The sequence below is a fragment of the Mesoplodon mirus genome (genome assembly GCF_964341445.2).
Source record: "Mesoplodon mirus genome assembly, chromosome: 9".
In the NCBI taxonomy this organism is placed as follows: Eukaryota; Metazoa; Chordata; class Mammalia; order Artiodactyla; family Ziphiidae; genus Mesoplodon; species Mesoplodon mirus.
This window is the reverse complement of record NC_138985.1, coordinates 17,904,825-18,136,308: the sequence shown is the minus strand read 5'-3', so window position 1 is coordinate 18,136,308 and position 231,484 is coordinate 17,904,825. Positions and strand designations below refer to the sequence as shown.

At 40.4% G+C, this 231,484-nt stretch overlaps 3 protein-coding genes and 1 long non-coding RNA gene across 5 annotated transcripts; 1 reads left to right on the top strand and 3 right to left on the bottom strand.

The window, feature by feature from the left end:
* Positions 1 to 7,335: 7,335 nt before the first annotated feature.
* Positions 7,336 to 121,538, top strand: CCDC146 (coiled-coil domain containing 146; the record flags this gene model as incomplete). Its single annotated transcript, XM_082632315.1, has 18 exons — positions 7,336 to 7,494; positions 71,192 to 71,274; positions 74,124 to 74,333; positions 82,707 to 82,764; positions 84,617 to 84,793; positions 86,846 to 86,919; positions 87,847 to 88,074; positions 88,720 to 88,906; positions 104,545 to 104,640; positions 105,282 to 105,452; positions 108,164 to 108,252; positions 108,345 to 108,509; positions 109,748 to 109,972; positions 111,543 to 111,771; positions 115,643 to 115,771; positions 116,306 to 116,443; positions 119,652 to 119,900; positions 121,254 to 121,538. The coding sequence occupies 18 exons, from the start codon at positions 7,336 to 7,338 to the stop codon at positions 121,455 to 121,457; spliced, it is 2,871 nt and encodes a 956-aa protein (XP_082488441.1). The 3' UTR covers positions 121,458 to 121,538.
* FGL2 (fibrinogen like 2) lies at positions 31,770 to 38,775 on the bottom strand. Its single transcript, XM_082632317.1, has 2 exons — positions 38,095 to 38,775; positions 31,770 to 35,312 (listed from the first exon to the last, which is right to left on the bottom strand). Exons 1-2 carry the CDS (start codon positions 38,702 to 38,704, stop codon positions 34,606 to 34,608), a joined length of 1,317 nt encoding a protein of 438 aa, XP_082488443.1. The 5' UTR covers positions 38,705 to 38,775; the 3' UTR covers positions 31,770 to 34,605.
* On the bottom strand, positions 86,832 to 121,080 carry LOC309810360. Of its 2 annotated transcripts, XR_014294970.1 has the most exons (4): positions 120,729 to 121,080; positions 119,406 to 119,810; positions 97,576 to 97,664; positions 86,832 to 86,882 (listed from the first exon to the last, which is right to left on the bottom strand). It is a non-coding gene; the product is annotated as an uncharacterized lncRNA (long non-coding RNA). The 2 variants fall into 2 exon arrangements; XR_014294971.1 differs by lacking the exons at positions 86,832 to 86,882; positions 97,576 to 97,664 and adding an exon at positions 117,587 to 117,885.
* A 742-nt stretch (positions 121,539 to 122,280) lies between the features above and the next one.
* GSAP (gamma-secretase activating protein) lies at positions 122,281 to 214,254 on the bottom strand. Its single transcript, XM_082632316.1, has 31 exons — positions 213,995 to 214,254; positions 203,411 to 203,487; positions 201,876 to 201,932; positions 199,865 to 199,934; positions 199,279 to 199,332; positions 191,827 to 191,915; positions 186,762 to 186,831; positions 185,525 to 185,574; positions 181,737 to 181,841; positions 181,438 to 181,497; positions 180,247 to 180,290; positions 179,238 to 179,323; positions 171,697 to 171,774; positions 170,198 to 170,275; positions 165,868 to 165,960; positions 165,525 to 165,742; positions 163,898 to 163,967; positions 163,063 to 163,145; positions 159,920 to 159,973; positions 144,489 to 144,617; positions 143,574 to 143,632; positions 142,844 to 142,875; positions 140,132 to 140,193; positions 136,426 to 136,521; positions 133,564 to 133,634; positions 132,996 to 133,090; positions 128,078 to 128,197; positions 126,499 to 126,560; positions 124,857 to 124,958; positions 124,603 to 124,702; positions 122,281 to 124,202 (listed from the first exon to the last, which is right to left on the bottom strand). The coding sequence occupies exons 1-31, from the start codon at positions 214,101 to 214,103 to the stop codon at positions 124,111 to 124,113; spliced, it is 2,565 nt and encodes an 854-aa protein (XP_082488442.1). The 5' UTR covers positions 214,104 to 214,254; the 3' UTR covers positions 122,281 to 124,110.
* Positions 214,255 to 231,484: the final 17,230 nt, after the last annotated feature.

Here is a 231,484-nt window from a genome sequence, read left to right as displayed (position 1 = left end):
TGAAGAACCACTGACATTTATTGCTGTGTGATCCTGGGCACATCATTTATATTCTCTGACCTTCAATTCCCTCATCTATAAAGTGGAGATAATAATCTTATGGAACATGGTTGTTGTAAGGATTAAGTGAAACAATATGAGGGAAAGTTTTGTTTAAATTTTGAAGGACTATATAAATGTTATTATTAGGTGCACAGGCAAGTGGCCACTGGGCAGGGGTATCTGCACAAGATGAGGGCAACCAGGAGGATGTGTTAGAGACAAAAATCATGTCTGTTTCCATGACAGTTCTTCCACATGGATGGTGCCACCATCATGATGCTATATGTTATACCCACTCAGAAATGAGTAATATAGATCTCCTTTTGGCACTGTATGTTTCTGAGAAGAAAGGGGGGAAAACATATGAATCTTTGAAGAAAGAGTAACTTTTCTTGGGTCTGCGTTTGGGGTATGGTGGGAGCATGCACACGGAGGCAAAAGGACAGTGAAATGAGTTGGAAGTAGGGCTCCAGCTCTCTTAGCATCCTTCCATCCCAAGGAAGGGAGCTCATGCTGTGACAGTCTTGGGTTTTCCATGATCATGGGCAATTAACAGGTTCCTCTCTGATTACACATGCAAATAATTTAAGACTTAACTGTCTAGTACTGTGAACATTTACTTTAAAGTTTAGATATGCACTTGGAGCTTCCCCTCAAGAGTTTTGTTTTCTTTTATGTGTATGTATGTTTTTAATTAAAGGTTTGGTCCAAGCCACATTGCTACGTTAACACTTTGATTATGAGACAAATTTTATCTGTACACACTGACTGCAGTGGTTTTTTTCTGTGCCAGAATGTTTCTTCCCCACCCCACCCCCACAGGATTCTTTTCTGAGAGGGTTTTTTCTTTCTCATTTTTTTTGAGGAACAGAAAGAAGTTGTGGTTTGATTTGCTGGGTCTCAATGACAAAGGTTTTCTACTCCCTCTTTTTAAAAACACGAACTGAAATCTGTATCTTTATGTTTAAAAAAATGTTTCAAGTCTAATCTTTGTATGGTAGTAATGGATATTGTATAATTGTACACAGAATTGCACATAAAGAATCTAGACATGAATAAATGCAATAATTTTATCTGTTGCATTTAGGACTGCCAAGGTCATAGTATCTGATGATGATGATGTTGTTACTGTTGAATTAATTGGATCTGAGGTGACGATAGGCTGCATGTCGGGTTGGCTGCCCAATATTCTGAGCCCGTCATGCTGTGGACCAGAGGCTTCTCAGAAAGAAAAGCCTTCAATGTAGGCTTTTAATTTATCTTCAAAAGAGAGTATGCACGTAATCACAGAGACACACTGACAGGACTGAGAGGCACTTGCCATACAACTTTAAATATACCGCAATTTTTATAACCCCATTTTGATATTTCTATGTTTTTAAATAAATATAGGAAACTGAAACAACAAAAAAATTAGATGTCCTAGAATTTCCCCTTCCTCCAAGGGGTCCAGCTCTGAATTACTGTAGAAACGGTCGTGTAACTAACCTTTTATAGCAATGGGTGCTGGGGAAAGGAGCACGGGATTATGTTTCCAGGGCGTTAGAACAGCTAAATTATGGAAAAGAATGCTCAGGTTCTGTGTGGGACTAAGGAAGAAATACTATGTTTGACTTTACATTATACTCCCACTATTCTAAAATAAGCAAAACTTGTGTTTGTTCAGTGACAAGTAATATCAAAAGACAATGTGGTAGTTACCTGCTACGTCTTTCTTGAAGCAAGCATTGCCGTTTTACAAGAGTCACATCATTTGTGTATCCTGGCTCATTCTCTGGTGCTTGGGGTATTTGGTTTTTTGCATGTGCTTCTTGTAATTTGTAATTCAAGACAAATTTCCTTCAAAATCAAAACAAAACGATGATCACCTCTTTAGCTTTAGGAAGAGGAAGCGGTGGTGTGTCTTACAAAACAGGGTATACCCTGCAATGCTTATTGCTTAATTATTCTTTGTGAAGCTTCCATTTTGGCTCTTTCTTATGGCCCCAAGATGAAGTGTGAATAATAGAGGAGCTCAGTGTTCTTCTGTAATGGGACTAAAGCTTTTATTTATCTTCCTTTCTCCGTCACTGGCCTTTTGCTTTTCTGTGTCAAAGCTCAGTACATGTCCTTTCGTTCTAGAAAGCCTCATACAACCATGTCCTCTCTTCTTCGGACTCCTGCTGTGTAGCGTGGTACCGCCTTGGTTCAGGCTCTCAGAATCTAACCTTCCTATCAGGGCTGCTTCACTGCAGACCTTTCCCTGTGAATGGCGCCCGCTGGGAATGTGCAGTGCCCATATAAACTTGCTGCTGCATCCATGCTTTCACAGCACCTATTTCAGTTATTCATATTTTTATCCTTATGTCTGTGACTCTGTGATTAATTGCTAGCTCACCAGTCTGTGAGCCCCCCTGAGGTGAGGGACCTTGTCTGGTTTTGCTTACCGTGGTATCTATCTCTTACCCATAGCACGGGGGCTGGCTCATAGCCTCTAAATTGTCTCCTTGCCTCCAAATTCACACCCTTTGCAAACCATTCTTCTCACTGCTACCAACATCTTTACAAACTCAGATAAGTCCTCTCTGCAGAAAATGTAATGGCTCCCCATACATATAGATTAAAATCTAAATTCCAGGATACAAGCTGCCTTTTAAGCCTTATCTACTTTCCTAAGAACACTGCTTTTTATTTAGGTTTATTTTACCTTACCTTGTATGACATAGAGCTAGTTATTTCCCTGCCTTCCTTCCTCCTTAGTTTGTAAATTGCTTGCATCTCTGTAGACTCTTGGTCTTCATAAAACGACTCAATAAATATTTGCTTAATTGATTTAGGTATTATGGAGATATATGTCTCCAGAATCACTATACTTGATAGCTATATAGTTCTTCTTTCACCAGGAATTTAGATGTTTTATAATTATTCTCGTTTATATCACTGTGCCCTGCAAATATATTTTATTCCATTGTTTTATTTATAGCTCTCAATTATATTGCCTGCCGCATGATAATATTAGTATAATGGGCTCTGCAATCCTATATTAACTGATCCTTGAATTTATTTTTTTAAAGAGTTTTTTTTTTTAAATTTATTTTTGGCTGAGTTGGGTCTTCATTGCTCCGCATGGGCTTTCTCCAGTTGTGGTGAGTGGGGGCTACTCTTCGTTGCAGCATGCGGGCTTCTCATTGCCGTGGCTTCTCTTGTTGTGGAGCACAGGCTCTAGGCGTGCGGGCTTCATTAGTCTGGCACGTGGGCTCAGTAGTTGTGGCTCATGGGCTCTAGAGTGCAGGCTCAGTAGTTGTGGAGCATGGCCTTGGTTGCTCTGCGGCATGTGGGATCTTCCTGGAGCAGGGCTCGAACCCGTGTCTCCTGCATTGGCAGGCGGATTCTTAACCACTGCGCCACCAGGGAAGTCCCTTGAATATTTTTTTTGTCTGTTAAACTTTGGTATCTACTTAAAGTCCTTTTGTCTCTGTATTTAATTAAATTAATTAGTCTTTTAGATATTAATTCACATGAGACTTTTGCATTTGCCTCTATTGTGTTTTCTTACTTTCTTACTCTTCCTTCTTTCCTAAGGGTTGAAGTTTTTCTGATAATGTCTATCAGAATTCTGTTATAGTGTCTTTTAGTTGCTTCCCTATGTAAAATGTTTTACCTGCCTTAAAATATTTAGAATGTTTTCAAGATAATAGAGATCGAAAACTTCAGCAGACTGAGGAATTTGTACAAATTCAGCATAGCACCTTCTTTTTTTGCCTAGGTAAACTGTACCATATTTAAAGGTGCCGTGCTTTGAGAAGATTGCCTGAACTTCAGCTTTCAAGTTAATGCCATCTTGATTATAAAGACTCCAAGAGCCTTTAAAATATAATTTTTTTCCCGTGGAAAGGGATTTTTTTATTTTAAATATAGTAGTGTGTACATGTCAATCCCAAACTCCCAATCTATCTACTTTAAAATAAATAGATGTACTGTACTTTACAAAACTGTAATAGCAGAAAGCTGGAAACATTCCATTTATTTATAAACAGGGGATTATTTAAATAGTTTGTGGCACATCTATGCAATGGAGTGCTATGGAGCTGTGAAATGGAATGAGAACTATCTCTATATATTATTATGAAATTCTTCAGGATATATTATTAAGTCTAGATGTCCAGGTTTTGCTTCAAAATAATATGGAGAGTGGAGAGGGGAAGTGAAAGGGTTTAGATAAAACAAAATTACTCATGAATTGATATTTGTCGAAGTTCCTATGGTTACGTTTGAAATATTTCTTAAAGAACAAGCTGAAAATAACAGATATGATCTAATGTTCTGAAGAAACTATTTTCCTGGGAAAGCCCTTAACATTTTCCATCCATGAAATGATTGGACACACGTTTCAGATTATTAACACAAATAAATCTAGATATATCACCAAGCCATTTTCAACTCCCTGAAGATTTAAACAAGAAATTGTGATTATCTGCCAAATGTAAAGTGTTGTGATGCTTTAATAATAATAGGTTCTATTAAAAGACTGCTTTATGGCATTAAAAACATGTATTTGTTAAAGGAGGGGAAGTCCAAACAAAATCAATGACTATTAATATCATATAAAGAAAGACAATCTGACATGTGGTGCCTCCTGATAGAAGTACATGCTACCACCTATGAAGTGTTTTTGTAGCAGAGGAGGAAGACAAGTGCAAGTGTAATTTATGGCTTTGGCAGAAAACTGGAGATAGCAGAGTGGAAGCTAGAAGTCCAGAGGCATTATCACCTCTAATATGCATATATTTTTTATGAAACAGAAAAATTAGTTACTCCCCTTTTAGAGAGGTGAAAAGAAACATAATGAATCAATGATATGCCTGTGGCCACTTTGATAAATTCAGGCATAAGAGCCTACCAGCACTTCTGGATTCATATTTCAGAACATATTTTCCATATGAAAAGAATGGGGATCCCTATTGTCAAAGAGTAGCTAATCTGATAAAATAGATATGAGAGGTGATACGTGTTCAACAAAGCCTTAAAACTACATAGGCAGAACACTCTTCGACATAAATAGCAAAATTTTTTGGGTCCCTCTCCCAAAGTAAAGGAAATAAAAGCAAAAAGAAACAAATGGGAACTAATTAAACTTAAAAGCTTTTGCACAGCAAAGGAAACCATCAACAAAATGAAAAGACAACCTACTGAATGGGAGAAAATATTTGCCAATTATATGACCAATAAGGGATTGAGATCCAACAAATATAAACAGCTCATACAACTGAACATCAAAAAACAAACAACCCAATCAAAAAGATGGGCAGAAGACCTGAATAGACATTTTTCCAAAGAGGAAATGCAGATGGCCAGCCAACAGGCACATGAAAAGATGCTCAACATCGCTAATTATCAGGAAAATGCTAATCTAAACCACAATGAGATATCACCTCACCTGTCAGAATGGCTATCATCAAAAAGACCACAAGTAACAAATGTTGGCAAGGATGTTGAGAAAAGGGAACCCTTATACACTCTTGATGGGAGTGTAAATTGGTGCAGCCACTGTGGACAATAGTATGGAGGTTCCTCAAAAAACTACAAATAGAACTACCATATGACCAGGCAATTCCACGTGTATATATCCAAAAAAAGCCAAAAACACTTAATTCAAAAAGATACATGCACACCACTGTCCATAGGAGCATTATTTACAATTGCCAAGATATGGAAACAACCTAAGTGTCCACCAACAGATGAATGGATAAAGAAGATGTTGTACGTATATACACATAGGATACTGAGTTCAGCCATAAAAAAGAAAGAAATTTTGCTATTTGTGGCAACATGGATGGACTTGGAGGGCATTATGCTAAGTGAAATAAGTCAAACAGAGAAAGATAAATACTGCATGATATCACTTATATGTGGACTCTAAAAAATATAACAACTAGTGAATAAACATAAAAGAAGCAGACTCACAGATATAGAGAACAAACTAGTGGTTACCAGTGGGGAGGTACAAATTATTGGGTGTAAGATAGGCTCAAGGATGTATTATACAACACAGGGAATATAGCCAATATTTTGTAAAAACTGTAAATAGAAAGTAACCTTTAAAAATTGTATAATAAATTTAAAAAATTTTTTAAGCAAAAAAAAAAAATTATGACAGTTGGAGTTATCCTCTCCAGCAAGAGAAGAAAGTAAGTACGCTCTTCTGTTGTGTGCAGATTCACATATATCAGAGATCAAAAAGGCAGATTACACTGGCATTCTCTTATGCAATGGAGACCTCTTACCAGTTCTCTCTTAGAAGGGTAACCATCCCAATGCCACCAAAATGAGGCAATAGAGACCTTGCCAGGCAAGACAGGGGTCCTTTTAGAAACTACTCTGGGTCCACTTGACTACATGAGCAAACCGATGGACAATACACAGGGCTGGCTTCAAAGGTGTGTGACCTGTGCAGTCAAAAAAGGACCCTCTCAGGACTTCCCTGGCAGTTCAGTGGTTAAGACTCTGTCCTCCCAATACAAGGGGCCTGGGTTCGATCCCTGGTCAGGGAACTAAGATCCCACATGCCTCATGGCGCTGCCAAAAAGAAAAAGAAAAAAGAAAAAGGGATCCACTCTAGGAAGGGCCTGCACTTGGCTTAATGCTCTGGTGTCACCATCTTGAAATCCTTAGTAATTTTGTTTTTGAGCTTATGCTTTGGAAGTGAAGTCTGATGGGACAACTGAGCACACACATGAGCAGCAGAGACAGGCCAGTTGGCAATGCGCACAAGCATATAGGCATGAGCTGTGTGGGTAGCAGGCAGTGTGGGTATGGAGCAATTAGCCTGGCAGCCTAGTGTGCAGATACATGCCTAAGGCAGTATGTGGCACCACAGGGTGTTGGTTTTTATGTTTCCAAAATTAATTTGAATTAACTTTGTGTTATATTTTAAGGATGAAGCTTCTTTTTATTAACCCAATCCATGAATAGAAATTGAGTGCCTACTACAACGCTCCATAAACAAAATTAGGTTTCTTTTCTGCCTTCATGGAGCTTATATTCTAGTTATATAATTTTATCCTATTAATGCAGTAATAGTCTACTCTTTAAAATTAGAATTATTGTTTTGAATGCATCATTGGAGAGTATCTTTACAAAAAGGCAGTCTTTTATTATAATGTGATTGTAGCTAACTTTCCTGACCTATAATTTCATTGAATAGATTACTCTAGTTGCTTTGCTTGCTTTTATTATTTTCCATTAATTTTACCATAACTGAAGACATCCCTAAATAGCTGAATATGGAATGATTTTATTTTAGAATTGTGAAAAATGGAAGACAGTACCACAGACACAGAACAAGAAGAGGAAGAGAAGAAAGGTGAAAAGGATCAAGAAGACCCCATTTATGCTGTAGCACCCCCGATTAACATCCGAGATGAGCGATTCGTTGATGTATCTACAACTCCAGCTTTCATTTGTCTGCATGAGGTACAGATATATTTATATATTACTACAGTAAGACTTGCCTATCTACTTAAAAATTCAGATGAAGTTAATATCATTATCAAAATAATTTATTATTTGTAGCCTGTAGGCAATATGTACTGTTTGAAGCACTTTAAAATAAAATAGCCCCTACATTCTCTTCCAAAAGCCTATGGTATAATCCTGGACTAATGCAGTAGTGTAGGTTCTGATACTTTTAAGGCATAATAAATATTTGCATATATGCAGCCACTTAAGTATATTCTGTATGTTGGTAACTGATTTCTTTCATTACTGGATACATTACATTTACATCCATAAAATGAAGATAAAATATCTTGTCATATAACGATAGAATATACATTTACCTAACCAAATGTAGTTACTTCAGTAGAGCACAGAAACATGCTGTTTCCTACTAGCAGAGAAGCAAAAAGGGGAATCTGATTTTTGTTAGATTTTTGTCTGATTTTTTAAAAAATGAGATGAACATTTAGGAAATACCCATATATGAGGAGAGTTTTTTTTAAACAGTAACTGACCACACATGCAATCTGTCACGCTTGAGAGCTGTACTTTAGAAAATGATTTAGAGGATATTTGACTTCTGAACTCTTAACCTTATGTGACTATAACTGAATAAAACATCTAAGAAATTTGATAGTCATAATAAAAATAAGCTTAAAAAGTCTTTGGGCAAAATCAGATTTTACTTAAAACCAAGAAGCGATACTAAATCCCCGCCCAAATATTTTCTTGGTGTAAATATTTTAAACAATTGCTACAACTATTGTTGAGCTTTTGTTTTATATAAACATATAAACCTCATATCAGGAACACACGATGTCAGTTTGTCCCATTACTCATGTTTTCAGCATTGATCACTTGGTTAAGGTGGTGACTTCTAGCTTTCTCTCCTATAAAGTTATTATTTTTCTTCTGAAAATTGATAAGCACCTATGGGGAGATATTCTGAGGCTATTTAAGTATCCTATCCCTTCTAAAATTTTCACCTACTAGTTTTACATCTCTTGATGATTCTTGCCCAAATTAATTATTATTACAATGGTTGCCAAATGGCAGTTTTCTCATTCCATCATTTTTTCTACATTTATTAGTTGTCTTCCTACTATAAGGTAGAACTTTCTCTTCTTTTCTTTCCATCTGTCTATCCATCCACCCATCTATCCATCAGGGTGGACTCATGAGTTCTTATTCTACTCAATGAGCTATAATCCATTATGGCCATTATTCATTTTGATACTTCAGTTGTCCCAGATTTGGCCAGTGTACACCCTTTCAAGAAGGCTCACTTTTGACAGGCTCCTATGATTCTTTGTGTACCTTTTAACTTCCTGTCATAGAATATGTTCCAGATTCATCTTGCATTTTCTTTGCTCCAACTCTAGGATCAGCCATTTCTCAGAGGATCCTTGGTTCCTATTTTAGTGGAGAATGACATTTGAAAACTAAGATCTCAGTGCTGGGTGTATTCATTGCTATCGGTCTGTCATTGCTTCTCAGCACTCTCAGAGCTGGGAAATAGGTGTATAAATATATTTATCCACATAAATTTATATCTATTTCTATACGTATCTTGATGTATTTAGAACGATGAGTTCATATCTCTAGTATTAATATTTTCAAATGATCAGCGTTCTCTATTTCTGCTAAAATCCATCATATGTCCAGCTTTGCAATAGTATTTCTACTTTTATACTACTACCTTTAATAATTATATCAAATAAAGGTACAGGTTATTTCTACCAAAGGTTATGCCAAACAATAAAAGTTATAGTCAAATTTTTTAAGCCACAGATAAAGAAACATGGAAGATTTGACTTGTAAAGTCAAAGGAGAACTTAGGACAACTTCTCTTGCGTATTGGTCTTCAACGTAACAATTCATTAAATATTTCAAGAATCTCTCAATACTCATGTATGCACAAATTATAGCTATTAATCATTGAGTATGACCAGCCCCTAATAAAGTAGATAACTTAGATTATATGGTAAAAGAATGGTCCTCCCATTTTGAGTAGCAATTACACCAGTAATTTTACTTCCTTTAGGCAGCAAAATCTTGCAGAATGAATTATTGGCTTCAAATAACTTTGTTTCCATAATAAACACCCCTGAGATTGTTCCTATTGGCATCTATAGCTTTTTTTTTTCTAACTCTTTTAACATTCCTCTAAGATTCACGAGTCTTACAATTTTTTTCACCTACTATATAAAAGCTATCCTCGGGCTTCCCTGGTGGTGCAGTGGTTGAGAGTCCGCCTGCTGATGCAGGGGACACGGGTTCGTGCCCCGGTCCGGGAAGATCCCACATGCCACGGAGCGGCTGGGCCCGTGAGCCATGGCCGCTGAGCCTGCGCGTCCAGAGCCTGTGCTCCGCAACCGGAGAGGCCACAGCAGTGAGAGGCCCGCGTACCGAAAAAAAAAAAAAAAGCTATCCTGTTTCAGTTGTCTAAACAGAAGCTGAATCTGCAGAATAGCAAGAGTTCTGAAAGAAAGCCGTCAGAAATCCACTTCCAAAGGCCCAGATGCTTGGCATCACATTGAAAGAACCAGATGCTGCTTATAGCATTTATTGTTGCTAATGGTAGTCACACCGTTGGTCCAGCACTATTGAGTTGTAAAACATGGATGTCATGCTGTCATCTAATATTGCCTACAGAATGTGTTCAGTATTTATGGCACTCTGCAATTTGGGCCCAAACTATTTTTGTAATCTAATAATTTACTTAGGTCCTCATGATCTTCTGCTTGTTAATCCCCTTAGCATGGACTCTCCCATATTCAGATGGCTAGGAAACTGGCACATATTCACAAAGCATGATACAAGGTCGTGGCTGTCCACAATCTTCCTACTCACGTTGCCTCTTGAAAGACTGTGCTACTCCAACTGAAAAAATCAGATCAAACACTTGTATAGGCCACACTTTGAAACCCCTGCATCTATTCCTAACCTTTTAGAATCTGGCTCAGTTCTCACCTCCTTCAAAAAACTGTGCCTTGGGCTTCCCTGGTGGCGCAGTGGTTGGGAATCTGCCTGCCGATGCAGGGGTCACCGGTTCGTGCCCCGGTCTGGGAGGATACCACATGCCGCGGAGCGGCTGGGCCCGTGAGCCATGGCCGCTGGGCCTGCGCGTCCGGAGCCTGTGCTCCACAACGGGAGAGGCCACAGCAGTGAGAGGTCTGCGTACCGCAAAAACAAACAAACACAAAAATAACCCTGTGCCTGAGCAGTCAGTTCACAGTGTTTTCTCCAACCTGTCTACTCTTACAGCATTTGTAGGCTGTACCTTTCACTTGATACAAGATCATTAACAGATATTTACTGAATATCTTCTCATCATATAATATTTTGCATAGAAAATTTAATTTCTCACTGATATTATGATCACATTAAACAATAAGACTTAACAGGGTATGAACTACACTGTGTTAAATTCACACTTTAATGTTCAAAGTGGGGCTTGGGAAGTAAGTCACATCAATGGACTGTGTGGGTTAATTCTGGACACCTGCTCCCCAACTCTTCCATTGCTGCCTAATTATGAAGCCTGGCACTCCACAGACTTTTCTAGTCCTGTTGAAAACTTTTATTAAAAAATTTTTTTTGCTAAGGTATAACATATACACAGTAAACCTCGCAAATACTCAGGGTCCAGCCTTTTTTTTTTACATATGCCAATAACCAACATGTTCAGAACTGAATTCATCATTCTCCGAATCCTAATTCTCCTCCTGCATTCTCTTTATCAGTTTGAGGGTAAAATATCTCCATTAAGTATTTCTTGAATTTATCTCTTCTTCATTCCTGCCATATTCCCACTCAGATGAAAATGTATTTCCTGCAACCCAGTGGTGTCCCTTGAGACTCTTCCCAGTCGTTTCTCCCACCAAAGTTAGACCTATTCTGACTTATCACTATGTATTAGTTTTGCCTCTTTTCAAAAATCATATGAATGGAATCATACAGTATGTTTTCCATTGTGTCTGGCTCCTTTTGGTAAACACTGAATCTGTGAAATTTATTCATGGCACCATCTGTGCCTTAGTTCAATATTTTAAAATTGGTATATAGTGTTCTTTTGTGTAAATATCCTATAATTTTCTTGTCCATTCTGTTCTATTTAGAGATTAAGAGATTTGGGTTGTTTCCTGTTTGGATGATTATGGATAAGGTGCCATGATCATTCTTGTGCATTCTTGTGCCTTATACTTATGAATTCATTTATCTTGGGTGTTTACCTAGGAGTGGGGTTCCTGTGTCATAGTTTAGGTTTATATTCAGCTTTAGTTGATACCTTCAAATAGCTTTCCAAAAAGATTATACCAAGATATACACTCTGATGGGCAATATGTAACTGTTTTCATCTAATACCATGGCAAGGGTCATGTGTGATTTTATTTATATCCTACACAGCACCTGGCTCAAGACCTTGCACAGAGACAAGCAGTAAATATTTAGTATTTAAAAATCATTCTTTTAACAAATAGCATATGTCTCTTTGTTCAAAGCTCATGTCTGTTGCACATTCAGGCTTAATGTAAGTTATAGCTTTCATGGTATTCCCTAAGTCAGGATTTCTACTTCTAAACTGTACATGGTTATGTAAAGTAGCACTGATTTCTTGGTTGTCAAATGTCAGTGTGTCAGATGTTGAACATTTCCAAAACTTGGATGCCATAAAGTCATCCTTGTCTTAATGCCAAGAGCCAAAATCAAAACATGAAATTATCTTGCCTAAGACTTTTGGCTCTTTTACTTTTCACCAGAACGAGTCAGCTCCTCCCTTCTCTTCATTTCCTGAAAATAATTTTTGTGCCAGTCGTTGTTAAGTCTTGGACCTGACTTAACCAAGGGGTAGAGAAAAAGTAGCACAGGAGCCTTTGGGAGGCACAAGGGACAGTGTGAACACTGGAGGGAAACACTAAGGAAGTAAAAGTGTGACTCTGTACAGAATAAGAAATTCTGTTAAAAGTAGAGTGTGGGGTATGCAAGCATTGTGGGTGTGTCGATGAAGATGGATTAGGCTTGTTGACATGTGACCTTTTCACTGAAACAGCTTCTATATCAAACTATCAACTTTTGGACTCCTTAAAGATGTGTAATAAATATCTTTGTGTTCACGTTTTAGTTTCATGTCCAATGGGAAAAGAACTGAGATAGCAAGAAGTTTTTGAAGAGCAGTGGGAGACATTAAGTCTTAATCCATTTAACAGATATTAATTCAGCACCCACTATGTGCCAGGCTCTGTGCTAGGAGATGTTTATTACCATTATTATTAAAGTTACTGAAATTTACTCAGATTTATCCTTTCAGCTCCTCCTTTGTTTTGAGCACCTCCTGTGTGCTGCACAGGGCTAGACGCATGGACATTCATAGGCATAAAGCATATAAAAGGGTACTGTTCTTTAGAAGCTTAATTTGGGAAATGAGAAACTTGACATGTTAAATATCAACAAAAGGCAATGGATCGTTGAGAACCTGGAGGTGCCAAAAGTGTGATTAGAACTGAATGGCAGGAACAATCACCGTGGGTTGAGATGATCTTGAAAAAAGCTTTTCACAGGCAGGAGGACATGAGAGGGGATATTTTGTCCATATCCGTGGTGTCCACTATGAACCTGCTTTTCTTATCTCAAGCTTTGCCCACACCTATACATGCATATACTTGGAATGTCTTCACCTGGATGACCCCCCAAGTTACCTCCAACTAAACATGCTCAGAATTAAATTTATTATTCTCCTCCCAAACCTAATTCTCCTACTGTATTCTGTCAGTTTATTTTCTCTCTTAAATATCTATTACATTCATCTGTTTTCCATTCCCACCATACCACCAACTGGAATACCATTTCAGTGATCAAGAGAAGATGTGAAGAGAGACTGAACCAAGCAATGGCCATGGAATAAAGGATAGAATACATATAGGAGAGAGAGTAAGGAAGTATAAAATGCTGGATTTAGTGTCTGAATGGATGGGGACGGGGTGAGGGAGAGGAAAAAGTCTAAACTGATGTTTGGATTTCTGATTTAGGAAAGTGGCTGGATTATGGTACTGTAAGTGACAGAGAATTCAGAATAAGCAGTGGTCTGAGGGGAGTGTCCAATATGTGAACCTCAGGCTTACCAGGGAAGTCCCTGGGCTGGAGATATAGACGTAGCAGGTTCTTGGTATTCAGACTGCTTTTCTGAAAGGAATGCAAATTGCTGCTTATGTGTATTTAACAGCACAGTCTACCACTGCATATTTATGTAAAGCTGTTGCTATTGTTTACCTAATTCCCTACCTTTAAAATTATCTCTATTTTGGGTGGAGGATATTCACATGTTCAAAAGACACTTTCTTATTTTTTATTAATTTTGATCTCAAGGCTGGTAACAGATTAAATACATTTTTGGAATTTTTAATAAAAATTTTAAATTAATTTCTGAAAAATTGGTGATTTTCTGATGCTACTAAAGCTTCCTTCATTTTCAAGATTGGATCTTCTATAGAGTTACTGATGAGTTTCTTGAAATAATCTGTAATGAAATTTAAAATGTTTTTCAAAGATTGAAAATGTTTTCTATTTCTTTCATACATGAATTAATTAATCAAGTAACTGGTTAAAAGATGAAAGTGTAAGATTCCCATCCTCAAGGAGCTTACAGTCAAGGTAGTTTCAAGTATATAATTTAATTTTCATTATGATTCCATACGGAAGTTTGAGATATCATTATTTCCATCTTAAAGGTTCTGAAAGATTGAGACTTGCCCTGGTTTGCACAGCTAGGCAGATGCAGAGCCAGGCCGGGAACCCAGTCTCCTGTCTCCTAGCCTGACACACATTTCACCTGACATTCACACATTTAAACACTGCTATTTTAGGGTTTTACAAATAGACTTTTTAAGTAAACTGTATATTAAAAGAAAAAATAAAGATAAATATTTTAACTCTATTTAAATATTTCTCTTCGGTTTCCCTATCCTTTCTTAGTTATCACACCTCACTAATAGCTGTACTTAGAGAATAGGCATTTAAAAACTGCTAAATTTCTTTTTAAAATATTTCCACAAGTCGTGCTATTGTTGGCGGGTTTTCACTTTTCTTTCAGACATTGAGGCAGGCTTACAAGAATAATTCTTCAAGGTTTTGTTTGGCTGTTAAGAAACTTTAAACAGACTGATTATCTATTAAACAATACAGATAGGTTCCATTTTTCCCATAAAGGGTCTTATTTTATTTTTTTACTTTGACAGTAAGGTGGAAATTTAAAAATCTTCCCAATGTGGAAGAAGACTGTGGTTCATGCCTGGCATACACTTAAACATTTGGTGTATTGACATGGCTCATATCTAATTACAAAAATTGGAGATTTATATCAGGATATGTATTTATATCAGGATATATATTTATATCAGGATTACAGGCATAGAAGCCATATTCCACTTTGCAAAGTAGATTAGCACCCCTAAATTCAATCAGTAAAAATCATACACTGTACAAGAACTCAGGATAAGAGAAAAGAAGGCCCCATGTTAGGATATCGTCACCCTTGGCACCTTCAAGGTGATTCTGGCCAGGAATCTGGGGGTGTTGTCACAAAGGACTCTGCTATCTGAACACATGATCAGTGTTAAATGGGAGTCACAGAGTGTTGAAAACTGGGGCTAGAGAGGACTTGGCAGTTCTTCTGCCTCCTGTCTGCGAGCTTATCTCCTTCTACTCATTCTGAAAATCTTTCCTGAGCATCCACCACACGTCAGACTCCGGGCTTGGGACCAGAGGCAAATGCAGCAGGGAGCAGCTCTACCCTCGGCCGCACGTGTTCCTTCACCTGTGTGGTTAATGCTTCTTGATTTCCCCTTCCTGTTTTTGATTCCTTTACTGACATAATGAGAACCTTTGTGTGTGCGTGCACGCCCATGTGTTTATTTTAATTACATACTTAATAAAGTTTTAATTACCTCTTTATTTTTCATTGCTTTTTTCAGCTACTATTGTAGCAAGTTGATTTAAATATTTAAAATAATACTCTAAACTCGGATGCTGGTTTTTTTTTTTAATAGTCACTGTGGACAGATGTTGCTTTCTAAAATAAGGATTAGGAGAAGTACTTAATGGTACTGTTTTTTCCTCTGAGAAAGAAAGTTCTTCAGAGAGAGAAAGTAAGTTGGCTTTTGATAGCTTGTGGTTCTCAGTAGAGAATGTATATCTTGAGAAACAAAGTACCTTTAGTAATCCAAGAACTATTTGAATATATTAGTCACAAAGATGGAAGCTTAAGGATTAAAATAAATAATGCTTGGGGCTTCCCTGGTGGCGCAGTGGTTGAGAGTCACGGGTTCGTGCCCCGGTCCGAGAAGATCCCACATGTCGCAGAGCGGCTGGGCCCGTGAGCCATGGCCACTGAGCCTGCGCGTCCGGAGCCTGTGCTTTGCAACGGGAGAGGCCACAACAGTGAGAGGCCCACGTATTGCAAAAAATAAAATAAAATAAAATTAAAATTAAAAAAATAAATAATGCTTTTTTGATTAAAATCTATGTTATATAGGTGGATGGGGAGATGGTACTCTTATCTGTTGGGGAGATTTTTGGGGAATAAAGCAGAGGGGAGTAGGATTGGGAATTTGGCTATTCAGCAACTGGATTTACAGGTAACATCAGTAAATGAGTCAGCAGTAGTGAACACCAGAAAAGTCTGCTAAAACAAAGTAGTCATTACAGTCTTCATTAGGCAAATAAGATCAGGATCTCAGTGGTCAAGTAGTGAGATACAAGCCAGACTAGGAAGTTAAAGAACAGAATATCAGAGAGCCAGGTATTAAAGTTTTTTCAGCCACGAGGTTAGTATTTTTTTCTTTTTAACTATTTTGTAATACATAAAATATGCAGTACAGTAAGTCCTCTACATTCAAATGAGTTCTGTACCAAGAGCGACTTCGTAAGTCCAGTTTGTTTGTAAGTCCAGCAAAGTTTGCCTAGGTACCCAACTAACACAATTGGCTATATACCACTGCTTTGACGCTTGCTTCTGGCCATCCTGGGCTTGAAATAAAGATACTGTACTACTGTACTCTATACAGTACTGTACAGTAAAGTACACAAAAGCACAACCACTTGTAGAGGATGCACACACGTGACAATGTACACCAGACGTGTGAACTAACTTACGTGATTGGACATGTGAACGCACGTTCGCATCTTTGAAAGTTGGCAACTTGAAGGTTCCTATGTAGGGGACTTACCGGAGTACAAAATTCAAAGGTGCAGAGTAGTACACAGTGAAAAGTCACTCCATCCCACAGTCTGCTGTCCCCTTCCCTAGAGGCAACCGACATTAACAGTCTCCTGTATAGCCTTGCAGAAGTCTACGCACAAACAAGCAAGTGGTAGTATAATATACGTACTTGCTGTTTTCACATATACATGCAACTGTTATGTTCTTTTTAATGTTTGCATGGTATTTCAATGCACGGTGGAGCATACTTTAATCAAATCCCTATTATAAGATATTTGGATTATTTCCGGTCTTCTGCTCTTACAGACAATGATAGAGAGTCAGTAACCTTAGGCGTGCCTCATTTCACACTGAAATTATTACATTAAAAGGACAAATTCCTATTCCCAAAAAGAGGGGATATATGTAAACATATAGCTGATACACTTTGCTGTACAGGAGAAACTAACACAGCATTGTAAAGCAACTATACTCTAATAAAAATTAATTTAAAAAACTCAATGAGTGTAAAATAAAAATTCAAGTGATAAAAAAGCATTTTGGGGCTTCCCGGGTGGTGCAGTGGTTGAGAGTCTGCCTGCCGATGCAGGGGACATGGGTGCGTGCCCTGGTCCGAGAAGATCCCACATGCCGCGGAGCGGCTGGGCCCATGGGCCATGGCCTCTGAGCCCGCACGTCCGGAGCCTATGCTCTGCAACGGGAGAGGCCACAGCAGTGAGAGGCCCGCGTACCGAAAAAAAAAAAAAAGCATTTTGTCATAATTTGACAGCATTTTTTTCCTATCTCCGTAGAACATAAAATAATGGTGTGTCATATATTCAATGATGTCTCAGATTTAATCAAATGTGTAACTATTTTCTATAAAAATCTTAAACATTGGCATTATTTTAGAAAATTATCCATAGTTCCAAATATTAACACTAGTACACCTTCTTATTTTAAAAAGTGAGCATATTTTAAGTCAGTAGAATTTACCTCCAATAAATGTTTACTGAAAACCCTCAAAAACAGAACTGTACTAGTACAATGTGGAATATTAAAGTAAATAAGACAGCCCCTGAACTAAAAGAACTAAAAAAAAAAAAAAAAGAACAAATTCCTAATAGTGGGATTGCTGGATCAATGGGTTTGTTCATTCAAAAAAATTTTTTTAATTGTGGAAAAATAGACATAACATAGAATATACCATCTTGACCTTTTTTTTTTTTTTTTTTTTTTTTTTTGCCATACGCAGGCCTCTCACTGCTGTGGCCTCTCCTGCTGCGGAGCACAGGCTCCGGATGCGCAGGCTCAGCGGCCATGGCTCACAGGCCCAGCCACTCTGCGGCATGTGGGATCTTCCCGGACCGGGGCACGAACCCGTGTCCCCTGCATTGGCAGGCGGACTCTCAACCACTGCGCCACCAGGGAAACCCCTTGACCATTTTTAAATGTACAGTTCAGTAGTGCTAAGTATATTCATCTTTTTCTGCAGCCAATTTCCAGAATTTTTCAACTCGCAAAACTGAAACTCTATCGATTAAACAACACCTTCTCATTTCCGCCTCCTCCCAGCTCCTGGCCACCACATTTTACTTTGTTTCTATGAATCTGACTACTCTTAGATACCTCATAGTTTACAGTATTCGTCTTTTGTGACTGGCTTATTTTACTTAGCATAATGTCTTCAAGATGCATCCATGTTGTACCATGTGACAGGATTTCCCTCCTTTTTAAGACAATAATATTCCATTGTATGTACATACCACATTTTGTTTATCTGTTTAGCTGTCAGTGGACACTTGGGTTGCTCCCATCTCTTGGCTATTACAAATAATGCTGCTATGAACATAGTGTACAAGTATCTCTTTGAGATCCTACTTTCAATACTTTTGAAGTGGAACTGCCAGATCATGAGTTTGTGTATTTAAAAAGACTTTTTTACTGCTAAGGTTCCCTCCATGAAGGTTGTAATAATTTATGTTCCCCTCAACAATAAATGTCTCTTTACTGTGCTCTGTCTGACTTTTCAACTTTTGTCACTCTGTTGGGGGAAAAGTTTATCCCATCATAGTCTTTATTTACATTTACGTTAAAAGGAGTGGAGTGGAGCATCTTTTCATATGTTTAAGATTGTTTTAAAGTATAGTGTATCGGGAGTCCCTGGTGGTCTAGCGGTTAGGATCTGGCGCTTTCACTGCTGTGGCCCGGGTTCAATCCCTGGTCAGGGAACTGAGATCCCGCAAGCCTCGGGGTTCAGCCAATAAATAGATAGATACATAGACAGACAGATAAATAAAATATAGTGTATTAATAGAAAATGTGAGGTATAGGAAGGCCAACAGGTCAGGAGACAACTGCCACTGGAATGATAGTTTATTACTCACAGTTCCTAAAAGAAGGAGGCATGCCATGTCATGGGCGGGGGCGGGGGCGGGGGGTGGTGCACGTGGGGAAGCACCAGGTGGGTCAGGAGGCAGAGGGAGAGGGAGGAACAGTGGGCAAGAGCCTTTATTGTTGTTTCCCTGGGAAGGAGTGGATGAGGCAGAGGAAGCAGCTTAGGACTGGCTAGTGTGAATAACTTCAGCAGGCTCTGGGGCATAGGAGATGTCCCTAGTTGTTTGGCACCCAGCACTGGGATGATGAGGGCAGTTGTATAGTTGACCAGAGTGTGAGGGCCTAATAAACGAGATGGCTGAGGGTGTGGACTCTGGATTGGTTGGTTTCCATTTGAAAAGTTATCCTCCTCCCAGGAGGAGGACTCTTGTCAAGGTGGGGGAGGAGGACAGTGAGGGAGGCAAGGTGACTCAGGCATATTATCAGGTGGTTTGGAACAAGGCGTATCTGGCACAGGCATGTAGGGCAGATGGTAAAGCATCAACTTTACAGAAGCTGGAAACACGGTTAATGGAGAGACCTATTTGTACTTTCTTTTTTTCGTAAATTTTGTTCACATCCTTTTTTCCTTTTTTTTATTGTGTAGTTTTTCTTAGAGATTCATAGAAACTCTTTATACATACAGAAAGTAGGCCTTTGTGTATAATACGCATTGCAAACTCTTTCCCTCAGATTTTGGATTTCTTTTGAGTTTGCTTAAGGTGGCTTTTCTCCATGTGGCAGTTTATTTTTTATGTGCTTAAATTTACTGATCTTTTCTTTTACAACGTCACGATTTTATGTCCTACTTAAGAAGACCTTTGGTGCTCTGACACATAAATTGTTTCCTGTGTTTTCTCCTAGTACATTGATAGTTTGAGTCATCATATTTTAACCTTTATTCTGTCTGGCATGTATGTCGGTATAAGGAGAAATGGAGAGGAGATGACGGGAAGCTTAGAACCTCATGCCAAGTCCATTATCTTCTGAGGCACATGTTCTTTACATATTCCCAGCCCATGCATACCTAGGTGTAGGCAAACAAGTATACCTGGGTGGCATCAGAGATATGAATTAAGGGGGTACAAGCATTACCAGACATCAACCTCAGATTAAGTAGACAGGAATTTTGCTGTCTATAGAGACTACCTCTAAGAATAGACAGGCTCAAACTATGTTAAATACTAATGGTTTGGAAAGAAAATCTCTGATTGGTGGGAGGTTGCGGGGAGTGGAAGAGTGGTTCAGTGAAAATGGGTTGTAGTCCTTGCTCTGCGTGTACTAGCCATACAGGCTTCAGAAAGCCATGTAAGTTCTCTGAGCCTCATTTTACACCATTAGTACATTTCTCACCTTCAGGGGTACCTCACTGTCTACCATCGTGATTTTCACCCTCTTTTTAAACTGCTTTTATCACTTTTTTTTCCAGTAAAAATCATACACAGCAGCACAATATGTAAAACAGAGTTGGATGTGGTGGATATAGAAGTGAAGGATGCAGAGGTGAAGGCTGCTCCCCATTCTCTCCCCTTCACATGTCCCGTCCCCACCAGCACCACAGCTCCAGTCCCCCTGGGGCGCTGGGGAAACCCCCATGCTCTGTGCAGATAGTTTGTGAACTGAACAAAAGGGAGCCATCTCTCTTCCACCCTAAAACCCATCTCAGCACAGCCAAAGGAAACACAGGTCTGCCTCCAGAAAGCTGTGGAAAGCAACTTGACTGTACTGAAGGTTCCTTCAGGAAGAGAGGAGGGAATTCCACAGCACGTCATGCGGCAAAACTTCCTAAAATTCCTCATCAAAGCAGATGCCTCTCCCACACACACCCAACTTGACCCCCTCTTTAAAAACTTCCCTGGAAACTTTTTTTCCCATCCCCAGGCAGCTTTTTCCCCCTTTCTATCTACACCCCTCTTCTCCTTGATATCTTTGGCCATTTCATTATTTTATAAAACAGTCTTTAGAGTTCCTTCCAGTTTTCCTCCCCACCCAGTATCCCATCATCACTTCAGGTCCAGGCACAGAACTGAACAATCAAATAGGTGGCAGGGGGAGATTGTAGGCACTTAGATTTGATTTTTTTCTTGCATTAACATAAGGATTAAATATCAGTTGCTTGAATTTATAGTCAAATCCCTCTACAATCTGATCCACCATTTCTTTCTTCTCTTTAATTTTAATTTTTTTTTTTTTTTTTACTGTTCTCTGCTATATATACCTTATGCTCCGGCCACATTAGACGTATCCTTGTTTTCCTAACTAGCTCCTGATTTTCCAACCTGCTTTTGCTCATCCTCTACACAGCTCAGGAGTGCTTTCCACACTTCAGTGCTTCAGAATTCTACGCATTTTTTCCAGGACAGCTCAGACCCCACCTTCTTAAAGCATGCCACTTCCTTGACAAAATGGGAACACTTCTGTTGCTGTAACTTCCCTGCATAGTGCTTGTACCATATGCCACTTATTATTTCTTTCCTGTTTTTTAAGCTAATCTATAGTAGCTTTAGGAACTTTGAAAGCAGGAAGCCTTTGCTATTCTTCTTGATATTCCTTGCAAACCCTTAGGGCACTGTAACATGTGTAGCCATGCCACTTTCAAAGGAATAGATGTTCATAGTAATTAGTAAAATCCTCCACCAAAATAATCACACTACTGAATCACTACTTTACAAGGCACACTTAAAGAAAGGAAATTTCTCCTGAGTTTCTGAATGCATTTTCCACATCAAGTCCACCTAAATTCTCAGATACTTAAATGTTTAAAGTAAGAAATATCTGGGACTTCCCTGGTGGCTCAGTGGTTAAGAATCCGCCTGCCAATGCAGGGAACACAGGTCCGAGCCCTGGTCTGGGAAGATCCCACATGCTGCGGAGCAACTAAGCCCGTGCGCCACAACTACCGAGCCTGCGCTCTAGAGCCCATGAGCCACAACTACTGAGCCCTCGTGCCACAACTACTAAAGCCCGCGTGCCTAGAGCCCGTTCTCCATAACAAGAGAAGCCACTGCAATGAGAAGCCCGTGCACCGCAACGAAGAGTAGCCTCCACTCGCCGCAACTAGAGAAAGCCCGCGCACACCAACGAAGACCCAATGCAGCCAAAAATAAATTAATAAAATAAAATAAAATTCTAAAAAAAAAAGAAATATCATAACAAGTTAGAGCCATTGTACATCTATTTCAGTTTTATTTTTGCTGACTGAGCAAGGGATATGCAATGGGGAGGCAGTGATTTTCAAATATTTTTTGAAAACAGAACAAAATCTTTTAAGTGAGATTGAAGATGAAGCCTCAAAATCCAAGATATAAAAGCAGAACTATTCGAGGTGAACAGTGTTTCATGCAGCCTACATTCTCCTGGCATCTCCCCCTACCCCACTTCCTTTAACCTTCATGAAATATGTCTACAGAACCTTAGGGTCGCTGGGGACACAGTTCAAGAACCTCTACTATAGCGGTCCAGCCTGTTAAATACCAACCCCATAAATACCATACCATAAAGACCGTAACTTATATAACCATTCAACTTCCATAACTACCCATGATATACCCATGAGCCGCTCTAGATTTTTAATCATTTGCTTGATCAGATAAAGACAAAAATTTTACTTGTTATAGGATAGAAATTTTAAAAGTCACCATCAGCAGCACCGTTCATTTATAAATGATATTTGCATTTTAAAAGAATTATTTTATATAACAAATGAAAATAAGAACTTTGGTGTTTACATGAGAAATCTTTTGGCTCCCAAAGAACTTACAAAGTGCTTTGTACTTAATGGGAATGTTTTCCTTGTGAATCCTGCCATGTAACCATGGAAGTAAAACAGTGTTTGGAGAGTACAGAAACTTGCTTACGTTTTCTGTCAGAATTGTTATAAATTCTGACTTAGCTACAGAAAATAAATAATTTTTAACCACTAGGTTAAGTAGGGACATTAACACCCTTGAAAATAAATTCTTTTTTTAAAAAATCTCTTGTCAACAGAATATTATGTAATTGTTTTTGTTAAGATACAAAAGAGATGTTTCACCCTAAATTAAGGTTTAATTGGAATAATCTTCCACTTTGTAGATTCACACAGAAAATCAGAGCAGGGGTGATACTGAGGTTTACAATGTATGTACTTTACCATGGAATTTCCACAGGTTATTTATCAGAGAAAATTAGTCCATTTCATGAGAAAAACAGCGAGAAAGCCAGGAAAGCTGAAAATGGATAATGGCCCACGCACGATACAGCGTTTGTAGATAACAGAGATTGTTTGTTTCTTTTTTTTCCGCAGGGAAGACTTTAGTGGTTTAAAGTCTTTACCTCCTTATTGTGGCACTAACCTCAGCAACAGAGATAACATTGGAAATGCTCCTAGGAAAGTGTCCAGCACATGGTTGGCACACGGCAAGGGACAGCTGCTTATCATTATGAGTATTCAGAAGTAGAATCGCTAAACAAAAATTAAAACAGGTTACTTGGATTAACTGAAAAAAAGTGTGATACTCATTACTGAATGTGAAATAAATGTAGGCAAATAGTTTTGTGGTCCCTTCTTTGATAAACTTTCACAACATAAGCACAAATTACTTGCCTCTTGTAGAAGATGAGAAAACCAATTTCCAGAGATAGAAAGTGAGCAAGTTTTCAGATTCTATATGAGTCCAAATATGCTGAACCTTTGTATGAGGGCTTTTGTAATAGAGAAGCAATTCATCTTAAACAGTGTCATCCTTAATCACTCAGAGAAAATCTTTTTTTTAATTAATTTATTTATGTATTTTTGGCTGTGTTGGGTCTGCATTGCTGCACACGGGCTTTCTCTAGTTGAGGCGAGCAGGGTCTACTCTTTGTTGCAGTGCAGAGGCTTCTCATTGCGGTGGCTTCTCTTGTTGCAGAGCACAGGCTCTAGGCGTGCGGGCTCAGTAGTTGTGGCTCGTGGGCTCTAGAGCACAGGCTCAGCAGTTGTGGCACATGGGCTTAGTTGCTCCACGGCATGTGGGATCTTCCCGGACCAGGGCTGGAACCTGTGTCCCCTGCACTGGCAGGTGGACTCCCAACCACTGTGCCACCAGGGAAGTCCCACTCTGAGAAAATCTTGAATGCTAGAGATTAAACTTATATTTTGAGAGTTTAGAAAGTTATTATTTGGAAAAATCTTATTCAAAATAATTTAATAAGCACGTCACACCATGCTATACACATAGTAGGCAAATGATAAATATTTATTGGATTAAGATAATAAAGATAAATGTAATAGCTATTTTAAGGAGCTAAAACAAAAAAAGCTGTCTATTTTAAAATGTGATTTTTTGCTTTCAAAAGAAGAGTATATATTCTAAGCATTACAGTACAGATTTCATTCTGAAAATGGCTAATAAAATAATAAAGATTGGGCTTCCCTGGTGGCGCAGTGGTTAAGAATCCGCCTGCCAATGCAGCAGACACAAGTTCGAGCCCTGGTCCGGGAAGATCCCACATGCTGAGGAGCAATAAGCCCGTGCACCACAACTACTGAGTGAGCCTGCGCTCTAGAGCCCGCAAGCCACAACTACTGAAGACTGCACCCTAGAGCCTGTGCTCCGCAACAAGAGAAGCCACCGCGATGACAAGCCCGCGCACCGCAACGAAGAGTAGCCCCCGCTCACCCTCAACTAGAGAAAGCCCACGCACAGCCAAAAAAAAAAAACACAAAAAAAACAAAAGCTTCATGATGTTGGGTTTGGCGATGATTTCTAGGATTTGACACCAGAAACACAAGCAACAAAAATGAAAATCGATAAATTGGATTACATCAACATAAAAAAAATAATAATGAAGATCGTTTTGAGTTACTGTGTGAAGCCTAGGAAGATGCTGATCACCAGTTATCTAGATCATGGTTTTAATTTTGGTTTACCCCTGGGAGTTTTGGTGAGCAAAGGTGCACAGGCAGAATTGAGTATGAGCTTGGGGACAGTAGGCGGCTGACCGGACAGAAACGTTGTTGAGGAGGTAGAAAGAGCAAAGTAGAAGGAGCCACGCTATGGGGCTGTGGAGGAGAGGAAAGGCAGTACAGAAGGAACAGTTCAAGGAATAACAGGTGCACTAAGAGCACAGAATGTGTTATAGGGAATTATACTGCCTGAAGTTCTATTTGATGACAATCTATTTTATATAACGTTGCTTAAAATAAGTTAGCTATTGGCCAAGTGTGATTTTTTTTTTCTTTTGCGGTACGCGGGCCTCTCACTGTTGTGGCCTCTCCTGTTACGGAGCACAGGCTCCGGACGTGCAGGCTCAGCGGCCATGGCTCAGGGGCCTGGCCGCTCCGCGGCATGTGGGATCTTCCCGGACCGGGGCACGAACCCGTGTCCCCTGCACCGGCAGGCGGACTCTCAACCACTGCGCCACCAGGGAAGCCCCCAAGTGTGATTTTTGTTGTATTGACTTTTGACTACATGTAAGAGCTACATGTCTATTTTATTTCAATGGGCAGGTTTCCTTGTGTGCTAGAGCAGATGTGTTACAAATACCATATATAAGCATGCATGTATATATGTGTACATGTGGGGTGTGTGTGTATGTGTGCATGTACATGCATCAACACACCACAAGGGGAACCTACCCATATGCAGAGAACTAGTCTCATTTCTGCCTGCAGCTGGACCCAACGTAAGTGAAGATTCCCAGTCATATGTATTGATAGCCATTCCAGTGTAAGCTCTTTGAAAGCTATTAGAAATACAAGACTTAGGTTACCTCTAATTTGGATAACTATTGGAGAATGTTTGTGAAAGAAGCAAGTTTTAAGATCATTACTGTCTTAAAAACAGAGGAAAGGAGTAAAACCAGTTGCTTAACTAAAGGTTTATAATCATAGCAAACTAGTGCTCTAATGATTTAAAATGTCCATACGTGATTCCTCAAACTTGGGCATTACACTGTTAACACAGAATGGTTTTTGGTCTGTGGCCTAGTTCATATTCCTTTTGCTATATGCACACGTACACACATACACACACACGTGCATGCACACGCTGCATCCTTCATGACAACCCTCCACCCTCACAAGCTGGTGTCTCCCAGAAGATGCACTATCTGAGCCTTCAGTACGTCACTGCTTCCTCTCTTCACTGTGAAGTGACTGCTTAAGTCAAAAGCAATGATTTGCAGAAATCCACAGTAGAGTAACATCATGGCTGCTAAGACATCTAGTAACCCAACAAAATAGTGTGGCTGGCAGGAGCAAGGAAAAGCACACCCAAATCTCAAACAATCCAGAGAACGTATCTGTTCCAGTAGGAAGAAATCTCTGCGCTCTTCATAAGGAAGCAACCCTGGGACTTCTCAAGTGACACATTTACGGGGTGGGTGGATGGGATACGACTGTGCTGGTCCTCCCTACCTCCAACCCCTTCTGTGAAAGCGTTTGCCCCACGCACACCTATGTACTAGGTTATTTCATCTAGTCCCACAGATACATTACCATCTATATTCTAGCGACCTAGATGCCTTCCCTGAGCATCACACTAACATCCAGATGCCATCCACTTGGATGTCTTATAGATATTTGAACTGAGAAGATTCAAAACTGCGGGTCCCCACCCCTCACCCGCCCGCCCACACGCTTTCCAGACAGCGCCCCCGCGCAGTTCTTCCCCATCTCAGTCAACAGCGGCTGCGTCCTTCAAGTTGCTCAGGATAAAATCCCGTACTTCTCTGTGATAACTCTAAATCTTTCCACTGTCCACACCTTTCTCTTAAAGATCCACTTCACTGCAACCACCGTCACTCTCCACGGTTATTGCAAATACCATCAAACTGGTGTTCATGCTTCAATCTTGTCTCCCAACAGTCTATTCCCTGCTTTTAAAACTGGATGAAATCATGTACCTTCTGTAATCAAAACCCTTACGGCTCTTACCTACTCTGAGTAAAAGGTAAAATCCTCACCGTGACTCACAAGGTCTAGATGATCTGGCAGCCCCACCCGCATTTCTCATTGAACCCCAACTCCCCGAGCTCTCTCTGACCTCATCTCCCAAACCCCTCCCACCCAAGACTGCCTGCTTTTCCAGCCTCCTTGCTGACCCTAAAACGTGCCAAGCACCTTTGCGCCTGATGCTCCCTTTGCCTGGAACATACTCCGGATATCTGCCTGCCTTGTTCTCCCATATCTTTAAGTCTCTGTTCCCATGTCACCTCCACAGAGAGGTCTCCCCAGACCACCTGTATAAAATAGCACCTTTCCTCTGATACTCCTTAGCTCTCCTTACCCTGCTTAATTTTTCATGGCATTTATCATATATTGTTTATTTATTCATCTCTTCTGATTAAATATAAACTTCCTGAGTATAGGGGTCTTGTCTGTTTTGGTTCTTTGAAGACCACATCATATACACTCAATAAATACCTTTTAAATGAATGACAGCAAACTCCACTCTAACATTTCTATCTTCATAAATCTTTTAATTCCAAGACATTTTTGGCTTCTCAACTTTAGTTAATACAAGCTGCTGTTGAATCTAGGTAGGTGTTTTTTTTTTTTTTTAACATCTTTATTGGAGTATAATTGCTTTACAATGGTGTGTTAGTTTCTGCTTTAGGTAGGTGTTAACTAATCAGAATATTGGAACCAAACACATCTGCCCAAACTAGCCCATTGAATTCAGAATTTCTGGTAAATATACCTATATCAATGAACTCGGTCACATATGAAATTGTTTTTTCTTCTTTAGTCAAGCAACCTCAAAATGTCTTTATGCATATTCCCCAGCTTTCTGCTGATATAAATTAGCAAAGTTGTATAAAGGCTTCTCCGCCAGTTTGACTTTATAATTGACCAGAGGGCATGTCTTGCCCTGGTTACAGATCTGGGGATGCTGAGGAGTGGGATGGAGGAGCATAAAGGAGAATTAAGATCACTCCCTCAGAATGAGTGTTTTTGTTTTTTTCAGGTATATACCCAGGAGTGGAATTGCTGGGCCATATGATAGTTCTATTTTTCGTTTTTTGAAAAATCTCCATATTGTTTTCCACAGTGGCTGTACCAGTTTACATTCCCACCAACATTGCACAAGGGTTCCCTTTTCTCCACACCCTAGCCAACATTTGTTGTTTCTGTTCTTTTGGATGATAGCCGTTCTGACAGGTGTGAGGTGATATCTTATTTGGTTTTGATTTGCATTTCCCAGATGATTAGTGATACTGAGCATCTTTTCACGTGCCTGCTGGCCAGCCATTTGCATTTCCTCTTTGGAAAAATGTCTATTCAGGTCTTCTCCCCATTTTTTGATTGGGTAGTTTGTTTTGTTGATGTTGAGTTGTATGAGCTGTTTATATATGTTGGATATTAATCCTTTACTGGTCATATCATTTGCAAATATTTTCTCGCATTCAGTAGGTTGTCTTTTTTTTGTCATTGGTTTCCTTTTTTTAAAAAATGTATTTATTTTTATTTATTTATTTTTGGCTGCATTGGGTCTTCGTTGCTGCACATGGGCTTTCTCTAGTTGTGGCGAGCTGGGTCTACTCTTCATTGCGATGCACGGGCTTCTCATCGTGGTGGCTTCTCTTGTTGCAGAGCACAGGCTCTAGAGCTCAGGCTCAGTCGTTGTGGCGTTGGGCCTAGTTGCTCTGCAGCATGTGGGATCTTCCTGGACTGGGGTTCGAACCCGTGTCCTCTGCATTGGCAGGCGGATTCTTAACCACTGTGCCACCAGGGAAGCCCTCAATGGTTTCCTTTGCTGTGCAAAACCTAAGTTTAATTAGGTCCCATTTGTTTATTTTTGCTTTTATTTCCTCTACTTTAGGAGACAAATTCAAAAAAATATTGCTGCTATTTATGTCAGTGTTCTGCCTATGTTTTCCTCTACAAGTTTTATAGTAGCCGATCTTACATTTAGGTCTTTAATCCATTTGAGTTTATTTTTTGTATATGGTATTAGAGAATGTTCTAATTTCATTCTTTTACATGTAGCTGTCAAGATACATGCACCCCAACGTTCATGGTGGCATTATTTACAATTGCCAAGATATGGAAGCAACCTAAGTGTCCATCAACAGATGAATGGATAAAGAAAATGTGGTATATAAATACAATGGAATACTACTCAGCCATAAAAAAGAATGAAATTTTGTCATTTGCAGTAACATGGATGGACTTGGAGGGCATTAGGCTAAGTGAAACAAGCCAGACAGAAAAAGATAAATACTAAATGATATCACTTTTATGTGGAATCTAGAAAATACAACAAAATAGTGAATATAACAAAAAGAAGCAGACTCACAGACATAGAGAACAAACTAGTGATTACCAGTGGGGAGGGAGGAGGGGCAATATAGGGGTGGGAGAGCAGGAGGTACAAACTACTGGGTATAAGATAGACCCAAGGATGTACTGTGTAACATGGGCCGTATAGCCAATAGCTTGTAATGACTGTAAATGGAAAGTCACCTTTAAAAATTTGTTAAAAAATTTTTTGAAAGATTACTCCCTCAGGAAAGAAGACAACAGTGCCTTCAGCAAGAAGACCTCTATCTAATGTGGGGGAGGGACCACTTCAAGGAGTCATGGAGGCTCAGTCACATTTGGGAATTCAGGGGACTCCGAGTTCTCCAAGTAACCCCAATTTCCCTCACTTCTATTCTCACTCCCAACTCTTCCCAATCAGTAAACAAAAGAAACCTGGCAGGGCCTCCCTGGTGGCGCAGTGGTTGGGAGTCCGCCTGCCGATGCAGGGGATACGGGTTCGTGCCCCGGTCTGGGGGGATCCCATATGCCGCGGAGCGGCTGGGCCCGTGAGCCATGGCCGCTGAGCCTGTGCGTCCGGAGCCTGTGCTCCGCAACGGGAGAGGCCACAACAGTGAGAGGCCCGCGTACAGCAGAAAAAAAAAAAAAGAAAGAAACCTGGCAGAGCTACGATTCAGTAAACATTGCAAATTGGCAATGCACAGAATGAAATTCGAGTTTGGATTCAGCCAACTCTGCTTCTTACCTCTGGGGAGAGGGAGGACATTGGAATTGAAGGTGGTCTGCAAAGGGGTCTTTAGTCTAAGCTACAATTTTTAAAAAAAAATTAAAGCATTTATGCATTTGGTATGATTAAAATTAATTTCAAATTTGCAATATGGTATAAGTATGAAAAACTACTTTTTTCTTTAGGAACTCAGCCAGGTAGAACAATCACTGTCTGGCCTAGTACAACCATACTCCTCTGCATTATACATACCCAGAGGCATGTTCCTAGAACCCCTTCTAAAAGTTTGTCATTCTTATGTACTCAATGCTATAGTGTATGTGATCCTGTCTTGCCATATCCTCCCCTGAAGTCAATCACTTCTAAACCGCATTCACAATCTCCCAGATCCTCAGATTTGATGGTACCTACTCCTTCCCCAGTTGTAACTCTGGCTTCTTTAGACTACAGCTCTTCATCTATGGTAACATATTCATGAACCACTTTGAGTAATAGCACTCTTGTCTCAAATTTCCTTTACATTCTAGCCTGACAGATTGATTTTAGGGTAGAACCTAGATGATTATGGAATAATGTAATGTATGTAATGTATGTATAATAATGTAATGTAATGTATAATAAGGAATATATAGGACGGTATAGGACCAAAGAGACAAGGCACCAAATCCCTCCTGATGTCATCAGGGAAGACTGCCCAGGAAAGATAATTATTTAGGAGGAGGAGGAGGATGATAATATATATGTATGTTCTAGGTGCTTTGCATATGCTATCTCATTTAATCGTCTCAATAATTCTATTCTACTGTTATCCCAGTTTTATAATTGAAGGAACCAAAGAACAATGAGATTAAGTGATTTTGCCTGTTTTCACACAGCTTGCAAATAATGGAGCTGAAATTCAAACCTAGTTAGTCTGGCTGCTGAGTCCCTGCTCTTAATTATGGATAATAAGACAAAACTCAGTGGGGGTCAAGGATGGCATTCTATCTAGACCAAGGGAAGAGTAACACAAAGTAATGAAAATATGAGAGAACATGGTTTGTACTAGAACAACAAGGCATTCAGTTTGGCAGGAGTGTGAGTAGTGGCAGAAAGGAGTGTGAGTAGTGGCAGAAAATATGAGAGAACATGGTTTGTACTAGAACAACAAGGCATTCAGTTTGGCAGGAGTGTGAGTAGTGGCAGAAAGGACACTGAAAGGGTAGGCAGAAATCGGTTCACGAAGGCGCCTATTTGCTGGATTTTATCATATACAAAATGAGGAGCTGTTGACAGGTTTTAAGCAGGAAAATAACATGATCAGAATTGTAGTTTTGAATAACCCCTCTGGCAGTGATATGGAGGATGGATTGGAATAGATTCAAACTGGGGGCACAGGTCACTATTAGGAAGGGCTTGCATTATCCTAAGAGGATGATGAGGGCTAAACCAGAACAGCAACAAAGAATGATGGAAAAAAAGGGGAGATGGAGTTGAACGCTGCAAAACGAAACTGAAACTTCTGTATTTCAAATGTGTCAACAGTATTCTAGGGGGAAATAAGATAATGGTGTTCCTGTGTTTGTCTCTGTCTTCCTGTTAATGAAAGAGTACTCATTAAAGTCTTCACAGAGTCAAAGATATTGTCTAGTTAGGTAAACATTATGCACGTTTTCAGCCAAGAGTAAATATATAAAAATTATTTTACAAATAATACTTAATGTGTCTGCATTGAAGAAATAAATAGATAGGAAGATTAAATCTTTTATTTCACAAAGTTTTTAAAGACACAAAACATAAACCTATTTATACATAAAGGAAAATAAGAACTCTAAGCAAGAGCTTATCATGACGACATCACCCATCATCCTTTACCTATAAACCTTCTATCCTTTCCTTGGGTAGCCGTTCAGAAATAAGGACCAGCGAATTTTGTTATCTGGATATCTTTCATTGTGGTATAGTTTTAAGCTCTTGGATGAATGTGTCATCATTTCATTTAGAGCATTACTACTTATCAGAAAATCTGATTTTTCTTCTGTGATACATGAGCCAGTTCCATTTGGAATTTCTAAAGGCCTAATTTTAGTCAATATTTTCAAAGTATGATAAAGCTCAGAAATAATTTGTTAATTAAGATAACAAATATTAGCCAGTAAAATGAAACTGAGACAAGACTAAAATAATGTATTGGTTAGTAGTCAATCCACATTTTTGAACATTAGCATATATTAGTGAACAGTTATGTTAAGGCAAAAGACTCTCTCATATAATCTATTTCCATCAATGTTAAAGATTATCAAAATCTAAAATATATTTTATAATATAATAAGTGACATGAAATGATTTCAAAAAGGAATTTCTATGTTAGAGTTTGTTATGAGAAAGGTACCATAAAAGTATAATGGGAAATAAAATTTTAGTTATTTAATAAAAGGTGGAAAGATAGAAAGATAAGCTTTTAAGTATTTACGTAGATTAATGAATTATTTGCCAAATTCTCCTGAAATGATACCTAGTTCCTATTAAATCACTGGACACTTGCTATATGAGCTATTTTTCTTTAGAACTGTATTTTTTTAAGGAGTCCTTTTTTTTTTTTTTTTTTTTTTTGCAGTACGCGGGCCTCTCACTGCTGTGGCCTCTCCCGCCGCAGAGCACAGGCTCCGGACACACAGGCCCAGTGGCCATGGCTCACGGGCCCAGCCGCTCTGCGGCATGTGGGATCTTCCCAGACCGGGGCACGAACCCGCGCCCCCTGCATCGGCAGGCGGACCCCCAACCACTGCGCCACCAGGGAAGCCCAAGGAGTCCATTTTTATCACAGAAATTTACCTAAACTTATACATATATTAATGGTTATATATAGTAAGTGAAAATGCCCTTATCTGAAATTAATACATTGTATAATATCAAAATCTTCATAGTCTTTTTTAGAAAACAGAAGAGAGAAATAAAGAATTAGTTACAACATTTACATTGAGTAGATATGAAGCCTTTGAAATCTACAACGATATTTTATATTTTTGTCATCACTTAATTCTATTTGCATTTCTCTTGCTTTAGTATTTTAATAGTATTAATAATATAGTTTGCATCATGTTTACCTGAACACTTTGTATGTTATATATTTTTAAAAGAATATCTTGCTTCTTTTTGATTAGAATTTTCTATAAAAGACATTAGTTGAAAAATTAACTTCTTACCTAAAGCTACTATCCTCCTTAATCATTTTCAAATAATGGGTAAAGCTGCATCTTTGTGAATTTATTTTTGAAAACTTGGTTACTTTAGTAGAAACAGACACCAGAAATTGAAGGTTGAATGTATTTCTATGACTCACATACAGTATGGTGTATCCTTTTCAAATTTTATCCTAGAGCACTTTTTTAAACGTGCATTAGAATACAGCTGTTCTCTCTGAAATGGTCCCTTTTTAAAATGGTGAAGTTTAACAAACTATTTTTATAATCTTTTGAATATCATTTTTGCATTCTGGAATTAATTAATGGATTATAAAAGTTCCAGATACTTCTGTTTTGTTAAAAAAACTAAACACCCGTATTTGAATCTTCTGATAGCAAAACAAGCAATATACCATTTAGGGTTGAAATATATAATATTTGAACTACGGTTCTATATATTTCAAAATTCATATTTTTTTACAAATAGATTTATCTATTTGTCCTATAAAACCTAGCTTTCTATGAAGTGAATCACTTAATGATATTATCGCTTTGGATATAAAATTGGCCTATATATAAGTGCTTCATTCCTCACCCACACCTACCTCTCCAAAAGAAAGTCTACCAGTAGTCTCGCACAGTAGTGAGCAGTCTTAAATTAAAAACAATTGCATTAGAGCAAAGGAAGATATTTTTCATGTTAAAGCAGTTTTTACCATCAAACATCTAAAGAGTTATAAACTATGAATGAATTACCTTTAAACCATGGTCTTTAAGGTTGAATTCATTTTCTGAATGCTTTTAGGGGTGACATTACGCTATCACCTTTTAAAATATTTTAAATGATAAAATTTTACATTTCACCAATAGTGCAGGAACAGATATAATTACGAATGTTTCCCTTTGCTTGGGAATTAAAATGCTGTAAATGCCATAAATTGAGTAAGTTTATCTCAGAATGAGGAATAGAGTATTTAGAAATAAATACCCAATAACTATTTATAGCCTGAAAAGACGTGTTTAAGTCACAGTCAAAATACAGGTTACTTGTGTAAAATCTAGCCTACTGAATAAACAAGTATTTTTTTAATTAGAGTGAGTAATATGAGTAAAAACTTTTCAAATAAGAGACATTAAGAGAATTATAAATCTAATGTGTGATTCTCAATATTCCCAATTGCTTGCAAGTGTTTATCTGGATAACAGCATAACAGCAACAAAGGACTTCTTTAAATGGCATATTTTTCAGCTTTATTTCAAATGCTGTATAGCATAAGAACCCATTGTTCAGAGAGAAATTTTAAGCCATGGAAAAAGAGTATGAAACATATTCCAAAGTGCTGAAGGAATTAATTGCCCTATTAGGTAATGAATACCCAAAAGAATGAGCATTAGTGATTTATGGCTTAAAGTGCTTGGGTCTGATCAGCATTTTGACTTCTTTGAAGGAGGACTTGTAGCCACCAGGTTGTGCCTCACTTATACCAGGCCAGGTCCCCCAGAAAATCCCATTTCGGACACCTCTGTATTTCTGGTGATAATATTTGCCATTTAAGTTTGCAGAAAGACATGCATCAAACCACCAGCCTGAACTGTAGTAGAGCCCACAGTTCCCAGAGGGGTATCGATCGTTGTCTCTATCCGGGGTGGTGAAAAACTTCAGATCGTGGTTGTAATGTTTACTGAAACGTAAGGCATCTCCAGCTGTGCCATTATAGTTGCCAATGTGTAAACGGTATTTGAGAAACTCGTTGGCCACATAAAAGTGATCATACAAGGCATAGAGTTTGACACCGTTAAAGTCTTCAAGATCTATTCTTAGAATCATGTCCTTACTCTTAGTCAGAAGATGGATTTTATCGTTCCCCAGCCAAAATTCTCTTCTGGGGTTTCCAAAGCCTACTTTGTAGTCTTGCCACGTTCTGGTGAAGTTGGTGCTTCCATCAACACGTGCCTGCAGCACTGTCCAGCCTCCCCCCATGGTCTCCATGTCACAGAAAACTTCGAAGCTACTATTTTTGGGATCCGGTGTAACTCTGTAGAGCTCACTGCTTCTTTTGCCTATTGTGTAGTATTCAGAGCAATCTTTATATATAAGATGTTGAACTGCAGGGGTGAAAAAAGAAAGGCATTGGATTTTGTTGATAAAAACCAGGCATCTAAAGAATTCTTTATATGCACAAAAGCAGTTTTATAATTTGATCAATGGTGATAATGAAACCTTGCTCAGCTAAACTTACTTGAACCTGTTTAGCAAATGCTTGTTAACGCCTCAGAACAAGAACCTGGTGTCATAAAGCAGACAAAGCTCCCCAACACAGTCTTGGTTGGTAATAATACTGACACCACCACGAACAAACAACAACAAGAAGAAATAAAAGTGATAGTTTTAGTAACTTAGTAATACTTAGTGAGGGCTCCGCGTGTGTTCTAGGGATTCTGCCAAAGACTTGATAACATTTTCACACTTAGTCTGCACATGAACTTTATGATGTAGATATTATTAACAACCTGCTGGTGAGAAAGAATATTAGGCTCCAAAAGGATCCGTGGCTTGCCCAGCTTCACAGAAGCTTTAAAGGGCAGAGCCGGGACAGAGCTCCGATCTGGCTGGCTGCAAAGCTTGTCCTTGTGACCACTGCATCCCTTGGTCCTGAAAGTCAGATGATTCCAACTCTCCTAGAACTGCATTCCATGTATACAGAGGAAGCACAGGCTTCTATATCCTTTCACCTAAAGAGGCTGATAGACTCCACTTTCAGGCAGTTTTATAGGATTGTTCCAAATGATTTATTAAAATTCTAAAATACAGCATTGATCAACATTTCCATTTATTTTACTTGCTTGACAATTAGATACAGAAGCGTAAGTTGTTTTTAAAAACTTCAATAATATACCAATATTCTTACTCTGAATTTATTATCCAGGAAAATATTTAGCTAGTGTTTCACATGTCTGGTTTCTAGAAGGAAACCACAGGTGATTATGCTCAGGATTAGTGTAATAAACAGTTAATGTGGTTCTGTAGGAACCAATACAGATGTTTACTCCAAAATAATTTTTTTAAAAATTGGTACTGGATCAGGCAAGTTTAATACAAGCCACTTACGAGCCACAAATAATCTATTCATGTGTACTTAGAACTCAGAATATTCAGATAGTTCCCCAAAACTTAGTAGAAAAAAAGACAGTAGAATCTTGTTCTTGTCATTACAAATTGCCATGCAGTGCCACATCTAATGTTCACCCACGTATGTCACACAAGATGTGAAACTCTGCCTTGCAATATGCAGGGCACATTTAGATGCAGGCGGCTGGGAGTATTAGCAACAGTGGTCCTGGAATCTCCCAAATACCTTCACTGGGTAGATTCCCTGGGGAATCTACCTAGGGAAGATGCCTGAGGTGCTTGTTTCAAAGGACCATGCTCTCTGCTTCAGGCACCATATTCCTTCAACCTCACACTCATGCAGACATGGCTTTCCAAAGTGTGATAAGACCACCATCAGCAATGGTCCCAGAAACTCATGTGGAAAAACCAGGGTTTGGGGGAACCAGAGCCACAGCTAGCAGTTCGTGGGCAGAATAGGCAGTTAGGTTTATGGCCTTTAACATATATTTATTAAAGCTAATTCAGATTATCAGCAAATAATCTGGATGGGGAAGATGGGTTCTATTGTTACATGCTTGAATTCTAGTGAAAGAGAGGAAGAAATAAGAATGTATTCCTTCCCTTAGTGGCATGCCAAAACTCCCCTTAAAATGTTTTTGGGCCACTAGGTCTCAAAGCAAAAAGTTTTGCACACATATGAAGCTATATAGCTGCTTTTATCCCATCTATAAAATCTCCCATTTCCACTAGACATTTGGGATTACAAAATGCAGATTACTTGCTAAAATCTTTCAGAGGTCTCTTGTTGCCGTATAAGGAGCAGTCACCTGACCACAGAAATAAACTGATTTCCAAAGAACGGAGTACAACCACAAACACTGCCTTAACTCTACTGTTTTCAAACATTTCAGTGAAGAGATAAGTTAAACTCACTGAAACATTAAGAAATTCTCTTAGAATATTACTCAGCCAGAAAAAGAAATGAAATTGAGTTATTTGTAGTGAGGTGGATGGACCTAGAGTCTGTCACACAGAGTGAAGTAAGTCAGAAAAACAAATACTGTATGCTAACACATATATATGGAATCTAAAAAAAAAGAAAAAGAGAAAAAAATGGTTCTGTAGAACCTAGGGGCAGGGCAGGAATAAAGATGCAGACGTAGAGAACGGACTTGAGGACATGGGGAGGGGGAAGGCGAAGCTGGGAGTAAGTGAGAGAGTGACATGGACATATATACACTACCAGATGTAAAATAGATAGCTAGTGGGAAGCAGCCGCATAGCACAGGGAGATCAGCTCGGTGCTTTGTGACCACCTAGAGGGGTGGGATAGGGAGAGTAGGAGGGAGACTCAAGAGGGAGAGGATATGGGGATACATATATATGTATAGCTGATTCACTTTGTTATACAGCAGAAACTAACACAACATTGTAAAGCAACTATACTCCAATAAGGATGTTTTTTTTTTTAAAAAAAGAAATTCTCTCCTTCCACTTCTGTTTGTGTGTAGCTCTGGCGTTAGCAAATAAGATCTTTGAAATTGAAAGTGCTTTCTAACGCGTACAGAACTCATGACTTTTGTAATTAGGTCCTATTCCTTTCTGTGTGCACATGTGCAAAGATAATAGTTTTTTCTGTATTACCTTGATGAATAAAAGGCTTAACTTATATAATTCATCCTTTCTTTAACTTATATGCTCAGGTTAATGTTTATAGATACTGTCTAGCTATATAACATTCATGAACAAATGATAAGAAAACATTATTATACATACCTGGACGTGACTGTATTTGTTCTTGAGTGGGACACTTAGATGAACATTTGCCATCCAAACTATTGACAACAAATGTTAGGTTTGCCACTTTGCTATCAACATAATGTTCTATGTTGTTCATATTTACAAGATTCAGCTTCTCCAGGCGACCCTGAAGCACGTCGATCTCCTCCTTGGCATCCTTAAGGTCGGAGGACAGCTTGTTAACCTCGCTCTCTAACTCTCTGACTCTGTTGTCACCAGCTTCTCCCAGAGCTCCGGGTAACAGCAGTCCATTTCTGCCCGGGTCTCGGTTGTCATCAGCCTGCAGTTTGCAGTCTTGGCAAGACTTCTTCAGGCTCTTTACAATTTCCTTGAGGTTCTGGACTTCTTTGAACACCTCCTCGATCCTGCCAAACTGCTTGGGGAGCTGAACAGTCAGCGGGGGCAGGTTCACCTGGTAGGCACAGTCGCCTCCCTCCTCGCACTTCGCTCTGCTTTCTAGTCTCACCGGGCAGGCGTCCTGGGCCGCTTCATCTTTAATTTCCTCTGTTGCGTTGTTTGCCACAACCAAAAAACCACAAGCAGCAAGGACAGCCGAGCTCAGCCAGCACCACTTCGCCAGCTTCATCTTTGCGGTGGCGCTCGCCCCAGCAGGGAAGGGGGCCGGGCTGGAGCTCTTTTTAAGAGCTGCCGCTGCCTTCCTGAGTCAGGCTTTCCGTGTTCTCAGAAAAGGGCGGGAGCACTTTGCATCACCAGTCTCAGAAACGCGGAGGAAGAGAGGAGATCGTCCTCATCAAAGTCAGTGTGCCCAAAACTGTTTTTGTTCTCAATCAAAACCATCCGCTTTGGAATTCCTGCAGTTAGTCAGATGCACACACTCAACAAGTTTCACTTTCATCTTTTATTTTTAAAAAGCACAAGAAAAATCTTGAATCTTAAAATAATTATACTTGAAGTACATCATTTCATGAGACTTAACTCCACAGTGGGGTAAATAGCTTTTAAAGATAAAATTGAATGTGCTAGTTATCCAGATTATGTGAAGGACAGAAATGTTACAAAAATGGAAATGGTTCTTTTTCCTTCTTGGAATGAGGCATTGAGAATTCTGTATTTGCTTCACGTTGGGCTTTCAGGTGAAATCTCAAGCACTTAAAATTTTAAATATAATGAAGCTCAGCTTTCTGGTTCTTGCAGTGGACTTTTGTTTCATCTGTTTGAATAGGGAAGAAAACTGGTAGAGAAGAAAATGCTGCTTTCTATTTCTCCGACCACTGCATAGCATAGGAGGAATGTCTAACTGACAAAAACACCGTTAAAAGACATCCTTGCCTTTCATCAAAACCAGCAGCCTTCTCCTTTGCTCTTCACCGACGCTGTGACTGTACTGTCCTTCCACATCTGCGTCCCATCTCGGTTCCGATTCTTCTTTTCTCTCCGGCATCTTTGCCTTCCCTCCCCGCTGGCAGCCCTAGCAGGTCCCCTCTCTGTGTTTCTGCCTCCGCAGTGGGCCCTCCACCTGGTCTCTAGGCCACTTGCTATGTCACTGCTTTGCCCCAAACATGTCTGCATTCATGACTTTTTGCACTTTTCAAACCTTTTTTCATGGTTTTCAAACTCTTCTCCTGAGAGGCTGAGAACAGGAAGGGGGAACAGCTTCTACTGAAGGAACCGCCTCCTTTTCATTTATTTTACATATTGACGTCTCAGGTAAGGTTTCTTATTAAAAAAGGATTTCATTGTTTTAAAAATAATTTCAAAATTATGGCTAAAAGTCTAAATTCTTATTGTACTATTTAACGTGCTCTGTAATCTATCTCTTATTTATTTCTTTAACCTGATTTCCTATGACTTTTCTATAGACTCCTTCATTCCAGCCAAATGCTCCTATTCAGCCTAACTATTCATGGGCTCTAAACGTGTCAGGCTCACTTTACACTTCCGAACTGTATTTACTCCTGTATATTCAGGAGACCTAGATTCCACCCCTGCATCTACTTCTTATTGGATCTATAGATCATTAACTCTGCTGAGCCTTGGTTCCTGTAACTGTGAAGGAGAAATCTGGCTATTCTCCCCTCAGATAGGAATGACAGTTACACAAATTCTGAGTGGTGCAGTGCTGAAGGAAACAAATGCAGTGTACAAAATGTAACACTCTTTCCAAACAAATCTGTCAGACATGTTCTACACACCTTATGTCTCATTTTCCTCCATCTTCCAGCTTTTTAAAAAATTAAGTTTCTTTTTCTCTTCATTCCATTTAATGTATTCAAACCAATTTTAGCATATTAAATTTTTGACTAAAAATATCTATTTAATCTCCTAATTTCATTTCTCTCTCCTCACCCACTTTCAAACTGTGACACTCCCCTACTGTAAGGGGAGAAAATGAATGATTAGGTAACTTTAAAAAGAAAGAGAATGATGATAATATAGATAATAGATTAAAATATCTTATAAAGTAGAAATATATAGGAACGATGTTTAGTTCAAGGTACATTATGAAATGCCTTTGACTTGATAGGCTATAAATCCACATATTTAGCCTGTCAAGTCCAGTCAAGAATTTATTAAAGATCTGTATACTCAGCACTATGCTAGAGCTTATAGAAGATGTATCCATCCATCCATCCATCCTATATTAATTGAGCATCCCCTACGTGCAAGCCATTGTTCCAGGCACTTAGGCTACACTAGTGAACACATCAAACAAAAATCCCCTTTTCCTTCTTAGGAAGGGGTATTGAGGGCTTTGTATTTTGTTCATGTTGGACTTTCAAGTGAAATCATAAGCACTTTTAAGCTTTTCTAAATCTAACAAAGGTATAGCTTTCTGACTCTTGCAATGGGCTTTTTTTTCATTTCTGTGAATCAGGGATTTGCTTTCCAGGCACTGCTGTTGATTCTTGGGCCCTGCACACCCCACTTAGCCAAGGGCCAGTGGCATAGTTCCATCTAAAAAGCTTGGATGTGCTATGGGAACTGGCTCCTGTCCCTTAGGGACCATAGAAAATACCCCAAATAAAGGCCAAAAATCGCTTTATTAATCAGTTTTTATCGACACTAGTAAGTGGGAATTCTGGGTTCTTAATTTTAAAAGATTATTGTTCACTTGCCAGAGGCAGACACTAAGTGACCACCACATGAAAGAGGCTTAATATGCCTAATGACTTTACAGCCCACGGGGGCAGAGAGTGTTGTGCTGCAGTCGTGCAGGAAGCTTTCACAAATACTATCTCACTACATCCTCCCGTCTACACAATTACTTCCTGCATGTGCAGATGAGCAAAGAAAGGGTTCAAAGCAATAAATCTCTTGCCTATGGTTTTGCACTTTTAAAGGACAGTTGGAATTTGAACCTGGGTCCGACTCCAAAGTTCACGTCTTTTCCTGTGCCACCCTGCCATGTGGGGGGCAGGGAGATGATACTGGAAGGGAATGTTGGTACCATGTTGTGGAGAGCCTGGTGCTTAAATCACTGCTTAGATCAGTGGGGAGCCACTGAAGGTTTTGAGCAAAGGAATCATATAATCAGTTAAGCATTTGAGAGAAATTAATCTATCACTGAAATTGGAGGTGCACTGGAAAGGGAAAGATTAGGCAAAAAGAGCAGTCTAGAGGCCATTTAAATAGTCCAAGTCACTGTTTCCCGAAGTGTGTTTTCTGGAACGTGAGTACCTAGATGTTGATAAATGTTATATGACAACAGCATTCCAGGACACGTGGCTCTGAAAATTATCAGTAATTTGCTAAAGTGCATCATGGCTGGCCAAGAAGAAACTAACATATGCTGCATTTTTCAAATTTTGGTTGATAATGGGAATCTTTTTTCTTTTTCTAGCACCATTTTTAGGAATGAGTCTTCTGCTAGAAACCAGGAGGAAATGCTGTGCTAGGTGAGAGATGCTAGTGTAGTGGCGGGAACTAGGTAAGAGGTGAACTAGTGTGGTGGCAGGAGGGGTGGTAAAGGGGTAGCAACTATTTTTGTCAAAGAGCAATAGAATCTATAGAATATGATAAGGGATGAAAAATGGAAGCAGAGGGGAGAGTTGAGAGAGCGCCATGAAATACGACTCCAACTGAAGTGACGTAATGTCATGGCAATGTCATGAGAGTAGAGAGGGAGCCGTGAGTTGGGGAGAGTGTAGTAGTATTATTTCTGTTTTGAATAGAGTGACAAGCCACCAAGTAGAAATATCTAACATACAGTTGAACATCTAAGTATTACAAACAGCACAGAATGGATATGGATGTCCATTTGAAGCCACAGGAACCAAAAGGATGGTAAAATATGAGAACCCGAAGAGTGCTGTGTCACGAAGACCAGGAGAGAGGGTTTCAAAGAGGCAGCCATCAGATAATCAAAAACGTGAAGAGCTGATTTCTGGTCCTCAACTCCTACCGAATTCCCACCCTCCGACCATGACTCTCTGCCTTCTCCTTCTTGCTGGAAAACCTTTCCGGATTTTCTCATGCCCAGCCTGCCCTGACTCCTAGAATCGCCTACTGATTCCTCATGGCAGTGTCGGAAACTTCTACCCCATATCTGCTCTCAACCCGGAACTGATGCATTAGGCCCACTTACAGACTTGTTTTTCAGATCTAAACAAATTATTTGACACCAATACATGTTGGGATTTTAAAGGAGCAAGGTATACTTTTATAAGCCCCATATGAAAATTACTTTCATCAGTCTATATTCACAATATATTCAAACTTCTTTTTTTTTTCTTATGCAAAGTATATTTAAGAGAGGATCTGCATTTACTGTATCTGGATCAGATTCCAAAAGCAAATCTTCATTTCCCTTAATACAGTTTTCTTAAAATAAAGCAACCCTTTATGTTTCTATTTGTACCAAAGGAAGTAAGTAAATTTAATAACAATTATTATTTATAGTACTGAGATCCTTTTCTTGATATTATGCCTATTAATTTAACATATTTGTAGTTTCTAACTTACTAAATTTGATGGTTCTTTAGGGAGTACATGTTTTGGGATGAAAAATGAAAACATTCACTTTTTAATCTACTTGGTTTGAAATGTCAACAGTAAATAATGTTTATCTTAGTATTCCTTAGAGGTCTTAGTCCTTGTTCATTATGAATTTCATGGAAAGAACTTTAAACAAAAGCCTGATTTCAGCAGCCCATAGAGAATTGCCTGATTTTGGTTAAAACTAGAATAATAGTTGGTAGGTTCTTTGTTATGTCTTGCAAGTACATCTCTAGCATAGATAAAGAGATCCAGACTAGGAAACACTCCAGCATGGACCTACCATGAAAGATCCACTATGCGAATCCTTAAGGGTCTGGATCAAGAGAAATATAGGGCAGAAATATCCAAAGGTCCACTCTTAGTAAGACTATAAAACATACAGTCATCTGATGAACTAATGGCCTAGGTCTTCAGTGAGATATCCAGGGCTTCTCAGGTTAGAATTTTTTGAAACTGGAATATTTCATGGGAGTCTTGGAATGCCCATCTTATCAATGTCAATATCTTATCAACAAAATCTTTTACTGGGTATCCCACACCAAGCCAGGGATCATGGAGGAGCTAAGAGATCCATGGGGCATGGCATCTAATTTTCCTGTCATCTCTCTAAATTTCCAGAGACTCAATAAATTTCATATAACCAATGTTGAGGAAACAAAATATGTTTATTTTTATTTCTTGTATTGGAGATTGATCTTGAGTTTCCTTTTATATTCCTCAAACAAAACAAAAAATAAAATCAAAATAAAGAAATCATAAAAATGAAATTGTGGCTTTCCCTGTCTTCCCTTTGTTTCTCATAATTTATGGTAGTTATGTTTTCTATAATGTCACCACAAACACTGAATTAGCAAATACCAAACCATTGCTCCTAGGGGAAATACAGGGTTAGGCTTCTACGAGCCTCTGGTCCTAATATTTTTGTCAACTGATCAATATATAACCTTGTTTTCAGTGTGTTTCTGTTTAAAGACATCTTATTTAGTATATATTGTTGATTCATTAACACAGAATACATGACCAAGAGAACTATAATCATGCCTGAAGGAAGCTTATCTAACACATGTATTTCCTCCTTAAGGTTCATCACAGCCTTCTTGCACTGAGCAACACTAGATAGCACCTCAGAACTATGCTCAAGGGCCATTTTAAACAGTGAAAACATCAGCAAAAAACACAAAAATGTGGAAAAACATGGCACTTAGACCACAAAAAGAGCACTTGGTTACAGTATGAGAGCTGAAATAAGACAACAGAGTGTTGATCTCTGAGCTCAGCTGGGAATGCATGTGTTGGGCAACTCGAAGTTTTCACTACGTTGGCCATGTCTACAAATGGTCCCCAAAGCCCACAAGTATTATCCTGGAGTTATAAATAAATTCTAATAAGTAAGTGAATTTGCAAATATACAATACATGAATAATGAGGATTGATTGTATACTGTTACAAAATCCAAGGCTTTAAATTCTTAGAAATGTCTATATATTCATTCTAAGTGTTAATTTGGTTTTATCTGTTTTATCACTTGCATTCCTTAGGGTATTATTTGCTTTGTTTGCCTTTACTTGGCATTTAAAATTAATATATAAATATGAATTTATAGAATATATAACATTACATATATCTATTATATGTCATATAATTTTATATAATATCATGCAATATCATATATGTTATATAATTACATAAATTTAAACTGAATAATAAAATTTAGCTTAGGAATTTATTTCAGTTCATTCATAAAAACAGTATGGGGCTTCCCTGGTGGCGCAGTGGTTGAGCGTCCGCCTGCCGATGCAGGGGACACGGGTTCGTGTCCCGGTCCGGGAGGATCCCACATGCCGCGGAGCGGCTGGGCCCGTGAGCCATGGCCGCTGAGCCTGCGCGTCCGGAGCCTGTGCTCCGCAACTGGCCACAACAGTGAGAGGCCTGTGTACCGCAAAAACAAAAACAAAAACAAAAAAAAACCAAACGGTATGCATCTTAATTTACTTTTTATGGAAAAATGAAAACAGTAAACTAATTCCATGCCAGTTGAATAATTTCATGCTGCATGTATGTCTTTTAAAAGCCTGTTCTTTCCTCTCTTTGAAACTTGTTTTTCAAAGACTCAAGTTTATCTTATGAAATATATATGTCAGCATATGAATTCTCAATAAATGTTAATTTAAAGGTGATTTCTACTGTGCTGGTAACTAAAGAAAATCTATGAAATGGAGTAAATGTTGTAGGTTTAATAGTAAACATGATTTAAAGTATGCCATTCTGGGGCTTCCCTGGTGGCGCAGTGGTTGAGAATCTGCCTGCCAATGCAGGGGACACGGGTTCGAGCCCTGGTCTGGGAGGATCCCACATGCTGCGGAGCAACTGGCCCCGTGAGCCACAAATACTGAGCCTGCGCGTCTGGAGCCTGTGCTCCGCAACGAGAGAGGCCGCGATAGTGAGAGGCCCGTGCACCGCGATGAAGAGTGGCCCCCACTTGCCGCAACTAGAGAAAGCCCTCGCACAGAAACGAAGATGCAACACAGCCATAAATAAATAAATAATTAAAAAAAAAAAAAAGTATGGCATTCTGAGGCATAGCATTAACTTATTAAGTTTACTTCTTTCTCCGCTTCTAGTTTGATATTATCTATGATTTGAGTCATATCCTATTGTTTGCAATGAAAGTTTTTCAGAGTGTAAGGAACTACTTCTTGATCATTATCAAGAGATGTAAAATTGCTTGGCCCCTATCTTACGTAGTTTGAAGTGTCCACCATCATTTACCACGGCTTTCCTCTGCTTGTGTATTTCGCACACAATTGTTTCAATCATGTTTACATGTGCACATGACATGGCATGTGTTGTGATACGTGATACAAAGTTCAGCTGCATCAACTGCTGTTGCACAAAACGATGACAACACAGATGCACCAGGTGTGGTCAAGTCGTGTATAAACGTAGTCTTAAAATAAGTCTCCATTCACTACCGTTATCATCTCAAAACTAGCATGACATGAAAGGGTGAACAGAGCCTTAGAACGGTAGTTATGGAACCCATGAGCTTATTGAGGAAACTCCCACTTTCTTGTCACTTAACTAGGCATTAGTTTCCTCATCTCTAATATGAGGTCAGATTAGAGATCTTAAGGTCCTTTTCAGGTGCAATAGTTTATGACTGTTGATGTTATTAATTAGAAGTCACGTAATAGCAAAGCAAGTCAGAAGTACAGATGGTCCTTTAATTAGATCATTAATCCCAATGGAAAATTATAAAGATCTTCTTCGTTTTAGTTATTCCTCCATTCAATGAGTCCTTATTTTGCATTTATTGAGCCATGCTCTGTACCAACCCTGGGGATGATAAATGAAAAAACAGACCCAGTCCTCACTTCATGGAGCTTTAAGTAGCAGAGCAAAGTATTTCAAGCCAGAGCCAGCCTTGGGCCGAGGCAACGTGTTTGGTGTTAGAAAGGGGGTCAGTAAGCACACCAAGGCCTTTTCTGCACCTCTCAATTCCCTCCCACTATGCCATGGCATTGGCCTCTCCCTTTGCTAACTCTGAAAATAGTCATTCTTTTCAAATTAGACCACAAAGGTTGTACAGTGTCTGTATATAATCATGCCTATGTTGGATATATGCTTCCTGGCAGAGAAGAGAACTTCCTGTTTCCTTTATTAGGCTTATTTCTTTGCCTCTTAACCCACCTCCATAACTATCAGCACTCCAAAATCTCCCATTTACAACGCAGAGTGTTTGGAATGAAAGGGATTTGTAAAAGAAAATCATATTCTGTACAAATGGTGTGTATAGCTTTCCTAGGTCTAAAGTTTATATAATGAGCATAGGGTTTATTAATTCAATAAAGTACAGATTACGCAGAACGCACAGAATAAAGATATAGCTGTAGCACTGAAAATATAAGAGCACAGGAGGTAAACATATTAAAACTTTTTGCTTTTACGTTTGCTGTTTTCCCTGTTTTTTCCCTCTTGTTTTATCTTTGCTTCTGCGTTCTGGGGCAGTAGGGGTGTGGAGGAAGAAGAAGTTGTTCTTCAGCAACTAAAAGCATATGGATTGGGGGATTTTACCTTTATTTTTTTTTCTTTTTTTTTTTTATTAGTTTCTGCTTTATAACAAAGTGAATCAGTCATACATATACATCTGTTCCCACATCCCTTCCCTCATGCATCTCCCTCCCTCCCACCCTCCCCATCCCACCCCTCCAGGTGGTCACAAAGCACCGAGCTGATCTCCCTGTGCTCTGCAGCTGCTTCCCACTATCTATCTACCTCACGTTTGGTACTGTATATATGTCCATGCCTCTCTTTCGCTTTGTCACAGCTTACCCTTCCCCCTCCCCATATCCTCAGGTCCATTCTCAAGTACGTCTGTGTCTTTATTCCCGTTTTACCCCTAGGTTCTTCATGACATTTTTTTTTTAATTCCATATATATGTTAGCATACAGTATTTGTCTTTCTCTTTCTGACTTACTTCACTCTGTAGGACAGACTCTAGGTCTATCCACCTCATTACAAATAGCTCAGTTTCGTTTCTTTTTATGGGGATTTTACTTTTCTCTTTTCCAAGGCAAGCCCCAGAAGAGGAGCCTGGCCTGACTTGGAGAATCTAGGCTAAGTTTAAGTGGCTCTTCCTCCCTGCTCCACGACTAGCTAACATCTGCTGCTTATTATGTGGCCCATCTTCTCTAATTTTCCTGCTAACTCCCACCCAAAACACAGAAGACAGAAATATAGTACAGAGGAATGTAGTGGAGCCCACAGAGATGAAGGTGGTGGGATAAAGATGACAAAGAAACAAAGAAAAGAGACTCGAGGGAAAAAGGAGAGAAATTGAATCATGGTGGGGTCTGTACCAGAGTCTTGTTTAAAGAAGATATTAAGTCCATATGGAAAGCAAATTTTATAGGATTTCTTTTCCGGAATGGAAATTGAGAGAACAAAGTTAGAGGACATGACTGGAATCAGAGCATTATGGCATCAAAGATAAACACTTTCTTCATCATTTTGGCAGTGGCCAGTTGTGTTAATAGTTGCTTCAGATTATATTATTACATTGCCATAAATGAAGTTAAATAAACTTTTAGGACATAGACCTTCCAAACAGCTTTACTTTATAAACAGTGTGGATTTTTAGCCAATATACCCAATTTCCAATGTTTAAAGGAGTTTTGCTGTGGAACTATTTGCTTTCATAACAATTTAATTCACTGTGATTTCCTGAATTTTTCATATTTTAAAACACCAGTACTATATCAAATAGAATAATAACATTGTCAGGTAGAAGCTGAATATACTAGATATATATTCCAGTAATTAATATGAAATATCTAGGACAAACAGCATTTACAGTTTATTAAAGGAACTTTAATATTAAACAGCTATTTCAAACTTTTCCAGTGCTGTAAAAGTTCAGAAAACGACATTACATGTTATGAGGACTAGCCCCTTCATTTTACACATGAGTAAACAGGTCTAGAGAAAACTAAATGACCTGTCCATGCCTGTCCAAGGCTGCTCATGTCTCCCAATTTCCATGCCATCTAGTTTACACTGATCTCTACAGTACCCTTAATTTGTAGCTAGACTATAGAGAAATGCTACAAAAATATAGTCTACCCGTATTAAAACTTTCCTAGTACGATGCCCCTGGGATTTTAGAAAGCAATAAAGTTTCCTCACGTCCTTCAAAATAACTGGGCATTACCAAATGAGCTATTCACATACCTTGCTATATGTGAAAATGATTCAGACAATTTCTCCAATATATACTAATCTGTCACTATAATTTTCTCAACCTGTCTTTCTGTTTATGCTTGTGTGCGTTGTCTGGCTTGGAGTATAAATTCTTAGAATAATAATTTTTTAAAGACATCTTATGCCTCACCCTGCCCAGAACTGCATTCTCGAAGGCAAGTGAAAAAAAAGTTTTAAATCTCTTTTCTGAAAAAAAAATTTCTGATTATAAATGAAATACTTGCTCATTATAAAAAAGATTAGAGAGACTTCCCTGGTGGCGCAGTGGTTAAGACTCTGCGCTCCCAATGCAGGGGGCCGGGGTTCGATCCTGGTTAGGGAACTAGATCCCACGTGCATGCCGCAACTAAGAGTTCACATGCCATGGCTAAGGAGCCCTCGAGCTGCAACTAAGGAGCCCACCTGCTGCAACTAAGACCCAGTGCAATCAAATAAATAAATAAATAAATAAATATTTTTTTAAAAAAGGTTAGAAAATACAGAAATTCTCAGGAAGCAAGACAAATCTTGAAAAAACAACCTAACGTTACACCTAAAGGAGCCAGAAAAAGAAGAACAAACAAAACCCATAGTTAATAGAAGGAAAGAAATCATCAAGATCACAGCAGAAATAAGTGAAACAGAGACTTAAAAAAATAGAGAAGATCAATGAAACTAAGAGTTAGTTCTTTGAAAAGATAAACAAAATTGATAAAATTTTAGCCAGACTCATCGAGAAAAAAAGAGGGCACAAATCAATAAAATCAATAATGAAAAAGGAGAACTTACAACCAACATCATAGATATACAAAGGATCATAAGAGTTTGCTATGAACAACTATACACCAATAAAATGGACAACCTTGAATAAACAGGCAAATTCCTAGAAGTGTACAATCTCCCAAGACTGAACCAGGAAGAAATAGAAAATATGAACAGACCAATTACAAGCAATGAAATTAAATCAGTAATTTAAAAACTCCCAACAAACAACAGTCCAGGACCCGATGGCTTCACAGGTGAATTCTACCAAACATTTAGAGAAGAGTTAACACCTATCTTTCTCAAACTATCCCAGAAAATTATACAGAGGAAGGAATGCTTCCGAACACACTCTATGACGCCAGCATCACCCTGATACAAAAATCACACAGAGATATCACACTGAAAAAGAAAATTACAGGCCAATATCAATGATGAACATAGGTGCAAAAATTCTCAACAAAATATTAGCAAACCAAATTCAACAATACATTAAAACGAACACACACCATGATCAAGTGGGACTTATCCCAGGGGTGCAAGGATGGTTCAATATCTGCAAATCAATCAATGCGATATGCCATATTAACAAACTGAAGAATAAAGTCATACAACCATCTCAATAGGTGCAGAAAAAGCTTATGACAAAATTCAACATCCATTTATGATAAAAAAAAAAACTCTCCACAAAGTGGGTATAGAGAACATACCTCAACATAATAAGGGCCAAATATGATAATCCTACAGCTAACATCATATTCAGTGGTAAAAAGTGGAAATCATTTCCTCAGAATGGAATCTTAAAAAAAATGAAACGAATAAATACAACAAAACAGAAACAGACTCACAGATAGAGAATAAACTACTGGTTATCAGTGGGGAGAGGGAAGTGGGGAGGGGCAAGATAGGGGTAGGGGACTAAGAGGTACAAACTACTATGTATAAAATAAATAAGCTATAAGGATATATTGTACAGCACAGGGAATATAGTCAATATTTTATAATAACTTTAAATGACGTATAATCTATAAAAATTTTGAATCACTATGTTGTATACCTGAAACTAACATAGTATTGTAAGTTAACTATACCTCAATAAAAAAAAATACAGAAATGCATATGACAACTATATTCCTACCATTTTTTTCTTTTTTATCTTTTCCTACCACTTTTTATTATAGTAAAATATTCATAACATAAAATTCACCATTTTAACCATTTTTAATTGTACAGTTCAGTGACATTAAATTCATTCACATTACTATGCAACAACTACCATCATCTATCTCCAGAAATTTTTCATCATCTTATACTGACTCTGTACTTAATAAAGAGTAAATCCCCATTCTCTGCTGCCCCACCCCTGGTAAAAACTGTTCTACTTTCTGTCTCTATGGATATAACTATTCTAGGTACCTTGTATAAGTGGAATCATACAATATTTGTCCTTTTATATCTGGCTTATCTCACTTAGTATAATATCTTTAAGGTCTGTTCATGTTATAGCATGTATCAGAATATCATTCCTTCTTAAGGCTGAATACTATTCCACTGTATTTACACATCACATTTTGTTTATCTACCCATCTGTTGATGGACATTTGGGTTGTTTTCACATTTTGGCTGTAATGAATGATACTGCTATGAAAATGAGTGTACAGGTATCTGTTCAAGTCCCTGCTTTCAGTTCTTTTATGTGTATACCCAGAAGTGGAATTGATGGATCCTATGGTAATGCTACATTTAATTTTTTGAGGAACTTCCCATAGTGTTTTCCACATCAGCTGCACCATCTTACATTCCCATCATCCATGCACAGGGGTTCCAGTTCCTCCACATCCTTTCCAACAGTGGTTATTTTCTGTTCTTTTGAAAATGGCCATCCTACTGGATGTGAAGTCCTATCGCATTGTAATTTTGATTTGTATTTTAGAATGATTAGTGATGTTGAGTGCTCATTGACCATTTGTATTCTTCTTTGGCGAAATGTCTATTTAGATCCTTTGTCCATTTTTGAATTGGCATTGTTTTGTTGTTGTTGTGGACTGTAGTATAATGATGACTTTTATTAACATTTTAGACTATTTCAAATCATCTTTCCAAATATATATGTTTGTATGTAATTTCATAAAAATTAGACCATCTTCTACATAGTTTTTAATCTTTTAAAATTCTGAATGTAACACATATAAAGTGTCCAAAATATAAAGATACAATTGAAATCAAATACTCAACCACCATCCAGTCAAAAAAAAAAAAATACTGCCAGCTTCCAGAAACTCCCCTCCTACTCTGTCATTCACCCTGTAGTAGCCACTGTATTGACTTTTATGATAATGCTTTTCTTGTTGTTCTTAATAGTTTTACCACCTAAGCATGAATCCCCATACACCATACTTTTGTGTTGCCTATTTTTATTATTTTTAAAATTTATTTTATTTATTTTTGGCTGCGTTGGGTCTTTGTGGCTGCGTGTGGGCTTTCTCTAGTTGTGGAGAGTGGGGGCTACTCTTCATTGTGGTGTGCGTGCTTCTCACTGCGGTGGCTTCTCGTGTTGTGGAGCATGCGCTCTAGGCACGCAGGCTTCAGTAGTTGTGGCATGCAGGCTCAGGAGCTGTGGCTCACAAGCTCTAGAGCGCAGTGTCAGTAGTTGTGGCACACAGGTTTAGTTGCTCCATGGCATGTGGGATCTTCCCAGACCAGGGATCAAACCCACGTCCCCTGCATTGGCAGAAGGATTCTTAACCACTGTGCCACCAGGGAAGTCCCAGTTTTGCCTATTTTTAAATTTGATAGAAACAGAATTCTACAAAATGTATTATTTTGTGTTTGGTTTCTTTCACTCTCTGTTATATTTATGAGAATCATTCATATTTTTGCATGTATATTTCCACTGTTTGGTTTTACCAATATTATATTTATGCAATATATTGCCAATGGATATTAAGGTTGTTTCCAATTTTCATAAATTACTAATAATGCAACTTGAACGTTCTTGTACGTGTCTCTTGGTGTACTTGTGCATGAACCTCTGTGGGCATTTATCAAGGAATAGAACTGTTTTGTCATGGGGTTTGTAAGATTAGGCAATTTTTCATGTAATTATTAGTCATTTGGGTTTAAGTGACTTTATTTTCATGATCTCCATTCTTCCAATATAATGTTTTTCTTTTAATTTCTAAAACCTTATTTGTTCTTTTTTAATAAATTTGTATTATTAGCCCTTTGTATATCAAGTACTTGCATACTTTGTTCAACTTTGACATTTGAATTTCAATTGTGGTATTTACATATATGGAAGTCTTTATAGATGTTTCTTTTTTTTTTTTTTTTTTGCGGTACACGGGTCTCTCACTGTTGTGGCCTCTCCCATTGCGGAGCACAGGCTCCGGACGCTCAGGCTCAGTGGCCATGGCTCACGGGCCCAGCCGCTGCGCGGCATGTGGGATCCTCCCAGACCAGGGCACGAACCCGTGTCCCCTGCATCGGCAGGCGGACTCTCAACCACTGCGCCACCAGGGAAGCCCGATGTTTCATTTTTATATTAATCTTTTCCTTATGATTCCCTCACAATACTACAATCATATAAATGCCATGTGCATTTTCTATTATTTTTATGGTTTTATTTTTTATGTTTGAGTTTTAATACTCTAGAATTTGTTTTAAAGTGTGACATAGGAGCCTAACTATATTTTTCCCCCAAATGTTTAAAAAGTTCTTACAATACAATGTTTTAATGAATTCCACCTTTTCCCTGCACTGACATGAACTTATCCATAAGCAAAATGTTTTCTGGTTACATCGATATGGCTCTCTATCCTGGTGCTACTGTCCTGTTTAAGTATGATAGATCTAGAATGCATCTTAAATCTGAAAGGGAAAATGCACACTTAGAAGTCTTCCTTTTATAAATTTAAATAACTTATTATTCCAACTGTACTTTACAATAAGTTCCAAAAATTCTAGTGATGAATTTGGGAATAATTGGCCTATTTTAAAATATTTTTATCAGCCTGGGACATTTGGTCACAATTTCTTTTACATTTCCCTATACACTTTTGTAGTTTTCTATATATGGATCTTTCACATATCTTGTTAAGTTTATTTCCAGATTTTTCATCTTTCCCATTGGTATTATGAATCAGATCTTTTCTTCAATATGTTTTCAAACTTCTTCTTATTATTAATTTGGAAAGCTATATTTTTATAAATTTATTTTATAGATGGACACCTTACTGCATTATAAAATTATTTTGTATTTTTCATGTGGGCATTTATATCAGCTGCAAATAATGACCATTTGTCCCTTTTTCTCATATATACACAATATTTTCCTGTCTAAATCCACTGGTATATATTTTCTGAATTATATTAAATGATCATGCTCATACCAGTCACTCTTCCCTACCTTATTTCTGATTTTAGTGGGAATTCCTCTAGAGTTCCATAATTAAAATGTGACGCTAGCTATTTGTTTGAAATTAGTGCTTAAAGGATAATAAATTCTCAATAGTTAGTACTAACCCTGTAACTGCTGTTGTCTGATTCTAGCCAAAATGGCAGGAGGCAGAGTGGAGTAGTGAAAAGAGGATGGATTCTGAAGTCACCATGAATTTGAACCCTTGCTTCTCTCCTTAGAGCGCAGACTCTCTGGCACATACCTATTTCATAGAATTATTAGAAGAATTAAATGAGATAACATATTCCAGGCCCCTAGTATATTTTTCTGACATATATTGTTTTTATGCACAATCTAAACACTATAGTTTAGGGCCTCCCTGGTGGCGCAGTGGTTGAGAGTCCGCCTGCCGATGCAGGGGATACGGGTTCGTGCCCCGGTCTGGGAGGATCCCATATGCCGCGGAGCGGCTGGGCCCGTGAGCCATGGCCGCTGGGCCTGCGCGTCCGGAGCCTGTGCTCCGCAACGGGGGAGGCCACAGCAGTGAGAGGCCCGCATACCGCAAAAAGAAAAAAAAAAAAAAAAAAAAAAAAGAAAAAAAAAATAAACACTATAGTTTAGATTGTTCAGATTTTTCCAAAAATTTCTTTGTAAGTATAACTAACATTCTATTCGTCTCTATTAATTACATTCATCTATTTTTCTCAAAATGCTCAGAATAAGGAGCATCTCTGTAAAAAAAAAAAATAGAAGTGAAAAACCACTTTGATGGGATACCAGTCAATGCTAAGCATCTGTTTTCTTCTGTGGAATAGAGTGTAGTCTCTAAGTTTGATAAGAATATCAGAACATACTCAAAGTGTCTTTGTAAGATGTTCTAGGAAATTGTTCCTTTGTGCTTTCTTTTTAAACTAGTCAATACAGTCTATTCTAATTCTGTGGTATATTCTTTTCTTCATCTCTATGGCTGGAAAATATTCATTCCCTGAGGATGGAATGGGTTTTGAGGAAAGTCAAAGATTCATTTTAGCTCTCTGTAGACCTAAGTTTGGTGAGTAAGGTAGGAAAACAAGCCAACTGAGAGTGATTTTTTAAAAAACTAACATTGACTATATGGATGATTAAGTATATTATAATATTATTATAATATACAATTATAATATTTATAGAAACAATATAATATTATTGGAATAAATTAATAGCCTTTAAAGTATTTTAGGTCAACACTCTCTTGGATATCTAAATTCTGATACTTCTGGTTATCAAGAAATATATATAACCTTTTAATAAAAATTTTCAAACCTATACAAAAGTAAAGGAAATCGTATAATGAACCCCCAAGTACCCATAACCTAGCTTCAGCAATCATCAATTTATGGTCAACCTAGATTCATCCCCCACTCATTTCCCACACCACCAAACTCCTGATTACTGCGAAGCAAATCCCTAATATCAAAGTATTTTTGTTCATAAATATTTCAGTATGTATCTCTAAAAAACAAAAACTCCCTTAAAATGTAACCACGATGCCATTATCATATTCCCTCAGCTAACAAAAATTCCTTAATGTCATTAGCTATCCAGTCAGTTCATACTTCCCAAATTGTCCTATATAATTGTTTAAATTACTGTGCAGTTATGAAACAACTTGACATATAGTTATGTTCAATTGATTTATTTTGTTTTCAGTTTTCAGCCACTGATTTTAAATTTAATTTTCTAATTAAGGTACTATACTGTTCTAAGTCATATCTACAAAATGAAGTATATTCAAAGAATTATTACTTCTATCCCTAGCCCCTACCCCATTTCCTCCTCCTTCCTATAGTATAATTCTATTTTAAAGTTAATCCTTCCTTTATATTTATATAAAGTATATATAGTATAGCTTCTTGAATTTAGGAAGGTTTGTGCTTTTGTTATAATGGTTATCTTTATATAATATCATTTCTCCTTTTTTATAATTATTTTTGACTACTGTCTTTTGGTTTCACACTACGAGTGACTTCAAGTTAGCTAATATTATTTCTTCACCCTACCCTTCCTCACAACATCAGTTTGACACAGTGTCTATCCTACAAATATTACCCACTCCTATGGTCTTTTATGTCTGCCAACCTGTACTACCTTAAGTTCTCTAGATGTGTTTCACACTGTCTCCATGCCATCAGCAAGAGACTATGCTACTCCTTTCTGAGTTTCTCTAATTCACTTAAAAATGACTGACAGAATAGAATTGTGATCAAGTTCCTACAAAGCCTCTCACAAGCTTTGTGACTCTGTTCAAGTTTCTCAAGTATCTTCAGTTTTCTTTTACTTTTTAAATTTCGGATTGTAATATTTATTTCACAGGGTTATTGTGAGGACTAAATAACATACATAAAGCACCTAACATAGTACATAGCAATCTCTCATAAATAAATAAACATTAAGCATTACTTTCAATAAGATATAAGAGAAGAATTATTAATTTGTACTTTTTGTGTATTTTCATTTGGTAAATATTTATTGAATAAATTCATTTGATGAATTATTTATTTAGTAAATATTTATTGAATGACTGCTATTTGCTAAGCACTTGCATGTGTGTTTTCTTTCACTTACTCAACAAGTATTTGTGAGTTCCACATGGGCTAGACCTTGGACACATAGTGATGGGAAAGGTGGACATGGTCCCTACCTTTATGGAATTTCCAGTCTTTCTTCTTACCATAAGTCATAAATTACACTCTTTCTGAATATATTATTTTTGTTCCAATAACTCCCCTCTTAGAATCCCTTGTGTTCTGGTGCTTTACTTGCCTGGAAATAATTTTCTCATTTGACTACTCAGTAATCTATTTGATTACTGAATGTTCACTTCTTATTTGGCTGAAACCTCTACTAAAATGATAACTGCTAGGGTAAGTTGTTCAGAATTTTATCTGCAACTTCCTTACAAATTATAATTTGCTTTTTCATCAAAGCTCATAAAATACAGAGCCAAAGGGGTCATTAGCTGCAAGGATGATGTTTGTAGATAAGGAAAAGCTCTTTATGTTAACTGAATGTTTCCTGTTTTTCAGCACCCCCCTCTGCCTGCCAAATTTAGCCGACTGACACATTTTTTCACATTGTCTTCACAACCGTTTTAGCTTATTTTTTGTTCCATGGTGCATAAAGTTTTACTAAAGTGAATAAAATATATTTCAATATCCAAATAATAAAATATTTCAATTTAAATATTTTTAGAGTATGTTGATTAGTCAAAAATGTATCAGACATGTTTATTTCATCTTTTTATAAAAGTATCAGAAGCTAAAATGGAAAAATAGCAGGAAAATCTCAGAAATTTTAAAGCATTAAGTTCTAAACCTCACATGATGCAGTCACACACACTTAGTCCATATACACACACACACACACACACACACACATGTATATATATGTTTATAAAACATGACACAAAGCAGGACCCCAATGTTAAATGCCTACAAGGCCCATAAAGGGTACGTGAATGAGTGGAACAGCCTAGGTGTCAGGACACTGCACACACCTTGAATGGGCGGGGGGCCGACTGCGCTTCTTGTGAAAGGGGCAGCCTCTTCTATTACTTCTGAAAGCCAATCTCTGCTCAATGCCAGCTGATTATTACAATGTTAGAATATGAATCTGGTGTCATCAAATCTAATAATTCTTCAAGAAAAGCTGAAAATTCAGTTTTTTATGGCAAAATCTACAAATTTTTAAATATTACCAGCTAATTTTTCTAACTTTAAAAATTGTGCATACTAAAAACATCTGCAGATTTATACTTTTGACTGCTAGTTTGCAATATTTGGAGTGAAATACACTGCTGTGACATGGATTAAGGGCTATCTTACATATTTTAAGAGACATAGGTAGTATCTTACCTTGTTTTCCTGATAAAGAAATATGTGGAAATAATTACTGATCCTTATATTGTTACAACCTATCAAGAATAACTGGAAATGTGGCACTTCCATGAAATGAGGCTATTCCTGTTCGCCAAAAAGCACATTAAAATATTTTGTAATTGTTGACTTAGTGAACTAGAAACATCTGTGTTTGGTGAAGTGTTTGTTAGAATCTATTTTTTTAACTTTTTTTTCATTTCTTTTTATTTTACTTTGCTTAGGTATCAAAGTTGGTATCAAGTGAAAGAAGTTAAAATTATACTTGGTTGTATTATATGGTTTTTCTCTCCTTTTTCCAAAACTAAAACAAGCTAAAAAACTCTCTCTCCAAACATCATAAAAACCAGATTACTTGGAAAACTGTGTTAGTTTCTGAATATTCCACCCTATTCTGAGGAAATTCCAAGATAATTGCCTTGGGTAGTTGCTATCCATCTGTTACCATTAAATTACAATATTTTAAGGAATTTATAAGGTGACTAGTTGGCTTCTATTAGAACATAAACCAAAAGATTCTGAGGATCTAACTTTGGGTTTAAGCGTAACATAGCACAATACCCATTTAGTTATAAAAACTCTATTATCTTGCCCTTTAAAGAGTTTTTTTTAGGATTCAAATATTCAGGTGTTGGAATTTATGCTTTATTGACAGATTTGAACATCTCTGATACTTAAATTTGACCTACCAATCTACTGAAGTCATTAATACAGAGTAACTATGGGCTGAGCTATGCATCTTTGGAGGTAGGGCACATTGAGTTGAGGACTTTCCCTGGGTGACAAGCTGTCAGGAGAAAATGTCTGACAGTTTTTCTGCTCAAAGGCTCTTAATATTCCATTCCAACCTGTATGGGGAGTGTGTATTCTACATAAAATCAACCAATCCATAAATCTTCCACAATCAATACCAAGTTTATATCCTGTTATCTTTATACACACACGCCCACATGTGCGTGCACACACACACACACACACACACACACACCCTTCAAGCTGTTGGTGTTCCTTCTAGACTGACTTTTTTAGAGTCTTTCAGTGACATTCTTGATCCTTTTGGCCCAATTCACATGTGTACGTGGAGAGAGAAAACCATACATTGAGATATCCTTCTGTGATATGCCCAGCCTTTCATGCCACACTCCCAGTCTGCTAGATACTGATGGATTCTTGAGACATGTGTGAGCACCTGCTGTTTGCCATGTACTATGCTAGGTTCTTGAGACACCAGAATGATTCTTGTCTTCAGAGAGCTTCCCATCTGGTGAACAGATATGTGAGCATGATATCAGCTTAACGAGATAAGCACTCTAATTGAGGGATGTGTGAGATATAGTGACCTCATTCATTAAATATTTCTGAGCATCTTAGTGTCAAGCAGTTTTCTAGGTACTCAGGCTATTTCAAGTAAATAAAAGAGTCAAAGATACTCTGCCTTATCTGAAACATTTGTAGAACACATAGGAAAGCTTATACCAGGTTTTAAGGATTGACCTCTGTTTTCATGGTTAATAATTTTACTGAACAAAACTGAACGGCTTCTGCACATTAGAAATAAACAATCCAAAAAAGAAATCGCAAAAACAATTCCACTTACAATAGAATCAAAAAGAATAAAATACTTCAGAATAAATTGAACAAAACTTAAATGACTTGTCCAAATATGCTGCCAGCATGAAAAGCCCCCATACCGGGGGATCAGCAAGAGTGGAACTCAAACATCCTCATATTCTGCCCCCAAGTTTCCATTTTATGGTATCAGTGGGGAAGTGCAAGCTGCAACTTTGGCTTTTTGTTCTTTTTCAAAGAACAGTTCTTCGATTAGCAGTGAAAAGCTTCACTGTGCATCACAATCTGCCTGCTAGACGGGGAAGTGGAGGGTGGCACTGCCGTGGCGCACACACTGCTGGCACTGGGGCTTCCCAGATGCCTCTGTGGTAAATGATTTGTTATTTATGGATACTGGGAAGAGCGCTGTGGGCAAAAGCATCTTCAAAACAGGAATGTGGGCACCAGAGGTCCCAACTGTCTTTGTTGCGGGAAGTGGCGATATCCTTTACCTGTAACCTCATAGCCCAGAGCTGGGGGCTGACAGCTGACAGCCAGCTGAGAGGGGCGGTGCTCTCAGCACAGAGAAGAGCCTGAACGGTGGGCGCAGCAGCGGAGAGAGCACCCTGGCCCACAGACCCTGCCCGCTGCGCTCTGGGCTCACCCACGTTTACAGTGACAGCTTCTTAAGACAGGGGCAGGGCAGGGGCTGTGGCCTGTGATCTGCATAGTGAGATGAGCAGTTGACCATCTTTTTACATTTGTGACCCTCGTGTGAGAGATGCTCTCTTCTCCAATGTCCAGGCTCCCTTCTGGATCTCTGCCTGCCTAAACCCACTCAAGGTCTGCAGAGGTGCCCTAGAGGCGGGAACGCTGCATGTGAAGGACTGAAAGCTGATTGGTCAGAGTCAGCAGGCAACACAGTTCCTTCTGGGGCCCACGCCCCTCCTGCCCGCACCCCTACTCTCCTGGTTCCTGTTTTTGTGACTTCAGTCATTCGTGGTTTTAGCCTGACCCTGTTTCCTGCCCCTGTTATGTTCTGGCCCTCGTGTAAATGCGCCTCAGGACTCTGGCCCCGTTAGCTTCTGTACTCTCACCTATCAGCTCACCCTCTGAAGTTCAGAGAGAGGCCTCTGGGTTTGAATCTGGCTCGCCTCCCGCCTCCTGGGCTCACAGCCACTCCAACCTGCCATCATCTTTTCCCACGATCTTTGGAAGTAGGGGGAAATCATTTAAACAAAGGATACATGATCGTTAACATTCCAAGCAATCGCCGTTTCACTGGGACCAATGGGAGTGCTTGAAAGGAATGCCACTCATTAGCATGCGTGTGCTCAGGCATGCTTTTTAGTTATTTGGCTGTACATGTTATCTTAAAATTACTGTCACTTAATTTGGAAGTCCTACACAGAGCTAAGCCACCTGCATTACTCACCCACCGTGTCCACTGCATTTGCGGCCTTAACTCTGGGAGGCCCTGTTTACCACTTGTAGCCTCCCCTCGCATTCCTGTGGTCGGCCACCAAAGGAGGAACAGGACAGCTGTGGGAAAGCGGCCCAGATCTCCCTGCTCATCCTGTGAGCCTGGCCAGCCACACAGAAGAGAGAGGGGAGCTGTGGGGGGAGGCAGGCAGTTTTGTTCGGCACATTCTCTGCTCTTTCAAGTCTTGGGTTCAGGCCAGGTTACCTTGTTCTTCTCCTCCTCTTACACCTGCCTTCTCTGACGGGTCAGTTGGAATGGAGGTGAGTGAATGAACAAGAGTGCTTCCAGCTACATTACTGGTTTTAAGATAAGCTTAAGTCAACACAGTTTAAGGAACATTGCCGAGTACCTGGAAGATACCAAGCTACGGGCTGGGACTCAGAGATGAATACAGTAAGATTCCTATCACCAAGGACTACACAGCCCAATGGAGGAGACATATTAGTGTAATATGATCATAGAGATAATAGTGTACGATGTGTACAGTAACAGGTGCATCTAAAAATACAGAAGCAATGGAGAGAAAGAATTAATTCTCCCTGGAGATGTCAGGCAGCCACAGATGCGGACCACTGAGATGTTTTAAGGAAGAATGAGAATTCTCCAAGTGGACAGGAGAGAGAAATTGAAGCTAGGGCAATATAACGTGCAAAGACATGGTATGGAACTGTGTTAGTTTTCTATCGCTCTCACAGCAAATTACCGCAAACTTGGTGGCTTAAACACAAATTTATTATATTATAATTCTGTAGGTGAGACGTCCAATATGAGTCTCAGTGGGCTAAAATCAAGGTGTTGACAGGACTGCATTCTTTTCTGGGGGCTTTAGAGGAGCATCTGGTTCTTCTCCTGTTCCAGCTTCTAAAGGCTGCCCTTATTTCTTGTCTTGAGATTCCCTTCCTCTGGCAGGTCAGGTCCTTCTCACACTTCCAATCTTTCCTTCTTCTTCCATTTCATATCTCTGACTCAGCTAAGAAAGATTCTCTGCTTTAAAGGACTGCACCCAGCCAGATAATCCACAATAATCTCATCTTAAAGCCTATATCTGCAAAGTCCCTTTTGCCAAATAATGTAACAAATCTACACAGGATAGGGATTAGAACGTGGACATCTAGGGGTGGGGGAATCATTCTGCCTAGGTGGTCTAGAACTGAAATGGTCACAATAGGTTGAGAAAGAGAGGAGACAGGTTTGGAGAGGGTGGCAACTGCCAGATAACGAAGGCCCTTGTAAACCATGTAAAGGGACCAAGACTTAATCCTGAAGGTGATAGGATCCTCTGAAGGGTTTTGAGCAAGGCGAAAATTGTGTTTTAGATAAAGCACTCTGCTGGCAGCATGAAGGACAGATTCGGGGGGACACAACTTGAAGTAAGGAAAGTGCTTAGATATCTACTGCCACTTTCTCAATAAGAAGTGATGAAGACTTGTGTGTAGATTCTGTTTATTCTAAGGAACTATCTGATAATACCTAGTCCAACAGAATCTATGGATGAAATGCCCCATAATATCAAATTTCTCTCCAAAAAAATGGTCACAATACATGAACATTGATATTGTATCATTTAGGTAAACCATTTCATGTGTTCCAGGTGTTAGATGAAGATGTTTATTGTTCTCTAACCCTAATTCCCATAGTCTTGAATGGCTCTTGCCCAAATAAAGTCCTAGCTTGTCCAATAACGGTAGCCTGCAGGCCCCTCTGTTCAGGAGTCATCAGCATGTAGGTAGGTTCAGACTGTGAGTAGGAGGTAGTTCAGACGAGGGGCAGTGAATAATTTTAAAAAAGAAAAAAGGTAATGACAAAATCATGGGCAACACCAACTTTTAAAGGAGGACCAGAGAAGAAAACAGAAGAGTAAGGAGAGAACCCTGAGACCCTATGTCACAGGAACCAGAGGAGGAGAGAGTTCAAGGAACAATGAACTGTAATAAGTCAATAGTAATACATGTCGTAAAATTGTCAAGTATGATAAGGACAGAGAAATGTCTGAATTTAATAATTAAGAGGTCACTGGGGCTCCACTTCTAATCAAGATGGAATAACATAAACTAGATTTACTCTCCTACCTGAAACAACTAAAACATGGACCAAATCAGGTGGAACCATGGTTTTCAGACTTTGGACAACAGCACAGGACAGTGATCCCTAGGAATAGGCAAATAAAAGAGTTGAGAACTACAATTGCCCCGTTTTACTACTTAGAGAGTGTTTCCAAATGATAGCATAGGGAGGGGATTCCAAACAGAGCCAGGTGGTCTTGCTGATTTGAGAAGACAGAGCTTGGGGTTCAGGGAGGCCAAGTTGGCTAAAATCTACAGGTGAGGCAACGGAAGAGTTTCAAAGAGAGAGAGAGAGAGAGCGCTCCAGAAACCTGCCGAGGGATACTGATCAGTGCATGTGTGTGAGGACACTACTGAGGCTGGGAAAGAACTCCCAGAGAGGAGGGAATGGAACAATACTTGGAGTTCATGCAGAGCCACGAAGAGTTCCTGTTAGGAGGTTAAAAAGACCTGCTGACCCAGCAGAAGGGTACTGACTCAGTAGTGGGACCAAATTAGCCAGAAAAAGGATTATTCTGGACTTCCTTAACAAAGTTTAAAAGCAAGGCTTGAAAGGATCAAACTGTTTCCAAGAAACTTAACTGTGACTCACAAAGCCCCCAAGTATTTAAAGGAATACTCCTCCCCCAAAAAGAAAGAAAAATCCATTTCACAATAGTGTAAAAATCACAGTGTCTGGCATCCAATCAAAAATTAGTAGGCGGGCTTCCCTGGTGGCGCAGTGGTTGAGAGTCCGCCTGCCGATGCAGGGGACGCAGGTTCGTGCCCTGGTCCGGGAAGATCCCACATGCCGCAGAGCGGCTGGGCCCGTGAGCCATGACCGCTGAGCCTGTGCGTCCGGAGCCTGTGTTCCACAACGGGAGAGGCCACAGCAGTGAGAGGTCCGCGTACCGCAAAAAAAAAAAAAATTAGTAGGCATGCAAAGAAGCAGGAAAATATGACCTATAATGAGAAGAATCAATCAATGGAGTAGACACAAAAGTAGAACTAGTAGACAAGGACATTAAAACAGCTATTATATATATTTTGAATGTAGGGGAAAAGGTAGAGGAAAACATGAGCATAATGAGAGAACTGGAAGTTATAAAAAGAGCCAAATCAAACTTCTAAAGATGAATAATACAACATTTGAGATGAAAAGTTCACCACATGAGATTAAGAGCAGATTAGACACTAAAGATAAAGAGATTCGTGAGCTTTAAGATATAGCAAGAGAAACTATCCAAAATGAAACAAAGAAAAAAGACTGGAAGATAAAAATGAACAGAACATCAGTGATCTGTGGACATCAAGTGGCCAAACAAATGATTAATTAGAGTCACAGAAGAAGTAGAGAAGGGGACAGAAAAAAAATATTTGAAGAAATAACACTTGAAATTTTTCCAAATTTGAGGAAAACTATAAACCCACAAATTGAAAACTTTGAACAAATCTCAAGCCAAAGAAATCCACACCAGGACATATCCTAAACAAATTATTGAAAAACTGTGATCATGAGAAAAATATCAAAATCAGCCAGAGAAATGAGGAAGTCATCTGTCAGTTCACCAGTCTAGTGATGGAGCGGGAGCCTGGTCACTATGGATTGGTGAGTGACTGGAAGGTAAAGGAGTGGAGATAAAGGGCAGAGACAACTCTTTTGAGAAAAACTGAAATGAAAGAGAAGGAGAGAAAGAAAGGGGTAATTACATGGGAGCATAGCGTCAAAGGGGTGTTTTGTTTTGTTTGTTTGTTTTTAATGAGATAGACTTGAGCAAATTTACAGGTTGAGGATAATGTTAATGATAATAATAATAACTAACATTGATTAAGCCCTTATTTGTGTACTAGATACTATACTCAATACCTTACATATATTGATTCATTTGGTCTTCACTACAGTCTTATGTAATGGGGGCTATTTTTGTCTCTCTTTTATAACTGAAGAAGCCTGAGGTAAAGATTGATTAAACATTACTCTTAATTACAGAGTTAAAAAAGTAGCAGAGCTGGAATTCAAACCAAAGTCCACTTGTAACGTACTTGACTTCTATGTGTTGAGCCAGCAAAGTAGGACAAGTAGAGGTTATAAAGGAGAGAAGGTATAACTGATGCCTGGGAAGAAGTAGGAGAGTATATGTTTGAGAGCACAGGTGGATGGGTTGGACTTGACAGGAGGAAAGGAAGATTTCAGTTTTGAGATTTGGGGAAAGAAGTTAAGAGTGGGTGTAGGTGTAAGATAAATGGATTCGTTGATGAGTTTAGGTGGCCTAATTTTGTTTGGTGAATGAGTTAGGTGTACAGAAAAGCTAAAACTTGATATAACAACTAAGGGGAACAGTCAAACAAAAAGAGTGATGAATCACTGTTGAGAGTTCAATTGCATTTGAGCAACGTCAAATGGCTATGTTGTTTATTTCTAGCCGTGAAAGGGAGAGGGTGAGAGGGAGATAAGGATGGTAAGGACTTATCTACCTCCCACAGCATGGCAGCTATTTCTCAGGATGAGACCACCAGTAGGTAATGTCAAAGAGGCAACAGGAATAGAATAGGCTAATAACAATGGTCACCTTGGTTGCCCTGCAAACACCCACACAAACACCTAATTGTTTCCTCATGCTGACCCCCTTCCAGATAAGTTCACTTGGTAAAAGCTCTTACTGAGCTATTACTTTCCTTGGAATGTCCTAAAATTTCCATTTTCAAAAATTTTTCCATATTATTACATGTCATCTATGAATCATGAACTCCTGTTAAACTTTGAGCTCTAGAGTAAATGTTTCCTTCCATTCTCAATTATGAACAAGGCAATTCAGTAATACAAGTATCTATTGTGAAATCACATTTATGAACTTATGACATTATATCTAACCTTTTGTTGTGTATACTCTTTGACAACTTAAGCTCGGGCTTTATGCTCTATTTCTTAGATTCTGCATTTTTAAAACGTGACAAACTTGGCTTCTGTACCCGGTTGTATCAGGCAGTGTGAAAATGCAACTATCTTTTCCACATTTATGTTTATGAGCAAAGCATTTCATCTACTAGAATTGAATCTTTTCCTTTGTAAGAGATTTGTTTTTAGTAGAGTAGACCAAATAAAGATAGCTTATCAGTCCTCTTTCCCAACATCTATGACTTAACCTTTTCCAAGTTATGTAAAAACTACAAAGGCATATCAGATGTTTTGCCCTGTCAGCTTTCTTCCAGATTCTGGGGTACCAAAGGCAATGTGGCTGTTAGAGTGATGGAAATAGCGAATAGAAAAGGAAATCTCTCCACCTTCCTGCTTTTCCTGTGGTCATAAAACCTGCCAACAGGCATCCTTGGCCCACCTGCCATCAGGCTTCGAACTACGGCTGTTTCAGATGAGACTCAAGTTAGGGAAAATACAGCTGAGTTTTCAACAAGTCTGAGCTAGAATTTGGCCGTATCTGCCACTAGGATCTGATGGCAGCACTCTGCAGTTTGAAATTCTGCTCTGAATTCCTATTGCTTACAGCAATAGTTTTCAAGCATATTTTAACAGCCTTGTATTATTAAAAGTACTATGTATGCATTGGAGAAAATTAGGAAATACAGATAAGCAAAAATAAAAATATAAAAACCATACATTCTTACTACCCAAATGACATCATTTTAAAAATCTTAGTTCTTATCCAAGATCAGTACTTTATGGATAGTCTCTGTTTGATGAATTGTCATCATAATCACTTCTAATTCTTTAAATGTGGTTTCCTTTCGTTCTTTCCACATATTTATAATAGCTGCTTTGGAGTCTTTGTTAAGTCCAACGTCTACATGCCCAAAGCAGTTTCCAACCTTTTTTCCTTGCACGTCTCATGATTTTTTGTTGAAAATTGGACATTTTGGGTAACACTGGAGCAACTTCCGACTCTGATCCTCTCCAGGCTTCTTCTTGTTGCTGTTTTGTCTTTGTTATTGTTGTTCAAACGTTTATTTGTTTAGTGACTTGGCTGAACTAATTCTGAAGTGTATCCTCCGTATGTGCAGCCTCTGTTGTCTCTGTGTAATCTTTCCTTGTTTTTATTAAGTTTGGCTTCTTGGGTGCCGTGCTCCATAGCTTGATCACTCATTGATTAGCCAGAGATTGTATTTAAGCCTCCTGAGCCAGTAAAGGTTTCATCCTTTTCCACTGAGTCTGTATGTGGCTTGGGGACCACTTTAAAGGTTCAGGGCGTTTACATATCTGCCCCACCTTTAGCTCAGCGACTGATAGCTTGGAAGTACCCTCTCTGGTCACTCCTGAGAGGTCACAGCCTTGAGCTTTTCCACAGCCTTCTGGACCACCAGTACTGACTGTGATATTAGCAGGGTCCTCTTTGACTGTCTCTGGCCACGATTTCTCTGTTAAACTTCTGCTGATCTGCCTCCACTGGTATCACCAAGCTATGAGCCTCCTCTTACTGTTCATTCCTGTGATAGCTATTGTTTTTTTTCGTTTGTTTGTTTGTTTTGCGGTACGCGGTCTCTCACTGTTGTGGCCTCTTCCGTTGTGGAGGTTGTGGAGCACAGGCTCCAGACGCGCAGGCTCAGCGGCCATGGCTCACGGGCCCAGCCGCTCTGTGGCATGTGGGATCTTCCCGGACCGGGGCACGAACCCGTGTCCCCTGCATCGGCAGGCGGACTCTCAACCAGTGTGCCACCAGGGAAGCCCTATTGTTTTTGAGAATGCTCTGGGGCATGAATAGTCTACACTGTTCCAAATAAAGTGAGCATTCTCAGGCAGGACTTGATCAGCAGAAGCTGGGGTGCTAGGGGACTCTGATCTTCCTAGGTTGCCACACCTGCCCAGAGACTCCTGGGAAAGCAGGAGCTTGGGGAGTGGGGAGTGGGCACACTGAACGGCTGCAGCCGCCCCCCGGGTGAAGCTCTTTCACAACCGGAGCTGGGCAGGAGGGGAGGTGGAGTGCAGCAGTTTTCTGGGGCTGCCCCACCCGCCTGAATGCATCTTCAGGAACAGGAAGTTGGGGGCAGTGGGCTCTTCACTGGCCACCAACCCTGCCCGGAATAGTTCTTACACAACTGGGAGCTAAGGGTGACGGATGCAGCTCATGGTGCAGATGCCACAGTCTCCCACTCTTCTTACTGAGTTTCAGCAGATTTTGTTAAATAAATGCCTCTCAATTTCTTGCACACCCTTAGGTCAATTTCCAGACACCATAAATGGTTGTCTTAGATAATTCTGACCAGTTTAATTAATGTTTCTTTGAGAGAGAGGATTCATCGAGCTCTTCACACTACCATTCTGGAAGTTCCACCCCCTGGAAAGGGTCTATAATTTATAATTTTACTTATTTGCTTTAACTTACAATATAAAGAAAATAATTGCAAAATACCAAATATACTTTTTTATGAATAATGAAACTACTGAGTGTAGTTTTAAGCATTCCGTAATTTCTTTTGTGTCTCTCTCCTTGAACTGTGGGCTACTGTAGGGAGGCCCTATGTCAATTCACTTGTTTCCATTGTGCAGGACAGTTGGTGGAAGGTAATGGTCTCTTCAGCCTTAAAACAAAATACTATATGTGTTTCTAAACATGTGATTCCATAATTACCTTACCCAGTGGCTTACCTCCAGTGGCTATCTTACTAGGCTAGTTTGTTGGCTAGTTACAAGGCTGGCTCCCATGTGGCTTTCATAGTACACACATACTCATATAAGCCCACACACACACATAACCTTTTCCCAGTTACTTTTCTCCTTTAAGAGTGCCCATATGCAAAGTTTTTTTTTTTTTTTTTTTTAACCAGTTAGACTTTAAAGGTACAGTGCCTATGTCCTACACCCTTTTTAGGAGCCAATGACAATGTTTGTGACAAAATAAATTACGTATTGGCTCAAAAATCCAGAAAGAAAACTGCAGAACCAAAATAAATGTGTTTAATTAAATATCTATAAAATCTAACATTAGGTCAACCCACCAACAGCAACTCAACACTTAAGAAGTTACACATGGGGGGTTCCCTGGTGGCGCAGTGGTTAAGAATCCACCTGCCAATGCAGGGGACACGGGTTTGAGCCCTGGTCCAGGAAGATCCCACATGCCGCGGAGCAACTAAGCGCGTGTGCCACAACAACTAAGCCTGCGCTCTAGAGCCCGCAAGCCATGACTACTGAGGCCCGTGCGCCTAGAGCCCGTGCTCCGCAACAAGAGAAGCCACCACAATGAGAAGCCCATGCACCACAACAAAGAGTAGCCCCCGCTCGCCACAACTAGAGAAAGCCCACACGCAGCAACGAACACCCAACGCAGCCAAAAAAAATAACAAACTAAATTAAATTAAGTTAAAAACAAGAAGTTAGACATAAATTATATAGTGGGAAATGGAACCTCCTCAAAGGTTTTAAAAATCCTGTTCCCCATATTTCACTCATACATAAAAAAGAGGGTTGTGGGGACTGGAACCCAGGCCTGGCACCAGCTTGTAGGGCCCTCGTGAAAGATCCCAGATACTTTCACAAAGAGATGGTTGCATAGTGCATTTAACGATGTTTTCCTACCCTGATTTGGTAGAGAAACCATGAAACCCCACTATGGAGACTCAGGCATTTGCATGTTCTCGGTCCCATTCATTCATTTGCTCACTCAGCACGTATATGCCAAACACCTACACCGCCTGGGGTTCTACTGGCTGAGGATACAGTGAAGAACAGGGTAACCCAGGCCCTTTCCTCATGCGGCTTTATACTAGCTGAGGAATAACATTCTTTTGATCATAATAAATAAATGTACTATTACAGCTGGTAATGTGTTACGTTATGAAGTACAGAGTTGTCTGGGGGGTGCGGTGTATTTGGGTATCCATCTTAGATAGAGACTTCAGAGAAGGCCTCTTTATGGACTTTTAATCTTTTCAAGGCCTTTTTATGGATATTGAAGCTGAGGTATGAAGAAAGAGTTGTAGTGAAGGAGGGTGGGAATGAGGAATGGCCAACGCAGAGGCCTGGGGAAGGAAAGAGGTTCCTGCGTTTATGGAAACAGAAGGCGGCCGGCGTGGCTGGAGCACTAGGAGCTGGAAGACGGTGCTGTGAACAGGGGCTGATGGGAGGCAAGCAGTGTCAGACGGGACCTCAGGGGTTGTACCGAGGGTCTTGAATTCTATTCCACTTGAAAAGTTTTGAGCACCAAGCATAACAAGAGCATGTTTGATTTTTTAAAATGATCTCCATGGAAAGTAGATGGATAGGGGCCCCTGAGTGGAAACACAGATGGGGAAGGGAGCAGTTGGAGTTTCGCTGTAGTCCGGCTGAGAGATGGTGTGACCGAGACTAGCGGGATAGGGAAGGGAGAGGAAAGTGGATGGACTCAAGAAATATCTTGAGCTCAGAACAATAGGGCATTGAAAAACCCAAATCTTATCTTTAGTTCTATTTTTTGATGCCATGTCACCAGCAGTCAAGTCCAACCTAATGCAAATGCTCATTGCATATGGTAACGCGTTAGTGTTTGATGTTGTGTTATGATCTCTGTTGGCTACTTATCACCTAACTCAGAGAGTAAATCAAAAGTTCTATTGCCAGAAATGAAAAAGGAATAAATAAAATCACTTTGTGTACCAGATACATTTTCATGTTTCTTTGACAGTAGAGGCAGAGGCATCATGGTACAGAGGAATGATCATGGATTTTTGGAGCTGGACCACTTGGGTTTAAATCCTGACTCTTCCTTTAACTAGCTCTATAACTTTAAACAAATTAGTTAACCTTTCTAAACTTTAGTTTGAAATGGAGATAATTCCTGTTCACAAAACATTTTCAGGAATAAAATAACTGGTGTACAGCAGTTGCTCATACAAGATGCTCAATAATCATTAGTTCTCTCAACTTACAAATAGCCATCGTAGTCATCTATACTCTGCAGGTTGTTTGCTAAACCTAGAAATAGGGTTGTTTTAGAATTGAAAGAATTTAACTCAATTCCTTCCCTCGATTTACAGATGAAGAAATCACAGTCTTCATCTAGAGAGGTAAAAGAACTCAGAGTGTAAAAGAACTTGCCCGAGAACTCAGAGCAGAACAGGACTAGAACCATTTCCTCTGAACACCTACCGTCTTTCTAATACGCCTTATTGCCTCACATGTTTCCTAATGTTTAACTGAAAGATTTTATGGTACATCCATATATCCATTTTATCTCTGCTTAAAGCATAAAGGGAGTGATGGTTAATAGTGGTCTTGTGTTCCTGTGCTCTCTTTGCTAGTTACATGCTATGGGGAAACTTCCTGGAACCAGGATGGCAGAATTAAAAGCCAAGTACACCTTGCTGCATGACACCGTGATAAGGTATGCTCTTTATCGACGTGAAAACACCTTTACTCACATCTCTACTTCTTACTTGTAGTGGGACCTGTCTTATTTTTCATTTTCCCAAAAGCAGACTCTGAGACAAAGATTTGAGTTCAAGCGTTTTAAGAAGTGATACCAGAAATTATCGTGAGAGAGTGGGGAAGTGAGACGGGGAAGGGAGCTATCCAGCTGGGGGTGTGTTAATCTTCAGGTTAACATTGCAGGCAACTGGGGCTCAGTCTCACTGAGGACTCTCTGAGTGACTGTAGAACACGCCTCAAAGCTCTCCCACTGAAGGGGGAGGACGCTGGCGTATTTGTTCACTAATTTCCATCCTTCGTTGATCGAAGGTTGCTTCTAGGTCGGGGAGCTCCTGGCACTCCTAGCTTACCCTGTGAGAAGTCAAGCAAGTTCCACTGGCCAGAGAAAGCTCTCAGGCAGAGGCATACAGATGCTGTTGCTATACATGATAACTGTCCATCGAAGCTACAGGTGACCCCTAGAGTGTGCCAAGGGGACTTCGGTGAGGAACTGGCATTATCTGCTACAGGCCACTCCTGTAAGATTCTCTCCTCCCCACCTTTCTGCATCACTCAGAGGTGTAGGTTCTATGACAAGCCCAGCCTACCTCTGCTGAGATTTCTGTCTTTACTTCTCACCTGTTCCTCCTATCCCTGGCTACTCGCCTTAGCCCAGTCCTAATCAGCAGAGGTCAGAAGACTAGGCTTCAACGGGAAAATTCAACAAGGTTTCCTAAGCATCTGCCATCAGCCACTGGGAATCACGGGGGAAGGAGAGTGAGAAAGAAGAGGAAATCCTGTTCCGCTGCTACTCCCAAGCCTCTTCCTTTTCCCCGCCTTCTGCCTCATAGCTTTGCATGACATCTTCATTAAAATCCAAGGAGAGACACAGTGAATAGAAACTCCGTCCTGTGATTCCCCAGCCGTCCTCTCCCCCGATCTCCAACCGTTACTCCTACCTCTTTTCTTGCCCATGCATTTGGCTCCTCTGAGGATGGGAGCCTGAGGAGGAGTAAAGGAGAAGATCAAAACTGCATCCCTATGTTCCCTTCACTGTGACTCCACCCCATACGTACCCAGCTCCATCTCCGTTCCTAACCAACCTCCAGTGTCAGACAGCCATGCAGGACCAAGGCGATGGCGTTCTTTCTTTCTCTTTCCAGGTTGTGTTGCAAAACCATTACTTCCCTTCTGCTACCACATTTTACCCCCTCCTGACCCCTTAAGTCCCTCTTTTGTGATTACAACCAACACCCACCACTCTCTCCCACCCCACTGCCTGGTGGGTGGGAGAGGCATGAAGATATAGACTCTTTACTCTTGCTGCTGGGGCCGTAGCAGGACAGATATAGGCTGGAAATGCTGGACTGAAATTGAATGAGTCTTCCTTAGAAACCACATTATAAGAGTTGTTAAATTCTCTTCTGCTGATGCTATATTTCAAGTCCATGTGTGTAAGTTACCACTTGTCTTCTGGCTGGAACCCTAACCACCTTGTTCACCCACTTTCTGAGGGAAAACAGGCACTATGGCCCAAGCCAATACCTTACAATTCCATAGTTGAAGACTCATGTTAAGGACATCAGGTAACTCCAGATTTACAAAGTATATACAAGGAAACTGAACTGCAAGAAATAACTCCAGCTTTCATTCACGGAAATTGCATCTCTTATCTTTGTAGCTGTTGCTGCTATTTGGTACCTAACATAGCGCCTGGAACATATGATGTCCCAATACATGTTCTGCTATTGAGCAAATGACATATTGAAGCCTGAGAAAATGGGTGGAGCTGGTAACTTCAGTTGAGACAGGCTTGATTAAGTTATTGGGCATCTCTGCAAATGAGCAGAAACCTGAAGATTTCTCCCAGTGAGGAAAGTTGATGGGGAGCACACACACACACAAAGAGAGAGCTGCCTTTAAAACAGGAACCGGCAGGGTCTTGCTTCCGTACAGGAGAGATGGCAAATGTGAGGAAGCTGGGTTTCTGAGAAAGATAAATCCAGTCTGCCGGTAAGGCTGGAGCTGATGTTAGCGTATGATGCAGCATAGGTGAGTGATTTCTAGAAGATTACTGGAGATTCCATTAAGTTCAGGTTCTATGTTCATTCAGTTCTGCCTCTAGCCAGATGCTTAACCCTTTCCCCAAGATAAAGCCAAAGACACAGAATATAACTGGAGTTGTAGGAATCGCCCTCTGCTGTGACATTCACGTCCAGCTGTAGCCAGGCACTGATGTTAGGATCAGAAATCTGTAAATTAATTTAAGTCCATAATTTTACAGGAGAATTTATCTTCCTAGTTTCCTAGCAAAGTGTCATTAGAAAACTTACTGTCTTTTCTTATCACTAAGGAAGCAAAGGTTTTCCTTCAATCAGGTCATGAGAGTCCAAGAATTCGAGAAAGCCAGGGCTGCTGGGGCGGCTGGAGGGAGGACCCACTCTTTTCATTCTTCTTCTTCCCACCCTTGGAAGGTCGTGATCATTCTTTAATGTCAAGTGCAAACATCCCATTCCCATCCAACTAAGCCTTTCTCTGTCATCTCCCACCATCTTGATCAAGACACTAGTCAGCTGGTATTCCCTCTGCCTATCCACGTCCGCTCCCCTCTGCTAGACTGTGAGCTCCATTTGCCTCTAGTACCTAGTGCAAGACTTGGCACAAAAATGCCACTGAATTGAATCGAACCCAGGAATGGAAGGCACAGGGGCAGCCGTGTGGACACACTCCCTCCACTACTCGCTAGAACCCTCCCCACAGGAGTTACTAAAGGTATTGAAGGTGTGCACTTCTCATTATGCAAATCTCTGTTTTTATGGGACCCAGCATGCAAGAGTCAGAGGTCCAACTGCTACAGGATGCCAAACATTTCACGGAGCAAATACAACAGCAGGAGTTTCACCTGAAGCAGGCTGACAATTTTCCACAGGCATTCCCCACCGAGGTCTCCAAAATGAGAGAACAACTTCTCAAGTATCAAAATGAATACCGTGCAGTGACGGAAAGAGAGTTCCACAATCAGTACAGGTTGAAGAGGTAAGTACCTGATTCTCTCAAGCTCGCTGAAGACAGATTCAAGCAGAGCTGTTTCCACATAAACGAAATGAGAAAAATTAGACTAACTGAAGAAGGAATTTTAGGTACAGTGAGTATGAGAGACCAGTGTTAAGAGGACTACAAGCCTAGCTCTTTCCTTGATTCCCTAGAACAGGCAGTCCCTGAAAAAGAAGGTTACGCAACTTGCAGTAAAAAGCTCAGGTAACAGGGAGACGCTCTCAGGAAGAGGAGATCCCTGTAGTGGTTTCTGTGTGTCAGGAAAGCCATACCCATCAGGAGCTGCAACCACAGAACACACTCCACAGAACCAGGACTTGACACACACTCTCCGCCTTTCCAGCCCTGGTGGTGGCCCCTTATCCCTTTGTGATATCAGATGTCTGCATGGCCAGTACCCCACAAGCACTTGCCAAACAAGCCGTATGTGAATGGTCACATCTGTTTTACTTGATTCTTCTAATATAGGAATGGGGACCACATAGTCAACCCTACTCTCCTATTACCAGACTATTCCTTAGGATCAAGGAAGAAAGTGATACCCTTTTGGAAGACACATTCACTTATCCAAATCTGGAAGATGTCATTCAGTGAACTAAAGCAGAAATGTATTGCTAGAAGGGATAAATGTTATTTCTAAAATCTCCTCTAACATTCCTCCTGTGAATAGCAAGTCAGTGAAAGAGTTTGTTCAGCAAATCACACTATTTAGATTGAATTTCAAAACAACTGCAATCAAGGTTTTGTGCTACGTGCTGTGCCTGGGTACCGGAGAGAAAGCCAAACCATCTCTCCTAGAATTTGTTACCATTTAAGGTGACAGAACTTTCTCTGGCTTTTTTTTTTTTTTTTGCAGTACACGGGCCTCTCACTGTTGTGGCCTCTCCCGTTGCGGAGCACAGGCTCCGGACGTGCAGGCCCAGCGGCCATGGCTCACGGGCCCAGCCGCTCCGCGGCATGTGGGATCCTCCCGGACTGGGGCACGAACCCGTGTCCCCTGCATCGGCAGGCGGAGTCTCAACCACTGTGCCACCAGGGAAGCCCTCTCTGGCTATTTTTAAGAGTAGGCAGAGTTGCCTCAGAGTGAATGTAACTCAGTCCTGCCAAGAGATAAGCGAATGACTTCAGGGACCTCTGGAGGACTCTGCCCACCCTGGTTTTGAATCCTCTCTTTGGGGCCTATTATTTCAACTGGCGGATGAAGAAGACTAGCTTAATCAGGAGAATTATATTCAGGGGGAAAGAAATCTGAGTTCTTCTTTGTCTTTCAGTCTAAACTTGTTTCAGGCTCACCAGTGAGATCTGTAAAAAGAAAGCCTAACTATTTCTGTGCTCTGTAAGCACTCTTTCAGTTGAGAAAATAATGAAATTAAAACAATTGGTGGCTGTTCATTAGTATTGAAAATATGAATGCTTGACATTTCCACAAAAGGGTAAGAGGGACCATAAGTCAGTTGATATTTAAATTGTTTAAAATTTCCAAGTATTCTTGCCAAGGGGAGAAGAAAAAAAAGAAAAAGACCAGAACTCTTGCCTTTTAGGTATAGACAGGCAAATTGTTCATTGAGTTGCTTGGGATGCGGCTGGAGGTGGAGAACTGTACATAGTGACCTACAGTACACAAGGACATTCAAAATTAACGTTTGCAGAAATGTTCAGTGTGTATTCTTTTTGCATTTGTTATCATGTAATACTGTAGCTTAAGCAAACTCCCTTGCATTCTCAAATTCTAGCAGCTCAAGAATTAACAAACTTATTTTCATAAAAATAATGGTGATACCAAAAGAAATACCAGGAAAGAATTATAGGCTGTATACTTCATTGGCTTAACATAGGTAACATTACATGGTACGGAAACAAATTCACTCAACACTCCCTCCCCAGGAAAAAAGTAGATATTTCCATCCCCACATAAAAATAAAGAAACTAAGCCAGGGAGGGGAAGGGAAAAAAAACAAAACAAAACTATTCATCCAAATATTCAGATGATATTTTTCAAATCAGCACAACAAAATCTCATTTTATTCAGAGCCTGAATAACAGAAGCCCAAGTAACTAGCACTCCTCCACCCCAGCATCTTTAGGAACTTCTGACTCACTGGCAGCTACTAAGAACAATATACTGTTCACATATGCTAGAGAAAAGATATTCCTCTAGAATTTGGTTGATTTTCTGATGTTTTCACATAATATAAACTCCTATTAAATGCTAATGGTGAGCATAATTACACGACTGGTTAAAAATTAAATCTGTTACAACAGTTCCTGGTTTTGGATTAATATTCATAGATGATCTCTTGATAAATATGCAGTTCAGGAAAGAATATGTAACCTACTTAAATAAATTAAGTAAATACATTACAAATAAGTAATGAAGTGATTAAATAAATACTGTTGAGAACTTATTGTAGAAACAAAGTAGAAGTCATTATCTTTCCAAAAACTTTCCCTGAAAAGACTTTTTAGTATTCTTTTCAAGGTTTTCCTTGCCTTCACTTTGTTACGTTTTGGGGGCTTCTCTGCTTACTAGTTAAGTCCTGAGATTTGGACGGCAAATCAATTGTGTCTCTCGTGCTAAATCTGATATATTCTGACAAGTCTCCGTCAGCTGGGGAAACAGGGCCGTGGTCGGTCAGTGCTGTCTGTCATGGGTGTGGACGTGGAGAAGGGGACACACGTGCTGCACGTGTGCAGGACTATCACAGTGTGATCATGGCCTTAGTAACTATTTCCTCTGCCATAGCTGCTTCCCTGTTGGTGCTCACCCAGGGGTTTAGCAGTCATTTTCCATTCTTAGTCCAACAGTAACAGCAAAATTGGAACCAAGAAACAAACAGATCTGGTAAGAAAGGAACAGAGGGATTATTTTAGTGATGTCTCTGGAATTCCAGAAAGTTAGAATATGACAGGGGGCCATACAGTGCATCAGGATTAGTAGTAAGGAAAAACTCACAGCCGGAGGAGATTTTACCTTCTAAACATTAAAAAAAAAAAAAAACCTTTCCTGCTCCCCCTGTGCCAACCAAGAACAGAGCGAGCTTAGAACAGGTTTTGCAGCGTATAGTCCTCATAACTGAGAAACACCTGAGATACACATTTACAAGGCAGATCCAACCCTAAAACTAACGATTCCGCTTTCTGTCCAGGCCTCCCCACTCAAGGCGATGTTTGAATTGCTTACAGACTTCCTGTGTGATTCTGATTCGTGTCAGAGATTGAGAACTGTTGGTCCACAGAGTGGTCCTCAGCACTGACTACTCTAAGAATCACCTGAGTCTTCTCTCAGTGGCCACTCAGTCTGTGCTCCAGCACCTCCAGCGATGGGGGCTCACAGCCTCCCACAGCAGCCCAGCCCCGCCCAGCCCAGCTTTGGGCAGCCTGACTCTTAGATGGCTTTCGCTTGTATTGGTCCAGAAATCTTCCTTCTTATAACTTCCACCCATTCAGGCTGGTTCTACTCCTGATGTGGATGATGCCTCTTGCACTTGGCAGCACACAGGGCTTCCAGAAGTCCCTCTTCACCCACAAGTCCTTAAAACCAAAATCCTTTGATGACATGGTTTCAGTTCGGACTCCTGCTGTAGAAAAGTAATGAATCCTGAGGAGCTCTGACACTGAACCACCCCTTAGTCAGAAAAGCTGAAAATGTCAGATTTAGATTTTAATGTCAGTTTGAAAGTTTACAGGTTTATGTATATCAAGAGGCACACATAGGGCTTCCCTGGTGGCGCAGTGGTTGAGAGTCCGCCTGCCGATGCAGGGGACAAGGGTTCGTGTCCCGGTCCGGGAGGATCCCACATGCCGCGGAGCGGCTGGGCCCATGAGCCATGGCCGCTGAGCCTGCGTGTCCGGAGCCTGTGCTCCACAACGGGAGAGGCCACAGCAGTGAGGGGCCCATGTACCGCAAAAAAAAAAAAAAAAAAAAAAAAAAGGCACACGTACAATAACTTTTTTTCATCCCAGTAATGCCACGCAAAAACGAGAACCCAAAAGGAGAAAACAGACAATGCATAAAGATGTTTATTACACTATTATTTATAAAAGCAAAAAATCTAAAGCAATCTAACTTCTAAAAAACAGTGGAATATTTCAATAGCAATGTATTCCAGAGGGAGCTTGATACTGAAAAGCACCCTGGAGTCAGATAGACCTGGGTTTGAAAGTCACTTCAGCCTTGACCGGTGAATTTGGAAGAGGTGCCTAACTCCTCAGTTTCTTCATTTGTACAGTGAAGGTAATAATAGCCACTTAGACAGGATCTGCAGTTTAGAAATGATGTTTGTGAAGAACCTGGCATACAGTACGTTCAGTATATATTAGATAATATCAATATTAAGGATTATTTTATTATGGTACATCCACCCACTAGAAAACCTTGAAACTAGCTATTAAACTATTAATTATGAAGTCTGTTTTGCAACTTGGGAAACTATTTTAATTACACGTTAGGTAAAAATGTTTTCAATCATATATACATATTTAATATAATTTCATTAAAATATACAAGGAAAATAAAAATGATCAGTTGTGGTATGAGGGGGTGGGATTATGAATGATGTATTTCTATAAATAAAAGTATACATCTTTTAAAGGAAAAAAGTCAATGTTTCTTAACAAAAAAGAAAAAAAAAATCAGATGGCTTCACAGGTGAATTCTATCAAACATTTAGAGAAGAGCTAACATCAATCCTTTTCAAACTCTTCCAAAAAACTGCAGAGGGAGGAACACTCCCAAATTCATTTTACGAAGCCACCATCACCCTGATACCAAAACCAGAAAAAGATATCACCAAAAAAATGGATAGACCAATATCACTGATGAACACAGATGCAAAAATCCTGAACAAAATACTAGCAAACAGAATCCAAAAACATATTAAAAGGATCATACATCATGATCAAGTGGGATTTACCCCAGGGATGCAAGGATTCTTCAATATATGCAAATCAATCAATGTGATACACCACATTAACAAATTGAAGAATAAAAACCAGATGATCATCTCAACAGATGCAGAAAAAGCTTTTGACAAAATTCAACACTGGTTTATGATAAAAACTCTCCAGAAAAAGGACATAGAAGGAAACTACCTCAACATAATAAAGGCCATATATGACAAACCCACAGCGAACATCATACTCAATGGTGAAAAACTGAAAGCATTTCCACTAAGATCAGGAACAAGACAAGGATGTCCACTCTCATCACTCTTTTTTTTTTTTTTTTTTTTTGCGGTATGTGGGCCTCTCACTGTTGTGGCCTCTCCCGTTGCGGAGCACAGGCTCCAGACACACAGGCTCAGCGGCCATGGCTCATGAGCCCAGCCGCTCCGCGGCATGTGGGATCCTCCTGGACCGGGGCACAAACCCATGTCCCCTGCATCGGCAGGCGGACTCTCAACCACTGCGCCACCAGGGAAGCCCCTCATCACTCTTATTCAACATAGTTTTGGAAGTCCTAGCCACGGCAATCAGAGAAGAAAAAGAAATAAAAGGAATACAAATTGGAAAAGAAAAAGTAAAACTGTCACTGTTTGCAGGTGACATGATACTATACATAGAAAATCCTAAAGATGCCACTAGAAAACTACTAGAACTAATCAATGAATTTGGTAAGGTTGCAGGATACAAAAATAATGCACAGAAATCTCTGGCATTCCTATACACTACCAACAAAAAATCAGAAAGAGAAATTAAGAAAACAATCCCATTTACTACGGCAACAAAAAGAATAAAATACCTAGGAATAAACCTACCTAAGGAGGTGAAAGACTTGTACTCAGAAAACTATAAAACACTGATGAAAGGAATCAAAGATGACACAGAGATGGAGAAATATACTATGTTCTTGGATTGGAAGAATCAACAGTGTGAAAATGACTATACTACCCAAAGCAATCTACAGATCCAATGCAATCCCTATCAAACTACCAGTGGCATTCTTCACAGAATTAGAACAAAAAAATTTACAATTTGTATGGAAACACAAAAGACCCCGAATAGCCAAAGCAATCTTGAGAAAGAAAAATGGAGCTGGAGGAATCAGGCTTCCTGACTTCAAACTATACTACAAAGCTACAGTAATCAAGACAGTATGGTCCTGACACAAAAACAGAAATATAGATCAATAGTACAAGATAGAAAGCCCAGAGATAAACCCACACACATATGGTCACCTAATTTACGACAAAGGAGGCAAGAACATATAATGGAGAAAAGACAACCTCTTCAATAAGTGGTGCTGGGAAAACTGGACAGCTACATGTAAAAGAATGAAATTAGAACACTACCTAACACCATACACAAAAATAAACTCCAAATGGATTAACGACCTAAATGTAAGACCAGACACTATAACATTTTAGAGGAAAACATAGGAAAAACACTCTTTGTTTGCACAGCAAAGGAAACCATAAACAAGATGAAAAGACATCCCTCAGAATGGGAGAAAATATTTGCAAATGAAACAACAGACAAAGGATTAATCTCCAAAATATACAAACAGCTCATGGAGCTCAATATCAACAAAACAAACAATTCAATTAAAAAATGGGTGGAAGACCTAAATAGACATTTCACCAAAGAAAACATACAGATGGCCAAGAGGCACATGAAAAGATGCTCAACATCACTAATTATTAGAGAAATGCAACTCAAAAGTACAATGAAGTATCACCTCACACCAGTCACAATGGCCATTATCAAAAAATCTAGAAACAATAAATGCTGGAAAGGGTGTGGTGAAAAGTGAACCCTCCTGCTCTGTTGGTGGGAATGTAAACTGATACAGCCACTATGCAGAACAGTATGGAGGTGCCTTAAAAAACTAAAAACAGAACTACCATATGACCCCGGAATCCCACTCCTGGGCATATACCCAGAGAAAACCATAATTCAAAGAGAGACATGTACCACAATGTTCACTGCAGCTCTATTTACAATAGCCAGGACGTGGAAGCAACCTAAGTGTCCATTGACAGATGAATGGATAAAGAAGATGTGGCACATATATACAATGGAATATTACTCAGCCATAAAAAGGAATGAAATTGAGTTATTTGTAGTGAGGTGGATGGACCTAGAGTCTGTCGTACAGAGTGAAGTAAGTCAGAAAGAGAAAAACAAATACCATATGCTGGCACATATATATGGAATCTAAAAAAAAAAAATGGCACTGATGCACTGATGAACCTAGTGGCAGGGCAGGAATAAATATGTAGACGTAGAGAGTGGACTTGAGGACACAGAGCGGGGGAGGGGGAAGCTGGGGCGAAGGGAGAGTGGCTTTGACATATATACACGACCGAATGTAAAATAGTTAGCTAGTGGGAAGCAGCTGCACAGCACAGGGAGATCAGCTCTGTGCTTTGCGATGACCTAGAGAGGTGGGATAGCGAGGCTCAAGAGGGAGGGGATATGGGGATATATGTATGCATATGGCTGATTCACTTGGTTGTACAACAGAAACTAACACAGCACTGTGAAGCAATTACACTCCAATAAAGATTTTTAAAAAAAGAAAGAGAGAAAATGGATGATAGAAATGTAATTTAAAATGTCCTAAAGAATTATCCATTTTATGTTTGTTTAAGAAAATATCATTTCATATTTAAAGAAAAGACTGTAAGTCTTATCTTGTGGGAGAGTTTCACATCACCATTTTGAAACTCAGGGACACTCAGGTGGTCTTTACAATCCAGAGATGGCAGCGCACTACCACCCCCTGGTGGCAACACAGCTCAGGTGTAGGATCAACAGCTTGGAAGTAAAAGAGCAATCTATACACAAGCTCTAAAAGGAAAGGTGTAAGGGTTCAAAACTCTGAAAAACTTCAACTTCAGCCTGTGGTCCACACAACTAACTTATATTAAATTCCACATGGTGCATACTTATTACACAAATGTTAATTTACTTTATTGCAAATACAATTTCATAAAAATAAACCTGGTATGCATGCATCTTTAGACCTACTGGCTAGTGGGATCTGATAATTTGATGAAAGCAGTAGAGGCTGTAGTAGCAATCCAGGCAGGTACTAGTCTATTGCAAATAAAATAAAAAGTTCAGAGCCCACCTGAAGGAACTTGAGTCTGGGGGGCAGTTCGTGCTCCCAAGCAGTTACAATATGATGAGAGAACCGCTTTGATGGGTGTGTGTACAGTGTTGAGGCAGGACTGGGGAGGGAGCACCTAAATGGGCCTGTGGGACTCAGTGAAGCCATCACAAAGGATGGACACCAGGTCTGGCAAACACACCTGGGAGTGCATTCTGAGAAGAGAAAATAGAAAGTTATTACTGTGGAAATAGTTTACTTTTTTGTACTTTGTCAAAGTTGTTTTTGTTTTTGTTTTGCAGCTTAATGGAAGAGAAAAGCCTCATAAAAAAGGAATTAGAGAAGATACCTAAGCCAGGAGTAAGTCTTAGATGATCTAGACTTTGTTAAATACAGCTGGATTGAAACATCCCTTTTGATAAATATTAACGTTTATCACAACAACCATACCCTGAAACATTTGAAAGACCCAGAAATCTTAACAATGGATGGTGCTGAAAGGAATATCTGCATAACTTTTACAGTAAACATAAGTGGTGCCTATTATAGGATTTAGCTATTTGGCATCTAATTCAGGGTATGTTTAGTTGGACAATATCTGCTTTGTTTTCAGAAGAAAAAAGGGTTGGCACTTAAAAACAGTATTTTTGCTATAGCTATTACTCTCATAGCTTCCTGACTGTCTCAAGCTTATTACAAGAAATTTTTATAAAGGTGTATCACTTATTAATTCCTGCCTAACAAACTGCCCCAAAACATAGTGGTTTAAAACAACAGCCATTTCTTATTTTCCTCAGTTCTGAATTCTTCTGATCTGAGCTGGCTCACTTGGAGCTGGAAGGCTTAGGATGGCTTCATTCATATGTCAGCCAGTTGGGCCGCTAGTTGGTCTAAGGTCACATGTCACTGGTTACTCTCATGACGGTGGAAGGGTTTCCAGTCTCAGGAAAGAGACAGTCTCAAGGGAGGGCAAACCCCAACACACGCACTTTTCAAGCCTCTGCTTAAATCACTGTTGGTAACATCCCATTGGTCCAAGCAAGTCGCATGGTCACATCTAGAATCAATGGGGAAAGAAACAGGTCCTACCTCTTAATGGGAATAAGGACAAAGACATATTGCAAAGAGGCATGCAAACAAGAATAGGAGGAATTTATGTCCCTATTTTTGCAATCCATCATAGAAAGTAAATACAGAGATCATCACACTTTGCATTGCTTTCACCTTCTAAATGGTTATATTTTAAAAGTATGTTGGTGGTGGTCTAATTCCAAGGCATAAGGTAAAATGCCTTTACTCTATATGCATAGAGTAAAATGCTATAATATATGAGGATGAATATATTGATACATCATATTATATATTAATATAATTATGTATATATTATATACTAGTACAGAAGTATTCCTAACCATCATTTTCAACACAGATTCTGTGGGAAAAAGCATTTTGAATCTTAGTTCCTGACCATAGGATCACCAGTTTTACCCTCTCGAAGCCACAGTGGAGGAGGAGGAGGGTGATATGCAGAAAGGCCAGAGCAGGCTAAATGGATCCTTCCACTTAGGCATTAGTAACGTGTGGACCTTCTGAGCATAAGAAGGCTTTTCTGTCACAAGCCAAACACTCCCCAGATAATCAGTCATGGGAAACAAAGACCTGTTAGGAGTCTGGGGCAGAGGGCATTTGGGGATAATGTGCCTGACTTAGAGAAGTAATATTAATAAGAGAGCAGGGGATTAAGGAGTGCCAAGGATAAGATATTCCAAATATGAACTTCCTAATCTTTAATTCTCATGTGTGACTCAGGATAACCATAAACCTGATATTCAAAGATTATTTGCATCTGGTGTTGCCAAATCACAAAGCTACTAGAAAAAAGGCTGGACATTTTTACTACAGCTTTTTGGTATGAAATAAATATGAACTCAGAAAAAGGAAACACTTAAAATGTAGGAAGATAAAAAAGAGCATTAATTGAAAAATGAGTTCAAATCTAATGTAAGCTGTCTAACACACGCAGTACAATTGCCATGCCTTTATTGAAGAGGTCAGAAATCATAAGGTGCATTTAACTTTGCAAGAAATCATTCATGAATCTCAAAACAAATATAATCACAATGGTGAGTAAAATTATTTTTAATTTGATTTTTAGGGAGACAAATGTTTGCTCAGACTCTGTATAATCTGATCATTTTCATGACTTTTAAAGGAAATAGAGAAGAAGATGAGAATACTGAGAGAAAGCACTGAAGAATTACATAAGGAAGTAATGCAGAAGAAATTAGAAATTAAAAATTTACAGGAAGATTTGACATCCAAGCAAAAGCAATTACTAAAGGAGCAGAAGGAACTAGAAGAATTGTTCGAATATCAGGTCACCTTAAAGGTATGTTACTCACAGCTCATAAATATTTAAACATTGTGCCTGCAAGGACATAAAGGTGCATGGGTATGAAGATTGACTGCAAATGTTTGATAAAGACCAAACACACAAACTGAAATGTTCTGCACTGTGACTGATCCTATCAAACTAAACCTGGGCTCTGGGACTTCACAGAAGACTCTGGAGCGTTCAGTAGCATCACTCTAAATTGGAGTCCTGACCTGGAGAAAAGGCCTCTCTAAACCTCACCAAGCAGTTTTCTGTATTGGAAATGAGTGTCACAAACACAATCACTTCCTTCAAGGGCAACCAAGTGTTCTCACCTCTCTTGTATACCGTTATTACTGCATCCTTCTTTGTCTGCTTGATTCCACTTCACTTCCCTCTCACCGTGAAAGTGATGCAAGGCCTGTATTTCTGTTTTAGGAGATAATTAAATTTCATTTTATTTTGAAACCTTTGTATAATAGGTCTCAAAACAATTGAAGTAACCTAGACTTATGTCTTAAAACTACATCTGAGACACCTTGGCTTAGCGGACAGTTATGATTCACTTTGACCTCCTTTTCCTTAAGAGTCAGAGCAGTCGGCCAAGACGTACCCAGCTGCCACCCGGAACACAGGCACTGAGCACAGGTGGATTTACAAGGACCCCAATGAAACTAAGGCTTCACATGCACGAACCACTGCCAAGGCCCTGAACCTAATTATCATTTATAACTTTTGATTCTTTTTCTTAAAAAGAGCTCCCCAGGACTTCCCTGGTGGCACAGTGGTTAAGAATCCACCTGCCAAGGAAGGGAGCACGTGTTCGAGCCCTGGTCCGGGAAGATCCCACATTCCACAGAGCAGCTAAGCCCGCGAGCCACAACTACTGAGCCTGCGCTCTAGAGCCCGCGAGCCACAGCTACTGAGCCCACGTGTCTGGAGCCCATGCTCCGCAACAAAGACAAGCTACTGCAATGAGAAGCCCACGCACCACAACGAAGAGTAGCCCCCGCTCGCCGCAACTAGAGCAAGCCTGTGCGCAGCAACGAAGACCCCACGCAGCCATAAATAAATAAATAAATTTATAAATAATTAAATTATAATACTTTAAAAAAAAGGGCTCCCCAAATTGTACAAGTTTCAGCCTCACAAAATTTAGATCTGCCTCAGGACTGAGCAAGATCCCAGGGAGAAATGCACCACACTGCAGGGATGTCTTCAATCCCCAAGCATCCCTGTCACGCCAGACCCCAAAGTCCAGTGTGATCCTCAGCCAGGAAGGGGCTCTTCCACAACCCCTGCCACGTACATAAGATTCTTGAGGATAAAAGTGAATCTTCTGCAAATCCACAGAGCACAGTGCAAAGTGGCGTCAGACAAAACTAGCTTCTGATCTTGGCCTTGCCATTTACAAGCTGTGTGAGTCTGGGAAAATTATGTACCTTCACTTAGCCTCGGTCTTAGGCAGGGTTCCCTAGAAGCAGAGATTAAGACAAGTATTCACTGAGCAGGAGCTCTAAGGAGAATCCCATAGGGTAGCGAGGGAAACAGGCTAGAGGTGGGGTTCGAAGCCAGGCCAAAATATGGTTTCAGGAGAACCCTCCCGGCAACCTGATGCCATGAATTGCACCGCAGAGGTTGTTCCACCCTGAGGCAGAGGGATGGGCTGCTGTATCTCCACATGGGTCACAGCCTGCCTCCCTCCACCTTCCACCCCCCCATCCCCCGAGACAAGGCAGCTCTGCCAGCCATGGCAATCCTGTGGAGAGAACAAGCATGAGCTGTCAGCAGCCTCTGAGGGATGGGTGTACCTCCATAAAGGCAATCTAGGCAGAGTGCCCAGAGGTTGTGTTACACTCAGTTAGCTTCTCTTTAAAATGGTAACAACCATTACCATCTTGTAAGGTCCTTATGAATATTAAATGGAATAATTAAAGCACACTGCATAGTACAGGACAGAGAGTAAGAATTCTACACCTTGTAGTTCTTTTCTCTTTCCTGTTTAATTTGCTTGACTGCTTCTGGTCCAAGACTACATAATTTAACATGGTTCCATTTCTTTACTAGGATGAAGTGGTCCAACATCAATCCATTCCTGTACAAACTGGAAAAGAGATAGAAAAAACAACACGCAACAAAGTGTATGGCTTGATTTTATTTTTTATCCCTCCCAGCCCACGCTCCCCCAAGTTATGTGTGCATACTAAAACAAGAATATTAACCACTGAACATATCAAATTACCATTATAATTTTAGAGATATCTGCATTTGGCCCTGTCTAGGTTGTATATATCAAGTTCTTCAGGAGAATGCAGTGCAGCACATTACTGTCATTCCTAGCATTTATGTCTTAATTTGGGGACAATATTCTCTTTCCAATTTTATATCATATCTCTATGGAGAACACCAACTGACTTTAACAGATATGTGTATGGAATAAATTATTGGAACTGGGTAGAATTTCATGGTCTAGATATGTGTTGGCCAGCCAGATGCCTAAAGCCCAAGTGACAGTAACTCTTCACTTGCCAGCTATTCACGTGTGTAAGACCCCCAAGCATTCAGAGGAGATTTGGAGGCACAAGTCACTGAGGAATTCTCAAGGTTTGGAGGAACCGGAAAGGATAAAGATAAGTGAAGATACAAAAATCTGGAGAAGTCCTAGGACTGCTCTGGTGACTGATCTTAAAAGAAGAGAGAAAAAAGGCAGCAGATACTAGTAATGTTTCTAAAAGCCAAGCCCACTAGCACCAAAGTTGAGAAATTTGTCAATTCAGGGAGGCTGGTCAGGATGAGGGTAGAATCCCAGGAGACGGTAGCAGCAGGGATCTGGGGAGAAAGTGGGGAGGCTGGACAAATTCCTGCCCTCAGTGGCACTCAGTGGAGATATCCCCTCAGTCCCACTCATTTGTGGTCTTCACCCACTTCTGACATCACTGAATTTATGACTAGCCCTTCTGTTGCCCGGTCAGAAAGTAAAAATAGGTAGACAGCCTGGGCTCAAAATAAGGCAAACTCAGGTGTGTGTTGTGTACCTATGAATATGTGTATGTATGTATCCCTCACAGGGAAATGGAAAAGAGAAAACTTGTCGTGGAATATGAACTCAAAGAGCTGAATGACTCCCTAAAGAAAGTTGAAACCAAAATTAATGCTGTAATGGAAGAAAAGGAGGACATAATAAAGGAAGTTGAAGGCAAACGAGCCTTGCTTGAAACTAAAGAACGAGAGTATAATCAGTTGGTCAAGCTACTGGAATTAACCAGAGAGAACGAAGCAACTTCACTAACTGAAAGGTTAGTTATATTAATGTGTTTCTGTCATCTACATTTTCTTCAATTTATATTTGAGGATTCAAAACATAATCTCAAACATTTATATTGATTCAATAAACATTTTTATAGAATTTTACCATTTTTACCATTAATAAAAATATATTATTAAATAAAGCATTTCAAAGTATTTCTCCATCCTATATTTTTTACTGCCCTTAATTTCCTGTACCCAAAAACTTAAGGACACAATCTATCGCATTTTTTTCAGTTTCTAAAACGTGCCTCTGGGAAATTATATCCCTGGAGTATGCTATAATTGAGGGATTTTTTTTCCCTGAAAATTATTGTATTCTGAGGTAATCACGATTTTTGCCTAATGGGAGCAATTTTGTGGTGTGAGTCTCTGGCATAGTGTTAATTTCCATTTTTAAGCAAAATTTCAGGGAGACTGGGAACTTCTGCCTCCGCCAATTTGCTCTTCCGTGTGGGTTTTTTTAGTGGCTGTGACTCTGACAAGAACTTGCAAACAGAATTGCTTTGGGCATTACTTAATTTGATTCTAGCATGAGAATAGTTCTGTATGCACCTGCTGAGCACACTGTCTTGAAAAACATGAAGGACAGTTGATGACAAATCACTTTCATATTCTCTTTTTACCTGGAATAGAGGGATCTTGGACCTCAATTTACGAAACTGTCTCACTGACAAGCAAAACTACCACGATGAACTTTCTCGTAAGCAGAGAGAGAAAGAGCGAGATTTTCGAAATTTAAAAAAAATGGAGCTACTCTTGAAAGTGTCCAGGGATGCACTCACTCAAACTCAAGCACTGCATCAAAGGCTTCTGTTAGAGGTGGGTGCTAAACACCACTATTGGGTTTGTAAGCTCTGCGACGTCTTTTTGTTTTGGGGGGTTTTTTGTTTGGTTGTTTTTTTTTTTTTTTTTCCTTTGGGCTGCGCTGGTGCGGCTTGTGGGATCTTAGTTCCCCAGCCAGAGACTGAACTCAGGCCCTTGGCAGTGAGAGTGCAGAGTCCTAACCACTGGACCGCCAGGGAATTCCCTCAGTGCTGTCTTTTTTAAGCAAAAATATTTCAAGAATTTGTTTTTGCTGTCAATAGAGAAAGAGGGAAAGGAAAAGAACAGAGAAAAGATAACTTTAAAATGGATCAAACCTGTTATAGAGGCTCTGTCTTATAGTATGTTTCAATCTTTTTGTTAGCCCAAGATTAGAGAAATGTCTTATTGGGATCAAGCATCAGCCTGGCCGGGGGAGGCAGTTTGGCTATCCGGCTCTGGAAGAGCTAACGGGTTCGTTACAGGGTAGGACCAAGGGGACCACTATGTTTGAAGGAGTTGAAAGAGTCAGATCCAGCATGGTGTCACTGTAGACTACAATAGTCAGAAACAAGATCAGATCATGTAAATATAGATGGACAGTCAGCCTGTACCTCCAATTAGTCAAGGGCCATCAGAACCCAATGTCTGGCGACCTGGATACTTTTGTGCAGTGTCAGAGGTGTACTACAACCAGAGAATGCTCAGTGTAGCTGTTACTTTCTTACCGCCTCTGCGCTCCCAAATGGAGGGGTTTTGGTCCTGTTGCCTCTGATCCCCTCCTCTCTCATGTGGTACTCCCTGTGCTAACCAACCGAGCAGTGCTAAACGGCAGTGGATTGTTGAGAGGGCTGCCTCCCTGTGCCCAGGCCTTAGCCAGTGCTTCCTTTGCTGAAAATGAGATCAATCTCTGAGATGAAGCGGCTGGGGGTACAGAAATCATACCTGTTTTCTTCAGGATGGTCATGCTCCCTGACAGTATGGAGGTTCACGACCTCAGAAATGTAAACAGGAGTTTCCAGCTACGGTAGACACTTCTGATCCTAACCTGTAAGCCTAATGCTCTTCTCCTTCTGGGAATATGGAAGGTTTATACTTCCTTGTACCCTCTGCCATTGAGCAGGGTCATATGATTGGTTCTGGCCAACAGACTGTGGGCAGAAATGACACATGTTCCTTCCATCCTGGAGCAGTGTGAGACCCTCTAGCTCTTTCCCCCATCCCGTGGCCATTGTGGAAGTACATGATGACATGGAAGTGCTGTAAATGGAAGCATCCAGGAATGCTGAGCCAACTGTGGTCGTGGAGAATCACCTTGACTGGCCACAGGCTTTGTTAGAACAAGAAATAAGCTTTCATGCTTTTGAGCCATGATCGTTGGGCTTGTTTCTTTAGCATAACCTAGCCTATCCTGATTGAAAGACCAAGATTTAGCAAAGTGTGAAAATAACTGGTTAGAGTTATGAGTGTTCTAAATGACTAGGTCTTGGTCTTGCTGTCAGATGGCACTCATGGACCTTTCTTCCTATCTCAATGGGGCAAAATGTGCTTTCACAATTTTGCAAAACAAATAGAGCAGTTATTTGTTATTATTAAATAAAACAACAGTATTTATGCTTCTCAACTACTTTTAATAGTTTTATTAAAATTCCTGCATGTAGATTGATTCTTTTATGACAGTGAACTATTTTAAACTACAGAAATGCTTTCTTCCATAAAAGTTCACGTTGTCTGATGTTAGTACAAGCAACCATTTCACTAGTTTTTTTGTTGTTATTGTTAGATGTTGCATGATTATTTCCTTATCCATCCATTTACTTTCATTCTCTCTTTGTCCTCATCTAGGTGCGTCTTTCATACGCAGGATATACTTTTTAATATCTAGTCTGAAAACTTATGCCTTTCAGTTCTTGTATTTAGTCCAAAAACATTTAATGTAATTATGGATACACTTGGGCTCATGTCTACCGTATTACTATTGCTTTTTCTTTGTCCCATCTATTGTATGTCTCATTTTCTCTCCTATCTTTTCTTCTTTCGGGTTAATAAAAAAGATGAATTGTTCAATTTCTATTTTCTATTGTTCTATTTTCCCCATTTTTGATATGTATTAGTTTTGCATTCTCTTTCCATCCCTTGAGTGGTTATCCTAAAGGTTACACCATTCATCCTTAATTTATTAGAGTCCAGTAAAAATTCTTTTACTACTTCCTGGATAATGCTAGAACCTTTGAAGACTTTAACTCTATTTACCTTTGCAACTCTCATACGTTCACATATATTTTTTAAATCCAACTTTTCAAGTTATTCTTACTTGAAGTATTGGCTTACTACAAGCTATTCCATTTTAGCCCAAAGCCTTGCACATTAGGATGTTAAGTTGGAACTTTGGGTAAACACAGACCTTCTGGTACTCCACCTCAATCACGGTGAGATTTACAGTGATTAGCAGCTAAAACATTTCTTCTAAGACCTAGTGGAATCCTAGATGTGATGAGTAGGAAGCTCTTAAGAGCAGCGAATGCTGTTTTTATTGATAATACAATCCCTGTTTATTGACCAAATAACCATAAGTAAGATTTCTTTAAACAATAATAGGAAAAAAATTATCATTGCCTTTAGTAATCTATTGTGGTGATTCCAGTAGTAAGTAAAGTCAGTCTGTTAAATATTTGCTAATGCTGACTCAACAAAACATTCCTCTTAAAAGTAAAAAGAAAGATAAATAGAAGCAGTAAGATAATTTGTCACTTAGAGAAATACCTATTAGTGATCTCAAAAGCAGTTATACACTGATAAAAGTCACAATATTGGTTCTAAACTATGACACACCCTAAACAGAATTAAGTTGGTCTCTACCAGAAAATCTCAATTAAATAAAATAGAAGGGGTACATAAACATAATATAAAATGTAATTCTGCCATTTATACTTCCAGTTAAGATATGAAATATTGCAGGAGACCATGGTTCCTGTCACAGTAGCCAGAAAAAATGGATAAACTAAAAATCAGATATTTTAAAAAGACATATGAGAGTTGTGGGAAGTAAATTCTAAAACAGAATAAACACTTCCTAGGTGAACAGAGACAGGTAGGCTTTTTCCTCCCTGAAGCATTTGCCAAGTCTAGGCATGGGCAGGTAGAAGATGGGCCTCCCAAGAAATAACAAAGCTGGAGGCATAACCCTCCCAGACTTTAGATAATACTACAAAGCTACGGTAATCAAAACAACATGGTACTGGCACAAAAACAGACATATAGATCAATGGAACAGAATAGAGAGCCCAGAAATAAACCCACACATCTTCAGTCAGTTAATCTTCAGCAAAGGAGGCAATAATATACAGTGGAGAAAAAACAGTCTCTTCAGCAAGTGGTACTGGGAAAGCTGGACAGCCTTGTGTAAATCAATGATATTAGAACACTGCCTGACACCATACACAAAAATAAACTCAAAATGACTTAAAGATTTAAATATAAGACATGAAACCATAAAAATCCTAGAAGAAAACATAGGCAGGGGCTTCCCTGGTGGAGCAGTGGTTAAGAATCTGCCTGTCAATGCAAGGGACACGGGTTCGCGCCCTGTTCCAGGAAGATCCCACATGCCGCGGAGCAACTAAGCCTGTGCGCCACAACTACTGAGCCTGCGCTCCAGAGCCGGCGAGCCACAACTGCTGAAGCCTGCGTGCCTAGAGCCCATGCTCCGCAACAAGAGAAGCCACCACAATGAGAAGCCCGCGCACTGCAATGAAGAGTAGCCCCTGCTCACTGCAACTAGAGAAAGCCCACATGCAGCAACGAAGACCCAATGCAGCCAAAAATAAATAAATAAAAATAAATTAAAAAAAAAAAAGAAAACATAGGCAAAACATTCTCTAACATAAATTCTCTTGGGTCAGTCTCCCAAGGCAATAGAAATAAAAGCATAAATAAACAAAGGGAATCTAATCAAACATATAAGCTTTTGTACAGCAAAGGAAAGCATAAACAAAATGAAAAGACAACCAATGGACTGGGAGAAAATATTTGCAAATAATGCAACCGACAGGGATTAATTTCCAAAATATACAAGCAGCTCATACAGCTCAATATAAAAAAAAAAGAAAACAAACAACCCAATTAAAAATGGGCAGAGACCTAAACAGACATTTCTCTAAAGAAGACATACAGGTGGCCCTCAGGCACATGAAAAGATGCTCAACATTGCTAATTATTAGAGAAATGCAAATCAGAACTATAATGAAGTATCACCTCACACCAGTCAGAATGGTTATCATGAAAAAGTCTACAAATAGGGCTTCCCTGGTGGCGCAGTGGTTGAGAGTCCGCCTGCCGATGCAGGGGACACAGGTTCGTGCCCCGGACCGGGAAGATCCCACATGCCGTGGAGCGGCTGGGCCTGTGAACCATGGCCGCTGAGCCTGCGCGTCCGGAGCCTGTGCTCCGCAACGGGAGAGGCCACAACAGTGAGAAGCCCGCGTACCGCAAAAAAAAAAAAAAAAAAAAAGTCTACAAATAATAAATGCTGGAGAAGGTGTGGAGAAAAGGGAACCCTCCTACACTGTTGGTGGGAATGTAACTTGGTACAAGCATTATGAACAACAGTGTGGAGGTTCCTTAAAAAACTAAAAATAGAGCTACCATATGATCCAGCAATCCCACTCCTGGGCATATAGCTAGAAAAGATGAAAACTCTAATTTGAAAAGATACATCCACCCCAATGTTCATAGCGGCACTTTTTCAATAGCCAAGACATGGAAGCAACCTAAGTGTCCAATTAACAGATGAATGGATAAAGATGTTATATATATATATGCACATACACACATACATACACACACAGAATAGAATATTAGCCATAAAAAAATAAAATCATGCCATTTGCAGCAACATGGATGGACCTAGAGATTATCATACTAAGTGAAGTAAATCAGACACAGAAAGACAAATATCATATGATATCACTTACATGTGGAGTCTAAAAAAGTGATACAAATGAACTTATTTACAAAAGAGAAATAGACTCACAGACATAGGAAAAAAAATTATGGTTACCAAAGGGGAAAGGGGAGGGGGAGGGATAAATTAGGAGTATGGGATTAACAGATAAATACCCACATATATAAAATAGGTAAACAACAAGGATTTACTGTATAGCACAGGTAACTATATTCAGTATCTTGTAATAACCTATTATGGAAAAGAATCTGAACCTGTACACCTGAAACTAACATGATACTGTCAATCAACTATAGTTAAATGTTTTAAATAAAGAAATTAGAAACAACAATGTCTTACTGTATAGCACAGAGAACTATATTCAGTATCCTATGATAAACCATAATGGGAAAGAATATTAAAAAGGAATGTGTATATATATATGTATAACTGAATCACTTTGCTGTACAGCAGACATCAACACGTTGTAAATCAACTGTACTTCAATTTAAAAAATATTAAAACTGAAAAAGCAATCGATAATGAATACACAACCTTTAACACCTTCCCAGGCAGACAGCAGTGGACATGTTGCCTCTCAGTAACAACGGTAGTGCTAAGTACATGTGACACACAGCCGCTGGGGACGTGGAAATAAATGCAGCCTATGTGAGAAGCTACAGGTAGAAACAAGGAGACCTCATGAACCCTGTTTCCTGCCTTCACCCGGAGGCTCACCTCAGTGGCGCTCACTGCCCAGTAAGTGCCAAGCATAGTAGAGGATACCTCACTGGCCAGGGGCCTCCATCCATTGGCAAAAGGACCACCTCCACGGTAAGAAACATGAGGTTGTGGGGAGTAGGCAGTAGTGCTCAGTGTCGAAACTCAATTCTGGATTGAGAGGAGAAGCTTGCTAATTGGCTCCCAACACAAAGCGCACAGGAGTAAGTATTTAATGCAAAGTCCCGAGTCCAGGACTCTGCTGCTCCCAGGAACACCAAACTGAAACACCAAATTGAAAAGCAAAGTCATTTTGGAAGAAATAATCCAGCCTCACTTGCTCTGGTCACTTACTCTGCTTTGATGAATGTTCTAGGGTCTCTCTCCTTGTGCTGGCTTCTCAGCTCAGAATAGCTGGGGGTCTGGTGTTCCTCTCAAGGCAACTGATTTGTACATCATTTTGGAAAGTTTGAGTGTTCATAAAATAAAACTCAATAGTGGCCTAGTGCCTACTTCAAAAAAGAAAAAGAGAGTTGAAGATAATGGTTTAAATGACTAAAAAAAATGTTCATTGCAAGATTATGTTTTTGGTCAATGAATGTAGACTGGAAAGTATATTCAGGTAAAACTGATAAAAGAAAAATCAGAAGGAAGAAAAAAGAATGACCAATGACTAGAAGAGGCAATTTTTCACGGAGTATAAAGAACCAAGGGTGAGTGCATATGTTTAAGAGTCTGAACTACTTGGGGTAATTCTAACTGTTCAGGGAACACAACAGGGGCCTATACATCCCACACCAAATGGATAAATAATCCCTACTCCTCAAACTCTCACTTAAGAGGTAACATACACAGTCTACCAAAGCAATAGAAATAAAAGCAAAAATAAAAAATATGGGACCTAATCTAACTTCCAAGGTTTTGCACAGCAAAGGAAACTATAAACAAAATGAAAAGACAACCTATGAAAGGGGAGAAAATATTTGCAAATGATGTGACCAACAAGGGATTAATTTCCAAAATATACAAACAGCTCATACAACTCAACAACAAAGAAAACAAACAACCCAATCCAAAAATAGGCAGAAGAACTAAATAGACATTTCTGTAAAGAATACATACAGGGCTTCCCTGGTGGCGCAGTGGTTAAGAGTCCGCCTGCCGATGCAGGGGACATGGGTTCGTGCCCCAGTCCAGGAAGATCCCACATGCCACAGAGCGGCTAGGCCCGTGAGCCATGGCCGCTGAACCTGCGCATCCGGAGCCTGTGCTCCACAACGGGAGAGGCCACAACAGTGAGAGGCCCGTGTACCGGAATTAAAAAAAAAAAAAAAAAAAAAAAAGAATACATACAGATGGCCAACAGGCACATGAAAAGATCCTCAACATTGCTAATTATTAGAGAAATACAAATCAAAACTACAAGGAGGTACCACCTCACACTGGTCAGAATGGCCATCATTAAAAAGTCTACAAATAAGAAATCCTGGAGAAGGTGTGGAAAAAGGGAACCCTCCTGTTGATGAGAATGTAAGTTGGTGCAGCCACTACGGAAAACAGTATGGAGGTTCCTCAAAAAACTAAAAATAAAGTTGCCATATGATCCAGCAATCCCACTCCTGGGCATATATCCAGACAAAACTATAATTCAAAAAGATACACGCACCCCTGTGTTCACAGCAGCACTATTCACAATAGCCAAGACATGGAAACAACCTAAATGTCCATCTACAGATGAATGGATAAAGAAGATGTGGTATGTATAAACAAAGGAATACTACTTGGCCATAAAAAAGAATGAAATAATGCCATTTGCAGCAACATGGATGGACCTAGAGATTATCCTACTAAGTGAAGTAAGTCAGACAGAGAAAGGCAAGCACCATACGATATCACTTATGTGTGGAATCTAAAATAATGACACAAATGAATTTATCTACAAAACAGACTCACAGACATAGAGAACAGACCTGTGGTTGACAAGAGAGACAGGGTGGAGGAGGGATGGATTGGGAATTTGGGATTAGCAGATGCAAACTATTATATGTAGAATGGATAAACAACAAGGTCCTACTGTATAGCACGGGGAAGTATATTCAATATCCTGTGAAAAACCATAGTGGAAAAGAATATTCAAAAAAAGAATGTATATATATGTATAACTGAACCACTTTACTGTACAGCAGAAATTAACACAACATTGTAAATCAACTATATTTCAATAAAAAGAAATATATCCAAAATAAATAAATAAATGAGATGTGTGAAAAGTGTAAAAAATAAAATAAAATAAAAGCAACACACATATACATCCTAAACTGAACTCTGAAGTCTGTAATTATAATTTCCTCTCTGTTTGGTCCATCACTTTGCCAATAGTTTGTCCTTATTATAGTTTTTTCCTTCAAAGAAATGCAAATAAGATTCTTGGCTTTTAATCAAGAGAAGCCTTAAGTGCCCTGTCATCTATACTGCTAAAGTAGAGTGGGCTCTGTTTGTTTCTGTATGTTGAAATACAGTTGGTCATGCAGTACCAAGAAATATATATGATTTTTATTGGGCTTTAAAAAAAAAGAGAGAGAGAATATGGGCCTGCCATAGGGAGAGAGACTTTGCTGGGGTTAGGCAAAACGATAACAAATTGGAATATGGAGGATTTCTTAGTCGAAGACATCACACTCTCAGGAAATCATACTACACATTACAGTACACCTCTGCATTTAATCGTGGCTCCTATTAACTTCCACTTGGCACTGAAGAGAAATAAAACCCCATATCTACACTTTAATACAGTCCCCTCAGTGACTAGAGGTTTTGCTCTGACATTCACCGTCATGTTTGAAGGGCTGGCATAGTATGACTCTGCAAGGTTATTCTTTCTAAACACAAAACCATGCCCAAGATTGTGACGACGACAACAAAATCCTCTAACCAAGTAAATATGTCACTTTCTGTATATACATGTCAAGCAGTATACCATGCAGGTCATCAATCCCAAGCGAGCAGAATGCCATGCACCACTTACCAGTCCTGGGGAGGAGGCCCGTTGCATCTTGGTATTGGAGTCACCAGGGAAAACACAATAGTCAAGCACTGGACGGAACAACACTTTACCTACATAAAGAAGAGATAGAGAAAGATCAGCTTCAATAGTGGACATTGGTCCCCCGTGGCCAGCAGTCTCTCCTGACAGCCAGCTCAGGGTGACTGGCCTATGTTCACAACTGTCTTACCGCAGCGAAAGGAACATTGACCACCACCACCCCCGCCTTGTGGAGTCTGAAATACTGAAAACTGGGGGTGTGCCTGAGGGCCATTGACATACAGGCTTAAGCAGAACAAAGGAGTTCTCAATGTGCCTGAAACAGGGAAAGATATTCCCACACAAGGTGATAAACCCAGCACAGGCTGTGTGGACTCTCTATCGCTTTGTCAGGAAGTGTTCTAGGCCCAAAGCCCACTCTTATGTGGCCAAGTGGGGGTGGAAAGACTGCATGCAGGAGACTGCCTTTCCCAACAGCACTTTTCCTTTATTTGTAGTTTTCTAGAAGTTTCATTTTTCTCTCCTCTGATTTAGAAGTGATTCTGCATCTCTCTCTTAATGACTTCCTTCCAGTGTTAAAGACACTTGTGACAATAGAACTATACAGAGGAGAGCATTAGCTTCGAGTCAGGCAGAGTCAGGTTTAAATCCTAGATCCATTGAACAGCTTCTGATGTTAGGCATTTCTAACCTTCGAACTGGGATTATTGCAAGGAATAAAAGTGATTACACATGTGAAGGTGTGTGGTACCAAGAATACGATACCAAGAAATAAATGTTGCTTTCCTTCCTGTATACATATAAACTTTTCCAAAGGCTCAAGAAAATTCTATAATCAGGATAAGACTTTGAATATGGTTATTTCATTCCAATGGAGAGGATGGCACCTTTGGGCCCTATTGACAACACTCAGAAATGCCTCTTAGTATCCTCTCTGCATCACCTGAATGACTTCCACTGCGCATCAGCTGTTCTCCCTAGGTTCTGTTCCTTTCATGTCCAATCTATCCTCCATTTTGCTACTAAATTAATATATTTAAATGATACTTTCATGTGTCACCTGACCAAGACATTCAATGTTCTTTATTTTACATCATCATAGAATGAAAGAACTGAGAGGAATCATAAAGATCATATGGTCCAAGTGCCAGCTCTATTCAGCTGGTGGTAGCTCCTTGTAGTGACCATGTTGCAAAGGATTCTGAGACTCAGCACTGTCTTATCAGCTCTGCAGTTGATTAGTGATGTCTGCGTCAGGTATAGAAAGGTAGATGACAGTACATACACTATATATTTCCTAGTCTTAATCAAGTCATCTTCCTTTAGCTCATTCTTGTGATATATCTTCATAGTCTAAGTAATATACTAATAATGCTACTCCTAGATTTTTCAGTTCTAGACCTGATTATTTTTACTTCTCACTATAAAAGATGAGGATTAAGCTTTCTTTATATCCCTGTTCAACACACACATTTCTTGTCCCTCCACACAATAAACAGCCTCATGACATAATTTTAACAATTTTGAAATCTCATATTTACATTATTATGAATACATAAAGGTTATTCACACCTGAGTCATATTAGATAATTACTTACAAAATTTTGTGTTCCCCCAAATTTATAAACATTCTGATTTTTTTATTTGTAGTTTTCTGTATACTTATAATTAGTTCAACGCCAAACTGTCCTCTAATTGTATAAATTTTCTCTCAGCATGTTAAAACACATTTGGTAGTCTATTCATTTAACCTTCTTGAAGAAATCACTTGAGACTTTTTGGTAACCTCCAGTCAAAGTCCAGCAGGAACGTATCTGTGGTTGAATGAGTTGAGTTTATTACTCATTGCAGCAAGGGAAAACACTCACCAAGGGGAACAGTAGAGTATCTCAGTACAGGGTATTAGAAAGGCCTTACAGTATTTGGGCTTGTGTTACATGTTTTGGGGGATGGTTTAAGAAAATGCGACTCTGCCCTAGATTTGAATATTGTCAGAAAGTGAGGCTAATTCTGTGATTGAGTATCTTAATAAATCTTAAGATAGAAAGAGAAAAGACTAGATTAAAGTTAAAGCTGTAATTGGTAAGGAAGACTGTGAGATGGGAATACGTGATATTTTGTGGCTTGGAAAATGTTCATGTTTTTATCTGTGACCAAAGACAAATACAGAGTGGTCTTGTTTTTTTCTATGATCATAGAATGGTCTTGTCTGATGGTGATTTTCTGTGAAATTGTTTGTGTTCAGTAGGAGAACACCAAGGCCCAGCTGTGAGTGCCAACTCCCAGATCTCAGAAGCTGCTTTTCCCTTCTCAGCCTTCTGATCTGTAACAAACTGGTCTCACTTCTCTACATGTACACTCCCCAGCTTAGGAGCCTTACTCCATCATCTTGGTGACTCCCTTTACCTCTCTCCTATGTTGGATCCCCTATTTCATGTGTCTCTTCTATTTCTCTTTTGGCTTATTCTCTTTTTGTGGGAGGAGCATGTCTTCCAGTAGCTTCCTAAGAAAGGTGAATGGAGAGTAGTTTTTTAAGACCTGTGTGTCAGAAAGTGCATGCCAGAACACCTTTCATGTTGGAAAATATTTTATCCTCACTCTAGCTTCATAAATAATACTTTAAGTGGATATGACATTTTAATTGGAAATTATTTTTCCTCATAATGAAGGCATTGATCAATTGTCTTTTATCGTCTAAAGTCACTACTAAGAAACTTGGTGTCAATTCTGATACTTGATCCTTTGTTTGAAACCAGTTGTTTTTTTTTTTTCCATGCTGGAAACCTGTAGGATTTTTTACTTGCCTCTAAAATTTTTAAATTTCACAATGAAGTTCCCACTTGTGGGGCTTCTACTTTTAGTCATCATGCTGGACACTTAGTGGGCTCTCTGCATATGGAAGCTCATGTCTTTCAATTCTGAGACTTTGTCTTAAATAATTTCTCCAATTTGGTCTACTTTTACTTTATTGTTCTCTTTCTGGGACCCCTATTACCAAGATGTTGGACCTTCTAAAAGAGTCTTTTAACATTCTTGTCGTTTTTTTCTCTTATTTTTCATTCTTTTGTTTTTTGGACTTGCTAAAAGGGAGATTTCCTCAACTTTTTCTTCCAGTCATTCTATTTAATCCTACATTCTGTTATCATATTTTAAATTTCCATGATCTCTTTTTCTCCTAATGTTTATTTCTTATAGTATCCTTATTCTTCATATCTTCTCTTATCTCACTGAGAACGTTGATAGTTTTTTATATTTTTTCTTCTTTCTGCAAATTACATCTTTCTTCAGATTACATCTTCCTGGTTTTTTTGTTTGTTTTTGTGTCCTTGCTTGTTCTTTTCTCTTTCTTACTCGAAACTTTTCTCAAATATCTGGTCATCCTTGTCTATCTGCTTATATTTAAGAGTGGGATACTGTAAAGCTAGCTGGATGCTGTTTCTGATGATGAGGTTTGCCACTATAGACTGATCTGACTGGACACAAATATATCAGGAATGACTCTTCACCAAAGAGGAAATTGTGGTAGATTGCTCACAAGTTGTTCATATTTTAATAAAGAAATGCTATTTATATTAGGATACTTCTAGCTATTAAGCTCATAAAATAACACTCATATAATGTAGAACTAACAGAAATGAAAATATATTAAAATCCTTTTCCTTCAGTGCTTTCAAGAAAAGTCTATGTTTTTGTCCTAGTTCAGTTTCAGGGAGAGACTAACTTCCTCTTTGAACTTATGACTTATAATTAGCCCAGCCATAGTCCTATGCTGGCTGGCAGTACTTGAAAATAGGAGTGGGTCAGGCCAGTCACTCCCAGCCTGAATGAACATTTCAAACTTGCATGCAATCCGAAAACAAAAAGATAAAAAAAGATAAGCATGAAGGGCTCAGGCTATTCTTCAAAATTTGTTTCCCCCTAGGGACAGTTGTTTGATTCTCTTAGGCCTTTGACTGTAGAGACTCTCCCAGAATTCTGAGCCAAAAACCTCATGAAAATTTCAAATATTTTAGAAAAACATCAAAGCCTTAAAGAAAGGTTCACTGATATAACATAATTGGGATGTTTACAACAGAATACGTCTAATTTCTTAACTTTATGAAAGTTACTGATGTTTATTCATATATTAAAAATGTCAGGAAGAACAGACACCAATCTATTAATGCTGCCTCCTGGTGAGTAACATCTGAAGTAGAGGTGGGGAGCAGAAGATGTTTAATTTCTTACTTTACTTACTGTTTTATTTATTTATTTTTGGTTACAATGAACACACATTAATTTTTTTTAAATATGAAATGCTACTCTATAAAAATCAAAACAAAGAACTAAAATAAATAAGCTTACAAAACCTGATATATGCAGTTTGGGGCTCAAAAACAATGGTAAATTACTGTACCTCAATATTAGAACATAATTAGAACTTTTATACTTGATCAGTTTTTTTCCCTTTCCCATTAGTGGAAGCTTCAGTCTAACTCCAGCCCATTTTCCAGATTACCTTAGAAAGATTTCCTTTCAAAAGATATATCAATTAGGTTTACAATTTGGCTGCAAGAATTAACAAACTCAATTACAGTGGCTGAAGTAAATAGGGGGTTGTTTTATTCACATAATAAAAAATCCAGAGATAGGCACACACCAGGTAGTTTCACATAATGAAAAGTCCAGGATCCTCTTAGCTTTTTCTTCTGTCATCTTTAACATGTATATTTTTTTTCTCCAAGGTCACAAAATGGCCATTCTGCCTTTGGGCATAAAATCACACAGAAGTGGGGAAGGGCAGAGAGCAAGATGCATATGGCAGATGACTTGGAGGACTCTGTCTTTTTAACAGGAAAACAGTCACTTTCCCAGGAGCCCTATCCAGGAGATTTCCACTTACATTTTATTGGACTGTCCTGGCTCATCTCATCACCCTCAACTGCAAAGGAGTCTGAAGATTTTTTGATACACTGCAGCTCTGAACAAACTTGGGGTTCTGTTAGTAAGGTCAAAGTGGAGGGTAGATATTGGCTAGGCAGCCAGCAGGCTCTGCTACCTTGTTACCTCTTCCACAAACCAAGCATACTTAATTCCTTCCTGAAACCAGAGGGGTGGGTTTGTGGAGAGTTGAGAAATGTGTCAGAGAAGCAGTTAGCCAGAGTTCAAAAATTAGTATCATTCATTGCAGTACTGTTTGTAATTCGAAACACTGGAAAAAACCTGAATGTCTGAGACCTGAATCCAGGAAAATTTGTCAGGAGCCTTTACTTGACAGAGTAGTTGATGAGTGTGCTCTCATCATATCTTCTGTAGAAAGCTTATACGCTTCTCTAGTCCCCATTAGTATACATGTATAGATTTGCCTACACTTGGGAGCAAATCACTTGGAGCAGCCCACTCCTGGACACCAGTGGCAGAGAAATAGACAGACACCAAGATGCTTGCTGGACTCCAATCTGTCCAGGAAGAATTAACTCTACTTTCCAGAAGGAGAAATCAAAGTCTTCCTCGCTGGCTTATTAACTTTTCCATGAAATCTTTCCTGATTATTCAATTCTACGTTGAGCTCTCCATTTTCTGACCTGCTGTAGCAATTATCTGCTCATCAAAATCACAAGTTCTATATATTGTTACATGGATTTCACAAGACCATGTCTCATCTTCCTAAGTCCAGTGCGTGCTTCTCAGCAGCTAGCTCTCCATGCTAGGAGAGGCCATGGAAAGCAGGATGTCGTTGGGCATCTGTGGGTACAAAAGATGCTACTGACAACGCACAGGTTCGTGATTGTGGGGCATCCAAAGACACACTTCGGCTACTTTAAAAGAGTAGCGTAAACTTCAGAGGGATCCTGTTTAGTGACCTTTAAATCACTAAAGAGTATGATCTTCCCTTCCTGGGACAAATTTTAGTCAATACTCAATCCTGGTGCCTAGAAGTGTGTGCCATCACAGTAGGAAATGAACCACATCAGATTGCTTTCGGTGTGAGGATCCAACTCTAAGTCTGCTCTGAGTCAAGTATGCACTCAGCACCCCAAGATAACCCTTCCTGTATCCTTGGATGGTACTCCTTCCCCATCAGTTGCTGTGTGTCCTCTTTCTCTCTGCTCTCTTCTCCATCATAAAGAATCTGATAAGCTCATTCCTAATAAGAGAGCAAAGACTGATAGAATAAGATGTTGCCCTCTCTTCAAAGTACTTCAACAGAGGACAAAAGCACAAGCCAGTACAACTGAAATACAATGGTAGAGTTTCAAGTATCAACAAAAAAGTTAAGAGGTTTTTCTTTTGTGTAAGAACTTTCCAGGTCCTCAAACTACTACATAAGAGTAGCCAACTATTCTGTTATTAATAGTTCCAACTATTCTGTTAATAGTTCCTAATTTGAAATCTATAGTGTTTCATAAATGAATTCAGATTTTATAAGTATAATAAACATCATTTGAATATGCCTGTTTCCAAAGTGCTGAGGCATGAGTTACAGAGGCAGTAAAATACAGAGTTAGGACCATGGGATCTACCTGCCTGGGTGTGCACATACGTCACTGAGGCAAGGTGCTTAAACGTCTTTGTTCCTCATTCTCCTCATCTGTACAATTGGAGATAATATAACCTACCTCATGGGGTTATGTGAAGATTCAATAAGACCATACATATAAGCACTTAGAACTTTGCCTAACACATAGTCGTACTCTATAAATGTTAGCAACTGTTAGTAGTAAGAGTTTTTATTTCCAAATGAATGAGAAATAGAATATTTGCAGCTGGTGAATTATAGATTTTTGACAAGTCTTCATATTTTAGTTTACCATGACTTTATAAAGAATATTCAGCATAATAGACAATTCCTTTAAGAGTAAGAATCACAATTTCCCTACCATTTGCAAAAGGTTGTGACAGGGTTGACTACATGACACTGAAGATTTCTTTCAATAGGTATAAATACCTATTTTAAACTCTGATTTCCAGATTGAAGCTATCCCTAAAGATGATTCTACATTAATTGAGAGAAGGCGAGAGCTCCATAAGGAAGTTGAAGCGGCTAAGAGGAATTTGACCCAGCAGGTTAATATCAACTTTCACTTAAGCTTCTATCTAAGAGTGATTAAAGCAAACTTGTGTTTTTAACACTGTTCCATGAAACCTCATTAATAGGAGAGTTATCAAAGAGAATATGATCCTACTTAATGTGGGTCTGTTTCTTTATCTCAAAGTCCACTCCAAACCCATATTAAAATTTGGAAAAAAAAAAAAAAAAGAATGTGTTTTAACCAGCAAAAATTATACAGATTCATGAGATTGTAAAGTAAAAAGCCTACTGGTTAAAAATGAACAATAAGTGTTTTATTTCAGTCACGTCTAATTTCAAATTTTGCTTATTCAAGCCACTGTCAAAGTGTTTTAAAACATGCTTTTAATAAATAAATAAATAAACAAATAAACCAAAAAAAACATGCTTTTATTTCTCTTCAAAAAATTACTTGAAAATACAGTCTGAATAAGAAAAAGTTCTGCGTTAAACATGTTATCATGTTTGCACATTCTTTTATAAGATAAAGAAAATACTTGGTGCTAAGGCAGCAGAGTTACTTTTTGTGTTTTAACAAAATAAACTCTACATAGAAAATTTAAATAGTAGTCTGAGATACTGGCCTTAGTGTATTCTTTCAAATAAATGCATTATAATATTTGTGTTTTTTCAAAAGAAAATCCTATCAGAAGCTGAGTCTAAGTTAGTAGAACAGCAACTTGCTGAAGAAAACAAGCTTTTAAAGGAGCAAGAAAACATGCGAGAGCTGGTATTCAAACTTGTCCGTATGACTCAAATCAAAATTGACGAGAAAGAGCAAAAATCCAAGGATTTCCTGAAAGCTCAGGTAACTGCATTTTTGTAACCATCCACTAATTACCACAGGAGTCCAGGGTAGCCTCCTTTTAATACAATGTTCATCAGAAAACTATGATTTTAAGTCTCCTTCAAGTTCAGTGACTATACAGCTTCCCTAAACAAAACTCAATCATGCACTGAAAAATATTCCAAGGATTCAACTGGCAACAGCTAACAATCTAGAGGGGAAAAGAACTAGGTCAATGACAACAAGCAGAGGATTTGAACAGATGACAATTTCAGTAAGAATAAGGTGGGTGCCTTCAGGGAACATGGTTGACAGGCGCACAGGCGCAGGTGTCTGTGATTCACCACCATCTCATAGTCCATTGTGATTTGCCCAGAACAACTCAGAAGCCACAGCATTAGACCACTCTCCTTCCCAAGTTCATCAAGCCAGCATCATTTAAACCAATCCTAGGACAATTACCCTTAGTAACTGCTTCACGCCATGACTTTCCTGGGCTCCTGACAAAGTACGAGAGCTGACCCAGTGCAACATCCCCAAACAAAGCCAACAAGGAAACCAACAGCAAAAACAACCCTCCTATCATGCTAGCTAAAACTCTAAAATTAGAATCATTTATTCCACATAAGGATTGTGTCCAGAAGTCCCCTGTTAAAAATAAATACGATATGACGTTACTAAAATAGAATACCTGAATTTACCATGTGACCCAGATGTTGGCTGTTTCTGAGTGCAGCTTTGTCTAATTCTGAGCAAGCATTCACACAGGGTAGCATTTCTTCTTGTTTTCCAGAAAGAACTCACATCAAAGCATTCGTGAGCCATGAGGTTAGGTACAGATGAGAGAAAACTGGGGTGAAGATCTACGTCACACAACCCACAGCAAACTATTCAAATTGCCCTTTAACTGTTTATTTCTCACTCACCCACCCAAAACATTTGAGAGACAGAAACTAAAAGAAGTTTAGCATGGCTGGAGCATGGGAAGATGGGGAAAAGGGTGTCAAATACTGAAACCAGAGAGCAGGAAAGGTCAGGTGGGGAAGGTTACTTAATCCCTATTGAGCAGTTTGGACCCTGCTCCCAGAAGCTGAGGCAAAGCCCGGAAGAGTTCATGGGGTAGTTGCGTTTCAGTAAAGAAAGAAAAGGCAGTGGCCAGGGAGGAATGGGGGAGAGAGACTGCCTGAGGGAACAGGCTGGCGGAGGGGAGAAGGAACAGGAGCAAAACGAGGAGAGGAGAGGACACAGGGATACTTGTTACGAGGAACATGGATCTGTTTTATGAACTAGACAATTTTTAAATTAACCTCAAAAACTGATACATGTGTGGGCTTCCCTGGTGGCGCAGTGGTTGAGAGTCCGCCTGCCGATCCAGGGGACATGGGTTCGTGCCCCGGTCCGGGAAGATCCCACATGCCGTGGAGCGGCTGGGCCCGTGAGCCATGGCCATTGAGCCTGCGCGTCTGGAGCCTGTGCTCCGCAACGGGAGAGGTCACAGCGTTGAGAGGCCCGCGTACCGCAAAAAAAAAAAAAAAAAAAAAAGGTGAAGGGGAAAGAAAAGTCAATGTTACCACTACCTCCAAGACGACGTGGATGACACTACATTTTTTATCTCTTTAATTCTTCATACACGCAGTTACTTAAATAATATTAGTTTCTTCCTGACTCCCATTCTCACTGAGAACAACATAAAATTGCTACATGTCAATCTTGGCTCTGATGCCTAGTTTCTTTTGAATAACCATATGGGTTTTGCTCTCGCGGTCCTTAAGAGAAGGCCAGCAGAAACCATTTCCTCTGGTTCCTACTAGCAAAATACTGTACTTCTTTGAGTACGTTTCTCACCCTAGATAAAGGACCCAGCATCTTTGTACTTGAAGAACGTTAACTAGCGCATTTAACATGTGGTATATATTGAGCACTTTGGAAATATACCTGCCGTCTTTTAAAATATTCACGTGTAATCTGTTTTTCAGCTCCCTATGGGGCTGGTCTCAGCATGGCGCTGCACTGTGTAAGAAAACACACCCACCGTACAAAAAAATGGAAAAGCGCTTTAAAAGCATGGCTTCAGTCTCACAAAATATCACAGAGCCTTCAACTCGTAACATTTATCAAAACTGACTCCAAGTCCCCTTCTCTCATCTATCTTCCACAAATTCCTCACTCACCCAGCCCGGCTGTGCTGTCCACAACCATTCCTCTGCTCTTCAAAAGTTTCCCGAGGGGCTCTCCTGGTGGCACAGTGGTTGAGAGTTCGCCTGCCAATTCAGGGGACACGAGTTCGTGCCCCGGTCCGGGAAGATCCCACATGCCGCGGAGCGGCTGGGCCCGTGAGCCATGGCCGCTGAGCCTGCGCGTCCGGAGCCTGTGCTCCGCAACGGGAGAAGCCACAACAGTGAGAGGCCCGCGTACCGCAAAAAAAAAAAAAAAAAAAAAAGTTTTCGGAACTTTTCCTCAAACCAACCTGGGCAGTCTCCTTTCTTTTCCTCCTCTCTCCATCTTTCTCTCCTTTAATTAACCTCTGTCCTAGCCAATGTGATTCAGTTCAGCTGGCCAGGAAATTTTCATCCCCTCCCCCTTTCCTCTTCCCCCCCGATCTGCACGACCCAGCTGATGAAGATAGAATCGTCCTTAATGGACAGTAATGAGACGGGTTGAGGCTGGGAGTATCCGTATGCTGTTGGTGGTAGACTGTTTTTAAAATCTCACTATTAATTTCTATATTTCAGCAAAAATATACCAACATTGTTAGGGAGATCAAAGCAAAGGATCTTGAAATCCGGATACACAGGAAGAGAAAACGAGAAGTTCATCGGAGGTAAAAGAATTACATGAGAACTTAGCTAGTTGGCTGGGGGGGAAAAAAACCTATTTATTTCACAAATTTCAAAAACACTTGTATTTTCACAGACTCAGAGAGTTTGCTAAACTGTATGACACTATTCGAAATGAAAGAAACAAATCTATTAACTTACTTCACAAAGCTCACCAGAAAGTCAATGAAATAAAAGGAAGGCATAAAATGTCATTAAATGAACTGGAAATTTTAAGAAATAGTGCAGTTACTCAAGAAAGGTAAGTGTTATAATAACTACTGTCCTTTCAAAAGTTTCTCTTCCGAGTCATTAAGCGATAAAATACCCTGGGGGATGAGGAAATAGAAAAGTCTTTTACAAAACTAGAAAAGCCCTTGCTCACACACCCCGCTTTACAGCTGACAAGGTAAGCATCTGAGTGTGATTCCTTATGCTTCTGTTTGGGAGCCATATTTAAGTGGATGGAAAACTATACTCTGTAACTATGCTCACTTCATTTTCATTTACTCATTTACGAATAAAAGCACAAATTTGACAGTTTGCATTTAATGTTAGAAGACAATCAAATGTTTATAAACCAGCATCCCACAATTGTAGGTGTGAAGCATCTAATGAGCTTATGTGAGGCAGTATGGAGGAGTGGTTAAGAGAGGGGGCTTTCTAGACCCAAATCCCAGCCCTGCCACTTATTAGCTGTGCGATCTTGGGCAAGCTATGCTAGCTCTCTGGGCTCACTTTTTTTACCCATAGAAATAGTCCTTTATATAGGACTTTTTGTTATTAAATGAATTAATCCAATGGTTGTTTTTTTAAACTTTATTATTTACCGTGTGCCAAGATCTGGTAGACTCTTTCACCTGTATTTAGTCCCTGACCCACAGAGTCTATACAACCTGAACTTTTTCTGGTGGCCACTACTGCCCAGTTTCCTTTTATAAAGATATTACAAAACGGGCTCTTGTGTGTGGGGTAGTGGAGGGGGTTGGGTGGGAGTAGAGGTGTGAGGGGATTGGTATGAAAAGGCAAATCTAACATCCTAATCAGTTTCTCATCCTACATGAAAGTAAAATATCATTTATAGAGGCCATGCATTCACTCAGCATTTATTGTGATGCTATATGGAGTCAGGCACTACCTTAGGTCCAGTGGACATTGTCAGATATAACCGCCTCCGCCCTCAAGATAGCAGAGCCTCCTGGGGATGACAGAGCAGTAAATGAATCCCTTTAGTCTCTTGCTTTGATAAATCGGGGCAGCAGACACTTGGGGCACAAAGGAAAGATGTCCTAATCCAGATAAGGGCAAATCAGAGACCTGGGAAATTACAGAAGTTCCTGGAGAGTATCATGTGATGAATATCGTTACTACTATTGTCATTTCAAAGGACACACTAAATCAAGAGCTACCTTGGTACTGCTTGTGTTTCAGAAGTCTTTATTGTTTTTAAAGAAACTAAAGGAAATTATAATCGTACCCGTTTTCCCATTATTTTTAAAGAAAGCTAAAAAATTCTATGCTGAAGCATGCCAACAACATTACCATCAGAAAAAGCATGCAAAACGATGTGTGCAAAATGGTAGCAAAACTTCAGGAAATGAAAGAGAAGAAGGAAGCCCAGTTAAATAACACTGACAGACTTGCCAACAAGATCACAATGATTGAAGAGGAGATGGTGCAGCTTCGCAAAAAATACGAAAAAGCCGTTCAGCATCGAAATGAAAGGTAAAAACCAGGAACCTGATGGGAGAGCAAAGCACCCAGAGATCCGATTTAGAAATGTTGCACATTTTTCTCTAGACTTGACAGGGGATAGTGAGGGACATTTGACACTCAGGTTTCATCAGCCTTTGCAGGGCGGGGAGGGGGCTGTGTGCTTTCCCTGAGAATAAGAAACTCTGTCCTTGTAAGAAAGACAGGCAAGAGTAGGGTTTGGCAAGTTGCTTGCTTAAGGATCGAAGTCCTTTACCAGGCTACCACTCAGGATCAGGATACCATCAAATTATTTCAGTATAATGGACATAAGTAAGTCTTTGGATCTTGTATTTACTTGGGGGACAGGTTTATTCATTAAGCCATTCACCCAGTTCATTTTCTCAGCAAGTAAGTAAGACCCTCAAGAGTAGCATTATTTCTCCCAGCTATAATAATATTATTAATTGATTACTACTGAACAGTTTTCCCAAGTTGCTTGTGTTTGAGAAATCTGGCATGTGAGATTGTAGAGCCCTGTAGTAATTACATCAGGTATTAGATTTTTTTTCATCAAACCTTGATTGTGTGCTGTTCTGTGTAAGGCTGTGTTCTGTGTTAAATGCTGGGCCCTGAAAGTACAAAAAGGTGGTAAAGCATCACACCTGGCTTCTGTTGTCAAGAGAACAAAGAAGCTCATGAGATGAGCCAGTGAATGGCCAATGAAACAAAATACAGAGCTAAGATTAGCCAAATACACCCCTGTGCACACATGTTTTGAGGGAGGAGAGAGAGAGAAAGAGAGCAATTAAAGATGCACTTGGGGATACTGGATAGGCACGGTGTGGGGGAAGAGCTTCAGGGTGTGACCAAACACCACTTTTTCAAAGGGCTGGCAGGTGTTCTCTCTGGGGAAATAAAAAAAAAGTCCTCTTATTTGGCTCCTGGCACAAACCAAAGCATTTAGGAAGTGTGCTCCCAGGCCCTGGTCAGTTCTGGGGCTGGAGTTAGAAAATTCTTACTTTGTTTCTTCTCATAGTCTCCTCACAAGGAGGGGTATTTCCTCTGGCATGATTACAAAGGGCTGTAATCATGGGGATTTGCCTGTTTATGGGGAAATGTACATCAGAAATATTTAACTTTAAAATAGCCTAATGGTCCTGGCAAGTTAGATAGAACCGAATAGCTGCCAGAAACGCATTCCCTGGCCCCCTGCCTGGGTACTTCTGGCCAGCCCTCGGCTGGCAGGTCTGGCCCCTGAAAAGGGTCTGCAGAAAATCAGACTCTGGGATCATGTTGTTCATGCGTGGGGAGTGACATTCTTTTCCACCCCAGGAGGACCATTGGGACTTGCAGAGATACTGTGGCCGGCCAACAATATGGTCAGCTCAGAGTCCAGATTCTACACAACCCTCTCTCTCCCATGCCCAGAAAAATTCAAAATGTGGAGTTTAACTAGAAAGCCAACTGTGAATATCTATTGTCTTCTGGAATCATGCAGTGTTGATGTGTGTTTTGCACCCAAATCCAGAGAGAACCACAGTGACTAGTAAAACAGTGGCCTCAACATCCTCTTAGCCTCTGCCTCTCAATTTGACCATAGTGGTGTTCAGCTGATAGAGCGGGAAGAGGAAGTGTGCATTTTTTATGAAAAAATAAATATCCAAGAGAAGATGAAGCTAAATGGAGAAATTGAAATACATGTCCTGGAAGAAAAGATCCGATTCCTGAAACTGAAGATTGCGGAGAAGCAAAGACAGATTCACGTGACCCGGAAATTGCTGCCACTCAAGAGGGCTCTGGATGCTGATTTAGCAGTGCTCCAGATTCAGGTGGGAAAAGTGTTGATGACACACTTCCTGGGAACATTTGCTGCTTTTTTCTTTTTTTTTTTTCTCCTTTATTGCTTTGTAGGTCATATAAGTTCTTACATGTAAATCAAGCCATGCTACTCCTGGTACCTACAAGAACTCTTGAGTTAAATGTCCTGTTTAAAAATGCCTTTGAACACTGCTCCAGAGTAGAATCTGTGCTTCAGGCATCTGAGCTACAGATTGTCTTTTTTTCCCCCATGAAGCACTTTCTGCCTTTCTTGGAATTTAGACCTTCCCAAATCTCAGCTCTAACTCAGCTGCTTCAGAGCTCAAAACTTCAGTAAGCCAGGCTTTCACTACGGCCAGCATAATTGTTTTTTATTTGGTTTGTTTTTATTTTTATTCATAATTATGTTTTTGATGCTTGCTGGAAAGATCCTGCAGACCATCTAGCTCTCTTATTTTTGATTCTCTTTGATATTCTAGAACCAAGATTGTTGTTTCTTATTAATGGGTAATCGCATATAATTAGACTCCTTATTAACCCCTGTAGTTTCCCTGTAATTTAATAACTTGGCCTCTGACATGGCCTTTTTTAAAGTGGAATAAAGTCATAAAATTTAAATATAAAATAGCAATAAATAAAACCATAAATATAAAGCCATTTTCTTCACATGTAATAATTATACTTTTTTCTTAATGAAAACAGAAGAAAAAATTAAACTAAACAATTCGTGGCCTAAACTTTTTTCCATTGACTCAATGTAGCAGAAATACATTTTAACCTATAACATGTTTTCTAAAATGTCAGGTTTAGGGACTTCCCTGGTGGTCCAGCTGTTAAGACTCCACCTTTCAATGCAGGGGTGTGTGTTCGATCCCTGGTCCGGGAACTAAGATCCCACATGCCACGGGGTGCAGCCAAAAAATTTTTAAATAATAATAAAATGTCAGGTTTGCTTTCATATTTTTTTCTGATTATAAAATTAAGATATACTCTGTTAATGAAGTTTTGAAAAAAATACAAAAAATTTTAAAGAAAAAAATTCTATCCCCAACATATAATCACTATTAAAATTATCAAAAATCTGGACGAAATCATTCTGGTCGTTTTCTAGGTTTACAAGTAGATGGTTTTCATTAGCTCATGCTATAGACACAGTTTTGGGTCTTTTTTTTTTTAATTTAATCATGTCATGGGATTCACAGGACTTTATGGAACTGAATGATGGTTCTACTTTCATATTTTATGGCATTTCAACGTGTAATATGCTATACAGATGATAGGATCTTTCATTTTGCACAAATATGGTAAGGTTTTGATTCCAGTGTTTGTTTCTTTAGCCATATGTTCTCCCATTCACTTCTTCAATAAGTGTAGCCCTGAATTAGATGGATTGGCTGGAACATCCTCCAGGCCTCCCCCAGGTCTCCCACAAAGCCTCCCCAGGATTCCTGCAGCTCTGACTCCTGCTTCCAATTAGTGGTTCCTTTGGGGGATCCGCTCATCATCTTGACACACAGTGCCTGGGCCACTTCTGTGCCACTTCAGTGCAGACTCGGGACTGGTTCCAACTTCCGCCTACACCTGCACAAGACCATTCATGCCAGGCCTGTGTCTGTGAACTGACTTTATTGAAGAATTGGGGCACCAGTGTGAGGGGGTATATTAAAGAAATGCAAAGAACTTCAAATTAAGTATCAGACAAGTATGCCTTCCCACGCCACCACTGGGAACAGTCCCCCAGGTGTACTACCCCATGCAACCCCCTAGCCTGGTTCCATTTCACTGGCTTGTCTTTCCATCTTTCACCCCCCATCTCCCCTCCACAGCCTTACCGTCCAGACTGCGCCCCAGGCACCCCACGTTTGTCTCACTCCGTTTTACAGAATAATTCAGCTCTCTCCAGGTCTTTCCCAGAACACACTTTCAAGGCCATCTTCGCCCATGCTACATCATCAACATGCCCAGCAGAACAAAAGGACTTTAAATCCAGTAAGATCCACAACAGAAAAAATTCACTCTGTACTATGGAAGCATTTTACTTGTGTTAACTGCAAATTAGAAATTAGAAATTATCTATTCAATAGATTAAAATAGATAAAATTAGTTCTTCTTAAAAAAAATATATATATATGTATACTTAGCATTTATTATATAAAACCAGTAATCCAGTATAAAATATGAATTCAGTTTACCCAAGAGGAAAATACTATGCATTCAATGATAGTACACCCTGCCTGGTGTGAGCATTTATCATTCTGACTGCATATGAATTGAAGCATAGGGACTATGTGTTATCATCAGCTCCCTGTTCTACCAGAGTTAGTTCTAAGCTTAAGAACAGTGGAATAGAAAGTTTTGCATTAGTCTTCAGACTGCACCTAATTATTTAATTGTATACTCAGCACTAATCACATGGGCCCTTTGAAGGATACGGTGTGAAATTTCAAGCTTCAAGCAAGCTGTTTTTGTACCTTGCCATGTAGTGCCAGATCTCTCTCATATCCTGTTATTTGTTATAGCTACAGTGTTTTGTGTTTTTGTTTCAATCTTCCCCTTTTTTGTATCATTTTCAGAATTCTCTTAAGGTTTGCTTTTTTTTGGTTGCTTGAAAGTTTTTAATCGTCCAAGGATGATCATAAGGACATATGATAATCCAAGGATTATCATAAATCACATTTTCCTGCAATATTTTACTTGTAATAATAGCCTGTTTTTAGGGCTCCTGGAAGTCATGTGAACTGTTTTCCTGACACAAGAGCACTATTTTGTATCGAAAAAGGATACAGTTTTTCCTCAAAGGCCCATGGGGAAATAAGATCAATCAAGGCACCACTTTGATCAGCAAGCACCATATATTTTTTCCTATCTAATTTCCTAATTAACAAAAGGAGACATTAAATGTTGTTAATAACAAATACAACAAATACACATACATGGATACTTTAACTCCCTATTAAGGGCAATTAAGTGGGAGAGACAGGAAGAAAAAAAATATTCATGTCACCATTTGAAATTCTTTTTGTCGGGAGGATGAGAATAAGTTTAAAATTTTAAAGTACTCTAAATATATTATCTCGTTTAATGGATCAATCCCATGAGTTTGGGACTTATTTTCCCATTTGATAGTTGAGGAGAAACTAAGGTTTAGAGAAGATAAATGATTTGCCTGCAATTATACAGATTTTCAGTAGAAAAGCTAAAAGTGATGACTTGGTTTTCACTGTGTTCTACATCTCTCCCTATAAAACAGCTAAGTGTGGCTGCCACTCCTGCTTGAGAATTTCTGTATTTCTTCATCCACCTCCAAAGTCTCACTGAGTCAACAAATATAGTTGAATATATAAAACATTACATTGGGTGTTTACCAAAAAAGATACAAATAGTTCAGGCTATTCCTCACAGACTGTACACTGTGTTGACCTAGTAATTAAGAATTTTACTTTTCTTTGGGAAGCCATTAAGCCTATTGCCAGCAAAGGGTTTTAAACGGGAGTCTAGTATGTTGTGTGCCCTGTATGCTGTGCTGTCTGCCTTGACCCCTGTAACAACATGCAATAAAGAGGTCAAGTTTGTATAGTTGGAGCTCTGCAACCACACAGCATCCCGGGAGTATAACACAAAATGGGAAGCAATAAAAGGACTGGTTGTAAAGTCAGCTTTTTTTTGATGACCCAGAAGTCACTGCCTTGCTTTGCAGAGTCAGTTAACAGGCATCTTCCTCACTGTACCACACATGAGTAGAAACATTGCTTAACCACAAGTCCCAGCTGATGGGGTGTTAAGAATTCCCTTCCACCTTTGCCTGGAAAGACCCTAAAGACCTTGGGCTATGTGACTTTAAGATTGACTGAGCAAAGTTGCTGTTTCTTTCTTGTTTAATAGTTTTCACAGTGTACAGACAGAATAAAAGACCTGGAGAAACAGTTTATAAATCCTGAGGGTGAGAACAGAACACGCTTCCTTCCAGGGAAAGATATGACCAAAGAAGAAATGATGAAAAAAATGGATGCGGTAAATGTCCTTTCTTAAAATAGCATCTATTAGTCCCTGTTGATCAGTGCCACAGATATCTGTGGTACAGTTTCATGTTATGAGGATTCATCCCTCATTATTCTAGTCACTGATATAGTCCTTTCATTGCAATCTAGTAACGAAACCTAAGCTTGACTTTAGATGCTTGCCAACAAAGTTAAAACCTGAGTGCTTTCAAAATGCCTATCTCTGTCTCACAGCCCATAGGAGCAATTTTGGCATCTTGAATGGATTAATTTGTCTTCCTGATGGGAGCCTATCAGAGGAATGGCAACGTGGAATCTAGAAGGAGCTGAGAGGGCCATTCTTTGCCATGGGGAGGAAGAAGTGCCACAGCTCTCGGGGGCTGGGGGGCGGGGGGTGAGGGGAAGTGTTGACTTCGTCCAGTTCATTAAGTCATTCATGTTCATTAATGAAGCCCCCCTTCATTAAGGAGGGAAAACAGTGCTCTAATTAGGAAAGATCTTGACTTGCATGACTTGTTTTTCCTATTGAAATTCTTTTCGACCGTAGCTCGAACTACAGCTGGCCAAGAAGGAGGAGAAGTTGCTGGAGAAGGATTTCATCTATGAACAGGTCTCCCGGCTCACGGACAGGCTCTGCAGCAAAATGCAGGCCTGCAAGCAGGACACACTGCTCTTAGCCAAGAAGGTCTGCCAAGCCCCCGCCCCCTCTCTTCTGCCTTTCCTCCTCTATCACCTTCCATTTTCCACAGACTGCTTCATTTACTGGGGGAAGCCCCGGAGAGATTAGGCTTTATGAATAGATAAAGACAAAAAATTGAAATTTAAAATGTAAAGATGACTCAGAGAATTGTCCAAGGTTAAGTTTCAGTCTTGTTCCCTGAATGAATTCTCGTTATAGTGGGAAATCCTAAACCTTTCAATGACAGTATACAAGTTTCACTTAACAGGGCACCTACTCAAATATGACAGTCATTATCTTCATATTTCATGTGCCATGTTAAGTCCTTTCTAGGTCCTTGTGAAGGGAGGGCCTCATTTATCCAGCGGTCTGCATGGGAGCTGCCTGAATCCAGAAGTAGCCAGAAGCCAGCAATGGAAGGGGACCATTAAAGAGAACAGCAGTCGCACAACTCCCTGGGGTGGAGCCCCCACCCAAGCCTCACTAGTGAGGAAAGGCCAGTAACGTGGGGCTTCCTAATTCCATAAGCTTAAAATACCAGGGCTTCTGATCCAAAGCTACAGGGTCAGGCAGGGACTGCTAGAAGCTACAGCAAGAGGAGCAGCCAGCAGGAGGGAGGCTGGTGATTCGGACGCAGCAGGACTTTGCACCATCAGGCATCAGAGGGTCTGCTGCCTGCTTGGCCCCCCGGCCCCTTGGAGCATCCCTCTGTGACAGTCCAGGGTTTTTAGTCAGTCAGTCAGCAACAGTCACTGGAGCTGCTGAGTGCAAAAGGGAAAGGGACACACTGTCCACACCATGTAGTGTGAGGGAGACAGTTCAGAAGACGCCATGAACAATGGTGTCACCCACTGTGGGCTCCTGGGGGCAGTGACTGTCCCTTATTCTTAGTTTCCCCAATGCCTCGCATGTGCTAAACTCTAGAAAAACGTTTGTTGAGTAAGTTAACAGTCCTGTTTTAGAAGCAGTTCTGGCACACGAAACTACTGCAAGCCTCAAGGCTTCTTGGCCATTTTGATTTGGCTTTACACTTCCACTAACAGGTTGATGAGGCCAACAGCCCTTGTGCAAATCTCAATTTACCTCATAAAATAAGAAATGTTAAGACTTCTTTAGGCTCATGAACGTTGCCTGAATTAGCATGTCCGGAGTTTCTTTAAATGTTGCCTTCCTTTATTTTGCAAAATGAATTTCCCTTTCTTTGGGGGAAGTCGGCTTTTGCTGAGGCCTGCTTGTCAAAGCTGATGGCAGAGTCCCTCCAGGAGTCAACGGTTAAGCCAGAGAAACACAAATGGGAGCTGCCGAGACCGTCCACATGACCAGGAAGTTTCCAGCATTACTGAGTCCTGTCCTCGTGATTTATCTCCCTTTCCGTTCCCCACTTTCCATGCTCTCTACCTGGCTTTCTTCCTCCTCCATTTAAAATAATCTCCTCAGAGTAGGCAGAGCTGGAAGACAGAAAGACATTCAGATCCCAGATCTGTGACTTACCAACACTACCAAGTGACGTTGAGAAAGATACATAAATGGTCTTAAAACTCAGTTTCCTGATCTGTGAAACGGGTGTGATATCAGCTAAAGTGGTGGCAAGCATCACATAGTCGAGCAGAAGTGGCCTGGCCCTCGTGGGTGTTCAACAAGGTTGCACATCTCATCTGTCATCTCTCTTAGAGAGCTTATGGCTCCTCTTACAAGTTTCCCAAATGAACAGAAAATGGGAAGTCTCAGCAAAGACTCAGAGAACCCAGAATAATACCATTCTTTTTTTTTTTTTTTGGATTTATGGAGAAGGGAGGTTTGTTAGTTACACACACTCTCAAGTGTGCAATGACTAATTAATAAAATTTAAAAGATGACTCATCATTGAAGCTCTGAATGCCTGTCATTTTTATTCAAATTATGCTTCCTGAAAACTAATGCAGTATAGAAGTTATAGAAATTTATATTCCCTATTCCCTTAAAGAGACAAAGTTTTCACATAATAATTGGTCACTATATTTTCAGAGGCATGTAAATCACCAGCAGCAACGTTTCTATAAGCAAATGTACCCACAGACCAGTATATACTCTATTAAGAGAAGAAAGTATTTTGAGGTAGGGTGTAGTTTTTGGATGCTCACATTCATGTCTCAATTTACCTTGGTTCAAAGGAACGAACAATTAAAAGAGACTAAGAATTTATTCATTCCTTCATTCAACAAACATTCAATTTTAATTTTGCCTCCTATATTCTAAGCAGTAGGAACCTCATGAATAAAACAATCAGTCCTTGTCCCCATGAAGAGTACGTTCTTGTAGGATGATAGGCTATAACCAAATAACCAAATACATTTTTATTATAATGTCAGTAGTGAAAGGATATGAAGAAGTAATAAGGCAGGGTAATGTGACACTGAGGGTTGGCGGGTGGCAGGAGTCACCTCTTCCTGCCTCACCAGCCTTCGGCCACACTGAAAGGCCGTGCTGTGGGCCCGAAAGCTTACAGGAACCACCAATTCCAATTTTACGTCTTTTCTGTCTTTTAAAATCAATTTTCCCACCTAGTCTTATCTTTTAATTCTTTGATAATAAATAGCTTATATGAAAAGGTAAGCGCACACACACACACACACACACACACACACAACTAGGAACATTTCATTTCAAATTACTGGCCAGACTGTCCAGTTCAGCTCATGCTTGCTTATAACCTCATAATGATGCATCCTGGGAATTATGATCAATAATACAAACACACTGAAGTGTGATAGTTTCCATTAAAAATCATCACAGATGCTGATTATCTTATTTAAGCAAGTGTATTAATAACTAATACAATACTGTTCTACTATATTTTCCCCCCTGCATAAGTGGCAAACTAATAACATGGCAAATTTAGGCCAGAACTTAGACATCAAGAATACCCTTTCCCTTGTCCTTATCACCTCTTAAAAATAGACACTAAACTATTCCCCTCAATACTACCCACCTGGAAATCCAGTAACTAGATGAACAGATCTCTTTCTTCTCCCTCCTCCTTGTCCTATGTCACAGCCAGGGTGTTGGGCTGAATCTCTGAGGTCTCCTCCAGTTCTTATTCTCTGTGAATTCCCACTTAAACTTTGCTTCCTTCAGGCAAGAATGCCCACCATCAGAGACAGCCCGAAGCCTGCCATTTTCTTCATGTCTTCATGGAATGTATACATAGGCTAAGCCTTGGGCTTTTTAATTCTAGATGAATGGCTACCAGAAAAAGATCAAAGATGCGACTGAAAAAATGATGGCTCTTGTTGCTGAGCTGTCCATGAAACAAGCTATGACCACTGAACTCCAAAAGGAAGTCAAGGAGAAAGAAGACTTCATCCTCACTTGCAATTCCAGGATGGAAAAGGGTCTGCCCCTCAATAAAGAGATTGAGAGAGAATGGTTGAAAGTACTTCGAGATGAAGAAATGTATGCCTTGGCCATCGCTGAAAAGTCTCGGGTAAGCTATGGCTTCTACGTTGCATTTGTAAAATGTGCTGGGAAGGGCTGCTTCAGGGGTTGTCAATCCTCCCAAAATATATGAAAGGGTTCTACTCTACCACACACATAGGCCCAGCAAGTCATTAGAAATAAGTTTTGCTTTTTTAAGATATTATGTAGGCAAGCAAAGTACAACAGTCCAAAGGGTCAGAATATTCCCTGGAGAACACTGGGCGGGAATCAAGCCCCACCCCACAGTGTCCTATCGTGGGCTGGTATGGTGAAGACCAGGACCTCCCATTGGCATGGCAATGAGCAGGCTGGCATTGGTTTTATCCTAGGTCTCTAATCTCTGTCTTTGCACCCTGGCTCAGACCATACCTCACTCTTCAATGTCCATCTGCTGTGGCCACCACAGCATATTGTGAGGCCTCAAGCATATTATGGTTGTTACAGGCTTCTGCAGACTCTGCACCTGGTGCAGAAGCTATGATTAGGCTTCAGTACCACCCTTCTCCCACCAAAGACCTAAGTCTATCACTGACCACCTACACACTGGGGGCTCAGTTCTTATTCCTACTCCCATGACCTTTCAATAATCTTAGAGTGGAATTAGGCATCTCTTTCTGAGGAGACTACATCCTGGGGACCTATAACTCACTCTCAGACTACAGAGCAGACATCCCCAGAAGATCACTATTCCCTCCCTAACCCAAGAAAAAGGTGCATTCCAAACACATACTATGAACTCCTGAAAACAGGGTCTGATTTGTCATTTGCACGCTGCCTGGGATTATATTCTTGAGGGCATTCAGAGTTTACCTGTGGTGTCCCAGCTGTCATTTACCTGTCTCCATTTTTTCAAATTCTTTTTAATGCTATAAGAGATTCCTCTGTTTTCCAGAAACACAGGCAGAATCTTGAGGCTCAAAGCAAACTGCTGACCACTTCTCTCCACTGGTTCTACTTTACTCCTTATCTCCTCCTTTGTACCATTTGCTCACCAGTGACCTACCAAATGAAACAGATTATCCTGCCTTTGTCACACACATGGAAATAAGTAGTGTTTAATGAAAAATACTGAGTATGGAACGTAGCAAATTTAGGTCCCACCAACCAGTTTACGGTAAACCCTAAACCCCAGGAGTAGAGAGATGCTTGAGCAACATGGGTCATTCCAATGAGATGAAATGTGTGTGCAGGTGTGTGTGTTTGGTGACGCACCCTCACAACCCTCTTGTCCCTTTGGGGAACATCGGCCAGCAAGCATAGCCGAAGGCTGCTTAGACCCAGCTGTGTCTGATGGGCCCTGAGGACGAAGCGACTTTACCTGAGTTTTCAAAAACTAAAAAGGATAAATCATTCTTTGCAGGAGATCTTGGAAGCAGAAAATCGCCAGCTGCCCAATGGTGTTTACAAAACTGCAGATCACCGTCCAAACGCCTACATCCCAGAGGCAGAGTCCACTCTTCCTCTGCCAAAACCGTACGGCGCTTTGGCTCCTTTTAAGCCCAGTGAACCTGGGGCCAATATGAGGCACATAAAGAAACCTGTTATAAAGCCAATTGAAGTCTGAACATGTGAACCAACCCAGGCTTCTCAAGGAGGAACTTCAACCAGGCTTCTTCACATCCACAGCTAGAAAACGTCAGCGTAATAGCTCTCCTTCCTATCACACTCACCAATTTCTTTCTTTTTTTCACTTTATCTCTTGACTACATTTCAGAAATATATAGTAGACTGGGTGCTATAAAAAATGCAATAAAAATAAATACCTTTTCAGCAAAGTACAGAAATTGGCAGAGTGGTCTTTGTTTATTAAAGAAAGAAAAGCAGATCCTGTTCAATATACTCACTTTTAAGAAAAAGAAAGAATGGTTGAAAAGAAAAATAGCCCAAGTACTGCAGGGGCATAACTCACTTTGTTAAATAAACAGTTGCATTGCAAGTTGATGTCAGTAAACCTAAACCGAGTGAAAAGCAGTAGGGAAGCTTGTCTTTTTTAAAGTTATGTTATAGTGATTCTTTTTACAAATAAAGAATCCTTTTGGGCAAAAACAACTATGCCCTAATTTATCTTTCTTATAAATCTAGATTTTCCACAATGTTTTATGCAAATACACTTGTGATTACTTTGTTCTGATACCAGATTTTTCAAAATTTCAATGAAGATATTTATAATTTTGCATGTGAAAAAGAAAATGAGGCCAGTTCCACTGATTTCATTACTCTAATATTATTGTATTTCACCCAAGTATATTTTGCTAATTCTGTTTACTTTCTCACATAAAAATATAAAAGTAGATTTGAAACCGGTGATTTTACATTCATTAACATGCTCAAACTATTGTTATTTCATATTGTTATCAGTTATGAATTTCATTTCACGACTCTGGGAGTGAGAAATATCACATTCATTTATTTTGCTAAATCAAACAAAATCTGTTCCAAGCCCCCACCCTGACAGAATGGAGGGAAATTGAATCTCATTCTCAGTCTAGGAGTCCTGAATCTAACCTGACTGCTTTGTGAAGTCATTAAAAGGCAATTCCTTGAGAGAGCCTATAACAAGTAACGCTGTATAAGCTGCGTGCTTAATGCAAAGAAATACTGCATACTTACACACAGTTGCTATGTTGTAGGATCAGTAATTAGGGATTCAAAAAATAAACACATAGGAAGTTTAAATACATAGGAAGGAAAATTAATTTTTAAAAATTACGAAGGTTTGGATGCTTAAATATTACAACGTGTGTTACTGGTCCAGAGGGTGAGATGCCACTGTGCACTGGAATGGCCAGGGATCACAGTCAGATGGAACTTTTTATCTGGCCCTTAAGCATAAATAAGATTTTAATAAGTGGAGGGGATTCCGGGAGGGGGAAATCGCCTGAGCAAGACTTGGAAGTAAGAAGACAGAAGTTCTGTTCAAGGCCCAGTGAGCGAGGCTGGTTGGAACAGAATGTTCGTACTGGGGAAGTGTATAAGGCCAGAATTTGGGAGATCTTGAATGTCAAAGATTTTATCCTGTAATAAATGGCAAGCGACTGAAGGATTATGAGCAGAGGGGTGACAGGATCAAAGCAGTGTTTATCTCAAATATGCATCAGATGAATTAGACTTCAGAAAGCAGCAGAAACAACCCAGGTGTGAAGAGGAAAGCGTAGGGGAATGAAAAATAATGACCGTATCAAGAGGAAAAACCAGCACCGCCTTGCTGATATGGCTCCAAGACTTTGAGCTTCAGTGACCATGAAATATTTGACCTAAATGGGAAATTCTGTAGGAGAGGATAATTTTTAGAATGATGATTTTAGAAAAGCTGAATTATTATACTGGCTAGTGATATTTGTAATCTTTAAAATTTCACAAGTTCACTGAGGGAAACAGTGTGAAGAGAGGAAAGCAAAGGGTTTTGGGCTTTACCCGAGGAAGCAACTGTACTTATGGTCAGAACATCACTGTAGAAGAGAGAGGGGAAAAAAAAGAAAAGTGGGAGAACTCGATAGGTGTCATGGGGGTCTTTGAGGGAACATGTTCATGGAGTCATGATTCTTGGTGGGAATAAAAGGCTATGTTCAAAGAACAAAGGAGTTAGGCTAAAACTTGCAGTGTTTTTTTAAAGACAACATATTACTAAATCAAACTTTTATAAATATAAAAATAACTTTATAATATTAAATACAGTTCCATCTGAACGTTCACGAAGACAAATCCTACTCTATGTATGTATACATTGTTGTATTTGACAAATTATTCCCTACTAGAATTCGCAGATTTGACTTAGTCCAAATTCAGGTTTTTAAAAAGTATCTAATTTCCAAAATAGAGTTTTTCTGCAACTTGTAATTTTTCTGCTTGTCATATGCTATTTTCAGTGACAAAGCTAATTTTTGTTTTTCTAAGCACTGTTCCTACATTTTTAAAGTATATTTTATTTCAGAGTATAATAGAAACTAGCTTTTGGCCTATGAGAGCACTAGGAAGATCAGCCAGTAGGAAGAGAGAATCACTTATGCCATTGCATGCCCCCCTGGACTGGCTGTCATTTCTCTACACTTGACTGTCTAGTTCTGTCTGAACAAAGTACTAAACTGAAATTCAGATGGCTCAGCAATGTATTCTGATTTGGGTTACCAGTTTAAAATACTGCTAAAGAATTCTCAATGGAAGTAGAGCTAACGAGCAAGATGAAGATACTGGAAGCTGATATAACTGCACTTTCCCTTTCATAAGCCTAAAAGCATTGTGGTGTGTTTCAGAGCTGCTTCCTCTACAAATTTTGCATCCACGTTGTCATGTCCTTCAAAAGCATACAGAGCTGAAAGGAAAAAGAGAGAGAAGAGTTACTCTGAAGCCATAGAACATTTATAATATTGTGCCCACACTTCATTGAAATCATAATTATTTTATATTTTAGTAAAACACATTATTCTGAGAATGTGTTGTTAAAATTTATTAAACCTCAGTACCAAGAAAGGCCATTCACAACAACCAAATGGGTTTTTAACCTCTTAATTCCTTTTAAAACCTGAAAGGTGGCTATTCCTTTGGTAATTTAGGTAGTAAATTGTGTATTGCTAATTAAAACCTATTGAAAGAAGATCCTATTTATAATTAAGGGATATTCTGGCAAGGAAACGGTACACAGAAGTGCATAGAGACTGACTGATGTGTCAGGGGAAAAACAGGAAAATCCTGAGAGCGGAGGAGTGACTTACCTGGATCGGAGGACTCAATATCTGTCAGTATTTCAATGAAGTAGTTCAGAGGCAGAAATTCTACACTGAATGATGCCTTGTCCATCATAGAACTCCGGGGCTAAAAGGGAAACGGCTGTGGTATCAGCTGATTCTCCAAAACAAGCACGAACTTAAAGTGATGGGAACTACAACTGCTGTCCTTAGGGATACGTTACAATGGGCAAAGAGGTTCCAAAATCATTTAGCGGGGCCCCTGCTCCACACAGACTCACCTGTTTGTTATAGTTCTGAAGCAGTCGCTGTACATGGTTCCGGGAAATAATGTTAGAACTCACAGGATGATCCCAAAGTCGACAGATCTTCTGACCTGTGAGCTGTTTTTGCAAATTGAAAAATATGTAGAGGAGGATTTTTTGGGCAGTGAAAATACTCTGTATGATACTACAGTGTTAGATATATCGCCTTATATATTTGTCCAAACTCACAGAATGAACGACACCAAGAGTGAACCCTAATGCTAACTGTGGACTTTGGTGATTGTGATGTGCAGTGTAGGTTCATCCACTGTAACAGATGGACCATTCTGCTGGGGGACGCTGATAATAGGGGAGACTGTGCGCATGTGGAGGAAGGGGGTGTATAGGAAACCTCTGTACCCTCCACACTAAGAATTTTAAGTCAATAATAAAAATGAAAAGATGGAAAAATACAGAGAGGAGAATATAGCTCACAGCATTAAGTAAATGTATCTTATATCAATTCATAATTTTTAAAGATGTATTCCAGCTAGTGAGTCTAAAAGACAGACTCTATGGTTAATGACCTTGGAGAAAGGCCATTTCCTATGACGTATGCTTCTGAATTTTGAATACATACTCCCTTAAATGCAGCTCTGAGGAAAGCATTTTGTGTACTGCGGCTGCCAAACTCTTCTTCTGAAATGGAGTTCACCTGTTACTCTTCAAAACTGAGTCTCTGCATGCCAACCCTACGTGATATTTTGACGTGAAGCTAAAGGTTATAGGCATGTACTCTGCCAGTGTCTCGCCCAGAAAATTGTAATTCCCTAAGGGTATAAGGCAAAAAAAAAAAAAAAATCAAATTTAGAGCCCAAACTAAGTGTTCAGAGATATTCCCCAGAGAGATCTAGCCATGGAAAACATGCTTTGTTTTCTATTCCTGCCTCTGCCTGTAAGCCTGTGAGGGCAAGAAGGTGTTATAAAGCAAGACGATCAGGTCCAGGAAGGCATCAGACACCCCTTTGTGGGAGGATCGTGCCAGAGATACAAGTGCTCAACGTATGTAAATGGCACAGAGCTGGCCAAGGCTCTCATGGCCGGGAAGTCCGCAGAGTCAGAGGCTCTGAAGACCTTGCCGTGGAATGTCTGAATTTCACAGCATTTCTGACTCAGAGAGCTACTATACCCCACAAAAACAAGGAGTGCCTGTATAACCCTCTCCCTCGCGTTTCTTATTTTTCCTTCAACCAGGAATGTTTTCCTGCCGTGATGCAAACAACAGTGAGAGGAAACGCAGTTCCAGAACCTTCTGACCTCACCTGTATTTCCATTTCTTATCAGTTTAAAGGCCAAAAGCACATGTTTCCCCTCTGCCTCCCCTCAGACTCACAGACGTACATATTACTGTGGTTTCCTCAGAGGAGAAAATGGCTAAATGTTCTAGGTGGGCCTGTGCCAAAGCAGCATGCGCGCAGCCAGGGGAGCAAGCACTCGGTAGGCCCAGTGGGAGCAGCGGACAGACGGGTAGGGATGGACAGGATTTCTTGGAAAGGGCCGAAGGGTGAGACAATTCAATTGACTTCGGCCCAAAGCAAGTAACTGCTCTTCCTGCAAGAAGAAATTGAAGGAGGGGTACATGCCAAGGCTTAGAAAATAGAATATACTTCAGGATTACCGGAGGAAGCCGCACAATGATGCTGAACTTTACTTTTTCATTTTTCTCTGTATTGTCCAGGTCTACAAGAAAGTCAGAAATTGGCAAACAAAATAAAACAAAACAAAAAGAAAAAACCCAGTAATCTCCATTTTAATACCTGAGCAAGCTAATACTTCAGAGCTTCATCCTGGTAATGCATGTCCCAACCTTGTTTTTCAAGCTAAGTCTAACAACACTATGAAAATATTAGTTTGTGTCTCTCTGAATAAAAAAGGATTTTTTAAACATCTTTATTGGAGTATAATTGCTTTACAATGGTGTGTTAGTTTCTGCTTTATAACAAAGTGAATCAGCTGTACATATACATATGTTCCCATATCCCCTCCCTCTTGCATCTCCCTCCCACCCTCCCTATCCCACCCCTCTAGGTGGACACAAAGCACCAAGCTGATCTCCCTGTGCTATGCGGCTGCTTCCCACTAGCTATCTACCTTACGTTTGGTAGTGTATATATGTCCATGACACTCTCTCACTTCGTCCCAGCTTAGCCTTCCCCCTCCCTGTGTCCTCAAGTCCATTCTCTAGTAGGTCTGCATCTTTATTCCCGTCCTGCCCCTAGGTTCTTCATGACCATTTTTTTTTTTTTTAGATTCCATATATATGTGTTAGCATATGGTATTTGTTTTTCTCTTTCTGACTTACTTCACTCTGTATGACAGACTCTAGGTCCATCCACCTCACTACAAATAACTCAATTTCATTTCTTTTTATGACCGAGTAATATTCCATTGTATATATGTGCCACATCTTCTTTGTCCATTCCTCTGTCGATGGACACCTTGGTTGTTTCTATGTCCCGGCTATTGTAAATACAGCTGCAATGAACATTGTGGTACAAGACTAAAAAGGGATTTCTTAGTGAAGCTGCTGCTCTATATCAGGGAACAGCGTTCTGTAACAGGCTGCCAGTCACAGAACAATTTTGTTGACTAACTTAAAACATACAGCACCTTGAGGAATGGCAAATACTTCAATATATATTAACAAAACTCATCTATAAAATATCACAGTTAAATAATTTAACCAAGAGTCATTACACTACAGACCTTATTTCAAGTTCAAATTCCCATAGGCACTACACCTCTCATTACTTTTCCTTGCATTTCAAGTCTAACTTTGAGAGGACGAAGTTAATCAGCTGAAAGTAAGCCATTTCATGACATTTTTCTTGAGAAATAAGCCTTCAGTCTCCTATTCTTAAGTGTCCTCATGTACAGAAAAGGAGTCTAATAGTTGTGTATGGATTGAGAAGCCCTTTGGGGTCTCTTGAAGGGCAAAGGCACGGTGGTCCAAAGGATGGTTACAGGACATGAACGGTACTCAGCAGGCCCAGCTGTGTAATTGTGGAACCCACGCAAAACGAAAACGAGGAGCCCCTCTTCAACTATTAAGGATGTCAAGATTGAATACAGAACATTAATCCCTGGGTGGGCTCCTTCTGGGTGCAGCAGGGCCCCGTGTCACCACAGGTCGCACACCCACAAAGGCAGCCCGGGGGGTGCTGGGGCTGGAACAAGGCAAACTCAGAGCCCCTTACCTTTCATGAGCCTTGTGACAGCTGTTTCTGTGAGAAGCAACACTCCGTTATCAATGTAATGCAGCAGGTTATGCAAAGGCAGACAGTGGACGCCAAGGATGGTGTGCAGAGTGTGAAAACCTAGGATGAGAGACCCAGGACGGTAGACACGGTCAGCCATCATCTCTGGCCTCCCAGAGGGAATGACTCTGGTGATGGCAATAAAGCACTCAGCTCACCACTTGGCAGCTAGAGTCAAATAAATGCTCCTTGAAGACAAGGTCCAAGGTTCCTTCTTTCTGTATTATCACAAATAAGTATTGTGCTGGGTATATAGTAAGTTCCCAATAAGCACGTATTCCCTTCACCTTGTATGCCTTCCTAGGCAAAAAGAGAAAAACAGTGCAAGGTCTGCTCAATGAAAATGGTTTTACAGTTTAAAAGGTTTATAATTCTATGGTAAAATCGCAAAATAGAAAAATTAACAGTAGAGCTTCAAACTCCACATGCCCAGGCTAAAGCTTGATGGACAGGGACCATTTTGCTGCAGGAGACAATATTTGGACCAGAAGGGGACTGATTAGTTTAGATGACTAATCTCTAGGTATGCCCTAGAGAAAGGCTTTTGGGGTCTACTTGGACTAAATCATATAAAAGAAGAACTAAAATGATATTGCCAGAGAGCAAATCTATAGGAATTCAGTAGTAAGTCACTCTCAAGGCCTTGGGCAGGGCTAAGTCTGAGTCTCATGGGCAGGGCTACCCAAACTCTCACAAAGCTAGAGCTCTAAGTCCACTATTAATAGTAACCGACACAAACAACATCCACGGGAGAAGAAGGTATCAGACCGGGAGAGGATCAGAAAAGCTCTCTTGGAAAAGATGGCATGTGAGAGGCACTTGGAAGGGTTAATGCCATTCCTGAGAGTGGAAATGACGTGAGAGAACGTACAGGCTGGAAAAGCAGCAAAAGTCAGGTTTGACCTGAGTAGACAGAGGCTGGCATCATGCTGTGCTGCTTACTAGATGTAGGTAATTAAGCCTTTCCAGCCTCTGTTTCTTCATCCCTAAAGTGGAATCACCAGTACCTTTCCTGCAGGGCTGCTTTGAGAGCTACCGCTAGGTCTGTGAAGAACCTGGCACGTGGTATAACAACGTGACTAACACCAGTCAGGTCCTGAGGCCTTTCATTTACGCACGGGCTCACTTGATCCTCATATAACACCATGAGGTGGGAGCTACTTGATCCCCATTTTATAAATGGGGAAACCAAGATTCACAGGAGCTAAGAAACCTGCCCGGGAAATAGTAAGTGGCAGAGTTACCATTTGAACGCAGGCTGTGGGATTTTAGCCTAGCCTGTTAACCGCAACATTATCCTGCCTCAAGAACTGGTGTTAATGGAACAACACGAACAGAGGCCCGATGGTGAGAACGCATGGGGCACATTTAGGAAAGAGTAAATGACCCAGATGGGTTGGAACAGGTGTGCAAGAGGAACGGTGGAAGGTAAGACTGGAAAGGTTAATCTATTCAACAAAACCCCTTCGGCACACCAGGCAAGGGGATGGGTGTGCAGCTATGAGAACAAGCATGACTGCTGCTCCCATCCACCTTCCAGTCTGATAGGGAGACTGACCATCAATTAATCACAAAATAAATAATTCATTTTTTAAAAATATGACCAGTTCTATGAAGGAAGAGTACAGGGTGCTCTTAATATATGTGTCACGGGGTTGAATGCTGAGTGACAGCAAGGAATTTATTATTTAGTAAACTCTGGGGAGGCACTGAAAGCTTTTGAGCAGGATTGTTAGAGGATTTGAGTTTTACTTTTGGAATATTAACGTGGCAACAGGCAGAGAATAGACCGGAGTGACAGTTTGCTACCGGAGGAATAAAGATCTGTTGGGAGGTGACTGCGTGAACCTGTCCAAGAGGGAACGAGGGCACTGAGAGTAAGAGGGAAGGAAGGGATCATGGGATCGTGGCGACGGGAACTGGCTCGGAAACTGATTGGATGTGGATGGGGAATGACGAAGACTCGTTGCCTAACCTGAGAGGCTTACATGACAGAGACATGATGGCCAAAGAGAGCTGGGACTTGGATTCAGAGACGTCGTGGAGCTTTCTCTCTCTGAGCATATGAAACATGAGCAGTGGGAGACATGAGTCCCATGTCCTGGCAGCATTGAGGGTCAGATAAAGTTCAGACTCTGCCCTCAAGCAGATGTTAATGGGCTGACAGTGGGATGAGTCTACTAACTGCTCTGATTCCAAAAAAAAAATAGTGATTTTACTAGCTAATTAACAACATGAGATTTTTCAAATGGATTTGGGCAGTCTTCTCAAGATTAAAAAAGTTATGAAATTATTTCTGAGGAAGAGTTTATAGAAGGTTATTGATCCTACAGATTTTCTCGATTCAAAATTCCTCTCTAGCTCTGTGTCCATGCCCTAAAGATCCCTGATGACCCTTTATCTTCCATTCCCAGGGCACAGTCCCAAATTCAACAGCCCATCCCTGGCCTCCTCTCAGCATGTCAGCTCTAAGCAACAGAGCAAACTGGCTAGAAGTAGGCATCAGTACCGAAAGAGAGACCTTTTCCAGCCAGTTCTAGTCCTCACCCTCCAGGGCTCCTGGCCTTCTCCAGGAAGCAAAGAGCACACAGGTCCCTTTTAAACTGTAAATGCTCCAGCTCTACACTATGACTTCCCTTCTGTGGTCCTCATTCCCTTTTTTCTTTAAGTAACTCCGGTTACAAGTTTCTGACACTTGGAACTCAAACAGTTCTCACTAGTCCAGGGGGCCTGGGAAGCAAGCACATTTACATACATACACACAAAAATACCTGCATTTACACACACATGCCCCCCCCACACGATCCAGTGTCACTTCATATTAGGGAAGTGAACATTTCTGAGAAAAGGAGAAAGAGAAACTGCTCTTTCTTACTTGACCCATGGACACCAGCCATTAAGTTCTTACTCATGATAATTCTCAATCACTATGGGTAAAATTTTTCTATGTTTTCCCTCCTTATCCATCCCTGTGTAGAAATGCAATGTTCTGTAGAAAGTGGATTTTTATGATCTCTCGGATATAATATTGTCCCCAGTGAGTCAGTGTCATTTACTTATAAAAGGAGCTTGGAGATCCATGGTGAACAAATCTGAAACTGTCGACCCATTTCTCTACCAGGTCTTTTGTGTTAATGACAAACAATTAAGAATTTAAGCTAGAAAGCCATATATAATTTTCATGAAATCCCTTCACTCTTTCTAGAGGGCACCTCACAATTCATATTCCATTTAAAGCCATCCATTCTCCTCATGAGTGGTCACTTTCAGATCCCTACAAAGTCACAAGAAACTCCTTTTGTGCCTCCACTACAAGCAGATCTTATAAGATAAGGCATATGGACAGAGAAAGTGTGACGGATTCCAGACTGTACCAGATATATCACAAACGGAGAGAAGCTGAGAGGTGCTGTGGGGATTTTCCGGGCCCATAAATAGCCAGTGTTTCAATATCAACTAATTCAACTGGAATATAAAATTCAAGAGGCGGCACAGAATAGTAGCTAGAAGCATAGATTTTAGGGCCAGACTCCCTGGATTTGAGCACTGGCTCTGTTGCCTAATAGCTATGTGACTGTAGGCAAGTTACTTAACTTTTCTGTGCCTCAATTTCACCATCTATAAGGTGGGAATAATATTAAGTGGAACCATTTGAAAGTGCTGTCTTTGGGGCTTCCCTGGTGGCGCAGTGGTTGAGAGTCCGCCTGCCGATGCAGGGGACACGGGTTCGTGCCCCGGTCCGGGAAGATCCCACATGTTGCGGAGCGACTGGGCCCGTGGGCCATGGTCGCTGAGCCTGCGCGTCCGGAGCCTGTGCCCCGCAATGGGAGAGGCCACAACAGTGAGAGGCCCGCGTACTGCAAAAAAAAAAAAAAAAAAAAAAAAAAAAGAAGAAAGTGCTGTCTTTGTTGGTCAAAAACTGGCTGGATATTAACAATTTAATATGGTTCAATTTAAGCTCGTATCACTTAGCATCATTATAAAAATTAAATGTGCTAATTTATGTAAAGTACTTACAGTCGTACCTAGCACAAAATGGGGACCATATACATGTTGCCTTAAAATGAATGAACAAAGGAACAAATTAATGACGGATGGATGGATGGATAGATGTATATGAATGAATTAAATAAAATTGGCTAGTATATATTATATAGTGATAGCTATCATAAAGCTTAAAACTCATCAGAACTTATACACAATAAGCATAAGGTTTATAGCAAACAGGAGCTTGTTTCTTATAATGAATATTGATTTATATGCACATTTTCCCAACTAGAGTTTTGTTAATTTTTGGAATTGCTCTAATTTCTAGCCCAGTACCTGGCATGAAATTGCTCAACAAATGTTTGTTGACTGAATGAACAAATGACCAATTAAATGAATGACTGCAGACACATGCGCCAAAGACGTTTTGAGGCCTGATTTGGTCCTTTTTCAAAATCCTAAGGGAAATTTTTAGCTTCCAAGGAACATATAAGAATCAACTCAATTTCTGACACCCAGCCAGACCTACTTCCTTCTGAGGGTTAACTTTCTTGTTCAGATAAACTAGGCCTGGAGACATCAGAGAAAGATCTCCCCGAATCAGCTCCACTGGTTTTTGAACCAGAAAGTTGCATGGGGACCAGCCTTGGCTCCTAAAGTTGGTGACAAGCTACTGTATAGTTTAATAATCCGAGGAGATCTGGCCGGCAGAGACCAACCTCAGGCCCATCTGTCACAGTGACACCAGACACACAATTTCTAAGACATAGGAGGCCTCATTCTTAAACTCATTATGCACCAAAGTCCAGAGACTATGTGAAGAAGAAAGAACAAGTTTATTACAACAAAAAACAAAAAAGCCAAGACTTACCAGGAGGCAGAGGTAAAAACAAACTTTTAGTAGCTTCCAAAATCCTGGTCATGATGTGAAAGACCGCAAATTCAGCAGCACTCGCCCGTCTATTGCTGGTCAAAGAACAAAGCAGCACGTCAGCCAAGCAGCTCATCTCCAAAACCCCATTTGCATGTAAGCAGTAGCTCTGGGTGCCACATCCTGATGGAATTCATGCTAATTGTGAAAGGCTATGCCCCACAGAAAGGTTCATAGATGGGATGATGACCATCGGCCTAATGCCTAGCATCTAACCAGATGGTAGGCACATAAATGATAAACTGCATTAACTTAAATTCCCCTTCTTGGCAGTACTGAGCTCATGTGCCCCTCCCTCCTCATCAGCCAGATGCCAAGGAAAGAGGACAGGTGAAGTAACAGGGGCATAACTTTAAATGTTGAGTTCAGAACTAAGATGGATGGTGTAAGGGCTGGTGAGAGTTACTTTCAACTGGTAAGTTTCAAAAAGGCTTTGCTGCAACAGGCAGCAGAGTTGTTTTATCTCTTTGTACACCATGATAAAATAGAGCGAGAAATACTTGCTTACAAGTGGAGAACCCAGGGATGAAGATTATGTTTCCTCCAACTGGCTTCCAGTATTTGGCAAATGAGATCCAGCTAGAGGGTAAAGACAGTCTGTTAACCTCTGTTCATACCCTTTCCCCTACAAGCTATCCTTCTATAGCTCTGACAGGCATGTTCGGGCAGCTGGCTTTCAGGCTGTGCCCGGACACAGAACCAGCCTTTCTGAGGTCAATTCTCAAGCACTGGAATCCAAAACGGAAAGACTGAAAATGTGCAGCCGTGTCTAACAGAGCACCCTCTGTCATTGCAGGCAGTGCCCCAGCTGAGCTTCCCCACCGCTAACCGGCCCCATCGCTCACGAACACAGGCCCTCAATCACAGGCCCTTATCCACCAGTGAAGGTCAAGTGCAACAGAGTTCGCCCTAGGCGTGTTATGCGGCAAGGGTGACATAGCTGACAGCTGACAGAGGAAAGGCGGTTCTGAATAGAATGGAGGTCCTGAGCACGTGCTGTGGAGCAAAACTAGTTCCAAGTCCAGGTTCTACATTTTACTTGTTTGCCAGCAACAGGGCAATCTCCGAGGAGCTGTTATCAGGACCACAAATCCATGCATTGCACATGCAGGCAAAGGACAGGGGTCAAAATTAGGAAGAGTTTCCATATGATTACAGACAGACACTATTTATTCTCAATGATGTAGATTCTCAGTTTCTCTTTGGCTGAAATCAGGTAAGATAACAAATAAGCAATATAATCAGGTTTTGCAGCAACTTCCTCGGATGTATTTTCTAAAGGCTGTCCAGCCACTCTCCTGGGAGGGGACTGGGAGACTCAGCTGTTTGCTGCTGGGCAGGGTGGGCAGCTTTGGCATCAGTCAGTGACTGCTGAGTTGGAAAGACAGGGGCAACGAGTTTTCTGAGACCTCATCTCTACCATTTCTGGTCCTAATGGTTCTAGGAGATGTTAGCACAAACCAGTGTTACGGAGATTCTTTGATGTGATTAACTATAGGGAAGAATGATGCTTGAAGAAAAACCTTAACACTCTGGAAGAAGAAATTTAAAGTCCACAGAAAAGGGCTTCCCTGGTGGCGCAGTGGTTGGGAGTCCGCCTGCCGATGCAGGGGACACGGGTTCGTGCCCCGGTCCGGGAGGATCCCACATGCCGCGGAACAGCTGGGCCCGTGAGCCATGGCCGCTGGGCCTGCGCGTCCGGAGCCTGTGCTCCACGGCAGGAGAGGCCACAACAGTGAGAGGCCCGCGTACCGAAAAAATAAATAAATAAATAAATAAATAAAGTCCACAGAAAGAAAGATGGTGGGTGATGTGTTAAATAACTGTGTGTTATGAAAGGGCAAAGAAAGTAGGTTAGTATCAACACGGGGAAGATCAGTAACACATTCATAAAGGGAGCCCCTTGGTATCGTTCAACTGCACAGAATTATTATTTAAGAAAGTTTCAGGGTCCTGCTTGTAAACATTAGTATGTGCAAATACCAACCTCTCCTCCTATACTAAAACTCTGAAAGTCAAACCTGACCATAGAAATTCAAATATATGATTTAAAAACAGATACTCATGACGGCAATAAAGGCATAAAACTTTTTTAAAAAAATATTCCGCAACTTTATTCAGACTAATTAACTATGAACTGTCTCTAGGGCCATATGACCAACAAAGGATTTGAGTGAGTTACTTCCATGCATGCACTTTACTATAGAAATAAATCAATGGGTGGCACTTGGGAGCATTCTGGGGAGTTGTTCTAATTCAACAAACACTCATTAAGCAAGTGCTGTCCAAGAGCTCAGGCTCCATTCACAGGGCCATTCTGCCACTACCCAGTTTTCCAAAATAGAAGATTTCTTTCTGTATTTCTTTTTCGTTTGTTTTGCTTTTATTTTTTAAAATTTGTTTTAATTGAAGTATAGTTGATTTACAATGCTGTGCCAATCTCTGTTGTACAGCAAAGTGACTCAGTTCTACACATATAGACACTCTTTTTTTAATATTCTTTTCCATTATTGAATATAGGTCCCTGTAAGGCAGAAAACTTTAAAAATTAGACATGAAATTAAATCAGGGCCATATCTAATAAATTTAACTAATCTTCCAGAATTCAATGCAAAAATATTTGTTCACATTTACACACTGGTCCTATGCAAACCTGCAGAAATGGAGTGTTGGAGTGTTCTTTCTCTTTCTGTATATTTAAATACTTTAAAAATGTTATCCATCTTATTATTTCCAGGTTCTGAGTAGGGTGAGGCCTCAACTCCATATGCGTTTTGAAAGACTCAAGACAGCCTCAAATTTCAATCCAGCTGCATCACTTCTATTTACACATGGACCGGTGTTATTAATCTGGATCACACAATTTCAGTGAGTGGCTACCAGGTAAATGGGATGCCAATCTCATCAGCAGACTCTGTAACGTGGTAAGTATTTATACAACTGGGCTGGAATCTCACCTAATTGGGCTATTGGAGCTAAGTAAGAATTGAAGTTCAAGTTCTCTCATGTTTGCAGAAAACTCCATGTACAGAAATCACTACCTATGGTTTAATAAGGAGTTGGAAGATGACAAGATGACATGAACATTTGGCAACCATGCTGAATTCATCACTGTTCCAGGCTTCCATTAGCATATAACCACTACTGCAAGGGAGTGCAATAAGCCGCTTCCAGAGCCACATTGTCTTTGTTTTTGGTTCTTTTCCCCCTTTCTTCAATCTATAGCACCATATATACAGGTTTGAGGATAGGAAAGCTCTAAAAAAGCTAATATGAAAAACCTACTGAACCACATACTGGGAACTATGCACCCAGAGACCAAGCGGTTGAGGGGGGGTGGGTCGGGTAGAGAAGATAAAGCAAAACCAACCAGTTTTGAAACATAGTCCAGAACCATCTGTTCAATTTTCTTCTTTTCTACACCCTGTAGATGTCTCAAAAGATGGTCTTTTAGCTCAGACACCATCTGAAAACAGAATATAGATTAGATAAGTCACAACCTACCCACTCACACCTGCAACTGGTTTGAATTCTATTCATTTATTAACACTTCCTATCAATATGAAAGATATTGGACCTGAAGATCCCACTGGCAGAAATGCATAACCCACAATGTTCCTTTGGTGGGCGTAAATCAGGGGGCCCCACCATTTTCCTCGAGAGGAATGACTTATGATTCACCCAAAGTCCAGTGAACAGCTGAGAGCCAGGCTCCCAGCCCTGTTGAGAATTCTCCAAAGAAGCCAGTGGAAGTCACTAGCTTAGCAGTCAAAGGCTTTGGGATCTAGCAAAGGACTGAAGTCTACTGCTCCTGGCTCTGGAGAGCTCACAGGAACAGCTCTAAATGTGGAATGACTATGCTAATGGGGGTGGTGGGAAGGGATAGGCTTTGGGTGTTTGCAAGGACAGAGGATGGAGTAAAGGGAAATGCACCAGGTACCTGTCTCTGCACAACATTCCACGCAGCTCCCTGACATGTAAAGGTATGGATATATTTAGCCTAGTGCCTCCAAATGGGCTTGTTTCTATAGCCACACTCTTTTTTTGCCTATCTCTCCCTTTCTGCCTTTTTTTCTCGCTTTTGCCTAAATGGCCTGCTCAGCTACAAACCCTCTTGGCTAGAGAAATCTTTGCACCAATAAACACCATGGGAACTGTACAACTGACAACACAAGTATATATATCTCCTATTTTAGCAGATTTACATTTACGACAGACACCCTGGGTAAACCTGAGCCCCGTGGCATCCTGGGCCAAGACAGAGTGGCATATTATTTCAATTCAGTCTCCGGCATGTGCTAATTGATTAGGTTTAAAAACAATTATTTTTTTTTCTGTGTAAGTTACAATGCATATTTTTGTGCATTTCGATTTTTCTATAATAAGCATAAAGATGAAAATTTAAATTGCTCATAATCCTACCATCTACATTAACATTTTGGTTTTTTATTTTCCTTTTTCCCAGTGTGCACACTCATTCTAATATTTTACAATCTGCTTTTTCTCACATAATAATTTGTCATTAAATATTCATATTAATATTCACTAGTTGTAATGGCTGCAGTGTCCAATTTTATGAAAATACTATAATTGAATTATTTATTCCCTTCTTATACATATGCGATATTTCCTTTACTATTGTTACAAATACCACCAAAAAATCCTTACACAAAAGTTGCTTGCCATATCCTCGATTATTTTGTCAGGCTAAATTCCTAGAAATGGAATTCATTGGCTCCCTACTTAAGGTTATAGAGACACTGCTAAAATGGCTTCCACTGTGGTTATATTAATTTCCAATTCCATCTCATGAGGCTGTCAAATTCCCTGTACCCTGAACTTTCCTAGTATGATTTTTACATTTTTGTCAATTTGATAGACAAAAAAAAGACAAACAAAGAAAAACATTTATTCTGTTTGTCATTTGCTTACAGCAATGTTAAGCATTCTCTTTCTTACCCTGCCCCAACTCAAGACCTCTTGGCCTAAACTAACTTTTGAAAATTCACTGGTCACAGCTTTTGTCCATTTCTCTTCCAGTGTGTTGTTCTCTTACTGATTTATAAACATTACATGCCAAATGTTATTCTTTTATCACATATGTGGCAAATACTTTTTTCTAAACGTATTGCCTTTCTGTTGTTCTCTTCTAAGTTTTCAGTCAATCTTCTCCTGTAGGTTTATGTTCAATAATACACTTAAAAGGCTTTCTCAGTATTTTTTAACTGTCCACTTATTTTATTCAAATTCTTTCACACAGTTTAAATTTTTTATATTAGGTTCCTTAACCTGATATTTCTGTTGGTTTATGATATAAAGTGGCGGTATTTGGGGTGGGAAGAATCTAACTTAATTGTCTTTTCCAAATAGTCAGGCATTGACTGATTCATTGAAAATTATTTCTTTCCACATTGATTTTTAAATGCCTCATTTTTACACATACAACAAATATCCAAATTTAAACTAGAGCCTCCTGTCTATCTTTGTATCAGCACCATATTGTTCCAATTATTGTAGATCAACAACACATTTAGATATCTCGTAATGCCAGTCCCATTCCTCTTTATTTTGTCCAGTGAGTCAGTCAACTGTCAGAGAAATTTCACTGGCTTTTTGTTTATAATTTTACTAAAGTTAGATGCTAAGGATTTGGAAATAATATACTGTTTTTCGTTATATTTTTTAACTGGTTAATCCTAATCAAAAAGAAAATAAATATAGCATCACCAGCTTACTAATTTGCAGCATTATTTTTTAATTTTTTAATTTTATTATTTTCCCAGTTGATTATTTTGTTTGTTGCATTAGACAATCATAGCATCTTCTTTTACTTTTGTTTCTTATTGCATTGGCTAGAATTTCTAAAACAACGTAAAATTTTAGTGAAAATAGCAAGGATACTTAACTTCTTTCTGACGTTAATAGGAATGCCTCCAATGTGACATGAAGAAGGATGCTGGCTATTAGTATTAGACTATACTTTGTTTAAAATTCCAGGAGTGGAATTTTACTTTTATCAACTTTTAGCACCTATAGAATCTTTTTTTTCCTCTTTGACTTAGTCGTGTGATGAATTACATTAATATATTTTCTAATATTAAGCCTTCCTAGAAAGAAGCCCATGTGGCTATGCTATATTTTCAAATAGAGCACTGGGAAGTATTTTAATAACGCCTGTAGTATCTATATTCATAAACACAAGTAGTCACTGTCAGATTCTGGTTTTAAGGTTATGCTGGCTTTTTAAAGTGATTAAGAAGCTTCCCATCTTTTTTTCAAAAATACTTTACATAACATGAGAACGATCTGGTCCTTAAAAGTCTGAAAGCACAAATTCATTAAATAATTTGGGGCCTTTTTTGGAGATAATCTTTGATATTTTTTCCAAATTATTTTATGGTGATTATGCTTTCGGGCTTTCTATCTCTTCTTGGCTCAAGTTTGGTCATTTCTAGTTGCCAAGGAAACTTTGTTTAACTAGAATTTTTAAGTGTATGAATATGTATTTACACATATTTTTCTCATATTTTTAAACTAGCTATATTTAAGGTAATAGATTATCCCATTCCTAAGCCTGCACAGTATTAAAAATATTTTATCAGACTTTTCAGATGTTTAATAGTTTTTTTTTTAAGATTTTGGATTTATCTGCCAATTCTGCTCTTCAATTAATTTATTTTGATTTATATCTCTTTGGTCTTCCTAGTGGTAGGACCTCTTGAGAAAGAATACTTTATCCCGTTGTATTTTAAACCCAAATACAAATGCTACAGAGACGCTGCTGTTTCCTATTTTAAAAATTCTCAGTGCTATACATTTCCTTGTGATGTTTTATAATTATACATTTATTGGGGCGACTGATTAATTCGTGTCTCTCTCACAAGACTACAAATACCAAAAGGGCAGAAATTATATATGTGTCCCTCACCACTGAACCTACAGTGAGTGACTGGCAACAACCCTGTGTTGAAAGAGTGAATGAAAAACAAGAACAGAATGAGAAGTACAATCTAGCCCTTTTCCCTTTCCTTGGAGCCCACTGTTCACAAGCACTGAACATCCCACAGACCACTTACCAGCCCCATAAGCAGCCGCTGGTGGTTGTCTTCCTCCTGGAAGAGGGGTGTTAATCTTGGCTCTGAAATTAAACAGAGCAACAGTCAAGCAGGGTGGTTTTCGGGAATGGGCTGGAAGGAGGAGGCCTCAGCCTGGGTTTCCCTTCTCTGAGTCACTGGGAAAACATAACACTTCCCTGATGGGATGAAAATTTTTCATTCAGTGTGACCTAGTCCTACACGCTGCAACTTATCACTTAGTGATATGCAGAGAGAGAGAGCTGTGAACCAGAGAGGCAGAGACTGGGGAAGAAAGAAAGAAAACAAGGAACACGTTCCCAACACCAATATACTCTGACTTTGATTCCTCTTCAGTGTGAAGACTCACCACTAAGGTCCTCTGTTTCATAGGAGATTGAACGGCTTGGGCCCTCTCTAAACCCTAAGGGAGGGGCAAACCCAGGGATGGGGACTTAGTGGAAGGGTCGCATGACTCCCTTCTTTCTGACCCCAACTTGTCGTTTATAGAGTTACTGAGGCGAGGAGACCAGTCAGTTACTGCGGTAAATAAGAATAATCGGCACAAGTTATGGGACTGAAAAGGTAGCTAACTGAGATGGAAAAGTGGCACATAAGGTTAAACCAAAGGGCACTTTCTCCACCTTGATTTGCACCGCACCAGCAGGACTGGGGGGACAGGAAAACGCCGTCTCTAAAAAGATCTGCCCTAACGCTCTGCTAACGGCACCTTCATGCCGCATCTTCCTCTCCCAGAGCCTGAGTCACAGAGCCCGTCAACAGGCGGAACTGCCCTGGTCAGGGGGCTGAGGACTCCTCGTGGGAGGGCACGGAGGCCTCTTGACCCCTTGAGATAAATCCTAACTGGATCCTACACAGCCTTCATGGTGAACAGTTCAAAACTAGAGCCCAGTAGTTTTTTTTTTTTTTTAGTTCTAATTAAAGTATCCTTTTTTTAAAATTTTTATTTATTTATTTATGGCTGTGTTGGGTCTTCGTTTCTGCGCGAGGGCTTTCTCTAGTTGCGGCAAGCGGGGGCCACTCCTCATCGCCGTGCGCGGGCCTCTCACTATCGCGGCCTCTCTTGTTGCAGAGCACAGGCTCCAGACGCGCAGGCTCAGTAATTATGGCTCACGGGGCTAGCTGCTCCGTGGCATGTGGGATCTTCCCAGACCAGGGCTCGAACCCATGTCCCCTGCATTGGCAGGCAGACTCAACCACTGCACCACCAGAGAAGCCCTAGAGCCCAGTAGTTTTCACGGCTGTTTTGAATTTCACAAGGAATGTTCCGTCTCTGACGGTGATGTTTTTCCTAGGAAACTAGCACAACCAAAGCACATGAGAGGAAGAGGCAAGTTCCCTGAAGGTCATCAAGTGAGAACGACTAGTAACGGGATGCAAACAGGCCTGAAGTACAAGAACAGGAGTTCTACCCAGTCGTGGGAGCCGAGGACACACAGAAACCTCAGCCAGACTGGCAACACTTCCCACAGTGCAAATCCCCTAGCGATGCAAGCAGGGGAGCCTGCGTGCACATTCACATCCCTGGCGGGCTGCTCCTGCCTGGTGCTGGTGGCAGAGCCCTGGCTTCAGGCCTAGATGGCCTGGTTCCCGGGGCTACTCAGTGACTTCACAGCTCATGCAGGCTGTACGCACAGCTGCAGGCTGTGCGGCAACGCATCATATAAAATAATGTCCGTTAGGGTCACCCAACATATACCTAAACATCCAAGCCTGTAAAACAGAAGTGGGACATAAAAACAACAGGTCCTTTTTTAACGGAGGCTGACCTTTATGAAGTGTGAAAGAGTTCCACAGACAAAAATCACAAAAAAAGCCTGTATTGAATATGCTTAGCATCCTCTCCCCCCAGTTTCCCCTGGCTAAGTTCCCCTTCTTTGTCAAGACTTAACTCGGACATCACCCACCGTGGGAAGCCTTTACAACCTTGGTCCCCACTCCTGGCCTAGCCCCTCACCCCCTGCACCCTGCAGCTGCATAATGCCTGTCCCCTGGTTTAGAGACTATGTGTTAGCATTTCTTCCTCACACACTAAAGATAAAACAGCCATCTCAGGTATCCCATGCACCAAGCGAGGGACTGGGCTCTGTAAACACGACTCCGTTGACTCTCATTTTCTTCTCACGCTTGCCCTGAGGAGGACAACACACGAAATGGATAATGGCTTGCCTAAGAGCACATGGTGGCCAAGCTGGAGTTTAAGCCCAGGTCTGTCCACCCCTAAGCCCATGCTCTCCCCCCATAACCACACTGCTTGTCTAGAGGCCCCTCGTCTTTGTGCCCCTATGACCTAGCCCAGTGAGTGCCCAAGTGCTAACCAAAATGAAAGGAGCATACAAGTCAAAGATCCTTGTATGATCAGACAGCTGGAGAGAAAGCAGCTCTAAGCCAAGGGAACTGCACCCTGGGAGTACAGCCAGAGGGCATGCTAATTCGATCAGTTCTATGGGGAAACAGAAGGAAAACCAACAGTCAGGGCCTCCTCAGCAAGAGCAGCTGTCCCCGAAGGACCTGGTGCCAAGAGAGACATGGAAGGAGCTGGGTGGCCACCGTGATGGGAAAATAGTAAAGGGTGCTGCCTTCACAGCACTAGTGGAAGTGATTTCCCTGCCACCCCACAGTGGGAGGAAGAACAGTATTACAAACAAAACACTGACTGAAATCCAGAACGTTTTAGTACAGGTCTTTTCTTACCCAAATTCCTTGCGTCTAGGTTAGAAATCACCCTACAAAGAAATGAGCCAATGTTATTCACACAGGAAGCATCATTTAAAAAAAAAAAAACAATGAAAGCCACAACACCATACAAAGATATACTCCTTTAAAAACCCATAAAACCACCGCAGAAACTGTTCTCAGGCTGCCGAAAACCTCAAAAACTTTAATCAACTTGGCAAAAGCTGCATTAGGCAATTATAAAATCTCAAAACTCTTTGGTGCAAACAATGACAATAATTTAGAACAATTACAGCTCTCAGTCATTGGAAATAAGGGGAACAGAAAAGAGAACAGGGGTTGGAATGGGGCCTATGCTTATAGCACTCCGAGATGACTCATCTACCCAGAAAATATGCTTTAAAAATAAGAGCAAGCTCAGCAGCCCACTTACACTTTTTAAAAATCAACCTAATGTTTGTACCCCTCTAAAGTGCTCAACTAATAAGAGTTTTCTTTACTACTTATTCCTTCTAAGTCATCCACCCCCAGGATGCAAATCTAAAAGGTTTAACATATACATTTTTCCCACTAGAAACTCCAGCTCCAAACTCCAGAATAGGGCTCAGGTGGCTGCATTCAGAAGCTGATAGCATCATCTTGCTGAGGATACACAACAAAAGTAAGCTACGTCGCTGAAAGGTTAGCCAAGAAAGTAATTGCAAAATATAGCCATCTTACAGCTACAAGAATCCCTCATTTTACTTACTTTATTGCATTATCAAGAATATTTCTCACATACACCGTGGACCTTCTTTTTCCTTTTTTCTAGGAGTGAGAACACGTCAAGGGTGGGGAAGGTGAAGGTTTTGTGGGTGACATCTTTCACACTGAGGTCATAATACAATACAGTTAAGAGTTCAGAAAACAGAGAGGTACTTTCCAGGTAATCAGAACACCTAGATTCTTTAACAATTGCTCTAAAAAAGTTTTATTCTGAAACTATTACCTATTTTATACAGTTGCAAGTCAACTACATATTATATACAACCACACTACAACTATATCCAACAATGCTGCAGACAGCTCACGTACTCTTTACCCAGTCTCCCTCAGTGTTTACATCTTCTATAAATAACTATAGTACAACACGCAAATCAGCAAACTGGCACTGGTACAGTGAGCGTAAAGTGCTGTCATTTTATCCCATGTGTAGACTCACACACCACAACGTACCACCATAATCAAGATACAGACCTGCTCCATCACCCTGAAGATCTCCCTTGTGCTATCCCTTGATAGGGGTCACAGTCACTCTTTTCCTTTCAACCATCCCTAAGCCCTAGCAACCACTACTTTGGGAACACCTAGGTTTTTTTTAAATCAATTTTTAACTACACAGGTAGCAGAAAAACACATCTGAGACCCGGATGTTAATCCCACTTCTACTATGAACATGCCGTGTGTGTCCCTTATCCTCTTTGCACTTGAATTTCCTCTTCAAGAGAAGAGAGGTCAGAGAAGCACCGTGGTCTCCCTACTGGGAATCAGCAGCATCAAAGAACAGTGCCTGGCAAGTGGGGAGAGTGCTGGAACATGGGCCAGCCTAACGACCCAAGGGCATCACCTAACCTAATCGGCTGGGCTTCTGCTTCTTGCTCTGCTCTGAGGAACCCACACATACCTCTTCCGAGATCAGGCTGTGCCACTCTCTTCTGACCACGCTGTTGTTATAGTGTAAGTGTGGCTTGGAGTACTTAACATATTCCAGGTTGGAGTTCAGTTTTTCCCAGTAGCCCTTAAAGCTATGCACCTGTAGGAGACAAAATCATTGGTGAGCTTGAGAAGCACGTCCTGTGGTCCAAACTACTCGGCAAGGGCCACGCAAGCCTTGCTGCCAAGCTCGGCTCGCTTCACTTCCTTAGCTCTCATGAAGCAGCATTTCTGAGTGGACACTTCCCACAAAGGATGGCTTTCTTGCCTGATAGGAATTCTAAAATAGACCAGAAGAGGCTGGCCTTCCTCCCTTCCTTTTCGAGTCCCTTTTACACACAGAGAGAGCTACTCACCTCCCTAAGCCAGTAGGACTCCCCTGGGTGAGGGCTAAGTGGGGAAGCCTACACTGAACACATCAAATCATTTCCTCCCCAGAGACCCATTTTTCTGACTCAGATTGTGTCAACAATGCCATGTTTGGTGAGAGAATGTGCACAAGATTTGGAACACGTGGAAGAACAGGTTTACTTTCCCACTAAGTTCATTTACTTCCAAAGGATCTTTTTCAAAACTCAGGAATCAGAAAGGTGAAATGAACTCCTTTCACAATCAGCTGTCGAATACTCCAAGACAGAATTAGTTGGCGACCATCCCATCTAGGTTTTTGATGTATTGATATCATTGTACTACCCTGAAGCAAAAAATACCCATTACGTTCATTTTTAAATAAAATGCAAGTCATATATTTTTTAATGTTGAAGGATATCCTGACAAAAAATTGTTTTTGCAAATGAATGAAGATAGATTTATGATACACACTTTCTTGCCAAAACATATGCAGTTATAAAAGATTTGACTGGGGTCGAGGGTGCAATGTTTGGCCATAAAACAAACTGAGTTAATGTCTACTGTGCAAACAGACTTGGCTGTATTACAAGGGAAAAAAGAGAACTTAAAAAAGATGCCTCAGGCTTCCCTGGTGGTGCCGTGGTTGAGAGTCCGCCTGCCGATGCAGGGGATACGGGTTCGTGCCCCGGTCCGGGAGAATCCCATGTGCCACGGAGCGGCTGGGCCCGTGAGCCATGGCTGCTGAGCCTGCGCGTGCGGAGTCTGTGCTCCGCAACGGGAGAGGCCACAACAGTGAGAGGCCCGCGTACCGCAAAAAAAAAAAAAAGATGCCTCAATCAAGAAAAATGCCCTTTTGTTAAGTAATAGCACATCACCCAAATTCTTATTGGAAGGATAGTCACAACGGACTCAAAATGGATGTTGAAGTATCAGTAAAGTGAGTTACGTAATAAAACTAACTTGCTGTTTCAGAAATTAGTTGGCTGGGGAGGGAGTCCAGGAAAAAGTCTGGAACTGCTTAAGAGGCAAGAGACCATTATTTTGGGATGCGTGAGGAGAGGGGATTCAGAGCACCGCCTAACTGGGCTCCAGAGTCGGGTGCGAGCCACGGCTATCAGTGTGGACACCAGAGACGGTCATGAAACACTAAGGCTGCTGCTGCCGCCACCAAGAAGTCTGTGTGCAAGCACAGGTCACTATCTACACCTCCTCTCCCGGGAGCCTGTGCAGCCCGCCACTGCCAGGGTCCTGGGATCCAGGGACAACTTCCCCGGGAGAACACACGGCGCGCCTCAGGTTGTTGCAATGTCATGTCGGCCTCTGCCGCCGCAGCCTCGCCCCGCACTCCGTACCCCTCCCTCCCCCCGGCCTGAGTGAGCCACAGCACCCTAATCAGCTGCTCTTTTAACCCCCTGCTGTCTGAGCGAAGAATAGACTCCCTCAGGTGACATACATGCAGAGCCGGGGCCAAATCGAAAGCTGAAACCCAGGAGCTATACGAACAAACAAGAGAAAGGGAAATTTCTCCCAGCAGCCTCAGGAGCAGTGGATTAAATCTCCACATCAACTTGATGTACGCTGCATCTCTCGAATACCTGAATAGACAACGAATCATCCCAAAATTGAGGCGGTGGACCTAGGGAGCAACTGTAGACTTGGGGTTTGCTTTCTGCATCTAATTTGTTTCTGGTTTTATGTTTATATTAGTTTAGTATTTAGAGTTTATTATCATTGGTAGATTTGTTTATTGATTTGATTGCTCTCTTCCTTCTTTTTTTATATATAGATATATATATATATGTTTTTCCTTTTGCTCTTTTTGTGAGTGTGTATGTGTATGCTTCTTTGTGTGATTTTGTGTGTATAGCTTTGCTTTTACCATTTGTCCTAGGGTTCTGTCTGTCCCTCATTATTTTTTTTTCTTCTTTAGTATAGTTTTTAGCACCTATTATCATTGGTGGAGCTGTTTTTTGGTTTGGTTGGTCTCTTCTTTCTTTCTTTTTCTTTTTTTAAATTACTCTTTAATTTTTTTATTTTTAAAATTTCTTTATTTTAATAACTTTATTTATTTATTTTTCTTTCTTCCTTTTTTTTCCTCCCTTTTCTTCTGAGCCATGTGGCTGACAGGGTCTTGGTGCTCCAGCCAGGTGTCAGGCCTGAGCCTCTGAGATGGGAGAGCCGAGTTCAGGGCATTGGTCCACCAGAGATCTCCCGGCTCCATGTAACATCAAACAGCAAAAGCTCTCCCAGAGATCTCCATCTCAACGCTAAGACCCAGCTCCACTCAACGACCAGCAAGCTACAGTGCTGGACACCCTATGCCAAACAACTAGCAAGACAGGAACACAACCACAACCATTAGCAGAGAGGCTGCCTAAATTCATAAGGTCACAGACACCCCAAAACACACCACCGGACACAGTCCTCCCCACCAGAAAGACAAGATCCAGCCTCATCCACCAGAACACAGGAACGAGTCCCCTCCACCAGGAAGCCTACACAACCCACTGAACCAACCTTACCCACTGGGGGCAGACACCAAAAACAGTGGGAACAATTAACCTGCAGCCTGCAAAAAGGAGACTCCAAACACAGTAAGTTAAGCAAAATGACAAGACAGAGAAACACACAACAGATGAAGGAGCAAGGCAAAAACCCATGAGACCAAACAAATGAACAGGAAATAGGCAGTCTACCTGAAAAAGTATTCGGAGTAATGATAGTAAAGATGATTCAAAATCTTGGAAATAGAATGGAGAAAATACAAGAAATGTTTAACAAAGACCTGGAAGAACTAAACAGCAAACAAGCAATGATGAACAACACAATAAATGAAATTAAAAATTCTCTAGAAGGAATCAGTAGCAGAATAACTGAGGCAGAAGAACGAATAAGTGCCCTGGAAGACAAAGTAGTGGAAATAACTACTGTGGCGCAGAATAAAGAAAAAAGAATGAAAAGAATTGAGTACAGTCTCAGACACCTCTAGGACAACATTAAATGCACCAACATTCGAGTTATAGAGGTCCCAGAAGAAGAGAAAAAGAAAGGGACTGAGAAAAGATTTGAAGAGATTATAGTTGAAAACTTCCCTAATATGGGAAAGGAAATAGTTAATTAAGTCCAGGAAGTGCAGAGAGTCCCTTACAGGATAAATCCAAGGAGAAACATGCCAAGACACATATTAATCAAACTATCAAAAATTAAATACAAAGAAAAAATATTAAAAGCAGCAAGGGAAAAACAACAAATAACATACAAGGGAATCCCCATAAGGTTAACAACTGATCTTTCAGCAGAAACTCTGCAAGCCAGAAGGGAGGGGCAGGAAATATTGAAAGTGATGAAAGGGAAAAACCTACAACCAAGATTACTCTAACCAGCAAGGATCTCATTAAGATTCATTGGAGAAATTAAAACCTTTACAGACAAGCAAAAGCTAAGAGAATTCAGCAGAACCAAACCAGCATTACAACAGCGCTAAAGGAACTTCTCTAGGCAGGAAACAGAAGAGAAGGAAAAGATCTACAATAACAAACCCAAAACAATTAAGAAAATGGTAATAGGAACATACATATCGATAACCACCTTAAATGTAAATGGATTAAATGCTCCCACCAAAAGACATAGACTGGCTGAATGGATACAAAAACAAGACCCATATATATGCTGTCTACAAGAGACCCATTTCAAACCTAGGGACCCATACAGACTGAAAGTGAGGGGATGGAAAAAGATATTCCATGCAAATAGAAATCAAAAGAAAGCTGGAGTAACAATTCTCATATCAGACAAAAGACATTAAAATAAAGACGATTACAAGAGACAAAGAAGGACACTACATAATGATCAAGGGATAACTCTAAGAAGAAGATATAACAACTGTAAATATTTATGCACCCAACATAGGAGCACCTCAATACATAAGGCAAATGCTAACAGCCATAAAAGGGGAAATCAACAGTAACACAATCATAGTAGGGGACTTTAACAACCAACTCTTACCAATGGTCAGATCATCCAAAATGAAAATAAATAAGAAAACAAAAGGTTTAAATGATACATTAAATGAGACGGACTCAACTGATATTTATAGGACATCTCATCCGAAAACAACAGAATACACTTTCTTCTCACGTGCTCATGGAACATTCTCCAGGATAGATAATATCTTGGGTCACAAATCAAGCCTTGGTAAATTTAAGAAAACAGAAATTGTATCAAGTATCTTTTCCGACAACAATGCTATGAGACTAGACAGCAATTACAGGAAAAAATCTGTAAAAAAAAAATAATAATAATATGGAGGCTAAACAATACACTACTAAATAACGAAAGATCACTGAAGAAATCAAAGCAGAAATTTAAAAAACCTAGAAACCAATGACAGTGAAAACACGACGACCCAAAACCTATGGGATGTAGCCAAAGCAGTTATAAGGGAAGTTTACAGCAATACAATCCTACCTCAAGAAACAAGAAACATTTCAAATAAACAAGCTAACCTTACACCTAAAGCAATTAGAGAAGGAGAACCAAAAAACCCCAAAGTTAGCAGAAGGAAAGAAATCATAAAGATCAGATCAGAAATAAATGAAAAACAAATCAAGGAAACAATAGCAAAGATCAATAAAACTAAAAGCTGGTTCTTTGAGAAGATAAACAAAATTGATAAACCATTAGCCAGACTCAACAAGAAAAAAAGGGAGAGGACTCAAATCAACAGAAATTGAAATGAAAAAGGAGAAGTAACAACTGACACTGCAGAAATACAAAGGATCATGAGAGATTACTACAAGCAACTATATGCCAATAAAATAGACAACATGGAAGATATGGACAAATTCTTAGAAAAGCACAACCTTCCGAGACTGAACCAGGAAGAAATAGAAAATATAAACAGACCAATCACAAGCACTGAAATTGAGACTATGATTAAAAATCTTCCAACAAACAAAAGCCCAGGACCAGATGGCTTCACAGTTAAATTCTATCAAACATTTAGAGAAGAGCTAACACTTTCCCTTCTCAAACTTTTCCAAAATATAGCAGAAGGAAGAACACTCCCAAACTCATTCTACGAGGCCACCATCACCCTGATACCAATACCAGACAAAGATGTCACAAAGAAAGAAAACTACAGGCCAATATCACTGATGAACATAGATGCAAAAATCCTCAACAAAATACTACCGAACAGAATCCAGCAGCACATTAAAAGGATCATACACCATAATCAAGTGGGGTTTATCCCAGGAATGCAAGGATTCTTCAGTATACGCATATCAATCAATGTAATACACCATATTAACAAATTGAAGGAGATAAACCATATGATCATCTCAATAGATGCAGTAAAAGCTTTTGACAAAATTCAACACTGATTTATGATAAAAAGAAAGTAGGCATAGAAGAAACTTACCTCAGCATAATAAAGGCCATATATGACAAACCCAGAGCCAACATCATTCTCAATGGTGAAAAACTGAAACCATTTCCTCTAAGATCAGGAACAACACAAGGTTGTCCACTCTCACCACTATTATTCAACAGAGTTTTGGAAGTCTTAGCCATGGCAATCAGAGACGAAAAAGAAATAAAAGGAATCCAAATTGGAAAAGAACTAGAACAAAAAATTTCACAATTTGTATGGAAACACAAAAGACCCCGAATAGCAAAGCAATCTTTAGAAAGAAAAACAGAGCTGGAGGAATCTGACTCCCTGACTTCAGACTATACTACAAAGCTACAGTAATCAAGACAGTATGGTACTGGCACAAAAACAGAAAGATAGATAGATGGAACAGGATAGAAAGCCCAGAGACAAACCCACTCACATATGGTCACCTTATCTTTGATAAAGGAGGCAAGAATATAAAATGGAGAAAAGATAGCCTCTTCAATAAGTGGTGCTGGGAAAAATGGACAGCTACATGTAAAAGAATGAAATTAGAACACTCCCTAATGCCATACACAAAAATAAACTCAAACTGGAATAAAGACCTAAATGTAAGGCCAGACACTATAAAACTCTTAGAGGAAAACACAGGCGGAACACTCTATGACATAAATCACAGCAAGATCCTTTTTGACCCACCTCCTAGAAAAATGGAATTAAAAACAAAAATAAACAAATGGGACCTAATGAAACTTCAAAGCTTTTGCACAGCAAAGGAAACCATAAACAAGATGAAAAGACAACCCTCAGAATGGGAGAAAATATTTGCAAATGAAGCAACTGACAAAGGATTAATCTCCAAAATTTACAAGCAGCTCATGCAACTCAATATCAATAAAACAAACAACCCAATCCAAAAATGTGCAGAAGACCTAAATAGACACTTCTCCAAAGAAGATATACAGATTGCCAACAAACACACGCAAGAATGCTCAACATCACTAATCATTAGAGAAATGCAAATCAAAACTACAATGAGGTATCACCTGACACCAATCAGAATGGCCGTCATCAAAATATCTACAAACAATAAATGCTGGAGAGGGTGTGGAGAAAAGGGAACCCTCTTGCACTGCTGGTGGGAATGTAAATTGATACAGCCACTATGGAGAACAGTATGGAGGTTCCTTAAAAAACTAAAAATAGAGTTACCATACAACCCAGCAATCCAACTACCCTGAGAAAACCATAATTCAAAAAGAGTCATGTACCACAATGTTCATTGCAGCTCTATTTACAATAGCCCGGAGCTGGAAACAACCTAAGTGTCCACCGACAGATGAATGGATAAAGAAGATGTGGCACATATATACAATGGAATATTACTCAGCCATAAAAAGAAACGAAACTGAGTTATTTGTAGTGAGTTGGATGGATCTAGAGTCTGTCAAACAGAGTGAAGTAATTCAGAAAGAGAAAACAAGTACCGTATGCTAACACATATATAAGGAATCTAAAAAAAAAAAAAAAAAGGTTCTGAAGAACCTAGGGGCAGGACAGGAATAAAGACACAGATGTAGAGAATGGACTTGAGGACACGGGGAGGGAGAAGGGTAAGCTGGGACGAAGTGAGAGAGTGGCATGGACATATATACACTACCAAATGTAAAATAGAGAGCTAGTGGGAAGCAGCCGCATAGCACAGGGAGATCAGCTCAGTGTTTTGTGACCACCTAGAGGGGTGGGGTAGGGAAGGTGGGAGGGAGACGCAAGAGGGAGTGGATATGGGGATATATGTGTATGTATAGCTGATCTACTTTGTTACAGAGCAGAAACTAACAGACGATTGTAAAGCAATTATACTCCAATAAAGATGTTAGGGGAAAAAAAAAGGAAATTAGTTGGCTGAAAAGCCCATTCAGCCAACATCCATTCTCACAGAGACAGGAAAAGCTATTTCTAAGAAATTGTCATTTCTAGAGGAAGTCAGAACTGAGGCGACAGGTCCCACTCTCCACTTGACCTATCTCATTCATCTTTTCTTTCCCTTTCCATAAATTTATAATGAATATACCTTTATCCACCCTTTGGTCTTCCTTATATTGAAAAAACAATAATGAAAGCAAATCCTGCCGACATTTAGCAGAATTCAGTCCCTGACAGGAAATCACTACAGCTTTCTTGCTGTTCTACATCTCAGTTCACGCAACTAGTGCCAAAAGCCAGCAAACTAATTGGTGTTGTGGTGACATCTAGTGGTCATTTCCACTATTAGCTCTGCCTGCTTGGCCACTGGAGTCCCAGGGCGTCGTCCACCCAATCTCGTCCAGCACAGAGCAAGGGGAGGAATGCTGGTGTCCTTCTACCTGTGCAAGGCCCTCTTCCCCTCAGGCCAAAGTCATCCTCCTGTCAGAAGACCCCACTCTCATACTCACACTGTGGCTCCCAAGAAAAGTTCTCTCCCAAACTATCTTCTTCTCACACCCCCATTAAGAAATCCCTTTCCTCAGACCCTTGTCTGAGTTGAGAATAAGCAGACAAAACAAGTCCAAGGACATGCTTCAGAGGGGCTTCTGAGCCCACTGATTATATGTAAAATGGAGTACGTGTTTGTATGAGCACTTTTCTGGGGAGAAGGTCTACAGTTTATATCAGACTTTCAAAGGAATCCATGGCCTAAAATAGTTCAAAACTACTGAGTTAGAAGGAAAAATTATCTAAGTTTTAAAACAAAAACAACTTACATTTAAATAAGGAACACTATTAGCCAAAAGCCCCAGAAATATAGTAATATAAATGCGTAGGTCTTTCAAGGAGGTCACTGGGCTGGATGTTATGATACAGATACTGAGGGAGTACAGAGAAAACAGAGGCATATGTCATTACTTGGTATCTAGTACATAAGTGATGCAATTTCTTAAGTTCCGAAAATTCACAGACACCATTATAAATTGGGAGGTCTGTTAGGAAGTATGGAAAATAGCTAAGACCCAGAGGATGAAAATGGATATGTAAATGAAGGATGAAGAGAAGATATTCTAGGTGGGGCTCTGAGGAAACGAGCAAAGGCTGAGAGAGCAGAATGTGGATTCTGGGTTTAGATCAGACAGAGCTTTAGAGAAAGGAGAGAAAACAACCCACAGCCCTTCACTCTCCTTGGTGAAGATATCTGCCTCTAGGGTGTAACTACCAACCTCAGCAACCACCTGGGTCCCATCCCCTAGACTCCTAACTGGTGTGGGGTGTGACCTGAGCCTCATGAGTTTTCGACGATCCCCAGGCAAGCCGACCATTCAGCCTGGGCTGAGAACACGCTTGAGCATATACAGGTAATCCCAGTCTCCCTCCCACCCTCAAAGGTTCTCATCTACATCTCTGGTTTAAAGGCTGATGAAGAACCAGCTGTCTGAAGACTTGCAATTGTGTTCTGACAGAATAGGAGACAGGGTCAGAGAGGAGGTTAGGACCAACCTTCAAAGGATCTCAGATGCCAAAGTAACACCAGCATGCTCATTAACCCAGAGAGTAAAAGAGGCTCCAAGGTAAAAGGTTAGCTGTTATAGCATGGTATGGAGGGAAGAGGGCATGGGAGCTACACAGTCACACCCTAGCAGCCAACCTGGGAGCACGGAAAGCCACTCCTTTCCGTCAACCAGCACTTACAGGACTAGTTGAATACTAAGCACCATATTCATCAGGGACAACAGCAAAGTGAAAGCCACAACAGTCTGAAGCACATCGCCAGCTTCTTGAAAAGAGCTTATAAAGCTTTCAAATACACAAAAATGCTTTCTAAGAAAAATACCCGTGAATTTAGCTACTTCTGGGAGACTGTGGTGTTAGAAGCCATCAGATCCTCAAGGAATGACCCAGAAGCACTTCCCTGCACAGGGGGAGTTTTAAATTTTGATTTTAAAGGAAGGAAAATTATTCCAAGTCTCTTCTTGAGAAATAATCTTATTTTGTCTCTTAGGATGACATGAAATAATTACCAATGTAGCCCATCACAACTATTAATTGAACAAAAAGACCAAAGGGTTACATTAAGGGACTGTTTCCCATTTATGTGGGAAATAATTTTGATTTTTTTTTCTTTAAAAAGGAAGAAAAAAAGCCCTGTGGTACTTACTGGCTCACCTGCAAATTACTGCCAGGAAAAAAAACATCTGCCTTTCATTTCTTTTTTTTGGGTACGCGGGCCCCTCACTGTTGTGGCCTCTCCCGTTGCGGAGCACAGGCTCCGGATGCGCAGGCTCAGCGGCCATGGCTCACAGGCCCAGCCGCTCTGCGGCATGTGGGATCTTCCCGGACCGGGGCACGAACCCGTGTCCCCTGCATCAGCAGGCGGACTCTCAACCACTGTGCCACCAGGGAATCCCTGCCTTTCATTTCTTAAAGGCCCTCTGGCTTTGATGCTCCATCTGCTGATGAAGCAGCATCTTCTTTTACAGAAGAGGAAGCCAACTCAGAGAGAACCTTTACCCTTCATATCAGGGCTCAACTAGCAGAGGTAAAGCATCAATCCAACTTGGCTCTTCAGTGGATACCATCTCAGTATCAGCTTTTACTTGCAGCCCAGAGAAACACAGTGACTTACTACCTCCAGCACAGACAGAATAAAACAGAAATGTCTTTGTGTCCATAAAGCTAGTAAGGTACCATACTAAGCCAAGATGCTGTAAGCGGGCCATCCATACAGAGGACCAGCGACTGGAACTCCTGAGGCTTCCTGCCAAGGGGACTGCATGTTGTAAGTCCAAGTTCTCCTATTTATAAGTGGACTTTCTCCTTCTTCCCAACATTTAGTAAAAATATCTCTCTTCTTTGCACAGCTGGGTAGTACTCTTAGCCATTTTTAATGGGATGTAATTTTTCATGTAACTCCCTAAATATGGCTCTAAACTATTCCACCTTGCAATCAGCACATATCCTGAAAAGCCAATGCTAAGATAGTTCCCTCCTCTCAACCTTAAGAATTAAACATTATGTCTTCAACTAAACTATGAATAAAAGCAGCACAGCCTAGTGGCTGTAGGAGAGAGAAAAAAACAAGGATTCTTGATCCTGGGTCTGCTCCCCAATTTCATCATCTGAGAAGTAAACCGAAGGTACCCCCATCTCTACAGATATGACAGGAACGCTCTGTCTCTAGTAAGTTGTGTTTCTTTGTAAAATCATAAAATTATGTTTTTACAATATTAATTGAACGTGCCGTAACTCTCTGTCCCCAAAAATAGGTTGTATAGGAATAACTCTTGTTTTTTCTCTACAAGTCTATTCATGGCATATTTCACTTCTGGGCACCAAACGTGTGGGTTTTTTTTCTCCACATCCATCACTTCTCCAATGCCAGCAGGGTGTCCTACGATTACCTGGAGATAGTGTCAGATCCCACAGGTTGAGGGCTCAGTCCCACAAGACTGCCCCCCATTTCAGATGCTAATCGCAGGTCCATGTTGTTACCTGTGATTCTGACTGGCTGCCTATCAGTCCGAGGTTCCCAGCACCCCCTTCATGGGTTCTAGAATTTGTTACAGTGGCTCATGGAACTCAGGAATACAGTTTACTTACTATATACCAGTTGATTATAAAAGTATACAACTCAGTAAGAGCGAGATTGAAGAGAGGTGCGTGGGGCAGGCCGTGTGGGAATGGGCTCTGAGGTTCGGTGCCCTCTGCAGGCGCAGAACCCCCAGCCCTGCACCTCCATAGCGTCATCCAACCCAGGAGGTCTTCAGTTAGGGTTCTTTATGGAGGCTCCATTACATAGGCATGATGGATTAAATCACTGGACGTTGGTGACTGAACTCCATCTGCAGCCACTCTAGCCTTGGAAGGTAGTGGTGGTAGAAGGCTCAAAGTGCCAACCTGCTAATCACATGGTTAGTTTTCCTGGCAACCAGCTCCATCCTTAGGTGCTTTCCAAAGGTCACCTCATTAACAAACTCAGGTGTGGCTGGAAGGGGCTTGTTAGGAATAATAAGACATTCTTTTCACTTTGTACTCTGGAGCTACTTCAGGAACTGGAACAAACAGTAAACGTCATAACAAAAGATGCACTTGTAGCTTTTATCACTGAGGAAATTACAAGGATTTTAGGAGCTCTGTGCCGGAACCATGGAAGAAGGCCAAATATATATTTCTAGTTATATCACAAGATCACATATGTACAAACTAAGCTTTGGAAAGTCAGTATTTCCCACATAACCAATTGACATTTCTGGTAATGCTACATTGTTGTCAAAGCAACCATTCTCATTTTTAAAAACTGTAAGCTTCTACACTGCACTTGTTGATTCTTTGGATCTCTAAGAAACGTTGTCTTTAAGTGATGGTGGCTGTCTGTACTGGGAGGGTCAAGGAAAAGAGTGTCTTTTGTGTTTCATTAGGCGCTTAATTATAGTCATGCTCTGCTCAAAACAGTATTTTTTAAACACTTTTTAAGTGTTTCAGAGAAGAAGCATAATTAAGTGAACCAGTCTCTGAATGGAGAACAGCACAGGTGTCAACCACTCTTTCCCCGACTGCTCAGGGGCACCTAGACCCCTGATGGACACTGCAGCAATGCCCTCACTTGGAGTGGCCATAACTGGGATGGGGCTTGAAGCCTTTCTCCTTCCCAGTCTCTAGGTCAGATAGTTAATAGTCGCTATACAAATGATTAAAGGCTTCCTTACTTTATAAAATGAAACTAAAGATGTCTGGCTTAACAATACTTTAATAAAAATACTCCATTTCTCCATTCTTGATATTCAAGTAAGCTATTGTTTCTACTTTTTTTTTTAATCCTTACATGACTTCCCGTGGAAGAGAAATTCATTCTTAGGAAGGCCATTCTTGATGACATTCCTTTTTAAGGTGAGGACCTTGTTTTAACATACACTTCGTTTCATTTTTTAAAAATTCTTTTGGAAACCATTCTATAAAGGAAGGCTTTTGTCTTTCAGGTGATAAACTGGTATAAACCAATTAAAGTCGATGTTCATATGTTAAACATTTGTAAAGTGTTTCACTTCACACTAAACTTATTTGCAGAGAGAGAGCAGAAGGGAAGTGCTCATCTAGTTTCATTTCGCTCTTCCCTCTTCAGACGCCTTATCGGGCAGTCATCTTCCAAGCAGGATGGAAGCAAGTGTGGTCAGAGTAGTCTGGGGTCCCTTGGGCCTCGTGGAAAGTCTGGCAGCAAGCATGCCTTCCAAAGGTAACTTGTGTTTCAGGTCAAGGGTGCCCAAAGCCAACTCCTATGGGGAAGCTGCAAGAACAGTCACATAATGGGCTGGGGAGGGAGGAAAAGTAGGTGGGATGTGCCACTGCAACCAGATCCATTGCAATATAATTAGGCTGGGAATTGCGGTAAAACTAGGTCAGAGGCAGCTGCTTATTCTGAGAGGAATTATGCAAGCAGAGATGGGGGAAACAAATGAGAGCTATCAGGACCCGGTGTCCTGTGAACTGGAAGGTGCGATTAGTGATGGCAGTGGGGGATGGGGGTGGAGCTGGCCACCAAACCTGGTGACATCTTCTCCTGAGCCCAAGGCAAATCCCGGCAGCATTCCTCTGCCTTCCCTGATGGACTGTGTCTGCGCGGAGAGGACAGTGAAGAGATCTACAGCGCAAACTTGTCCTATATGACACTTCTTACTAACACATGAATGTATGTGGAGTCTTGGAAGGGCTTCCAAGCATGTTTGGGAACAGTTAATGGGAAACAACTCTCTGCAGAGCCACATGCTAAAGATAATTAGGGGAGAAGAGAAAAAAGTGAGGCAAAGGCAAAGTGAAGACAAAGAAGGAAGAAAAATGAACGACATAGAAACATAAGTTTACACACACACACAAATAGAAAAAAAAAAGAAAAAAATCAGAGAGTGCAAAAATAAGTTATTTTGTTCCCAAGCAAAGGCAAATTGTATTCTTAGAATAAGGTAATTGGTAAAAAGTTTGAGAACCTTCCCATCACTCTTTTATACTTACTTAATTTTTTAAATGAAAATACACAATAATGTAAGGTTATAGTAAAACCGATAAACTCATAAATCCCTTGTAACTGTAAATTATCACAACATTTTTTGAATATCAATTTGGCAATAAGAATCAAAAGCTATAAAAATTGTCATAGCCTTTCACCCAATAATACTACTGGGCATTTAACCTTAAGGGAATAAATCACATACACACAAAAAAACTACATAGAAGTATTCACTGCCACATTATTTTTAAACGCAAAAAAAAATTTTTTTAATGGAGGCTAGAGAGGCAAACTAAATGTCTCAAAACAGAAGAATGATTAAGTAAACCAAGACACCGCAACACAGTGGAAACCTATGGAGTCATTAGAAATCATAATTATGAAAATTATGAAGTTCATGTACCAACATGAAAATGGGTATGATATATTATAATTCATAATCTTTATTAAATATCGCTAGATGGCCATTACTACTAGGTAAAACATGCAAACCTATGACAAAGACCAAGAGGAAATGGGGCAAATAGACAATATGTTAGGAACTGTAGAATTGTGGGTGATACTGCTTTCTTTTTAAAATTTCCTTCACTGGTTTATTGTGTGTCCATTAAACACAGTATGGATTTGCTGGACTAGTGGTAAAAGCAGAAACGATAAGATGAAAGGATGGAGGCTCTTAATAAGAATCTTTTAAGCTATTAATCAAACCTTTCTTTTCCCTCGTCTTCCTGCTTTTATAGACCTTCACAGTTGTCTCACTCTGCTGCCTAGATACATCTCTTGTCCATCTCCCCTTAAAGGACCATTCTTAGGACCAAAACCCAGAACCACTAAACCTACCCCAGTCAGCCCTCTTTCACCCCCAGGGCATCACCGTGACCTCAAACGCCCAAGGCTTTCCCTCAGCTGCCTGAGCCTGGCCTGCTCTTTGTGGATCCAAAAGAATCAAATGTAAATAGTAAAAGGCAGCAGCATACTAGGCTGCCTGCTGCTAAAAGTTGAGATTTCCCAGCACACACCAAGCTATAATTAACAGGAGGCAATGCCAAAAACAACAAAAGAGCTTCAAGGGAAGTATGTGAAAATACTCCTCGGTTTTAACTACATACACATTCTTCTCTGCTCACCCACCCCACCCTCCCTATTGTACCAGAAACTCCTCTGAAACCACCAGACTGTAGAGAGACACTAAGGCTGCTGCTTAGTGGGCAGGAAGAAGGTGTGTGCTGAGACCACAGGGACAGCCCGAGCAGGTCACTCTTGAGAAACAGAAACACTGTTCTCAGAACGAGAAGGAAATTAGTTAATCCCAGTCCAGGTTACTTAATGGTTTTAAGATTTTGTGTGTGTGTGTGTGTATTTACAAGAACTCCTCCAGCATGGATTGGTTTGAGGCACAGTGGGAAGTATGACGTCTATACACTTCACACTGAGCCCTGTAGTTCTCTGTCTTCAGAAAACCTCCCTCTTCGAAGAGCATTCCTAAGAATTGCCCTGATATCATCATTGGTGACTACCATTTAGGAAGGACTGCCTAGACAACCAGCCTCACCCCTTGCAGCATCCTCCCCTGACAGTCTACAATCCCTTTTGGAACCACCGTGACACTGGGGGCAGGCGACCGTGAGGCCAGCAAGGAAGCCACGCAGGTCTGGGCTTTTTGTCTCTCACTGTAAGCACTTACCTTCATAAGAGGCAACGGAATCTCTTCTGTCACAAGGGTTATTCCAGGAATTTCCTGTGGTGGGGGAAAAACATATACACAACTGCTAAACGTATCAACTACCCCCAGCCCGAGCCTTCAGGAAGTGTCTTCCGTGCAGACAGAGGCTGAGGGCAGCTCCCAGTTTGCTAACCTCTACTTTAAATAAAACTTGGGGTTTATAAATACCAGTGAACACAGCCTATCTCTTGCCTCAGGAAGGGAAATATTCTGTAAAGTTATGATTATAATAGTTGACAGTGTCACTAAAGGAAGGGATAAACTATTATGAAGAAATACAGAGTAAATAATGTATTATTTACACATTTCCATTTAAGAACAAAGGAGGCAAATTACATTTGCACCAAGTATGATAATAAGGTGGACACTTTCCTTTTTCTTCACTCCTTCCTCCCTCTTCGTCTCTTTCACTTAAATGTATTATAGTCGGTCCCTGCCTCACTAATGGGATTCTTTTTTGACCTCAGGGGAAAACTGTTCTGCACCTCATCCTCTACCGTGATTTCGGAAATAAGAGATCCCCATAAAGTGTTTACCTAGCAAGATCACCATGGCAAATGTGCAAGATGCAATTCATATCAGGAAGTCCAAATTATAACATTCTGCTAACTAATGAGCATTAAAACCGAAATTTAAATAAAAAGATAAACTGACAAAATTGCCACTTATTTATTTTTAAAAGTGTGTTTCCATGTTAATTGTGTATCTTAAACTGTCAACTAGTCAATTCCTCTTTCATTTCCTAAAAAATAAGTAGATGATATATGAGAAAATAGAAATAAAACCTGGTATTTGTTTAGGACTTAAATGTCCTGGATTTTATTGACATACAATATTTCTGAGAAAAAGGGCATCACAGGGATGGAGAAATAAACTTCCAGAACATTCAAGCAACTGAGTCCTCCACTGGACAGGAGAAAGCCTGTAATAAAAATCTATGTATGCTTCACTTATCACTACTCAGCAAGAGAAATTTCACTACAGCTCTAGGTTATAAATAGCATCTTCAAATAAGTATAACAAGGCTCACTGTCTGCAAAGCATAATTCAGGATTAACTATGTGTAAGACACAGTATTTTCTAGTATCTTAAAAAACCCAGTTCAGTTATTTACAGAAATAATCTGTCTCCATACAGAAGTATGAAATTTATTTATTAAGGGTATAGCATTAAGAGCATATGCAGATTAGAGAAAAGAAAATGATTTACATCATTGCTAAAGAACATCATAGGCTCATAGAATTTCAGGATTAGAAGAGACCTTTAAGGTAACCTACTCCAACCGCAAGAAGTCTAAAGCAACATGATAAACCCAAAAATAAGCTGTACGCAGTGGTTAAAACTTTTGGGTTTTTCATATTGTACTTCTTGTAGGACTTCCTGATGTCACTCTGTATGTCCACACATTTCCTCTGCCCCACAAAGGAGGAGAAATGCAAACATGAAGAACTACCTGTCAGGATGACACTCACACAACATCCAACTAACACGTGCACCATGTTTAAACACAACCCTGGAAACCAGAGGTCCAGACCCAGCCTCCCAGACACTGAACACAGGACAGCCACAGCCAGCATTGGGTGGTGAGGGGAGGAAGATGAAATGTGCATTTCCTGCTTCTGGGGGAGGGGTAGGGATTAACCTGCGAACTTCCTGCCACATTACCACAGAGTCTGCATGTAGATTCACAGGGGTTCTTCAAACAATGAGGGCCTGGAGAAGAAACAAGCTCAGATCTTTCCTTATAATTTTACAGAGAGGCATGAAAGTTTACGAACTCTAACAGTGAGAGCCAAGAAGAAAGGGCCTTTGGGAAAACACTACCATTGCGTATACCAAAAATGTAGAAATTTTTCCAACATGGGACTTCCCTGGCAGTCTAGTGGTTAGGACTCTGCGCTTCCACTGCAGGGGGCACGGGTTAGATCCCTGGTCGGGAAATTAGGATCCTGTGTGCCGCATGGCGCAGCCACAGAAAACAAAAACAAAAGGAAAAAAATGAATCAAACACATCTGATATGCCTTTTTTTTTTTTTTTTTTTTTTTTGCGGTACGTGGGTCTCTCACTGTCGTGGCCTCTCCCATTGCGGAGCACAGGCTCCGGATGCGCAGGCCCAGCGGCCATGGCTCACGGGCCCAGCCGCTCCGCAGCATGTGGGATCTTTCCCAGACCGGGGCACGAACCCATGTCCCCTGCATCGGCAGGCGGACCCTCAACCACTGCGCCACCAGGGAAGCCCTGATATGCCTTTTTAAAGGACTATATTTAGATAGTCTAAAAACAAAATGGGAAGTGTTACCATTTATCCTAGTACTTATTTTCCTGTGTCTGTGCTACCTGAATTAAATTTATTTTTCTAAATGCTTTTTTGATACAAACCTCTGCCTCAAGACTAAGCACACAGTAGTTGTAACATCTAGATATGAAAGGAGGAGAGGCAGAACCTTTTTCAGGGGGAACCTGTACATGGTTTTCACTTCTGATCCAATAAAGCTCAGTTTACTGAACCACATTCAAGAGAAAATGAACAATGTTTTCTCCTGAAACATTTCTTCCCAACTAAAAGGAAGGGAGTCTGGACCAACAGGAAGAAAAGGTTGAATGGCATGGATTTGCTTAAGATTACTGACTTTTACTGATCTTGACGTTCTAAAGTTATCACAGATTTTCTTTCTAAGGCTGGGAAAAAAGCTCATGAAGGTGCTAATCTACTAAGTAAATAGAACAGCTCAGAATAACAGCAGTGGTCCAGCCGTTGCTCATTTATAAAACCCTAAGAAATATTTTCATCTGCTCTAGCTGCTTGAAAAAAATTAAAAACTAAAACCATTTGAAGATGATAGAGGCTTCATTCTGCTTGGTAGTAGGAAGAGTAACACGTATGCTGTGGCTTCTCCTTCAGTTCTACTGTTTTATGTAAATAAAACTGGCCAACAGCAAGGACTCACTATTATTTTTCTGCCAGAAAACTCCAATTCAGATCCTTATGCATCAAAACAGAAATGAAATCACAACCTTGGTTACTGTGACAGGAATGTCCTACAACTGACCCACAGCAGTGAATCAATTTTAATTACATAAAGAATATAAAGTGTTAACTTACTGTATCCCAAGTGAGCAGTGAGGAGTATGGCAAGAGTTTATCCATGTTACTTGTCTCTGGATAGATGCTCCAATATGAAGAAGCTGAGTAAGTTTTGGTGGGGAAAAAAAGACATTTTATTATGAAGAATAAGGCAGTAGACATTGTAATGCACCCAAACAAGCAAACCCACAAAAGTTTTCATTGCCTTATCCTTCATCTGCAAAAGGCTAATCATTATGGTTCTATCCGCTGATTAAAATGTTCAGGTTCTACTTTTTACACTGAGAATAGTTTTTAAAAAATTATTTGGCACTTACAGCTATCCAAATGACGTTATAACCACTTCACACAGAACCAGCCAACACAATGCTTTAAAAAAATCACTAATGGGCCTCCCTGGTGGCGCGGTGGTTGAGAGTCCGCCTGCCGATGCAGGGGATACGGGTTCGTGCCCCGGTCTGGGAGGATCCCATATGCCGCGGAGCGGCTGGGCCCGTGAGCCACGGCCGCTGGGCCTGCGCATCCGGAGCCTGTGCTCCGCAACGGGAGAGGCCACAACAGTGAGAGGCCCGCATACCGCAAAAAGAAAAAAAAAAAAAAAAAAAAATCACTAATAAGGTTACAGAATCAAGATCATATCTTATATGTCATCAGTCTCTGAACAGCCACAGCTTCTTACAAAACCACAAGAGAATGAAATTTAATTAGGTGCTGACTACAACAGAGTTTTAAAAAAATGAAAAAAACGCTCCTAAACAGCATTGTGACAGATTGAGGCATTATCAATTTACTGCTTTCCCTTAAGCAAAAGGGTCAAGGGTTCAACTTAATATGCACCATCAGCAACACGTACCAATTATAAATTCCTGAATGAGGTCAAAGGAATGGCAGGCAGAGATGTTCTCAGAAATCCACTGAATAATCTTTAAAAAGTAAGAAGACAAATCTATTGGTATTTAAATCTGCACGCCTGCCCCCACCACCAAAGAAGTACAAAATATATATGAATAGCTTAAAATGTTATATCTCTTTTAGAATTAAGAACACACTTCTACACAACCTCTGAGATACATAACGTAAGGCTGTGTGGGTTAAATATAAATGAGGTCCTTACATACATCATTTTAATAAATGCCTTTGACTGGGATCCAAATAAGCCTTCTTGAAGCCAATGTCCGTTTTTGCTAGAGTAGGACCTATTACAGCAAAGTCACAGTGTGAAGAGCTATGGATACAGGAGAAAACCAAACTCGACCACTGAGCTTGGAGGCAGGAGACCTATGTTTGAATTTCAGCTCCATTTCACCATTTAATCACTGTGAGCACGGCTATGCTATCAAGGAAGGTATAATCCCTGTGATGTCAACAGTTCTCTCAATCAGCCTCTGTAACCATCCTCACCTGCTGCAGGAACGAAACCCCTCGTTCCCGACCTTAGAACTGATGCTGAGGCTTGCCTAGCCATGGAGCAGTCTTGCATTTCTGTCAATAATTGCTCTTCTTTCCAAACCTACTCAAGCTAGTTGTGCTTATTTTCACAATTAGTTAAGTTAATAAAATATTACCATAGACAAGTGAAATATGGATACAAAAAGAATGCTTGTGGGTCAATATAAGTTGAAAGCTTGGGAAAGACTCCAAGGCATGTCTCTAAAACTAGGTGTGAGACAACTATAAAAGAAAAAATTGCCTGATATACACAAACTGCTTTGAAAGGATTTTTAAACTATTGACCTCCTTAGGCAATAAAAGGAAAAGAAAAAGAAAGTAACTGGAAGAGCCATACAGGTACAGATAAAGAAAGCCAAGACATTACTTAGTGGTTTTCTGTAAGAAAAACGATTTTGAGCTCCAATTAGCTGATACTCAAAGAAAGGGCCTTAATCTACATCAAAAGATGCAGGAATAAATGTACATTTATATATTTTAGGTTAAAAGAAAATATTTAGGCCATCTTTTTTCAATCAACCAGCCACCCATTGGTCCCAATCAAGTCTAATGGGGGGGTTTCTTCAACTTCACAGAACAGCTGTAATATTAAATGATAAGATGTATGAAAGTGCTTCATAAACTATAATGTGAAATATAAATGTGAGCTATCTCTATTTAAAATGTCATAAATAGATTTTATTTACCACCAGATTTTAGTCCTTTTCATGATATACACCAAATACAAACCAGGAGAAAAAGTAGATATTTGAGAAACTATTCACCAAGCACTTCCTTGGAATGTTACTGATAGAGCTAACATTTACTCACAATATGGAAAAGAGAATAGTGAAGAGAAGAGACACGCCCTCCCAGTCTGAGGTCTGTGTCCATAAAAAAGGAGCACAAGCGAAGAATATGGTCAAGTCAGGACGGAGACCATAAACCTCAATTGTTACCAAATAAAAATAACTTCTGTTCATTTCAGCTACTAAATGTACACAGCTTGTGTTGTCCATCTGCCACTTTTTAAACTTAAGCTATATTCCCACCTTGGCTTCCAGTCGCCGTGGGTCTCGGCCACATGACAGCACACAGTGCAACAAGGCCAGCTTCTCGCAGTCCAGCCGGGTGTTCCACAGGAACTCCAATAAATATGACTGGTTGAGGAGCGCCCTATAGAGCTTTCCAGAACACCAGTCGAGGACCAGGGATCCTGACAGTGACCGTAAAGGACTATGAGGTAGCATATCAATCACTTCACTGTTTCCTGGCCAAAAAAAAAAAAAAAGTAGATCAGCAAATAAAAGAAGACCCTCTCCCCCAAACATAAATATTAACGTTAAAACGAACCCAAATGTACCCTGTTCATGAGGGGAAAAACTACAGCCATACCTGTCAGAAACAGACTGTGGCAGATCAGGTCTGGATGTTGAATGTTAAGTAGATGAAAGAAATGACCAGGCAAGTAAACAGCTACATAATAGTCTGTGGAAGAGAAAGATTTAAGTCAGTTCCACGTGGCAAGAGCTGTATAGGTACAGATAAAGCCAACAACTTTACGGTGTCCCTATTTTTCTTTGAACCTCTTAAAACACAAAGGTTTTGACCAATGTAATAAGAAGCTGTCTGACGTCAGTATGGTCCATCTTCCTAGCAATATCTCATTTTCTTCAGGCATTTAGCCATGGTTATCTTAATTTATATCTGTAGTTTTGTTTCTAAGAGAACTGTGGCTTTATAGGAATCTAAATGAGCTCTGAGAGCAAGTTAGAATAAAAAATATCCAGCAACATGAATTATTCCTTAATCTGACAGGCTGGAAATAGCTTATCATGGGAATTTCCTGCATAATTTCTGCCATGTGGGGGAAGCTCTACAATTTAGTTTCCTATGTCTGCCCACTGCTCATCATCGTTGTCATCTTCTCTAAAGAAGCTTTAAATTGATACTCATCAAAACAGTCTCTGCAGGCATTCTGACACTTTGTGAAGTACTAATTTGTTTCCATGCATAGCAAGCTGCCTAGAATGCACATCTTCACAGTCCCTGCACTAGATATTTCTGTACAAAGAACATTTGTATACAGATTGAGGCAAGGTATAAAAAATAGGTTTCTGGAGAAGGGGGCAAGGTAGAAGTAGCCCTTGCCAATAATTTTTCTAGGATCTTAGAAAAACAAAGAAACTCATACAACAGTCGTGAATTTCATACAGATGAAACATTTAGATTACAAGTGAGCCAGCTAGACTCTTTTTTCCCTAAGAAGCAAAGAAATACATGCTAATCATGTACATAGAAGGCATTCTGTGGAAGGGAAAGGAAAGAGGATGTAAAACTCTAACCAGTTGACTTATAAGTGTCCTTGCAGTCACTGTGGATTCAGTGATGTTCAAGTAGTTCGCACAAGTGGTTGCAATGATGTCACCATCATGGTAATGCACAAGTAGAAACACACAAATAACGATATAGTAGGGCACAGTGGAAAGGCATCAAATGACCTAGATTAACTCCTAGCCCTACAGTTTAACCAGCTAATTAGGGTGGTACTATGTCCCTGGGAGAGGGGGCATTTGATAATACATAGGGTGTTCTGAGTTGTCACAATTATTCAGGTAGAAAGGAGATTCCTACTGCCATTTGATGAGCGAGTGGGCTCCAAGGAGGTTAAATCCCTCAGTGTGCAGGACCCTCCCACCCAAAAGTTACTTTCTCACCAAAAATGTCAGTAGTACCTGTGGTAGGCTGAATGATGGCTCCCAAAGATGTCCACATGGTAATCCCCAGAGCCTATGAATATGTCACCTTAAGTAATAAAAGGGACCTTGTAGATGTGATTAAGGATCTTGAGGTAGGGGGAGGGGTATCCTGGATTATCCAGGTGGACCCACTGTAATCACAAATGGTTTTATAAGAGGGAGGAAGAGGGAGAATGACTACAGAAGAGAAGACCCCATGATGATGCGAGAGACTGGAGTGATGTGGTCACAAGCCAAAAAATGCTAGCCTCTATGTGCTGGAGGAGGCAAAGAATGAATTCTTCCTTGGAATCTCCAGAAGGAACCATTTCTGGCCCCACCTTGACACCTCAGGACTCACTCATTGCAGAATTCTCACTTCCAGAACCATAAGACAATGTGTTATTTATCTAAGGGCTAAATGTGTGGTGATTTCTTATTGCAGCAATAAACTAATATAGTGCCCCTGATAAGAGACACTAGGAGAAGCTTGGGCACACATCACAGACTTTCTGAGACTCAGTTTCATTATCTGTAAAATGGAGATAACATCACCAAGAAGAATTGTTGTAAGGATCAAGATAACAAGTAAAACACTTAGAATATAGTATTAATTTTTAAAATGATAGTTTTTTAATGTTCAAACTTATCTTTCTTATATACAGGTGTTTGGGGTTCATGGAAAACTTCCTCCAAAACTCTATTCTTTAACATTTCAATCAATATAAGCCCCTTTTAAGAGGGTGACAATTCAGGGAAATTCCATGCAATAAATTGCAAAAAAGACATCACTCAAAAAGCAATATTGTTGGGGCTTCCCTGGTGGCGCAGTGGTTGAGAGTCCACCTGCCGATGCAGGGGACGTGGGTTCATGCCCCGGTCCAGGAAGATCCCACATGCCACGGAGCGGCTGGGCCTGTGAGCCATGGCCGCTGAACCTGTGCGTCTGGAGCCTGTGCTCCGCAATGGGAGAGGCCACAACAGTGAGAGGCCCGCGTACCGCAAAAAAAAAAAAAAAAAAAAAAAAGCAATACTGTTGTCATAAAAATTACCTCTAGAATAGTTCTAATCTTGGGTACAATTTTGTGCCTATATATTAAAATCTGTTTAAAGAAGGAAAGATGGCTTAATGTGAGATAGCCTATGTTTACAAAGCTCTAGTATTTTTGCCCTCTCCAGACTCTGAAGACCAGAGATTAAATCATGCCTGCCCTTTTCAAGAGTCATTCCCAGGGGTAAGAAGAGGAATGATACCTTTGACCTCACAAAAGGCTAAGTTGTTTTAGTGGAGAGTTTCCCACATCACTCTCGAGATGGGATGCTGATAAAGGATTTCTGATAAGAATCAAGTCTCAGACCCAGGAAACCTTGTATTTATCCTTCTTACCACAGGAAGCAGTAGAAGCAGGCCTCTCTAAAGCAACTTCCCACAGGTTCAGAGCTCATATTAAAAACTGGCACATGCTGGCCCACTTAGCATAAGATATGTCTCCTCATCAACAGTATCATTCAAAATAAAAATCTTTTTTTTTGCAACAGGGTGGATGGACCTAGAGAGTATTATGCTCAGTAAAATAAGTCAGACAGAGAAAGATAAATACGCTATGTTATCACTTACATGTGGAATCTAAAAAATAAAACAAACAAATATATATAACAAAACAAAAGCAGACTTACAGATATAGAGGACAAACGAGTGGTTACCAGTGAAGAGGGGGAATGGGGGGGCACGATAGGGGTAGGAGATTAAGAGGTACAAACTACGATGTATAAAAATGGACAGCACAGGGAAATATAGCCATTGTCTTGTAATAACTTTAAATGGAGTATATCTATAAAAATATTGAATCACTATTTGTATACCGAAAATTAATATACTATTGTACATCAATTATACTTCGATTAAAAAAGACCAAAAAAAATATCTTTATCATCTTTATCACTTTGGTTCTCACTTTGCCCAGTCCCTTCACGTAACACCTTCCTAAACCTTTGTCATGATAGTAGTTGGGCTGGGAAATAGGGAAAGAAGAAAATATTAAAGAATCCATCTGCTCTAAACCTGAAGCTTTTCTTTTTAAAATATTGTGCCAGGGCTTCCCTGGTGGCGCAGTGGTTGGGAGTCCACCTGCCAATGCGGGGGGGTGCGGGTTCATGCCCCGGTCCGGGAAGATCCCATGTGCTGCGGAGTGGCTGGGCCCGTGAGCCATGGCCGCTGAGCCCGCGCGTCCGGAGCCTGTGCTCTGCAACGGGAGGGGCCACAGCAGTGAGAGGCCCGCATACCGCAAAAAAAAAAAAAAAAAAAAATATATATATATACATATATATATATATAGTGCCATACCCCATATGCAGGCAAACAACAGTTCTGTTTAGTTTTGTGCTAACCGGTTTGTGCCCCTCATCCCAACTGGCACAGAACAGCAGCTTTCAGCAGGGAGGTACAATAAACCCCTTCCTTATTTTCTTCATTACAGACTCACTATGTTTAAGCCAAATACTCAAGTTCCCTTTACCATACTTACTCAATGAAAAACAACTCAATCAAGCTGATCCATAAATAATTTATGGGACTCAGAAGCTTTTAGCAATTACCAACAGGGAACAGACAATTTCTCAAGGGCCTTTGTCTCTCTAGAATCAAGGGACAACATCACGTATTATTTCTCATAGGCTTTTAGGAAACCTCTCGCTCATTGTCATCATTTTTATACTAACAAATGGCTTTTTAGGATTGTTACTAAAAACATAAGAAAGCCCACAGCCTAGGTTCCCTAAGGAAGGAGATGCATTGCCTCGCCCCTCTGCCAAAAGGCTGATTTTTTTGGGGGGGGGGTGGTTTCCAGAGAAAACCTTCCCTTATCTGGCTTCAAAAGGTCAGTGATAGTCATCACAACCTGAGTCCCAAAGAGGCATGAGGAAAATGAGGCATAACAGGTACTGGAAGGAAGAGACGGAGCAGAGAGGCGCCTATGCCTCTCACTCACCAAGGCTGAGAAAAGTAATGCCCTTTGTCACACGGGAGTCAACACGCCCAAGAGTAGCAGTGAAGGTCTTGCCGTGCCCTGTGGAGAGAGAACATGAAGCCAGAGAAAGGATGTTAAGAAACAAAGAGCTGGAATTCCACCCAAGGCAGTGACTCCATGTCATACTCTCCACATTTAGTAACTGTGAGACTGACAGAGCAAGTGTCTTTGGAGCCCTAGAGCTCATGGTTCCCTATCATTCTCCAAAAATCAGCATTGAAGACGGATCACCTGAGTGCAGTCACAAGCCAGTAGTTGTTCTGGGCTTACGTATCATCTTAGACCTTAAAAGGTGGTGGTTGTGCTGGGATAGAAGGACCTGAAGAAATCTACTTAAGGATCCAAGAGGTGGAGGAGACCAGGTGGCTCATTGGCCCTCGTGCCTCAAGGTTCACTGCCACACTCTTGCAGTCATTAAGGCCCTCAGAGGCTTCTCTGAATCACTTAGGAATCTCACTGTGACTCAGAAAGGGTGTTAGACTATCTACTAAACTCAGTGTAGTGTTGGGCTTCACTCTCCACTCTTCTAACTCTTAATCATGGTTATTAGCTCTTAATAAAACTTTCAGAAAAGTTTTATTTTCTGGCTTTAATCATTAGTCATTAGAAAAATGTATGAAAACGTTCCACAAATATCAGATTTGTACTATTAAAGCATAGATATAGGTCTTCTGAATTTACTTTTACTTTCTTTGTTATTACGTTATTCAACTCTTTTACTTTAATCTCTAACTTCTGAAGGTACTATTAGGCACTCCTACAGAATAAACTCTGGTGTGACCTGGCATAAATTTTTTTTCGTTTTGAAAATTCTAATTTTAAGCAATTTTAACTCTACCCACAGTATGTACTATATAAATACTAATTTTAAGGAACTAAACAAGCGAAATAAATACTCTATAGTATGGTTCAGGCTAAAACTGTTAAAGGGCACTCTGTGACCAACTACAGAGCTAGAAAAGTTTGGGCACTTTACTCCTGTCCCCAAGGCTGACTGTTGACATATCAATTTCTTGGGCCACAGATGTATGAAATGAAATAAATGTATCTTAGGACTAAGACCTGTTAAGGAAGGAGACCATGGAAGCTTTTAAAGAAAACCCTATGTACCTTTGTAAGTTAAATCTATTGGTACCTTTCAGTTGGTAATAATAAAAAAGCAAACACACACACTTTGGGCAAATACACCCCTTAGCACTGGTCTACAGGCTTAGAAAAAAGACACAGGTCAAGAAAAAAATGTATTACAAAATATTATTTTAAATGTAATATAAAAATAATTAGCTAACTTAATATTCATCATTCATGAATTTCTTCAGGAAATATGTATTATATAGGTATACAGATATACAATGTACTGATTGAATTTGTTACAAGGTAATAAGACTTTAAAGTCTATCTACTTTGCTGCTATTTGGAAAAAATGACTATGTAAAAGTAAAAAAATAAATGAAAAGTACCTTTATGAAAGTAAAGCACTGAATACGTGATTTGTTCCCAAGAGTCAAAGTTCGGGCAGTAACATACACACAAACTTCCTAGAAGGAAGAAGGTATTTAGTAAAGCTTAAAAGAATCGTAGACAAATAGAAAGTTTCCTAAGCCACTTAACCTTACTGCTATTCCTTTAGATGTTCTGCCTCAATTTACCTCATAGATTATTCCCAAATTCTAGAAATGGACTATTAACAAGTTGCTAAGAAATTTCAATTCAACAATTACTCAGCACACACTATAAGCAATTTATTGTGGTAGGTTACTGAAGGCTAGGAAAATGAAGAGAGAGAGACTTCTGTATATGAACTCACGGGAACCTAGAGAAGTTTACAAAGCCTCACGAGATTCTCTTTACATACATATACTCCCCTGTGCCCTTTTTTAGCTTGCTTTCCAGCCATTGCTAATAGCTATGGACCTCAGTTTATCAAAAATGTGTCTCCTATTTACAGAAAGTTTCCAGTGTTCTTCTTTATCTAGAATGGAAAGCAAACTGGGGCAACAAGAGCAAGTGTGGTGTGTGCGCCTGTCCCCATCCATATTTGGGTCACTGAGGAGAGCTCCTGGCATAGAGTGGCCTTTCCAGATGAGCCCTGACCACACCCACTCAGCCCACCACTCCAGAACAACCTCAGCCTTTCCACCTGCTTCAATGTGTAAAACTGTCCATCACCTCTAGCAGCTGTTGCCACCTGGACAGACTAGGTAAGTCCATCAATGACCTACAAATGAAGGCATTATGCTTAAACTGATACCTCTATTCTAATGCTAGCATTTATGTGATCACCTGAAATAGGAGATTTCCAGGGTGGAAAGGAACTTGACAAGGAGCCTGGAAACCTGGGTTCTAGTCCCAGAGCAAATATTAACTAGCTGTGTGAACTCAATCATTATTCTACTCAGTGAATTGCAATATTTCCTCTACCATACTCCACTAGAGTTCCTTTATCAAAAATCATGGTAGGAACAAAAGGCCCATTTTCCCTAAGAAGGCTATTTAAGGACATGTTTAAGCATTTCATTATAATATTTATCCTTTGTGACTCTTTTAATGACTTTTAAGACTGCCACATATTGTTAGAAATTCATTTCATTGCAATATTTTCAACACAAAACAACAAAAAAGAATAACTTTATCAGATAAAAAAGTAACAATTCTGGGGCTTCCCTGGTGGCGCAGTGGTTGAGAGTCCGCCTGCCAATGCAGGGGACACGGGTTCGTGCCCCGGTCCGGGAGGATCCCACATGCCGCGGAGCGGCTGGGCCCGTGAGCCATGGCCGCTGAGCCTGTGTGTCCAGAGCCTGTGCTCCGCAATGGGAGAGGCCACAACGAGAGACCCGTGTACCGCAAAAAAAAAAAAAAAAAAGGTAACAATTCTGTTAGATTTAAAATTACTGCTATGCTTAATGACCACACAATGATAATACCTTTTCTTTAAAATTACAGCAGACTCGCTAAGAATAAAATAATGCTATACTAAAGCAGATACAAAAATAGTAATTATAAGAGATACAAAAGTCCTTTGTACCACTTTGACTACTTTTATACAGTAAACATGCTACCAGCAAAAACCCTACTGGTTTATCCTGTTCTTTTACGTTCTATGATCACAAGCATTTTTAGCAAACGGAGTTAAAACTTCATCCTCTCTAGTAATAAAGAAATAAGAATTAAAACAAGGCACCACATTTTTCCTTTCAAATTAGCCAAGTTTTAAAAATGATAATCAATTCTGTCAATCGAGCAGTAGGAAGAACATTCTCAAATAATAGTAATGAAAGAGTGAATTAGTACAATCTCTCTGAAAAACAGTTTTGCCAAGGATTAAATATATTCACACCTGTTGACCCAGTAATTCTTCTTTTAGGAATCTACCCTGAGGAATGAACGTGAAATGTCAAAAATATAAGGAAGATCATAACCTCCATTCTAGCAAAATCCTCGGCACGCCATCCTTTAGAGAATTCAGGTTATCATTTTTCTTGTTTTGAAGAAAGTGAAAGTGAGATGTAGAATAAACTAACCTAATTACATACACCAAGAACCATATTCAGATCTCATAAGCAAATATCTCCAAATAGTTATGTTGTGGCTTAGTCCCCTCTCCCAATCCCAAAGGGGGAAAAAAAGACACAACAAGGGGAAATGGGCTGTGCACAGGCTCTGAAAAGCTGTCCCATCTCTAGAATTTTCTTTGATAATGGAAATGTTCGATATCTGTGCTGTCCAAAATGGTAGCCACTAGCCACATGTAGCTACTGAGCACTTAAAGGATGGCTAATGTGACTGAGGAAATTCTTTTAAATTTTATTTAATTTTAATAACTTAAATTTAAATAGGCACATGTGGCTAGTGGCTACCCTCTTGGACAACATAGCTCTGGAGCACTGGTTCTCAACTCTGAAAGTACATTAAAATTACCTGGGCCCACAGATGCCTAGGCTCCACCTGAGATCAACTAAATCAGAACCTCTGGGGTGAGATTCAGGCATCAGTATTTTTTAAATTTGCCTGAGTCATATTAATTAAATTCTCTAAGCCTCAGTTTCCTCAGTTGTAAATAAGGAAAACATAGAACCTCCTTCGAATGGTTCTAATGTGAGTGTTAAATGAGGTAGTATGTATAAAGCTCTGGCAAAGAAGTTATAGCTGGTCATAAAGGTTAGCTGCTTTATTATTATTATTTCAGAATAATTTTGCTGCTATTTACAAGTTGGGGGAAGTCAGAGTTTGAAAAAACAAAGCATGCTCTTAATGGCATACTCAGAGATGTGTAATGAATATTCATCAATGATGAAGATAACATCTCAAAGTTGGCTAGCCTGGGGGAAACCATTTGGACAATGAAAGCTATTATGGACAAAGTTTTCCAAGGGAAATTATCTCATTGTAAAAGGCTCTATAAAATGCTAAAACACAGGCCTAATTCTGGGAACTTGTGAAGGGCAACTCTTGCAATTATATGTACAGGAAGGAGAAGTTACACTTTTCACCCCTCACTACCTCCCAGTAGGTGGTGCACAAGAAAGAATTACAGCCACCATGGACTTAGAACACACAGGAGAACTCTAAGCACAGCTTCAGGGTTGACTATCGGATAGGGAGTGTATTTTCTTTCCTTCAATTCTTTAGGAGGTCCCTGATTTGTAAAAAATTTATTAGAAAAATCTATACAAACTCATAATCTTAATACTTAAGTGTCCTGACATCAGCACTTTGCCTATCACCAACTCTCATGAGCAGCCTCCAGATTTTAACCTCTAACTCCCTGGAAGGTAGCAGATATCATTTCTTAGGGCAGGAAAATTCAGGACAAAGATGCTTTCAAGAATGTAAAAAGTAATGCTGAAAGGACAAAGTAGCTCCCGATGACCAGTATGTGACAACTGAACATCCAATGTTATTAGAGCATCAGCATTAATGTAAATAGTTGAAATAAGTTGAGTTTGTAAAAAGCTCTGAGTCTACTTACATTTTTTTTCATGAACCATGTTTTCTGTTCTTCACACCAGTGGAAAATTAAGCTCCCTATTATAGAGGGAGCCATACAGGGATTAGACTGTTTGCTCTCTTCTCCATTCCTACTTTGCTGAAGTAGGTATTTGTTTGTTTTAACAACAAAGGTTAAAAAGTTATTTCTGAAAAGTAATTTGGGAAATACATGAACTGACAACTTCTTAGTTGAAAAGCAAAAGGGTGCTTCTCTGGTTTATTTCATTGTAAATCTGGAAGCATCCCATTTGAAACAGGTTTATTTTTTCTCTTTGAAAGCTGACTGCGAAAAGCAAGGCTCATTTGCTATTCTCCTCGATGTTGCTGAGAAAGGAAAAAACAGACCCTTTCACATCTCGTGCCAGATTAACCTAACATTTTATTTCTTAAGCTATGTCATAGATAGCCTATTTATAAGCTGCTACGGTTCATGAGACATGCCTACGGGAATAAAATAAGAAGGAATAAAAGCTTCATAGAATAAAAGCCTAAAATGATTATTTATATCCAACAGATTTAAAGTCAAGTACAAGGCAGTCAAGTACAACCCTGGTCCCACCACATGAGCTCTGGATCCCATTACATCCCACCTTCTAAGCAAATCTGCTCTACTGGTCATTCCTCTAGTGTATTGTCATCTTTTCTTTCCCACTAACTATCCCGTAAGCATTCAAACGTACTGGAGTCCCTTCTGTCTCAAAACATGATATTCCCTAAATCCCACTTTCCCTGTCAGCTGCTGCGTCTCTCATGCCTGCACATGCCGCTATAATTTTTCAACTCCACATGACACTTAACCCATCACAATCAGGATTTCACCTCAATCACCCAGCACAAACCACTCACAGTGACCTCCATGCAGCTATACCCAATGGACTCCACCTCTCACCACCTACTAACAGTCACCCTCTTTTACGAAACTCCCTCTGCTCTTGGCTGCTATAACACCTCACTTGGGTTTCCTCTTCTCTCCCCATACTTTTTCCTTTTTCTTCGGATGTTCCACCTAACTTTTATATATTTTTGCTCCCAGATCTAATTCCTAAACCTCTTCCCTTTTGATCCTTTACCCTTCCCACGGCTTCAAATGCCAGCTATGGTCTAACAACTTCCACACTTATTCATCTCCAGTCCCGACTCCCCTTCTAAGCTCCAGGTCTCTTAGTTAACATGTGCAAAACAAAACTCACAATCTCCCTTTCTAAGCCCCACCAAAACCACTGTACCTCAGTAAATGGCACCACTGTTGACCCATTTGCTTGTGCCAGAAGCCTGAGAACCATTCCTCTTCATCTAATTCATAGCAAGTCTCCTCAGTTCCATCTCCAAAATTCATCTCAAACCCACCTAGTTCTCTCCACCTCTACTGCCCATCCCAGATCAAGCCTCATCTCAAATATATGACTACACCTCATCCTAACTGCTCATCTCCCCACTTTTTCTCTTGCGTCCTCTGAACTATTCTTCACACAGCAGCCACGGTGATCTTTTCAAAATACATATCTAATCATGTCACTACCCACTTAGAACACTTCAGTGAAGGACCGCCAATGGACCCTAAAACCACCAGATGAAAAGTTGTTGGGGAATAGGATAGTAATTTAATGCCAAAGTATCACCTCACAGGTTATTAACGCAAAGGTTGAAATGTACCTTTTCAAGGGAGACAGGCAGTGGTTACCACTTAACCAAATGACCAAACTTAGCGTCACTAACAGCAGGACATCCTTACATTATACGTTTCCTGATCTGGTGCAAATAAAGTTCACAACATCACCTATGAAATATTCTTACCAAAAATGTTTAACCTATGTCTAACAACACCTTAGGCCTAACTTCCAACTTACAGAAAATGTAAAGGAAAGAGAAAGAAGTTAAATACTTCCACAAAGAAACGATCAGACAAATCCAGAATGTGAGCTATTCCACAAGGCAAATAGCCTGGACTCTTCAAAATGTCCATGTTGTGAAAAGAGAAGAAGAGGGACAGAAGATAGGAGGTGGGAATCGGTCTACGTTACGACACTGCAGAGACAAAACGACCAAATGTAACGCGTGAATCTTTTAAAAGTGATATGCGTACATGGATCTATTCATGTGTATGCATACACGTATATACATACATGTGAAAAGGACTTTTTAAAAAACAATTATGGAAATTTGAATATGTAATAGTTTACTGATTAATGTAGCTAAGTTCTTTCAGTGATAATGGAAATGAGATCATGTAAGAGTATCCTTAACCTAAGGAGATACATGCTGAATTATTTAGTGGTAAAGTATCATGGTGGCTGCAACTTACTTTAATGATTTAGTCAAAAAGAAAAAAATGCTATCTATTTAAGAGGAGAATGATAAAGCAAAGGATAAAGCATTGTGAATGATATGATTATTTAAGTAAAAGGTACATGGATGTTCATTATATTCTTGAACTTTTCTGTACAATTGAGCATTCTCAAAATAAAAGGTCGTCCTAAGAAGAAAAAAAAAAACTTTAATGACCTTATGACTCTTAAGATAAAACCTAAAACCCTTCCATGGTCTGCAAGGCCCTGTACAACCTGGCCCCTGCCTACCTCTTCAACGATCTCGCAGTACTCTCCCTCTTGCTCACTCGACTTCAGTCACCCTGTTCTTAGTTCATATACATCCTTCAAGTCTCAAGGGAAATATCATTTCCTGCCCTAAACTCCCCAAGACTGGTTTATAGAGGGACTTACAAGGCTGAGGGAGACCCTGGATGGACAGAAAAACTATAGGATGGATTTTGAAGGAGTGAGGTGGGAAAGGAAGCAATTTTCAGTTTTCATTCTGTAAAATGAAAGGTACTGGCTGGACTAGAACATATTTGGAGATATTAGTAGCTTCATTAAACATCTGTTATATGCTCTCATGGCTTCCTGTAGTTCTCATTCATAAAATGTACCATGACTCTATTCAAATACTACGTGTGCACTTATTTAACGCCTAACATCCATACTGAATAGTAACTCTCTACTAAAAAAGGTTTAGGTCAGTTTTGCTCACCATTGTATCCCCAACACCCAGCACACAGTAAGTGCTCCATAAATGTCAGCTCAATGAATACCACATAACTTGGCTTTAAAGGAAAGCAATTTTAGTCTAAGCGTTACTTAAGTGGTAACTGTCCACTCAAGCTGGGATGTTAAAAGTGGCTATAAAGGCTTCCCTGGTGGCGCAGTGGTTGAGAGTCCGCCTGCCGATGCAGGGGACATGGGTTCGTGCCCCGGTCCGGGAAGATCCCACATGCCGTGGAGCGGCTAGGCCCGTGAGCCATGGCCGCTGAGCCTGCGCGGCTGGAGCCTGTGCTCTGCAACAGGAGAGGCCACAACAGTGAGAGGCCCGTGTACAGCCAAAAAAAAAAAAAAATGGCTATGAGATTTAGTTATTAGAGTTGATTATTTAGATGATTATTACAGTTAATGAGCAGTTTTTCCACCAGATTCATTGACTGTAATCATACTGCTCTCCTCTCATTTTCAGGCATTTTTTTCCCTCTCTATTTTCTCTATCTACAATAAACAGGTGTTAAGAGATGGAATACTGTACACTAACAATTTTATGTGAAGCTCTGATTGTCAGCTCAGGTTATAGCATATAGCTCTTAAAGCAGCTAAGCACATAGGTTTAGAACCTAAACATCAGTAAGCCTGACACAAAAAGCATCCCGATCATCGTATGCCATTTGTTAAAAATGGAGCAGGTGAGAAAATGTAGCTTGATTAAATATGAATCTATCCCCTCTATTAGAACAATAATACAAAAACTAACTATTAGAACAATAATCTGACTGTGGCTTCTTTTATACAGACAGCAAATGTATACAATTACAGTGGAGAAGGTAATTTGGTATGTAAATATCCACATAATCACTTATGTAAGAGTGTGGCCCTATTATATTTTATTTTCAAGATCAATATAGCTAAACAATGGCTAAATGTATGGAACTCAAGTATAATTAAGTAAATTGATAAATACAACCCGGTTCTACCTGTATGGTTGGTAAAAACACACAAGGTTGGGTGTTTGGATAATTTCTCTTGGTCTTCAAGATCTTCATATCCAAAGTTGACAAGTCTAAGAACATAAATGCATTTACAAATAAGTTCCCTCATAAAGGATGTGAGTAACCACTATAATTTACCCATAGAAGTAGAGACATGTCCTCGAGAAATTCCTGTAGATAATATGTCTTTTTGTTAAAAACAAACAAACAAACTATAATACAGTAATTTTTAAAAATACATGTTACATAAATGGCATGGCCTGGCAATAGAGAAAAAAATATATATTCCTTTCAACTTATGTTTTTATAATTTTTTTGATTTTAGAGTAATTCTGACATTATGTTTCACAATGGACAGAACTGAATATTCATACAGGATGAAATAAAGGTAATGAAATATGTAACAGTTTGAGATTACCATTAATTCAAGAAGACTTTCATTTCTTCTGTGCAGTTATGGCCTTGTGTCTATTTTTTCAAAAGTGTCTCATGCTTTTACTACATGTAAAATAATCTGGAGGAAAAAAACCTCACCTTTTGTGTAAAAAGGAAAACAGGAAAAAAAGTAAAGCAATAGTCTCAGCTGAGCTATAAGTGGATTGACCTGCAATATCCTCCTTGATAGCAACAAGAAAAGGGTTTTGATGTTTGATTCTAAACGTAGCTCTCTCTCTGACTCATCGAATACTTTTGTTGAATCACAGGGAGAAGGGCACTTCCATAGATCAAAATAAATGGAGACGCCCTGCAGAAATAAATGACTAAGAAAAATCAATATGATTGACTTTCCATGGAAAAACCCTGTGCTCATGCTTGACAACATTGTTTATATTCCCTATAGAGAACAGAAACAGAAAAGATGACACCCCCCCACACACACACAGAATATCAAACTATTCTTTTATCTGCATACCATAGATTAGGTCTAAATATTATATAATCATTCTGCCCACAAGTGTCTATAAAAATTAATAGTAATCTATGAGTAACTTACTTGAATCCTGACTCAGTTAATGATATGTCCAAGGGTGCTTCAAACTGTCAAAATAATCAGGAGAAAACCAAGTGAAAAATGACATTAGTTAAGGGATGATAGTTCTGGACACCAGTGCAAACCTGACAACACTGTGCTTGCCTAATGATGAAGAGCTCCTTTAACCAGCATTATCTTCAGAGGATATCCCCCCAATCCACAGACAGAAAGTCCACTGGGGACATTCTGGAGTTTACATACATCACAAGCTTGATGTGTATTTATTTCTCAAAAGGCAAACTTTGCTTCAGATTGGACTACCATAAATGGGTTTTATAATAAGCCAGTTGGAAGTTGGCTTTTAGAAGACACCGATGATCACGTAAGGAGGGAAGGACTGGGTGTCTTTAGGAAGAGAATGAGCGAGTCCAAAGAAGGGGGTAGCAGGAGCAAGTGAAATTCTTGTAATGGTATGACATCAATCGGTATTAGACACCAACGTTAACCCTAGTCAAGAAGAAGAATGTTCTGTGCATCGCAGAGAAAGATGTTTGCGACTCCTCACTACAAGGCTGGCACTCCCAACAACTTTTCCAGGAGTGGTTCTGGATTTGTACTGACTGAACTCTACCCTCTCATTGACTTTTTTTTTTTTTTTTTGGTATGTGGGCCTCTCACTGCTGCGGCCTCTCCCGTTGCGGAGCACAGGCTCCGGACGCGCAGGCTCAGCAGCCATGGCTCACGGGCCCAGCCGCTCCGCGGCACGTGGGATCCTCCCAGCCCGGGGCACGAACCCGCGTCCCCTGCATCGGCAGGCGGACTCTCAACCACTGCGCCACCAGGGAAGCCCTCTCATTGACTTTTTACCTTATGCTCACATGTTCTTTTGGATCAAATGATGCCTAATCACCTAAAGCTATCTACTATTAACCACGCCTACTACCTCCCACTGATACTCACTCTTACCCATTTTTCTTTAATATGAGGCATTCAGTTAGCAGAAATTTACTGTGTGTGCTCTTCTAATAATCTATATTAACTGCATTTATTACAGAATTGAAGTCTTGAGATGGCAAGAACTATTTTACTTGCTCATACAAGTGAGTAAAAAACAAGACCAGGAATGTTAAAATGCTGTTGATGATAATAACTCTCTTTAAAAGGGTCAATGGGTTGTAAAAGTTCCTTAGCCCGATCATTTTCTGGACTTACCATTAAGCTAAAGTGCTCATCAGCATAAAACTGGATGCATTTTAAGACACTCCTTGATTTCTAAAAAAGAAAACAGAGTACGTGACAAATGAACAAAAAATCAACAAACACTAGTTTAAAGAGAGAGAGAAAAGGAAGCAACCAAAAATCAAACAGTAATGAAAACCTTTTCATTATTTTTCATCAACTTTTGTCGACCACCCCATCAATGCAAATGAAGTAATTAATAAATTACAATAACGATAATGTCAAAATTAAAATACTCCCACAAAAAGGAGGGCCAGTGGACTAGTTTTTACCTTCAGATCGATGTAGTATAATCTCTGCCCTGACATATCCCACTGAGCCCAAACAAAATCTTCGGCTACTCTCTGTCTTGGGAGATGGCCAGAATTTTTAATTACCTGAGGAGGCAAAGAGATTTTAGAAATAAATAACTATTTTAAAGGAGAACATATCTGGGTTTCATAATTATTTTGCTTATTCTATCTTTATAATACATGTAAATTATTCCACAGTTTATTTTTAGTAGCCCCTACTGCCAATACATACACATGGAAAGTCTTTCCAAAAAAGATTGAAGGCATCATTTCATTACTTGCTCTTCACAAACACTCTGCAATAAACTATCTTATTTTTATTCTTAGTTTGGCAGACAGGCTGAGGCTGCTGAAGGCAAGGCCACACCTACCACAAACCAACAGCTGTGCTAACACAAGATTCAGAGCTTCCTGTTCTGGACATAACCCACTCAGGTATCTGCAGTCTGGAGGGCTTTACCACCAAAGGTAGAGACTGTTAGGCCAAGGGAAAACTCAGGCCTGGGAGAGGAGGGTTCTGGGCAATGATCCTAGATCTGCCATAAACTCTTCATGTGTCTTTGGTCATGCTTCTTACCTTTATGTCTTCCACAATGAGCATGATGATACAGCCCATCTCTCAGCAATACTTAACTATTCATCCTTCAAGACCCAACTTAGGCATTGCCTCCTGTAGAAATCCATCCCTCACCTCCCAAGATGAAGGCAAAGCTCCCCATCTCTGTATTCCTATGGTGCCTTGGCATGCTTCTATTACAATTACATTTTAATGAATGTTATAAGTCTACCCCAACGAGTATGCACTCTTCTACAACACCTTTACATTCTCAGTGGCTTGACTGTTTCTAGCATGTAGAAGTACTCAAGGAATAATTGTCAAAAGAAGGAAAATGAAACAGGGTATGCAAGGGTAAATTGCCAAGGACATGATAAGTGTAATACAAGGAATGAAGAACTCACTTTCCTCAAAACTGCTCATCAAGCAAAGGTAATCTATATCGGGACAGATGAGTAAACAACGAAGACAAGTTGATGTAGAAGGAATAAGGGGAAAAGGGAACATCAGAATGGTCCATAGTCATACCTCAACCTCTCTAATCCTAAATGGGATTTCTCCAATGAGGCTAACTTGGAACTCAAGGAAGGACATGGCATGCAGAATCATACACCTCTGTTTCTTGTTTGCCTAGTTCCACCAAATTTGCTGGAAAAAGATCCAAGAGTACAGTACCTATCTGACTCTTAACTTTGGGGAACCCATCTTGTTTCCATTTTTCTGAAATTGTTCAGGTTAGGGTAGATTTGGGAACGCTCAGGTAAAGGCCTATACTAGCATGAACATGATCATCGGAACATGGCAACCAGGTTCACATGGCCGTTCTGTCCCTCTCTAGAGCTTCCTCACCTCTGTGAGTCTAGGTTGTCGTGTTCCCTGTAATCACGGGGATAATTATAATACCACCTCTATGGTATAGGGATGTTGTGATGATTCCACAGACCTGCACATGGCTTTATGAAGCTGTCATCTAAGCCTTTAAGAATGAGGGCAGGGGGCTTCCCTGGTGGCGCAGTGGTTGAGAGTCCGCCTGCCGATGCAGGGGACACGGGTTCGTGCGCCGGTCCGGGAAGATCCCACATGCCGTGGAGCGGCTGGGCCCGTGAGCCATGGCCGCTGAGCCTGTGCGTCTGGAGCCTGTGCTCCGCAACAGGAGAGACCACGACAGTGAGAGGCCCGCGTACTGCAAAAAAAAGAATGAGGGCAGAAGTGCCTCCCAGAAGGGCACATGTGGATGAGGGAGTGCTGAGACTGTATTGCTTGGCCAGGAGAATCCTTCCTGGGCTCTGACAGGTGCCTCCTGGCCTCTCTCTCTCTGCAGTGTCTCTCATGGCTCCCAACCCCTCTTCTAACCAGCCTGTCTGTGTCCATTTCCACTTCCTGACCCCAACTTGTTTATTTAACTCTCTCCTCTAAATTCTCATTGCTGGCTTTGGGATTCTGCACCTTGGTCTTTCCTCTCTGGCCTGACCCTTTTCTGACCACTGGCCTTGTCTTGGCCCTGCCATCCACTCAGCCACTAGTGGCCCAGAGCTCCAGCCACATACTTTCTGGTCATTTTCCAGCCAGGCCTCTTGATTTGATGCTTTCAATCATAGATACATAATTAATAAATGCCATCTCCCATTTCAATTTTGTTCACATAATTTAAAATTAAAATCAGAGAAGGACTATTTCAATGCAGACTATTTAAATATTGAAGGAAATAATTTTTTTTTCCTTTTTTTCTTTTTTCTTTTTTTTGCGGTACGCGGGCCTCTCACTGTTGTGGCCTCTCCCATTGCGGAGCACAGGCTCCGGACGCGCAGGCTCAGCAGCCACGGCTCACGGGCCTAGCCGCTCCGCGGCATGTGGGATCTTCCCGGACCGGGACACGAACCCGTGTCCCCTGCATCGGCAGGCGGACTGTCAACCACTGCGCCACCTGGGAAGCCCTGAAGGAAATAATTTTAATATCAATAATATATTAAGATCTCACACAAACTGTCAAGAAAAAGACAACCCGGGAAAAAACAGACAAGGATATAACTAAGCAGTTGTCAGAAAAACCAATTCACATAGCCAATAAGCAAAGAAGATGCTCAGCCTCATCAATATTAAGGGAAACACAACCTCGAATAATAACGATATCAACTTAAACGCATCAGACTGGATTTTTTAAAAGGCAAATACATCTATTACTGGTACGGATAGAGGGAAAGGGTACTTTTATAGTTTGCTTGCAAAACTGAAGTGTTACAAGTTTTTTGGATAGCAATCTGGCAAAGTCTGCTGAAGTTTATTAAATGCATATAACCATCAACCCACTTATCCATCCCTGAGGATTTAACCCAAAGAAACACATGTACCAAACATGTAAAGCTAAAAACATTTGAGACAATTTGTAATGCAAACAAATAAAAGGGGGAAAAAAGGCAATCAAGTGAATATCCATCCATGGGAGAACAGTGACAAAACTGTGCACATCCATGCCAGGGACTATTTGTACTTCTAAAGACAATGAACTGAGCTGCTCTAGGGTGCTTGTAGGTAATTCCACAAAGTTGAATGAGGAAGGAGTGAATAATAAACAAACCCCTGGGTGTGTCAGGGGTGGAGATGGGAGACATATAGGTATGGAGAAAAGTGTGAAAGGATACACACCAGGTTGTGAACAAAAGTTAGAGGTGAAAAGGCAAGGGAGAAGTAGAAAACAAGCAAAAAAGAAAAGAAAACTGAACTATATAGAACCTTAGCATATATGCTATGATCCCATTTATTATGTGTATGTATGTGTATATATGTATAAGAATTAGAGAAAAAAGTTACCTCTCTATTTAGAAACCTATACGGATACCCCTGATATATTAAGTAAAAAACAAAAACAAAAGCATCAAATTAATATTTATATTATGATTCTATTTTGGTAAAAGCAACTGAATCCCAGCATCTGTACACCTAACCTTGAGCAAGGTACAAGGCATGGGAAAGGTCACACAAGGCCGTCAGTAGTTATGTCAGGAGACTGAGATTGGGGGGTGAGGTAGATAGAAAGGAGATAATCAACTCCTTCATGTAGCTTGTATCATTTCACATGTTACAACAGCACGTCTATAATTGGAAAGACACCAAATAAAGTAGTATGTTTCTATAACAATCCATCTTTAATAGGCTAGAAATGCCACTCTTTATGGGAAAAAACTCTAAAGCGAAAGGAATTTCAAATATTTACCACTCCATTTCCATCTTCTTGGGTAACTTGGATATGAAGTTGTTCAATATCTTTTAAAAAAGAAACAATAGAGAGTTTAACCTTCATGAAAAATATGAGTACTTTTTTTCACCTAACAGTTGTGAACATTTTTTTATAAAAGCAAAGCAGATTAAACAACTGGCTGAAACACAGTATTATCACAGATGGCAATCTCACAAGGCTCAAAACAAAACCCACCTTTCTCCACCCTCCCTTTAAGTCTGTTTCAAGTCCAGCATTTAGTCTGCTCCTCAGTATCAACAATACATGAAGCATTGAACTCTTCTGGCCCCTGGGTTCCCTTAACAAGTATTTTCCTCCCCTATACCATCAGTCTTACACAGGGCTAATGAGGGCTCATTTGGCAGGGTTTATCTTCAATTTCCAAATACCCAATACCTCTTTATAGGAAAACATCAGAGAGAAAACTCATTATGCCAGATATTAGGGGGAGGTCTTTGTATAGGGGTCATTAACAGAACTCTGAACACTTTATTGATGTGCAGATGGTCTATTTTTCTCAGTAAGAGATTTAGATTCAGCCAGATGTACCTTCTGCTGATTCTAGTTACAGAAATATGAGACAGATTATTGGACGAGCGTATAGGAAGCGAACACAATCCTAACCCCTCAGACTTGTCCTTCTAATTATAAATCAGCACTTTCACCTTATAACATGAAAGACAGCTTACTAGATAAGATGCACCAGTGAAGTTTGTCCTTTCTCCACCCTTCCCCCCGACTTGAAATCATCATTAAACAATGTCCCAATCTTATCTGCCTCTATCGGAATTTGCCCAAGTTACCAAGGGTCCTCGAGTTCTGCCATGGAGCTCTTCTAGCTTCTAATGCCTTTGCCTCTGTCCATCTAAGCCTCTCTCCTTCAATCATGGTTATCCACTGTGAGAGACATCTTAAAGAAGGATGGACTAAAGAAGGCAAAAATGACCTGTACAACTGTTCTACAAATATTCTACCATGTGCCCAAGCTGGAAATCCATATATGCAGGAGCCCATCATCTACGGAGGTAGAGCCTAAGAGAACAACAAGTGGAGACAGAAGGAAAGCCTTTCCACAGGAGTCCTAGGTCTCCAGTGGACATCAAAGGTCAGTGGCCCCTCAGCACTGGCGAGTGGACAGCTAGAAGATTCATCACGCCTTTCCTACGCTTCACTGGGAGATGCGCCGTTCATGAAGTCCTCACGATATACTTACATTTCTCTTCTGAAATCAGTAGCAGATGATTCTCTGGTAGAGGGTGACTTTCAACATGTGGGTAGAGGAACTGTAAAAAGGAAATTAATCAGAATCATAAGCAACTACCTTGCTTACACAATTATTTCAAAAGTTGTGTTTCATCACTATACTACTACAGACCATAGAAGGGACTGGGAACCACAGAATAGTTTAGGTGAATCACATTCACACACACACATTACAGATGGAAGCAAGGAAGAAAAGGGGACACTTTCAGGAGCTCAGTTTTCCAGGGGGGGAGTGATCACAGGTCCAGCACAATTCATTTAGACAGGTTAAAGTGTTAGCCGTTTCTAGGGATGGTGCTTCCTATTTGGAATATGGGATCCTGAAGCCAATCAGAAACAATTTAAATAACATTTGTGCAGAAAGTTCTGTTTCACATGCACCAAAAAAGAGTGACTGATATAATCTGTTGTGCAGCTAACCCTAGTATTTAATTTGAGAGCCAAGTGAATGTACTCTCCGTGACAACTTCCAAAGTCCCACATGCAAGAGAAAAAGCAAAACAGAACCAGGGACTTTCCAGGAAAGGATAGTGAATCACAGTGTGGCAAGTGGTGGAGGATTTACCTCAAAGCACAGAACGACTGCCACTGGGAAGAAAAGGCTTGATCCACCCCACTCCTCCTCCTCTGTGCCCACCCTTATTTGTCAGCCCACAGGACAAAGCAGGCAGCCAGAAACACAAGGCCTGACACTGTCAGCTGTGATAATGAGGGAAAACTGGCCATGGGATAACTCCAGTGACTTAATTCTTTCATCGTCAAAAGGGTAACTATAAATCAGCAGTTTCATTTTGCAACATGAAAGACAGCTTACTAGGTAAGATCCACTGGCGAATTTTGGGTTTTCCCTCCAAACTTTAAAGCATACTGAAAGAACATAACTTTTCATGTCCCTGTTTTAACGCCTGCAGCCTCTCGAAAGACAAGGGAAAATTCTGACAAAATATATTACCTGGTGTCCTAACGTTTCATAATGACAAATTGGAAATAGAACTTGTCAACTTTTTTAAAAATTTATTTATTTATATTTTTTGGCTGCACAATGCGGCATGCAGGATCTTAGTTCCCGGACCAGGGATCGAACCTCTGCCCCCTGCAGTGGAAGGGTGGGGCCTTAACCACTGGACTACCAGGGAAGTCCCTAGAACTGGTCAACTTTTAAAATTGCTTATAGTCAAGTTTCCCTTTCAGAAAAACAAAACTTTAACTATATCCCATTCTTCACAGCAAAAAACTCAAAACTGTAAAATAGACAGGAATGCAGAATTCAGCTACAAGAATAATATAGACATTATTATCTGCTGATTTGTGAAATTGTGCACATCAATAAGGATACTTTGGGGACTTCTCTGGCAGTCCAGTGGTTAAGACTTTGCCTTTCAATGCAGGGGGTGTGGGTTCAATCCCTGGTCGGGGAGCTAAGATCCCACATGCCTCTTGGCCAAAAAACCAAAATATAAAACAGAAGCAATATTGTAACAAATTCAATAAAGATCTTAAAAATGGTCCACATCAAAAAAAAAAATCTTAAAAAAAAAAAAGGATACTTTGTGTACTGGGGTTGGGGAGAAGCAATGATGAGTGACACCACATAGATAATGGAAGAGCAAACACTCAGTGCCTCAAAATAAGGAGAGGGCTTCCCTGGTGGCGCAGTGGTTGAGAGTCCGCCTGCCGAAGCAGGGAACGCGGGTTCGTGCCCTGGTCCGGGAAGATCCCACATGCTGCAGAGCAGCTGGGCCCGTGAGCCATGGCCGCTGAGCCTGCGCGTCCGGAGCCTGTGCTCCGAAACGGGAGGGGCCACAACAGTGAGAGGCCCGCGTACCGCAAAAAAAAAAAAAAAAAAAAAAAGGAGAAACTACAGATTTGGCCTCCCCTGGGTCTACAGAGGTGGCCAGACCCTGCTGGCTTAGAACTGTGACCTGGACTAAGGTGCTGACCAGTTCTAAACCTTTCCCTGGTCTCTCTGAGGCAATCAGTGAAAACGTAATTTTAAAAGTTCCATTCAGGTGGTGGTTGTTTTTCTTTCTAATTTGAGGCAACCCTGAAGCAAGGCCTAGAAGTGAGAATACACATAGACAGGGTTCAGACAGAGCTCTACAAAAGTGTGCAACATTTTGTGGGGTTTTGTTTTGTTTTGTCTGCATTGTGAGTAGGAATCTATATAGATTAGATTATATCATATTAGGAAAATATTTATGTTGTAAATATCGAGCTAGACTCTGATTATTAATATTCATCGATGGAAGGTATGTACTACAGGCATGTAGACGAGTGTGTAATTACCCAATGGAACTATCTGGAAGATGCAATCATGCTGGTGGGGAACTCTCCAAGGATCCCAGATTGGGATCCAGACCCCACTCACGACTGTCTTGCTGAAGTGCCTCCATGAAGGGGGTCAAAGCTGCACATGTAGACTTAGGGAAATGTACTACTGGAAATCATCATGGACGTTCTGGTAAGAAAAAGGAGAGAGATCGCAGGGCAGGACCAAACTCCATGGACAGTGAACAGTGTTTCTCTAAAGGAGAGCAGAAGGCAGAGAGGAAGAAGGTGGGGATTTGCCATGGATGGAGGCCTGGAGGAGTTTCTCTCTCCAGAGGCCTAAGCCTGAGGAGCGGGGAGCAGGGCTAGGAACTGAGATGGGCCCACAAGATTAGTGTGGGTCCACTTCATGTGGGTGGGGACTTTTCTTTTGGCCTACAGATGACATCAGGCATCTTGTACTTTTAATTTTTTTTTGTTTTTTTTTTTTTTGCAATACGCGGGCCTCTCACTGTTGTGGCCTCTCCCGTTGCGGAGCACAGGCTCCGGACGCGCAGGCTCAGCGGCCATGGCTCACGGGCCCAGCCGCTCCACGGCATGTGGGATCTTCCCGGACCGGGGCACGAACCCGTGTCCCCTGCATCGGCAGGTGGACTCTCAACCACTGCGCCACCAGGGAAGCCCCTTAATTTTTTTTTAATTAAGATAAAATGCACATAACACAACATTCACTATTCACAATTTTCACTATTAAGTATACAATTCAGTAATTTTTAATATATTCACAATGTAGTGCAACCATACAGTTGTAAAAACCTTTTCCTTCCTACGCTCTAATTACCTTTTAGTTGGCCTCATCCTTCAATAATATCTCCACTGCCTACACAGCCCTGGATAAAGATGCTAAGGAAACCAAAATAACAGGCCAGGGAAGGGAAGTGTCCCACAGTCAGCCCTGCACTGATGACAGCGTAAACAGAGTGGCTTCCTGGGGGAGGGAACGCAGCTTAGAAGCTCCACGCCAGGCCCTGTCTGGCAGGGAGCAGCGGCCCACAGAGAAGCCAGGAGTGGTGGCGAAATGCACCACTGTAAGGACTGGCTGACAGTGGACGACTGGGCACATGAGAGACAATCCCCTCTCCCAACACACATTGCAAGAGGGAGACCCACAGCCAGAGGCTGGGAGTGGGTGGGGGGAGGGAGAAGCTACCCAAGGCAATTGTGCATCAACCCTGCATGAATACGGATAGTTGATTCTTGTTCTCTGCGGTAGTCATGTTCCATAAAGTCACCAAACACACTGAAAACGGAACCACTGCTCCCAAGGGAAATACAGGGATAGGAACGTGTGAGCCTCTAGTTACAACATTTTTGTCAACAAATTAAAACAAAACTTTGTCTCATGTGTGTTCCTGTTTCAAAGACACTTTCTTTCATACATGCTGTTGATTCGCTAGCATTGACCTCAGTCAACAGTCCTATAAGATAATGTCTAAATGAAGTGTATCTAATTAACACAAGTGTTCTCTGAAAAGAATATCGCAGCCTTCTTGCACTTAGGAGCATGAGACGGCACTTGAGCAACACACTTGGGGGACATTTTAAACAGCGAAATCACCAAGAAAAGCCAAAGAGTGTGAAAAACGTGGCACTAAGTTGACTGTGAAAACAACCTTTGTTTGCAGCCTGAGAACCGAATCAAGAAGGCAGTGTCGGGCCTCCCTGGTGGCGCAGTGGTTGAGAGTCCGCCTGCCGATGCAGGGGATACGGGTTCGTGCCCCGGTCTGGGAGGATCCCATATGCCGCGGAGCGGCTGGGCCCGTGAGCCATGGCCGCTGGGCCTGCGCGTCCGGAGCCTGTGCTCCGCAACGGGGGAGGCCACAGCAGTGAGAGGCCCGCATACCGCAAAAAAAAAAAAAAAAAAAAAAAAAAGAAGGCAGTGTCGGGCTTCCCTGGTGGCACAGTGGTTGAGAGTCCGCCTGCCAGTGCAGGGGACACGGGTTTGTGCCCCGGTCCGGGAGGATCCCACATGCCGCGGAGCAGCTGGGCCCGTGAGCCATGGCTGCTGGGCCTGCGCGTCCGGAGCCTGTGCTCCGCAGTGGGAGAGGCCACAACAGAGAGAGGCCCGCGTACTGCAAAAAAAAAAAAGAAGGCAGTGTCACCTTGTTCTACCTCATCTGGGAACATGTGCATCAGTTGAAAATTTTTTCACTGCTTTGCCCATGTCTGCAAATGACTGTGAAAGCACCATGAGTATTGATTTTGGGGTAACAAATAAATTTTAGTGGGTAGTAGAATTTGCAAATTCTATGTGCAAGTAATGAGAATTGACTATATCTAGTCTACTTGTGTTATACACACAGTGCTTCTGCATGGATTCACAGAGTTGATAAATTCAGGGATTAATTATATCATTTAATCATAGGTATTTAATCTGTCAACTCTATGAACACATTAGATAAACCATTTTTAACTTCCTTTAAATGTGTTTTGATATTCTATATTTTATCATGTGAAAACATTATAGTACCATTAGACAAACCATGATATAATAGAGACAGAGAGCTAGGTTTGAGTTTTGATTTTCATGTTTGCAAAGGAAGAGCTGTTAATTCCAGCCATACTCATTCACTGGATTGCTTTGAGGAAAATGTGATAATGTGTGTGAAAGCACTTTGTAACACCACTGCCTCTAGGTTTCATGCTTTTTGATTAATGAGATAAATGATAAAGATATGCTCACTTACCTGTACCCAAATATAGCTATCCACTGCTTTTAGAACCTTCACATTGTTAATGGGGTGGATCTCGACCAACAAAGTTAAGCACCTTGAACCTATAACGTAAAGGACGCTTTTAGTAGCAAAGTCCAGAATATCACAAATTATCTCCTCCACATAGGTCTGAACTTTGGAAATGTAAAATGTATTACTTATTGTATTAGCTACTCCACAAACAAAAGTATTTGCCTTAAAATTGACTTTGAGACTTCTTAAAACCCAAACTTTGAGACTTCTTAAAACTTAAAGAAAACAGCATTGGACTTCCCTGGTGGTGCAGTGGTTAAGAATCCGCCTGCCAATGCAGGGGACACGGGTTCGAGCCCTGGTCTGGGAAGATCCCACATGCTGCGGAGCAACTAAGCCCGTGAGCCACAACTATTGAGCCTGCGCTCTTGAGCCCGCGAGCCACAACTACTAAGCCCGCATGCCACAACTACTGAAGCCCGCACGACTAGAGCCCGTGTTCCACAAGAGAAGCTACCGCACTGAGAAGCCTGTTCGCCGCAACTAGAGAAAGCCCACGCGCAGCAACGAAGACCCAACGCAGCTAAAAATAAAAATTAAATTAATTAAAAAAATATATATATCATAAAGGAGAAGTCAACGTACACGGAATGAGGAACAAGCTCCTACCCATTTCACCATCATTTCACTGGCCCTCTCAGCTTCTAAGTCTAAGCAAATACAACTCAGTTCAGTGTCACTGCAATTCTGCATATTGTTTGTGTAGGAAAGTATAAAGATATTTCTGATGCATGAATGTGTTACGGTTGACAGCAGTTAGGACGGGGGCTTGGCCTCCCTCAGGAAGGGTTGCGGAGCTGCATGGATAAAGACTCACTTACTTCCTCAGTGCCACATTGGAGCAAATGTCATAAAAGATAGCAATTAGGAGGAAGTATGGGACGCAGGCTAGAATGGGGATATCCAAATTTAGGCCAAACGTTCCCCTCCTCAGAAAAGGAGTTGCCTTATATTTGAGTTCTTATCATGACTAATATTCTCAGGTGCTTTCTCAGTGACTTTTTTTTTTCCTATGCATAAAACTTTATTTTTAAGTCTGGTGAGAGCCAACACACTGTCATTTATTTTTGATTTGAGTTTTATTTTATTTATTTTTATACAGCAGGTTCTTATTAGTTATCTATTTTATACATATTAGTGTATGTATGTCAATGTCACTCTCTCGGTTCATCCCACCACCCCACCCCCGCTTGGGGCCCATACGTTTGTTCTCTATATCTGTGTCTCTATTTCTGCCCCGCAAACCAGTTCATCGGTACCATTTTTCTACATTCCACATATATGTGTTAATATGCGATATTTGTTTTTCTCTTTCTAACTTGGTGACTTTATTTTGAATAATAATTTACAGTTTGGGGATGGTGCAGCAGCCTGGAATTGAATCAGTACCAGTTATCTCTATTTTCACTATTTAAGAAAGTAAACTAACAGCACTGCTTTATGTTAAGAAAAAGGGAAAAAAAAGGTAAAGAATATAAAACAATTTCTGGGATATTGCCTCAAAACTGTGAGGACTGGGTATCTCTGTAAACACACCTTTTTAGAGATTACTAAAAAAGCAAAGCCGTGAGTGAGTTATTATGTGGGATCACAGATACACAATGACAGAACAAATGAAAAACAAATATTGCTTGGTTGACGGGTACTTGTAGCTTAGAATAAAAATCCAGTGACAGGATCATTCACAATTCAAAGGGGCTATATTTCTAATAACTGGGACAAGGTAAAGGTGAGGTACTTTGGGAATCTGCTTGATGACTCAAAAAATGGCTCTAAGAATAAGAGAGAGATTGGTGTCAAAGATACTTGTGGAAAAAAACAGAATAAAAATGTTCTGTGAGAGTGAGAAAAAAAGTAATTTTCCTTATTATGTTGTTTTAAGTGTATATAACTAGTTTAACATAGTAAATAGTAGAAGCTGATATTTGACTGTTTCCTCTTTTGCCCTAAAAGCTTATATATTCCTTTTGGGGGAAAAAGGTTTCTGGGGGGCAGGCAAGGGAATCTTCTCATTGAAAAAATAAGGAATCACTTTCTACTCGGCCTTTTTGTCAGTGAATCTGTTCCCAGATGAGATACCCAGCTATCAGCTAAATTCACTTGCCTTTAAAATGGGAGGATTATCAAGGTCAGAAACCATCTTCCTACACTAATTTTTTGCTTCTTTAGGGCGGCCCAGATACTTAACTAATATAAGTAGTTTAACGATAAGAGTAATTGTGTAAACAGGAATGTCTCTCAATAACATACCATGTGATTCCATAGTGTAACAGCAAGCACTCTGGATTAGGATTCTAGGGACATCGGTTCTAGTTTAAAATCTGCCACTAACCTAATATATACTTTTCAGCACATCATGAAGCTTTCCTAGGCCTGAGTGCTTTGGGGGCTTTTGTTGTTGTTTTTGGCCGCACCATGTGTGGCTTGCGGAATCTCAGTTCCCTGCCCAGGGATTGAACCCAGGCCCTGGCAGTGAAAGCGCCAAGTCCTAACCACTGGACCGTCAGGGGATTCCCAGTGCTTTGTTATTTACAAAATAAAGTGGAAAACTACAGAATCAGATCATTTCTACAATCATTTTCGTCCACAAAATCTGCTGATTCCATGAAGCGCTTAAAGTTGTCTCAAGAATTCGGAGAACCCAGTTATCACTGGAGACTGGGAGGGCATCACTGAAGGGCAAGGTAGGTCCAGGCACAGGAAGGAGAGCGGCAGGATCAAAAGGGACAACACGCATGGACCTCAAGGGTACTATGCTAAGTGAAGTAAGTCAAACGAAGAACGAAATCACACCGTTTGCTGCAACATGGTTGGACCTAGAGATTATCGTATTAAGCGAAGTTAAGTCAGACAGAAAGACAAATATATCACTTATATGTGAAATCTAAAAAAATGATACAATTGAACTTATTTACAGAAAAGAAACAGATTCACAGACAGAAAACAAACTTACGGTTACCAGAGGGGAAAGGGGAGGGATAAATTAGGAATTTGGGATTAACAGATACATGCTACTACATATAAAATACATAAACAACAAGGTCTTAGTGTACAGCACAGGGAACTATATTCGATACCTTGTAATAACCTTGTATAAAGGAAAATAATCTGAAAAAATACATATATGTATAACTGAATCACTTTGCTGTACACCAGAAACTAACACAACACTGTAAATCAACTTTACTTTAATAAAAGACAAATACCGTATGATCTCTCTTATATGTGGAATCAAAAAAACCAAACCAAACCAAAACCAAAACCAAGCTTATAGAGACAGAGAACGGATTGGTGGTTGCAGGAGGTGGGGGTAGAGGAGGGGTGGGGAGAAATGGATGAACATTTTTGTTTTGTTTTGTTTAAAGTGAATTTTAAAAATATATATTTTTTAAAGCACAGGGATAGGCATGGCATTGGGAGGATGAAGAGTGAGCAAAAGAAAGAACCTGGTCTGATGCAGGTGAAGGTACAGGTTGTGAAACGGTGACAAGGTTGGAAGAGTCCAGGAGAGTCTGGTTGTGAAGAAGCTCTGGTTATTAGAGCTCTGGAATCAAAGCCCCTGTTGTACCTTGGGACAAACATAACTCCACCAGGGAGAGTGAAAGGGGCACCTAAGCCTGGCCCCTATGGAAGGCCATTTTCTAAATAAAACATTAAGTCTGCCATGGCCTCAGCCAATAAGAGAAGCACTGTTGACAAAAACCTTACTGTAAAGTATGTAGACCAAGGAACCCTATCTTGCTCATTTGAGAGATGTTACAGTTTGTCTCATTTGCAATGGAAGAATCTCATTATAAGCAACAGAGTGTTAATACCCTGAGGCAAACTACATTTTATAATCAAATGGCTTATCAGGTTATTCATGGACAGATAAAATAAGTCTTTGCGAAAGGCAAAATATTTGCAAAATATTTGTTCAAAGGACGAATCACTACAATAGATCCTATAGGTCTTCCTGGTCACATGATTTCTGAAATCTGAACTGAACAAAAGGCCTCGTAAGTGTCTCCGTGATCTGTCTGCACCTTACCCTCATTTCCCACTGGCCTCAGTTCCCACCACTCTGCCGCTGCTCATGCCACTCCAGCCTCACTGACCTCACTATTCTCGAACAGTGAGTCTACCAAGTACTCTGGCCTCAGGGCCTTTGCGCTGGCTGTTCGTTCTGCCAGAAATGTGCTTCCCCGTGGCGCACGCTTGCTCCCTCCTTTCAGATCTCTGTTTAAACTCTCCTTTAATAGTGTTTCCTAGGATCATCCCTCAAATAAACGAACTGGGCTCAAATACTTGCCTCAGACTCTACTTACAGGGGAAACCCAAACTAAAACAAGAAGTCATCTCAGGGGACAGGATCACTGTAGCCCCGAGGTGCTGGCACGAGGGAGTGGGGACAGTGAAATCGGGAAGAAGAGTATGCAGTGTCCGGGCACTGTCAACTGACTGACCACCTTGCATGGAGTGCACCTCAGAACCACCCACTTTAGGGCTGAAAAGGGGGAGCATTTATCCTTCAGCTCCTTGCTCCCCGATTGGTCATGGCTTATCCTATTGGAAATCCTTTCCAAACATACTTCCAGGTGGTACACATGCAGGTGGTTAGCAGATTTTCCCAAGGGCTCCGGGCAAAAAGTGACAAGTAGGTAGAGCAGCTGAGGTGAGGCACTGCCTGTCACATTACATTTGGGCAGAGCTGGTTCTCACTGTAGTGGCTGGTATAAAAGGTGAGCTAAGATAAAGTATAGGGTTTCCAATACAAAAATTAACACTATTCATTCTACTATTTTAAAAGATGTGAGCAGGCTTCCCTGGTGGCGCGGTGGGTGGGAGTCCGCCTGCCGATGCAGGGGACACAGGTTCGTGCCCTGGTTCGGGAGGATCCCACGTGCCGCGGAGCGGCTGGGCCCATGGGCCATGGCCGCTGAGCCTGCGCGTCCGGAGCCTGTGCTCCGCAACGGGAGAGGCCACAGCAGTGAGAGGCCCGCATGCCGCAAAAAAAAAAAAAAAAAAAAAAAAAGATGTGAGCAGATAATGTCACAAGAGGTACATCAAATTTTCAAGGCTTAGTAACATTACCTGAATAGGATTTAATGTTGTAATCAAATCAAACTTACAATAAAGTTGGCCTGAAAGTACATTCTATAATATACATAATTGCCACTCTTCTGCATGACGATTAGGCATAGATGGTAAATATCATGTAAAGGTTATAGTTTCTACTGGGTTTACCAACATAGTAAGAAATTTCTAAGGCTCAAAGGAATAAGGTTTCAAAAAGAACTGGGAGGCACAAGGACCTAATCCAAGGTTCTGTACAGATGCCTAGCCTCATAATTGGGATGAACACAAGCAACTATTAGCCCAGGAGATCAGGTTCACATCCATTCCCTTGTTTTAGGAGTCAGAACACCAATGTTTTAGAACCTATCTTGCTCCAGCTAGTCTATTTCCATCATCTCTGAACTAAGCATTGCACCTAATTCTAAGAGGAGCAGAGGGTGCTAAGAGGAGGACATGAGGTACTTCCCTGGGGACACAGTGGTTAAGAATCCGCCTGCCAATGCAAGGGACACGGGTCCGAGCCCTGGTCTGGGAAGATCCCACATGCCACGGAGCAACTAAGCCCGTGCACCACAACTACTGAGCCTGCACTCTAGAGCCCGAGAACCACAACTACTGAAGCCTGTGAGCCTAGAGCCCGTGCTCTGCAACAAAGACAAGCCACCGCGATGAGAAGCCCGCGCCCTACAACGAATAGTAGCCCCTGCTCGCCGCAACTAGAGAAAGCCCGCATGCAACAACGAAGACCCAACCCAGCCAAAAAAAAAAAAAAAAACAGAGGAGGACATGACACAGAAGAGGGAAGAGGACTGTGGAGGTTCTCCACATGGCAGGAGGGAAGGTTAGGATAAGTAAAACAATGATGAGATTTCAGGGAAAGCCTTCTGCCTGCCAACATCTCTCATAAACTGTTCTGCTGAGGTCCCTGAGAAGGTCCCATCCAGACTCAGTTCTGGTTCCCTTGACACTCTGAGCTGGCTCTGTGGGAGCCCAGGACTGCCTCATAAGCCTCACTGGAAAGTATTTATAAAGGGATTTTCCATCACACATAACTGCAGGAAAATACATCCGAGTGGGAACTCTGCTAACAAAAGAAGGAGCTTAAGTGCCAAACAAACAGAAGAGATGGAAAGCACTGCAGGACAGGAATAGAAAGAGACCGACATGCGATCTACCTGACCAGAGGTTGAAAAATGGTAGTCCACAGGCTGGATCCAGCCACAGGTGGTTATCATTGCCTGAAGAGAATTTTTTTAAAAATATCTGGGCTGGTACTTCCCTGGTGGCACAGTGGTTAACAATCCACCTGCCGATGCAAGGGACACGCGTTCGAGCCCTGGTCCGAGAAGATCCCACATGCTGCGGAGCAACTAAGCCCGTGTGCCATAACTACTGAGCCTGCGCTCTGGAGCCCACAAGCCTAGAGCCCGTGCTCCGCAACAAGAGAAGCCACCTCAGTGAGAAGCCCAAGCACCGCAATGAAGAGTAGCCCCCGCTCGCCACAACTAGAGAAAGCCCATGCGTAGCAACAAAGACCTAACGCGGCCAAAAGTAAATAAATAAAAAAATTTATTTATTAAAATATATATATATCTGGGCCAACATTTAAAAATTAAAAGTTTACATAAAAGTCCATACTTCTCTTGACAAATTGAAAAGCTGGTCCCACTAGGCTTATTGCCCAACTTTGGAGATGGGACACATGCCTCATGGGGCACCCCGCCTACCACTAGACCCTATAGCTCGCCGTGTGGGCAATCGCCACTCCTCTCTTGCATCCATTGTATCCCCAGCGCTGTGCATTGGGCCTGACCCACTGCAGGCACTCCATATTTGTTGAGTTCTGGACAGATGGATGATAAAAAATGTTAAAAGGAAGTTAGGGAGGGAATCATATAAGTAATCAACTATGAAGCGGGCCTCGGCAAATGAGTAGAACTGATTTTTATTTAGAATTGATGGACTATTCATAATGCAACATGTGTTGCTTAGAAGTTCACCAGATATCTGGATAAAATGGCATTCTCCAAGCAATACTAACATCTTCCCAACCTTTTGTACCAGCTTCTGCCTGTAGGGTTTCTAGTGTGTTCTCCATGTTCAGTCTACAGATGCTAATTGCCTTTTTAATATTTCTGTTATTCACTGTTATATTATTTTCTGTACTTTCTTGTTTACTTGGAAAAAATGTAAAGAAACCTCTTTTTCATGCTTGACATGACCTTTGCCTTTTTATTCTGAGATAAAGCTATTTGTAAAAATGTTTGCAATTTGACTTAGTAGTTCAATAAATCTTCAACTCTCAACAAGTACTAAAAACTGTAATTTCATTACCTGGTTGAAGCTCATTCCTTCTTCCTTCTTTAGCAGCTTGAACTAAACTTGCGGCTAATGGAAAAAGAAAAATATAATCCATTAGCAAATGATCCATACAGCGGCTTGTTAAAGTTTACCATTTTATACCCAAAATAAGTGAGGGCTCAAAGCTGTCAGTGGATGATTAAAGTGAAATACAAAGTATTCTTTTTTGTAGATAGACTCTACAGATTCTTTATTTCAAATCTAATCTCCCAAGTGCATCTTCTCACAGAAAGCCTTTTTTTTTTTTTTTTTTTTTTTTTGCGGTATGCGGGCCTCTCACTGTTGTGGCCTCTCCCGTTGTGGAGCACAGTCTCCAGATGCGCAGGCTCAGCGGCCATGGCTCACGGGCCCAGCCGCTCCGCGGCATGTGGGATCTTCCCAGACCGGGGCATGAACCCGTGTCCCCTGCATCGGCAGGCGGACTCTCAACCACTGCGCCACCAGGGAAGCCCGAAAAACATTATTATAGAATGATCGAATATTGCAAAAATTCAATACTTTGAAACTAAAAAAATGTAGTTTAGTTCTTGACTTGTAGCAGTGAAAGAGTTCAACTTACCCAGCAAAGTTCTCTCCCTGTTGACCGAGCAACTGACAACTTGCAAGTCTTTCTCAAATGTATAGAGATGCTATTAAAACAGAAGTATTTTTTAATTTGGAGTTTCATGTTAAACAACAATTTCATGAATGCAATTCCCATTCAGCTCTCTAGCAAGTATCATTGTGGCAAAGCATTTTATTAAAGAACCACCAGTGAACCAGTTTATCCATACTGAGAAGTTTCAGATTATTTTTTAAGAAAAAAGTTTGCTATTGTAGGCCATCTTTGGCACTGAAACTTAACCATGAGACAATATAGTATAGTGGTTAAGAGCATAGAACTTGGAGCCAAGCTAGACCCAGGTTCAAATCCTAACTCTGCCACTTGCTAGCTGTGTGACTTTAGATGAGTTATTCAACCTCTCTATCCTCCCATCAGTAAAACAGGAATCATAATACAACCTATCTCAGGAGATCCTTAGAAGTGGTGAGTTAGATAATCCATGTGAAAGTACTTACTACAATGTCTGCCACACATAATAAGTACTCAAGTGTTAGCTATCATGATTATTGAGGCAAGTAACACTAATCACATTACATGACTATGACCTGATTAACTACGTCTAACAGACTGTCACAAGTGCACCCCCTAAAGGACTCCCATATTTAGAAGATTGGCAAAGCAGTCTTCTTTTTTATTTGATCTTTATTTTCATTTTCTTGCTGTTTGATTGTTGCAAGATTCCATTTCCCGGAATAGTAAAGAAAATTAAAGTGGTCATGCAGAAGGAGGATGTGAGGTGCAGCTTGAGGAACTGGAGGCAATCACAGTTATATTAAGTAAACTCTCTTAAAATACACTTAGAGGATAAGGAAAGATAGAGCCTTAGACGTCAGGAGAGAGCAGGCTAAGAGAAACAGTGACTGCAGACTATTACGAAGGTAATTAGTACCTGCAGACAAAAGAACCACTGAGAACATACTAGAATCCAGGGGCCAGAAGATGATAGAAAATGTTGAAAAGTCAGGAAAAGGGAACTTTGAGTTAATAAGAAGGCTCTGGATTCATGTGAGAAATTTTGGTTTCCCTTGACTCTTGTTCTAAGGGATTCTTATTTATAAGTAAGAAGAGTCATGAGTGTATACACTTAAGTTTTTAGTGTTTTATCCTTTTAATTAATAAATAACACACAAGGAGAGTCTCAGCGTTGAAAACATGCAAACACTACCAAACAAAAAGTCTACGTTCTCCATTACATTCACCCAATTCCAATTTCCTCTGAAAAGGAAACATGTTTGTAATTTGCTCTGTAGCCTTCCAGATCATTCAAAATGAATTTTTAATATATATTTAGGCACATGTATATTCGTCTTGCAAGTTTTTTACACATAAATGGAATGTATTATTCTGGCAACTTGCTTTTTTCATGTAATAATGTGTTTTGGAGTGCCATCTGTGCCAGTGTACATTTATAGACTTCTTAGTCCCTCAATATTGGTAAACTGTTTTTATGTAGGCACAAAGTGACTCCCTCCCATTTGCCCCAAGAATTAGACAAGCCTGTCACGTTAATCAATGTCTTATGTGAGTGGTTTGAGAAAAGATTAAGAAAAGGAGGCTGGTTCTAAACCTGGATCTGTGAGAAGTAATGAGAAGCAAGAACAGTAAAGGTTACGCAGAAGCAGAAGTCAGAGCCAGAGGTCATTATGAGATCCTAAGCTTCTGGGAGCACACAAATCCTGGGGAGGGCGGTGGACTTCCTACATCCCTACAGAACATTGGATACTTGGTTTGAGCCAACTTAGCTTAAATCTCAAAGGACTAAGAGACCAGGTGACATTTTGTTCCAGGACTCCTTATACTTTTCTTTTTTTAAGATAATGGTAAAGGGAGAAGAGAAGGAAGGCAAAGAAATATAAACTAAATTTTTAGAAAATAAAATGAAATAAGAAGTTGTATCTAGAAAGAAGGAAAAATTTTAAAGCAGTAAAGTAACCAATAAGTAACTATAATCTATGGTGATTTTTACCTCATTTTGTTTGGTTTGGTAATCATACAATCCAAAGAAGACATTTCCCTTATCATCCTGAAAAGAAAAAATTAACTAGATGTTTATTAAATGTCATTGTTTAGGAAGTTACTAGTTTTAAAAGAAACCTGCAATAATTCAACCAGTATTAGCAACAAGCACTTAAAGGTAGCCTGCTGTGCATGTCAGAGAGGGAATGAACCTGTTTCTGCTGGTCAGATGGATCAAAGAGTGAAAGGATATAAGAATGTACAGCTCAGTGAGTCTGGGGGACCCTGTCTCCTAGGACTGAGCATGGTGAAGGAGCGAATCTTTTTGTACTTCCATTTATTTCTGCAAGAGAATATATATAACGGTCACTGACAGTGGCTAGAACAAGTCCCTGATATTTTTTTTTCTTTCTTTTTTTTTTTTATATCCCTGATATTTTTATAAGTTAAACTTTTTGAATCGTACAACTCCTTTAATGCAGCATCCTCATAGATACAACTTAAAATAATTTTTTTAAGCAAAAAGAAAAAAAAAAGTACAGTAATACAACTGTGCAAAGCAAACTGACCACTGTTATTATTCTTCCACTTTTCACTACTATGGTAAAGTTATCTGTAAAGTTAAATTTTCTTTCCTTAGAACAATTAATATTGAAAACACACTGTCAAATAATAATACCTCAAAAGTCTGAGCATATATAAGTTTGAAAAGATGATGTACAGTAATAATATTTAATATTTTCTCAAAGATAAAAATTTAACATTAATTAGGTTTAAACATCTTTTTTTTTTTTTTTTTTTTTTTTTCTTTTTGCCGTATGCGGGCCTCTCACTGTTGTGGCCTCTCCCGTTGCGGAGCACAGGCTCCGGATGCGCAGGCCCAGTGGCCATGGCTCACGGGCCCAGCCGCTCCGCGGCATATGGGATCCTCCCAGACCGGGGCACGAACCCGTATCCCCTGCATCGGCAGGCGGACTCTCAACCACTGCGCCACCAGGGAGGCCCGGTTTAAACATCTTTTACTTGGCATTTTTCCTGTAGAAAATAAACTGTTCATCTATTCAAAACATTTGAGCGGTGTGTCAGACACTGTGTAGCTTTTTATTTAAAAAAGAGAAAACATTTCATAAGACTGAATTTCAATTATCCTATTCAAGCTCACAAAATAAAAAGTCATATGTTAAAGATTAAATGCCAACAGGTCTTATTCACTACCCCTCAATAAGATACAGCATAAAACTCTGTAAAAAAAAAAAGAAATGGTTAGGGCCTCCCTGGTGGCGCAGTGGTTGAGAGTCCGCCTGCCGATGCAGGGGATACGGGTTCGTGCCCCGGTCTGGGAGGATCCCATATGCCGCGGAGCGGCTGGGCCCGTGAGCCATGGCCGCTGGGCCTGCGCATCCGGAGCCTGTGCTCCGCAACGGGAGAGGCCACAACAGTGAGAGGCCCGCATACCGCAAAAAGAAAAAAAAAAGAAATGGTTAAAATGGTAAATTTTATGTTATGTATATTTTACCACAATTTAAAAAAAGAATATAGGCGTACCTTATAGGTATAAATAATATTTCCATTTCTTTCAACATTTAGTACACGTAAGCTCTCATAATTGTTTTCTAAAACACCTGAAACAATAATAGCAAGTTAATACTTAGCAGATGTTTAAAAACATATCTAACAAATACAATATTAGTGTGAAAAGCCAAATACAAAAGAATACTGATCATACCATTACATGGAGTTTAAAAACAAGCAAAGCTAATCTATCTTATTAGAGATCAGACTAGTAATGACCTTTAGGGAAGAGGAAAGGAGCAGCGATTAGGAAGTACCTCAAGGGAGCCTTGCTAATGGAAGTGCACACATTGGAAAAAACCAGCAGAATCTACTGAAGCTGAATATATATGGCTCAAAAATTGCCCTTGTACATATATCTCATAAGAAGTAGACACATACTGTGGCAAATAACACATATGACATCTACAGCGCTATGGTTCAGAGACTTCCCGGTGGCGCAGTGGTTAAGAATCCGCCTGCCAGTGCAGGGGACACGGGTTCGAGCCCTGGTCCGGGAAGATCCCACATGCCGCAGAGCAACTAAGCCCGTGCGCCACAACTACTGAGCCTGCGTTCTAGAGCCCGCGAGCCACAACTACTGAGCCCACATGCTACAGCTACTGCAGCCCGCATGCCTAGAGCACGTGCTCCGCAACAGGAGAAGCCACCGCAGTGAGAAGCCCACACACCGCAAAGAAGAGTAGCCCCCGCTCGCTGCAATTAGAGAAAGCCTGCATATGGCAACAAAGACCCAAAGCAGCCAAAAATAAATAAATAAATATAGCACTATGGTTCAGAATAGTCAAAACTGGAAACCCAAAATATCCATCAAAGAATGAATAAATTGTGGTATATTCAAACAATGGAATATTATACACAATAAAAATGAATTAACTTGCTATAACATGCACCATAAATGAGTACAAGAACCCCACATACTCACCCCTCCCAAAAAAGGTACAAACTGTATGATTTAATTTACACACAAGTTTCAAAAACTGGCAAAAAGAATCTATTGCACTAGATGAGTGATTGCTGGAAAGGAGTAGGAAGGAGACCTTTGGGGTTCTATTAATTTTCTCCTTCTGGCTCTGAGTGCTAGTTCCATGGGTGTGCCTCACTTCGTGAAAATTAACTGAGTTGTGCACTTGTGATTTGTGTACTTTTCTATATGAAGGCCATATTTGACAAAAGATATAAAGATTTTTTACACAAAACATTTAACTTGTAAGTTAACGGACCATCATTTTTCTTCTAAAATTTTAGGATATTCCTCCGATTTCTACAGTTAAAGGATTTAAACACTGGTTAGAAACAGCATTGATAATTATCATCATTAATTGGGAAGAAAAGTATATTTCCCCAATTTCCTTAAAATTAAATTGCTTAAACTTGACTCATTTCCCCCACACAAGAACAGTGTTATTAGATGTTAAAATATTATGTTGATTATGACAAATTCCAATATCCAGACAAAACATATGCAAAATATCCTATAAATCAGAGCAAATTTCAGTTTGTATTCCTGATGAAAAAGGAAAAATCAAGACACAAAATCAGGATATGGGCTTCCCTGGTGGCGCAGTGGTTGGGAGTCCGCCTGCCGACGTGGGGGACATGGGTTCGTGCCCTGGTCCAGGAAGATCCCACATGCCGCGGAGCGGCTGGGCCTGTGAGCCATGGCCACTGGGCCTGTGCGTCCGGAGCCTGTGCTCCGCAACGGGAGAGGTCACAACAGTGAGAGGCCCGCATACCACAAAAAAAAAAAAAAGAAAAAAAAAAAAGAAATCAGGATAATTGGTGAGCTCAACCCGTGCACTGGAGCTGGGAGTGGAAAACATTTAGACATGGTTCACTGAGAACTTTGGAATCATCCTGAGATCTCTCTTGCCAACTCCTCACAAGAAGAAGCTGCCTGGCTCTTCAGGGGCCAGGGCAAAGAGGGGGGCAAGTGTTGCTTATATATGGGTATATACACTTTTCAATGTATATTGGGGTATCAGACACATCATTCTCAATATCAAAAAAATAAGAATAATCACTTGGTCTCTTAGGATAATAGTATGATTCAATCAGCTTACTGCTGAACAGCACTTCATAATTTACAGATTTCTCATTGCTATCTCAATCATACTGTGTAAGGTACTACAGGCCCATTGTATGGGTAAAACAACTGAGTTTCAATGAAGTTAAGATATTTGGCCAATATCATATATTGAAAAAGTGGCACAGACTAATTTCAAGCCTAGGAAAAGGTAAACAGAATGAACTAAGTTTCCTGTATCATACTCACAATGGGAAAACGGATAATTACTGAAAAATCCTTTAAGGTAGATTTTGCAGACATCTAAAGAGAATTTCACTGAGTTTCTTTTCATCCTGCACATGACTCAAAACTCCTGGAATGCAATGTGTCAATATTTTGAGAAGTTTTTTTTTCTTTCAAGATTATAAGGATGCTGGAAGAGACCTTCTCAAAAGTACACTTAAAAGGTTTCAACTAAGAACTTCTTTACAAGAATCTTGCTAAGAAAATCCAATTTCCTTGCAAAAGCACAACTATTTCCAAATCACTAAAATATTAAGAGAAAAAAATTCTCGGGCTTCCCTGGTGGCGGGGTGGTTGGGGGTCCGCCTGCCGATGCAGGGGACGCGGGTTCGTGCCCCGGTCTGGGAGGGTCCCACATGCCGTGGAGTGGCTGGGCCCGTGGGCTGTGGCCGCTGGGCCTGCGCGTCCGGAGCCTGTGCTCCGCAACGGGAGAGGCCACAACAGTGAGAGGCCCGCGTACCGCAAAAAAAAAAAAAAAAAAAAAATCACCAACAAGTGCAGATTACAACACATGATATATGCTTATTCCATTAAATCGATGGTTCTCAATGCTTGTGTTGTGTTAGCATCATCAGGGGAGATTTTAAAAGAACATGGATGCCCAAGCCCTGCCCCAAATATCCTAATTTATTGGAGCTGGTGAGGGGCTTACTCGCTGGTGTGTGTATTTTTAAGTTTCCCTTGTTATTCTAATGTGCAGCCAGGGCTGAGAAACAGTGAACTACATATTTATAAATAATATACATTAAACAATATTCATTAGATAGCATAACTAGGACCTGCTTATAATGTAACCAGAGTAGAAAGAAATAATAAAAATAATGTCTTCATGGGTCTGTTAGGGAGTACGAATTGCAGTCTTAAATAATCCTGCAGTTAAGTACATGGTTCTCATCTGAAGGATATTTACATTTGACAAATTTAGCAATGTTGGTAAGCCAGAGACCAGTGTCTCACCACACACTATAAACCCATCAGCCCTTCCTCCCCAGATTAGTTGCTCATGTTTTAGACACACCCTTTTAAAAGACTTATTCAATAACCTCTTTGCTTATTCATTCTGACTCTTCTCCCACTAGTTCAACACTGGAAAGTCTAGAGGAGGAAGTTTAGCAATTTCAAATGAGGAAACGTGGTTTAAGTTAACAGTTCAGTGAAATCTGAGTTCATGAAGGAAAAATGTAGCATTCTGATAAATACTTGCATAAGTAAACCTACTAAAAAAACGGAGAGTAGGGCTTCCCTGGTGGCGCAATGGTTGAGAGTCCGCCTGCCGATGCAGGCGACACAGGTTCGTGCCCCTGTACGGGAAGATCCCACATGCCGCGGAGCGGCTAGGCCCGTGAGCCATGGCTGCTAAACCTGCGCATCCGGAGCCTGTGCTCCGCAATGGGAGAGGCCACAGCAGTGAGAGGCCCGCGTACCACAAAAAAAAAAAAAAAACCAGAGAGTACCTAGATATTAAAGGAGTTGGTGAGTCACAGCTCATGTAAAATTAAAGCTGGTTTGCCACCCCAGTGTCCACTGAAGCCCTATTTACAATAGCCAGGTCATGGAAGCAACCTAAATGCCCATCGACAGATGAATGGATAAAGAAGATGTGTACATATATACAATGGACTCTTACTCAGCCATAAGAAGGAACAAAACTGGGTCATTCGTAGAGATATGGATGGACCTAGAGGCTGTCATAGAGAGTGAAGTAAGTCAGAAAGAAAAAAACAAATATATATTAACGCATATATGTGGAATCTAGAAAAATGGTACAGATGAACCAGTTCACAAGGCAGAAATAGAGACACAGATGTAGAGAACAAACGTATGGACACCAAGGGGGGAAAGCAGCAGTGGGGGTGGGGAGCTGGTGGTGGGATGAACTGGGAGATAGGGATTGACATATATACACTAATATGTATAAAATAGATAACTAATAAGAACCTGCTGTATTAAAAAAATAAAATTCAAAAAAAACCCTATAAATATTTTCATTTATAGTTTCTATCTTTGATGTCATGCACAGAATTGTCTTTCCTACCCTGAGATTATATAAATGTTTGGTATATTTTTTTCTACAATTTTCATTTTTATTTTTTAATTATATATTTGATCCAACTAAAATTTATTTATGTATGTATTTATACTCATACGTATATAGTATGAGATAACATTTGTCATTATATTTTGTTTACAAATGGTTACCCAGTTGTTCAAATGCCATTTATTGAATTATCTGTTTTTTTCTGAAATGCCACACTTATAATGTAGTAAACCCCTATGTATATTTCTGAACTACTTATTCCTGTTCCATTGACCTATCTACATATTATTAAGTCAATGCCACATTGCTTTGATTACAGCTTTATAATGCTTTTTAATGTTTGGTGGTCAAGTCCTCTGTGATCACTCTTCTTTCATGGCTATTCTCATCCTTTTATCTTTTCAAATAAACTTTAGGGTAAATTTGTAAAAAAAAAAAAAAAAAAAAAAAAAAAAGCTGGTTTGCCAGATAACTCTCGTCCACTTCAATGTATTCTTTGCCAAACACGAGTGATTTCACTTTAAAAGAAGATGTCTGTCAAATATGTAAATTTGGTTTCCAACTGCTATGAGACAAAAATCAAATAAAAGTATTTCTTTTCTTTCCAATGACTATGGGGGTGGGGGGAGTCTCACAGCCTTATACAAAAATTTGAACTAGTTCCTAAAACAGAGATCAAGGAGTGCTAAGATATAATTATCCTATGACATTTCTATTCTGTAAATAATTCACATAAATCCTCCTGCTCAACAGGACCAGATATTATCATTTCTAAACGTATGAAGTAAACATTATTATATGATTTATATTTCATATTCTGAATAAAATGAGAAAAATCAAGGATGGGGTGATTAGTTAAGCAATAAAGAGAGAGAAGATTTAGAAAAGGAGACTAGGAAGGTAGGGGAAGGAAAAGTGAAAAGGAAGGACAGTGGTGAGAGAAGAGTGAAACAATAAACAAAAACAATGTGACTAAGCCAATCCTCTGGCCCCCAAATCTGTCTGGGGGTATCTAGGAGGCAAAAATAAAAGCATTACTTTTGAGTCAGTTAACTGGTAAAATATATCACTTCCCTGGAAAAAATGAATAACTACAATATTTGAAAGATTAATCAATCTAGATCATTAATAAATTCTAATAAATTCATAAACCTAATACTAATTGAAGCAGGCAAGGAGATATAGGCAAGAAAACCTACATTATTTCTGGTCTTAAATATACGTGACATTTAAACCTTAGAAAATTTACATACCGGAGACTTTTTCTTAGTTTCCTGAAGATATGATATATCCCAAGAGGGGATTAAGCATTAGATAGAAAAATTAATATATAAAATCTATTATATTGCTACATACCAGTAATAGTTAGAACCTATAATGTTTTTAAATGTGCTATTTATGAGAGCAACAAAAAATAATAAAAACCCAGGAATAAATCTGGCAAAAACCTTCATGGAGAAAATTCTAAGAGTTGTTAAGAATCATAAAGGGGCTCTAAATAAACAACAAGCTATATTTTATTCATAGTTGGGAAGATTTAATATTGTAAAGATGCCAATTCTCCCCAAGCTGATCTATAGATTCGATGCAACTCAAATCAAAAATCCAACAGACTTTTTGGTGAAATCTAACTGGCTGATTCCAAAATATATATGTAAGAACAAGGAGCATAGAATAGCCAAGATGATCCTGAAGACGACTGATATGAGAAGACTTACTCTACCAGTTATCAAGACTTAACAGAAAGATAGTTACTAAGATGTCTTCATCTAACATTGGCCAATGAACAAAATTAAAAGCCCAGAAAAGGAGACTCACACACATATGGAAACTTGATGTGTGAAGGAAGTGGTTTTGCTGTCAGTGAGAAAAGGTAGGGCTATTTGGTTAGTGACACTAGAACTACTAGCTATTAACACAGAAAAACAATGCAATTTACAAAAGAATATTTTAACACCTGTAAGCTATAAATAATAACAAAACAAAATAATGTAACCACCACCCAGCTTAAAAATAGCAAATATCAGGACTACTTTTGAAGGTTCTGGTGTCCCCCTATTTGATTCCTACATCATATTACAAAAATAAATTCCAGATGAATTAAAAAGATAACAAAATTCAAAGAAAAAAGCTTTAAAGCTTTTAGAAGTTAATATAAAAATGCCTTCATGACTTCTAAATTTCTTTAAAATATCCAAAAAGCACAAACCATAAAGGAAAAGACTCTTAAATTAGACTACATTATAATCAAGAACTCTTGTTTATCAAAGGTAATCACAAACTGAAAAAAACAAGAGATTGACGGAAGATATCTGCAACATATATGATGAACAAAGGACTAGAATCCACAATGAAGAATGCCTTAAAATCAATATTTTAAAACCCCACAATAGACAAATGGACAAAAGGATGAACCGACATCCCACAGAAGGGGAAACTTAAATAGCCAGTACATATATAGAGATGTTCAACCTCAAACCACAATGAAGTAACGTTTACACCCACCAGTTTGACAAGAAATTTAAAATCTGGAAAAATCAAGAGCTTGTGAAGATAGAGTACCAAAAACATTTCTATACCACAAATGGGGTAGTTAATAAGTACAAGTACTTAAGAAAACAATTTGGCACTACCCAGGAAAAGTGAAGACATGCATAGCCTGTGACTCAGCAACTCTACTGTCAGACATCCATCCTAGAGAAACATGTAAAGTGTGCACCAGGTTAGTAAAAGCATAGACTGTTAACAGCAAACCCCAGAAACCTCCCAAATGTCACTGCTGGGATAAAGATAAGTAAGTTAGGTTCCCTAGGAAACACCCTGAGACAGTTTCGTATGCAGGGTATTTACTAGGGAGTGGTAACTAAAGTGGGATTAACACGTGTAGCAGGAAGGAGAAGGAAGCAGGACCAGCTGGGGAAGAAGTCAAGTTACAATGAAGGCCCAGTGGCCTCAGGTGACCTTGGGGTCCTCCACTGGGGAAGCTCTAGAACTGAAATGAATTGTCAGAGTTGTCCCATGTGAGTTAAAATGCCCAGGTCTTTATACCCCACCTCACCCTCTCATTAAAGGAGGCCATACCTAAACTAAAGGGGCATAAAGCTGGGTGACGCAACCCTCTGCTGAGGCCATCCCTGAGGGGGCTGACAGCTGAGGGCTATCTGCTGCCCACACTTACAGCACTTGGGACAAGCCCTTCCTTGATAGGAAGATCTAAGCACTGCATCTCCATGTCCACCATAGTGTTGTATAGTCACATAAATGGAATACTATACAGCAGTGAAAATTAATGACCTACAGCAGTCCACATGGATAAATCTTACACTACTGAGAACAAAAAAAATGAAAAGAATACATACAGTGTTCTTTCATTGACTTAAAGTTCACAAACAAGCAAAATGAAATGATGTTTTGCTTAGGGAGATATACATATGGGTTAAAACTACAAATAGGATCAAAGAAATGTTAAAATATAAAAGTTTAAATGGTTGTAGGTAACAACTTACAGATGAGGGATACAGAGAGAAACAGGATCAAATAGGGAGACAAAGAGCCTACAAAAGTCTTGATATTATTCTATTTTTAAGGTGGGTACACAGTTTTGCTTTTTTTATTATTATTTATAGCTTAGATGTGTTAAAAAATATTCTTTTGTATAACTGTTTTAATTTTTTAAAGAACAAACGTTTTCTTCCTTTATTTCAGGAGAAATAATTTTCCCAAAGTTCAACCTAGAACAAGAAACACATGCAGTAACCAAATCTGGTCTCCTTACTTCTTAACCCCTTTTTGACTAAAATGCTATCATATATGCACTGAATTTCTGTCCTGGCTGACTTAGCCCCACTCTGTGGCTATTTTGCCAGAAATATGTCATACATCAGGAGTACTACTTAACACCACTAAGAAATCTTCAGTTGTATTTGTTGATGTAAAAATATTAAGGCTTCAAGTTTAGAGAGCAAGTGTGCAGAGAGGAGACTTTACAATGGTATAATTATTCATAATTTACATTTGAAAAGCCGAGACTTTAAAAGGAAAATAATTTGCACAAATGTGTGGAGTAATAGCTGTGCTAGAAATAAAATAGAATCCCACATTCCCCTGCCAGTGCTACAAATTACAGCAGCAGAATAATTAACTTGTGGTTTTTTTGAGCTACCACCCACTGGTGATTTTCAGAAATAACAATTTCTTTTAGTATAATAGGGCTAATATCTTGCCAAGGTGCTCCGCAGGAGCAAAATACTACCAATATCAGAAAAATCTGGTATTTCTAGTAAGTTTAGTTTCTGAGGACCCAGGGGTATCTGCTGTTTGGTGAAATGTCAGCACACAAGTTTATGTCTTCACAGATGAGTGAAAGACACAAGGAAGCCAAAATCTAACTGGCTCACACACAGCTTTTCAATCACAACACACATTACTGAAACATAAGACTGTGGCATTTCACACTTCATCTAACTTCTCATTTTCAGACACCTGCCACTTAGCTATATAAGGTGGAGGTCCAGAGGAAGGACTACTTTGTGGTGGAAAGCATAAACCTTCAAAAGCTCTTTAGACATTCAGGAGACTTTTAAAAAATTTCCCCCAAAAGTGAAGCTTTACTAATAATGACACTAGTCGTTTGTCAAACTCACTAGTCAAAGTGGAGCCTTGAACTTGACAAACATGACTCCCTGTTTGGAACCAACAACCAACATGCCAAGACAAGGAACCCTACAAATATTCTGTTAAAGCCGTAGGATAAAACATTTTCTCCAGCGATAAGGGGAAAGGAGTTGTAGATATGGGTAATTTGATGGACCTCTCGAAAAAATGCCCTACAGCAAGTCTAGTGTTTAAGGAAAACCAGAGGGGGAAAAAAAAGAGGTAAACACACTGAAGTGGCTAGCTCCTGTGCACAACTGGGATCCAGGGTATCGTTTCTTTGAACCTGCACCTAAGCCCTGAAGATGCAACATTATTTACAGCCAACGTTTCTTCTTGAAAAACAACCTGGGAAATCACAGAGTTCCCCTTCTTTAAAGTTTTGATTGATCAATGCTGGGAAGACTCGAGAGTCACTTTCCACTCCCTTATCAAAATCAAAACAAAGGATTTTTGAGACAGATGGAAACCAAAGGCTCAACTGCCCAGAATGTATTCCAATTCTCCCTGAGGAAGCTGGGCAGGACACCCGAGGATCACTTAGTCTCACGCCTCTTGCTGGCCGGCACTGGTGGGCTCTGGGTTGGTGGTGACGGGCTTGATGCTTTGGAAAACAGTGGGCTCTCAGTTCATTGCTCACAGCCTGAAAGCAGACACCTACCCTCTCGCACTTCACATCCGAAGTGGCATGTCCCCTAAATCACGGATACTGTTCACCCAGAAACACGTCTCACAAACGTGGGGACAAACTGTGCAGCTGTTAAGTATTTATACGGTGCTTTTCCTGGCGGCCATGATTCATCTTTTCTTTCTCATAACGCGAGAACTTCCAGGAGCCTCCAGTCTTGGTGGAACCCCTACCCGGGTGATGAATCTTTTTAGGCAGGTGAGATATGAATAAAGCATAAAGAACGACCCTCCCCCACCCCCTGCAGCCTTGTGCCGGAGGAGTTGGCGAGTCTGGGCAGCTGCTCCTCCACGCCCTGCTCTGATGAGATGATGCAGAAGGTACCATTAGTGTCCCAGCCTTTCTACTGAAGGTGGCTTACTGTGCGCAACCCTTAAGCCAAAAGCTCGAGGACTCGCTAGAAGAAGCAGTGACCACCTAGAGGGGTGGGATAGGGAGGGTGCGAGGGGATATCGGTATATATGTACACGTAGAGCTGATTCACTTTGTTATACAGCAGAAACTAACACACCATTGTAAGGCAGTTATACTCCAATAAAGATGTTAAAAAAAAAAAAAACAAGCAGTGCAACTCCGCCACCGAGACCTTGCCCACCTTGCCGCGGGGGCTGTCCCTCCGCCCTTCAGCCAGTGGCCCCGATGAAGGTGGCAAAGCCCAGACTCCAAAGAGGGGAAGGTCACCCCTTCAGCACCAACCTTCACAGGTTGGCAGGGGGCACAGGCTGCGCGTCTGGCGGTGCCCACCAACCACCCCGGCCCAGCCCGGGAACCACCTAGGTATGAAGGACTCCGACTCCCCCGCCTCCGCTGCCCCTGCCTGCCCCCTCCATCCAGCCCCCACCCCGCCCCGACGCACGCCTACAGCACCTGGGCCTCCGCCTCCGGCCCCAGCGGCCACTAACGCCGCCCGCTGTGCCCGCAGCCACGGGAGCACGTCCTTCCCGAGATCGAAGTCGGAGACCAGACGAAGAGCCATTGCCCGGACGCGGCCACCGGGCAGCTCTGGGGCCCTGCGCCGCGGGCATTCCCGGCCCTCCGCGCGCCACCGCGCCCCGCGCCCGCCCCTCCTTCCTCTCTCCCGCCCGCCGCTTTCGGTTCCGCCGCGGCCGAGGGGGAGAAGCCCCAGCACCGCCTCCTCCCGGCCCGGCCCGCGCCGCGCACGTGAGCCTCGAGCTGCGCACGCTGGGCCGGCGGGGGGATGGGGGGGAGGGGGAGCGACGAGGGCGCGGGGCCCAGACCCAGCCCGGCCGCGAACCCTGGGCTTGCACCCTCGCGGCGGAGGACAGAGAGGGAGGGAGGCTTTGTTTTTTAAAGAGGCGTGGAGATGTTGCTGGGCCGGTGGTTTCCAAACTATGCTGCATATGACATGTGCGTGCTGGGCGTTTTGGGGTTTGTTTGTTTTTCAATCCCCAGGTGAGTCCACTGTGCAGCAAACTTTAGAAACCAGTTGGCTAGAGAGAGGTATTACTAGCTGGGTCACCTGAGAAGGTTCAAGGTCATCACCGGGGCAGAAGCAGGCGGTGGCTTGGGCCTATTCAACCCAATTTCAGAGTGGTGGTATTTTATTCGTAGTGCTTAAGTAGAAAGTAGCAGCGAGGTGTATGTGAGATGATTCTCTTTTAACAGAGATTCGGAGACACTGGAAAGGGTCAATCAGCTCAACACAAACAGGTCTTCTGCCTGTTTACAGGGCTCCCTACACTGGCTGCAACGAAGCTGAATTGTTGAAGATTTCCTCTGCACTTAGTCTTTTAAAACTGCTCTCCTTCCAGGGGCACCTGTGGTGTGGGGCACCGTCTCATCCCAAAACCTATAAAGAAGTCCAGTGTTTTCTTAATCTTGCTACTCAGGTTTCTTTTCATTAGAGAGGGTACCATCACTATTGCTTGCTATACCTTTGGCACTGCAGATCCAGTCCATCCTGAACATCAATGCCAAGGTATTACTCTCCATATAACAAAGCTGTCCTCATGGCCCCGTGCAGAAGACTTTGAGTAACAGCTGACTGCAGGATAAAGTGCCTATACTTTACCTGACCCTTCCAGCCTTTTCACCTAGACCTTCGGCTCCAGGTTGGCCTGATTCCAGAACCCTCTGATTCCACCCACTTGCCTCCGAAAAAAATCACCAGACCCTTCCAATCTGGATCCACAAATCTTTCTCACAGTTTCAGCCCCTAGCGACCTTCCTAACCCTGAACTTCTAGACAGATGTTGCTAGTACACCTCATTTGACAATCAAATACTGCATGGAGCCGTGAATTGAATCTTGAGTCTTGCACACCCCTCTGCAGCGGCTAACAGAGCAGCCAGAAGGTGCTCCACTGTTACTGAAGAGTGAGTCAATACAGTAATGGACTAAGGGGTGCTTTGTCACATGTTTCCCAAAGTGAGGGTCTGAAAACTACCCTCTGTTTTACAATGCAGACTCCTAGGCTCTAGTCTAGACCTGGGCAAGCACAGAAATGTGCATTTCAGTCAGAGCCTCAGGTGATTCTTAGGCTCCCTAAGATTTGAAAACTACTCTAAATAAAGGTAAAAGAAATGCTTGATTTCGCCCTACAGACACGTTTCTCCAGCTGCGGTGGTGGATGATTTCAGGTAGCTCTCCACTACTCACCACCACATTTGTAGGAAAATCATCCTACCTGTAAAGTGCATGAAACTTTAACAGAAATGCTTACTGAGGCTGCTGATATTGCTAGTGCAAAGAAGGGTGGCCACTGAAATAATGGGGAGATACTACAACGAATGTTTCAAACCAAATGGAGCTGGTTGCCTTTGTCATATAGAAACGTCTTCACTTTCCTATTTTAAAAATTAAGTTTCTGTTGATTTTTCTTTCAGTTAACCTCTATTTTTACCAAGCAAGACTGATTTTATAGTCTTCGTCAAGCAGTGATTATATAAAAATTCCCTTCAAAATAAATTTAAGTAAAAAAGAACATAGAGGTGAGAAATAATAACTAAGATACCAGAAAGACATGGCCAAAGCCATGAAGGTAGTATATGAATGGCTGAGCTTTGGAGATAATTCACTAAGGAAAAGACTGGTGAATGGTGACTTACTGGTTTACAATTTGTGAAAGATTAACAGAAAAAGAATGCTGATGGATTATCCTTGAACTCTAAAGAAGGCAGAATTGGAAACTGTCCTATATTCTTTAGTTTAAAAGCTGCTTCACTGATGGATGTGTTAGCTTGACTGTGGTAATCATTTCACCATGTATATTTATATCAAATCATCACATTATACACTTAAAATATTTGCCTAAAAAAAGGGAAAAGAAAAGAAAGCTGCCTCAGAATCGTTAAGCACTGGAACTGGCTTTTTTTTTTTTTTTTTGCGGTACGCGGGCCTCTTACTGTTGTGGCCTCTCCCGTTGCAGAGCACAGGCTCCGGACGCACAGGCCCAGCGGCCATGGCTCATGGGCCTCGCCACTCCGCGGCATGTGGGATCTTCCCGGAGCGGGGCACGAACCCGTGTCCCCTGCATCAGCAGGCGGACTCTCAACCACTGCGCCACCAGGGAAGCCTGGAACTGGCTTTTGAATAGAATAGAAATATTTCTATTTCTTGGGGATTTTAAGAATTAACCATCATCTTCCTTAAAATCATAGCATAGCATAGAGTTGGAGACCTAAAGATTTTATAATCAAGACCTTTATTTTAGAGATGAGGGCACAGGCTCAAAATGGTGAAATGAATGTCTGGTATAAAGTAGCAAAGCTAGTTAACCACGATGTTGGGGTCAGAACACAGGTCTCCTGCTACTGGTGTTTGTGTTGATGATGTCCAGTGAACTGACTTAGAAGACTCAAATTACCTTACAGCCTGAGGATTCCGAGTTATCCAAATACCACACCCCGACTGGAGTAGAATTCTGGGACCACAGTGAGAAATCACACAACTTGAATCACATGGTTTCCTCAAAATAGTCTAAGTTCTTTGTAATTTCATCCTGAGTTGTAGAGTTGAAGGAAACTAAAGGAATTGGAAATGTGGGTTGAATGAATCATTTGTAAATGAAAATAGTTAATCTAATAGAGATGTTAAAATGAAAAGTTCCACTCGGTTCTCCTAACCAAGAAAGAACGTCTGGAAGTGGGAAACTGTACAAGTTGATTCTGAAGGAGTTAGAAAATGGCCTATTTAAGAAATCTAGTCCAAAATTCTAAAACTGCAAGGAATCTAAGGAAAGGACTAACAAAATCAATACTAGGTTTGAAATTGGCATTCAGTGGAGCAATAAATATGCTAAAAGAACATTTTTATTAATAAACTCATGTGGTTGAAATTAAGTAGAAGTGAATCAACTAAAAACCAAACGTTGCATTTTGGAGGCTAATCCTTTGAAAGCACAGCTGAGAATGTTTTTTCCTTAAAATTAATAGAGGTTACCAGAAAACCCATTAGAATCTAAATAGTGCATGACTAAGGTTCCTCTGAACTTTCTAGGAAATAATAATTGAAGTTTTGTAACTAAGATGCTAAAGCACTTACAATGAGGTGACTTCTTATGTAGGTATTAAGAATGCTGCTTCCCTACAGTAATCTATTTCTAGCAGATATATTTAATATGTTTTTAAGTAAATATCTAAGGTGGTGATCATTATGACACCCCCCATCCATTTGCCCCCAGTCAGGTGTTAACAGTTCCTCTTGCCAGTGACTGATTGGGAATGGGCATGTGCATCGGTCAGGATTAGGGTCGCCAGAAGCTATTGAAAACCCAAATTAACAATGAATTGAACACACAGCTTTTATGTTCTCACCTATCTGGAGGTAGGTATTCCAGTGCTTGTAAGGGCAGGTCTCTGAAATCAGGAATCCAGGCTTCTTCCAGCTTTTTCTTCTATCAGCTCTTTGAGTATATCCTTGTCCTCATGGTCTAAGGTGACTATGAAAGCTTCAACCATCTTGTCTGCATTACAAAAGTCAAAATGGAAGAAGGGAGATAAAAGAGGATGCTGCCTTCCTTTTAAGAATACTTCCCACAGGGCTTCCCTGGTGGCGCAGTGGTTGAGAGTCTGCCTGCCAATGCAGGGGACACGGGTTTGAGCCCTGGTCTGGGAAGATCCCACATGCCGTGGAGCAACTAGGCCCGTGCGCCACAACTACTGAGCCTGAGCTCTAGAGCCCGTGAGCCACAACTACTAAGCCTGCGCATCTGGAGCTTGTGCTCCGCAACAAGAGAGGCCACGATAGTGAGAGGCCCGCGCACCGCGATGAAGAGTGGCCCCCGCACCGCGATGAAGAGTGGCCCCCGCTCGCCACAACTGGAGAAAGCCCACGCACAGAAACAAAGACCCAACACAGCCGTAAATAAATAAATAAATAAATAAAATTTTATAAAAAAGGTGTTACTAGCTGAACCCATGTAGAGACTTTAAAAAAAAAAAAAAAAAAGAATACTTCCCACAGGTTCTACATAACATTTTTACTTAAACTTACAAGGAAATAACTTACAAGGAGTCTTTTAAATGACTAGTCATATGCCCAGATAAAAACCGGGATAATATTACTAAAGAAAGTGGGGAGAACCGATGCTAGAGGCCTCTATCATGGCATGAAGTCCAATTCTGGACAATGGGTTGTAAGGAAACCTCTACTCTGGTATTTCTGGGAAAGATTTCTCTATTCCTAAAAAAAGGAGACATGGGAAAAGAAGGTCCTTTTCAGCCTTTATATATTTCAAGGGCTGGATATGATTGCTGGAACTTCACCAAACCTGCTACCAGTCTGAAGAGGGAGTCAACAGATGGAAGTGGGCGGAGCCCAGAGAACTGCAGAGAAAGGGGGCCTTGGCCTGTCATTCTTGAAGCCAGCCCTACCTCTGGCCTTTTTGATATTAGAGATAACAAACTTCCCTGCTGTTTAAACAAAACTGAGTCAGACTTTTATTGTACTTGAGGCCAAGGCTCTCCATTTTAAAGGCCTATCATTTCAGAAGTTTGGTAACTTCCACCAAAGAGTGCTCCGATCATAACAGGTTTTGAACACATTAGGGCACATTGCCCTATATTTTTGTATTGTTCTTATTAACATAAAATGAAATAATGTTAAAGGAGTAGGCTTGGGGGAAAAAACCCAGATGAGCAAAAAAGTTAATTCCAGATCCCTGATAACTTAAGAACCTTTGGATCAGATCACACTTGAAACTCGTTCTATCAGCAGACTTTTTAATTACATGAGCCAACAAATTTCCTTTATTATGTAAGCCAGTTTGGATTGGATTCTCAGTTATTTCTGCTCAAAGCACCCCAAGTTGGGGATTCTCGAACTTTAATGAGCACACAAATCACCTGAGGATCTTGGTAAACTGAAGATTCTGATTCAGCAGGCTGGGGTATACATTTTAACAGGCTCCCAGGTGATGCCAATGCTGGTGGTCCACAGCTGACACTTTGAATAGCAAAGTTCTGCTACCTTATGCAAGGATCTTTCCACCTGTATATTGCTACCTTACTTTCACCACAGAGAGGGCCAGGTGGGGTAGGCTTGGATGGGTTAGCTGTGGAGATACCCCAGAGAGAAGGTCCAGAGAGAAGTCTAAAATGGGGGTAAGTACTGAGTCCATAAGTTAGAACAAGACCATGGGCCACAAGTTCTGGTAGCAGACCACAGAAAATCAGAAACTGAAGGGAGGAGATTTAAGGAAAATGAAAAGGATCTTAGCCCAGGACTTCTAGAAAGCAGAGCCTGGACAAAGATTAAAGTGCTAACACTTTATAAAGAGGAATGCAAACACAGGCAAGAAAAGAGGTAAAGCAAGGCAGTGAATCATAATCTGCATTTTAACAAGAACTCTGAGTGATTCATATGCATGTTAAAGTTTGAGAAGCAATGTTCTAGCTACCATATGCTTTAAATAAGAGTTGTTTTCTTTCTTTGTTTGTGACTGAGTTATTGAGTTCCAAGCCTGTGTTGATTTGGTGCAGAGTAGAGATTTCACTCCAAGATGCAGGAGACAACGGGAGAGTACAAGAGTCTTCCAAAATACACCTACTCTGTGCACATCACAACACAGTGACCCTAAAAATAGAGGGGTTTCCTTCTTTATCTGTGTTCAAACTTTTCAGTGTTTTACTTAATGCGGCTTCAGCAATAATATTAGAGATACACACAATAGGAAATGAAAAACGATGTGGCCTTTCTGGAGAATTTTAAAAAATACACAAGATGTTCAAGGTGGATCATTCATATGTCCCTAAATCATCATTTCCAAGTTCTGTTATGATAGGATGTTTTTGCAGTCATTTTGAAATTCTGTCCTAAAAATGAAAGTGAAGCACATTGACATCCAACACACTTTCTCCATCTAAGAAAGGAATCTTATTTGGATATGTTTAAAAATAGACAAAAGATATAGTCCTATTTCTTACCAGTTACAAATGGAATTCTAAAGACTGTCTCAACTGTTAACAATAGTTATCTCTGGGAAATGCAACTAGATGAAGTTTTTTTTTTTAAAACCTTAGCCATATATTATTTTTTTAATTTTGAAAACTAGCTTAAATTTTTAGAAATTTTTTATCTTCACTCTGATTTTGTTAATAAAATTATTGTTCAAGCTTTAAGGAACACCTTGCTGACAATTTGTGGCAATTTTTGTCCCGTGTGTAGTTGTAGTTGGCTGTATGCTTAGGGACGTCGTATATTGTTTTTACATGTTTTCTTGGAGAGCTGACACTGTTTAGCAGCAGTGATTGATAGCATAACTGTTTAAATATGCTTTCTTATCATTTACAATGTTAGTGTGAGAGCACTCTCCCTGCAGTTTGTTGAAAAGAAGACTGACATAGATCTTTTAAGGAAATGTCCTAGAGAATAATAGCCCTATGATTAGAAGGGAGATCAAGGGCTGACATTTAACAAGACGGGCTAGACAACATTTTGAATCCATTCTAAAGGAATTATACCTGATTTAATCAGGGCATAGGGAAGAATTGGGGTGAAATGTTAAGAAAGGTGCTAAACATTTCTGACACCAAGAATGCTTCCCCAAGTTCCTTTTAAAGTTTAGCAGATGAGTAAATATTAACTGTGTCGAATTACTCTATCTCAAATAGGAAGAATAATGGGGTGTACAAAAATATGAAAAGAGGGACTTCCCGGGTGGCGCAGTGGTTAAGAATCCGCCTGCCAATGCAGGGGACGTGTGCTCGATCCCTGGTCTGGGAAGATCCCACGTGCGGCGGAGCAACTAAGCCCGTGTGCCACAACTACTGAGCCTGTGCTCTAGAGCCCGAGAGCCACAACTACTGAAGCCTGCGCTCCTAGAGCCCGTGCTCCGCAACAAAGAGAAGCCATTGCAGTGAGAAGCCCACGCACAGCAACGAAGACCCAACACAACCAAAAATAAAGACATACATACATACATTTATAAAAAAATATGAAAAGATCATCAAAGAAGTTTATAATCATGAGAAAGTTGGGTGGCCATCTCTAATTCCTGGATTTTGGTATTACTTGTAATGACCAGGAGGGGAAAATGTTGTTATATTCTATCTCAGTCAGAAAGCACTCCATTTTGCAGTGGCTTCTTAGAGTTTTCTCATGTCAACTATCATCTTAACAGAAACAGTCGGCTTACTTGTGAGTTATTTAAACATAGATGTTGTTTTCCCCTTTCTCCTTCTCCTTCCTCCTTTTCTCCCCTTATTCTCTCCCTTCCTCCTTCACCGCCCGTTTCCTTTCTGTTCCCAAACAATTCCATCCTGAAACCGTCAGGGGGGACACAACATCTGTACAGCTAGGGTTGAGGGCAGGATGTTGGCCAAAATGTGTACTTCAGAGCCCAAGCAGGGTGAAGAGGGTGTTCGGTGGGGGGGGTCACCTAGCATGAGGTGTCGGAAGCCAATCAAGGGGAGCTGAGCAGGTAGGCAGCGTGGTTGTTCAGTATAGGGTATCAGATTGCTAGTGGCTTGCGGGGGGGCATCTGCACAGGGGTGGGAACAGAGATGGAAAATTGGCTATTTACATGTGGACTGATCAGTTAAGTAAATATATTAAGAATAATGTGAGTCAGGTTTCTCACTGGCAGGCTAGGGTGTCACAAGAAAAGAGAAAAAGGCTAAAGTGAACTCTGTAGTGTTGGACTGGACTTGGAAGTATTGGTGTACACTTATAGTTTTCATTAGAGAGACGATGATAGATAGATAGAAATGCAGATGTAACGTAAATGGATGTATGTGTGTATGCATATACACAAATTCTGTCCATTGAAAGCCTGGGAGCAGCAATACCCCCGATATCGGTTAAACTGCCTGGCGTGAGAAAGAACAAGATGAGCCTGAAACATCTCCTAGTGCCAGAAAGCAAGAATGTGCTTCAAGAATGATGGCGAGGGCTTCCCTGGTGGCGAAGTGGTTGAGAGTCCGCCTGCCGATGCAGGGGACACGGGTTCGTGCGCCAGTCTGGGAGGATCGCACGTGCCGCGGAACGGCTGGGCCCGTGAGCCATGGCCGCTAAGCCTGCGCGTCCGGAGCCTGTGCTCCGCAACGGGAGAGGCCACAACAGTGAGAGGCGCGCGTACCACAAAAAAAAAAAAAAAAAAAAAAGAATGATGACGACATGTCAGGTCATAGCTGCCAGTGTGAAGGGGGCCCCCACTGGCCAAGTCTGGGACAATCTGAGCATCAAAATGAACAATGATAATAAAGGATTGTGAAAAGATAAAAGATTGTTAAAAGATAAAAGGCACATTAAAATTTTAAGAGTTTATCTGAACAAAAATCCATTTGAAATTGGGCAACGCCAAACTAAAAGTGGTTAAGGGCACTCCACTAGGGAAAAAACCTTATAGAGGAGATGCAGAAGTAACATAAGGAAATTATTGATGGGCTCTAGCTTCGAACCTGGTTGGCTATTTGTGATTGGTTGTCCTTAGGTTTTGATTTCATAATCTTGAGGCATTTACAGGCTTAGATTCTGGTTTGCTTACACGGGCTGCCACAGCATTAGATCCGCCTCAGTCTAATGGCCTCCCTGTTTAATTAATATAACAAATCTATTAAATAAAACAGAAAACCATGGGAATACACACACATATAATACACATATAGAAAGTCTGATGCAGAAGAGAATGTCTAGCTAGTTTCCAAGTACCACCCCACAAAATACACATTAAGCCTCAAATATATCACCTAAATCAAGGGATCAAACTAAACAACAACAGTAATGACACAAACAGAAATTATAGGATAAAATCACTACCCAAAAATGATAACCTCATAGACTTAGAGAACGAACTTATGGTTACCAGGGGGGAAGGGTAGGGGGAATGGATAGTTGCGGAGTTTGGGATCAACATGTACCCACTGCTATATTTTAAACGGATAACCAACAAGGACTTGCTGTATAGCACAGAAAATTCTGCTCAATGTTATGTGGCAGCCTGAATGGGAGGGGAGTTTGGGGGAGAATTGATACATGTATATAGATGGCTGAGTCCCTGTGCTGTGTACCTGAAACTATCACAACATTGTTAATCAGCTCTACTTCAATGTAAAACAAAAAGTTAAACAAAATGACAGCCTTAATCTAATCATGAGGAAACATGAGACAAACCCAATTGAAGAACGGTCTACAAAATAACTGGACTGTTATCTTTGAAAGTGTCAAGGTCATGAAAAACACTGGAAGACTGAGAAACTGTTCCAGACAGAAGGAGGCTGACGAAACATGACAGCTAAATGCTGCATAGGATCATGACCTGGATACTTTGCTATAAAATTCATTATTGGGTGTAAATGCTGGAGAGGGTGTGGAGAAAAGGGAACCCTCTTGCACTGTTGGTGGGAATGTAAATTGGTACAGCCACTGTGGAGAACAGTATGGAGGTTCCTTAAAATACTAAAAATAGAACCACCATATGACCCAGCAATCCCACTCCTGGGCATATATTTGGAAAAGATGAAAACTTTAGTTTGAAAAGACACATGCACCCCAACGTTCATAGCAGCACTATTTACAATAGCCAAGACATGGAAGTAACCTAAGAGTTCATGGACATATGAATGGATTAAAGAAGATGTGGTACATATATACAATGGAATATCACTCAGCCATAAAAAAGAAATGAAATAATGCCATTTGCAGCAACATGCATGGACCTAGAGATTATCATAATAAGTCAGTCAGACATAGAAAGACAAATACCATAGGATATCACTTATATGTGGAATCTTGAAAAAGTGATACAGAGACTTCCCTCGTGTTCCAGCAGTTAAGACTCCCCACTCCCAATGCAGGAGGCCCAGGTTTGATCCCTAGTCGGGGAACTAGATCCCGCATGCATGCCACAACTAGGAAGTCCACATGCTGCAACAAAGATCCTGTGTGCTGCAACTAAGACTCAGTGCAGCCAAAAATAAATACTAAATAAATTTTTTAAAATAAGTAAATAAAGTGATACAAATGAACTTATCTACAAAACAGAAATACAGACTCACAGAAAACAAACTTATGGTTACCAAAGGGGAAGTAGGGGGAGGGATAAATTAGGAGTTTGGGATTAACAGATACACACTACTATATATACAATAGATAAACAGCAAGGACCTACTGAATAGCACAGGGAAGTATAATCAATATTTTGTAACAAGCTATGATGGAAAAGAATCTGAAAAACTATAGATATATATACATGTAAGTATAACTGACTCACTTTGCTGTACACCTGCAACTAACACAACATTGTAAATCAACTATACTTCAATAAAAAATAATAATAAAGTTAATTATTGGGTCAACAGAATAAACTTGAACAGGTCTGAGAATTAGGCAGTAGTGACATTTCAAGGTTAATTTCCTAATTTTGATTGTTGTACTATAGTTATGTAGGAGAATGTTCTTGTTTGTAGAAAATACATACTAAAGTATTTGGAAATAATGGGACATCATATCAGCAATTACTCTCAAATGGTTCAGAAAAAAAATTATTTTGGTGAAACTCCCAACTTTTCTGTAAGTTTGTGATTCTTTCAAGATGAAAAATATTTTTAAAAGCATAAATGTTATCAGAATGATTGGTTTTTCTAAAGTCTTATTAATTTCTTTTCCATAGAAGGAAATACCATCTCCTGTTGTCTTAAGAGCGAAATTTAAATAGTGACATGAGTGGATTTGATTTAAAACAGTGAATTATCAGAAGATGCACAGGTTTTTAATTAGATTGCATTTACAGAAATGCAAAGAAAATTACTAAGTAGTCTTGTGCTCTATGAAGTGAATTCTCCAAAACCGGCTAAAAAGAAACCATAGTCAAATAAAAGGAGAAGTATGATGGAAAATTATATTTTCACCTCTTACATGACTATCTTTTTTTCCTTTATAGGAATCTTCCATTAACTGCTCTCAGGAAAAAAAAAAATTGCCAAAATTAAACTTTTTTTTTCAGAGCAATCAGATGACTATTTCATCGGGAAGTTGATGTCATAAATAAATATATAAAAGGAGTAAATAATATATACTACAGATACATTTTCATTAAAAAATGCACACATTGAATTTAATGAACAGCACTTATCCATTTAAAAAGAAATGTATAACAGATATCTGTGTGTGCAGCAGATTTTTAATGTCCCACTGCCATGTGTTCTGTACATAGGTTTTTGTTTTCCTTTCAGATTTCTAAACACAGTGGAAACCACGAGAGAGAATATCTGAAGCAATTCATTAAAATCTTGGCAGCCGCACCCTCAGCTCCTGCTTCCCTGAAAGCTGCCTTTACTGAAGCTGCAATTCCGTCCACAGAAGACTATTGTCACTGCCTTCGGAGGGGCAATTCCTGGAGGAACCACTTCAGCCAATCTAGACTCTTGAATAAACAGAACTATGTAAATAAATTGCCATCTCGAAAGCAGTGGGTTAGTGTGCTCTTTTGAATGTTCCTGGGAAAATAAATTTGATTAAAATGAAATATTTTTGCTGTACGATGTGATGCTCCAATTCAGTGGATTCTGGTGTCTCTCCAAGTGTCAGTTGTATGGGGAAGGGAAATGACAGGCTGTCCCTCAGCTGCTGAATCAGACGAACCTCTTTTCTTGGACAAGATTTTACAGTGAAAATATGTTGCAGGTGATCTAAAATGAAAGAATTTCTCCTTGCCAAGAATTTCGCATTTTCTGCCTTTTTCACCTGTTTGTGGTTCTGGTTTTTTTTTTTTTTTTTTCCTGTTACTCTCCCCTCCACTGGGCTTTGGTAATTAGGGCTGGGAATTTCCTGATTCCAGTGTTCCATGGTAGCCTTTTCCCTCCCTCCAGTTTCCTCCCAGTGGCCTATCTCTTTGGTGTCTTTGTTCTCAGAACAAAATAGTCCCTGCAAGCATTCATCAAAGTTTTATGAATACACACTGACTCATTAACTACTTGAAGATCTTCTTCATTTAAGTAGCTTCTTTTTTTTTTTTTTTTTTTTTTACTTTCTTGGCTGCGTTGGGTCTTCATTGCTGATGCGGGCTTTCTCTAGTTGCGGTGAGCAGGGGCTACTCTTTGTTGCGGTGAGTGGGCTTCTAATTGCAGTGACTTCCCTTATTGCAGAGCACCGGCTGTAGGTGCGCGGGCTTCAGTAGTTTCAGCACGCAGGCTCAGTAGCTATGGCATGCGGGCCCTAGAGCGTGGGCTTCAGTAGCAGCGCCAAGAGGGCTCTAGAGCACAGGCTCAGTAGTTGTGGCCCACAGGCTTAGTTGCTCTGTGACATGTGGGATCTTCCTGGACCAGGGATCAAACCCGCGTCCCCTGCATTGGCAGGCGGATTCTTAACCACTGCGCCACCAGGGAAGCACCACCAGGGAAGTCCCTAAGTAGCTTCTTTTTAAATTTTGGTGATGGTTTATTTTTTATTTATCTTACCATGAATCGCAATAGACAAAGGAAACATGACTTGAGGCATAGAAAAAAATCCATATCATAGAAAATCTTTCTGAAAAAGATTTTACTGTACCAAAAAAAAAAAAGAAAAAAGGAAGCCTCTGAACCATTCTCTGCATACATGCCAATAATACAGACTACTTCAGAGAAATAGAAACAAGCCTAGCGCTTTCAAGAGGATCCAAGCAGTTAATCACCAAAATGACTATGCCTCAGTCCTCTTAAAAATCTCTGTTATTTACTGAAAATAATTTAATAGGTGGAAGTAGTGAGATTTGTAGGTAATTTTTGAAAGATGTTTATTGAGGGTTCCATGAACGTTCCCCCTTATGTTCATTTAATTTTTTGAAATATTTAATTTAAAGCCTCTTCATTCTCAAAAATCCAAACTTTTTCCAAATTTTGAGCTTACCTCCTCTGATGAAGAATTTTTCTTTAAAAAGATGATATGTATCTATGTCGTTATACTCCAGGCTGGTCTCTAGGCGTTGACTGGAAGAGAGACTAGAGACAAATATAAGCCAATGGGAAAGAGGTATCTCTCTGTCCTGTGTGGAATCAGAACACCATCAGAATGCTTGGTACTAATGGCAGCCTGAAGCCTGTAATGTGCCACCTTTCCCCTTAGGGCCTCCTAATCTGTGTCCAGCTTTCCAAACGTCCATCTAATCTGTGTCCACCCCTGGGAGTAGATAGTACAGTTCCCAGTCAGGGCGTTCTCTGATAGTATCAAAACCTCGCAGCTTAAGAAAAAGCTTGATATCTACACCAGGTTGGCCAAATGCTCAGCTGAGTCTCAAGAGGGTGAAGAATTTCAGGTATTAAAAAAAAAAAAAAAAAAAGCAAAGCAAAAGGGTGACCTACTCAGTACTCGACTGAGAGTTAAGAAGCCTAAATTCTTGTTACAGCCCTAGCAAGAGGTGGCTCTGTGACCTTGGGCAAGTCACTCAAACTTCCTGGACTTGGTTCTCTTATCTGTAAAATAAAAGAAGCTGGACTATGATTCCCAAAGTCCCTTTTTATAAACAGTTCTATGATTCTTAACTGTAGCAGCAATAAGATAACCTAAAACAGATAACCACACATCAACCTCTGTCACCAAGTACATACGTGGAGAGAGGCTTAGGAGAAATAGTGCAACTCTAGTAACCAAGGAAACACGAAAATTTTAACAGTGAAATATACCCTGTATAGTCAGATAAGACACATCCTACAAAGCCGATCAGGAAAATGGAATTGAGGACTAATGAATATAGGGAGTTTTAAAAAACAGTTCACTTCTACTCCCCAATTCCCCCTGAAAAGGCAAACTGTAGGTTTACCCACAGACTACTGGATAAGTGCCTGAGAGTTCTTTGGGGGTAGTTAATCCCTTCTAAGATTCAAGCACTGTTGCTAATTTTTGCTTTAAAATGCTTTTGTCTAAAAGAAAAAAAAAAAGAAAAAAGAAAGTCTTTGTCAAGGTTCCTTTTGGTGTTAGAAAAATCCTAACTCCCTGTGGACTGATGATATGGAATCCAACCGTGCTGTCCTGTCCTTCAGTCAGAAGTCTGCAGTGTATTCTGTGAATAATCATCTCATTAAAAAATATATATTGAGTAAATAAAGACCCAGATGCCTCAGATGGCTGAGTCCACTCAGTTTCCTCTTTCTCTTTCATATATTTCCATATTAATTTTAAGCCATAGGTGAAAATTAAAGCCTGCTCTCTCCCAGTCTCTCTTTTTTTTTTGTTTTTTTTTTTTTGTTTTTTTTTTGCGGTACGCGGGCCCCTCACTATTGTGGCCTCTCCCGTTGCGGAGCACAGGCTCCGGACGCCCAGGCTTAGCGGCCATGGCCCACGGGCCCAGCCGCTCCGCGGCATGTGGGACCCTCCCGGACCGGGGCACGAACCCGTGTCCCCTGCATCGGCAGGCGGACTCCCAACCACTGCACCACCAGGGAAGCCCTCCCAGTCTCTCTTTGATGTTGCAAAGATGAAAGGCTTCCTAAGGGAAGGTTTCTTGAAAGGAATACTGATGCCAAGTATGACTGGTCCCCAGAATCTGACTGCTAAGACTGTGTGAGGACTTAAGTGCTCTGTGGGCCTCAGGAAGCTAGCCACACTGCCAGGCACTCTCCACCAAAGCCTGGGGTGGGGATGGGGCTTCCTATTGGGAGCTGGGTCACCAAGAGCTGAACTTGGAACATACATCAGAGTTACATCCTGTTTAAGTGAAAGACAAGTTCTATTTCCAGAAGTTGCTTTTTGTCTGAGGAGAGGGAGAAGGAAGTGGGGTTGGATACTAGATAGCTATGGCTAGCTAACATGCACCTGGCCCCTTGGAATGAGACTCTTGCAGGTGAACGGGTGAGGTGGGGGACTGGCCTGGGCATCCTCCCTCTCTGAGCCATCTCTAGCACACTTCTCACCCTCAATTTTTCACCTCTCCCAATGTTCACTGGACAGCAGGCTGGACACAGGGAGGTCAAGAGGAAAAGGGGGGAAAGAGTTGTGGGAGAGGGTAGTAGAGACAAGAGATGGTAACGGTAAGGATCAAATCCTTTTCAGGACTTCATGTCCCTTTCTTCTCCATTGTGGGCCCCTCCTCCACCCCTGTAAGCGAACATCACAAGAGAAATAGAGAAAAGCTTTGTTTTCATGGCATACAGTATAAACCACAAGTTGGAATAGCTCCCATTTGAGCATTTTACCTGGAATGTGGAACTGAATCCCAGAGCAGAATAATTCCCCTCCCAAAATATAAGTTCTGAGCTGGCTCAGAGGAGCACCCTATAAGGAGTCAGAGGGATGAGCTCTGCTCTTGGCGATCAACCACTACCTACACCGCCCATAGGAGGCCCAGCCCAGTCCCCACCTCGCTATTACCCTGTGAAATCCCAGTTCTCAGATGCACATCTAATATGAATGGGAATCTCCTGCAGCCCTTGTTAAAATAAGGATTGCTGGGCTCCACATCCAGAGCTTCTGATTCGCATTTCTAACAAGCTCTGGGAGATGCTGGTGGACTGGGGAGCCACCCTTGGGAACCACCATCCCAGCACATAGCAGGCATTTAACAGACATCTGTTGTATATTTTCATAATGAGAGGTGAGGGATGAGAACTGTGGAATAGAAGAAAACAGCAGTCATTTCATTCTGGATTTCTGAGTTAATATGGATTTGTTTGTACTTTTCCTCAGTTTCCCACGTTGTTGATGCAATTTTAGCATTGTTACTGCAATTTTAACAATTTTCGGAAAACAGCAGTTGCTTTCCTCCTTGAAAGACAATGGAAATTTAATAATGGGTTAAACGATGTTTTGGAAGAAACCAGTGTTTCCTATATATCTGTGATACCCTTGCCTCTGACATAATTGACAATTGACATTATAGGCATTATGTCCATTGACTTTGATTTTCTTTCAAATCTTTAGGGAAACTTAGCAATTAAAAAGTTTCAGGTGATTTGCCAAGATTTACACAGGAATTTTTTTTTTCAGAAACAAGCATTTTTGACCTGAAGAAATCTTTTCTGACTCAAGCGATCATTTTTGATCATAAGCCAGAAAAATATTAGAGTCTGCACAGTGGCATTCAGCATTGCTGCTTCCTTCATGCCATTTCTTTAACTCATCTCCTTTACCTCAAAGCCTGAACACAAGGGAGTTCAGGCAAAGAAAATGGATCATTTAGGGCTTCCCTGGTGGCGCAGTGGTTGAGAGTCTGCCTGCTGATGCAGGGGACACGGGTTCGTGCCCCAGTCCGGGAAGATCCCACATGCCGCGGAGCGGCTGGGCCCGTGAGCCATGGCCGCTGAGCCTGTGCGTCCGGAGCCTGTGCTCCGCAACTGGCCACAACAGTGAGAGGCCCGCGTACCGCAAAAAAAAAAAAAAAGAAAATGGATCATTTAAAACCCACGTTTGTGGCTCCCAACCACCTCTTCTTAGACATACACACATCGGGGAAAACAGAGCATGAAGAGCTAACCTCTATGTAATGAAGATGAATAATGCATATTCATCAATACATTGATAACTGGAATTAAGATTTGCCAGGACCACTGCAACAACAATATATTTTCTTGTAATTATATTTCTCCATGCTCAAAAAGCTTTATAGACTTTTCAAACGAATCTCTGTAACATCCCTCTGAGGAACAGGTGTAATTATTCCCTCTTCATAGATGGATCGGCAGACACAAAGGAAGGGACTGAATCAGCCAGGAAGGAGATTCAGGATTAAGGACCCAAATAATTCAAATGCCTCTCCTATCAATGCCATTTTCCTTTGATTCACGAAAATGCGTTGTAGGAAACTCCGAAGTCACTGTTTTTTCATTCTTCAGTGATGTCCCCAACTCTGTAGGGACATCCAAAGACAGGAAATGATGAGCAGGAGTACAAGACTATGGAAACCAAAGTTTAATTTTCCTGGGTAATATGATCAAGATCCTTCAATGCTGAATTCCATCAGTACCTGATCAGCCAGCACCATGCTTT

Bases quoted from the DNA above. Each gene is read 5' to 3' on its own strand.
- FGL2 (XM_082632317.1), bottom strand. From the start codon at position 38,704: ATGAAGCTGGCGAAGTGGTGCTGGCTGAGCTCGGCTGTCCTTGCTGCT. The intron at 35,313-38,094 runs GTATGTATAATA...TCACCCCTGCAG, and splicing joins ACAAATACAGTCACGTCCAG to TTCAACATCTTATATATAAA.
- GSAP (XM_082632316.1), bottom strand. From the start codon at position 214,103: ATGGCTCTTCGTCTGGTCTCCGACTTCGATCTCGGGAAGGACGTGCTC. The intron at 199,333-199,864 runs GTAAGTTGAACT...TTTTTCCATTAG, and splicing joins CAGGGAGAGAACTTTGCTGG to CCGCAAGTTTAGTTCAAGCT. The intron at 181,498-181,736 runs GTAAAAACTAGT...TTTCTTTTTTAG, and splicing joins TATACTACATCGATCTGAAG to AAATCAAGGAGTGTCTTAAA.